General features: G+C 42.9%; 5 protein-coding genes across 6 annotated transcripts; 2 read left to right on the forward strand and 3 right to left on the reverse strand.

The window, feature by feature from the left end:
- Positions 1-6983: 6983 nt before the first annotated feature.
- Positions 6984-141133, reverse strand: maml3 (mastermind-like transcriptional coactivator 3). Its single transcript, XM_080879966.1, has 6 exons — positions 139993-141133; positions 80072-80815; positions 76842-77780; positions 13985-14230; positions 9609-9687; positions 6984-8216 (listed from the first exon to the last, which is right to left on the reverse strand). Exons 1-6 carry the CDS (start codon positions 140368-140370, stop codon positions 7144-7146), a joined length of 3459 nt encoding a protein of 1152 aa, XP_080736092.1. The 5' UTR covers positions 140371-141133; the 3' UTR covers positions 6984-7143.
- Positions 141134-171085: 29952 nt separating this feature from the next.
- On the forward strand, positions 171086-178141 carry scoca (short coiled-coil protein a). Of its 2 annotated transcripts, none has more exons than XM_080879508.1 (4): positions 171086-171325; positions 175577-175648; positions 175767-175847; positions 176506-178141. In XM_080879508.1, exons 1-4 carry the CDS (start codon positions 171262-171264, stop codon positions 176646-176648), a joined length of 360 nt encoding a protein of 119 aa, XP_080735634.1. In that variant the 5' UTR covers positions 171086-171261; the 3' UTR covers positions 176649-178141. The 2 variants fall into 2 exon arrangements, with proteins under 2 accessions (XP_080735634.1, XP_080735635.1); XM_080879509.1 differs by lacking the exon at positions 171086-171325 and adding an exon at positions 173386-173520.
- A 1199-nt stretch (positions 178142-179340) lies between these two features.
- LOC308394776 (calnexin-like) lies at positions 179341-188456 on the reverse strand. The gene is made up of 15 exons (XM_080879289.1): positions 188239-188456; positions 185774-186031; positions 185595-185668; positions 185314-185372; positions 184345-184486; positions 184182-184263; positions 183847-184039; positions 183517-183706; positions 183030-183143; positions 182783-182939; positions 182301-182516; positions 182071-182187; positions 181850-181979; positions 181617-181756; positions 179341-180679 (listed from the first exon to the last, which is right to left on the reverse strand). The coding sequence occupies exons 2-15, from the start codon at positions 186029-186031 to the stop codon at positions 180605-180607; spliced, it is 1947 nt and encodes a 648-aa protein (XP_080735415.1). The 5' UTR covers positions 188239-188456; the 3' UTR covers positions 179341-180604.
- Positions 188457-189937: 1481 nt separating this feature from the next.
- On the forward strand, positions 189938-194889 carry exosc9 (exosome component 9). Its single transcript, XM_080879624.1, has 12 exons — positions 189938-190083; positions 190302-190396; positions 190486-190605; positions 191376-191478; positions 191576-191713; positions 191854-191936; positions 192753-192885; positions 193437-193525; positions 193648-193794; positions 194107-194273; positions 194380-194455; positions 194554-194889. Exons 1-12 carry the CDS (start codon positions 190018-190020, stop codon positions 194615-194617), a joined length of 1281 nt encoding a protein of 426 aa, XP_080735750.1. The 5' UTR covers positions 189938-190017; the 3' UTR covers positions 194618-194889.
- A 13941-nt stretch (positions 194890-208830) lies between these two features.
- LOC308395078 (high affinity choline transporter 1-like) lies at positions 208831-223947 on the reverse strand. The gene is made up of 9 exons (XM_080879744.1): positions 223007-223947; positions 222314-222516; positions 222067-222180; positions 220793-220948; positions 217162-217310; positions 213658-213801; positions 213322-213475; positions 212975-213192; positions 208831-211801 (listed from the first exon to the last, which is right to left on the reverse strand). The coding sequence occupies exons 2-9, from the start codon at positions 222495-222497 to the stop codon at positions 211259-211261; spliced, it is 1662 nt and encodes a 553-aa protein (XP_080735870.1). The 5' UTR covers positions 222498-222516; positions 223007-223947; the 3' UTR covers positions 208831-211258.
- Positions 223948-270960: the final 47013 nt, after the last annotated feature.

The following is a 270960-nucleotide window of genomic DNA, read 5'->3' on the forward strand; positions in this document are numbered from 1 at the left end:
TGGGTGCAGTTCCCCCCTCCAGGGGCGAGGGCACCTAGACCCGGTTTGTAGAGTACGCTTGGGGAGTGTGATCGTGTGTACAGCGTCTCTTTATGTCTGTCTCCACGTTGGTTGAGTGTGGAGTAAGTGCATATGAGAGCATGAGGGTGGGAATGGATATTTGTATCTGTGTGTGCCTGTATGTCTGTGTCTATATGTCAGGTTGGGTGTCAGGCGCCACCTCTCTGGGGACATCTCAGGCCCTCCAAGGTTTGGAGGCCTATCTCCCCCTACCACCACTTCCCCTGCCAGTGGCGGACTCCCTCAGGTGTCGGTGCGTTGGTGGTTCTTTGTGTCCGGGGATGGGCGTCCAGGTACACACCGGCTCACTCCTTGGCGGCCGCTTATCGGGGCCTGGAGCCTGGGGCTCGCTCGGGCCACTTCGGAGGTGGGGTGCCCCCGGCCTCTCGGCCTGGGGCTCGGTCACTCAGGCGCAGCTGGCTGCCGGCGGAGCTCACGGGCGCGTCACTGCAACTCCCCCTGGCTTCTGCTCCGCGGCTGCTGAGTGAGCCCTCATCTGGGACTCTCCTCAGCTCTTACTGGGACAGTGGCGCAGCTGCCCCTCTGTTGGTCTTCCTTGGTCTCTTGTGTTCTGGGGGCCTCTGGATGTCTGGAGTTTTGATCTCCTCCACACCTGCTTCACGCCCTGGAGGACGGGGCTGTGGCCCCCCCACACCCTCTAGCAGATTATTAGGAACCTTTTAAAAAAACAAAAAACAAGCGCGTCCATGCTCACAGGTGTACACACGGGTGATCACACCCACAAACTACACCCTTTTTGGCTCCTACCTCAAAGCACACTGTGTTCTGTTGATCTTATGTGCTGCACAATAATGTTTAACATTTAGTATTTACTGTCATATTCCCATATATCATTGTGATGTTGTTTATTCTATTACTCTTGTTCTCTTCTGCTTGCTTTCTTTTTTCTTTCTCAGCAGGTGATCCAGGTGATTGATATATGCATTTTTTTTTCTCTGCCCGTTCTGTTGGTTTTTGTCTTTTGCCCTTCTCCCCCGTCCCTCTTCTCAGCTGTTTCTCTTTCCCTCTTTCTTTCTCCCCTTCTTTCCCCCAGTCAAGTCTGTCCCGTATTCAGTAAGTGAAAATAAAATAAACAATAAAAGGTGAATCAAATGGACCATTACGGCAAGGCTGGGATGGTCAGTTTGGTAAAGTAAATCCGTTGGGCATCTTTCTTTGCCTTTAGACAACAATTCTGATGGCAAAAGAGCCAAACGGGACAGGCCAAAAAAAAAAAAAAAAAAAAAAAGGAATAAAGTTGGATCTCTTTGTTTAGTTTCCTTTGTGTGAATAACCAAATGTGTTTATGTGTTCTTTCTTGATTCAGGAGATGAAGAAAACCAGGTTGGGTCACTACAGAAACATGATCTACTACAGTGGCGCTCCTACACTTTTTGCTTTGACTGCCAACTAAAAATAAATTCCTCATTGCAGCACAAATATATGGTTTTTTTTAGCTGTAAGAAAATATTTTAGTTACTAAGTTACCTTAGTTAAGTGGTTGCTTGCATACTCAACTGTAGTGTCACTTTGATTGCTACTATTTACTTACTAATGATAAATGTGTTGAAGATAATGATAATTGTATGCTTTCTCTACTACACAATGAAAAGAAAATCAGATGTGTGTGTTATTTACGAGACAGGTGAAGCTAATCTGAACATGAACGAGTGACTATCTAAATAAAACAGGACATAAGACACAGAGCAAAAAAAAAAAAAAAAAAAAAAAAAAAAAAAAAAGATAAGATCGGACCTGAATATTCAACACATTGTATCTGAGGAAAAGGATTTTAAATTTAATTCTGAATTTAACAGGGAAAGAAATCAAGTGAAGCCAATGTGAGAAGAATATATGTAGTAGATTTAAATTATAATAAATATAAATCATATAACATCTGAGAAGTAATAAATGCATGAGCTAGTTTTTCGCCATCATCCTGAGACCGGATGTTTCAATTTTTATTGCAAAAGAGGACACAAAGAACCCAACAGGTCCTCACCCATCTGTGGAAGAAAAAAAAAAGTAATGTAAAAATATCAGGGTTAAAAAAAAAAGCATAGTGTCATATTACAATGGATGGATGGAGTTAACCTATATTATAATAATTCCAAGATAATTCCTGGAATTTTGGGAATAGGTGCAGCCGATCCAACCACCTCCTATCATCTTTTAAAGCATGAACATGTATTATTTTGCATCTATAACAAGCACAAGCGTTTTATATTGCAAGGTAAAGCTTACAATATAAATTTGCCATACAATGCTACAAAGAGAATCCCAATGATCACAAAGTTCCCTATGAGTGAGTCATGGCAAAAGGTGGGAATGAAGAACTCCTTTTTAACAGGAAGAGACCTCAGCAGAACCAGGCTTGTTCGACAATCAGCTCCCACTGCTGTGGAGGTGAGAGAGAGGAGACAACAGAAAAGATGAGTATATGAGTGTACCCATACACCAACTATAGGGAGAGCAGACAAAATTATGGCAAACAAATACTGGCATATAAATACATGGGGATGACTCGGTGAATGATGGTAAATCTCACAGGAGCTTGAGGCCAAAGCAGCATAAATAAAGGATGGTTCAAGGTTACTTTATCATGCCATCAAGGTTAGGCTACAAGTTTGAAGACTAACCTTAAAAGTAGAGATGGTATGTATCTCTGCAGTCTGAGAGTGAAGCTGTATTCAGATAACGTGATTCTAAAAGTTGCCCAAAGTTTAGTTGAGCCTTTTTGTTCAGTTAATTTAGCCTAATGGGTCAGTCTGGACGTGATTGGAGCAATATGGAGTGAAATCCAAGTAAATGTTTATAAACACTCACCAGCCACCTGTTCACGGTCAAGGCGACCCGCTGACGTTCAGAAACCTCACGGATGTGCTTGCAGACGCCATCATATCAATATGGACAAAAACCTCGGAGGAAGTTGTCCAGCACCTTGTTAAATCAATGCAATTAAGAACTAAGGTAAAAAAGTGGGTCCATCCCATTACTAACCAGGTGTACCTAACAGTGTCCAGTGAGTGCACGTTTCACGTGTTGACAGCTGCTGTGTAAATGATGTAAATGAACCAGGTGTAAACAGAAGCTTTCATGTAATATGATCAGCGAGAATAGTCTCTCTTTATTTTATCTTTTTGAAAAAACAAACAAAAAAAAAGTCTCTTGTAATTATCTTTTGTTAACATTTTCAGAATTCTGTACAGGATAAAAAGAAATAAGCACTGCTTAAGAACCGAGTCAAATCTCAAACTAGAAAAAACAACTGAAAAAAATACCAAAAAAGAGAGGAGGTTTACAATACAAATTAGTAGTAAGACATTGTCTGAAGTGCAATGGCATAGCTCAGATGGGTTAAAAGTGAAACCAAAAAACTTCAAAATAAAAATACTTCTCTATTTTCCAACAAACAGTAAATTCTTTACAGAGTAGAGACTGTATTATCTGATGTATTTAAACCTGTAAAAACATATTTACAAATAGCCATTATCTTTTATATAGTTTTTTTTTTCTCATAATCACATATATGTCAGCACCAGTAAAAAAAAATAAAATAAAACAAAGAACATCAATAACAACAGTTTTCGTTAAAATGTTGTCTACAGACTTGGTCCCGGTACATAATGATATTTGGAGGAAGCTTCCTTTCTCTTCCTGAAGGGATTTCAAACCAGGTCACGCAGCCTCACTTTGGCTGTGACCTTAACACTGACCCACACATGTTTCTATAGCTTCCTGCCTCCGCGTTGGACTCGTAATCCTTAGGTGTTTTCCCACAAACTGCCTCTAACATGTGATTTATGAGCCTGCCTGGACTGGCATCAAACTTTTGGAAGCATGAGCATTGGAGCCCCCGCAGGTTTGGGCGCTCCGCTGCTTTTCCTACACGAGGCAGGCTCAACGACCGAGAGGGTTTTAAATTTGTGACCGTGCTCCCCCTGGTAAAACTCGGGAATGCTATAAAAACCCTACATATCCGCCCATTCTTGACATTCAGTCTCCATACAGTGAGATGGAGGACTCCCCAAAGGTGACAGAAACCCCCCCAAAAAGTAGAGAAATTCATTCGCGGGTGCTGCCAAACACAGCGGCGCTTACAGGACGACGGGCGTGGTGGTTAAAGTTCGTATTTAAAGGGTTGGATTATACAACACCAACAACCATGAGAACAGATGATGACAAGGAGTTAGTTTACAGAGAAGAAGGCTTTTTTGGTTTTGTTGATTACAGCATCGTCCTCCACACTTTCACTCTGATGAGCTAAATACAAAGTAATGCAGACACGCTTTCATTCATCTTTTAAAGCGTTAGCGATGTAAGATGTTACCAACAAGTACAGTAATAAAACCTTTTTGACACATATTCATTATGCACACATCAGGGCAGAGGAAGTCGAGAGGGAAGGGAGACACTAACTTCAGTGGAAGCACTGATTATCTCGATACTAACTGCTGTCACACTTTAAAGGGACTGATCACCCCAGCCTTCATTTTATATGTTTTTCCTTCAGCCTCCAGTTTTCTTTATTCATCTCTATGAAACAGCACTTTTTGCAAATATTTTTATTCTACGAATCATGAAACGGTTACTCCAAACATCACATAAATCGTGTGTAAAATAAATAATAATAATGATAATTAAAGTTGCAGTTCCTCTAGTGGCCACTTGAGGCTGCCTTCAAATATGATTCCGTCCCCATAGACTCCCATGTTAAAATGCCCAGCTTTACAGCAGAATTAAACATGTTTACACCCTGGTGCTAAACAAATATGGCATTGATCTCTAGAGATAACTTACCCCTTTATATCACCTGTGCAGTGGGTATAGTTTTGTTATATGTTACACCCATCCCATGGTAACTTTGATAGCAACAGATGATGGCTGGCTGATAAGCCTCAGAAATGCCAATTGGGGGTCACTGAACTGGACCTCTCACCATTCGGTGTCTTTTGGAGCAACCCGTGCTTCAGTTTTGATGAGTAAAATGCTCGCATGTTAAATCTGTTAGTTGGCACTAACTAGCAGGTACCTGTGGATGTGCAGTGCACCTGTACAGTTTAATGATGCGGTTTCCTAACCAAGCATGCAAGTGTGAGCTCATAGCTTAGCAGTCCACTGTCTCATACAAATAGAGTCATATTTGGGTCAGAAAAACCTTCAGAGTCGTGGCCACAAGCCAAGATTAGGACTTCAAAACCAACAGATTTTCTTTCTTTATGCTGAATTACAGCCAATAGAAGTGTGTAGTTAGCACTGACACTCAACTCCATCACTACTATTGTACAAGCTTCTCATCATTGGTAGTTACACTCTTACTTCTGCACATTGATGTTGTTGGTGGCTGTAGTTTGGTAAAGCACATGGTTTGTGGATGTTTTCTGAGTAACCAGATCATGATTTCTGCAATGCGATTTATTTCCATTACACTTAAGTGAAGGTTGAAATCTCTGCAGCTGACCGGACGAAGGACAAATAAAACTGCACACCTGATGAAAAGTATGAGAATTTTATCTTTGGGGTGAGCTGTCCCTTAAAGGCTATCTGAAGCCTCTCTCTCTCTTTAAAACAAACTCAAGGCTTAGCAGTGGTTCATTTTCCTTGTAAAGCGCCAGAAGGGCCCGACTTGTATTTCTTCACAGTAGTGTTACAGTATAGCACAGTTATAGTTTGAAACGAGGGCGTTTTACAGCTGAGAGAAGCCACGATGTAAAGCAGGGCTACGGTGAGTGACGACAAGCTGAGCCACAGATTTTTTACCAAACAGATTTTCAAAAGATGACGAACTAAGAAACAAAGCTCAGCAAAAACTAATTTAAACTTTCTTTTCCGTGTGTAATTGACAAACTACCAGATTCACTGTAAAAGAAAAACACAGCGACAAAATAAAACACCGCGGGCGGCTTTTCAATGAGCTTTTTTTCTCGTCTCTTTAAGAAGAAGAAGTCACTTGTGGTGCTTGAATACATTCAGTGCCCAGCGATTGTTTCTGTCTGCCTGATGCATGCGATGTGGTTTGTGTCACGCAGACAGAAGGTTTAATGTGTAGCCTAATATTAGTTCTGTTTGCTGCCTCTCACACATCTGCACATCCTCCCGGGCTGACGCTTGTTTGTCCGTTTGTTGTTGTCTACGTGTGCTTGCTTTAGCTGCCTAATCTCTCCTCCTTTTCTCAGCTTTTTACTGCCTTTGTCTTTGTCTACATGTGCAACCACAGCGACACAACACAGGAAATGAACCACAACCCCCCTTTAAAAAAATTAAATAAAAATGCCACTCAGGTTGGTTGCCTAGCAAAAGCACTAGAGGGCAGAGCGAGCCTGCGTGGCACAATAGAGGAGCATCATTTGTTCTGTTGTGATGTGCACAGTTTAAACAGAGAAAGGAGCGTTGAGAGCGAGGAACGAGTCTCTGGAGAGAGGGTGGGAAAGACGGGAGGAGAGAGGAATGGAGGATGAGAGGGAAATCAAGTGAAAGGAACAGAGTGAAGGAGCGTGAGGGAATCAGATTTGTGAGTGCGTGTGTTTGTGTGTCTGTACGAGGGGGGGCTCAAATCTAAGAGGAGGAATGGGAGCGTTGAGAGTGCTTTCTACTCCCTTCAGCTCCTCGCGTAGTTGAGAGATCTGAAGCGCTGATCAGGGTGGCACAAACACACAAACACAAATAAATTGCTGTCTTGAGAACAAGTCTTGCTTCCCCTTCATCAGTCTACAGTTTTCAATCAGCCCCTGCTGAAGCTCGGGCTCAAAGCGCTGCTGCGTGAATGGGCCTCGCTTTCAAACACTGAAGAAAATTTATTCCATAGAGAAAAAAGGGAAAATTAGGAAACACACTTCTTAATCTCTATATTGGTTTTTCATTAATATGCACAAGACAAAATGATAGCTCTCTCCATCACACACACACATACATACGCACAAAACGTAACACAGGAACTCATTTATAATCTTGCTCATGTTTTACAAAACAAAAACATGCCAGTCCACGTCATGTTATCGTTTTTGTTTTACTTTCTCAGATTTTAAAATTTGTCCAACTTTAAACATTTTTATTTCATCCAGTAACAACTTTCCCCGTTGGCTATTAGCTCGAGAAAAACTCCTCCATCCAACCGTCACTTGAGTCCAGCTCTGCCCCCGAGCCGTCCCCCAATCCGAAGGCTCCTCCGCCTGAGGGCCCGCCCCCGTATCCATAGGATGACATGTCCTGATTGGCTGTCCTCTGGTAGCCCTGCGGCTGACCTCCAACCCCAACTGCCCCTGGTCCGTAAGATCCACCTCCTCCACCTCCACTTGCCCCTAATCCTGGCCCCCCAGGGCCTGGCACGAAACCCCCCATCCCAGTTATTCCCTGGCCCATCACCCCCTGGTTCATTCCCTGGTTCATAACCATAGGGCGGGGTTGGTTGGTCCTTGGTTGACCACCCATGTGAGGGCCCATCATTGGGCCAGCCATACCCGCAGCTGGGTTGCCCAACCTGGGGTCCATCCCCTGGCCCATCCCTTGTCCTGGGCCCTGAAAGTGTTGTTTAGCCATGCGTGGGGGTTGACCCGGCTGCATCCCATAACCCTGGGCAGAGCTGAACCCCACCATATCTCCTCCCCCTCCTCCTGTAGTCCTTCCAACTCCACCCCCCATGGCCTGCAGACTCTGTCCTTGCTGCTGCGGCCAGCCACTTGCTGCCATTCCCCCACCGCCTCCTCCCAGCATGCTCTGCAGTCTCTGTGTTTGAGCTTTGGCATTAGGAGGTCCTTTAAGAGGTTGTTGGGTCATGGAGTTCATTAACATCCCTTGCCCTCCATAACCTCCAGCTCCACCACCTCCGGGTCCTCCAGGCATACCTCCGACTCCAGGACCCGCACCTGCCTGCCGGGGTGGCCCTCCGGTGGGGTTGTGCTGTGGCGGAAGACCCATGGAGGCTTGGACGCTTTGGCTCTGGTGCTGCTGCTGGTGGATCATTTGGCTCATGGAGGGGTTGAGCCCATACAGGGAACCCTGGTTGGATCCCTGGTTACTGTAGGGTAGTCCCATGTCAGTTTGGGGTCCCACAGAACCACCCTGGGCCTGAACAGAACTCATCTGGACCATCTGCTGCTGAGTTTGCGGCTGCTGCAGGAGGCGGGTAGCCCGGATGTTCTGGAGAGCCTGAGGAGTACCTAGGAGTGGAAAATAAGAGGAGTTAGCAAACAGATGAGGAAATAGTTGTAGGGGAAAATCTGAGAGCTTACACAGTAGAGCCACTTAAATGAACCAAAGGCCATAAGACGGCTCTAATAAGTCATTGCTGAGGCAAAGATTTATGTTGCAGGACAGCCCCTTTACTCTGGAAACGAATGCTTCCCATCCAATTTGGCCCAAATCCTGCCCCACCAAAATAAAACTAAACACACTGAAGCATCTCACTCCTCTACTTTTTGCTATTAGATGTTCAGAAGTAGCTGAGCTGAGGAGGTCTGCTAGCGTGGAAATGGCTTTAAATCCTATAATAAACCCACTTCTGACATCATTCCACTAATCCCCCACCTCACAGCTCAGGCTGAAAATGTAACAGAGGAGCGAGAATGAAGAGGATCACTCACTCCAGTAAGTAGGAAGCAAGTAGAGTTGCAGGTAACTGTCTATATACTTCACAGATCACAAATATATCGACTGTGAGATTTGTAGGTGATATGAGCACAATCACAGATACACTGCAGGACAGCTGAGTTAATGTGTATATCTGCAGGCCGGAGTTTCACACCGGAGCTTCCTCTTCCTCTCCATATTATCTCTTTCATTTGCAGACACTGATGGCTATAAATGGTTTTTCAGCCTGACTCTCTTCCTCATTCTCCTCCTCTCTCTGTCGTTTCCTCTGTATTTTCTTTGTCTCTTCATCATCTCATCTCTCCGTTCAACCTCTCCTTCTACCCACCGAACCATCTACCTTTTCCTCTACTTGCCAGCCACCCCGCTCTCACTCCTCCTCCCATTCTCTCCCACTTCCCCTGCTCTCATCCATCTCTCCGACTTCACCGGAACTCTGGGGGATCCAGGACAGACAAGTTGCCGTGGTAACAGGCAGAGCAGAATTTTTTATTTTTTTATTTTGTATTTTTTTTCCCGGAGAGAGGAGGAGGAGAGAGAGAGGCTGGAGAGCATCTGAGCGCCAACTGATGTATCTGACAGAGACAGACAGAAAGGACGAGGCTTGGTTTCAGGGTGATGTTTGGTCAGTGCTGTTGTTTGCATACATATCTGTCTGTGAACATGGCACCGAATGAACTGCAAAATCTGTTACGTCCCTAAATGTCTTGGAGCGCCACCATGTATACCATACTTGTTGCTGACAAAACATGCGTGTGTAATTGTAGCCACCACCCCCCCCCCCCCCCCCCCCCCCACACACACACACACATAACCATCTGGGTGCTAAATCCATTTTCTAATTTTCCAATAAATAATAATGTGTTAGAAAATCTTGTGGGGTGCAGCCATTCTTGCGCAGGCGCATGCCGTGTGTGCATTGCTGCACAGGTGACATGAACGCACGTGCTCATGTGTCTCACCTTGGTACTGATTGACTTGGGGATATGGATTCCTCTGGCCCTGGCCGATTTGTCTGGGGAGATGTTGCTGCTGCTGGAGCTGCAGACACAGACAGATGGAAGTTGTTAAGCAAGTATGCTGAAAGCGTGTTACAGCTGCTCATACCTATTTCATGAATTTTGTATCATTAGGGCGTGAGATACACAGAAGAACAGAATCACACTTGACAGTACGAATAGTTTAGCAGAAGAACCTTTCTTTTGCTCCTCTATAGCCGGATTGAAGCCAATGTGGTAAAGTGCTAAAAACTGCACTTCCTCCAATGGCCACTTGAGCTGGACCCATGCCTGCCCTTAAAGAGCCAATAACAGCCAAAAGTAAATAATATAAAGATGTAGGTACACAAATGTTTGATGAAGGAGATTTTAAGGTAGAGACAGATGTAGCTGAGAACAGACGGATGCTTGTTACAGTAGATGTTAGTTAAGTCCAGGTACAATAAGGGTTCCGGTACAGTGAGGCAGTGAGACTTGAGACAGTTGTTCATACTGTCAAGATCAGGCACCGATATTCCACAATACTGATACAGTTAAAGTTTGATGAAGTTCTATAGATGCTGGGAACAGCGGCGACCTCACATACAAGGTCTCGAATAATCAGGCTCCATTTTATCTTAAAGAGTTCATATTACTATATCCCCCTAACAAGGCACTTCGCTCTGAGACTGCAGCATTCCTCGAGCATTTAAAAGCAGAATGGGAGGCAGAGCCTTCAGCTTTCAGGCCCCTCTCTGTGGAACCAGCTCCCAGTTTGGATTTGAGACAGACACCCTCTGTACTTTCAAGATTAGGCTTAAAACTTTCTTTTTTGATAAAACATATAGTTAGGTCCAGATCAGGTGACCCTGAACCCACTCTCTGTTATACTGCAATATCGGGGCACAAAATCTTTCTGATTTAATTTGAAGCTTTATTTAAACTTATGGGCAGAAGCCATTTTTTGTTTCCTATTTGCACGTTATTTTTTTGTTTAAATACTAGCATTTTAACTTGTTTTACCTAATATTTTTATTTATTTCATTTTTAATGTAATGTTAAAAATACATTTTATTATTTTCAAATTCATGTGTTTCCTAGGTCATTATTTTCATATGCTGTGGGACGAGACAACAGGGTGCTAATCACAGGTGGGCAGACTTAAGCAGGTGAGTCACTGGAGCCTAGAACAGGAAGTTTGCCCACAGGAAGTGGAGATAAGAGACAAGTAATCATTGACTAAACGACTAATCAAAGAAAATTGGCAGATTAGTCAACTACCAAAATAATCTGTTTAAGCTGCAGCCCTACTCTGCATTTCATCATTAGTTAATATTAATCTCTGGTTCTCTTCCACAGCGTGTCTTTCAATTCAATTCAATTTTATTTATATAGCGCCAAATCACAACAAAAGTCGCCTCAAGGTGCTTCATAGATACAGAGAAAAACCCAACAACCATATGACCCCCTATGAGCAAGCACTTTGGCGACAGTGGGAAGGAAAAACTCCCTTTTAACAGGAAGAAACTTCCAGCAGAACCAGGCTCAGGGAGGGGCGGGGCCATCTGCTGCGACCGGTTGGGGTGAGAGAAGGAAGACAGGATAAAGACATGCTGTGGAAGAGAGACAGAGGTTAATAACAGATATGATTCAATGCAGAGAGGTCTGTTATAGTGAGTGAGAAAGGTGACTGGAAAAGAAAAACCTGCCTACGTCTATTGCAGCATAACTAAGGGAGGATTCAGGGTCACCTGGTCCAGCCCTAACTATATGCTTTAGCAAAAAGGAAAGTTTGAAGCCTAATCTTGAAAGTAGACATAGTGTCTGTCTCCCGAATCCAAACTGGAAGCTGGTTCCACAGAAGAGGGGCCTGAAAACTGAAGGCTCTCCCTCCCATTCTACTTTTAAATACTCTAGGAACAACAAGTAGGCCTGCAGAGCGAGAGCGAAGTGCTCTAATAGGGTGATATGGTACTACAAGGTCATTAAGATAAGATGGGGCCTGATTATTTAAGACCTTGTATGTGAGGAGCAGGATTTTGAATTCAATTCTGGATTTAACAGGAAGCCAATGAAGGGAAGCCAAAACAGGAGAAATCTGCTCTCTCTTTCTAGTCCCTGTCAGGACTCTTGCTGCAGCATTTTGGATTAGCTGAAGGCTTTTCAGTGAGTTTTTTGGACATCCTGATAATAATGAATTACAGTCGTCCAGCCTGGAAGTAATAAATGCATGAACTAGTTTTTCAGCGTCACTCTGAGACAGGATATTTCTAACTTTAGAGATGTTGCACAAATGGAAGAATGCAGTCTTACATATTTGTTTAATATGTGCATTGAAGGACATGTCCTGGTCAAAAATGACTCCAAGGTCCCTCACAGCGTTACTGGAGGCCAAGGTAATGCCATCCAGAGTAAGAATCTGGTTAGATACCATATTTCTAGGCTTTTCAGGGCCGAGTACAATAACCTCAGTTTGATCTGAATTAAGAAGCAGAAAGTTAGCGGCCATCCAGGTCTTTATGTCTTTAAGATATTCCTGCAGTTTAACTAATTGGTGTGTGTTATCTGGCTTCATGGACAGATAGAGCTGGGTGTCATCTGCATAGCAGTGAAAATGTATGCTATGTCTTCTAATGATACTGCCTAAGGGAAGCATGTATAATGTAAACAGAATTGGTCCTAGCACTGAACCCTGTTGAACTCCATAATTAACCTCAGTGTGTGAAGAGGACTCTCCATTTACATGTACAAATTGGAGTCTATTAGATAGATATGATACAAACCACTGCAGCACAGTACCTGTAATACCTTCTAATCGCTCTAATAGGATATTATGGTTGACAGTATCGAATGCTGCACTAAGGTCTTTGTCCTCTCTTCCTCCCCTCATCCTAAACAAAGTCACCCAGGCTCAGGAGAGGCCGCCTCTACCTGAGAGAGGCCGCCCCTCCCTGATCCTAGGTTTCTTCCCATTAAAAGGAAGTTTTTCCTTCCCACTGTCGCCAAGTGCTTGCTCAAAGGTCCTTTGATTGTTGGGGTTTTCGCCTCATTGTAGGGTCTTTACCTTACAACATAAAGCCTCTTAAGGCAACTGCTTTTGTGATTTGGTGCTTTGGGAAGATGTGTTGGGTAAACAGCATTGGGGACAGCAGAAGAAGATATCAGAACAGTTGAGTTCAGACAGATGTTGGTATAACTGAGTTAAGATAGATGGTATAATTGCATTAAGACAGATGTTGTTACAGCTGAGTTTAGCCAGATGTTGGTACAGCTGAGTTAAGACAGGCACTGGTACAATTGAGTTAAGATGGATGATATAATTGCATTAACACAGATGCTGGTATAATGAAGTTAAGACAGTGTTGCTAGAGTTTGTTATATGTTGGCCACCTGATACAGTGGAGTTAAAATAGATGTTGGTACAGCCAGTTCAGGCAGATGTTGGCACAGCTGAGTCAAGACAGGTTCTGACAGATGCTGATACAGCTGAGCTGAGACAGATGTTGGTTGAGTTAAGACAGATGCTGATACAGCTGAGTTAGGACAGATATTGCTGTAATTGAATTTAGGCAGATGTTTTTACTGTTGGGTTTAGGCAGATGTTGGGTATAACTGTACTAAAACAGATGTTTTGGTAGAGAAGAAGAGAGGAAGATGCGTGCTGACGGGATTAGATTTGCGTACATAACCTGTGTGACGCTCGTTTGCATTAACAGCATCATAACTGATTAGTGTAATGACGTAGCCACAGTTTGTTCTGCAGGTATAAAGAGAAACCTGAAAGGTCTGGTCATTAATAAGCAGTCTGCACATTTTAAAGCGGGTCCTGAATGTATGCATGGACAGGTTGCTCATTTTATACTCAGTTAACAACATACACTAAATCCCAGCAGGATGGCGTTCCTTTTGGGCACCCATATTTGCGTGTCTGTGTATGTTTTTGCAGATCCAATTAAAACCCTTCGTAGTGGGTGGTGACTTCAGAGTTCAGAACTCTTTTAACACTTGATTCCCTCACAGAGAGAGAAATAAAAAGAAAACACCATATTATCACAGCAGGCGGCATGTGACAAAAACACACACACACAGACACACACTGAAGAGATGAAAAGGAAGTAGTGAAGAGGGGGCTGGTTGAGGGTAATTATACATGCAACCAGACAACAGTAAGGAAGAAGAGAGGATGAGCTGCTCTTGTTTGAGCTGAAGATGCTGACAAATCTACATGGATGTATGAACAAACAAGGCAAACACACACACACACACGCACAAATTATAATTTAATGGGTGACAGATGAGTCACAGAGGCCTTCCTTCCTGTTTAATCATCACCCCACTGAATGACATGAACATAAACTCACCTGTTCAGCCAAGAGTTGCTGCTGCTGTCTCTGCTCTCTTAAGAGCTGCTGTTTCTGCTGCTCCATCATGTGCATCTGCGCCCTCTTCTCCTGCTCCATCACCATCATCTGCTTCATCACGTCCTGCCGGTAGACCGGAGGCGGACCTGATCCCTGGTTGGGGCCCACCCCAGAGGCAACGCCGCCAGCGGGGTGAGGAGGTGGTATGGCGCCAGGTGGTCGTGACATCCCCACCACACCTTGCTCCTAGAAAGAAGAAGGCAGCAGGTCAGGTGGGCTATCGCTAATAAGACATCACAGCACACTTGCACAGCTGTCATTTAAATATGACGCTAGCAGCCAGATGGCTTAGCCTAGGATAAAGCATGGACTGTATATAAGAGGTGAAGGTAGCCACTATGATGTCATCAGTTGGCTCCTCCCTAAAGCAGGCCCTTCTCTGTCACCCTTCTTGAGTTTAATAATGACAACAATTAACAAAATACAATGAATTTAATGAGGTCACAGAGTAAAGTGGGTAGTCAGAGGACTTGACCCCTGCTGACCATTAGAAAGAATGCAGGTTGATGATGGTTCTGCATCATAAACCTTCTCATATCCAGAAGCTATGGCAACTTTTTATATACAGTCTATAGACAGGAAACAGTAGGCTATAGCTCCACCTTCTGTGTGAAAAGCTAAAAAAAAAATCAGCCAACTAGCATCTATAAATGGCCTGTATTTATATAGTGCTTTACTAGTCCCTAAGGACCCCAAAGCGCTTTACATATCCAGTCATCCACACATTCACACACTGGTGATGGTAAGCTACATTGTAGCCACAGCCACCCTGGGGCGCACTGACAGAGGCGAGGCTGCCGGACACTGGCGCCACCGGGCCCTCTGACCACCACCAGTAGGCAACGGGTGAAGTGTCTTGCCCAAGGACACAACAACCGAGACTGTCCAAGCCGGGGCTCGAACCGGCAACCTTCCGATTACAAGGCGAACGCCCAACTCTTGAGCCACGATCGCCCCCTAAAGCTCTATAAAGCTACAGCTGCAATAATATTATTCCTAACCAGCTTGTATGTAGGTTGTCTATTTGTCTGTCAGTATATCAGGAGAAATTACACGAAACTCGATGACGGGAAGGCAAAGAAAGAACTTCCACGAGGTCACCAGTGAATCACTACATGCTGTATAGCTAGGTAGCATTTAGCCACATGGTAAACAAACTCTTACAGTTTTTCTGTTAAGAATTTCTCTTTAGCAATGCCAAGTGAGTCAAAAGAATACACGCGAAGGTGTAATTGTAAACCATACAGGTCAAAACTCTCAGTGCTAACACTCTCTTTGCAAGAAAGCAAAGTATATGTATTTTCCAAGATGTTTAAATATTCCACTGAAGCCATTTTTAATCATGTATGCTCGGTTAAAGGCGTAAAACCAAACAAAAAGGAGCTTCTCGGCATCTAACAAAACCATTTCAGACTCTGAAAATCTCCTCTCCACCGAGTCATTGTTATCGCTCTTTATCACAAGTGAATGCCACACAATAAGATCAGATACATAAGGAAGGCATATTTTATACACTATCAGAGATGGAGGCATTTAGACTGCCGGCTTTGCATGGTCCTTTTTTGGCATAACGCTGCAGTCGAGCCTTGTGATGTATTTTAACTCACAAAGACACAGTCCAGCTGTCTGTGAATGACAGTGAAAAACAAGATAAAGACAAGACTGCCTCAAGATTCAGCACGCTGGGCCACCCTGAGTCCTCCCAACGGGGGCACCGGCTTGTCCTCGCTGTGCTGCATACATTATCTCCTCATTAGCATATAAAGAGCACTTCCTCCTCCACTCAGGCGTATGCTAATCTCTAATAGGATGAAATGGCCTGCTCTGGCCAATGGGAGTGGAGTGTTTATGGATCTATTAAAGGTTAGACAGCTGAACGAGAGTGGACATTGTTTAGGCCTGCCAGCAATAGAAAGGGGGAGGACTGAGAGGAGAGGAAAGAATGATTCAGGCCAGTAAAGAGTGTTTGCTCGCATAAAAATGCACCAGCACACAGGAACAAAGAGTGTACAACAAATCACATTTAACTGCAGGGCAAGAATGAAACAGCGAACGCGGGATTACAGCACCAAATCACAGCGCTGGCTCGCGTCAGTAACACACCAGTATACTCAATATGTTTTGAAAGAGCCAAAGCCTCATAATCCGCATTGAGGCTCGGCTCTTCTTAGAAAGGAGTTACGTGTAGATAAACCTCATATATTAGAGCACAAAAAGCCCTGTGGAGCAAACAGAATCGGCTGCTTAGGACTGGCTCACCAGACAGCCAGACCAGACTGATCGATGTTCAGAGCTACGTGTCTCATCTTTGGATGGCATGTTTGTGCCCGGATGGCAGCGCAGCAGTTAGACGATGCATGAGAGTGGGGAAGGACGGCGAGCTGTAGTGTTGGGAAATGACCAGCGGGTGGCAGTGGTGATCTTTAAGCACAGGCGTGTGTGTGCGGGTCTCACTGGCCTCCTCTCAGCAGATGGCTCAATCATGACGGCTCTGATCTACGATCTCTCCCTCTCTCACTCTACCACTTTTCTTTCCTTCTCTCTAAACACCCCCCGCCCCATCAAAGTCCTCTTTTCTCGACTCTTTCTTTGGTTCCATCTCTTCTCTGAAGAGAAGGGGCCCTGAGTCATGTCCACACAACTGCAAAGGAGTGAAAAAACGGAAGAAAGACGGGTTAGAGAGGAAAGAGGAGAGGAAAAAGTCTTAAAGATTTTCCTGGAGGTGGTGAAAAAGCAGCACAGTGGCATCTTCCTAAAGAAAGCACAGCTCTGACACATCTTCTAGTTAAATAAAGACACACGGAGAAGGCAGACACGAAGAGTAAAATAATGGAAACACAGTAAATGAATTAGAATTAGTACTATTTCAGCGCTGTTAATACTTCACTGGAGCGTCGCTAATATACAAAGAATTAAATCTCACGCCAATAAAGCTCATTAAATCAAAAGCAGGTATCCTCTTCAGAATGAAAAGGCAAATTAAATTAATTGGAGGGAAGAGAAAAGAGCATGTGTGTGGAGAGAAACGAGGCATGAGAGCAGAAGGACAACCACAGGAGGAGGATTTGAGCGTAGATCTTGTTTGGGGAGAAAAATCGAGAGGATGCGATGGAGGTGATGAGCCAAAAGAGGAGGAGGAGGAGTAAAAGGTGGGCTGGAGGGGAGGAGAGGAGAGCAGGTACCCTGGCAACAGTTGCTGCAGCGTGGAGCAGATGGCGCTCGAAGGAGCGGTTATGGCCGCCGCGCCTGGTCACCCTCCGCAACAACCGGGCAGACCCGAACAAACAGCAGACAGTACACACGGGTACAAACGAGTCTCCCGTGCAGCATTAATGTGTTCGACCAATCTTCCACTCTCTTTGTCCTCTCGTGTGAGCGTTGTTAATAATGTAAGAAAGAGCACGCTCTGTGTCTGTTTTCTCTGTCAGCCCCGTCGATCCAACTCTCTCTCCCCCAGACGCTTCGTTTTGGCACCTCGGACCGGCTCGAGTCAGCCCCAAACTCTGAGCTGTTCAGCAGAAATGGGTCAGTGGATAAAGTGACTTGAAGCTTAGCTGCTAACAAATAAGAGCTCATTCAGAGGCTGAAGTTTGTAACTGAAACAGTTCCTGTAAGTCGGACAGTTAGTGGCAGAAAAACTGAGGCGGAAAGGAGAAGAAACCAAGAGAGAGTTGAATGTATTCTGGAGCATGTGTGTGTTTGTTTGTGTGTATGTAACTGTGTGTGTTGGAGACTGTCAGCTTTATTGGGTTAGCAGGCATGGAGAGCCTAGGTGATTACATTACACATGAAGTGAGCGGAAATATGTGTGTGTGCATGTGTGTGTGTGTGTGTGTGTGTGCGTGTATAAGAGAGACTGAAATATGCGTCTGCTGCATTAACTGTATTTGTGTTTATGTGAATGCATTGGTATGCAGGGACTGGCACCCAGTTTGTTCGGGTCTGATTGAGTCACTGCAGTCTGGTGCTCTATTTCAGGGTCATGATTTTCTGTGCACAGAGTGAGTACACCATATATCAGTGGCATCTGTTCACATTGGTTTAGTCACTTCATTGTTTATTTATCTCTTTACTTATAAGAGATAATAATGCATTAATTAGTTTAGGTAAATACACTTTGGGCTACTTCATTCGGTAAAGCTGTACTGGATCGGACCCCTATTTAGCTTCAGAACTGCCTTAACTGTTTGAGACTTCGATTCAACAAGTTGCCAGAAATATTCCTCAGAGATTTTGGTCTCTGTTGCTGTAGATTTGTCTTCCGTGCATCCATGATGCAAACCTCCCGTTCCACGACATCCCATAGGTGCTCTATTGGATTGAGATCTGGTAACTGTGGAGGGCATCGAGTAAAATTTAGTTCGATTCAATTCAGTTTTATTTATATAGCGCCAATTCATAAACAGCAGTCCCTTATTGACCTTACAATAACAGAGAGAAAAACCCAACAATCAGATGATTCCCTATTGAACAAGCACTTGGCGATAGTGTGGAGGAAAAACTCCCTTTTGAAAGGAAGAAAGCTTTGGGAGAACCAGGCTCAGGGGGGCGGCCATCTTTCCCAACTGGTTGTGTGTGAGACGAGGTAGACAGAACAATGAGTGTTCAAGAAAGCTGTTTGAGATGTTCTGAACTTTGTGACATGGCCTGTTTTTCCCCCGCTGGAAGCAGCCATCAGAAGATGGGTCAGCAAAATCACCCAGAGAGACCTTGGCTGTTTAAATGATGATCACTTGGTACTAATGAGCCCAATCTTCTACTGTCCAAATCTTTTAGCCAAAGTTTCCTGTTATTGGCACCTGGTGTAGTGTTCTGCTGCCGTAGCCCATCTCCTTCAAGGTTTGATGGATGCTCTCTTGCATACCTTTGTTGTAAAGAGTGGAGTTACTGTTGTCTTTCTATCAAAAAGTCTGACCTCAGACATCAACAAGTCATTTTCACCCAGAGAACTGCAGCTGATTGTTTTTTTTTCTTTGTTTTACCATTCTCTATTAACCCTAATGATAGATATGCAGGAAAATCCCAGTAGATCAGCAGTCTGAAGTACTCAGACCAGTCCGTCTGGCACCAACAACCATGCATGTCACTTAAATCACCTTTCCCCCCCCCAACTTTTCATCTTGTCCATGTCTAATTCACTCAGTTGCTGCCATGTGACCTGATGATTACAGTAAAATAAAAAAAGTTGATTTTTTTTTTTTAAATTTTCTATTACTGTTAGTTACTTGACCCTTAACAAAAAGTCAGCACTGTGTGTAACACATTACGGTAATCACATTACATTTTTCTATATGGCAGTAATGTAAGATATTTCTGCCCTAAACTCAATAATCTGATGCAATTATGGCTCCTCAGTCACCTACAAGACAAGTAGATACAAAACCCCTCCAAACATGCAATTTTCTTTCCTCGTGCTGCAATCATCCGACTTCAGTTTGTGTGCAGGTTGGAGGGAAATGGCGTCACAGTCAACAGTTTTTAAGGAATTTAGATATGAACAGTAGCTTAACTGTAATTGCACGAAAGGGAAAGAACACAATAGCAAACTGTATCCTGTCTAAAGATCACTGCTGCTAACACAAAACCAACTCTTTGTGAGCATCTGCATAAAAGCTGATAAAGAACTCAAAATGACTTTAACGCTGAGCGCATGCAGACTCCAGCCAAGCAGCCAGAGCCTGCAGGGTCTACCTTACAATATAAAGCGCCTTGAGGCGACTGTTGTTGTGATTTGGCGCTATTTAAATAAACTTGAATTGAATCATCTCCAAAAGGTAACAAAACAGGTAACCTCTTGGGCTTTTGATTTGATTTTTTTACCGACTTTGCGTGTCATCATTAGGACTGGGATTTGCATTGGTGTGCTAACATGTTTGTATTGTTCACTGGTATGATAATGTGACAGGGTATTTCAGGCCATGTTACAGAAGCAGTAGTGAAAAATTACCTTCTTGACAGAGTACTTAAGTAATGTTAAGCATGATATTTTCTAAAAGTAATCGATGTGTACTGCATTATTTTGAGCAACGACCCCCCACATTGGGGAAAATTGGACACTGTGACAGCAGAAGCTGAAGGAAGGCAGGCAAAGCTTTCGATTTATCAGCTGATCAACCCTCCAACCCTGGCCTGTGGTCATGAAATGTGAGATATGCCCGCAAAAATAAGGTTGGGCATACAAGCAGCTAAAATGGGTTTTCTCCACAGGGTGGCTGGGCTCAGCCTTAGGCCTTGATCATACTCTGTTACGGACACGGATGGCTGGAGATCCAATGGCTAAGTAGTTATTCCTGTTATATTTCTTTAAAGTCCACTGCCTGGGGCGCATGCCTAGTCGGTGCATTGTAATATAAATTCTCTACAGATGAGTTTGCGCAATCATTGAAACAGGCAAGCAGGTGGACATCCACATGGACCCTCATGTTCACTGTTCATGAAATTTACCCCACTTGGACCCGAGTGGACGTGAAAAGTATAACTGAGGCTTTAGTGATAAGGTGAAATGCTCTGAGAGCTGGAAGGGCTCAGGATAGAGTTTCCTTCCTGGGAGACAGGTGAGGTGGTTCAGGCATTTGATCAGAGTGTTGCCTGGATGGGTCTCTGTGGAGTTTCTGGGTACATACAACTTGGAGGGGAAGGGAAGACCCAGAACCTGCGGGACAGATTATATATTTCATCTGGCCTGGAACACTTTGCAGTTCTTCCCGGGGATCCCAAAGTGTTGCTGTGAAAAAGGACATCTGGAATACCCTGTTTGCCTTGCTACAACCATGACCTGACTTTGGATAAGTAGAAGATAAGGGATCCATCCATTTTCTATCTCTTATCTAGGTTCAGCTCATAGGAGGGCAGGAGTCTAAGCAGAGAAGCTCAGACTTTCTTCACCCTGGCGACCTCTTCCGGGGGGGATACCAAGGTGTTCCCAAGCTAACCGAGAGATCTGTTCCACTCAGTGAGCACTGGTCTGCCCCAGGGACTCCTCCCGATAGGACATGAGCGAAGCGCCTAGCCTAGGAGACGGTCCATCTTAGACAAAAATGGACTCCCCCTTAAATGCGCCGCAGTGGCTTGGTCCACTTCCTGTAATTCTCTAAACCCTTTATTTAGCTAAAGTAAGCTAAGCTAAACAACTACTTCTACCACTGAGTAGAATAAAACATATTGACAGTTGTAACAATTCTGCATTTTCTCAGCTTCATTACTGAAACATCTGCTGCCATACTGTTAAGCGGCAGCCATGCCTCCGAATGCAGGAAATTTGCTCATGAGCTAACAGGACTAGCCCCCCCTCAATTCTACACCATTTAGAAAATACTGGAAATACCCCTGTTGGCATGAACATCCACTCTCCAGCTGAGATGAAAATCCCATCTGCGACCACACAGCAGTGAGATTAAAGGCTGCACTTGCTACACTGAAATAACACACACACCTAAACACATGCACCCACACTGGAAAAGCAAAGAAAAAGGGACAGATTACTACAGCACTACTACAAGTTTATGCAAAAGAAACACACACACACACACACTCACACACAACCTATAAGAGCATCGGCGCCTGGCAGCCGAGCGCTGGGTGTCTGCGTGCTCTCCAGAGTGGCTCACATCTGTCACCCGCTTGTGTAAGAGGAGGAGGGGGAGGGTGTGAAGAGGAGATGCAAAGCGAGGGTTGGGTGGATAAGGAGATGCTTCATTAGTCTGTTACAGAGGCTACAGCTGCAATCAGACTGAGACAGTGAGCAGGAAATGTATCGGGTTTTTTCCCCAAGTCTCTATTCAGATGAGCAGAAGATCTGCAGCAGGTGAAGGTTTATGGGCAAATCCAAGCCGTGTCCCTGGTTACCGTAGCCAGCTGAAGGTCACAGAAGGCGCCTTCGCAGCCAGGGCTCATCCATGCCTGAATGTCCTTGGGATTCATGCTGGCTGACCTTAAACTGTGACCCCCTCCCGTGACGCATGAGAGGTGTGGCAAAATATGCAAATCAAAAGCACTGCATCGTGAAGAATGAGGTGGCAATGTGACTGCCAAATGTGCCTGTTTGCTGGAGTGGAGTTTGTTATTTTCAAAGGTTTCAGCCTGAATGAATGGAGATGTAGACAGCAGCTACAGACGCATGAGGGATTATATTTCAAAAGCTGTGAAATGGATGGCAGAAGACACCGTATGCTCACATACAGGCTATAGCACACAATTTCCTTTGTGTTGTCAACCCCCAAATTCCCACAATATGTGAAAACATGGGGACAGAATTTTCCTTTAATTTGAAAGCCAGAGTTTGTTTTTGAGGATAAAAGCAATAATTACGTTATTTAGTCTATAATCCACTGTTTTCATTTTCCCACTCTTTGTCTTAAACTTGACTGTCATTTGGCTTTTTATTACCCATCATCAATTTCCATTCATCAGTACTAAAACATTGTTACTTTTTATGTAATTCAAACATAATTAAGAGTAATTAACTCTAATTAAGTGCAATTAAGTCTAATGAATCCAATGCCGAGTGAGGAAAGCCACATATGAGACTAATAAACAACAGGAAAAGATAAAGATGGAAACAGAATTGGACAGAGGATGATTACTGCATATAAAACTGGACATAGAAACCATGACATGACCCGATAGTTTCTGGACCCTGCATGTTGAAACCTCACTGTTTTTAATAACTGCAGTGTTTATTTTTTTTTGGAGCCAGAAGTCACCATATTTGGACAACAGGTGGGAATGCTAAGCTGCTGTATCAGCTAATGCTCGGTATACAAGAATTTCTGCTAATTAGCGCTAAGCAGTAAACTATTAAAATACTAGAATCGAATTCAACTAAAAGAAAAACCTCTTGGAAGGGCTGTACCGTACCACAGGCCAAACTATTTCTCAGGAACCCATTAAAAATGCTCCAAAAGGCACTGACAGCACAACCAAGGCAGAAAGCTCTGGTTCCAGCTGATTCTCAAAGCTGCTGTGGCTTGTTCAGAGAAAAGATTTCCTTTGGCCTCTGTGCTCTAATTCGATGCGAGATTTTCAAATATTCCACGTTCCAGCCTCCCAAACCTCTTGAATTGTTCTGAAGGAGCGATAGCTTCAGAAGCTTAAACAGTTTTTTGATTTCAGGCTATAAACACGTTTATTTCTGTTGTAAAGTTAGGCATGTCAACACATGAATCTGTAGGGAGTGACTGTGTTTGCATGTAGCCTCGTGTGGCCATTAGTGGAACTGCACTTTTTGACACCTGTACATCGATTTCTGCATCAATAAAATCTTCTATAAAGGTCGTCTTTAGCTTGTCGTCAAACAGACAGCTTGCTATGCTTTTAAATATGTGTTTAGCACAAAGATAGGAAGTCAGTGACTTGGTGAAGAAAGTATTTGATTAAAAATAAAAGATGGTGCACTGCAGCTTATGGTTAAACGCAAGCTTTATGCATGTTATGCAGCTCCTGCTGAGTGATTCACATGCATATACATAATCCCACATACACACTAACACCAAGCAGATGGTGAAGGCAGACCTTACAGTGTTGAACTATCCCCACAGCTTCCAAGGTAAAGAAGACATCACTTCAAGAATCACACACACACACAGTCACGTTTCCATCGCTTCAGAGGGCATTACATCGCTTTACATGAATTTCCTGGAAGCTTAAACTGGCCCAAAAACAAGTCTTCATCCTAAAACATGAAGGTTTTCTCCCACAGGGAAAAATAAAACCGAATATGTAAACACATTTGCTCCCCAAATACAAATATGCACGGAGCAATAAGGACAGATCAAAGTTTCTTAGCCACATATTTTTCACATGTAGAACAACACATAAACCCACTAACCCAGCCCGGCCCCCTCAAACACACACAGGCACACACACTTGTAGACTTACTCAGTTTCTCCCAGAAGAGAGTTATATTTAAACTGCTGGAGAGGAGTTTTGCTCCCCACAGAGGTCTGTTTAATCTCTAACATCTCTCTACTTTAAACCCTAACTGGCCTATTTCGGAATCTTTTGAATCTACGCACACTCACCCTCACGCACACATAATTTACAGATCAATGTCAAAGTGAAACACACTCAACCTTCCACTTTCCTTTTTTCCCCCTTCATAAAATTCACCTCACATGCTCAAAAACAATCGACTGGGTTAACAGGGTTTCTTGGGGATCATCCTTTAACCATAACTGAAGCGACATGATGCCATGCAGCGACGCTGTGAAATGCATGTAGGCATGCAGGAGTGGATCAGTTTGACTAAATGAGTCCCTGCAGCATGAACGCTGTTTGGAGGCTCTGTGTTTAACCGAGGGATTTCTGTGCAGACACAGGATGCCACCCACAGACAGCAGCAAGCCTGGAATGTCACTTCACGCTCGTTTGCAGTCGTGTAGCGTGAAATTCTTTAAACTATGATCTCTGCAAAAAAAACCCAACAACAACAAAAAACTGTATTGATTCACATTTATTATTACAGTTAAAAATAAGAACATTATATGCATTATATGAACACTTTAGACTGAAACTCTTATTCCCATGAAGTTTGGATGCCAGGGTTTCCACTAGAGTGTTGGAAAACCTCTAAAAATGAAGGTTTTTTTCCTTTTAAATGTAGCACATTTTAAGATGTTTCTTTAAGCTACTGTCAGGTTAGCCAGTGTGTAAGTTTAGCTTACTGTTACCTTAAAATGTCGTCTAAAAACTGCCTGTTACAGGAAGAACAGGTTGAAAAAATACGAAAGAACCAGGTTATTGAATTAATTACAGTTTTTTCCTCAGACTGCACAACTGTAAATCCTGTGAGGGGATTTAAAACAGGCAGCACGTGCAACCCAAAATGTACAAAGGCGGGAATCTGAGTCTGGTCCCAGATAAACTTCCATGCATGAGCTTTTTTAATCTAATCATACAGTCCAAACCAAACACACAAATATACAGCGCCTACACTGTAAGCCCCCAAAGTATTCCTCACTGCCCCCTGAGGCTAGGACAGCAGACCGGATTGCACACACTTTCAATTCAGTTTTATTTACACAGAGCTAATTCACAACAACAAATGCATCAATGCGCTTTATACTGCAAGGTAAAAGCCCTGCAATATTAGAGATAGAGCACAGAAAATCAGATGACCCGCTGTGACCATCACTTTATGGTGACAACAGGGAAGAAGAACTCCCTTTTAACAGAAAAAGACCTCCAGTCGGACCAGAGGAGGGGCAGCCATCTACTGTGACCAGCAGGAGCTGAGGGGAAAGAGAGGAGAGACAAAACGATGAGCATAGAGAGACAAGGACAAAGTAGGAGAGAAAAGACAAAGATGAAGCAGGAGTACAAAGACAGGAGTAAAGGAGAAATGCTCAGTGCATCATGGGAAGTCCCTCAGCAGCCAGACCAATAGAAGCGTAACTAGGGACGGTTTGGGGTTCCAAATCCATCCATCTTACAGGTAGAGAGGCTGTCACTGAGCACACCCCTCATTGCAAAAACACTCTCAGATGGCAGAGTCCTCCCCCAGCGTCACAAAAATGTGGAAAAGAATGTGACAAAGAGCCCATAGAGTCCCATCAGCCCAATCTCACGGAGTGCCTGGAGGACCAGAAGAAACCCGACCCACCGAACACATCTGCACTGATCTCCAGCTAAGGCCCTGGTGTCAGACAACAGAGGACACTGATGTAGCTCAGAGCTGCTGTGGTGACACAAACGAGGCCTACACAGTATTTGGCAGGTGGTTTTAGTGTTGTGGCTGACTGATGTACCTTTAAAAAGGACCTAAACAGCTAAAACCATCGACGCGAAGGAGTTCCTGCTGCTCGTGGCTCCGCGGTTAGACAGTGTCGGTTCAAACCCAGGCCAGGACTCCCTCACATCTTCCTCGCTGAGCTTAGGGTGATTATAAATTTTCTGTTAATCATCCCTAATCAATTAAGCGTCTGGTTCAACACTATTAATCACTAATGTTTGTTGAGCCTTGTAAAGCATTTCATAAGCTAATCTAATGACCTCCTTCTTATGAATACCTTTATTACCACCTCTATATCATCCTGATGCTTTATATAAGGTGAATAAACGGTCACGGACGGCTGAACATGACGAGCGGCGGGAGGACAGAAGACGGGTGTAAATCACGTCTGCGACAACACGGCAGGAGGAGAGGAAGAAGAAGAGGAGGAGAGCGGAGGGATGAGATCATTGGTGGCCGGGGAGTGATTGAGGCGAGCAGGCGAGTGTACCACCCTGAGAGGGACCAGGTGCTACAGTAAATCACCTTGGAAACGGTCGCCATGGAGACCTTAAAGACAAAACGGGGAGGCAGACGAGAGGGAAGCTGGGATCTGACGGTGTGTGTGTGAGTGATTGAGCGATGTCAGCGCGTGTGTGTTATGAGAGAGAAGACTGATGTGTTCCTGTGTAATCTAATCATGGCGGCTGAGAATGGAACATCTGAGGGACGACTTTGAGCTGCAGCAGGCGGACCGCTCTGTCTCTTCTCTTCACTCGTCTATATCACGACATGCGTTGTGCAAACACACAAACACGAGCGTGCGTCTCAAAGGCGTGCGGGTACGTGTGATATCGCCACGGCGACTGCTCCGTCTCTTCCCTGAGAGAATTCCCAACTAGAGGTTTTGAATTATTCACAGCTGTGATCAGTGCTATTACACGGCTGTTAACGGAGGTGAAGATACGTTCCACGCATCCGTCCATCCTCCCTTCTCCGTCTACCTCCCCTCCCCTCTCCTCCCCCTCGTTGTGACAGTAAACTGCCTTTTTATCCGTACAGCATCCTCCATCTCTCACTCAACAGCCTCCTCTTCAATTTCCTCCTCTGCTGTCACACCAGCTCTGTCTTCCATTCTCTCAATCTCTTCTTCATCTGATTGCTTTTCCACTTTTTTCTTCACTCCTCCACCCCATGCCACCATTTCCTCCCTCCCCCTTGTTCTCCATCCACCCCTTCAGCTCCATCCATCTTCCCATTTATTCCTCCGCCCTGCTTTGTTTGCACCCTTCTCACCCGCCTCATTCTTTCACGCTTTCATTTGTTTTTCTACCTGTTTCACATTTGTTTTTCTTCGTCCACGCTCATCCATCTTTATTCCCACTGTTGCTCATTTAGCGGCTGTATCCATCCCTCCCCCCCACCTCAGCGGCCATCATTCAACTCCCTCGTCTCCACCCTCTCCTCCCTTTCACCATTTACCGCTTTTCACTCTCTTCTCCTGTTTTCTTTGACTCCATCTTTACTGAGCGGCCGTGTAACCTCCACCTCTCTTTGTCTCTCTCTCCATCTACCTCTCTAAATCTATCTCTGCCTCTGTCATAGCCCCCTCATTATGCCTTCTCCTCCCATCCCTCTCTCTTTCTCCCTCTCTCCAGAGAAGCCATTAGGTGCTGCTGTAAGGCTATCACTCTTCTGCGCTCTCCTTCTCTTTTCACTCTTTTTCACTCTGCTTTAGTCTCAGGGCAATGGGTTCCCCTTCCCTCCTTCCCTCTGTCATTCTTCCTCAGTTTCTCCTTCTCTCTCCCTTCCTGTGTTTCTTCAGGCGCTTTTTTCTCTCCTCCTCTCGACTTCACATCCTTCCTTCTGCTTCAATCCACTTCACCTTCCCTCCATCTTGATTCCTCCACCCCTTTAACTGCCCCCACCTTCTATCCTACCATATTCCAGTGAGATCGTCTTCTATAGCTGTGGGCTTATAGGCAATCTATACTGTGCTGTCTGTGGCTGCTACACTTACACCTACAGTTATGTACGTGCACTAAATCTCTCCATCGGTTCAATTCTTAGCATATATTTCTATCGTAGGAATCAGCTGCAACACCGAAGAAGCGATGAATCAGGCCAACAACTAAATATTACTTTCTCTAATAACGGAGATCTTATAATGATGTCTTCAAATCCACTGTTGCAGCCAACCAAGAGTCCAAACCAACACATATATGTACCCTGTTTATATGACCGTGTCATATTTTACTGTATCTGAACAGCTGGGGAGGAGTAATATGCAAAGTAAGAAGGAAAACTATAATGTTTGATTGTGAAGGAGAAGATTACAAGCTCATAAACATGGATGTAAATTCAGAGGTCTGTAGCTGCTGTTCCATCTTCCTGTTTAAGCTCAGTGTAAAAATGCAAACTGAGATACTGGATTATGGGACCACTGTGACAGCAAACTGAAAGGATGTTAGCCAACCATGCGGTGAAATAAACAGTTTAAACGAGAGTCTGTTTACGTGATTTATTGGTGTGAAAGGCACGCTTTTTAAATATATTTAGAGAAATGGCATCGGTGATGTGCCATGTGGAGCTGTGGTTAATGCCTCGTTAAAGCATGCTAGTCTAGTGGAAGCTGTGAGGAATTTGAGAATAATTACAGCCATAGACTCTATAAAAGATGGACGAAGCTTCCATTTTCCCTTTTAAAAGTGAAAACACACAGAATGTGAAAAACTGTGAAAAACACAGAAGTGCCGTAAACCTGCGTGCTTTTTAATGGCCACCAGGGGGCGAACCCAGTCGCTGTGGAAAGATTGCAGCCCTGTTTAAATCTATGATAAAAGAGGCCTCGACCCTGACCTCAGTAAACACTTTTCAGATAAATTCACTCAGTTTGGGTCACATTAAGTACAACTTTGAGTCAATGATATAAATTTCACTGGCTAATGACTTGTTAAACTCAAGTCCCACTATGCCTCAATCTGCAGTTTTGGCATTTTAAAAGTGTGACGAGTGAGGGGTGGATCCAATTGTCAAACAGCACTTTCATTAGCTAATGCCTTAGAACGATCGCAGTTTCCTAAAACTTAATGTTTGAACCTAAAACTAGTGAACGACCCCATAAAATCATCAGGAAAGTGTCGGCTGAGGTAACAGAGAAAAGGGCTAAGGGGCGTTTTCCTTTTTATGCTGTAAAACCACAGGTTTGCCCCCTGGTGGTGATTAAAAAGAATGCAGATTTACGTAACTGTTTGGTTTTATGTTTCAGAACTGGAAGCCATGCCCCTTTTTACACCATTTACGGTTAGACAAAAGGATGCACTGTGTGCGACATTATGCACACTATATCAGGCTGGTGTGGAGAGTTTGGCTTAGCTGCTAGCATTAGCAGCCTTTGTTTCTCGCCTGTATATTAATGTCGAGCAGTTTTAAATCATTTTACAGCCTAGACAACCACAGTTTTTCGTTCCCTACATCAAAACACTGAAGAACCAACCTTATGAGATGCCGTCTGTCTCACTTTCCCTCTTGCTCCATATGAAGGGAGCGGGCTGCTGTCTAACAGTACATTACCAACCTTTTTAGCATGAGCAAATTAAGAATCATTTGTTTAAATGACTACTGTTTTTGGTTACAGCTAGTGAGGGTGTCAATGTTGAATCCACTATTTTAGTAACTGTGCACATCCCTAACCAAACTAGCAACCGATGTTATTTGTCTTCTTGGTGATTTCAATCCCATTAAATGCTGCAGCTTTCCTCAAAAACATACTTTTTCAGTATGTTTCAGAGATGCAAGCAATCTGTGGATAAGATAGCCAAAAAAGCCAGATATTTAAGATAGTGTGAGCCTTTAATATATGAATTCTGGTGCTTTCCTTGCTCTGGAGAAGGGCTATAATGACGAATAAATCCAATTTTCTGATCCACTTATTGTATTAGAAGAAAACATCCACAAATCTGTCTGAGCGTGCACACAAACACACAAACTACGGAGCACAACCCATCTCCCCTTCACTTTGTCTTACACATTTAGCTGCCTTTCTACATGCTGCACCTTCTGCTATCTTCATCGCCCCAACTCTGCCCATCTTTGTATGCTATTAATCTCTCTCCTCCTCCCTTTGCTTCCTCTGCTTTACCTCTCCCTCTCACATGCAGGGGAGACAGAGAGCGAGGGAGAGTGACCATTATCTAAGGCAGCATCTCCAATAATTCCACAGCAGCCTATTATCCACAATAGAGCCAAAATGGCCTTTGGTAATATGATGAAATCTGCCGTAAAAAGTAGAAATGGGACTAAAAGCGTCAGAGTGTAGAAAAACCTCCATTCCTCAGCTGCTTTATCACATTATTGCATTCTACTCATCTCCCTCTGCCGCCGCCCTCCCTCCCACATTCAGAGCATTACTGTGTCTTTCTCTAAATTCTCTTCATTTCACTCAGTTTGTCTCTTTCTCGCTGCGTGTTTAGTAAAACCCCTCCCTTCATCAGTCACACAACTCTGTCTCTTCCCATCAATTGCTTTCCCTGTCTCTTGCTTTCTCCCCCCGTCCGTCTCTTCATCGCTCGCTCTCTCGGCTCTCTATGCGGCTCTCCACGAGAGCGCGTTGATCCGTCATCAGATAACACCGTGCTCTCAAAAAAGTAGAAAATGGAAATTCCATTAAACTAAGTGTTGGTCTCAGTCTCTTCCTAATGCAGCTAAAACGCTAATCCGGCTCGCGCACGCATGCAGACGGACCGGCGTGGACGTGACCGCTCATGCACGCAAATGCAGAAGAGAAAGGACCTTGCAATCAGTAGCGTGCCACAAATAGGTGCAGGGAAAACAATTTGCAGTCATTGCTAACAGCTGCTGCTGCTGCCGTGAAGGCGGTTTGAGTGTGTGTGTGTGTGCAGAGAAGAAAAAAAAAAAGAGAAAGAGAGATAGAACCAGTCCACTCTCTCCCCCTTTTCTTTTTCTCCCCTCCTCCACTGCGTTGTCCCACGGGAGGTGGAGAGGTGATGTATAGACCCTCTCATGATCGCACGACTCAGCAGAACAGATGGACAGAGAGAGGGAGAGAAGGACAGAAAGAGTTAGAGGTATACTGTAGTAGACAGAACAAAAGGGTGATGCGATGTGTGTGCAGACTGAAGACGATGTGGAGAGCTAATATGCTGTTTTTAGTCATCCTTAAAGCCAAGAACCAAAGTGTGCATGTGTATACACCTGCATGGTAGGATGTCTTCTTCACTGTAGCAGGGGACGTTCCCGACGGCCTGATCCCGATCAATATGGATCAAATGAATGAAAGACAGCTTTTTGCTCATATGACGGTAGATATGTTATATGCAGATATGTAATTAAGGTGGAAATGTTTCACTGTCTCTGTGGAGTCCTTTTAGAAGCAGGTCTTGCCATTCAGCAGCCATGTCACTAAGGCCCACAACTATAACTGCAATCACATCTGCCACACTGCTTCTGTCATTTTCTTTTGTTTGTTAGCAGAACTACTCATAAAGTTACGGACAGCTCTGAATTAAAATTTATAATAGTCGGGGCTTTTTGGAAGAATCATTCACCAATGTGAGAGCGCGATATTGGATATTTGGGGTCTTATCTTTGGAAATGCATCTCAAATTGAAATGAGAAAAATAGGGAGATGTCTTCTTGATGTTCTCAGGAAAATATCACAAATAAATCAAAAGCCAGATTTCCTTCTTTGTCCAGAGACTCAGTTTCTGCCTGCTGAGGAGAGATTTTTTAAAAGCCTGGCAGAGGTACGGACCGTTTCAGTGGTTGTGTCGACGGCTATCATGGCACAAAATGTGGGTGTTAGGAGTCATAGGTCAAATCTGATAAATAAAAAAAGCTGTCTTTAATAAGGGTTTCTTTAACTTGAAAGCTATACTTCTAAATATAAGCAAAAACACATCACAGCTTCTTCACAGCTCAATTTAAGAGCCAAGAAAAGAAAAACTATCGTAAAAATGAAGTACACATTTTTACTAAAACATCAATGATCCCGCTCATAGGACCTCAAACCTCATAAACATGCTCAAGGATTCCTCAACTCTCATGTCTCTGTAAATGTTTGCAATCAAAGAGTGATTGAAGATAATGTGGGGCCATCTGTCTGAAAGCTGAACCAAAGGTTGGCCTTTCAACGCAACAGTTATGCTAAGGCACATTAACCATCCTACCAAAGAACTGCTCAACAAGAAAAAAACCGAGTTTAATGGAGCCATGCCCACATCTGAACCTGACTGAAATGGAGTGGGAGGATTTAAAAGGGTCAGGAAGACCCTCAAACATCTTGGAACTGGAGGACTTAGAATAATAAATTAAGCTTTTCTACTTGAAATAATTTCTTCCAAAGGGGGCAAAAATAAATAGTGAACATTTTTCCACTGGAGAACATGACGTGTTTATATTTTTACATCTCACGTTTTCTCGTCCAAACACGTCCCAAAAAGTCAGCAGTCCTCGGGATGTACTTATTTTCCTCATGACTGTAGCTCATGAGATGGATTTGTGACTGTGATGACAAAGCATGAGAGGACTTACTCATCAAATATCCTCCATCTGCTTGTTTTCGTGGACGTATTACGTCTTTGAAAGTCGGCCTGTGCAGATAATTGCAGACCTTTACTGTTAGTTTAGCTGACACGACGTCATGGGGCTCTGGCGTTAAGGCTGCAAAGTCAGACTAAACCGAAGCACTCTCAACACAAAACATGAGCCATAAAGTGGCAATTACCTCGGCTGTGACCAGAGACCCTTCCTCCTCCCAGCCGCCTTATCATTTTTACAAAACAAGAGCAATCGAGGGGTGGTTAAGAGAAAAAAAGAAGGGAGGGGGGCCAATAGAAGGAGGCATAACTTATAAGGAGGAGTGGAAGGAAAGATGTTGATAAAGGAAGGGAGTAAACAGGCACTCTGAGGAGATGAAGACAAGTAGCAGAGGATGGAGGGATGTATAGGGGAAATCGTTTTTGAAGGAGCGGACTGTCGGCCAACCTGGAGGGAGAAATAGATGTGTAAACAAACAGTGGCTATACGGATAAACAAGAGTGAGCCAGGGAGAAAGAAAAGAGAGCGCGAGAGAGAGAAAAGAGGGAGGGGAGGGTGGGAGCAGAGTGGGAGGAAGGCACAGAGTGAGAAAACAAGCTCGACCATGTGTTTAAGTCAACAGCGGCAAGAGAAACCTCAATAGAGAAAAAGGTGTGGGCGGGAAAACACTCCACGGGGAGAGAGGAGACAGATGTAGAAAGGAGCCAGGCACAGAGATGTAGAAAGAGACGGAGAGGAGAAGGAGGGAGATGCCTAGAGATTAAGAGAGATGTAGAGAAAAAAAAACAGATGAGCGATTGAAATGAAAATCAAGACAAAGTGGAACGTTTAGAGGGTGATAGAAGGTGTGGAAACGTCCTATAGCTTAGTGGCTGTGTTGATTGTTGACAGCGAAAAAAAACTAGATGGGGGGAGAGGGATGGGGGTGATGAAAGGATGGTGGGAATTAAACGACAAGAAGAAAAACTAATTATTCTGTGATTCCTCTAATTAGCTCTGGCTTTACTGACAAGCTCTGCAAGGCACCAGACGCTTACCAAAGGATCCGCACTACTCGGGTGGGAGGGACCGAGGAGAGAGGGAGGAAAAGAAAAAAAGATGGAGGGAAGGTGAGCTGGGGGGGGGGGGGGGGGGGAGGAGAAGGAGGGTGGGGGTTGACATGAACAAAATGGACGGATGAGAGAGTAGAGGAGGAGGTGGAAGGGAGGGAGGCGGCAGCGAGGTGGGTCTGAAGTTATCTGAAATGACTCCATCAAAGTAAGAGAGGGAGAGAGGAAGGGAAAAAAGGAGCTAAACCCCAGGGGACGAAGTTGTGACGTCTGTTTACCCATGCGTTGAGCAGCTTTTACATAAACTAACAATTAAAAAGCCTCATTTAGTGTTGAGGATAATGCACACACTGGCATGTCAATGAGGGGAAGTCATCTTTAAACACTGACTGTGGTCTAATAACCGCTGCTGAGACAAGACAGGGGCGTTCTCAGAAACAGGAAGACGAAGAATTTTTAAGCTCAATACCAAAGAAGCATTGCTGATGCTCTCCCAGAAGCAACTGTGCAGAAAAAAACAGGTCCAGATGAAAACTGAGCGGTTTTTTTCTGGTGATTTGTTCCAAAAAACAAAAAAACAAACCAACTTGTTTTTGCTCTTTTTTTGTAGTTTTTTTTTCTATAAATATAAAGAGCAGTAGATGTCTTCTGCTTTCTTTTTATTGTTCAAACATTTATATGACAAGTTGTGCCTTTATCTACAGGAAAATGCAGAAAGTGACAGGAAAGTAGGGAAAGAGTGAAGGCGGATAAATGTAAGAAATCGCTCGGTGCATGCTCATCCAGGTGGGGTACGGTGGCACCAACATGTGTGTTTTGTTTATTTATATGAGAAAAAGAATTGAAAATTATGGTTAAGTCATGTCGGTAAATATGAAGTATTTACTTTTGGCTCATTTCAACATTAAACACTGGAAATATTTAAATAAAAACAAAGAAGTGCAAATAAAACAGATTCTCCATGAACAGTCGGCTTTCAAAAATAATCTGGGCTGGTTAAAGGCGCCTCTTTTGTGTATGTATATGTAGTCTATGTTGAGCCCAGGTGGGTGCATTGCAGTGAAGTTACACTCTTTTATTTTACATCCAGCATTTCCGCTCTTATTACCGCAGTCCTGGTGCAAGAACGACACAAAGACTTTCTCAAACCAACATTGCGAAAGCTGAAATGTTAGCATGTGTAGATAAATTATTTATGCTTTAATTTGGTAGCTAGCATAACAATACAGCCGAAGCCAAACGTTAGCATACTGTGTGGGTTTCTCGTTTGGGTAGAAACCCACAGTGACCACAGAGTCTGTTTCCCTGCATGGAAACGTGGAAAAACTGAAATTTTAACAGGCTTACTATGGATAATTTCTTCCATGCTTTAAAAGCAGTCCAGTTTTTCGTTTACTACTTTTATTGTTCGTACCACGTTCATGCACTGGCTGCAGGGGAACATGTGCCAAACCCACTTTAACACATTTCTCTCAGTGTGATGCAGGAAAGCCTTGTTTTGGACAATGAGGCACTGGTATCACTGAATCGGCACTGAATGTTTGCATTTTAAAAACACTGAATGAAGCAAACACATCCTGATACCATCTGAACACAAGAAGAAAAGCTGCAGTCAAAAAAAATGAGCTCTAAGAAACATTAATGAAGACATACTCGGGTACATTTTTCCTCAGATAGGTAAGCAGATTCTGTCAAGAAAATAGAGTAAAATTCCTGAAATATGAACCAAAGGCTAATATATGGCGTGCATCTGGACTTATATATGCCTGCTGACAGGTACATATAACATACATACTGTATGGCTTCATGCTGGTGTATTCTCCCGGGGATAAACAAGATGTTAAATGTTAAAGAGGAAGAGTACCTCTGTGTGTTTCAGCCTATGCTGAGAGGCTCATTTGAAGTTTTCTTCTGGCAGTGAGGTTTGCCACGTGCCAGGAACGTGGCGCTCGACAAAGCATTAGTTTACTGATCACATACACACGCACACATATGCGCGCACACACAGGCACACTCCAGCTAATGGTTACCGGTAGATCCAAGCATGAGTGAAGGGGCGAAATGAAAGAGAGGGGTTAAGTCGCTGAGTATGGAGGGATTTAGACCTCAAACAGTTAGGGAAAGAGAGAGGGGGGGAGGAAGAGGGGGAGGGGGAGTAAAGGAGTGCAATGAATGACTCACCGAGCGTGTAAGTGTTTAACTGTGCCGTACTGGTGTTAGTGAGTGATAGGGAACTCTACAGGGAGCAGCAGTGAAGGTAATGCTACCAGTGCGCCTGTAACGTCGCTCCTTCTCTTGATTTCGCTTTCTGTTTTATGCTTTTCTGCCTCTCGCTGAGCCTCAGGAGATGCAGGAAGAGAGGAACATGCTGCGGAAGGAAGGAGGGATATCCCTGCGTATCGTTTCTCTCCTCCTCAGCTCTGACTTTTTATCCTCCTTTCCATCCAACAGCACAAACAGCTGCTTCTTTAAACAGATGAGATATCCCAGATTATTGACCCGCTGTATTGACATCTTCCACATATCTGTGTGTGTGTGTGTGTGTGTGTCCTGGGGGACTAATGGTATGCCTCTAGTTTCTACTGCAGAGAAATCAATGACAACACAACCCTTCCACCTTAGAAATCCAATGAAGGGTTGGGCAGCAGCACACGTGTGTTTACGAATGTTTATGTTTGCACACACAACACACAAACTTGTAGCTAAGTTTAAGCTAAAATATGCTTACTTATCAGCTAATCCTCACCAGCGACGCTGTTGTTTGTACCTGGAGGCGTCCATTAGCGCTGGCTAATGTCGGCCGTGGTGGGCTAATGCGTGAGGTCCTCTGACCGACCACAGAGGCCTGTTTGTGCCACGGCTGCTGGGATTGATTAAGGGTGGGGGAGAGCGGCATAATGTAGCGTCGTTAGCCTTGCTCATTGACCATATGGAGATCAATACTTAAGAGTGGCCTGAGGACAGTCACACACACACATACGTGATATAAACACGCTAACATTCCTCAGTGGGCTAACATGCAAGGAGCGAATGACTCACGTCCACAAACAGCCTGTGGTCTAAATAATGTTAATGATTCAACCATTAGGGCCAAGGCATGAATCAGTGGTAATGGCTACAAGAGTGGCCGGTATTGATAAATGGTAACACGTGTTGAAGCATCTAGGCAGAGATACACACATAAAATAGCAGGCGGGAACATCCAATCAGAGTCACAGCTGATCAGCTGATCATGAAGGAGAGAAAAAAAAACAGATGTGCTAACAGGACAATTAGCAGCTGATGACAGTTTCGTACCTCTCTGCCCCCTTTCTGCTCATTTAACAACCTATGAAAAATGTCCAGATCAAACACTGCAGCAGTTTGAAGCGTTTTCTGATCATTTTCATCAAAGTTAGTTCAAAAATTAGTACAGAGGCCACGTTCCAAACTAATGTCACACCCAATTTCATCACAGCGCACAAAAGTTGAGCCGAGCTCAATTTTGCATTTGCCATATTCTTGTCATAAAAGCATCTGCACCTGCACTGCAGCTTCCTCACAGCACTGAACGAGAGGGCTGCAGCTTTCACGCAGTGTTTGAAGTCACAGAGAACTGAGGAGAACGATTCTCCCTGTCACGAGGAGAACGGGACTTAAAAGTCCATCTAGAGGCACGCATTGCTGTTTGTATTTGAAGCATTAGCTAAATAAACGCTAATTCCAACTCACCAATAAAATCTCTTTGAAAAACTTGTAGACTTCGTTACAGCTCTGCCACTGCCTTTGCTGTTCTCCCAGAAATTCAAATTCAGGATTCTTCTGATTTTTCTCTCTGGTTGAGAGAAATGTTGATTAAAATTGCCCCAACTGCAGGTACTGTTTATACGAAAAAGTGAAGTCAATGCAGAGGTGCTTCAAAACCTGGATTATTTCTAATGGCCAAACAACAGACCTACCAGAAAATGAGTCTCTAAAGGCTGGTTTCAATCCAGCACGATGTTCAGTTTGTAGGTAATTTGGTGTGCAATGTAATATGACGTAAAGAGTAACTGCTTTATAGTGCATCACTATTACATGAGGTTCACAATCCCTCAGTTTTTCTATCATATCCACAAACCCCTGGGTGTGTCACTTTCAGGACATCCAGCCAAACTTATAACGGATATCCAAACTCTAAAAGACCCGGCAAATTAGGTGACAGCTAATTTTAGATACTAATCTGATGTTCTACATAAAAATATACAACATATATTGTAATCGCATTACTTTACTCAAGGAACTAGAGTGAGATGCTGGCTACGACCCCATGCCGAGGTCACTATCTGCGCCTAAAGGATACAGAAGTTGATGGGGATTTAGCGTTTAGGGCCCCTACTCCCAGGTGAGATTCAAGACACAACGCCTGCTATTTCAGTCTCATCTGCATGGAGGGGGAACAGGAGGAGCATGAGTAGAGGAGTGGGAGGGGAGGAGAAGGAAGAACGGAAACTAAGGCTCTAAATTTAGCCCGATGCGACATTCCAGAGAAGAATAATACTGTTTCCTCCTCCTCCTCCTGCTGCCGCCGCTTCTTCTGCTGCTGGTGGAGGAAGACGGAGACAGGGAGGAATCAGGAATGGGGAAACAGAAATGGAGAGACCACAATCATCCCATGAAGTTTACAGACATTACACAACAGCCAGAGAGGACAGAAAAACTGGAGACAATGTGAGGCCAAAGAGTCTCAGATATCCTCTCCTAAGCTGTGGTGCAAAAAGTTTCCACTCGCTGGTGAATGTGGAAGTTTTTGGAGTCCGAGTGCTCAGAGAAACAGTCATGTGATTCTGTGTTTGTCCTCATATCCCTGACCTTCCACGGAGGGAGAGGAGAGACAGAAGGAAGGAAGCATGAGGGGGAGGGAGGAAGGATAAGGAAAGGAAAAATACAAGGTAACTGGGATGAAAACATCCCCCACCCCACACATGAGTACACAGAAATGAGTACACTGTGTGCGCGTGTTCTTCCGACGCACGTCTCACATGACTAGTCACACAGCTTGGGGTGTGTGACCCACCAGGTATCTGTTCATATCAGAACAGCTGCTACAGGTGTGGCGAGGAGTGTTTCACATGACCTTTATATGTCACTACTTTTTCCATGGTCGTTTGTTTCTCCTTCCAAATGAGTGCAGGAAACATTGCAGAGGCACTGAAAATGATGAATGGTTCCTTCAAACAAACACGTAAAACTGTTTACACTCCAAGAACTGAAACATATGCAGTGAAATTAGCCGACTGCACATAAACACACCAACCACTTCTCGTTTCCGGGTTTCTAAAACTGGAGCTTTGGCTCGCTTTGTTTTCACCGGCCACGGTATTATTGGATGCTGAGAGAAAACCTCTGTTATGAAAGAGCGACAAAGTCCATATAAGGTGTCGGGATGAGTGGCGCTTTGTTTTTAATGGGTTGGCACAAGGGAGCACCAATAACCAGTGAGGGAGGGTGATGGAAAATCTGAAATAAGGACCAAACCATTTGAAAGCTGGCTGAAAATTCAGCAAATTAAAATCCTGCCTCTGTTTGGACATTAGGTTAACTCACATTAGTGAGTTCGTGTTTACATCAAACCTTCCAGGATAAGAAACTACATGCTGCAGCAAAATGAACTGCAACAATGCAATTCGATCGATTTGTAATGTATAATGTGTGAAAAGAACATATTAGCACAGCTCACAACTTATTCTTCCATGTAAACATAGTACTATGAACTCAATCACTTCTAAGGTCTTAATTTCCTTACTTAAAAGTAACTTTTATTCAGTATTTATTTGCTTTACGTCCAGCATGATCAGCTCAGTCTCATTCAGAGGAGTGCAGACACACCGGGGCCAATGTGGAGGTAGAGCAGGTCGTCCACCAATCGGAAGGCAGATGCAGTCCAAAACGTCTGCGTTTGAGCGGGGGTGTCAAACTCCAGGCCTCGCGGGACTGTGTCCCACAGGTTTTAGATGTGTCCTTGATCCAACACAGCTGATTCAAATGGCTAAATTACTCCTCAACATGTCTTGAAGTTCTCCAGAGGCCTGAAAATGAACTAATCATTTGATTCAGGTGTGTTGAGCCAGGGTGAGATCTAAAACCTGCAGGACACCGGCCCACGAGGCCTGGAGTTCGACACCCCTGCGTTAGAGTGTCTGACTGCAGGATGACAGACTCAATATAGATGAATGAAAGCCTGCCCATAGGAGACTGTCCAATGAAAGAAATACACGTACCCCACCCAAGTGAGGCCTGCATTGGGAAACACTGTTTACAGCCACACATAAGGTTAAAAGACCCTGATTAAACCGGAGAGGTCGGTTGTCAGAAATATGAACAGCCATATGTGGTTCCAACTCTTCGAGTGAGCGTGTGAGACGTCAAAAGGAGGAAAGAGAGGGCGATAAAAAGAGAGGCCACAATCAAGGCTGATAGCGGGGGAACAGAGTTTGTACAGCTTCAGCAGGAACTGTCTGTGCTGTCCCGGATCAGGATGACACGGCAGCGGCTGACATTAAACTATCAGCTTCGCCAGGACGTCACCATGAAAAAGTTTAACCTTTTTCTCAGTACACTCGTTCTCAGTAGTTAGATGGCAGAGATGATTGGAGGCTTGTTGACCTCTAAGATACATGAATACAAACAACTGCACCCCTGCTATCTCCAGGCTCTCCCGCTCACTTCGTCTCATGAGGCAGAGCTGCAGCAGAGCCCGCCCACATCGAGGTCAGCGAGAGATTTACTTCCTTATCAACACGAGCAAACAGCTGCCTGTCAGAGGAAAGCGAGACGGACAGACGCGGAAAGATGGAAACGGGGATGAGATGGAGGTCTGCGATGGACAAGGTCACGTTTCTATGGAGATTTTATAGCGGTGTGACATCAGAGGCGACCGCTGTGACTGTGTGACACGAACGCACGCAACAAGGTCTCGAGTGCAGAGGGTGAAAGACAGGAAGGAGGTGGGACAGGAGTAAAAAAAGAAAAAGCAAAGAAGAGGGGGAGAGTGACAGAGGGAAAACAAGACGCATTGGTTCTTTGCTACAGCAGTGACGGAGTGTGTGTGTGTGTGTGTGTGTGTGTGTGTGTGTGTGTGTGTGTGTGTGTGTGTGTGTGCGCCGCAGCCTTCCTCTGCCAGATTACAGAGTGACGTAGTGTTATCATTTCTCTGATAGGAGCTCTGCCACAAGAGGAGAGGGAGGAGGGAGAGGACAGAAAAGGGGGAGGGGTGACGATTCTCATTGCTGGAAAAATGGTCTGATAGCCAAGAAAAAAGGGAGGGAGGGAAAGGAAGAGTGAGGCAGAGATAGAGACATAGTGCCACACAAAGGAGCCGAGCAGACACAAAGAGAGAGACGGACAGAGGAAAAACAGGGCAAGGGAGAGAAAGTGAAAAGAGGTGGAGAAAAAAAAATGGCAGGGAGATTGAAAAGAGAGAGATTTTTTTGTGTGGAAAAAAAAGATCAGAGAGTTCAGAAGAAAGAGTAAAATACAGGCAAGTGGAAGAAGAAGAATGCAGAGGTGGCAGAGAGTTGAGGAAAGAAAAGAAAAGAAACAAAAAGGACCCGACGAGGTGCCCTCCGGGCGAATGGTGGGTCAAGAAAAGTGTGTGTGTGTGTGTGTGCGTTCACATGGCAGCGGCAAGCAACATTTACAAAGAGGCAGCTGTTCCATTAGCTACTGCCATTGTGTCTAATTACATCCTGGTCTCCTTAGACACACGCACATACACAGCATATGTGCATACGAACACACAAACGCTGCCTCTCCAGCCAACCAAGAAATCCCTACCATGCAGACTAACAAGGGGAGGAACTTGGAGCGACGCAAACACAGTGTCTGTGTGCATGTGTGTGTTAATCACAGTGTCATGAACACTCCCTTACAACCCCACCCCCCCAACACAAGGCAGAGAAATGACACTTAAGATCTACGAGTGTCTGTGCATGTGTGTTACCCAGCATTTCTCTTACTTCCACACACACACACACACACACACACACACGCACGCACGCACGCACGCACGCACGCACGCACGCACGCACGCACGCACGCACACACACACACACACACACACACACACACACACACACACACACACACACCTCCCCCAGCCGCTGAGGAGAGGAGGATCTGAGGCTTTGTGAAATACCAAACATACCAGAGAAGCCACATGAGAGGGAAAAGGCAGCTTTTGAGAAGCCCTCAAAAGACCCACACACACACACACCCACACGTGCACGAGCTCACTGAGGCACAAGGGCTTGCAGTTGTTACAGGAATCATGCTTTTCACACACACACACGTGCACAAACGCCTGCACGCAGCACTAACATGATGTACAGGCAGATTGACAGAATTCACACAAATCACACGCAAACATACAAATACACACACAAACACATGCGCACGCACACTCATACAGACTTCCTCCCTAATCAGCTCAGTGGTGTAGCATTTGGATAAGAAGCGCTCCTAAGACTCCTTGACAATGGTGAGACAGGAGAGCTTACATTGTATTAAACCAGACAAACCGTACACAAGCATCCTTCAAGCTAAGCACTGCTGCTAACCTGCCGTCTGAAGAACACGGCAGCACAGAGAAAAGAAAGCCCAACAGAGGCCCGGGCCAATAAGAGCTGGTTTCCATTCAATCAAGTCAGATTAGCTCATCGAATTTCATAAACCTCTTCAGCTCACCCCCACCTGATTTAAAGATACAAAACTATGAAAAACACAGCACGGAGAAGAAGCAAGGCAGTGGTTTTAGCTAAGCTACAAACAGCTAAAAGAAGTTCATCTTAAATGTGCTCCATGCAACTCTTTCGTCTATTAGATCCTGTTTTATTGTTGTCTGCCATATTGGGCGTGCCATAACCTACCGAGGCGACCTTTGACGCTGTACTCATGCGCTGTTTACATACCGTTTTAATCACAACGCCTAAATCCTGCTGTGCTGTTGGCTCCAGTAATCATCAAGGGCAGAAAGAGAATATTTCTTTTTATCGCTTACCAAAGTAATTGCAAGGACTTTTTCTGGTGTCTATAACTTGATCTAAGAGATCTCCAGTAACCTCCAACAACCACTCAACTTTTTATGCAACACATTTCCCCAACCACTGCTTTTGGAGTCCAAGCAACAAAGTACTGTCTGTAAATCCCACAGTGGCCTCTGGTGTCATTAATAACAGTGGTTTTCTGGAAGTTACGCTTTAAGTGTGTAAGGCGGTACATTCATTGAATATAACACAGAGCTAAAAAAAACTGTTCACTTTACTGGTAAGTTTTAAATCAAAGTGAAGCTAGTAGAATTACACAATCCCAACATCTGGTATGTATGAAAACACCCACATCTATCTCATTTACTCTTCAAATGGTCCTCGATCCTCCTCCTATAGTCCCCCTTTGCCTCTCTGATGCCTCTCTTCAGGTTGGATCGGGCTGTGGTGTAGTAATCCCTGTTGCCAGACCTGAACGCAATGTTCCTCTCCTTCAGCAGCTGCCTGACCTCCCGGGTCATCCAGGGCTTTTGGTTGGGATAAGCCCGGATCCGTTTGACTGCTGTAACAGTGTCTATGCAGTGTTTTATATAGCAGAGGACACCGTCTGTGAACATTTCCAAGTCCTGATGTTCAAAGATATCCCAGTTAGTCCTGTCAAAACAGTCCTGCAGCTGCTGAGAGGCACCCTCTGGCCATATGGTAATATTCTTTGTGATGGTAAGAGCAGTTTTCTTGAGGGGGGCATATGCAGGGATTAGAAACAGTGACAAGAGTAATACCAGCCGGCAGGTGTGGCAAGGCATCCAGCACCTAACCAACTATAAGATCAATCTCGGAGCTGCGGACGGTGACCTGGAGCTGGCAGAGGAGCTGAATAGCTTCTTTGCCCGCTTTGAGACCAGGGTACCGGAGGTATTGGAGCCACAGCAGCAACACGCCACCCATAGCAGCACCACCCTCACCCTGGAAGAGCACGAGGTGAGGCGCATGCTGCAGGCTGTTAACCCGAGGAAGGCGGCGGGTCCTGATGGTGTGCCAGGTCGAATATTGAGGGATTGTGCAGGACAGCTGGCTGGGATCTTCACCAGGATTTTCAACAAATCCCTCGCACAGGCGACTGTCCCACTCTGCCTGAAGTCCTCCACCATAGTCCCCTTGCCTAAGAAGCCCCACATCACCGGCCTGAATGACTACAGACCGGTGGCACTCACCCCAGTGGTAATGAAATGCTTTGAGAAGCTGGTCCGCAGACACATCACAGCAGCCCTGCCCCGCAGCCTGGATCCACACCAGTTTGCCTACAGAGCAAACCGATCCACGGAAGACGCTGTAGCCACAGCACTCCATGCTGCATTAACTCACCTGGAAGAGCATGGTAGCTATGTGCGGATGCTCTTCGTGGATTACTGCTCAGCTTTTAACACCATCCTTCCACACAAACTGGTGGCCAAGCTACAAGACCTGGGGCTTCCATACAGCACCTGCATGTGGATCAATAGCTTCCTCTCGGGCCGTAGACAGAGAGTCAGAGTTGGCCATCACACATCCTCAGCCCTGAGTCTCAGCACTGGCTCACCAGGGCTGTGTGCTCAGTCCACTGCTCTACTCTCTCTACACACACGACTGCACTCCTCGCCACCACAGCAACATCTTTGTGAAATTTGCAGATGACACCACAGTGGTGGGGCTCATTTCCAAGGGAGACGAGTCTACGTACAGAGACGAGGTGGAGCAGCTGACGTCATGGTGTAAAGCCAATAACCTCCTCCTCAACACTTCAAAAACCAAAGAACTCATAATAGACTTCAGAAGGAAAAAGGCAGAGATCCAACCACTATTCATAAATGGGGACTGTGTAGAAAGGGTGGCAAGCTTCCGCTTCCTGGGAGTCAATATAGAGGAGAACCTTTCCTGGAGTGTGAACACCTCCGAGCTGCTGAAAAAGGCCCAACAGAGACTGTACTTCCTGAGAATTCTCAGGAGGAATAACATCACACAGAGACTGCTGGTGTCCTTCTACAGAGCCACCATTGAGAGTGTTCTAACTTACTGCATATGCATCTGGTACACTAGCTGCACAGGGGCTCAGAGGAAAGCACTCCAAGGGATCATTAACACCGCCCAAAAGATCACTGGCTGCCCTCTCCCCACACTGGAAGTTCTACACAACGCCCACTGTTTTAAAAAGGCCCAAAACATCATAAAAGACACCTCACATCCTGGCCACTCCCTGTTCGAACTGTTGCCCTCAGGCAGACGGTACAGGGCAATCAGAGCAAGGACTAATAGACTCAAACACAGCTGTTATCCAACTGCAATAACACATCTGAATACTACAAAAAAAATGTCCATCACGCCACTCTTGTGTTAATCTATGCACGGTCTGAAGCATGTGTGTGGGAATGTATGTGAATGTTTTACTGTTACATCTTATTAGTATTTTAAGTATTCTATCTATTTTATTTATTGAATTTTATTGTTTTATTTATATTTTGATATTGCTAGGGGTGATGCAATGATCGGGGACCATTCTTAATTTCGTTGTTCTCATGACAATGACAATAAAGTTTCTGATTCTGATAGAATTACACAATCCCAACATCTGGTATGTATGAAAACACCCACATCTATCTCATTTACAGAACAGAGCAAAACATTTTCATATTTTTGCATTTTTTCCCTAAAATAATGTCATGAACAACTTTAATTTAGGATTGAAATCAATGAAATGGGATGCAAACAGAAAAAAAAGACTTCATATTTAGTGTCAGGTAATCTGCCGGAGTTTTCCTGTGGATGTTTTCATGCAGGATTTCCAGACGATTTCAGACGGATCAGGTCCAGACACGTTCTTTTTCACGGCGACACACAACCAAGTCTTCTCCAAGTCTGACGCATCCTCATTACTTGAAATAAGCCATTTAGGCAAAGGCAGGTCACATGACTTCCATCCCCTTGCTGTTATTTCTATTGACGATTCCCTGATCTATTCAGACACTGCCTCAATCTGACATCACACGGACCTTCTGCTGGGCGTCTGTTTACTTTCAGAACCGAGTGAATCGGATATTTGTGTTTTCACTTCACCTCTGCTGGGTGATGCCTAGAAGAGTTCAGGGTTGCAGAACATGTTTGTCTCATTGTTTTTCTTTATCTTTATGTGATCCCAATTCACTACAGGATGCTGAGACCCGTGGGGGCCGTAACATCTGCTGCAGGACGCTTTATTCTTATGACTGTATGCTCAAGGTTGCTGTAATGCCGGAGAAAGAATAGAGGACTTATCAAACGCCTCCTTGATGGTATCCCTCGCAGTTCCTAAAACGTTTTCTCAGATCTGTATATCAGCTCTGCAGGATGCAACTTCCCTATTTCCGGGTGTTAACACATGTCAACTCTTTGGAAAAAGTACTTTATCACACGTGCTCTTGGTTTGACACATCCCAGCTAAGCCACGGTGAACGTGTGATACACCCATTAGTTGATGTGCACTAGATGACGCACTGGTTCACAGCGTAGCTGGTGTGTGTTGCATTGAAATCCCGCTCAAGTTCATGTTTTATATTCGCCTGAATTTTGAATCATAGGATTGATGTGGTGCATACTCAACATCGCTCAGGTTCCTTATGGCATCGCTGTTCTTGAGCAGAATCCATGCAGGATTCCTCTAACTCTAGCATATTTAATAATTACACAATTTGAGCAATCCAAACTTTGCACAGGTGCAGAGCAACTTTCCAGAAGCGCTGCAGAGGTGGACTGACCTGGGCAGATGTAAACATGAAGGCATCGAAATGTGGACCAGGAGCTAACAATGATGCATGACTCCCCATGAACTGATGGGAAACTCACTCAGAAAAATCCACCACCTAAAACCAAAAATGCCATCCCAAACAGAAGCCCGAGTGAAGTCAATGTTAACAATGTGAATCCTCCGGATGCTCTTATAGGTAACATCAACGTTACTATGGTGAAGCAGCAGTCCAAGGCGTTTCAGCCTAATTGGCTCAGAATATATCTGCGGCTTGAACTTATAAAGGTGAAATACTGGATTTGTAATGCTGATGCGACAGAGGAGACAGTAAAAAAGGCACCGAGAGAAAGGAAAGAAACCATCCAGATAAAGACGGGTGGGGCATAAATGACTGTAAAGCTGTTGTTTAAGGAGAAAGACAAAAAAATATCTGAGGAAAAAGTATGAAAATGGAAAAACTCTATTGAAGCATTTAGTAGAAGATGAATACTGAGTGTATATTCACATATTCTCTGTTTGTTCATTGCAGCGTTGGAAAAAAATATCAGCATGTAATTCAAAATGTCTAAAATAGTTTGGTATGCACACTGTTTTTACCCCTTTCATTTGTGTGTGTGTTTCCAGAACACACACCATGCACAAAACAGGCTTAAAATGTAGCATGGGCCAAGCATGCCATCTGATGTTACGGTATTTGCACTCACGTAAGGCTTTATGTAACTTAAGATGACGAGCATGCCATGCATTATTAGACAGCCAACGATCATTATCTACAACAGTCGCTCTAAGATAAGGGGTACTTGTACTTCTGTGGGTACTCTGAGTACCGGAGGAGGTGTGCTGCCTCCCTACTACTGAAGCAAAGACCCTGTGAAACAAAGGTTCATATTCCTGACTTTTAAATGGCACGTATCAGAAAGACTCAATGCCATCTTAGTGTCTCCAAACGATTACATAAAATTTTCTTAACAGGAATTTAGTGAAGGACTTTAATGATATAAAGTCTTTCACTGCTTCACAGTTGCAAGTCGTTATTTAACAAACCAGATATTGGCACGGTGCATTTTATTCCCTCCAGAAATCTTTTGCACAGGTCTGCTGCTGCAGGTTGAATCTCTTTAACATGGTCTGCACTGCAAACCTTCAGTTTGCAAAGGGCACCCAGTTAGAAGACAACTGTTTTAAAGGGAGAGGATCTAAAACCGCCTAAAACGGGATAAATAAGGATCATTTTGAATTCTGAACCACGCGCTCGAGTCCAGGAATACAAATATGGAGCTGGAAATGAGCATAATGGGCTCAGTGATGGGGTGCCCTTATAGCTCAACTGGTACTTAAGGCTAAAACCCTGAGCCAAGTTGGTACGTTCTGCTTGGAAGGACGTTAAGCAGAAAATGTCCATTTGGATGCGAACAGTCGAACAACGAGGGGTCTCATCATTGCACTCAAATGCACAGTCTGAATGATGTCGTCAACTCCCATACTGCTGTTTTAGATGCTCTGTAAGCAAACCTTTGAGTTTTTAGCACAAAATTATTAATTTAGTCCATTGAGCTTTACATCAGAGCATCTGTTCACCTCCGATTGTCAAACCGCATGTTGCAGAAAGTCAACGGGACAAGAGGAGAGCTGGGAGACACAGAGAGACACACACAAAGACAGAGATGCGAGATGAAACGGGCAGGTCACCTCACTGAGCTTGTCTCTCACTCTTTCCCTCACACGTACACACACCACAGGTTTCTCTCATCTCACACTTTGGAAGGGGACGGGGAGGAGCGAGCCTTATGAGCGACTGCAATACGGTTGCTCTGAGGGCACATTGTCCATTACAGCTCATTAGTTTCCTAAATCGCTCTTCATTTTCAATGGGGCGCCCTGTGGTCTAATCCCACCACGAGCACGAAACAGGAAGCCATGAGAGAGTTCGATCGTGTCATGGACGAGCAAAGAAAATAGAGCATCCGAGGAGATGCGCACACTAAGGACAGGTATGAGCTCGGTGAAAAGGCTCTCGTTTGCGTTTGCTCCCATCCCCCACCTTGATTTATGAGCTCAACCTGGGAGATTGCTTTCCACAAGAGGAAAACATACACCAGCCCGCCTTTTGAAAGACAAACACACACACATACACGCACGCACAATGTCATAAACCTGAGCCCGCCGTCCACGTCAAGGTGAAATGGAGTAGGAAAACAAATAGATGTGCTCGTAGCGAACCACTGGTCCGGCGAGCAGTGACTCTGGAATAACTGTCGGACACAGGATGATTTATTTTTTCCATCTACCTTCGGCAATCAGCGGCACAATAACGACGTGGAGATGTGCAGGTCTGCAGATTGCACACGAGCCAAAGATGTCGCATGGCGTCACTTTTTCATTTGGTTACCATTTTGAACTCTCCCCCACCATTTCAGTGTCGGGCTTCTTTTGAATCATACCAGCTCCACATCTCTGAGCTGCAACCATTAAAGCCTTTTTCTTAATGTAAGGATTATGTAGCAAGCAGGTGGTTATCTCGCCCACTCCCAGCGTGGAGATGAGGTGGAATATACTTGGGTTAAAAGACTGTAGCCCTGATTTTTGCTACAGAAAACTTCCTGGTTTCCATTTACAGTCTTTATGATTCATGTTTGAGCAGCTTTTGGTCAAAGCGCTCTTGCTGTGTCTTTACTGTGTCGCCATTGGCCATTTCTGCACTGTATGGCTATTTTAAAGACTCTACTCCACTTCACGAACACAGTTTTTCCTTTGTATGTGATAAGCTTTAGTTTTGTTTTGGACTTTCCACCACAGACAGAATAAAGGACAAATGTAGCGATTTCACGCGTTGGTTAGTGAAGCTTGAAACTGAGAATTTCCATCATTTCGCCATCTTGGGTGTTTTGCATGCGTTGAGCGAGGTGCCGATCTCACTAAGAAACTCACCTGGCTGACAAGTCCTCAGCCAATGGCCACACTTTGTATATATGTATAATTGTCCTTTCTCACTGTGAGAATGACCCAAATTTACAAAACTGATTTACTGGAAAGTGTTAACTAGAGGTCACCGAGTAAAGGCAGCCATGGGCTGTTTTTCTATCCGGTTGTTCAGTGATGATGCGACGAATCCTACTTCCGGGTCTAAAGTAGTCTGCGTTTAATATGGCTTTTGTGTTGTTAACATGTTTAATGTTATGTATTTTCTTCTATTTGATCTCAAAAAGCTCCTAAAACAGTCAGTGATCACTGTTGACCTCCCTCGGCTTTTATTACCGCTAATCATTTATTTAAGCTCAGTTTTTAAAACCTTAACTACAGCCCAGCCCATGCAGCAGTATATGAATGACTAACCTCGTATTGTGGATGGATTATCTCAGTTGTTCTCCTGGCTGAAGTTTGGTCCTTTTACAGCATCCTGCCATGCGATTACATTTGTTCCTGACCACTGAGAACACTCACGTTAACTTTTATCGAGTGGAAAAAAAGTTAGCTTGTTTATATTATGCTAACATAGCTGTGTCGCTAGCGGTCACGTAGCACATCATTATATAGCAGCTAGCCAAACTTCAGTAACCCTACAAACGTCACTGCTGTTTAGTTTTCTGTCTTCATTTATGTTGGAAGTGATAACAGAGTTGTACGTTTTAATTTGTTTCCAAAACCCCGCAGTCAGGACATGCTATATTGTATTTAGATAGAAGCTAGCGAGCTAACTCCCTGCTAACTTCTAACTCCGTTAAATGTCATAAATTCCGTTTTCATGGATGCCTGGATGTTAAACTCAATTGTTACACCTGGTAGAGCAGAACGCTGATCATTTTATTAAAGATGAAAGACTTTAGACAGTTTTTCAACTCTCAGTAATGCCATAGTGATCGTTTGATATATGGACCTGCAGCGGAGTTTAGGTCCAGACACGGCTAGTGACGTCAGACTGAACAATCGGATAGACTTCTATGCACCTAGAACCTCCAGAGGAATCGCCCCCTTCTGGCCCTTCTGCATTGGCTTTACTTTTCATACCTGGAAGCTACACCCATCTTTCATACTGTCTATGCTTTCAACATTTTACTGACCAAATCTCAAGTTTATTCCTAAAAGCAGAAATAAATACTTGTTAATGTGGCAGTTTTTTTTTCTTTTTGGCATGAAAGCCCGGCATAGCAGGAGCAAAAGAGGGGAAAACAATTATCTGCATTTCTAACCACTGACTGATGGATGGAACAGGAATTCTTGGCCTGGATTCCCACTAGAAGCCGTGAAAAAATGGCTTCTGTCTCCAGAGGCTAGAACAGGCATGGGCGAACTACGGCCCGGGGGCCACGTGCGGCCCGTTAAACGTTTTGATCCGGCCCGCCAAACTTGAAAAAAATTTAATAAATTAACCTTGTTAATGTTTTATTTCCCCTGCAATTCTGATGTTTCCTCACTAGATGGCGCACTCTAGATATATTGGCTTTGTTGAGGTGAAGCGGCGTAGGCCTATTACTCCACGTTTGCACTTTACCCTGTGACCTACCGCCCCTCTATGAAGATGAGCGGTCCCAAGAAAAGGAAAGTGGACAGAGAATGTCGAGTGTTCAAAAAGGAGTGGACAACTAAATATTTTTTCACTGAACACCGATCATCTGCTGTTTGCCTGATATGCCAAGAAACTGTGGTGGTTTTTAAAGAGTATAATATTAGCCGTCACTTTGCCACAAAGCACGCAAATTATGCTAGCAAGCTCTCAACAAAAGAACGGGAATCTGCTGCTGAGAAGTTGGCAGCTAATTTGAAGGCTCAGCAAAGTTTTTTTCACCGTCAAACTGCCATTCAAGAGTCAAGTACCAAGGCCAGTTTTATGCTTTCATTCAAAATAGCAAAGGCCAGCAAACCACTGTCAGAGGGCGAGTTTTTAAAAGAATGTATGGTAGAGACAGCAGGTATTTTGTGCCCGGAGACCAAAGACAAATTTGAGAAAATCAGTTTATCACGGCGGACAGTGACTCGCCGTGTAGAACTAATAGATGAAGATATCACCAGCATATTAAACAAAAAGGCGAAGTCATTCACTTTTTATTCTTTAGCACTGGATGAAAGCAACGATGTCAAAGACACTGCTCAGCTCCTCATTTTTATCCGAGGAATCAACGAAACCTTTGAAATAACGGAGGAGTTTTTGACAATGGAGTCTCTGAAAGGACAAACACGGGGAGAGGACTTGTTTGAACGAGTGTCTGCTGCCATCGAAAACATGAAGCTTCCCTGGAGTAAGCTTGTTAACGTCACCACAGATGGATCTCCAAATTTAACGGGAAAAAACGTTGGCCTGCTGAGGAGAATCCAGAATAAAGTGAAAGATGAAAACTCTGACCAGGATGTGATTTTCCTCCACTGCATCATCCACCAGGAATCTCTATGTAAATCGGTGTTACAGCTGAATCATGTTGTGAATCCTGTGGTGAAACTTGTCAACTTCATACGCGCACGGGGACTTCAGCACCGTCAGTTCATTGCGTTCCTGGAGGAAACTGATGCGGATCACCAGGACCTGCTTTATCACTCCCGTGTCCGCTGGTTGAGTTTGGGAAAAGTGTTTCAACGAGTGTGGGAGCTCAAAGAGGAGATTGGCGTGTTTTTGGAGCGGCAGGGGAAGACTGATGAATTTCCTGAGCTGAGCAACAAGAGCTGGATGTGTGACTTCGCGTTTGCTACAGACGCATTTTCACACTTGAATGAGCTCAATGTGAAACTGCAGGGGAAGGAGCAGTTTGTGCATGACATGCACACAAACGTGAAAGCCTTCAAATCCAAGCTGGCTTTATTCTCCAGGCAGATTTTGAACAAGTCATTCACTCATTTTCCTACACTAGCCACGCTGAAAGAGGCCGGAGCAAAAGTAAAGAAATACAGTGAGTCACTGGATGCACTGCACGGAGAATTCTGCCGTCGGTTTTTGGATTTCGATAAAATTGACAAGTCACTTCAATTGGTGGCCTTTCCTCTGTCACAAGACCCCGAAACAGCTCCAGAGGAGCTTCAGCTCGAACTCATCGACCTTCAGTCTGACCCTGCCTTAAAAGAGAAGTTCAGCTCTCTGAAACTAAATGACTTCTATGCTTCACTCAATGATGCCGCGTTTCCAAATCTAAGGCGAAGAGCGCAGATGATGTTGGCTTTGTTCGGCTCTACCTTCGTGTGTGAACAGACATTCAGCGTCATGAACATCAACAAAGCCAGCCACAGATCCAAGTTAACAGACCTACACCTCAGATCAATCCTGAGAATCGCCACAACAAAACTAACTCCAGACTTTGATGCGCTGGCTAAAAAAGGAGACCAACAACACTGCTCCCATTAAAATGTGTGTCTCTCCGTGATACGCACGTTGTTAAAATGAACAGTGCGCGCAGATCAACTATAACGCTTCACAGACTGACTTGCTGCAACTGTTTCGTCCTTGCACTGGTCGTTGTTGACTTTTGGCACCGGGGAAACAAATTGAATAAAAGGAACAGGACAAGTACATCTGCATCTCCTACCGTTTTTGGAAAAAAAAAAAAGAGTTAGGAGGAGAGTGATGTGATATCCTGAAGGATAACAGAACTTTCAGTGCTTTAAAATAAAATATTCATTTATTTGATTTTCAGTGTTTAAAGGCTCATTTCGAAGTCAGAGATTTTATTGTAATGCTTTTCTTCATTTTCATTGGAAATTAAAGCACATGTTTTCTCCATATCCCAAGATGTGTATTTTTCCCCCAATGAGGTGATGTTTTCAAAGCATGCCATCTATCTACTCCTGTTCCGGCCCCTTTGTCAAATGTTAGAACTCAATGTGGCCCACGAATCAAAAAGTTTGCCCACCCCTGGGCTAGAACATCAGATGATATCTGCTGGATTCCCAGATTGGGAAACAAAGAAACCGCATCCACATTTTTATTCATATTGTGGTTTTTGGTCCATGAATAATGGCGGAGATGTGAAGCCAAATGAAGCGAGATCACATTTGGTATATTTTTGCTGACTTCACCGTGTGTGCTTATCAGCCGTGTGACACCTGGTCAGCAAAATTTCTATTTCAGGTCTTCAAGGATGACATTGTGATCCACGCACTGAGGTGTGTGTGTGTGTGTGTGTGATGTATATATTTCTGTCATGCGACACTGTCCAAGACGGTCCAAAAGAGACCCAAATGACCTCTGTGACGCAAAATATAGCAGTCAGCCAAGAGCCCAGGTGTCAAACGGTTACTGAAGACTGATGGTGGCTCTGCATGCCTCTGTGTGTGTGTGTGTGTGTGTGTGCGCGCGTCGGCTTGCTCTCTAAACAGAAACATACAACCTCTAATGCCCAGAAATAGTCTTCTGACTGGTACTGTCAGCATGATCCGTAGTCTATTATGGTCCAAACAGCATGTTGGCTACTGCGGAGCAGAATTAGGCTCTGTAACAGTGAACTGTGCTGCTGAGGATTAGCCTACATAACCACACATGTATTAAAGGATGTAATGCAGGTATTTAGATTTTCTCGATTTGAAGCTGACCCTGGTTTTGTGCCGTCAGTGAGTGGGGAGCACAAAGGGTGGCAAAGGTTTGACTTTGTTACATCACAAAGAAAAAATCCAGGGGCTTTGTTTCATTGGTTTGTTGTCAACAAATGTAAATAAAATGATCATTTAAATTACAAAACTGAAAATGACATATGATTTTCTCCTAAATGGCACCCAGCCATCTCACAGTGTCATCACACAGCAGGAAGCAGGTTTGAATCTACTGGGGAGCTGAGTCTTTCTGTTCGCATGTCTGCGTGGGTTCTCCAGCTTCTTCCCACAGTCCAAAGATACGTAGGTACTGGAGTTGGTGTAATTGGTGATCCTACTATGAATGCGGATGTCTCTCTGTGTTAGCCCTGCGTCAGATTCATCCCATGGTAGCTGGTATGTTCAGGGCCCAAATTTTGGGGACATCTTTCCTTTAGGACTTCTGTTTCAATAATCACCATGAAAAACACCTTTTGACACATTTCCAGCTTTTCTACTGTGATTTTAACATTTTGTCCACATTGTGGAGACACGGGAATGATAACTTTCACTTGTTTTGCTCTGGCTCTCTACTTTTAAAAAGGAACACGGTGCCCTCGCCAAACATGACTCGATATCTTGGAAAAAAAATGATAAATGACGTCTGACTTGTTTGCGAGGCAGACCGCAGGATATTAACGCTTCCAATCATGCACCATGGTATGTTATTGCATTTCCATTCGACCCTTCCCCTGCAGCATGGCTTTAGCAGCGCACACACACTCACACAGACGCACACACTCTAACACTTTGTATCCCCTACAGGACAGTGTACACTGTGATCATAATTGCTGTTTTGCTACCTGAGCATGAATCCACTACGTGATTATGCCGCATTAACACGCCAGCTGCTTTCACACCAGAACTACAGTCGACCAGGAAGCGGTTTCAGAGTTAATTATCGCCACTTCAGTAAGGTAAAAGTTGTTCGACGGAGATGGATGGAAACAAAACGCCACTAATGAGCTAATTTTCCAATTTTAAGCCATTACAGCATGTCGGCCTTTTTTTTTTTTTTAAATAAAAGAATATGTTTTTTTTTTTTCTTTGCAAGCAGCACCACGCCAACACGCTTTTCTGTGCAGCTTATAATATTGTGTGCGCGCGCCCGTGTGCGTCACCGCTGCTCTCCGAGGTGCTGATTCTGGGACCACGGGGGGGAAACGGGAGCTGTCCGGTGCTCTCGCCATCGCCGATGTGCTGACAGGCAGGATTCCCGCTGCTAACAATGACAGAATACAATCTCTACCGCTGAGGAATTTGCTGTTCTACACACTGAGATTATTTTAGGAAGCTTGGCGTTAAATTCTGCTGCTGTTCGCCTATTGTGGCTTTTCTTTTCAGGGTACCGCTCTCTTCTACTTTCCATCCCTCTTGGCCTTTTCACTGCTGATAGGTGCTGCAGAATGTGTAATAAACAAAAATACACCCCAAGGAGTTTTGAAAGTTTGATTCTTTTTTCCTTCACATCAATATTGCCTCATAAAATACACTCTGTACAGACTCTGTGTTTCATGCTGGTTCTCAGAGCCTGTTCAACTTGTTCCTTGTCTCAACTTTATAGAATATAAAGAAGCAGGTAAGATGACTCAGCAGCACTTTATGTAACACCGAGCTCTGCGCAGGGTTTCCGAAGGAAATGAACCGCACTAAACTGTCAATTAACAAATTAGCTCTTCAGTAAAAGGTGCTAATAGAACATCACCTTGTTCCCATTTGAAGGTGCGTGCCCTCAAGGAAGAAAAATCTGTCCCTATTTACAAGGGGCAGAGACACAACCTCACCAAAATATGAACAGGTATTGTTTACTGTACACACACACACACGTTTGCTGTTGATGGTGCAGGTAATGCTGTGCTTTCCCAAGCAGTTTGAACTTTGTGTGAGACTGGCAAACATCCCCGTGTGTGGGGTAAGCAGATTTTCTGCTTTCTTGCACAAAAACTACAATAAAGGATAGTAGGATGGAGGGAGGAGGGAGGGAGGATGGAGGGAAGAGGGGGAGGAGAGGCAGGGGAGGGAGGGCTCAGGAGAATGACAATGTGTTTTAGTGCTTACCTTCAACAAAATGACGGTAGATGAGGGAAGAAGGTCAGAAAATGCACAGAGAAAGGGGAGGACTCTTTGCTTTGCCCGTCTCAATGTCTCTAGCGTGGCAGCAGCACAGGGCACGCTCGCAGGTAGAGCTAAATAATGTGACCGCATGCCTGCACCAAGACATGAACGCAGTTTCTGCTCTGCCACGAGCTGAGAAAAGGCGCAAAGAAGGTAATGACTAACACCACTCAGCTTATTGGCATACGGTATCTGTATATGAGCACAGAAAGGCCTTTATAGAGTCCCCAGATAAATGCCAGGCCTTTAAAGCAGGGATGCTGTATATCGACCTGATATCTGGATCTGTGTTGCTGACTGATAAATAAGACATTAACCGAAATCCCAAATTTCAAAATAAAATGAAAGTTACCTGCCGCTTAATCTGTAAAAGTTCTCATTACATCGGCGACTAACTGTGTGCTCGTTGATGCAGTCCCCATCCACGGGACTTTTTGGAAGTATGAGTGCTGGATAAACTGAAACGTTAGTACTATTTGGGACTCATCTCCACATCTCCTACGCAAGCCAAATTTTGTTAAATTGTTGCTCACACATGTCCGCTCGTCAGTGGCTGGCTGATCATGTGTAAGTGGTAGTTGGATGGTGTGTGTGCAAGAGACCAGGAAACCAGAGAAACTTAACGGGAACTACTGATAAGGGTGAAACTATCTATAGAAACACACACTGTGTTCTAGTTTCCAGGACAGCCTTTTTTGTGTTTGTTTTTGTCAAAGCCACTGGAATCTCACAGTGTAATTTGGTGTCAGTGTTTGACGCTGCCGGCAACAGCGCTTTTACTCCCAACTCAGCACGTACGGATGCCCACACTAAAGTTGAGAGTATTTTAACACAAACCCAGCCTTTTCCCCAGACCGTAATTATAGACTGTATATAAAAGAAGGATTTTGCCACCATGGCATCACCAACGGGTTTTGGACTGGTCACCGCCATATTGGATTTTTTGGGGCCAGAGGTTACTTTTAATGTATGAAAGACTAGAGTGTGCCGTTTTCATCTAATGCTGGTAAGATTGGTTAGAAATCTGCATTCACAATTGTGGGTGCAACACACAGACATACAAAATTACTAATTAGTGCTAAATACCAGACAAAAAGAAACAAGTTAGGCACAAATGTCAAAGATTAATCTAGAAACCGGTAAAATATTCACGCACAAACAAAGTTGTGGAGCTGGAGTCTAACAGATACTGATGGACTCCAGTTTCTGGGGGTTTGTAGCTTAAAAAAAGCACTCACAGTAAAATTCTTATAATGGAGGAAACTATCCACAGATATGCTTCTTAACCAGCCTCAAGCGGCATCTAGAGGAACTGTGCTTTTCCCAACTTCAGCGTTTCCACGACTGCGACTTGACTTCAACCGAAACAAGCAGCGAAACAAAATGCAGAAAAAAGTGCACTATTCCTAACCACGTGAGGACTGTTATCCATCCCAGTTAAACATGGCTGCAGTTGGTCTGTTCTGCCAACCACATCAAAGGACCTGTGCTGCGTCGTCTGACACGGCGTCAGAATTTGACGCCCTGGGACGAGCCCGTGTTGAAATGGAGCGCATACATCCAACAATCACAAACAATCTAAACATGCAGAAAGGAGAGCAGAAATCCTAAACCTTTAACCCTCCCACAACAGGCGAATGGATTTTCACAGCGGAGAGTAACGTGAAGACTTTGAGACTGACGCTGTCAAAATTACAACTCTGTCTAAAGTGAATTATCTCTGGCTCGCTGGAGCTGCCTGTCTCTGCGTCTCCGTGTCACCCCCTAAAGTTATAATATGTGGGTGTGTATCCTGGAATGACTGTGGCAGCACATCTTTCTGGGTAAGGGTGTGTGTGTTTATTTGTGCAGATGGAAATGAAGCTGGCAAGGAAGCTTGGGAAATAGCGATATAACATTGAGAAATAACATGGAGGGGGGGCAGACCAAATACACACATACTCATGAAACTCGCGCGTGCGCACACCACTTGTTTGAGTACTGCTTTCACAAGGACGGCGTGAACAGGCAGTGAACAGGCAAACATTTATTTGACACAAAAATTTTGTTTTTTTCTTCACCCCATTCAAAGAAAAAGCTTTAAATCAGATGTTTTCCTAAAATAGTTCTAATAAAACATGTGTCCCCTCCTGTTTTCACCATTAGTGTGTGTCTGTGTGTTAGACATTTGTGTTACGCAAACAGAACAGTAGTCCGTTTCCCACAACAGACCTCTTCCATCTTTCTCTCAGTGTGACTTATCATGGCGGATGAGACAATAGGACCCCTGATAGGTGTCCTGTGCCATGCCTGATAACGCTGCCTCCCTCCACCACAGCTGTCACGCTGACTGATAGATGGGCTCGGCCAGTACAGTCACACACACACACAAACCTGTGGACTGATGCATTACACTCGCACACACAAACACAGGATCTGCTGACGCATTAGCCTGGAATTAAATATTGATTATTTGCAATCATTTGTTAATGATTTTTATTCATTTGTTGTAAGTGAGATGAAAAGTTCTGTGTCTACCTGTAACATATCTCTTGTCAAAGAAATTTATAAATGGAAAAAAAGGTTAAATAAACAGTGGTTTTGATTGGTTCGGTGGGAGGGACGCTGTGCTGTGATTGGTTGTTTCCTGACCGTCTCCGGTTGAGTGGACAAAGAAAGGTCAAAAACATACATACTCCCCTCACGTTGCACATTTTATACATTCAAATATAGACAATTTGGACTCTTTGACTCAGTGTGACTCACTCATTGCGATTACGCTGGCGTTTTAAGACAAATCCCTTCAGAGCTCAGAGTCGGGCATGAAACGTAAAGTAGAGATGAAACTCTAATTTAAAAAACTTTCAGCTTTTCAAATGTGTGAATTTGCCGTTTGCTTTGCAGTAATCGTGATAGCGTAGAAGTCTGAGGTGTTGCTTGGACAAAGGGAACACTGTGATGGTGTCACTTCGACCTGTGAGGCCGTGTTCTTAGTTTTTACTAACAATTTAGGGTTGGTACAGAGACCTGCTGAAACACGTTTATGCTCTCAGTCATCAGTGCAAAGTCACAATTCGGAGGTTTTTGAAACTAATTTAGAAAAACCATTAAAGAGGAAACTTATCCAAGCGGCCCATTTAACTTTCAAATGCCCAGACAGATGCCAGTTATTTGACAGCAGCCAATCACAGCATACAGCGCCTGATTGATCCAATAGGGTCAGAGGAGCACAATTTTTTTTTATTTTTTTTGTATACTTCCAAATTAAATCTGCTCCCTGTTGGCGATGTGTGCGACTAGATCTTTTAAAGTTGGTGCTCTTGGTAGTCGGAACCAGAAAGACTAGTTGGTTAAATAAATTATTTTTATTTTATTAATGTACAAACAGCAGTTACCTGTTTGATGTTATGATGCCACCCGTCACTTCTTTCTCTCTGTCTCTCTGTGACGTGAAGGTGTAAAGGAGGCAGGAGGAAGCGAGGCAGGTGACAGGTGTGCTAAGGTGTTCACAGTCCTGCAGTACTTTGATGTAGAAAATGGGCGGTTTTATGTGTCAGAGCAAACTGGCGTATAACCACACAACTACAAAGATGTGTAACCACATCCTGCACAGGCGTGTGGATGCTAGCCTGCAAGAAAGAAAGGAAGAGTACTCCTAACATTAGCCAGATCCACAGGCCTAATCTGACACTCTGTGTTTAATATACACAACATTTTACACTTTAAACACAACGCCAAATTTACAATGTCTATCTCACCCATTAGAGTATGCTCAGAGTGTTTTCTGACTTTTAGACTAGTCAGCTGGTCAAATTTTTATTCTCTTGCTTGCTAGTAAATTAGTGCCCAGGAACATCCACAGTACCTATAATAATGATCATGGATAACAGTTTAAGGTCCACGTTCTGCACATGTGTGCCGGTGTTCGTGCTCAAACTGTGTTTATAAAAGAAGAATGATGCAGATTCTGGGTCTGACAAATGAAGCTACTATCAATGCACTTAAACCTTCATTCTTTCAATGAGGAGGTTCTGGTTGCAGAATGAAGTCTGATTGTATAGAAGACGAGGAAGAGAGCATCCCCCGGCTCCCTCGCTCTCTGACCTCAGAGAACACTTTGGTGATGAGATTATGCTCTAAATTATTAGCTTAAAGTCTCACTGAATCCAGCATGGTATTCTTTTGGTAAATTATGGTACAGATTAGGGTGGGCCCACTCTGTGACTGACAAGTCTGCGTGCAGCATCCCTCGGTTTCTCCGTCAGATCCACCCCTCGCTCGTCACATCAAAACACCGAGATGCCGACAGCTTGAGGCTTCACAGCAGGACGTCACAAATCAATGTGCAGCATCACAGTGGCAAAGCCTCCGTATGTGCGCCATGGATGTGTTAAACTATCACAACACTGATAATTAATTTGGGGCTGATATCAATGTTTGTTTGTTTTTTTAAATGCACATATTTCCAGTCCAATTCACAAATTAATAATGCAGCTTTTTTTTTTTAAACATGAACTACAGTCACTACAGTTCTTTTTGTTCCTCATAAAAAAAACCCTGAGGTGCTGCAGGTATCTCTGATCTTAAAGCTTGCGTCGCAGTAACAGAACTTTTCTTTCTGCAGGTTACTGTAGAAAAAAAAAAATCCTGCACTTTAAGCAAATCAGCCCGTAAACCTGTGGAAGATGAATGCTTCATGAAGAGAATTGGAAAGAATATTTCAAGTACAACTCAAATAAATTCATATTTGTTATGCAGGCAACAGCTGTAGGTGGCGCTCTTGACTGTTCAGTTAATCCATGTTGGGTATTTCCACCTTAATGACTGAGTAAGTGGGTGACAGAGAGCCTCAAAATGAGCATTTATTTATGTGCAAACATTGCCGATGACTGCTTTAACCAAGTAAGCAAGTTTTTTTATTATCAGTAGCATCTGAAATCATCGTGCATCTTGCAGTAAACACTCCAGTATATAAAAATGACTTACATGAGCGTAGCTGTACCCTGCAGACCCAAATAATTAATCAAACTATACAAACTGTGTGTGAATGAGAAGGAGCCGCAGCACCAGTGGGAGCGAGGAGTAGGAGGCGGCAGGGAGTGTGGGAATAAAGACAGGGTGGAAAGGAAAGAGATGGAGAGAGGGAGCTTTGTGCAACCATCAATCACCTTCTTGGGGTTCAAGTTTATTTGGCTTCATTTTTCTTTGATATACACAGCAGAGGGAGAGGAAAGGAGGAAGACATAGGAGAAAACAGCACGGGGAGGGAGGCGGTACCTGGGAGGGAGAGGATGAGGAGAAGCAGAAGAGAGGGGAAGACATGAGGTAAAAATGCATCTATAAGACGATGAATATGTGGAGTAACTGTGCACAGGCATTAATGTAAGCATCAGCATGCAGCGTGCACCAGGGCGCACTACTGTTGTATTGACCAAACCAGTACAGGAAACGTAAACTAACCCTGGAAGCAGATACTCCCTCCTCACACGAGGAACAAACCTCTCGAAAGAAAGAAAAAGTGCACATATCGATGTGTGTGTGTGTGTGTGTGTGTGTGTGTGTGTGTGTGTGTGCTTCTGAGCCCGCAGCCCGTCTCAGAGCTCTAATGAGAGACCAGGGCTTCCTCCATCTCCGTCCCCCTCAATCACTACTCCGTCCCTGCTGCTCTCCGCCTGTGCTTCCGTCGCACTTCATAACAATTTGGACATCTGTATGTAGGTTACTCTCACTGTGTCCGCCTCTTTGCCCCCACTCTCTTGTATGAGCATCTCATGCTATAATCAGCTTCCAGTACTCTGCCATATTCCTTCTCTGACCTGTGAAAGCATATAATCCATGAGTCTATCTGCCCAAGTTCCCATCCAGTTTACTTTTTCCAGTGCAGCCCATTTCTCTGTGTCATACTGTCCTATGACTACGTGACTCACTATTCCTCCTTGCTATTAAACTCCTTTTTTTTTTAACCTGTTTATCATCCAGAACTCTGCGTTTTTCTACCTTTCAGTGACACTATGGCACTGTCTGCAGCTCAACCGAGAGCTGAAAAGCCCCAAATAGTGCAAACAATTACAGCTGATTAGCTCTGTATTAGCACCATAAAGAATATTTGGATAAAGTGGTGAAGTTACCAGTGTATGCTTGCAAGCTTGGTTAGCGAGATTCATCCACAAATTGTTCATCACACACAAACACACACACACACACACACACACACACACACACACACACACACACACACACACACACCTGCTAATCAGTGCTAAATAACATAGAAATAAAATGTTTAATTTTACCACCAAAGCTGCAGCACGGGTCTGTTATCACAATTAACCTCACAGCAAGCCAAATTATTTGTCAGAAATTTGGACTGAAAATGCTCCCAACGCTGAGAGGTGACATGAATTAGCTGACAGCCTTCAGCTACAGCTCCCTAACTCTGAAATCGCTCCTGTGAACTTTATTAAGTTTGCAGGAGTGATTTCAAACCTGTGCAGTCGTGATGCAGGGAGAAATTCACTACAAGACCAAAACTGACTTTAATTGTGTGCTTTTTAAAGCTTAAAGTTCAGTCTGGGGTGACTGACTCAAGCCAGCCTCAAGAGGCCATCAGAGGAACTGCAGTTTTTTGTACTTTTGGCTTTATTTCAAAGCCCCAGATGTTTCAGCTTGGTTTTGACCACATTTTTGAATAAAATTGTCAGTAAGAGAGAAAATTAGAAGCAGCGGGTGTCTCCAACCTTTCTCTGAGGCTGAGTCAGAGTGCTGCAGCTCACAGAGGAGCACAGAGTGAGTAAGAAAGCGAGAAAAACATCGAGTTCTGGATCACATCTGTCCATAAATAGACAGATGTGCTGCACTTTGATGTAGTTTGATTTCAGTTTCTTCTGATAGCGACAAACAGACAGAACTGCGTCCCGGTTAACCAACAGCCTTAGGTGGGCTTTTTTTGAGACAAAAAATTGCTATAGATGAATAAACAGTCTTAAATCTAGCATCTGTATTGCTAAGCTTACAACAATGGCCGACAGCGCAGATCAGCTGGTTTTGCCTTTGCTGCGATCCAAATATACGTGTAGCAAAACAGGAAGCTGCAAACTTCACTCTGGTGGACAAACTGTGCAATAGGGCTGCCACGATTTGTCGACTAGTCACGATTACGTCGACTATCAAAATCGTCGACGACTGATTTAATAGTCGACGCGTCGTTTGAAACTTTGTACGATCACAAAAGACGCAGGAATAAGTGGCAGGATTTAAGAGTGTAATAACGGACTGAAACAGAAGATGGCAGCATTGCATGTACAAGGATGTCAGCTACCGTTAAACCCCGAAGAAGAAGAAGAAGCAGCTGTGTCCCAGAATTCATAGCGCGGCCCAGCGCAGTTTCCAACAATGGCGGCAGCTAGTTAGTTTTAATGTTACTCTTATTATTCTTTCTGGGTCACAAAATAAACGTTTAACATATTTTCAGGCGAGAATGTAGCTGTGTAAACTTCAAATATCTGCTCAGTTTATCAGGACACCACATATTTTCAAAAGCGCTCCGACGTTTTCGGAGACATCTGTTACCCACTAGCTCGTTAGCGAGCAGGGGGCTAGGCTCACTAGCGCCCTGAGAACACCGGACTCCCCGCAAATCGTTTTCAAACCCACCACCGTCTTTCGCTACTCTGGGGCCCGTTCTTCGTACCTCGCTAAGTAGGTTAGCCGGATTAGATTGTTGACGATTTCGCGTGATCCTGGATCAGTCGGTTCCCCGAAGCTCATCCGGGACTTGCTGTCATAGCAACAGAGCCGTAAGCGTAAACCTGCTCGGGAGCAGGTTTACTTTATGTAAACAGGATTAGATCGCGGCCACGCAGGTATGTCCGCTTCATTTATACGAAAGCAACAGCGATAAATAAATAACATCAATGTAACTGAAGATAATGCAGCACTTGATCCTTTTATTGATGTCACACAGATACATACAGGTCATTTCCTAAAAAAGGGAAATGTACTATTAACATTCTATTACATGTATGTGATTATTACAGATGTAATTCATATTTCAGAGTAGTAATTGTAAATTACTTCGTGTAATCAAGATGAGAGACCACGGCTATAAAAGCCAAGGTGGATTTGGGAAGCCTGTCGCAGCCATGTCCTGTCCGTTTACGCGAGCAACCCATTGCGGAAGGTGCAAGATTGATAAGGAGAGTCCTCAGAATTCAGCGTATATTGCGGGACAGACAGGATCCTTTAGCTCAGCGCGACAGTGTGCTCATTGAGAGATATCGATTTTCCCGTGAGGATATTATTTACTTAACCAACTTGTTGACGAGGGGGTGCAGGACCACCACCTGTCTTTTTTTGCTCTGCCCTTTTCTTGGTTGCTGTTATAAACAAACAAACAGATTATTTCAGGCTCTCTTTCCAAGAGACGAAAAGCAATATAAGTGATAAATATTACCATTCTGTAGAATATTCTTATATTTCACTTTTACTTGTTCCCATGTTCTAGTGGGTCCTGTTGTGGCTCTAATGTGAAAGAGGATATAATATAACAATATAATATAATGTAATATAATATTGGATAATATAGTGTAATATAATAAATCTACCCTACCGCCTACTGGTGTTGGCCAGAGGGGCCGATGGCGCAATATGGCAGCCTCGCTTCTGTCAGTCTGCCCCGGGGCAGCTGTGGCTACAACCGTAGCTGCCTCCACCAGTGTGTGAATGTGAGAGTGAATGAATAGTGGCATTGTAAAGCGCTTTGGGTGCCTTGAAAAGCGCTATATAAATCCAATATATTATTATTATTATTATTAAATTACTTACGAGTTTAATTTGTCAGCAACTTTCTGCCAGCCCTCTCTCCTTGCTTTTGCAGCCTTTGCAGTGTTCCCTTGCGTTCTGATTAAACTCTGAAACTCCTGAAATCCCTCACTCAGGAGTTCTTGCTCTGCTGCCGAAAAATACCGAGCCGAGCGCGCTCCTTCGACATTTTCGCCGACCAATCAGAGGGTTGCCGATCAATGTTTCTACTATCGATGCGTAGCCCCTTTTATGACACCCAGTGATGTCACATTACTGCGTCCAGCTGTACTAATCGTCAACAGCAGGTGTGTTCGGGGAACCGGATTAGCGAGCTCACGGTTAGCGCGATGATTTGATCTTGGATGTGTCATTTGATCTTGGATGTAGTAAGCGACGTACGAAGAACGGGCCCCAGGTTAAATATATATGAGTCACTTAGATAACTTAAAATGTTATTGTTTGGCTTTTTTTTTTTTTTAGTATTTTATTTGTTCCTGAGTAAATCAGTTTGTCTGAGATTAAAGTTATAGTTTTTACACAGCTGAATAAACGTCAAGCAGACAGCTGATTATCAGAAGTGTGAGATGCTCCAGAATATACTCCAGTGTCCTGTTATATTTTAGATAGCAAGGAGTTTATTAAACTTCACCGAAACAATCTGCAAATTTCATTAAAATTTAATAAACTATCATCTTGTCTTTATTTTTAGTTAGCACAGACCTTAAACACTTAAAGCTGTAAGCTAATGATAGTTATATAAGAGCAGATGCTGCTGGTGCAATAAGCTGTAGTTTTACGTCTAATGGATGATGATCTGATTAGTCGACTAATCGCAAAAATAATCAGTGACTAGTCGACTATCAAAATAATCGTTTGTGGCAGCCCTACTGTGCAACATCAACAAGCATACCATGGTTAGCAGGTGTTCCTTGCAGCTCTTCTTTACTTTTTAACTTGGTATTAACCTGCCGTTATAAGCGCAGACACCAATAGATCGGCAAATACCTGATTCTGGCAAATAATATTGGGTAGAATTGGTCAGACTCTCTAAAATAAACTCTAAAACTGCTGAAGCTATGCTGTTAGCTTGATCCATGCTACTATAGCTCTGCTGCTAGCACACAGTGCCATACACTGGCACATTGTGAGTGATATCCGATCCAGGTTTTGGAGACTGATATCCGATACCAATATCAGATGGGTGCATCCTTATTCTTGGATTTTCATGTTTTTCGCTTGGTTTTCTCGACCATCTGAAAACGTAATCCTGCCTATCTGTACAAGGACAGCCTTAATCTCAAGAGTCATACCTGCTGGTTAGCTTGCCTTTAATGCTAATGTTTGAAAAACTAAACCCTGGATTGTACTTTCGTCATCAGACGGTGAGCGTGAGAGTTTGAGCGGATGCCTACGTATCTGTGTTTTGTGAAGAGTGGACTCAACCGCAAAGCATTTGCATTATAAATGTACCAACTACACCAAGTGGTAGACTTCAAAGTAACAGGAATAACAGGAATGCAACAGAGCATAATCCAGGTTATACTTCTATTAGCAGGCAGACTTGGAAGTTCCTCAAAAAACTGAAGTAAAACTAAATCATGAGGCTTAAGACCCCTGAGGTGAAAGATACTACCCACTCTAGGAGTAATTGAGTTCAACATTGTTTTATTTTTTAATTAGAAATTAGCCATTTTGTCCATCTAAAGACAGTAAATGTGATTTTGTCTGGAGTATACAAGCAGCACACACAGCTCTCTCTCTGTACTTATGCTTCTCCCACAGCCTCCCGCCTTTTTCTCTCAGTTTTCCTGTCTTCCTTCTGCCACTCTCCTTTCTCTCTCTTCTCAGTATCAGGTACAAGTCTGTTGGATTAGGCTCCTTTAAGAGCGGATTAGCTGTGTCGGAGCCGTTTGAGGTAAATTGCTCCGAGGAGTCGATCTACCCCCTTCCGCCGCTTCCACCACCATCGCTACCTCCTCCTCCTCCCTCCTCTGTAAAACAGAGTCAAAATTCTCAACCTAATCCTCAAAGAGCCTTACTGCACCTCCCCCTGTCTGCTTTCCCCTTTCTGTTTCACTTTTCCCTTCTCGATTCTGTCAGCCCACACCGAGGAGCGAGATACCTGTGGGAGGAGGCGGAGGGGTGGGCTGGTGTGTGTGTGTGTGTGTGTGTGCGCGTGGAGGGGGGGGATAGACACACGTGGGCGAACCGTATGACTTTACAAGACTGTCTGCTTTTGTTGTGTGTGCGTGAAAGCGTATACCTGCTCGAGCATGTCATCAAACAGTGCTGTTGATGGTAAGTGGCAACGTGTGTGTGTGTGCGTGTGTGTGTGTTAGCATCTGACTGAGCAGATGGGGCGGATGGAGTGCATTTTAGGGACAAGGGCGGGGTCACATCTGTGTCGTCCCCTCACATTTGTCTTGGTGTGTATGTGTCACTTGGCATGGCGGCCACATTTGGAGCCATCAACACACAAACAAGGTGATTAGCAAGTTGGGACAAACACATTATTATTGCTCTAAACTAAACCGCTGACCCGCTCGCTCTCCCCCTAAGAGCCAGCAGTTTTCCCACCAACCTCTCTCAACATGTCTGGGGGGAAAAAAAGGCATTCTGTTTATTCTGGGCTCAAATCCAGTTTGTGCAACACTGATAGTGCACTGTTAAGGCAATCTGCAGCTGAGCCTTATGCCGTATTTATCACAAACCATACAACAAGTACAACCTGCTTATAGCCGCAAACATTTGGACGGAGACAGACTGTCGCATGTGCGAACGCACAGACGCACCGCACAAGCGAGCCTCGTCTCGGAGCTGCCATTGATTTGGGCTGCAAAGTGCTGTGGGCAACGGTTGCCGTGGCAACCGGCAGCCGAGCAAGGCAGCCAAAGTTTGAGCTGGCATGAGGGGAGTGTGTGTGTGTGTGCCGTTTATGAGCGTGTGCATATAAGAGGTAGGGCACCCAAGCATGCATTGACTTCTGTGTGTGTGTGTGTGTGTGTGTGTGTGTGTGTGTGAGGTCCTGGCGGGGTGACAGCAGTCTGTTTAGTATGCAGCCTTCTGACTGCATCTCCCTCTCTTTGGCCCACAGACACTGCATGAGAATGACCCCCACCATCACTACTACCCCTCACTCTCCGCCGTCCCATGAACACATGTGCACATGCTCGGCTGCGACTGCTCTTCCACAGATGCACGGGCGCAAGCACGCACACACACACTCAGACAGCACACAGACTCATTGTGTCATGACCTGTTTGCTCCAAGGTGAGGCCTGCAGGTCAATATTGCAGATGAGGTTAATATTAGAGAGTGCTTGATTACAGACACACACATAGGAACTCTATGGAGTCACATCCCCTTAAAAAGCCTGTTGGTGGAGGTGAGTATTGATATTTCCTCTCCAACCCTGTATTCACACCCCCAGGGCGTGTCGAATGGGTGGAGATGGTCTGTCTCACTGTGTTTTCTCTGGCGCTGACAAACTGAACCAAACACTTTTGGCAGTGGTGGTGTGTGTTTGGGGAGGGGGGAGGTCCCTGGGAATCGTTTTCTCTCCTGCTGCTACAGATGCTGCTCCCTCACACACACACACACACACACACACACACACACACACACACACACACACACACACACACACACACACACACACACACACACACACGTGGCCTCTCTTATCTCCGGGAATTTGCATAATAAACTCGCTTTCATGCATATTTACTCTGTATCACACACACACAATTTTAAATTAAAGTCGCAAACACAGCAAGCCACATACATACAGTATACATCAGGAATATACACAAGCAGTGACACACAAACGCACACACAATATTGATCGGGAGTAGTGAAGTGGAGCTCGGCGCTAACAGCCCTCTCTAAGCACAGGAGAGGTGGAGTGGTTAAGGAGGCGAGCAAGGAGAGGCGAAGGGAGGGAGGAGGAGGAAGAGGAGAGGTGACAGCAGGAGAGAGGAAGCAAAGTCAGAAAATAGGAGGGGGGGAAATGGACAGTGGCAACACAGAGAGAGCTGTTTGTCTGGTGTTTGTCTTAACAAGAAGCATCTCAGAGGAGACAGAGAGAGCTAATACACACCAGAACAGTCTCCACCCACCCACCCCTCTGCTTCACCCAAACACCTCTTCACAACCTCCACCCCTCCACCCATCTTCTCTCTACAGGATCTGAGAGCAGCTCAACTCAAGCCCTGACACGTGTGCCTGAGAGACAGAGAGGGAGATGGAGGGGTGTGCATGTGTGTGGCGACTCAGACAACGTGTGTGTGTGTGTGTGTGTGGAGGTGGGGGGGTTACAGAGCGAGCAGGAGATGTGTGTATGTGAGAGAAGGAGGGAGGGGCGGAGGGAAGGTAATATCGGCTGCTCCTGGGAATAAATGGAGAGAAATTACTTGGTCCGGGGTTGTGCTGTCCTTTCCTCCATGTTTCAACATGAGGTTTGCAGCAGAGCCCAGCGGATATTTGATATTCGATATGGATTGACAATAAAAAACGTTAACACAGATATATCCCCTAATGCATTTCTTAGTTTTTGAGCATTGCTGATAATTATTTAAAAAACAGTTCCAATATATACTAATATACGATACATTCTGAATTTTGCTCATTTCCAGCTCGGTATTTGTTTATGGACTCTACTCGAGTGGCGTCGTGTGACCTGATGCTCAGTTTGTTTTCTGTCTAAAAGAAGCCGTTTCAGCTCCCTTTCTGACACTTCAAGGTAAATTACTTCTGATTGGCTGTCCACTTCAAACGGAGGGTTAGAACAGAAAATGGGCAGGGCTTCTATGTGTGCAAAATGTATCCACAGGTATCCACTCTCACTGAGCCCATATAGAGAAAAAAAATATTGCTGAAAATTACTGACTTAAACTGAGCTTTTGCAGGGAAAGGCAGTTAAAATGACTTGTTTTTACTGATCTTACTTACAAAAAATATTCGCTTTATTTTCAATTTTTTGGAGATCATACACAACTTCTGTGCTTGTTTCTTTGATATTTTTATTTGCCATTTTAACTGTCATTTAGAATTTTCTTCTTAAGTGTAGCTGGGACATGAATGTATTGTGTGTGTGTGTGTGTGTGTGTGTGTGTGTGTGTGTGTGTGTGTGTGTGTGTGTGTGTGTGTGTGTGTGTGTGTGTGTGTGTGTGTGTGTGTGTGTGAGACATATATGTGCTTTTATTTTTAGCACTCCCTATGCACTATGCCTCACTATGTGAGCACACAGAGAAACTCCTCTCTGGAAACAAACCCTACTGTTGTAAAAGGAAAAAAATGTATAATTCTTCGTTTTATGCTGTTATTATTAATTATTAAAACCTATAATAGTCAAAGAATTAAAAAAACACGTTTGCAAAATGATCGTGTGGATTTTTATTTGTTTTGTTCACGTTAAATTTCATGCACAGGAACAAATCTTTGGGCATCCTTGAGGCATCCCATCATGGTGCATTACCCACTTTGGCACCCACTGAAATACACAAGTGATTCTGCAAACATCCCCTGCTGGAGCCACAGTCTACTGCACATTAGTACTCTGATTTCTGAATTCAGAACATTTTTTTCCTGCTCAGATTTGAATTTCAAAGACACAGCTGTTCTTGTTTCTGTGACACATGTTTGAGGAAAAATGCTCTCAGAGTGACTGAACATAGAAGCTGACTGTCATAAAATCAGCTGATAATATTTACAGTGCATGGGCTTGAGTCTTGACTGAGCAGTGGAGGGTGTGTAGACACACTGAGTGGGAGGTTTTGGGGAGCTTCAGATATTTAATTATGGTAAATGTTTTTGCAGCACTTTATGCCTCTCCTGCTTCGGCGCATAGTGAAAATGTCATTTCACTTTTAGGTACCAGAAAACAGTTGAAAATAGGGTGGAATATAATCCACCGAGGCTTATTATTTCAAATAATTACTTTCAGGTTTTCTCATTTAATATTACCCATGCACATAAGTCAGCACACATACAGGCACGATTTTGGTCCTATTTTGTGTTTGTCTGGCTTCAGACAATTCTGGGATCATTTCTCCTGCTTAAATGTGCACGTATCACCCAGTGAAGTCAGTGATAAATCCGTCCATTTTAATTTATCTGCTCCTTACCTTTAACTGCTGATAATTTTCAGGAAGATTTAAAGTTTAAGCAATCCCATGCTAATGTTCAAAACCAAACTCTAGCTTCTTCCCCGGTCCAACGATATCCACGAGTGGCTGTGAATTAGCTGCGGATGTGAGTTAGATCAAGTGCTGAATGTTTGTAGATGAAAGCACTGTATGAATGAAGGGTCAATAAGACTAGAAAACTTTTATATAAATGTCATTTCCACTAATGCTGCAGGTTTTCTAACCCTAGATGAGACAGATGAGGGTGTGTCAAGAAAGTGCTGTCCTGCTGTGACTGATAATTGACTGGCATGGAAGGATCCTCACCTAACGCAGCTCACCTGAATCTTCCAGGCTATAAAAGCTATCCCAGGTGAGCTGCTCAGTCTCTCTAATTCACTCCACGTTGCATCAACGTACTGGTGATATTTGTCTCTTGGTTAGGTTACGGTGAATAAATTCTCTTTCATTTAAGTGAACTCCCTGCTTATCACTTATTATCAAAACCATGAGGGGACAAAACCATGAGCTGTAAATAAGGGTGGAGATGCATTTCGTGCATTGTCCTTGGAATCTACACTTAGGACCCAGTCCCTGAAATTCTGGGCTCTAGTTGGGTGTACTTAAAAAGTGTGTGTGTGTTTTAAGTTTGCAGCTTTGTGGATGTCCTCCGTAGGAGGATGAAGAAAGGGATGAAAAAAGAAGACAGAGAGGCTTTACCTCTGGAAATAGAGGGGTGGAGAAAGTAAGAAGCAGGAAAGGATTTATCAGAGTGTGCATGCCTGTGGGTGTTTTTCAAACCCTGTGTACGCTGCTGAGTGCGTGCATACATGTGTGTGCATCTGAGAGTGGGTTGCTGTCGTGACTCACGGGGCCATCAGCAGGCTCCTTCGTGCACCTCGGTTGGTGTGTGACGCCGTGATCTCCTACACTCGTTCACACATACACACAGTCAAACCTCCCGCTCAAATTCATCAGTAGAAGCTCTCCTCTGAGGCCACCGCCTGTCAATCCACTCTCATCCAATCATTACTCAGATAACCCCAGAGATCCGCCCACGAGCTGCTGGCTTCACACAGCTGCACACACTTCTGTGCAACAAGCCACATCCGCCTCTCTCTCTCTCTCTCTCTCTCACACACACACACACTGAGACAGCCGCGTCATCCACCACATGCAGACATCCACACAAGCATCAAGCACACGCCTTTGCTTCCCCCCACTTGCTGCTTCCACTGAGAGATCCACCACCGTGGCGACGGTAACCGCGACAACGGGCATAAATTAGTGTCATGGCGATATGCAAAGCGAGGGAGCAACAATTAAAGCTTGACTAACGAGCTTTTGAGGAGCGAGGCTGAAGTTTCCCCGAGCAGCTGCTAACTGGATTAGCCTACACACAGAAACAGAGAGAGGGAGAGAGGGAGGACGGAGCAGGGAGACGGTGATGCTTAAGCACCACCTGTGAGCCAACACAGACACACAAACACACACCAAGCTAAAGGCTAGCATCCACACCAACGCAGACAAAGAGAATAACGGCTAGGAACGAAAAAAAGAGAGACTCCCATCACAAATACAAGCGCACGTTTTTACCGATTTTTCAAGTGAATACAAACCCTGCAGCAAACAGACATTAAGAAGGAGTATTTCTACCAATTAAACATAATTAAAGTATTTGAACACTCGAGGACACTTATACTTGTAAAGTAACAGAACTTCATTAACTGGGCCTAATTTAAGTCAACAACCACCGGCACCTCTAATTCAGCAACTGAGAGAGGATCTGAAAATGAAGCTCAAGCAATATTTGCAAAGCAGGGGAACACTATAACGAACAACGTGCATCCAGTCAGAGCATTTAAACAAAAAGCTTAAAATAATTTGGTGGCTTAGCCTTAAAATAAGGTCTTTGGTAACAACTCGATCAAGAACGCTAACAAACAAGGTTGTGTCAAAAACTGAACGTCTGCTGGTCTGTGTCCCATGGTGCTCTTATAAAGCAGATGATTGGCTCGTCAGGGGAATGATCAGACAACCGCAATGTTTGACATAAAGAAAATTCTCCAATCGTTTAGCGCTATGTAAAAGGAAAGTGTGAGGAAATTTCCATTCCTCACACTGTGCTGTTGATTCATGGTGAGTTTCACTAAAGGTCCCATCATGGTAAAAGGCAAAGAAAAGTTGCTACCCAGGCCTTGCATGCTGTTGTACCTGGGTACTCTCACATGGGGGAAGCATTAAAAAAACGTTCTCTCATTGAGGCTAAGAACTTCTTAGTAAAGAACTAAAAGTAAGAAAACTGAAAACGGTCCATGGATGAGAAGCAGAGTCACTGTCTGAGCTTTTTTGATCTTTGGTGTATTTTGGTGCTTCTTCCTCTTTGCGGTGAACTCCGCTGTGGCTACCTTTCCTGTGCAAGTGAACTTTCAACCAATCAGCATTCAACTTACGCTTATTGTCATGGCCACCAGGCCGCAAAATGTGTTGTTGCCTTTTTGGAGAACTCACGGGATTCTCTGAACGGGTTAAAATCGCTCTCCCTACGTGGCCATAGAGCTACACAAACACAAACACGAGACCGTGGCCTTACTCCACAAGCCTTGCAGTTTTTTGAGCTTCTCTTAACCGATCATCCATCCGTGCTTTCACCAGCCGATTTCTCCAGCACCGAGAAGTCGACCGCAAGAAGCTTCATACTTCATCCAAGCTGATATACACACTGCCCAATTTACCCCAAGCGTTTTGGATCATAAGTTTGCCGATTGATGAAGTCATAAGATCCTATTTAGCATTTCTTTCAATGGTCTTTTATTATAGATTTCTCCTCAAATTCTAAGCCAAACCTCCTCTTTACTTCACATCATAATTTGAAAAAAGTTACAGATTACAGTTAAAAACTGAGCTACGACTCAGCTATCATCAGCTAAGACTGATGGACACTTCAGTGTTGGTTACTTGTTTTGGTTTTTCCATCTTTCTGGATCTAAACTCAGAAGTCTTCTGCGTATTCGGTGCCCTGCTCTGTAGCCTTGCTGTAAGTGTCAGTGGGATTTTAAAAGAGCTTTTCTTCTGGAGCAGAACCCAGATGTTTTGGTTTCACTTCAGCTCTCCTTAACCTCTTCCTTATCAAGCTTTGACAGTCATCAGCAGATTTAACACACTGTGGTTTATCTGAATACGTCAGACACAATCATCTTTAAAGAACTCCAAGAACAGGATGATATTTTGCATTTAACACAGAGGAAATACTAATACTGGTGCAAAGAAACAAGTAGCTAATCATCACGTGATCTCTGCATTAGCTGTGCGGGACAAATAAAGGCTAAGCAGCGATGAAGCTGCTACTAATAATGCAACTGGTTACTCAGCAATATGCTGGCTTTGCAGTGGGAAAACTACCGAATACACCTGAAAGCAATAATTATAATAAACACCGCTTATTATCTGTCTTTCCCATAAAGAGCATGTGCATTTAATACCCCGTTCAGATTCATAGTAGGGGAGATAAGCTGCGATCTTTTTTCCAGGACTATTAATTTGTTGTTTTTGGCATATGCTGTAATTATTTTCAAGAGTTCTCACCATGACATGCTGAAGGAATTTTGCAGCTTTTTATCCACTGGGCCTACAGTTTGGGCACAGATGGTTGGAAAGTCCAAAACTAAGAAACTGAGATTACTAGACATTTTTTTTTAACTGGCACAACAATATTGCCAATTGGCATTAAATCTAATACGACCCACCTCAGTAACACTGATTACAGTTAAGCTATTCTTGAGATTTTGTTTTGCACTTTGATAGGTTTGGAGAAATCATGAGAGACCAATTATATGTTGCTTTCACAGGCTGAGCAGCGTTATAAATGACCTAAGAAGTGATCTCGGTGTCTGAAATCTGTGAAATTTCCCTTCAAGTGCTACACCTAGTAAAAAAAGAAAAAGAATAAATGACATATTTGTCCCACGTTTTAACGTTTTATAGTTGATTGTGCTGATTTTATTTGAGACGTGTCACTAAAAATAAAACTCGCTAATTACAGTCAATGCAGTCGGGCTGCACGCGTGTAGATAAGTGAATATTTTGCATTTCAGACACTCCACTCGGCATTGCTCACTTATTTCTCTCTTTCCAGGCCCTTGACTTTCTTTGTAATATGCTCCATCCTCCCTCCATAATAAATCTTTCGCTTTCTGCATTTGCCTTTCTCCTCTCTCTCTCCCTCTCTCTTCCTGGTCTCCAACTCTCCTCTGCTCACTCAAATAAATCTCTCCACCCTCCCCTTACACCCGTCCCCCCTCAAAAAAATCTATGCAACACACTCAAACATACATGTGCATTGACCCACTCACGCACACAAACACACAGCGCTCCAGGCAGCAGCCACAAAGGCCTCATATTAATAAATCTGCTCCTTTATTGGTGCTGAGTGTCTCTGGCAGAGAACGAGGGAGGAGAGGGGGAGGAAGGAGGAGGAGCAGGACAGGAGACGCAGAGATCACCAGAGGGGAGGAGGAGGTGACTGACTGACTGTAGCTGTATCATCAGGACATGGCGAGCAGAAGGAGACAGACAGAGACGTAAAGTGCGCCATCAACAAGCACTCGCACACGCAATTTCTATTGATAACCGCACATCAGCCCTGAGATAATGAGGAGCGCCAGAGCCACACAAGTGTGAGGTTTCACTCGAGTATGTGAATATTTGTTAAGATAGAGTCCACCCACACTCAAACGTCCTCCGTCCGGTGGATTATTAAGGACACCTGACACCTGGCTGAACCGCTGGAGCATTCAGAGTGGGCTGTGCTGATCGCCGGGCTCAGGAAACAAACTGCCCGAGGTGGGCTTTCGGTAATGACAGCAGCTAGCTTGGCTTAGTGGTCCAATCTCAGCCATCAGTCAGCTGTGACAGATTGGGGATATGAGCTAAGGAGCCGTTTAGCTGTGGTGCTTGCTGTGGTGTGTGCGCGCTTGTGTGTCTGAGGGGAGGAGGTGGGGGGAGGCTATCAGTGCTGCTAGTGTTGCAGAGGCATCAATACACTCTCGACAGGCCATTTTCCTATGCCTATTCCCAGCCCTGGCTTGTTGCTGGGGCAACTACCGCCATTTTACCTTCCCTGGCTGCACCTCTGGAAGGCTTTTTTTAAAACAGCAATCCATGTTCTGCAGTACGTCCCAAGCAACTGGTCAAACACTCTTAGCTCCTCTATTTTGGGGGGCATTTTTTGGGCATTCTGCTTAAAAATGGGGTCCAAATGAATTTTATAGGAAACCTCCAGTGCACGGGGAGTTTATTTAGCTCTTATTCAAAGGATGAGCAGAAGGTCATAGGTTGAATTTTCCCAGACACACAGACTGTATGAAAAAGATGGCTGTAGCTTCCAGGTATGGTAGCCAATGCAGAAGCACGTTTCTAATGACCAGCAGGGGGCGATTTGTCTGCTTGCAAAAAAAAAGTGTGCTGTATTAAAGAATAAAATTCCACAACTCACTTGAGAAAACGCTTAACTGATAACTGATATGTCCGTTGCTATCAAATGAGCTGGAGTGTCACAGTCAGATCTGCCCGCATTCATGAAATGCCTCAGCTCAGTACTCAAAAACATGACTTTCCAAAGCGATGGGTGACGATGTACATCTTTCTTATGCAGTCTATTGTAACCTCCCTCTCTCCCTAACATGCTCTCATAATCAAAGCCACAAACACTTTAACAGACCAGTCCAATAGCTCTTCAACTAGCTTACCTAGCCTGGACTCCGGGGTCTTGCATTGGGTCAGAAACTTCTCATTGACTTATATACAGTACTTAATATCAACCAGTCAATGCCAGGTCTCCTTGGTGGTACATTTGCTAGTCATATATGGTAAGACTCTCAACTGCAGTTCAACACAAGAATAATGAGGGAGGCGGTGTATAAAGTTCATTATTTACAGAACTGAATTATTATAAAGGCAGAAAACAGAACCAGAAACACTGGACTCAGATATTCACTGACAGTCCAAATATTCATCCACTCTCCAAATCACACAACCTGCAGATGATGGAAACACTCTGGACTTAAGTTTAAGCAACAGTACTGACTGCACATGAACTGCTTTGGAAATAATTCAACCTCCATGTTCTTAAGACCAACAACGCCAAGCTGTCCCCTTACCTGTCCATGAGGCTGCATGGTGTTGTAGGGCATGTTCTGGTTCAACACTTTCTGTTTCATCAGTAACATCCTCTTCTGCTCTTCACTCAGGTGAGCTGTCTGTCCTGGGATTGGCCCTTGCGTCTGACCCGGCCCCGGACCCTGGCCACCACCTCCCGCACCGCCCATATAAGGTGGCATCATGGGGTTCTTGACCTGACTGTTCCCTGGCATGGGCGGGGTCATTCTCTGACCTATGTGATCCACCCCGCTGCCACTGAAGTGACTCAGCGGTTTGGTGTTGCTGTAGGACAACATGCCTGCTGTTTGCTGCTGCTGTTGCTGCTGTTTGGACAGGGCGTTCTGGTTTATGCTGTTTGGCTGCTGCTGGCCCATCATGCCCATGTGGTTGTGAGGGAGGTAGTTGTTCATGGGGGCTTTGGGACCGTTGTTGGGGGCCATGCCACCCACTAGAGGGCCCTGTGGTGTATTAAAGGCTTGCGGTGGATACATCATGGGGCTGTTGGGTTTGTCGTGGTTAAAGTGAGCGGAGTTATAGGGACTGGTTGGAGCGGCTGCAGGTGACCAGTTAGCTGCTTGCTGCTGCTGCTGCTTCTGCATCATTTTATTACGCTGCTGAGCAAATGCTTTCAGCTGCTCTGCATGGGAAAGCTCAGGCGTTACTGGTCCTACAGACTGACTTCCAGGCGGTATCCCCGCTGCTCCAGGTCCAGTGCCCGCCTGACTGACTCCTGGCCCCGGGTTCATCATGTATCCATTCCCAGGCCTAGAGACTGCTTGTGTCTGAGCTTGGGTTGGAGTCTGAGGGGAGCGAGCCACGCAGTTGTGCAATGGCGAACCTGATGCCATAGCAACGGCTGGAGACTGCTGCAAAGGTTGCTGAGGAGGCGTCCCATTGGCAGTGGTGGCAAACTGAGGGCCTGATGAAGATGGTCGCACCTGAGGAGAAACCAAAAGGACATTAGCTCAGGCTCGCACCTTGCAAGTTTTCTACATAACATATTTTTTAATCAGAATACGAAAAGCAAACTGAAAATGATCATTCGAGACTTTATGGGCCATTGCCACCATAAATTTTATACGGATGGGGTTTGGTACCATTTTGAGTACCAAACATTTTAAATACCAAACAATTTGTGTATAGCCATAATAACTAAGCTAAACTTGTCATGGTCCTGGGCCATGTGGGCCCAGTATTCTTAGTTTTCATGTATTTTTGTATTTTGTTCTTTATTTAGGCCATGCTTCCTGGGTTGATCTGTTACGTTGTTCCTTATGTGTTTTCCCTTCGTGACTCTTACCCCCTGTGTGCCCCTCTGTGTATTTATGAGCCCTCGTCTCTCTTTGTGTTTTATTCTATGTTTTCCCCAGCCCGTTATGTCTGCGTTCTCCCCGTGCTCTCTCTCCTCCTGTTTGAACCTCTGTGTACTTCCTGTTTTACTTTGCCCATCTCCCATCAGTGTTACGTTCACTCCTGCCATGTCTTGTTATGATTATCAGTGTCACCTGTGTTCCCCGTGTGCATCCACTTCCCCTGATCATCCCTCATGTGTATTTAGTCTCTGTGTTTCATACAGTCTGTGTCGCGTCGTCTGTGTTCCCACCCTCCATGTTTCCATGCCCGGTCTGTTGTATTCATAGCCTTACCTTAGTTCATTCCCAGTTTAGGTTTCTGTTTAGTTATTGCTTTTGAGCTGCCCTTATTCTTGTTTGTTTCTCTTGCGTTACCAGCCACAATAAAAGGCTCGCTTTTGTTTAAAGTTTACTCCGGTGTCACTCGTGTCCGCACCTGAGTCCTCCACGCACTCTCCACACGGTCTGTCACAGCGGACCGTGACAAAACTAACAAGCAGTTTACTGCTGAATGCTATTTGGCTTGAAAAGGAAGTCGCCTTTACCTTCCGATGAAGTTAACTTATGATAGTGCATTTGTTCCATTTGTAAGGTTTACTTTGTAACTGTAAGTTTGCCCCAATTACAGCAAGACCAGGAAGCCACAGCTGTGGTTGCTGCATTGCTCATTGCTTGCATGAAATGGCATCAACAGGCCAACAAAGCTTGATTTTCTGGAGTCTTTGAGGTGCTAGGTGTCGCTAGAAAACTGAAAAAATGAAATAGAAGCAGCTGTTTCTCTCTCTGTGCTATTTGGAAACCTCTGTGCTTCTGAATTTAAGCTTCACAGAGACGCTTGTAACAATGAAGACTGCCAACCACCGGATAAACTGCTTGCTGTATTTCATAACAACACCACAGAGAGTTAATCTATCTTGTGCGACCACCACAGAGCCTACAGAGCATCTAGGCCCAATAACTTTAGCTGGCAAGGCAGTTGTCATTTTACTTAGAAGCTTCTTTCAGCTGCAGCCTTATTCACAACAGGTCGTCACAGAGGATGAATTTTCATATTTTCATATGGCACAGATTTTTATGCCAGATGCCCGTACTGACACAACACTCCCAGGGACCTATGTTTCCTCCCAAGTTTCAAACTAGAGGTCTTCCACATGTTAGGCAAATGTGTTACCAACTTCACTTTAATGCAGTTAGAACAGCTGAGAAATGTCCAGAAAGTTGGACATTTTCTGTGTTGGCCTGCATTCCGGGCTGATTATATTCCGTTGGGCAGTATATATCATTTCTGTACTGAACTGTGCATCAATCTAACCTCAAAGAAGCATAACAGGAATGACTCTCAGGAATCAGGTCTCAAGCTGATGACACAATTTACATCACTTGGATGGATGCGGAGAATACAATCGAGGATTAATGAACTGCAGAAATGCAGCAAATTCCTAAGTAGAAGTTTTGCTTACTTTAGAGATTTTTTTCCTTTATTCATTTTTGTGTTTTGCTAAAAGCTGCTTGTGTAAGACCAAAATGCTTCACAGGTAGCTTATGAAACACATCAATACTCTCATACACTTAGAAACCACTTCAGGTTTGTTTCTTGTTGATCACATAATTAACAGCTTCATTCAGGTATTAGTCGTTTAAAACCAGTTTGGACTTAAATCAATCGGATCAAAAAGTTGAATCAGTGAAGAAATCTTAAAAGAGCAGCGACTGCGCTCTAAGAGCTATAATTTTATCTTCAGAAATAACAGTGAGAGACATATATCATATAAATAAATACAGAAGTCTGATTCACCTGAGGTGGTCATGACTTAGATTATGAGTTTGGGTTAAATACCCCTTCCAGTGGACATCGTGTTGACTTTCTTGATACTGACCTGTGGTGAACCCATGGGAACCTGTGGGCCTCCCTGTGGAGGCTGAGGTGGAGGAGGAGGCAGTGCTGCTGGCGCGGCCCCCCCTCCCGCTGTTGTCGTATTCCCGGCTGCTTCCTGTGGGCCCGGCGTCTGATTGTTTGCCGGCCTGCCAAACTCAGCCTCTTTCTTTTCGTCAAAGTCCTCGTTGAAGAGGTCGTGCATATCGTCCTCTGGCACAGTATTGGCCAGCTCATCGATCAGCTCCTGCCACTCCTGGTCGTTGAGGTTAATGTCAGAGAACAGCTTGTTCTGATTGGACAGAGACTGGGGATCAGACGACTCCATTCCACCCCCGTCATCCAGGGGCTCCTGTTTCAAGTCTTTGAGGAGGCCGAAGCTGTCCTCCAAGTCCAGTGAGCCATTTAGCTTCATGTCTGGAAGGTGGCTGCCACCGTTCTTCCCCAGCTCATCTGATGTCCGGCCTACATGGTTCCCATTGCTGTTTGTAGTGTTGTTACCGGCAGAAGTGTTAGGCCCGCAGTGTAAGGGCTTAATGTCCATTTGGTGATGCAGTGGAGAGATGGGCGGCACATTGTTGTTATTATTGTTATTAGGGAGTCCTGTTAGTGAGTCCATGCCGCTGGAGCCTTCCTTCCGTACCCGTTTGGTGGTCGGCGAGTAGTTGCCTCCATCACAGATCCCATTCTGGTCTCCGTTGAGGGGCGATCGTGCGCTGTCCAGTTTTCTCTTTACAGTCTCCTGGAGCTGAAACAGAAATAAAAGATGGTAAAGAGGCCGAATTACACTTTTGTTATTTACAGTTATCTAGATATACTCACAAACTGTATGTGCAAATAATCCCTGTGAGCCAAAAGTTTTTCTACTCTTGGAACTGTTTGCTATCAGAAAGAGGTGTCCACAACAGAGCCATCTCAAGCACAGACGCTCCAACCTAGTGCTTGTCAAGCCTCCTGCTTCTGAGAGCTAGCCAATTAGAAGAAAGTTGGCTTTAAATGGGAAGAGATACAGTGGCTTATTTCAGTCACTGGATCGACTGAGGGACTGTGCTATGTTGAACTGTGAATCCTGCAAAGGATGCTAATGTGACCCTGGAAATAAGCTCAATACGACCACTTTAAGAAGTTATCTTGTGTGTCTTATCTTCTGTTTGGAAGGATGGTCTCATTTGGATCAATTCACATTCAGAAAGCAACCCCATAATCACCTTATGATTGTGATTATCGCTACAGCATGCTAGCAATACAGCAGAGCTAAGGTAGCTTATTTCAGAGAATGGATGGCTGTACCGCGGCCTAGTTTAAGAAACTATGATTTATGCAAAGCCACTCAAAGCAGAACACAAGAAGAAAAAACCCCCAATGAGTGTCCTTTAAAGCTGGAGGCCACCAGAGATGGAACGTGTTAGTAACAGGAACTTTTCTGTGGTCTTCAGGGGGCTAATCATGAACACAACATGAGATACAAATCAATATAACAACAGGCTTCTTCCTCTCCACACACAGAGAACTGTCATGAGAAGGAGGGAAGGAAGTAAGTGTACTGAAGATCAAAATATCACCAAGACAAATCAATTACATGTTAAGCTCGGATTCATTCTCTGAAATTAGGCGTGCAGGCCAGGGATTTTTCTCAGTCCACGTTCCCTATTTCTTCATGGATGCAATAAAAAAAAAGAAAGAAAGAAAGAAAAAACACAGAAAAAGATGTAAATCCTGTAGGAGGGTTTCAGGGCATGTTTCCCAACACTCGCCTCGGGAGAAATTCTTTTAAATATCAACTTTACACTGTGGATATATTTTAATCTTTATCGTGACGATTAATGGTAGAAACCCACCCGAGAATTAGAGTAATCTTTCTGCACAAAAAATCATGTAAGTGAGACAACAGTTCAGAGCACTTAAAATGACAAAAAAAGGAAAAAAAACAGGAGAGTGCAAAGTGGTGTCCAAAATTACATTAAAGTGCTCGTTCTGAAATGGAACAAGATAATGAACATTCGAACATTCAGTTTACATGAAAAAATTAAAGTTAAGTAAATTATCACAGCGTTGCCGCATTTACTCACACAATTTGTCATGATGACAGTGCTATATACACAGTGGTGGTGATGAGTCTGTAAGCGAAAATTAATGTGGTGTTTGCTCTCTGCAACTGCTCTTTGGTCAAGTGGAAGACAGGGCGAAGATATTATGCTTAGAAATTGATTTCACAACAAGTGTTTTTCCAAATATGTTCAGACGCTACTAAAAGTGAGCAATTTGGAAAAGAGTTAAAGCCTGTATTTAAAAAAACCACCATATCAAATGGCAAAACTGTCAAATTACTTGCTGTAAAAAAATATAAATGCCAATTTTGCGTTGCAACAATGAGTTGGGGAAGCCACAGCAAACTTTTCCAGAAGCAAAGGTGGAGATGGGTTCAACGCTCTGCGAAAGACTGTGGGCAAATAGTTCACGATTTAAGAAGAACGCAAAACAGGAAAGAATACATAATATCAATAAATGATTCAGAGAAATCTCTGCATGTGAGGGACTAGGCTGGAAAACAATACTGAGCTGCCCCGGGCCAAACTGCGATAAAAAGAGACAGGATTTTGTAGCGGAAGTAACTGCAAGGGCTCATGAACACTTCTTAAAACCAGTGTCAGTGAGCATCATTTCACACTGCATCCACAAAAGTTAAAATCGTATAAAGAAAATGATCATATGAACATGATTCAGAAAAGCTTCACTGGGCCAAAGATGGTGAACTGAGGTGAAGCACAAAAGTGAACAATAAAATCTGCATTTCTTTTAAGAAATCATGGCTGGTGTCCGTGAGGAAAGAAGTGACCAGCTTTTATCAGCACACAAAAACCAAAATTCTCTTAGAATAATAGAGAAAACCCTGATAGTCAAGGATGTGATGACATAGTGGAACAAACTGAAAAAGACATTTCCTGTATATGTTTTTTTCAGTTTTGTAAGAACACAATATCAGTTAATTCTCTTTTTTATAAAAGTCGCATTTTTATTTTGTTTTTGCACAGCTGGTTTTAGTTCGATAAACCTGCTGATCTGCAGAATCTGATCTATCTCAGACACATCAGAGCCCTCTGCCAGTAAAAACATTCATGACAGCTAACCTGAATAAAGTTTTAATCCCAAACAAAGTAACTAAAACAGGAGGAAAGACAAGAGAAGACTAGCAGCCCTCCTGATGAACAATACCAGCATTTGTTTTTCCGAGGAGGTAAAGAAACGTCAAAGGAACATCTGGAGTATTTGGCCCATTATTAACATCGGCCCCACATCTTACTGTAGGAAGCCTCCGCCGCTCCGTGTCTCACAGCATAAGATAACGACGGGGTGCTAACAAACGCTGGCTGGCAGTTAAGGTAATCACTGTCATAGACCTGTGTGGGAGAGGACAGGATGTACGGAGGCATGTGACATAACCCGAGTAATGGCAGGAGACACCCGAGACAAAGAAAGAGGCAGAAAATCTAAAAAAAATCCCACCAGTTTGGCCTTTTTTTTTTTTTATAAAAGCAAAAATGAGCTTTTCAAGTGGATACAGTTAAAAATCGACAGTCTTACGGAGCAGTGGTGACGGGGAAGACTCTGCTGTATAATTGTCAGCAGGGGGGAGTTTTACAGTTAGCTAACAACTGAGTGTGACTGATGATAGAGGGCTTTCAGCTCAGTGCAGCAGTGATACTTTTATCATTGCTTTCCCGAAGATAAAAAAAACTCTGAACGTGGATCTATTTTAGTAGGAATGTATTTTCTACAGCACCTGAGATTGAGTTGTTAAGAAACAATAAAGATGATGGCCACATGTTTAAATCAAAGCTGAATGCATTCACTGCCCATGCGAGATTAAACATAGAAGCGGGCACAACGCAGACGCAAGTAAACGCTAAGAAATGTGCAAGAATCAAATTGCCATGAAAAAAAAAAGAGGCAAAGAGAATAACAAGTTAGGTTCCTGTGCAATTTCTGTGCAATTTAATAAACTCTCAATCTCAATTTTACCCCCAACTCCTGTTAATTTCAAACCCTAATGAAGTTGGCAGAAAAATAGCTGATGCTATTAAAATGACGAATGGGAAGCGGGGACCTCATTTATGAAAGGTTCCCAGGGTACAAATTTGATGCTCCCACACGAACCTTAGAAATAGTGCAGGATTCAATCAAAAAGATTATCATTTTTAGTCATGGCTTCACTTTCAATTTCATGTCCAAAGACCGGATGCTATAAATACTTCCATCTTTACAATCGTAAAGGGACAGGTCACCCTCAAATCGAATGTACCTGTTCTTCCTCTGACCTCTGTTCGAGACTGTTTTGGAGATGTCTGCTTCTCTTGAATTTGGAATCAGCTTTGAACTTGAGAAGAGTTCAAATCGAGACCAACCTGCCTCACTTCACATCATCAGCGCTTATTTCTCAAGTTGCTAAATATCATTGACTTTCTGCATTCTCTGGTTGCGAAATCACACCTAATCGCTTCCTGTCTTGATTGTTATTTGTCACCTGATTTGAGAGAACAATTCCTAATAAATACAAATTCTGATGGCGTAGGATTGGAGTTCAGGATGGTGACCTCACCCATGGTTTGTATAGAAAACAGCTGTAATCTTATATTGCATTAATGGTTTTATATAGTGGTTGTTATCAACGTGTAGAAAAGCTGCTTGAACAAAGATGCAAAGACTCACCAACACGCGTGGATGGGAGCCTTTTACAAGTCTTTTATACAGCACGTGCCGCCTGCACATCTACATTTCAAACAGCCTCCTCAGCTCAGAAGCCGCAAAATATTTTGTAAAATCCACACTCTCCACTGTCGCATGTGAAAGAGTCAAACACACACACAGACACACACACGTACACAATGGAAGCACCACCGATACGTGTATGTGTGCAAATGCGCACTTAGCTCTTTGTTATTCAGATGGAACAACAGACAAAATATATTCAGATTGTATTCTGACCCGGAGGTGGACCCATTCAAGCTGGCAGGAAAACACTCACACACACACACACACACACACACACACACACACACACACACACACACACACACACACACGCACACACGCACACATTCACACTCCAGTAAACCAAGAAAGTAAAAAAAAAAGGATGATGTGTGCTTCATGTTGCAGTGTGTGTGTGTGTGTGTGTGCTAGAGGTTCCTCTTCTGCTCTCCACATTGACTGACAGTCAGCATAATTATCTTCATGACATGATAAACAGTATTAGTATTGGCAACCAAAAAATAAACTACAGTGTATGCATTTGTGTGTGTGTCTGTGTGTGTGTGTGTTGATCTCTTAGCCATTAAAGCAACAACTAAGGAACAAAAAAAAAGGAAAACACGCGTTTCCACTGTCACGACACGATTTCAGTGTGTGTGTGTGTGTGGTCCTGCAATCAATGGGTTTAAATAATTCAGGCCTCCTCTGTCTGTGTGTGTTTGTGTGTCTGAGTGTGTGTGTGTTACAGGCTTTCCCTAAATGCCAGTGACTCATGTTGGTAATAACAGACTCGTCTTTCAAAGCCCACCTATAAAAACTCCCATAATTATCCAGGTGGTGTGAACTGTCGCACCCTCCCACACACGCACACACACACGTACAGGTTTTAAATACACACCCACTTAAAAAAAAGAAAACACACAAAAAAAAACATTTAACCTTCTTAATAGGATCGTGAATCTGGAGAAAGAAACAAAGGAAACAAAAAAAGAGGAGACCAGACCAAAGCACTGTGGTCCTGCCTGCTCGGGGAGTCAGCATGCTGCTGCCCGAGGGAACGTGAAAGGATCCCGTGCTGGTGCAAAATACTTTATGTATTCACTGTAGCAAATTTCTTTTATTTTAGCACAATTAACAACCTAATTAAACCTGTGAATCACACTGAACCTAGCAGCGTTTCTTTCTGACAATCACAGCAATGAAATACCTTTGAAGCCGACGGAATCGAGAGGAATGGAGGAGCGTTTGCATGTGTAAGAGAAAGAATCCAGGCCGCGAGAAGAGAGATGACATCGAGACTCATAGACAAAGATTTTTGAAGTAGTTTAATCAAGCTGGAGTGGTTAGCGAGAGCTAGAGGGAAGAAAAGAGCATTGGAGTTCAAAAAATAAAAAAAATATAAAAGACTAAAGACAGGAGAGGGAAAAAAAAAGGAGGAGAGCGCTGCTTGTTTTGCCTCCTGTATTCTTTGACATAAACACCTGCTGACTGCTCCTCTGCCTGCTCCCACAACAGACAGAGGGAGAACGACAAAAGCGAGGAGAGACAAAGGTGAAAGAGAGAGACACGCACGCTCGCGAGGAGGAAGAAGGGATTTATTTGTCAGGCAGATGGTCTTTCTCCTTTGAGCGGAGGAGCTACCAGAACATGAAGATGAAGAAGAGGAGAAAGAGGAGGAGAAAGGGTGAAGCAGAGAAAGAGGTGTGGAGGGGGGGGGGGGGCTAGATAGGTGGCTTGATGGAAAGGCATAGCGCTCCAAATGACAGCGGGGAGCAAACGATGAGAGGGTGATCAGAGAAGGAGAGGGAGGCAGAGAAGAGAGACAGAGATGGAGCCACTAAGGTGCTGTTGTTATAGCAACCTGCTGCTCTGGTGCTTTGTGCGCAGCGTCCTCCGTCTTCTTCGTCTTCCTCCTTTTTCCTTCTCTTCCTCTCGCTCACTTACTCACTCTCCGACACCCTGCCTTCTCTCCCTCCCTCTCCTCCTCTCTCTCTTCCCTCCTTCCTTTCTTTGGCTCGCTCTTCTGGAAACTTAAGCATTGCATCAAATTCGAGTCCCAGCATTAAAGGAACGACTCCGCATCGAGACAGTTCGGGGTATTTATTTCAAATTACAAACTATATGTGAAGGTAAACTATATGTTTCTTAATCTAAGGGGGAAAAAAACGTGAAATCATTTGTCTCTAAAATGAGACTCATTTATTGCTACTACGACAACATCACTGAAGATACACCTAACCAAAAGACATATAACAGTGGCATCTTCTGTGAAAAATAACTGCAACACATTTCATCAATGCCACGAAGCTGTTCATCACACCTTCCTTTGCAAGTCAGTTCTTCCTCCACTCCCGCTTTTCTTACCTGTCCCTGCACACGAGAGACGGACGTACTCCCCGTGACGTCACCCACTGGTTTGTAAACTTCAACTTGACCATTTTGGCCATCTTAGTTCTGGAAACTAAGCGTGTGATAACAATCCGCAAATAGTGCTCATAGGCGTGCTCGGTTTTACAGGTGACTTACAAAAGCTGCACTGATTTCTAAACACAGGCACAGTCAGTTTATTTCAATGTCAAAATTAATTAAGACATGTTTTCAGGGTTAAACATCATTAAATAGCAGTAAATGGCATGTTGCAAACGTTAGTAGATCAGTAAATTTGTAAATAGTGACAGTAGTGCTTTTTTAAAGCCAAAACCCAGTCCACACTGGCACTACTTATCTGAATCTGGCTCAGAAATAGCTAAGACTTGCTGGATATTTCACTATAAATCTGGCCACACATAAGAAAATGAAGACCCTGCGTTATAAGAGTTGAAAAAGCAACTGAGACCAAAAACCCATCAGGAAAATGTTTAATAAGGTCATAAATCAAGTGTGCAGCAGCGTCATTTTCTCATAGACTTCTATACAACCGGACTTCTTTTGGCAACCACACGGGTCGCCCCCTGCTGGCCATTAGAAAGAATGCAGGTTTAAAGCATTGTAATGGGAATAACATGTAACCACATGCCAGTTGAGATTCCGCTCTGGTAGGCTGAATGGGTCTCAATGAGGTGTATAGAAACAGACTCTTTTTTTTGTCATGTGTTTATCCAGCACTTTATTTATTTATGCCCAGCCAGAACATTTTGGGCAGTAAGAGACCAGTGCTAACTACCGAAAATCTGGTTCTCACTTTCCCCCCCAGGATGCTGGTTGTGGTATTGAAGGTTAGGCAAGAGGAAGGACTTTGATTCAACTCTGGTTGCAAATGACATGGCAGGCCACATTTAAGAGATTTTTTTTGGCTTCTGAGGCGCTTTACAGTCCAACTCCCAGAGACACAAACACACCAAGCTGCACACTGATTTAACACTTGGCTGGTTAGACAGAAAATAAAAGAATAACCTTTATTTTTGCTAGCACTTAGATTATTGTATAGTAAAAATTACAGTATTTGAGCAACTCAAAGCTACCTCTAGCACACCTAATGATTTTCTTGTCAGTATCTCTGATCCATGAACTCAGCAGCCGAGTCCACAGCACAAAGGAACCAGCAGAGCTTTTTTTTTTTTTTTTGAACTGACGCTAAAACCACAGCGGTGAAGATTTAGCGAGCCCGTCCAAAAAGCGAGTACACCTGCACACCTGTCTATGAGGAGAGACGAAGGCTCTGTAAAGTGAGGCTGCAGAGAGGAATTACACCCTGTGGATCGAGTGTGTTCAAGTAGTTACATTTCTGCACCCACTGAAACAAACAGACGCATGAGTATCAGCCATAATTTAAATTTCACTTGTTTTCCCTGGTGCGGGCCTGTGTGTGCCACGCTTTGAGTGTGTTTGTGAGAGTGTGGTTGTTCCTGGTCTGGCCCACTAGACTGTGAAATGAGTCAATTAAATCAAACAGGTCTTTAATAAGGAAATGTGTTTGTGTGCTTGTGTGTGTGTGGTGTGGTAATAATGGGCGGATGGCTAAAGGCTTGTAACCACCAAATTTCAAACCATCACCTGTCTAACAGGCTGTTATACGGCGGTTTTCAAACATTCTGCGGCCGACAAAAATCAAGGGTCAGTGCAAAAATTTCAAAGTAGATCTGCATTCACTCCTGCTTGGAACAGTCTTTATTACATGTGTCCTTAATTCCTCTTTTGATAATATTCTCCGATGGCGCCACCTCATATAAAACGTACTTTACTGTCAGCCTTGCTTTCGTCTACCTATCAGACTTTTTAAGCACTTTAAAAAATAAACTATAATAAGGTTCACTGTAAACTCTGCCATGTAAAGCTAGCACATCAGAAACCTGTATGGGGTGAGTAGTCACGTCCAAAGAATAGCTGAACAGTTCCAAGTGAACACTGATCAGGGTTTTAATTTGAAATGACCATTTTAGAGATTCAGTGCTCTTTTGAAGTTCCAAGGTACTCTTCAGCTGATTTGGCACCATGTTTGTCAGCTTCTCCTGATAAACTGATGACAGCTTCCCTGTTGTTTTGTGCTTTGATTGCAGTTTCAAGTTTTAGTGTTTCTGGCTTTTAGACGAGCTGAATAGTGTGATATTTCTTTCTCCCATTTAATTGACAAGATAATAAGTCACCAGTAAAATCTCAGTTTTGTTGTATAAATTTGACTCTGTAAATGCTAACTGGGTGCCTACCACAGACAAAATAAAAGAGCTTCTAGATCTGAACCGCAAAGCCAGTGCAAAAGTGCCTTGAACCTGCATTCTATTTAACGGCCAGCAGGGGGCGACTCCTGTGGTTCTCCTACTGTAGATGTTTCCATAGCATCTACGGCTAAACATAGACACTATGAAAGACGGATGTAGATTCTTTGTCTGAAATGTAATACCAAAACCAGAATGAGTGAAATCTGCACTTATTTTCATAACCAGCAGGGGGCGACTGCTCGAGTTACAAAAAAATAAGGTTGAAAACATAAAAGTCCCAAAAAACCCTCTGCTCCACTGTGACCTCAGTGAGCAGTTTAAAACTTTATTGGCTCAGTTGTTAGTTTTAAGACAGTAAATAAAATAATTTATAAATGAAAGGAGGATTATCCAGGAATGGGCACTGGCTAATAACTTTTCACTCAAAGGGTCTTGATGCATCCTCAATCATCCAGGTAAGTAAATCTGCAAAAGTTGATTCTGTTCATCTGGACGTAGCGTTTTCTCCCATTGAAAATGCTACGTCCAGATGAACAGAATCAACTTTTGGAGTTTTCACTCAAAGGTCGTCTGTGAAGGTTCTCAGTCATCCAGGTCATGGCAATCTAAGGAGCTACTTAGTTCACTCACAAGTCAATGAGCATGCGGTTCATCCAACCCCCTCTTCACATCCAACATCATTGTAGACTTTATAGCCCAACTGTCATAACCAGTGGGTAAAGTCACTATCTATATCCCAGTTTTATGCCTATTCTGTTGAAATAGTGGATTTTATTCACGTGTTTTTGTGCGGTTCTATATTGCAATGATAATGTAAGGTAAACACATCTGGAGCAACACAGACTGTTCTCTATGTTCTCTTCGCATAATATTTACTGCATGTAAATATTATGTGGAAAAAACTTATTTAAATGTATTTGTTGGTATTACTTCACCACGAACATTGTCAAGGAGACACAAAGGCGTACAGAGAGAAAAAACATTTGTTACCGCACTTGTTTGTGAGATGTATGTTAAGTTTTTCACACAAGCTGCAGCACGGCTACACTTCTATTGATCCTCATATCCTCTATAGAAAAGTGACAGATGACTTCAGTGGTTTCCTGGCTGGCTCTTTTTAAAAGAAACCGGGAGCAGCTGCTGAGGAGAAGTTAGTATTTGCTGTGATATCTCACAATCCCCCTCTTTGCATTTTCTATATGTGACCAGAGGCAAAGTGAAAAGAGGGTCTGGTTTTGGCTCGCTGCAAGACTGAGAGGTTGACACTCCACATACAGATGGAGGGATTTTAGACGTGGAGTTAACTTTTATGATACGCAGTCTTCCTGTTGAATTTCAGTGAAAACAACGGGAGCGTGTGAAAACAGGCAGGAGTACGTGACAGTATGTCCTTCCAGTCAATGACACTGGTTCAAGCACACGTCAGCAAGCATCCATCCTGCTGGAGTGTCCTTGAGCAAGACACCGAAAGCCTTCAGGACAGCTTTAACATGAATGTTCCTGACATACGGGGGCTTTGCTTGGCTGGAAACACCTGTCGATAATAAGAGACTTGAGCTTGGTTCTGGACCAGAAGGAAACTTTGGTCCTTAGATGAGCAGTGTAAGGGTTTGGTTTCAAACTGCGACCACTCTCATGCTGACATGCAAAACGTGTACATGGACCGGAAATGTATGGAACAAACCACCGACTTTGATTTCTTCTCACATTCAGGGGAAAAGTCAAGTTGTGTGTGTGAAACACTGGCCTGTACAGTTCTCACCTTCTAATCCTTTACACTCGTTTTATATGTGAATCTTTTTAGACACACGGTCGTTGGCTTTTTACTGACCAGATCCCAAAAATCGGAGCATTAAATGGACAAAAACAAAGCGTCTGTGTGAGTGAAGGACAGAAAACTCCAAGTGACAAGAGGAAGGTACAAACAAAAGAAACATTTGGCTGCCGTCCCAGAAAAGGGTGTATGTGTGAGAAAGCGCCTGCCAGTCTGCCTCCTGTACACGGGGGACCTCTACACCCCTGATTTCAATACACTCACACACAGACACACACACACACTTCTAATCCTCTAAACACCTTTTTTTTCTTTTTACTATTTTTTTTTTTAAATCAACCCACTTTTTCCACCCCTAGATTCAATATTCTGCACACGTTCACAGATGTAATTCCTCTTTTTCAGCTAGAAAAAAAATAACAAGATTATGTGCAACGACGTCAGTCTAGCCTTTGCTGTTTCGTGCAGAAACTCAAAAGTCTTTGAACTGAAGAAAAACTTGCCTTTGGAAGTTGTACATTTAAAAAGGATCAACCAAAACTTTAAAACCACTTAGTTCCTGTTGCTGGACAAGCATGCTACTGCCTCAGGGATGGTTACAGGAGCACTACCTAGGGCTGGGCTAACTATGATTTTGGCTTCTGCTAACTACATAAAACTAACTCGTGTGTTATTCAGCTTGAGCCAAGATCACTAAAAAGGAACCTTTAAACAACGAGAGTCTGAGGAAGTAAAACTCACAAGGTTTCCAGAGATGAACCTGTGGAAGAATGACTAACAGTTCCCTCAGGAACCCTCAGAATTTACAAAATGGACTTATTTTATTCAGTGTGACCTGAAATGTGTGACTGAGCCTATAAAATCATCAGGAAAGTGTTTACAGACTTCAGGGAAGAAGGCCTTTTTCCCATAGACTTCTATAGGACCGCAAACCACAGCTATCGCCCCCTTGTGGCCATTAAAAAGAATTTAAATTTAAGGCTCTTTCGCGTTGTCTTCACCCTACAGAAGAGGAAGCTACATCCACTCAAATGTATCCAACTCAAACGTGCCACGTTTCAGGACAAACTCTCACATCTTAAATAAGGATCACAACAATAAGAGCACTCGCCAAAAACACAACTGTGGTGTAGCTTATAGCAGGTGTTTGTCACTGAGCATGTTGCATGTTGTGTTAGTGCGCAGAAAGAAACAAGAGAGTGTGTGTGCACATGTGTCATCAGCACTTTCAAACCTGCTGACCTGACATAAAAACCTAGAGGCCAGAGAAACCCATCACTTTTTCCTTCCCCATCTTCCCTCCTCCACCTCCAACCCCACTGACTCAATAACAGAGACCCTGATATGTGTGAGTGTGAGAGAGCAGTGACAGGAGGGGGGGCGGGGGGGTAAAAATACAAATGAGGAAGGCTAAGGAGTCACGTGTGCTAACAAACACTTTTACAAACCATTAGCATTGAACGCACAACTAATTATCTTCCGAGTCAAGGACTGTGTGCATCGCTACAAGTGTGTGTCTGTGTGTGTGTGTGTGTGTGTTTACATTTTCAAGATAAAGTAAGTAAAAAAGAGGGCAAAGAGTGAGAGCAGAGAAGCAACACTGAGAGAGAGAGAGAGAGAGAGAGAGAGAGAAAATGAGGGGACAAGAGAGGGGAAACTGTGTGTGTGTGTGTGTGTGTGTGTGTGTGTGTGTGTGTGTGTGTGTGTGTGTGTGTGTGTGTGTGTGTGTGTGTGTGTGGTTCCTGGCTGAGCTGCTCCTCTCTATTTATAGAGCTGCGGCTCCTTCCTGTTTCTGGAGCTGTACCATCGCGCCAGGAGGGGGTGGGGGCCGAGAGAGAGACCCAGAGAGACACAGAGAGCGAGGGAGAGAGAGAGAGAGAGGGAACAGGAGAGGTGAGGAGAGAGAGGAAGTGTGGGTGTGTGGGAGGGGACACTGGTCGTGTTTGAGTCTTTAGTAAATCAACAGATCCACCCCCTCTCTCTCGCTCTCTGTCCCCCTCCCTTCTTCCTCCCCTCTCCTCTCTTACTCAACAACATGGGTCCAACCAGCAGCGACGAACAACAGAGGAGGAACAGGAGAAAGAAACAGACAAAATACACAGAGCATAACGGCATAATTAGGGAGATATTTTTGCATGTGATGATGAAATTATTGTTGTGCAGCTCAGTGGGACACTGACGATTATAAAAAAAACCAAAAAACAAAACTGTTGAGATGATTGCTCACATGAAATTACAGTTTATAGTTTATAAGCACCAACTGTTGAACAATTACCTTTATAAATATCATCTTTAATTCTCATCCTACCGGCCGGGGTCCACGCAGACCCCAGAGGTACAGTTTTTACCGTATCTCACAGGTGGGTTTTCTTACTTTTCCTAATGACGTTACATCATCGTTTTCCATTTCTGTTTGGATTATTGCTTTTTAAAAACTCATGTCAAGAGCACCAAATTCAGCATATGCAGTTTTAATTAAAAAAAAAAAACTATTATACTTTCCAGCCTCGTTATCTGGATGTTGGAGACGTCACCAGCCGTCTATCTGAGACGGCTGTGTGCTCTGCTCATGAAGCACATGAAAAGTAGAGGTGGTCCTGCTACACTGTGAGTCCTAATCCGACGAGCAACGACCCTCCTGAGAATGACCCCCCACCTGCTGATGTGACCGCGCTCCGCTACGCTGGAAAATCGACTTGAAAAAGGCGTTTGCTCCTGAAACACAGACAGGAAGCTAGAAACTGTTTGCTCCTCCTGTCACACACCAGCATGCCCTGAGCCTAGCATGAGGCAAATATGCTCTAACTGCCTGCAGTGTGTATTTAACTTTAGATGGTTTTTAGTTCTGCTACTGCCGTAGCAGGACTCGGGTTCACACTGACGGCACAACGTCAGAGTTGTTCACGGTGAGGGTGGTCTCTGCCAGCGCAGGTTTCAGGATATCATCTCAGCATTTTTGCAGATGATGTAATTCTCTTCCCTTTATCAGACATTGACCTCCAGCTTGCACTGGATTGGTTGTCAACTGCGTGTGAAGCAGAAGATCGACGATCGTAAAGTCTGTGATCATCCAGAGAAGCGCAGAGTGACCACTGCAGGTCAGGGATGAGCTGCTGCCCCAAGTCAAGCAGCTTTTATGTCGGGGTCTTGTTCTTAGTTGAGCGGGACACTGAGAAGGATGGTACTTGTCTGCTGTGGCGAGGAGAGAGCTGCACGTACATTACAGGTTGATCTACGTTCCAACCCTGGCCTGTGCTCACGAGCTCTGGGTAGAGACTGAAAGAATAAGACTGCGGATATACTACAGCACCAGATTTTGATCAGAGTTTGGCAAATTAGCTAAATTTAAAGCTAGTAAATTCCTAGATAGATGAATGTTGATGACAACACTGACTCAAGCTTTATTTATACTTCTGCACTGAGTTCATGTCAAGCCTGTGATGGGGGCTCGGTTGGCACGACGTAGCTACATTTCTACAGAGATGGTGGGTTTCAGAAGGGTTTGCTATTATGTACCTACAGCGTAGATTTAACACAGAAACGACAGGCTGACTTTACCAAGACCAGATATTAGGTGTGTGGTGACATTTGGGACACATCTGGCTGTAACCCATGCCGACCAGCTCATGACTTTTGGGCCATGTTTGGCCCAGGACAGCGCAGGGATTAGACATGAAACACGAGGAGAGTGTGAGGGCAGTGACACACAGAAAGTGGTCTGAATGTAGGATCATGCTGTGGAGACTCTAGTATATGGGCTGCCAGCTCAAGGAGGTATAGTGGCAACAGTTTTAATGATATTTTGAAGGTCTAGTATAAGCAGCATAGTTTCACATAAAATTATTTTTGAGTCTCTTCTGACTCCAAATAAGTGAAATGATAAGTGAAAATGAACTCCTCTACCTCATATTTCAACAAAACAAAGAAAAACAAAAAACCTGCTTTGGTTTGAAACTTTCTGTAGATTCATGCATAAAGCTATAGAGAAACTGTGGTTTGCATTGTTTCACAGTGTAAAAATTAAAAGGAAAAAGTGGGTTTTATTAAATATAAATGTTCTAATGAATGTTTTTATCATGTATTACTAAAAAAAGCTAATACATAGATATAACTGGAACATTAGCTAGGTGAAAAGGGTCATAAAATGATTATTGAATGTCTAGGCTGTAATCTAAGATTAAGAAGCCAGTTCTGATCTAGACCAGGAGTGTCGAACTCCAGGCCTCGAGGGTCGGTGTCCTGCAGGTTTTACATGTGTCCTTGATCCAACACAGCTGATTTAAAATGCCAAATGACCTCCTCAACATGTCTTGAAGTTCTTCAGAGGCCTGGTAATGAACTAATCATTTGATTCAGGTGTGTTGATAAAGTGTAACTGTAGCACAGAGTTTGTCCAAATTACTTTTGTGATCTTTATTGGCAGTAAAACCTGCTTGTACTCTCATCCTGGTCACCAAACTGGCTTATTAGTTAGTCCAGGATTAAAGCCTAAAAAACTGTCAGCTGTCAGTGCTGATGTTGATGAAAGCCTGCACAAAGTTTCTCAAGACAGGAGACTTGGACCAATACTTCTGTCTCCATCTGTAATGAAGAAATACACAAATATACAATCTGACCGGGGTTCACTACTCTGTGCACCGTGCAGCTGTCTTAATGTAGGGAAGCAGAAATATCACATTTGAAGTCCATATTGACAGAGACTCAGTTTGAGACGGACATTTCTGTTGTTACATTTCTGCCTGCGGCTGCTAATTTCTCTGATCTGTTGGTCACCTTGTAAGGTGGACTGTCATTGTCTATTACATTGTTATTATCATGCTACATGGGGGAGCAAATCCAATAGGAGTCCAGCCTGCAGCTATATGAAAAAGATTAGTACAAGAGCAAAAAAGAGAAGTGAAAGAAGGAGTGAAGGGGGGGACTCTTGGCTTCGTGGCCAGATGGTCACCAGGAGGGGCCTGACAGCTGTGTGCGTGTGTGTGTCCAGGCTTCAGTGTGTATATGTGCAGGAGAAAGAGCGTAAGATAGGGACAGATTGTGTCCAACACCTGTCCTCTGTGGACCCGACAACAAAAGAGCGAGCGAGGCAACATGGGCAACATCAAACAGGCCGAGTGAGAAGCAGAAAGGAGGCGAGAAACGAAAGACAGGGATGCAGTGGAAGAAGGAGAGCAAGTGAGGAGAAAAGAAAGACACTGACACATAAGAACAGATTGAGAAAGATCAAAGACACAGGTGGCAAGTTTCCACCTATGTTTCGTGTTGAGGATGACATCTGCAGCCCAAAAAACAAAGTATGTAGTGTCAGTGTTTGTCTGTACCCGAGTGCGCGCTATGTGTGTATCTGCGTGCGCTACATGCGATCTTCTCTGATTGGCTCGGCCGGGCGATGTGCCACAGAAGGCGAGAGTACGATTGGCTGTGTCAAAACCCAGTCGGCTTCTGCCGCCGCCAGAGCCTGTCGTGAGGGCAGACTGGTGCACGTGCACGCGCGCACAGATTTATGGATGCTCTCGTAGCAGGAACGACAGCTTTCTCCCCTCTCTTTTTCACCAGTTTTTGCTCTCTACAGTGGTGCCTCTGAGCTGAGGGGGGAAGACAGAGAGCGAGAGCGAGAGGGGTAGAGCGAGCATGGACTACAGCGAGAGAGAGAGGCTGCTATGGTAACAGATCACTGTGGCAGCGAGTGGAGGGGCCCTGATGGCTACTTGGCAGTGACACCAGAATCTCACCGGCTGCATCGGTTTGAAGGAGTATGTGTTGACCAGAGGACATGCTGAATGGTGTGTGTGTGTGTGTGTGTGTGTGTGTGTGTGTGTGTGTGTGTGTGTGTGGGGGGGGAATGGAGTCTCTCACATCCAAGCTCCACTTGCTCTTCTACTTAAACTCGACCTTTTCATTTATTTAAACTTTATTTTACCAAACCAACAAAGTGAATTGTTTTCGTGACATAAACTCGAGCATAACAAAAACAGACAATGGCTACAAAAGTGAGGCCAAACAACCAAGGCACATGATGGAAAGTGTGCATTAGGAATATCAAATACAGTGTTTTACAGTCTTTGAACTCTCCCAAACACAAGACAAATCATTAAGCTTTAGCGAGATTTGAAGGTTGGAGCCTGACTGAGGTCTATAAAAGGTCTTGGGTACAAATAGCAGCTCTTAAGTCTTTATAAATACAAATATACCAATATTATCGTGTCCTTTAGGCTAAATAAAGGTCAAGAAACCAGATCAGATCATTCTCTACAATTTATTTAGAGGAGGCAATATGCACCAGCTTCCCTGTGGACTCATCAAACAATTGATCAGCTGGCCTTTATAATATCACCTGTTGAGACACGAGCAGGATGGTGTCTGGATGAAAGGCTGCCGTTTCCATCCCCTGTCTAATTTTCCCGTGTGCATAACTAGGTCATGCAGTAGTAGACGGCTGTTGTCTCGCTGCTGTGATTCTTTGACTGCGTCTGAGCGTACACGCGTGTGTTTACACTGCTTAAACACACATCTCTACCAGACCTGGAAAGAACAAAGTCCAATCCGGTGTGCTGCGTGCAGCACGTAGGAAACAAATGCAAGATCCAAGCGTGTGTGAGAAAACACAAACACGCGCTCGCACTTCAGCAAAGAGATCATTTACTTACTTTATCATAGGTTACCGAGTGGAGGAATTAGTATACCTCAAAACAGTGTTTTCTGCTCTTGTTTTTGTTTACAGCTGTACCTGAGTAAAAAAAAAAAAAAGCACTGACAGTGCAGCCAGCCTGTTATCATAGTACAAAAAAAACAAGGTTTCTTACAGGTAAAGGCCACATTCATGTTAGGTGTAAAAAAAAATGGAAGGAGACATCACAACACTGTGACACTGGTTTGTGAATTCTTGTTTTAAAGCCTCAAGTTGATGTTTTTCAGCCATCACCATCTGATGGACCGACCCGAGAAACCGAGGACGCTGCACTCTGGCGATTTACCAATCATAAAGTGGGCCTCCTCTACAGAATACCCTGCACTGTCATCCTTTTTACTCCACATGGGAAAAAAACTGACTAAATTTAAACGTTTTATTAAGAAAGAGTCGAAACTCAAGGACACAACTGGCTTTCTTTTTACAGTCACAGAGGCCGCCCCCTGCAGGCAGATAGGAACAATGCATGTTTGTGGCGCATTACTTATCAGATCCCTCTTTTATATACAGTCTTTCGCTCGACTTGAGAAGTAGGCGAATCAGCAAACACCTGCACGGGTCTGTGGTAGTTATTTTCCAAAATAAAAAAAAGCAACCATAGAAGTCGCCCCCTGCTGGCCATAAAGAGAATGGAGGTTAAAAGCAGGCCAGATGCAAAAGCTGCGTCCATGTTTTGTACTATGGTTGCAACAGATGGACAGCGCTATATAAATCCAGCACAAACTGCACGGTCACGCGTTATTTTCCGATGTTATTTGACTTACTAAAGGACCCGACCAATTGTTCTGCCACTGTACATTGTAAATGGACATCTTTGTCTACGGCTGGCGTGTGTGCGAGTGTGTTTGTTCGCCGCGCTGCCTCTGGGCAGAAATCATGAGGGATGACAAAAGACAGATATACTAATCTATCAAGACCTCTACAATACATCTCTCCTCTTTCCCTGCCTCTCTCTCTCTCATCCTCTTTCATCCCATTGATCCCATCTTATGGCAGACTGATTTTCATTTAATGCAACAACAACTTTGTGCTGTGGCTTTTTGTTTCCATGTGTTTGCTTTGTTCATACATGTGTGTGTGTGGTCACTGTCGCTGGCCACGTGTAAACTGCACTTTTATACCGTACTAAACAGACTTTTAGCCTGCCTGTAAATCGCCGTCGTCATCACTCTTCATTCATCCGTCTTCACCTCTCTGTCTCACTCGTTTTCAGCTGTTCGCCCCTCCTCCTCTGCTCTCCTCTCACTACATCTCCCTCCATCCCGCGTAATGCATCATCTCTCTCATCTGTGCAGGCCAGGCAGACCCATCATTACCCCAGCATGCAAGTATTGATCCACGGCCCCAGTGTGTATGTGTTATTTTAAGATGCCCAGACCTGTAATCAGCATGTTAATGATAGTTATCGCAAAAGCAACAGGCTCTGCGTGGTTATTTAAGGCCTGTGGATACCAGTGAGAGGCTGGCAGACCGAGCACACAAATACAAACATGCACACGCGAGGTTGGGTCGGGGGCGGGCTGGTGTTCTAATGAGGGTGCTCTGGGGCTCGTTGGGTCAAATCTTCAGGCAGGATCACTTCCTGCTGTCTGTCTGTCACCCTCAGAGCTCGCCAACGTCTTCGTTATTTCCCCGGGACTGCGGTATGTATGTGTGCGCGGTGGCTGAGGAAAGGTGACGTCATATGCACCCTGGAGCGCTCTTAGATTGCATGTCGCCTGATCAAACGTAAGTGGTATGTTTGTGTGTTGTGTGTGTGCACATGTGCTGTTGCCCATCAGCAAAAGGGAAGTGAGGCTGTGTAGCTGCAGGCACTCTGGTCAAATGACTTCTGCATTTGCCCCGCAAAACCTTGGAAATTTCACATTCCTATCAACATAAGGTAAACAAACCACTGTGCACGCACACACAAACAAACACTTGCAAATACAATTTATCTTGATATATTACAGGATGCAGATGTTGCAACCCCATGCTATGCTTCCAGAAAGCAAATACACACACACACACACACACACACACACACAGCAGCTTTGCCAATATGGATAAGCCCTATTTGGCAGTGTTGAGGAAGATGCATTTCAGAGGTAAATGACATCATTACCATATAAATGACTTCCAGCCAAACACATCTGCTAATGTAGCCACACACACACACACAGCAGTAAATGTGATATTGGTTACACATAATTTCAGCGCATCACACACAAACAAACACACGCAATCCAAAAACTCTGCGTTAACCTCACACACAGCTTTTAAAAATAGACTCGCGCTGCTGGTTCTGATGGCGTTTAATCCGACCCTGATGTATGGGGAAAACATGGCTGCCAACGCGGTGCAGCAAATGCAGCACAAACACTGACAGGTGACTGTTGCTTACTGGATGCTTGCTGATGTGGAGAGACGTTTATTTATGAGGTCAAGGTTGAGTGAAAGTATACAGACTCTTTAAGAGTTCTGCTCCGATACACAGTCAAGACTTTGAGTGTAAAAAGATTGAAGCGGCTCAGAGTGGCTCAGATATATCTACTAATAATCACTTCCACTGAAATGTCGTCTTTAAGCTACAGCAGCGCTCTTTGTTTTTCTAATTTTGGGTTGTTTGTGTTGTCAAAGGGGTACGGCAGGGGCATTTTAGGCTCCAGTAACACAAGCCTAGAGACCAGCTGGAGACCCCCCTGGCAACATCTGGTCACTAGGGTGTATATTCCCCAACCAGTTGGTGAGTGGTTGCTGGAGGTTGTTTGCTGTCGCTGGATGAAATCTGAGAGTCTCTACACCTGTGTAACTTTGGCTTTAGGTAACCAGAAAATATTTATCCTGATTAGTTATTTATCCAGACTAATACTATCAATTAGGGATGCACTGCTTTAAAATTTGGATCAAATATCCTGACCCAAAAAGCTATACTGAGTATTTGCGACAGCAGGCTATAATTTCACTCTGTGCTTAATTCTATGTTGTGCTGTCTTTGCTATGGCACACTCTACAAACAGCATGCTGGGTGCTGGAGGCATGGGGAAGAAAGCTAAGAGCGTAGGGTCAGCAGGTTGGAGGTGTTTCATTTCTCCTTTCTCAGAGTTTTCCTTGTTTATTTGAGGTGCTGTAGTTCAGTCCTCCTTTAAGGGCTCACTCAGCGTCTCTACGGTTATCTTACAAATGCTAACATAATGATTTGTCGTCAGTCGAGCTCTTCCCTTCACCCATGTCGTTCTGGTTTTGCTCCATGTGTGAGGAGGTTTTTGTGAAAATTAGTGCACAAGATTCTGCATGTGATCATATGCTGTAAGGTTTAATGCATTAACCCGGGTTCACCCTATATGGCTTCTTTCACTCTCTCCCCTGACTTTCGTGTCTAATCTTCATTATTTTATCAAAAATAAATCCTAAAATTATAAATGCAAACTTGCGATGTTACTAATAAAAGAATTTCTGTACATTTGTATTAATAGATGTATTTATTTGTTGCATTTGATTAAAGTTAAGCCTGGTGTTGCCTTCAGGGACATGCATGGTTGTCCGCTGGTCCTACTCTGCACTTTGTAGATCATTGTCTACATGTTGCAGCTGTTTCCTGTCACTAGGGGGCAGTGTTAAAGACGAACAGCTTTGTGCATGTTAATTAAGATAACATGTAAACACGACTGTTAACAACAATCAAACTGTCCTCTACAGCCAACATCTGTGCTTCTCATGCTGCTTCGTTGACATCTGATGATTTTTCGCACTTCTCCCCCTTGTGGTGAGCTCCGCTGTCACTTCCCTTCCTGTTCAAGCAACCAATCAGCATTCTACCTATGCGTGGCCTCTTCTCGGTCAGGCCTGACTGAACACAAGCTCATCTGCATAGGATGCATAGTTATTATCAAGTAACTACACAAGCAACCACAAACTCCACTTTATGTGTAAAATAATTCGACTGTGGATCGACGGCTACCACAAGTCACGGTGTCGTCGTGAGCGTCAGATGTGAAAAAGATGAAAAGTTACATCCCTATTCATCCTCTATAGAGGAGCTACAGCAGATAAAGCAGCCTATAACTTTGCAGCTGCATGAGCGAGGAGCTCACAGGCTGAAAACAAGGGGGTGGAAGGGCTTAATGTGACACCAGACGGAGCTCAGGCTGAAGCACTCTACATCTATACAGGCAGTCAGTGTTTGTCTGTGTCGCTGTCTGCAACATATACACATTAAACCGGCACCGGAGACACTCATGCTACAAAGACAAGAGGAGGCAGGTAGGCGACGGCGACTGCTGCAAAGCTGTGATGGCCGTTATTGTCCTCAAGACTAGGACGGCTTTTATCTGCTCTCCAAGCTCACAAAGACGAGAGAGAAAGAGAGAGAGGGGTGGGGGGGAATTAAAGAGAGAGAGAGCACACAGACTGCCTGCGGCTCGCTTTCAACATCTCAATGACTACACACACTCGTCTCTCTCTCCTCCCTCTCTATCTGTAGTTCTGCCTTTTTCTCCTCCTCCTCCTACTCACGCTCTCCCCTCGTGCCCTCAGGCCATAAACATCAGCATGTCACACACATGGCCATGAAACACAATGAACACACACACACACAGACACACACCAACAAAACTGATGAACACCAGTGGTAGGCTTTGTTCCAGAGCAATGGTTCTGGGGTCCCGAGGAACCAGCCATGCAAAAAAGAAAAGGAAGTGTGTTTGCATACACACACACACACACACACACACACACACACACACACACACACACACACACACACACACACACACACGCTCACGTACATGACCACCCTCCCGCCCGTACTGTCACTTCCTAACACCATCACTTATTCATGTGAGAGAACATTAGAACAGGAGTCTCCCTCTCCCCCGTCTCACTACAATGTGTGTGCTTTTCGGAGGAAGGGGAACTTGTCGTTTACTCGCCAGTGTGTGCGCGCCTACATATGTGCAGCATCTGAACGGCTCTGTGTGTGAGCAACAGAGGGAGACGGAGAAACCGAAACCGCGGAGGAAGTTATTAATTATTTTAGCTCCTATTAGGAGGAACACGTTGAGTCGATACCCCTGGAGACGTGTCATGAACGCCTCTTATTGTTCTCCAGCTGACATACGCCACTCTTCTCCTCCCTCCTCACCTCCCCCCTCGTCTATCCTTCGCTCCCAGTCACATGTACCTTTTCCTCTCCTCCTCTTCTACTCCTCTATCCCCGCTCTTGTGCATCCCAGCTGTAACATGCACCTCTCTCCTCCAACCACCCTTGTTTTCCTAGCGTTTTGTTCACCGTGTCAGCCCTTTTGCTCTAATTTCCCATCTCCGCCGCGCTCCTTCACATCTCCAATTTCCCTCTCTCCTGACTCCTTTTCATCTTTCATCATTTTTGCTTCTGATTTTGTCCCTCATAAGCTGCCCTCAAGCTCCTCATTCAATCCCGCCCCTCCCTCCTTTTCTATTCCACTTTTACTTCATCTGTGTTGTCTTTCTTCCTGTTCACCCACACAGATCACTCATCTCTGTCACACTGATTTTCTTTTGCGTGAGTGTGTGTGCGTGTGTGTGTGCGCGCCATTGGGAGATCATCTAGAAACTCGCAGTCTGCCTCGGCTCAGAAGCCGCTTCGGCTTTTATCCCCAGCTCAGTTGCAGCGGCTCTAACACGCCCACAGCCCAACAAAGCAGCCAATCAGAAGCCACTTCCTTATTTCAAAAGACATGTGGTTTAAAGAGGCATTGGACACACAGACACACACATCCACACAGAGCAAGACAGAGAAGCAGAGAAACAGATAGAAGAGACATTTTCAGTATATGCAAATCATTTTTCTATAAAATAGCAGTTACTAGAATTTGATAGTTGTGCAACCCTGCATATGACTAAGAAAACTACTATAACGTGCAACCACTTGCCACAATGTCTTTATTTAAAGGGGACCTACCACACTTACTTCCAGCTCCGATTCACAGCTTAATGTAAAATATCAACGAAGGGGTCCTTTACAGGGAGAATTAACACCTGAATGTGTTCTCCTCAGCTTAGTATTTTAGTTTTTACTAATTTAATTATCAGCTCGATGGGCTAAACACCCCAGCTGGAGCCAGCTTTTTGCAAGCCTGGCGTTTAAAATCCCCATGACTCTGAATGACACCCCATTATCTGCATTATAAGGCAAAAAGCTACAATGTAACTATTAAAATATGCAGAAATAACTTCAGTCAAATACATACATAAATAAATACATTTAACAATAAATAAATAAAACAGAAAATATAAATTATAATATAAACAGTTTTGGTCCTCCACAAACCTCAGACTAATGTTGATTTGAGATGTAAAAAGACTAAATTGAGATTATTAACATGTTCCAGCATGTTCCTCTTGTGCAGGGGTCTCAAACCTATGCCACACGCAGCGCTTTCGTCCATCTCCAGGGGATCCCTGTGGCCCTGCTTTCACCCCCAACAGTGGATTTATACTTCTCAGTTAAATTTACTTCACAGGTAAGTTGTAACCGCAAGGCCTTCTGCAAGGCCATCCCATAATATGATGTGATTGACTGTCACTTCGACAGTAAAGATAACAACCCCCGTTCTGGTGTAAAAAACAATATTTCCAGTAACCCCATTAAACAGTACTAATGCAAAAACCTGTTTATCCAACAGAATTACATAAAGTCTGCTAGCATTTAGCTCCAGCTAGCAGGACTCAAGTCAAGACAGGAACATCTTTGACCTTGGAATCTGTTAGGAGTCACCAGTCTCATACACAAATGGGACTAATTATCTATGCGCACACACACACACACACACACACACACACACACACACACACACACACACACACACACACTGACACACAAGCCGAAGCACGAAAACAAGCCCGATCAAAGCGATGAACGCATGGATGTCTACGAACACGCACTCTCACCCACACACCCACAGATCTCCATTGTCCCCCAGACAAAGATGGGAGTGCATCCCTGTGCAAGTGCCCCAGGGGGAGACCTGATTCTGCACCCACCCCTTAACCTCCACATGAATGCACACACACACACACACACACACACACACAAACACACAGAGACATTAACCCACCCCCATGCTTGACGGCCTGTTTTGAAGAGTTACAAACCGGCTAGCAGACAGAAGTGGGGGTTGGGGCAAAGGGGTCCCTGTATGGTAACAAGGACATTATAAGCCAATTATGAGTGCCGCCTGAGTGACTGACAGACAGGGTGGAGAGCACGACACGGCTGGCTGTCTGATGTGGAGAAGGTGTGTGTGTGCGCGCCTTTGTATCAAATTGAATTCCTCACTCTTAAAGCTAAAGCTTTGGGCTAAAGGGCTCTAATATGTGCACATAAACACAGTCTAACACACACAGGGCAAACATCCACACGATCCCCTCCCTTGAGGTCCACCTCCTACACGCATTCAAAAGATCTCTTTGTCTCTCTATCGTGCCAGAGAAATAGAGGAGAGAGAGAGAGTGAGAGGGGAAGGCGGGAGGGAGGGCAAAGAGGAGAAAAAGAGCAGCAAAAGGATTTTGCAGGAAAGCAAGGAGGAAAAGAGGGAGACCTGAAGGAGGAGGAGGAGGGGGAGACAGAGAAAACGTGGAACAGGAGACTTAGGAACAGGAGGGGGAGTGCTGAGGAAGAGGATGAGGAGGGAGAGGGCGAAGAGATGGAAGCTGAGAGAGACAGCCGGGCTCCAGCACTGCTCTGAACTCGTTTGATCCAGTTCGTCTCGCCAGGCGTTCCTCGAGATACATTCCTGTGGCTGGCTGTGTGCAGATCGAGTGAGAGACAGAGGGAGATAGTGAGCAAGGGAGAGAGAGAGAGAAAGAGAGAGGGTGAGACCAGCAGAGAGATTGAGAAACCGAGAGACAGGCGCAGGGAGAAGCTTGTAGGTAATTTGCTAGAAAAGCAAAAGTAAGATGGAGATCAACCAGAGGAAATTAAAAGAGAAGAAAGCGACACGCAGAGAGAAACCAAGAGAGAGGAAATATATTCAAGCCACAGCAAAAAGTTTCCTAAGTGCCAAACGTTACCTGCTGCTGACGTTCAACCCTCCAAACCACCCACCCGCTTTCCCTTTTTTGTGTCTTTCTACCCGAGGAAACCCAAGCACTTCAGTTAGGCAGGGAGAAGATGAAAGAGAAAGACAAAAGTTAAAGTGGTGGCGAGAACAAGACAGAAGCAGAACGGCAAGGAGGAGGAACTGAAGCGCTTTTCTACCATGTTTCAAACTACGGAAAGTGTCTCCACCACAGAAACAGCATCCCATCATTTCTATCAGAAGAGTTAGCCATGACAATAGAACTACTCTCTCTCCTTTTCTAGCATATATATAATGTTAAAGACGTGGATTCATATTAAACACTAACAATAAAACATATTTAATAATAGCTGAACATGACTTAAGCTTTAAATAATGAAGTCAGTGTGTCAATGTGTGTTAGCAGACCTCTCTGCACTGAATCATACTTGTTATTAATCTCTGTCTCTCTTCCACAGCATGTCTTTTGTCCTGTCTTCCTTCTCTCACTCCAACCAGTCGCAGCAGATGGCCCCGCCCCTCCCTGAGCCTGGTTCTGCTGGAGGTTTCTTCCTGTTAAAAGGGAGTTTTTCCTTCCCACTGTCACCAAAGTGCTTGCTCATAGGGGGTCATATGGTTGTTGGGTTTTTATCTGTATGTATCACCATTTTATTTTTATTTTTAAACGTTATAATTACAAATGGCAGCCAATCAGAAGAAAGGTGACTTGAAAAAGGAATGACCTTAAAGGTATAGGAAACAGCTTGTTTCAGACAATGGATGAACTGACAGAATATGAGCTCTGTCACACATGCCTATGGACCCGCCCCCTGGCAACCACCTGTCTTTAGGAAAAAGGTGTATTCCCTTATCTATTGGTAAGTGGTTGCTGAAGGTTTCTGGCTGTTGTCGGGTGAAATTGGTCAAGAAGAGGTTGGTGTAACCACCCCCGTGATTGCTTTGGTCACCAGCGGATTTGCATGGAACATGTTGCCTTGTCACAAACACTCTCCAACTACTTGCCGAGTAGGAGTAAAACTTCCGCAAACACATCAAAAAGTTGGAGAATATTCATGTTTCCGTAGCAACCGCTGGTTAATAGCAGATGGCTGAGTGGTCTCTGGACCAGGGTGACTGCGGCCTCAGATAAAAAAAAGATTATTCTGAACCGTGAATCATGCAAAGCTGGTCTAATAAAGTCCACACATACAGGAAAGTTACTTGTTTGCTGACTTGATGCAAAAACAGTCATTCATGTTCTTTTTCAGGTCCAGGACACATGAATAGTTCTTACGCTGGAGTGAAGGTGTCGAGTTCACAGGGTCACAAAAAAGACCAAAGACCCTTCTTGGCTGTCTATATCGAATCTCTGGAGGATGAAATTTCTGTAACTCAAACCCAAACAAACCCTCACCTACTGGCGGGGGTGGAAACCACCTGCTTGCTGGTCAAGACATCGTTTTGAGCAGGACAGCCAATCAGAAAGTGGGCTTAGAGGAAGAGGAGGGTGAATTCAAAGGCGGAACGGAGGCCCATTAGAGGATAATTTTTAGAGGATCAATTTTTAGTTCTTTTTTTAAAGTTAAACAGGAAAATGAGTAGGGGAGAGGTTGAAGTGGGATTCAACACAATAATCGTTTTATGAGCTAACGTTTGATCAGCTGACCTCCTGCTCTTTGTGGATTTATACACCCGAATTAAACAACATGTCAGCAGATGTTTCATGAGCTGTCCTGGCTGATTTCCATCCTCTACACTCACAGTACACAGCATGTTTCACAATATGATAACACAACATTCACATGTACAGACCGAGTTTATCAAACCCCACTGAGCAGTCCTTGCCTTTAAATCGAACCTCTCTTCCTCCTCTCCTGTCCTGTCTTTCTTATCTTTCTCCATTTCTGAGTGAAGTTAGCTCTTTCTGTGAAATACAGCAGCTGGACCTTTAGCTAGCAACACACTTTGTGACAAACTGCACACAAACAGTTTGTGTGTTTGCTGATGTTTGGCGAGCTGATAGAAACGTTGCATTTGAAATTACCTGCCACAGTGACAAAACGTCACTCCCTCCTTCTGTAGGGCTAGCTAGATACTAAAGTACTGCGACTGCAATTTATGGACACCTGCAGTCGTTCTGGTGTGCAAAAAAACAGATGAATAAAAACACAGGCACACCTTAACCCCTGACTTTTACACACGGTTTTGCATCTTTCATCTCTTTTATGCACCCAGGTGATTAATACATGAACAGAATCGCCTTTCGCGTGTTACTGTTTAGGTTTAAATGGGTTTGAACTTTGAAGGCCTGCAGTGACGTGAAATAATGACTCCCCCCCCAAATGCTTCAAAACAAAAGTAACGAGTGCGTGTTAAGAGTGTAAGGAGACTTTTTATTACTGCCGGCCAGGCGAGCTATTTTGCTTAAGTGGAAAGACTCTTCTTCCCCCACTTTGTATTATACATTGCATTGAAACCTTTGTCTAATAAAAAGATTTTCAAAAGAAAGAAGAGTGTAAGGAGTAAAAAGCACAGATATTTGTTTAGAAATGTAGGGAGTAAAATTAAAAGGTGTAAATAAAAGTAACTACTCAAGTAAAGTACAGATACCTGAAAATTCTACTTAAGTACTGTAAGTATTTATACGCCCTTACTTCCTTAAGCTATACGCTATTAAAACCCAAGAATAAAAAATATTGGGATGGAAATGAGCAAACTAGGAACAGGAACCAACTCAAGAATGCAGTAATTCCTTTAAACATGTTTCTCAGTTTTCTCTGTGGATGTGAAGGATTTCGTTAACACCGAGATCACGTGATCATGCTATACACTGCGATATCATCTGCAGAGGAAGTGTATTATATATAATTACATCTAAGCATCCGACTCCAGAAACAGTCAAAGATTTCCATGTAAAACTTTCATTTCACACTTGGCTGTTATTGATACTTCTGGTCAAGATTTAGGCCGAAATGGCAAAAAGATAAGTGTCAGCCATGCATTAAAGAAGTTAACTGAAAGGCACGCCTGCAATATTAGTAATAATCGTTCACTGCTGAGTAGCGTTTGTGTGCTTCGAGCAGAACATGTCAGGTGAGGTCACTGGAAGCTTCGATCAGACAGCCCGGGGTGTCGGTGACCAAAGACAGATGCAGCCGTCTCAGAGAACTACTTTAAATACACTTTGTGCTGCTCGTGTGGGGAAGATGAAGCAAATCTACAACCATGCAACAAACCTTTCATGCATGATTGCCTTTGTTGACGGGTGACTGCGCAATTTGCAGTCTCAGGGTTAACAGGTCAGGAATCTGTTAGCTTTTTCAAACATATAACATTTAAAGCTGTGACTGCAGCGAGATAAGTTTAAATAGTGGTAAGCAAATATTTCCCCACCTCAAAAGACAGCTAATGTTTTCTCTTCATAGCTGCATAATTGCTCAAAAATGCAGGTGACGAAGTAAATAACAGCTTTGTGTAAATAACCACGACCTTCTATGTCTTCACAGAAGGTCGTAGTTATTGTTCTGTTTAAAAAGAAATGTTTCTAAGGCAGCAATAACAGTATTTCCACTCAACCATAAATGGAACAGGTCACTGTTAAGTGAGTGTGGGTAACCCATCAATTACAAGTATACATTTGTGTCTGTGACTCACTTTTTTTTTGCCTCATAGTTTTGCAGCAACACAAGCTGCCGAGACTTTGTCGGAACTCGCAGGCTAATCTGCATGCAGCTTAATTAAAAACACAACAAGTGAGGCTTCATCTGAACAATACCTGTGTGCACCCTCCCAGCCTGATGGCAAAACAAACCCACATCTGAATCTGATTGCTCAGTCCTCGTGTCAGCGTCAGTGACGACACCTGTTGCAGATACTGCGGGGCTGTGAAGTCATCTGGAGGCTTTTTTTTCTGCATAAATCAAAATTTGGTTCCTCCTTAAGTTTTAGTCAGACCCAAAAGATAAAACTAGAGACTAATTTACATGCAAATAAGACATTTGTTCATCAGGTGGTAAGAAATATCAGGAGAGGCTCGTTACCTTTACGATACATAGTCTGAACTTGCGTGTTTTTGTTTGGTTACCCTCCAAAGACTCACCTCGAGCCGGGAAAAACCCTGATCTATCGTTATATCCTGTTACTCTGGTGGATCACTAAACCAGAAATAGTGCCAGTAATGCAGCTTTATGATGTTTTACTGTGTTTGTTAATCATACACTGACAGTGATGTTATTTGAAGATGGAATCAGACCAACCAAGAGTTTTGTAACCAGAAATATTACTTGTTTCTAAAACATCTGAAGAATGAGACTAACTGCTGAACTGAACTTTTGTTTTTCACTGTATATTTCATGGCTTTGAAGCTGTCATTAAAAACGTGCAGACCTTCTCTTTGGTAGTTACCAGTTAATATCTGACTAGCTGAAGAGACTAAAATCAAGAAAATTCCCAGAAAACAAAATCATCCACGACAAATATCATTTTTGAGGGTCATTTGAGACTGTTCGTCACAATCCTTTATAATCTGCTGCTGAAATGTTTGAGCCCCTTGCGTGATGCATGGTGTGGCTAGCATCTGCAGTGCCACCACCCGCAGCCTTCTTTCCTTCAGGTTTATATCCGCATGGGTTGGAGGGCTTTTAACAATCAGTGCACATGACCAGATCCAACAAAACACTGCATAACAACACAGAGAGGCAGACCCACAAGGCCAGGCTGTCACAGCTGGTAATGAAAAATGTTCAGACGTAAACAGTGTTTTTATTCAGTCGGGATATTATCTGCAGTTGCCCTTCCTCGCATATAGCACATGGCAGGAGACGGTGTCCTTTAGATGCATGCTCGTGTGCACTCGGTTTAGGCGAGGGAGCTGCCAGCCACAGGAGGACCACTCGCGCCTATAACTTCCCCGGACAAAGTCCTCAGACATCACGAAGGAGCCGGCAGGGTGAAGACTGCTTAATGTCTGAGAAACACACAGTTCTGCCAGGCGATGTGGAGAAAAGTGCAGCAATGTGGTGCATTTGTTAAAGCAAAGGCACAGATTCAGCTGTACACCCAAAAAATGCATCTGGGCAGTTTTTTTGAAGAATAATTTTATTTAACTTCAATTCTGAACCATCTTAACTAAAAACTGCTGTGAAGAATCGTGTCAAGTAAAACGTGCTGAAAAATAAGCTTAAATTGTTTAAAAAGATGTACTTTTACCACCGTCTTTTCAGTTGCAGAATTTTCCAGTTCTCTAAGTCCGTCAGACTTAATGCATGCACGTGTGTCACCTGATCAATAATGTGATGCTCCATGCCTGCCTCAGATTCTTCACATAATAAGAAAAGCAAGTCTCTTATCTCTACCCATTGCCCTGCACCCTCACCTTCTCCTCTTGCACTCACTCTGCATGTCTTCAGTTTGCATGTGGTGACAGGTCAGAGACTGGTCATCGATTGTTATGTGTGTGTGTGTGTGTGTGTGTGTGTGGGTGTGTGTGAGTAGGTAAAGATGGTGTAATTGTAGGGATAAAGGAGAGAGGAGAGATGGGTCAATTACTGCAGGAAATGAAGAGCAGGTATGTGCACGAGTGTAGATGTGGGGGGAAGGGTTTGGTCTGTCACTACTTCCTTCCTCCAGGGTTCCTATTGTTTTTTTACGTACCTATAAAATCTCCAACTGCTCCAAGCCCCCCCCCCCCCCCCCCCCCCCCCCCCCCCCCCCCCACTAGCCCTCCCCAAAGCTAGCTTCTTTCTTTCCCTGTCTGAGTTAGGCAGATAAACACACACATGGCTGCTATTTATGTGCAAGCTTCTAAAACTGTGGTTGGTGCACTCCTGCTGACCTCTCACCTGGCCTGTTGTTTGAATGTGTCCATTAACTGCAGATGCAGACTTACAGATTTACACCAATAATCAAACCCCTGCCTTTAACATGCATTCACTCTCACCTTAGCTTTAGCATCAGTTCTTGACTCACAACTGTACAAACACTGAAGAAATGTCCAGAAAAAACCCCCTAAAATTAAAACCTGAAAACCTGAACCAGACGAGCTCACGTTGAGTAGATACCTGGCAATCGTGCCTTAGCGAGGGCAAGTGGGTGGCAGCCAGTAAACACACTCAGGTCCTCTCACAACAAGATTAGACACTGATCTTGTTGGCAAATGCACTTCAGCCTGCAGACGCACACAAACACACACACACACACACCCAGCAGATCCTCTGCCTCCTTTCAAGGCAACCTGTTCCCTGAAGGCCAAGGCCAGAGGAGGGCAGGATGACTCCAATTAGGCGAGGTCAGAGGTCTAGCAGTCGCAGTGACAACAACCACGCCAAGTACTTACACCTGTCTGGATGCACCTATGTGCACGTATAAATGTGGGTATCGATCAATAACAACAGACATCCTGCATCAGTTAACTCCAAAAACAGGACCCACATGAAGTCCAGGAGGAGACACGTTTGTGTCGCCTGTAAACAGCAGATGTATTTCACCGATGACAGAGAAGAACTCAAAGACGTCAAAGACGGTGCCTGATCGAATTTAATCACTTTTGCCAAACAATATCCAGGTTTTTCTGCCGTGTTTGCAGCAGCTTCCCCGAGCTTCTGTGTTTTGCATGCTTACAGCATGCTCAGAGCTGATCTCCCGTTAGCTTCCCTCGCAACTAAAAAGCTAAAAATTTTGAAGCCTCTGATTAATTTTTTTTGCCAATTTTTTTCATGCAGAACATACATCATAGTAAAGATTTATGCTAAAGTATGAAGACATTTAACGATCTGCTACACTGATTCAGGCGACACACTGATTTGAATCACTCGGTGCCACACGGCTTTGGCCTTGACCACTTCCCTTTAAAGTAACAGCAAACACGAGATAGACCTCTTCCTTTTTACAGCACAAAAGAGCGTTGACTTTAAAACTCATTTATAATGGAAGTTTTCTGAATGGAATTCAAACCGTACGACGCAAGAGATCGTAACCACACAAGCGGAAGTAGCCACCGTGATGTCGGTCGTCAACTATTATTGGGAAGTCCTTAACATTCTGGCCTTGTTTTCTGGAGTGAGAAGTAACCATATTTGGGTGAGAGGACGGTGACAGGTCACGCTTGAAACTTCTCTTTGGACTTTTCTTTAAGGCATCACATCTGCTCATTTAGACTGAAAGAGGACCACGAGATCAGAAAGAGTGAATTTAGCTCGTGACGTTCAGCAGCACATGGTTCACTGTTGCCTCACAGGAGGAAGGTTACATACTACAGATAAATTCTCCTGCATTTTACCTTTAATCAAGGCACAAGTTTACATATCTAGAGCTTCTTCACAGGCTCTGCATGGTGGCTCCTCAACGCCCCTACTGCTCAGGATGGCTGAATGGGTTTCCCTAAAGGGATCAATAAAAACATCCCTACCCATCTGATCTCATCTTACCCTCCAAACCACGATGACTCATGGAAAAATATATGAAGTTTTATATTCTGAGTGATGCAGATTTGTTTTGAAACCAGCGTGTAGCGACCCTCAGCAGGTCTCTGCACGTTAAGACACTTCCCCGCTGGCCTCACTTTTCCAACCCGGTGGCTACGTCAGTGTTTTACATGCAAATCTCCCAACGATCCCGCTGTCACATATCAATCAAACAAACATTGCCTCCAAACAAACAAATTCGCATCTTCAAATAACTTAGTGAAGCAAATTCTACAATTTAAAGCCATTCCTACACCATATTTATTTAATATAGTAGTTAATTAGTGCTTTAACTTGATAATTACACCTGAATCTGAGCAGTTACATACAGAGAAGGTGCTCATATTCAATCTACTGCTTTTCATTTTTCTAAGTTTGTTTTCTTTGCTTCGCTCTTCTTCTTCTCTCTCAATGATTTGCTTAGTTTAGTTTTTTTAACTTTATCTGTTGTAAACAAAAGTGTGCATATAATGATTTATAATGATGAAATTTTCACTCTCCGGCTGTTTATATACCACCGTTTCAGGTCGTTAACTTTTGTCTACGATCTCTCCTATAGATTTCTTTCCATTCAACCCCGCTCGCTGACGACTACCCCCTCATTTGGTGTTTTCTCTGGAGATCTCTTCCACGCCACCGTCTACAAGCGTTTGCTCATAGGGGAGTGCCAGACCACTGGGGTTGCAGGAACTTTTCCTCACAATATATAGCACCTTGTGATGATTGCTGTTGTGAAGTAGCTCTATATGAATAAAACTGAAGCAGGCTGGAAAACCACAGAGGGAACTCAGCTTTAAGCGTGGCCGGAGCGTGGTTGCACTTCTTTTTGGGTACACAACCATCATTTTATTACTTTCTAGAACTTTCTATTAGATGTCAGATGTAGATTAGAAAATTCTATTTTGTGTTTGTGGCTGGTGACAGACGAGTGAGATTAGAAGCTCACGTTAGCATATCCCCAGTCAGAGATATCCTGAGTGTGTGTGTCCATTAGTACCTGTATAGTTAGCCTGCGAGTAGCCAAAACAAATGACACAAGATGTGCACCGCGTTGTACATGTGAGTATATTTGTACACGCTGGTGGACACTGCATTTTAGAGCACGGCTGCACGCGGTGTGTGTGTGTGCGCGTGCAAGTGTGTCTGTGGACCAGTGTCTTTAGTAGACTTGTGGTAATCCTCTTAGCGTATGCTGCTTGAAGCTCAGAGCGCATTATGTAACCCCTCTAATCCAGCACCGCATCAAGAAAGACAGCGAAAGACCACAACCAGTGCTCCCTTACTTACACACAAACACAGCAGCACACACTCGCTCTTACAGTCCCAGACGCCCACAGACTAGGGGTCTCTGTTAAATAACCGATGAACAAAGTAAAACTATCCTCACTCCAAAACCAAGAAGTGAGAGTGTAAGGATATCGATTACGAGCACAGGCTTTAGCTTCTCTTCTTGTGTCACTGCTGCCCTTTTCTCACAGTCTCCATCTTTCCCCTCTAACCTGAACATCCAACCAAAAAGGAAAGGAAAAGGGAGGAAAAAACATCTCTCACTCTCTCCTCCTGCTCTCCACTCTGTTGCCAGGGCAACAGTGGCCATCTTGCCGTGCCCCGTTGGTCTTGGGTACACATCACAGACCGGTCATAAATGTGGAATGACAGTCAGAGACGAAAAGCAGAGAGAGGAAGAGGAGAGGGGGAAGCAGAAGGGTGGGCAGGAAGACTGACCAGAGGCAGAGACACTCACAGACCGTTTCTTTGAGATGCGTGAATAAATAGAAAAGAAGGGCTGGACATCTTGGCACAACCACATCTTTACCTACCAATAAAGATGTGCGATTTTCTTCAACACCTTAGTTAACATTTTGCCCACTCATTTGTGCCTTAATAAATGCTCTCACCAAGAGCCAATAATTTATATATTTAGTTCTGGACCTCTTTAATAGTAGCGATGGTCATGATTTTTGACTCCTCCAGTCTAAGTCTACGCAGACCATCTCCCAGCCAGCTGAGCGGTCTTCCATGGAGTCTGCTCCCTACATTCTTATATACTGTGTATGCATACAAACACATAGGAAATGTCCCAGTCATCTCTACATCCAATCAGAGGACTGCAAAAAAAGATGGACCAAATAGTCATTGGTTCAGTTGGAGCTGTAATATCTAACCTCTATAGGGCTGTGATTGGACAAACCTATGAATACTTAATGATACTTCCAATTTTACTCCGTTCATTGTGTACAGTATGAGTGGCTGGTGGTCAATAACGCTCTGTTTTGACGTACCACAGTGTTTGGATTAGACCCCACTGTGTTTTTCTCTGAATCTAAAGCACTTTGAACTTATATAGATGTAATCTGAGATTAATATGGTCCCATTGATGGTCCTGTTAATGCTATTGGCTGGCTGCTGGCACATATACAGGCAAGGGGCAGACTCATTACTCAGATTACTCCCAGTAGTTCTTTTATTGAATGTTGGAACGATTAAGGCATTTCCTTCGTGTGCAAATACTATATGGGAATGCAAGGATGTTAGCCACATTCCCGATGAAGGCCAGGGGGACTAAATGATGTAGTGTAAGTAAATATTCCAGCAGAAAGCGAGACAGGACGTCTGAGTTATATTTAATGGGTTTGTGCAGTTATTCCTCCAACGTACCTGTCGTTCATTCAAGCATGAAGAGACTGTCATCCCTTTCTTGCTTTGAAATACGTTCCCCTCGTTTTCACTGGCGCCCACTAGGATGTAACACGCTACTACTGAGCGTCAGACCGATAAAGCGTGGCTGGCGCAGTGAGATGCTGCGGTACAAACGGGACAAACACACACGTAGCAAAAGACGACAACAGCAACCATGTCTGCTACTTCATCTTGGACAAAAATAACCTTTGAGGATACTACATGACCAGGCGCGGTGGTCGCGCACAGAAGCTGTGCTGCTCGTCTTTCCCATACTTCAATCACGTGATGCAGGAACCAAATCTTTACAGATGGTGCTGACAGCTATAAACCGAGAGAAAAGAGAAAAGGTGACAGACAAATATTACTTTCTTTGTTGTCTTCGTCTGTGAACTGTTCAGGAATCCCCACCCTACGGTAACTTGAGCCTAAGTTGCAAAGCAAAAAAGAAAGACTACAGAAGATCTACAAAAGCTCTGATCCAGTTCACAGCTTACATTTTTCTTTGAGGAGTCCTGATTGTGGGACTTTTTCTGGTCCCAGTCACCTAGTTAGTGCTGACACAATGAACCCAGCAAACACATGCACACCCAAAGGAGCAATATGGATTGAGGCAAAGACCTAGTGACTGCACCTGCATGTGCTGATTGTGCTACATCGTGAAATGCACTGAAATCACCCCCGGTTGGACAACAGGGACCTATCACATACATTTCACAGGATTTTTTTTCAGCATTTAAATCATCAGTCAGCTGCACTGGTTGCTTGTTTTCACATTAAAGTCTGTTAAATGAGTTCCAAGCTGTGCGTGGACTGCAGCTGCACCCTAGAAACTCAGTGCAGTGTTGGAACCCCAGTGGAGGGCAGGAAGACCTCACGCAACCTGAAGCTCAAGGGGGGAAGTGACGAAGTGGTTTCACTCTGCCTGTGACAAACCAGAGACACAACCCTGGTGAGAGTTTTTGACTGCAAGAAAAAGCTACAGAGCCACAAAGTCAGCAAAGTCAGCAAGAAACGTGAGAGGAATGAGAGGACAAAAAGCTAACGTAGAAAGAAGGGAAGAAAAAATGGCAGAAAGGGCAACGCGGGTCTCAGAGAAGGAAGAGAAAAAACGAAGAAAATAACAGGAAAGAAACGGCAGGCCCAGCGAGAGTGCTGCTCTGCTGCTTCGCTGGGTTGGGTTGGGTTACTCTGTGTGCACAAATACAAAAGATGAGTCACTTTGTGAAGAGCACACACACGCGCGCGCACACACACACGCAGACATACAGCTTTAAATATAGCCTCATTATACTCAAATTCACAGCAAGTCCACCACTCTCTCTGTAACTTTCCCTTTTAAGTCCTGATGAACACACCGACATGTGCTCAGTCATGACAAATTATTACCTTTTCTTCTCCACTGCAACATTTCGGTGACCTTTTTCTCAAAGTTCTGAGAGCAGAGGCAAAGATTATTTTTAAGGAGGACTGTGGCGCAGCCTCCTTCTTTTCTTCCGTTCACTTCTCGCCGCCTGCCCCGCGCGCGATCGCGCATGCGCCTCGGCCTGCTCTTTTTAACATTTTCTCAGAATTTTTGTCGTCTTAAAGAACACTAATTACAGGCTTAAACATGCGGGCAACTGTAGAGTACACACATGCACCCCCAGCCTCCCCACTCACTCAGCAAGCGAACATAATTAAAGACTCGCTATGAATGAGAGAAGGAGGGGGAGAGGTTGGAGGAGAGTCGAAGTTTGCAAAGTTTATCTTAGGAGTTGAAATTCAGGAGGAAACTTCACACTGAGTCCCCGTAGTTCTCACTTTTGCACCTTAGCGTTCGACATGATTTAATAAACCCACACGCCGCTCTGCAGCCACTGATTTCCACATGACTTGTAGACACAGGAATCCTGCTTGACACAGATGATCCATCATCATAAACCTTTAATTGCCTTTAATGTTGTCAGAAGCATTTTATCAAGCAACTCCTTCTTGTGTGACAGGAGCCGATTTGCAGCCATTTAATGCAAGCAATCGCTAACCTGACTTTATCTCTTTCACAACATCTACGTCTGTTTATCAAGGACAGACAAAAGTGATTCGGTTATTCGTATCATTACTGCCACGAGTCTAAAAGTGTTCATTCTGTGCATTCTTGAAAAAGTAAGTGGGGGGAAAAAACAAGAAGTTGCACTAATTCAGGCAGTGATACAGAAAGTCAGATGACTGCACTGTACGGCAAGTTCATCATATATATCTTTTCCTTATCTGGCTTCACTTACCCTAACGTCAGTCAGACTAAGTGACCACACAAAGGTGGTTATCAGCTCGGCAAATCAACCCAGCATTTTCCAGTCTAGCTATCAGCTTGTTTGCATGAAAGAGATGGTGAACAATCGCAAACATGGATAGGTTTAGTGGCTGATTTTACAAGCAATGAGAAAACTACACATAATACAGACTCAAAGCAACACAGTTGCGTGTTGCAGGAAAAGTGGTGTTCAGTAAGTGCAAAAGTGGGAAAAACAAAGGCTTGTAAAGCTGATAAAAATGCTGACTGTGTGTGTTCCCGCTGCCCCGTGATTAAAGCCCAGGTAGATCTGATGTAATTACACCTGTGTGTTCTATTAGAAGAATGCGCTGTTGGGATGAAGGCTTTCTAATAGTGTATGAGATCATTTCACCCTGAATCTTTCAGATGCAACCGGCGATGTCAAGGTTATTTTTAATGCTCTTAAACTTGAGGGAGGAGGAACACGCCCTCATGTTGGATGTTGGCGACTGTGGCTTAGGAGGGTCATCTTGTCAAAGCATGCTTGGGCAAGATACCGAATCCCTGATGTCCATGATGCATCCATTAGATGATGGGAATACAAAAAAGTGTGTGTGATTGTAGTAAAAGGTTCCATTCACGGTGTTTTGCATCCATTTTTCTTTCTCTAGCTTCTAGATTGGCTAAAGTTTATTAGGCTAGTTGCAGCTAACACTACATTTTGAGTACAGTTATTAATACAACCTTTAAAAAAATGCAGTAAGACTAGTCAAACCCCAGGTTTCAACCGAGGAACAAAAACCCCACACAAATCTGCTCACTGTTTGTAAACTGATTTCAGATTTCACAGATTTGCAAAAACCTACTGTGACATGTTTACAGCTGTGCCAGAATAATTGGCTATTTTGATATCCGGTTTTTCAGGTTTTTAATTAAGATATGCTTTTTTGTTTGTTTTGTTTTTTGAAGCAGTCACACTTATGCTCCATGTTTTCAGTAAAAAGAAAGAAAAAGAAATCAGTGTTCATAACAGAAACATGTTAGGCATAAGGTCCATGTGTCATGTGGTAATCCGAGTGATCATTTCATTCATGAATGCGCCCTAAATCACAGTGCAGCACATTACCTGTAGATGCATGTGTGCTACCTGTAGCATTGAAAAACTGGTTGTAGCAGTTAGAGGTGGGAATCACCATACATCCCACGATACGATATTATCACAATACTTAACGCACGATACGATATTATTGCAATTTTTTAAAATATTTTGCGATATTCAGATTCTGTACATAAAGGTAAACTTTATCAATATTCATTTTATCTAATATCAAAGTCTCACACTCAGTCTTTCTCTCATTTCAGTCAGTTTTATTGTTGACAAACTGGACGGTTTGTATTACAGTCTAGTCCAACTTAACTGAATGCAACCATCTGGTACAATTATAGCTATTCTGAACTTTCGCAATTTATGAAAACTATGCAGCCCATTCAGCAACTGAAGAATTTGAAAGTAAATTAAAACAAAATATAATTTTACATTAAATAAAAAAGTTTTAAGCTTAATTAAAATAAAACATGTCTTAAATTAAAATAAGTAAACTGTCATGTTTATTGCTGCCAAAAAAAAAGTTAAACACATTTGGACAGTGAAGGAATGTCAGGATTCTTGCTCAGAAAAAGGAGCTGATCAACATGGTTCCAGTCCACAAAAAAATTTTTTGTAACAAAATATCGATTTCTGCTGTCCCTGTATCGATACATTATTAGCAAACAAAATATCACGATGCTACACAGTATCGATTTTTTCCCCCACCCCTAGTAGCAGTTAACAGAATATAAAAATGTCTCCAAAACATCCATTCATCCATCTTAACTGCTTATCCATTTTAGGGTCAGAGTCAGTGTGTGTGAATGTGAAGAGGTCGTCCATCCATCACAGGCTAAACACATAATACTAATCGCCTGAAGTGCCGCCCACTGCTATGATGTCTGCACGATAATGTGGAGGTTCGCTGGTTTGAAACAGTCTTCAGAGTGTAGTCCAATGGCTCTGTGCTCATGTCTGAATACCCTTCACTCCAATATCCAATAAGAGAAGCGCACAAGACTGACAACTGCTCGTCCACAAGTACGATCCCGGCCTTAACTAACTATCTCTCACTGGAACCATTTAGCTCAACCGTGTTTTTTTCATCAGAAGGTCAGGCAAGCATTCAGAGATCCACACACTGAAGCTTGTGTCAAACACAAAGAACTCATTTTCTACATGAATATTATTTATTCCTTTTTCCTCGCTTTACTCGTGTGACAGTAGCTAACCCATGAGAAGGAGCTTGTGTGTTTTGAATTTAGACAGCCATTAAAGTCATGACGTCATGATGAGTTTGAAATACAAATGTGCTTCTGTCAGATGTTCAGCACAGGTGCTGGAACCTTTAGTATCGTGTTGGCATGTTTAGATTTTCTTTTTAGGCTAGGGTTGGATTTAGTGGGTCAGAGGTTGTTGAGGTTGCACAATTTACAGAGCTGTAAAAAGAACTTATGTTTCTGTGCTAAAACTCTAAATATAGATTTTTGAATTGAACTCTTTAGCAGCCTTTGGACAGCCAAGCTTTCTTGAATGCGCCACCAAGAAAGCGTTTTCTCTGATGGTGAACGCTCCATTAGGAGTTGATTGAACTAAAAGCAAAGTGCTGGATTAACTCCAGATTGTAGCTGCTTGAGGAAAACCTCTTTTCAAAATGTCAGTGAGCTGACAAAAGTTCGGTCCCTTAAAGTAGCAGCAGGCCTACAGCTACAGGTACCCACGACCCTTTTTCTTAATCAAACTTTTCCACAACCGCGGCTGCTTTGTGTTTCCAGACTTTTCTGAACTTTCTTGCGCCGTTCACAACTCTTTCCAAGTCGTTATCATCAAACTGCTGCCTGCAAACTCCCTCGTCCCCCTCTTTCCGTGTTTGCATTGCTCTGTCTCTATTTTTAGCTCTCTCTTTCACAGATTAGGGGTCTATTTATAGACCCCCTTATGATGTCCAATAACAGGGCTCTCTGCAGGAGAATGGCAGCATCACAAGGATTCACACACCTCCCACTTGGCACTGAGCTCTCTCACTCTCTCTCTCCTGTTTTGCTCAGTCCTCCCATCCCATCCCTATGTTCTCCTCCTCCTCCTCCTCCTTTTTCAGCCGCCCCCTTCCACCCCTCCGTCTATCCATGGTGGAAACTGGCACCGAGCCCACAGTTACAGTGGAAACTTTACGCACAGGAAAGAGCCTCATGTCACCCTGACAGCCTGACAGTGCGTGCACATTTTTAAAAAACGGCATCTTACTTACAAAAAGAGACGGTAAGGATATAAACGTCTACCTACACATGGAGAAAAATAACACAACCTCCATGGCGCTAATACACCACACTCTCCTTTTTAGTGAGAAATAAAGCAGACGGCAACATAGATACGGACAGATAGGATGTTTTTTCTTCTTCTTGACGTTTGCCCCCCTTTTAAAAAAGAGGACATTACATAATTCTCAAAACACTTCCTCTCTAAGCCAAGAGCACTCTGGCGTTTTATCACACGCACACACACATACACACACACACACACACACTTGACATATCCAAGCAGACAGGCAGCCTGTTCGGGATGTCTGCATCACAGTCGCTATGACAACGGCAGGAGAACAATCCACAAAAACAGCCACTTGATGGGAGGAGCGAGGGGGAGAGAGAGACAGACAGACAAAGAGAGAGAGAGCGCTCATGTGGACTGTAGCTGTACCAGCTCGGGCTGCGTGCCATTTCTTTTACCAGCTTCTCAACTCTGCTTCCCCTTCAGGGCAGAAAGCGCCTCCTCACCAACGGGAGAGCTGCGTTTCATGTGCCACGAGCGCGGTTCCCCTTCTTTGTGCCTTTGTGAGTGTGAGAGTTACACAGAGTCACGCTCAGAGAAATAAATGCAAATACTGGCCCGCTGTGGGGTTGCGTCACAGTCCCCACAGCTGGATCATTCAGATTCTGACCACTCACATCCAAAGCAGCCACTGAGACTCGTTTTGAGATGTACGTGCTGTCACCAGGCACACTACAGCCGGACTTCCTGTTTTAAGAGAGTGATTATCTGTGTCACCATGCAGGACTTACCCCATGGGAGTCTTTGCTGTCCCTGTGGGTACATAAAGGGCAACAGTGCAGATGCATTCATACACTGTTGTTCAAAATTGTATAAATGTTCAGTCTTCCACCTTCATCTTCTTTTCAGTAATGCTATCTAACAAAGCCACTTCAGGTGCAATGCAATTACAGCGCACATTGACTAACCTGGCGCGCGCGTGTGTGTGCACATTAGTGATTTATATTGTTATTTAGGTAGTTTGTGACAAATGAATGACTGAGCGCCATGATCAGCTTTGTCTCCCATCCAGGGAATGAACTCCATATTTACTGAGCTCTGCATATCATCACACGAATGAACCAGTTCTCCACCTGCTGCAGGTTCTGCTTAGAGTGGCCCTCTAGCTTGCAGCAGCTATCAGGAGCAGAAGAACTGCAGCTACCAGCTGCAATCTAAGACCCCGGTGACAGTAGGCCTCGTTCGTGTAGTGAAATCAGCTGCAAACTGGAGGTTCAGCCTAACCAGTACTGGTTCACCCACATGATGCTATTTAGAGTGGACCTCCAGCTTGATGGGGTTTCTTCTCATACAGTGAGGAAATGAGGCCTTAAAGAATGAAACAAGTGCTTTTTTTTTCTCGTATTAACTTCAAGAGCAAACTAAGATCTGAAAGAAGAGTTATTTGTCATAATGAGATTTTTTTTTATTTTGCACAAAATATAGATTGCATGTCTGCCAAACTGCTAAACACAAGTATGAGAATTTTACAATAGGCCTAGGTTACATACTCTGTGATTCTACATCTGAGATATGAAGAGAGCTTTAGACGTCTTTAGTATGTCTAAAAGTTATGAGGGATAAGGTCCGCTCCCAGAGTGATTCCAGTCTGATTTAAGACATTAAAAGTAAAAGGATCTCGCTCTCTTGCTGTCTGCGCGCTGAAAGGAGTGGGCATTTTAAAATACCACATTGTTTTTATTTCCCCAACCCATTTTCTTCTGCACACAGGTGTAATGAACTGGAAAAGCAATGATGTGGAAAATATACTGTTAATGTTCCAAAAATATTTAGCGTATGTGCAAAACAAAGATTAGGACTTTTCCTTCTCTCCGGGGACTTCCGCTGGCTGACAGTTAGGATCCTCGAGGGGGGCTTTCTTTGTTATGTTTCGAGCTGGAGTCATTAAGTATCCATTAAAAAAAACCCAATGGCTCCTTAACTGTCAACAAGCCGAAAATAAAGCAAGAATCCCAGACTCGCTGTTTTCACGAATCGGGAAAAGTGTCAATTACAAAGCTTTAAAAAGAGCATAATCACTGCTTTCCCCTGCGTTCAGTCGCATTTTAAAACTGCTACAACTTCTCACAGACTTTGAGGGCATTATCACTAAAGAGTTTCAGCTGAGCTTTAAGCCTCTAACTCCACAAAGCTTGCTTGACAAAAATCAAACCACGTCTGACCCAAATCTGCTCAAAATCTTCAGGGAAATGTAGTTTTTTTCTTGGCTATTTTTACTACTCTGCAATCATCCTGTGAGTTCCAGTGCTTTGCTGATACACTGAAGTGAACGGTTTGTGACAGCAGAGAGCCGGGTAAACATCTGCCGATCTCGTCTCCTCAGTAGAGTCCTCAGTCTCTGCCAGAGCAGACTAGAAGGCACAGAGAGGAGGAAAGGGAGGTACAGATAGCAGAGGATGAGAAGATGGTGGGATCCGCAAAGGCTGACAGGCAGAAAGACGGGAGAGGGGGAGCGGGCGATGAGCCTGAAAGGTGAAGGCAGAAAAAAACTGAAAAAAGATGCACTGCCGAGAGTGTCGACAAGAAAGAAGTGAAGTCGGGTCACAGAGCGTGTAACAGACACACTAAGATGCACACAGAGACAGACGAAATGACATACTGTAGATACGCATTCTTGCAAAAGGCAGTAAAACTTTCTGGAGAAACAATACTACCAGCCAAGTGTCATATCCACTACTATCAAACTGCACAACGGTATCTTGGGAATCTCCAGCACTCCGTCCAGCAGGGCCGCCGTTTATAGCAGGAATGCAGCGACGCACCAGTCGTCGCTGCCTGTTTACATTCTCTGCGTGGCGGTCGTGACACCGCGCTGACAGAGTTTCAAGGTCCCAGAAAATAGAACGCAGTGTTTTGCATTAGCATGCACTTAAATTTTCAAGGAACGGTTTAACATTTAAAAAATTTCGGTTTCTGTAGGAATATTTATGACATCTTTTCTGTCATTATATGCCTCCTTGTTAGATTAGCTTAGCTATCCTTGCACTCACTGTACAAGAAAGAAATTTAGGCACCAGAGATATTAAAGGTATTAAAGGAAAAAAGTTTTTACCCTTTCTTGGAAAAATAAAGTGAGCGGGTAGGACTGGAAGCTTCCGCTCTTTATGGCTTCACATTTATGATAAAAGTGGTGCAACTTGCCTTAATCTCAGGTCGTCATTCTTTAAATATCATCCCCTGTTTATTAATGAATCTTTGTGCTGCACCTGTAGTTTTCCAGAAAGTCCCTTCAGATTAAAATCTCTGTAACAGAGAGGCGAACAGGGAAGCGCAAAACTCATCCAAACAAAGGGATGATCATAACAATAATCAACTGTGTGACTAATGAAAAAGTAAGGTACCTTTTGGCCCACTTGAACCTATATTTAAAGTATCTGTTTTCTCAATTTAGAGATTCAGATTTTTTTTTTTTAATTTAATGTGGAAAATATAAACCAGGCATCCCTCTCACTCACAGCTGTGATCATCATACTTGAGTTTATGTTACCGTTACCGTCTGGCAACGTCGCCATTAAATTACGTGACTTTTCTCCGAGTCTACTGTTGAGGGAACAGCAGAAAGAAGTGGCACCTGTAGACGAGCCGACTGCACGTGTGCTGCACTCTTCTTGTGGTTTGTTTCCCAAACGGAGGTTGAGCATTTCGTGTGAGATTACTTTGTAGCTGTTGATTCTTTGTCAGACGATGTCTAAACTCTCGTTCACCCTCCTCCAGGTCTGCACAAACTCTCACAGTTTTATTCATTCTAAACGCTTTCAGTAATAAACAATATAAACAGTTGAATTCTTCTATTTTCTAATAAATAAATCATTTGAAATTTTGCATAACCTAAAGAAGCGCAGTGAATAGCAGTCAAAAGTCTTGGCTGATAGTTTGTGATTCTGACAACTGTATTTGATGAATACAGTTAATACCACACGGTGAGAGAGAGAGGGCAGAAAGTGAGAGTGCTTTTGAAAAGAGCAGCTGGCATGTTTCCTTGGTTGTGATCGTTGTTGCTTCTATTTTAGGAACCATCCAGGAAGTGATCTAGAGACAGGCTGCTGACGGAGTAATTCAGCTCAACCAAACAACGCTCAACTCATCGCGAACCAAAACAAGCACAAGTGAACGTAGCAGAGAAAAAGAGAGCAGAATAACGAGGAGGGAGCAGCACATCTGGATCTTTCTGTGTATATATCTACTGTTTCATTTACTTCTGGGAAATGCGTTAGGCGCTGTAGCACCAGTGTGCTACGCGGTGCATTTGATCCAGTTTCATCATGACTGTTCAGATGTATTATCTCTTGCTGGATTAAATCTTGACAGACTTGACCTTTTCTCTCCAACACATTTTGTAAAAATCAATTTCTCTAAGATTGCATTTGACAAGTCTTGTAGCACCGTACAGCATGTTTCAGCCACTGGATACTGATGCCTGTTACCCTTCACTATCACAGGGGTGGGTATAGTTCATTCTCAGCGTTGGAGGAAATTAAAGGGATGAGTCAAGTTCAGTTAGAAAACGGCTTAAAGGAGCCACAATTTGCACGATCGCAACAGATTTTTACCCAGATTCGGGATAGCCAAATCCTCTTTAAGTACACAGCTCAAGACCTCCATGCTGTACTGGCTTTCTTTGCTAAAAAAGGCTAAAAACGAACAAGGATCTGCGAGGAAGGCTTGTGTAAATGCCATAACCATGGGAAACCCTTTCTTAGAGCTTAATTGAAACAAAAAAATAAATATGTCTACTTTTCCGAAGCTCTCAGCGGCATCTGAGGGCAAATATGGACTACATGACTCTGAGAGCTGCTGTGCTGCTCAAACCACAAGACGTTTTTGTCTCTAATAGCAGTTCACGGATCCCCACAAGTCAATTAATTTAACAAATTTCTATAAAAATATACCAAAATACCATTCTTTGAAGTTAATTCCTGTAAATGCTGATCCCTCGAGGGAAAAAGCACAACAGTGAGCTGCTGTGCGTTTTTATAGCATACTAAAGTATTGTTTTCTCTTTACAGTATGTCAGTGTGTGTACGAGTCCACGCATGAGGTTATAAGGTTTCACTAACAAAGGCCACGTGACAGAGACTGCGGTAGAAATTAATCACATCTGGCCTGTGGATATGTCTGATTAGTAAACCAAGCAATTAAGCGCTGGTGAACCTGCAGGCGGTACCAGAAATGTTTGGTGGTTAGACGAATTATTCATATTTTATTCATACACATGTACCAGTTTACTCCAGTTTCTAAAATTTTCGCAGCTAAGCATTAGTAGCAGGAGGCTGCTGGTGCTAACAATGCTAATGTTAGCCTCACACTGCACACTAATGTGACGTGATGTGCAAGAGTGCAAGAGTCAAGCATTTCAGAGTCGTTCAAAATGTGATTTAGTCATTGAATAATGTGATTAACGGCTTAAAATAGCTCTTAAACACACGCACAATATTTTCGTGGCCAATGTTTAACTGTGGCTCTGTCAGATTTTGCTCAACCATCAGTGCTCCTGAGTGTTTTTGAACTTTGAGACTCGCAAATTAGTCTCAAACCATTTAATGTACTAAGAAATGATTCACCAGGAAGATCCATAATCTGGTCATAATCATCTTCACTGTGTTATAATGTTGAATGCAGCTGCAAGAAACTAAATTCATGGCATACAGGTGAAGCCATGCAAGCTGAGATCCTGCTCAGAAGAGATACCCATCCATCCATCTTCTTACACTTATCCTGTCCAGCGTCGCGGGGGAGCTGAAGCCTATCTCAGCTGTCACAGGCCGACACCCTGGACAGGCTGCTAGGCTGACACAGAGAGGCGTTCACAACTATTCACACGTACAGCTGATTATGAATCACCAATTAACCTAACCCACACATCTTTAGGCTGTGAGAGGAAGCTGGAGTACTCATGCAAGCCTGATGAAGAACATGCAAACTCTACACAGCAAGGCCTCAGCTGGGACTTCAACCAAGGACCTTCTTTCGATGAGGAGACAGTGCTAACCACGGCGCTCCCGCTGCCCAAATGAGAAGCAATAATAAGTAAAGTTACAGCGTAGTAAAAGAAAAAAAGCTCATAATAATCTTTTACTTGTACTGAACACAGCAGGAATATTAAAAGGACAGTACTATGGTAAACAAACAGCATGTAGCTTATTTGCCTTAAAATAGGAAACCTTTTTAATTAACTAAACCGTGAGAAATGGAGCTCCACGACGAGAAAACCCGCACAAGAAACAGGCAAACACCAAGTTTAAACCCAGGTCCCTCTGTCTGTGAGGCCACCGTGCTAACCTCTCAGCTACAGCATGAAACTGTAACGTTTTCTAAAGTAAGAAGCTGTGAGGTTAGATTACACTGTGAAATAAACTCAAAGCTGTTGATTAAATCTGCAAAAATCCGTGCCGGGAGAATAGAGGTATCAGAAATAGGGGACAAGATTATTGTTTGCTAGTTTTGGGCAGCTGTAGCGGTGTGATTGAACTTTCTCTCATATAGAGACAGAACCAAAAAAAAAGAAAAGGAAAGAAGAAAAGTGAACAAAATCACAGGACTTCCTGGAAAGTTCTGAAAATATATTTGTGAAACTTGATTCCAGCTATCGGCTCGTCCTTCTCATGTTGGCTGCTGTGGGGCAATATTTGGTGAGTTTACACTATTTGCACAAGTAACGTGTGGAAAAAAAAAAGGTCAGACACGGCTTTAGATGCAGGAAAATCCAGCTGCAGATAATTTGCTGAAATTTAACAGTGAAATTTGTTCCAGTGCCGCGTGAGGCGAAATAAACCAGCCAGCACTGACAACATCTGCCCCTGGGCCCTCGTTTTCAGCCAGATGTGTGTGCTTCTGTGCAGCACTGACGGTCTCCAGACAATCACTGTCATAGGCAGCATGTCGGTCGCGCTGCTGCACATTCTAAAGACTTCCAGGCTGCAATCACCAGGTAAAAATCAGCTATCAGTCAGCGTCGTAGCACGCCGCTAACTGTTCCACCACACAGTTAATATCCTCGCTCACACCATCCCGCTCTTCCCCACTGCGCCTCGCTCCCCCTCTTCCTCCTTATTGCCCTCTGCAGTATTATCAGATAATGTGTGTGTGTGTGTTTTTCCTCCTGCACTGCAGCCACTGTGGCACAATTACCCCAGCTGCTCCACTAATGGCTATTGATGCAGCTGAGGGCCCCCTGCACACAGTTGCACACGCAAACATTCATAAAAAATTCATGACGCTGGCTCGATAGGAAGGTGCGGGGGATCTGGCCGGCACTGGAAAGAACAACAAATGTCATCTAACAAAGGAGGGAAGAGGCACACGATACCAGCTTTAACATTCAGCAACACAGAAAAATGCAGATGATGTTCATATGAACAACGTTAGCACGAAGAGCCGATGGGTTAAGTCCAGCGTGCAGTAAAATCCTGTGTCTACGTGCCTGTGTGTGCTGCAGGAGCACATGTGGTGGGTAATTCCCTCTTAGCACAGGATTTCTTCCTGACACCGGCCTACGTGGAGAAAGCTTTAGAGGGCTAAGCCTGCTACCTGAGACTGAACCGGAGATCACCGGAGGCATGGAGCGCAGTGATGGATGGAGGGAGGGGTGGCAAGGTGGAGGGGAAAAAAGAAAAGGGTGGATTTGAATGACTGAAAGGAAAGAAGGGAGGACAGAGTGTAAGGACGACAAAGAAAGGTCAAAAGAAGGTAGGAGGAGAGAGACGATCAACAAAGGACCAAATTGCGTGGGAATTAGAAGCAGTCACTGTGCGATGGGCACAAATGAGTAACAGGAGGAAAACTGGAGGACAAACAAATGATTTAAAAGTGCCACGATACTGTTTTTCTTTTTTGTTTGTTTTTTGGCGGGGAGAGTGAAAAAGTGATGGAAACTGTCCCTGAGTTTGACAAATCAGTAAGAGGAAGGTCAGAGGGTTGCCGCCCGCCACCAACAGGAAACTGAAAACTGGTTGTCAAAGATTAGGTGATATTTCCTCTGTAGCTACCCTCAAGTGTTTCACTGTAAATGCACAGCAAGTCAGACTAACATGAAATTAACGTGTGTCATTCAAATAAGCTTCAAAAATGCCAAAAAAAATAAAAGCTTTAGCCTTGAACAGAAAAGTGTTTCAAAGTCAGCTGGACATAATTTCACATTATTTCTACATTCTGCCTCCTTATGTTGTTTATTTCATTTACATTTCAGGGCGAGATGTTGAAACTTGTTACTTTGCATGTTTATATTTAAGCACATAGACTTGAAGCTCTGGCTGCAGTGTTTTTAGACGTCTCTTCTCTGCTGTAAGCTCCTCCCACCTTACAAACGTCACATTGACACAAACTACAAGGAAGTCAACACTAGTTTCACACGAGATTCCATACCCGCTCTCCCAGGTGACAGTCCTCTGTGTCTTCCTTCACAGATGTGCTCTGAAAACACGTGTGATTGGCCAAAGTCTTCTGCTCTGTCTAATCTGACTAGATTATCTAAAGCCTAAAACAGAGCCCACAGGAGGAGCAAGAGTCTAGTTAATGTTCTAGTTTAAGGTCTGTTAACATACCAGCATGCTGAAAGCCAGGCTAGGGCCAAAGGAGGTTAAATTATCAGGATCTCGTGTAAACAGTGGAGTTACGCATGAAGTTTTCTTCTGTCATCTCCCATTAATCATGTCATGACTCCACAGATTTATCGTGTGACCTTTCAGAAGGGTTACGCCGCTCATTGGGAACCAGTGGACTAAACTAACTTTCAAGTCTCCACCATAAGCAACAGAAAAAAAGTGCAGATGTAGCAGGATATTTAAATCTAATAAGAATATAACACATTCTTCTGCACTCTTAATGAAGACAAATTTTGAATACAATAGGTTTTTTTTTTCTTTTCCACTGCTGCTATAAAGACAGCAGCATTTGCATATGATGAAAATGTCATGTGGCGTTATCTGGTGGCTAACAGCTCCGGCAGAAATGCTGGAATCATAGTACAATACTTGAATTCACAAAGCACGAGGCAGATAAGCGAGTTCGTAACAATTCCAAAGATCAACACCGGCAAGACTCGGTTTAAAAATAACAAGTCATTTTAATACTCTGCCAATTTCCCTGCAAGAGAACAAAACAATTACACCAAGATCTTGTTAGAAGGTTGTCACAGTACGTTCCCTTCGAAGTTTTAGTAGGAGTGGGGCCTATTTAGGGGAAAATGTTGGAAGAAATACTGACAACCAGGCACACTGAGGAGTTTTTGGTTGAGTTTGTATTGTGGCCACATTTGGTATTAAATTCCCAAATACAGTGGTTCTTTTCTTTCTTAGTAATAAGAAAATATTTTTAAACTGCTGCCCGGGCCTCGCTGCAATTTCTACGGTTATGTGGAGGAGTCGACTCTACCCCTTCTTACTACTGGACTGCAACCTTCAGCAAACACAAATGTGGTCCCATCTGCTGCAGACAAAGTGTGTTGTTACAGTATTTCCCTAAAAACAAACTCTCACAGTATCTCTGCACCCTCTCCCGTGCACACACATGTATGAATCCATATGTGGCAATGTTCCTGTTCTGTGTCCCAGTTTAATAGGCAGAGGGAATTACGTCTTTATGACAGGACTCCCTTACTAAGGCCATTGTTTTAGAAACCCTGTTTAGCTGTAGAATGGTTTCTGTGTGGATGATGCTTAGCTCGCAGAGTGCTGGTGTTTGAGGAAAAAAAGCCACAGCCAAAATGTTTTTCATTTGGTGTGTGTGGTGTGTACAGATCAAACTACCAAGTCAGACGCTACATGTTAAAACAGCAAATTGTTCATTCGGTCTTCACAGAGAGAGTTGTAGCCGTCACCATTCCTTCATTCTGACGTTTCTAAGTAAAGCGCATTTACTCGCAGAGGATCGGAGGGGACCCGGGCATCTCCGATAACCACCTCATCCATATTTTACCAACTCAGTGTTTGTGTGAGTACACCAGGGGTGAAAGCAACAAAGATGGCTTCCCACCATCCTGCTATCAATAATGCAAAATCTAAACTGCCGCTGAGTATTGCTCCTTTAATACTACACTTACTGACGTGAATACAGTGGAGAAAGCGAGCAGCCTTCTGGCACAATCCAAACAAAAGGCAGCGCACAGGCCAGAGAGATAAGACAACAGATACTCGACTCTTTCCAGAGGTTTGCTGTTTACTTAGTGAGACTGCGCCATTTTTACTGTGAGAGGATAATAGTTAATGTTACAGAGAACACTGCGGCGGGGTCAGAACTGAACTTTGGCTAACCTTAGACACCATGAGCTATTGGTCATATAGACTAAGTGTGAATACAGCAACATTTGTCTGTCTGTTAGCAGGATTACACAAACACTCCAACACAAAACCTGTTAAAGTTTCATCACTTTTATTCTAAACTTTCTGAGTTATTTTGTTCCATGATGTCGTATTTATCTCACGGAGCTGGATTATTTTTCATGTTCTGGCCCCATTGACACAACAATTTCTTAACTTTTGGGATGATTACAGTACATCTTACCTAATCTTATGCTTTTGCTGATCTTTATGCTCTGTATATCTTATATAGCAAACAAATCAGAGAAATATCACTTCTTTTATGTAATGGGTTGGTAGCTAAAAACATTGGGAACTAATATTTTAACATTTACCCATCTATCCAGTTGACATTCATGCCAATTAATAATATGTAAGGTGACGACTTCAGCTAAAGAATTACAATATTTCCCTCTGAAAGTTACTAAAATAGGAAAAGACTATTTAATTTAATTCAATTCAATTTTATTTATTGTAAGGTAAGGTAAAACCCTACAAAAGTACTGGCTCACCTACACATGACACCTAACATGGAAACCCATGTCATGAAGCTCCCAGCTCACATGTTTTGTGCTGATGTTAATGCCAGAGGAGGTTTGCAGCTCTGCGGTTCCTGAGTCAGCAGAGAGTTGGTGACTTCTGCACACTACACTCCTCAGACCTCGCTCTGTATCTTTACGTGGTCTGCCACTTCATGGATGAGTTGCTGTGGTCCTTAAACGCTCCCACTTTGTAATAATCCCACTTACAGTTGTTATAACCAGGAAGGAAGAAATTTCACAAACTTACTACCGGTGCCTATAATGAACACGTGATCATCAAAATTGCAAATTACCTGCCTGTCTGTGATTAAATAATATGTCAGCTGATGGTTTCTGGTTCATACAGTAAGTGCAGAAAATTATAGGCTATAAAATCAAAGCTTGGCCATTTTAAGTCTTCCACAATTGAAAATTACAGCAGACAGTCGCCAAGCCTTCATTATGACAATAAAAAATATTTAATTCACCTGGATTTGATTCTCAAACATGTTCTGCTGTGTATACAGCATATTAACACACGGTAAAGAGCAAAAAAAAAATGTAAAAACAGGGAGATAATCCTGTAGCTCTTCGCTTTTTTCCCTTCAGCAGCTACCTACAAGCAGGTGGGTCGACTGAAGAGGAAACAGCAGTGTGGGTTTTAATGCCTCTTGTCACATGTCACCTCACTTTCTGTCATCCATCCAAAACTGGAACAAAAATGCCCTAAAAAATCAACTACAGTCAAGCTGAGAAATCTGTGCACAGAGTAGAAAACAGTGACTTTACAAAGCAGCTGCAGACTGTGAACACGTGCGAACGCCTTTGATATGGAATCGACGATTAAGGGATGAAGGTTTTCTAAAAGTCATAAATTTGAAATTTAAATGATTTCTTTCAGCAGGTGAAAACAACACAAAGTTGTAAATCCTGTGAAAACAGGTAAGAAAACGTTTGAGGCCTGAAACGCGAACGTGACGACCCTCTGGATCCCTGTACGGGCATCAAAGAGGAAGAACTCTCATCGAGAACGATTTATTACCTCGGATTAGCTTTAAATTTTATTTTGAAATCCTTTTTGTTTCAGCTAGTTAAAACTTTCTAAAGAGCCAAGAGTCCTCTGAATATTCAAGGGTCTCTGCAGATTGTGTGTGTGTTCCTGTAGAACATGTGAACAAGCGTGGGAGGAAGGGAATGTGGTCGCAGCCGCCCCAAATCAAAAACATCCAGAGCTGTGTGCATGTGTGTGTGTGTGCAGGGACTCAGGGCCGAGGGTGAGAAGGAGCAAGAAAAAAAAAAGAGTGACAAAAATGTCTTGATGCTTCTCAATGGTCATGAGAATTTGCATAATTAAGATTAAGGAACTGACCTCCCAGCCCATTGTTCCTTCAGTGGGCTGCTTTCAGTCATTATGCAAATGTGCTGTTTATAAGATTGAAACCTGCAGTCAGCTGAGACTGAAGAAGTCACCTGGATGAGTGACCAAACGTTTCTCCCACAAAACGCTGCGTCCAGATGAACAGAATCAACTTTTTGGAGAGTGACAAAAATGTTAACACGGAGCACATGAGAGCAGAAGAGAGGGAGTTAAAAAGGAACAGTCAGAAAAAAAGCAGAGGGAGTCAGTCAAATTAGCGTGTAATGAGTTGAAAACAGCATGACTGTGATGTCACGGGTGTTCGCCGACGTCACGCTCTGCGTGTGTGCCTGCGCGTACTGGTGAGTGTAAGCTCCTCGCCAGCACGCTGGTTTAAATATAGCAAATGGGCAACGGTCCCAGCTGACTTTAACAATGCTATAGCTACCAGGACCATGTACGCTACATTAGTGCTTTACTAACGCTGAAACCAGAGAAGTGTTGAACAGAGGGAGGGAGAGAGGAAGGGAGGGATGGCCTCAGATTCATGAAAACTCAGCCGCCCACACTCAGGCCTTTGCTGCCAAGAGTCGAGCAGGACAACAGTGTGTGTGTGTGTGTGTGTGTGTGTGTGTGTGTGTGTGTGTGTGTGTGTGTGTGTGTGTGTGTGTGTGTGTGTGTGTGTGTGAGAGAGAGAGAGACATTCCTCTGCGAGGTGAATGCCAAGGAGCGAGCAGAGCCGAAGACAGACTGTCCTGAGCTACTGTGTTTTAGTGGAACTAACGAGCCCCTTGCTGTGCACCTCGGCCTCGCAGCTGCAAACTTGTTAGCGACGAGGTAATCAGATCTGACTGGATGTTTTGTCAGAAAAAAGTACGGGTCACGATTCTGCTTTTAAGCAACATCACGGCCCATTGGATCGGAGACACGTGCCTCTGACTGAAAGGTCACGGGCTGGATCCTCGCAACATTCCCCCTCCTCCCCCGTGCTTCCATCACGACGTCAGCAAAAACGCTAAAACACGGCAGCCACTCGTGAACGTGTTCTGTTGGAGGTAACGTCTCGTCGTGTTAAGACATTAGATACACCCGAATCAGATTTGTGTGTCACTCCCTCATTATCAACATGCAATTTTCACTTTTAGACTTTTGAATTCAGTTGTCATAGAAGGGTGGAAAAAAGCAAGATTACACACTAATTTCTCTCCTGACTGTGGTCTCAAAGGCCCGAGCTGCCATCACTAATTCTCTCCCCACCAACAGATGTAATGAACAGCTTCACACCTGCTCCCTGTGGACTGTCAAATGTCATTCTGGGAAGATGAACGCATCAAATGGATAAATATAGGGGATCATACTGACATCATGGACTTTAATATTCAGCAGTGGAAGAATATTGACAAAAAATTCATCTGTTATCCAGTTTCTGAGCTGTCGGTGTTAACGTTTCTGACACTATTTAATCTTAAAGGAGGAGCAGAGCTGCCCAAACCCTAATCAAAAACACCCCCATCTCATTAAAATAAAGCAAAGAAATGGGCGTACACGGTGACAAACTTTTGACCCCTTGCTCAACAACCTAAAGGCAGATCATTTAAAACAATCATAACACAAACACAAGTTTTATTTCATGCTGAACGGGATACGGAAACAAAATCACCAACCAGGTGCAAAGATTTTAAATCTCAGAAGCGTATTTGTTTGGTTTCATGGATAAAAATGTTCATGTTTTTAACTGTATTTCAACAGGAAGTACATCTCGTGTCTGCAGCATATATATTGTCAAAACAACACAGTGATGACTCGCCCTAAACAGCAGAAATCAGTAAGTGGTATTGCTTGTGAGGGTGCTAATTTGGCAGGGAGAAAAACAAATGATTTCTGCTACTAAGATGTGGTCAACTTGAGTATGATGTCATCATCCAACTTCTGAGGCAAAGGAACGCAGCACAATTCGATCGGCTGCCTGGCGTTTCTCTGTTTGGAGTTTGTATAGTTTCTCCTCCCGCAGTCCAAAGACATGCAGGTGTGGTTAGCCGCTGATTCTAAATCACCTGTAGGTGTGAAGGTGAACGGTTCGTGTCTCCCTGTGATGGACTCGTGACCTGTCCGGGTTGCACCGTGTCTCTCACCCTACGACAGCTGGGTTGAGCTCAGCCTGGTCCTGTGACCCTGAATTGGATAAGCGCTTCAGACACATGAAGTACAAAAATCTGCCACGAGTATAACTTTAAGCGCAGGCTTTGGAGTGAGCAGTAAAATGATTTACCTTCAAATGTGGTCGTTTTTTAAAAGTAGAAAATATTACATCTGTATACGGAGACTATTTGCACATTTAAGACCAGGCAGACTGATAAAGATGAGTCCAGTGACACAAAATGCTGGAAAATTTGGCTCCAAAAACCCAAATAAGTAGATTAGAGGTGATGACAATGTCATGAAGTGCCATGAGAGTGTGTGGTAGCAGGGGGCTTACGGTAGGAGGTAGGGCAGTTAAGTCAAAAAACCCAAAAAACACTTTTAGAATTGTAGAACGTATTCAAAATTCTTAATTGTGCAGTAAGTGTGAGCTGAACTTTGACCTTTGACCTAACACAATTTGCATATCTGTCCATCTCTCTTGGCATATTTTGTCACCATGTGCAGGATGCAGTCCCAAAGCTTTACAGGTGTGCACCTGACCTTGCAGCAGGTCTCATTTTGTTGTAAAATGGTCTTGTTTGTTGATCGTACAACTACAGCAGCACATTTTATGGAACTGTGCCTCACCTACTTAGTAACCCACAGTAACAATGTTGTTACTAGCCTCTGTATTTCTGTTGTACTTGCATCCCACTTGACACGGTTAGAGCTCAAATTTAGCTTTATGTCCATTTACGCTATGACAGTCCAGATTTTATCTATGATGGCTTGCGGGCTGCAAGCGCTGATCGTACAAGCTCACAGAAGGGGTGAAAACGCCTCCTCAGACACTCAGTAAATTTAGCTTCTGTTTGCTAATAAACATTTATTTTTATCATAAATTACTGGGCCATCTTTTTTCCTCAGCATTAGTATAGCCTAGCCTAAAAATCAAACACAAGAAAAAATGCCTATAGCTTGCTTGCTTCTGATTGGCTGCTCCTTGTAAACAAAAGATTTAAACCGAAGGTGGGTGGGGCATATGGTCATCTGATCCCAAAGATGACCATATTAGGGATCTCTGCCTTCAGCGACATCATGCAAAAGCCAAAAGCAGAAAAAAGTGTTCAGAGCAGTATTAAACCTGAGATTCTGGTTTTATTTGAAATCTTGACCATGTTTAAAGCGAGTATCCTGTATTAACAAGGAAATGTGTAACAGGTCCAGTTTAATATTAACTAAGCATGAATATGTTGTACTGATAGCCATGGTAAGTGACAAAATCAAAACTTTATTCATTCTTCTTGGAGGTTGAAAGAGGAGTTAATAAATAACTTCATTGTGTTCAGCTTTACCTCAAGGAGATAAATATGATCGTCTGTCTGCTGTGAAACATTTATATACAGTATACTGTCTTCTCTGCCCATTATAACAGTTGGTGCACAATTAAGAAGTGTTTAATATGTAAATGAGCGTTCAACTATTCCACTGTTAGTGTAACACGATATATGGATGTTGACAGAAAGCAGAAAGGCAGCTTGGCGTTCTGCAAGCTACCCTCTCATTATCCGACAATTAAAAGTTTGGAAGTGTCCGTCTCGTGAAAGTGAATCTCCAGGCGGGCAAACAGTTGGTTATACAGGAACTACCACATCCCAGGCCCCCTGTACCCCGAGCTTTAGTTGGCTGTTGGCTCTTTAAATAATGTCTGAGCGAGACAGAAAAGGTCTCACTCAGACACATGGTGTCGTCTTCTTCTCCAGTCTCACTAATAGTTAGTCTAGAGACACAAACACCCACTTTCCATGATTACAGGCTTTCCCCGACCCTGACGTGGGTGTGTCTGAGAACCATTAGACCAAAGCACAGTGTGCTGAGATGAGCATCACAATACCAAATATAAAAGATTACACTGACACAGTTTGGATTTGGTTCAGAAAGACATTATTTGCATTTGAAGGTATTTAACTGTATTGCTGCTTTTGCACTTTAAACTGGCTGATGTTGGGGTTGGGGTTTTTTTGCACACTGTAGGCATTCCTGACATTCTTCAAAGTGGTGATTACTATACTGGCACTCAAAGCCAACCTGTAGTAGAGCACAAACGTTTCACAGCTGAAGTGTGTGTGAATTTAGTCTTATGATGTCAGCTTTTCATCTTTTTAACTAAATCGTGAAATGATTGTGCTTTTTCAGCCAATACTATGTTCACAGCACACCCTCCCCATACGGTCTGCAACATACACGCTACACATTACGGCCTCTGTTGAAATTGTGCATGCACATCTGCATAATCCCATCATCGGAATACTTGGCTTTCCTCGAATGCCTGCTTGTGAAGTGACTACATACAGCCATCTAGCTGCAGCTCCCTTCTTCTGAGGGGTAAAACGGCGAGGGATGGGAGACTTTCCTTTTAATCTCCGCGACTGCACACTGCCAAGAACTTACAATGTAACATAAAGAGGGTGCTAACACACAGCTCTGTGTGTTTCAGCTATTGAATGCTGTGTTTGCGTACAAGCTGTCGCCATCAGTGAATGGGAAAGGAGCAGAGAGAGAGACGGAGAGGGATGCCACTGTGCCTTTAAGCAGTAATCCTTCCATTCTCGGAGCATTTGTTGCCGGCCATCTAATGGGCGGTTCGGTTTAATGTCCACAAGGGCCGCTGGGAGCTCCTGCACTATTAAAATCCCTGCCGCTCGTCTCATGCTGGAGCTGCTCTGGTTTGCTCTTAAATAACAAGCGAGGCTGCCTCAGAAATTAAAAGACGCTCCGTATTTTGCATTTCAAAAGGGGGGGAACTGGGCTCATTGCAGCAACAAAAGGGATAACAATGTTGACATTCCCCACATGCATCCTTTGGTCTTTTCTAAAGGAAAGCAGAGCCCACGGGAGACGGGGAGCAGGCAGGGACACCACACAGTTTGCCAGTGTCTGCCTACAACCTCTCTCACACAAACAGCCAAACACCGGGAGTGAAGATCTCTCACAGCCTGGACAGCCACGAGCAACTCACCAGCCCTCCATATGTTACCACTGCCCCCTACCAACAGGAAAACACCCTAGCACTCCTATAAAACCCACTCTGACTGTAATGACAAATGACAAGTGCAATATCTTCACAAGGGCATGCAGCTATTGAGGCATGTTATGCGATCGCTGCATTCACGAGCGAACCTGAAGAGCTAGGAGTTAATGACAGTGTAACAAATGTTCACAAACTACTGTGGCATTCATCTGAAGTCAGCTGTGTGTGTGTGTGTGTGTGTGTGTGTGTGTGTGTGTGTGTGTGTGTGTGTGTGTGTGTGTGTGTGTGTGTGTGACACTGGGGACAGACTGCAGATTTTGAGAGTATGTGACAAAGGTTACAGTGCAGGCTGGAGCATTAACTGCTGCTGCTGCCGAGAGCAAGGAAGCAGTGTTGCAATGCTAATGCTCTCCTGTGTTGCAGAACAATTTCCACCCAAGAACAAGAAAGCAGAAGTTATTTTTTAGATGCAAACACACCGCGAGCCATCCTCCAGAAGTTACTGACTAGTTTCAGAACCTGACAACTGAAAGTGCCCCCTCCCAAAAAACAAAACAAAAAACACTGATCTCGCAGAATAAGATCAAATATCAGTTGCCAGGCTTCTAATTTCCACACAGAGCACAATCCAAGCCCCAAACTGCAGCCTGTTGGCTCCAACGAGGGGCCGGACTTCTTTGTAAACAAAAGAACTTGGAGGAAAGAAAGTGAAGCGAGCGCTGAGAAAGAAAGCAGCGATTAGCGAGCATGTTTTCAACAAGTTTTCTGAGTGATGAACAAGAAGAAGCTGTGCAGCTTGCTTGGGGTTGGGGGGGAGAGAGAGACTGGGAAGCAGAGATGGAGGGGAAATGAGCGAAAGTGTGTCGTGTTTGTGTGTGAGTTGTAGGTGGCCGTCGCAGTCAGCTCGTCCTTACCGCTATGAGCGTGTTATTCCTCTGCTCCGCGGAGGACGCAGAGTCCGGGTCCAGCTGCTTGCTCTGGGGCTGCTTGGTGCTGCTGCCGCTAGCGGACTTTTTGGCCCTTTGCTCCAGAGTCCGCTGGTACAGGTTGACCGTGTCCCTGCGGTCTATCTCCATCTGCTCGGCGTGGGCTTGCTGGTACCTGTTCTCGCAGGTTATGTGGTGTTTCCTGCAGCCCTCTATCCGCTGCCTCAGCCTCTCCACCACCGTGCTGTGCTTAGGTATTCCCACCACGCTCGCGGCGGGCCCCATGCTCGCGGCGGCCGGGTTCATGCTGTTGTTGATGCAGATACTGCCGTTGGGTCCGGCAGCGGGGGAGGCGAAGTCCCCCATCACGGGGCCGAGCGGCGGCTATTTTGGAAGAACTTTTCTCCCAGTTAAGCTCAGCGCCACCGCCGCCACCTCCTCCTCCTTCCACCTCCACCTCCACTCCACCACCTAGAGTCCGCTTTCTCTGCGCGTCCTCCGCCGGCGAAAGGTCCCGAGCAGCGGGCGGAAGATACGGCCGCTGAAGAAGAGGGCAACAACCGGGAGTGGAAGGTTTAAAGGGCTGCGAGGCTCTCGGTCATGCGGCTGAGCGTCTCTTCTTTTCTTTCCAAGTGCTGAACACAAACAACACAAAGCCCCCAAACTGAATTCAACAATAAAGCCGCTGCCACGCTGATAAGAGCAAAAACACACAGCGGTACAGCGACGGTGCGAGTGGGCACCCAGCGCTCATATGCGCACAAACCGTCCCGCAGAGGAGCAGCGGCGGCTACAGCAACAGTCCACTCTCCGGTTCACCGTGCCGTCCTCTGAGAAAAAGTTTTGCTGCCTAAACCGAACGGGCTCCAGAGTTTCCCAGTGAACTTGCATCTCATCTGGTTTTGGTTTGAAAGAAATCCCGGGTAAGATGTTGTTGAGTTGGGGGGAAAGCGCACAAGCGCCTTCGGTAGTCCGATTGTGAAGCAACCAGATAGTAGGACAGACGGCGCAAAACGCGGATACGGGAAGCAGTGGCGGAAGTCTCTAGTCACTGCCTGCCACCATCACAATAATCAGGTCCGCTTCTCCACCATGCCAGCGGAGTGATATCAGGAGTTTAGTAAAAACCAGCTAAAGGCTGTGCGAAGAGCCCGATGGTGGAAACCAGGAAAACACGGAGTGGAATCCACCAGGGGACGTGTGACCTGTCCTGAGCTGTTTTAACGGGTTAATAAAGGGTTAAGAGAAAGGTTAACATATTGGAACTTAAGGGAGAAGCACGCAAAGAGACAGAAACTGCGTTTAGGGGGTAAAAAGAAACGCAAGACTATACAACACTAAAAATGAGCCGCAAATATAGATGAAGAATCAAAATGTTAAATGTCTTTGAAAATCTAAAACTCAGCAGAAACGAGTAGGGAAAAAAGCCCAAACACAAGAGGTAGTTTCAAAATTTCATTAAAGTCAGCCATAGTTTAAACTTGCAGGGGTGGTTGGGCTTTACTGTTTGGAGATTTATAAATAAATTATTATCACTTGATTCTTGCGCATAAGATCGCATCATACCAAATTAAGCAGTTACTCAGTTTTTTGCAACTTCATAAAACAATCCAAGAATTTAAAAATTAGCTCAAACATACAAACTTTAAAACAACAAAATGCAAAAATGAGCGAAAAGTGTGCAAAAAACAAAAAACAAACTATAAATGCACAACACAACAAAGCAAGGCAGCTCGTTGGAAGGCAAAAGTTTAAATGTAGCATCTGTCCTCTATTGCGGCAGATAGTTAAGGCCTTTTAAATATTTACACACTTCATACCAGTTTAAGTTTAGTTTTCACAAATACAGAAATCTCTCCAGAAGATATGGAAGCAAGGCGCAGGTACAGAAATACTCTTCACATACAGACAACAAACAAAAACAGAGACAGCAGCCAAATGTATGGATTACACAAAGGCCCCTCTTTGATTGATGGCTCAGCAGTTGCAGCTTCCTTTAAAAAAAAGAAAGAAGAAGCTCCACTTGTGTTGCCAAACAGATGATGGTGTTTTCTTGATTTGCTTGTTTTGCCTATTTACTCAAGTCGTGGTGTGTTGAGCTCTGCAGGCCCACTGCAGGTTACACCCATTTCACACAGGTAAACGGGTGGAAATGAGTTCCTCCTCAGACTGAAGTCCATGACTATAACTTGTAATTATCCATCGCTGGAGCATTTTTAAAGAGGACTGAACATGTTATTTTATAATGACTATTTTTTAAATTGAGTTCAGCATACAGATTGTTAGCTGAAAACAGAAGATGGGAGTTTGGAAGGTTTAACGTCAATTTTTAAACACTAAATGCAAATATTTGTATTAATGTCCACTACAGGAAGCCATTATTGTTGAATATGACACACACTAATCACAAATCCTGGCCGCGCTTATTTAAAAAGGTGTAAAAAATGACTTTTAAATGTGCAAAGTGAGATCTTTTCAGGGGCTGGTGAATCACCGCTGAAAGAATTTAAGCAGGAAGTGATAATGATGACATAGCCGTTTTATTCTCAGGCCTCTCTTTCATTAAGATGTTTGCTGGTGTGCTTCTTCTTAAACATTCAGATGTTCTTTATGAGAGTGAAAGTGTATCCAATTAAATTTAAAGACCTTTAGTATTAATAACAAGTGCTGATCCACTGAACTGGTGACCATGTAATTCATGTCTTCTTATCACTTTCCAGTATCTGACTTCTCATGCTCAGTGCATGTCATGAATCACAGATATTTTGCATGTTTCACTGACACATGACCATCCAAGTTATAATCACCAAATTATGAACCCAACACTGAAAAAACGACAGGTCCCATGATGGCCACTTAAAGGTGGCTCCAAAAAATAAATAAATAAAAAATAACAAAGAATTAAACATATTCATAGTCTTGTACATATGAAAAGGTTTATGCTCCAAGGCTAATTTGCTTCATCAAAACAATTTATCAGCACATTTTCATCTCTGGAGCCTCAATTAGTGCAGTTTTGACACACAGCATGTCCTTTGGTGTGTGTCCTACTTTTTTTTGTCACTTTTCTACATTCGTGACTACATTTTGACCTGCATGATGTTTTCCTAACCTAAGAGTGCACATTGGCTAAACCGGGGGTCCATGCAGCTTCATCTGTATGCTTGATCCACAGCTGGACTTTAGTCATCAGATGGACAGCTCAGGTTGAGCTGTTTGGAGACCATTTGGAGAGGCAAGGTTGAGCTGGTTCGGACATGTGGAGAAGAGGGATAAATGGTAAATGGCCTGTATTTATATAGCGCTTTACTAGTCCCTAAGGACCCCAAAGCGCTTTACATATCCAGTCATCCACACACTGGTGATGGCAAGCTACATTGTAGCCACAGCCACCCTGGGGCGCACTGACAGAGGCGAGGCTGCCGGACACTGGCGCCACCGGGCCCTCTGACCACCACCAGTAGGCAACAGGTGAAGTGTCTTGCCCAAGGACACAACGACCGAGACTGTACGAGCCGGGGCTCGAACCGGTAACCTTCCGATTACAAGGCGAACTCCTAACTCTTGAGCCACGATCGCCTGATAAGGGATGAATTAGATAATATGGAGCTGCTATGGTCAGACTGACAACACAGAAACCTCCCACACCTGTTTTGCCTGCACAGTGGCAAGAGCGGTGGCTTGCACATCTTCAGCGGCTACCTCGCACTTATCCGATCCAGGCAGGCCCACAGTCTGATGCAAGTGTTGCAGGATGGAAGCGACTGTGTGGTGCTCCACGCACCGGATACACTGACGCCGTCACTTATGAAGAACCTTGGGTAGATCTTGCAGTTGCTCCAGTGACAACAGCTGGAGCATCAGCTGTGTGTATGCACTGGAACAAACCAGATGATGATGATGATTGAAGCGGTATCTGGGTCTGTGAGATGCACCCATGTGGTCTGTGGATTTACCTTGTTAACCAAGCTGCTAACATTAGCTGGTAGTTACTGTTAATCTGTGGCTCTCTTCCACAGCGTGTCTGTGTTGTGTCTTCCTCCCCTAACCCCAAACGGTCACGGCAGATGGCCGTCCCTCCCTGAGCCTGGTTCTGCTGAAGGTTTCTTCCTGTTAAAAGGGAGGTTTTCCTTCCCACTGTCTCCAAAGCGCTTGCTCATAGGGTGTCACATGATCGATGGGGTATTCTCTGCTTTCGCTGTATTGTTGTAGGGTCTTTATCTCACAATATAAAGCACCTTGAGGCAACTGTTGTTGTGAATAAAAAATAAAACTGAATTAAATAGTTTGGTACTCCAACCTTTTGTCCAAATACGTTCACATCTGGCACCAGAAAAAAAAACCATTTTGGCAGCCAGAATGCTAAAATTAAGACTTTTAAACAGGACCTGACCAACCAGTGGGTGACATCCATCTTTTATATACAGTCTACACACTCTGTTCTTCTTCTCATTTCACCAAAGAGTACCACAGACTTGGACACACATACACACACACACACACAAATGGACAGCAATGTGAATGTTACCCAGACAAACACATGTGGTTTTTTTTCTGTTACGTCGCAGCAGAGCCCAGTTATCTCTCTCTCCGTCACTGTCTGTGCACCTCTCTCTCCCATTTTTATTTTTATCTGCCATGTCATGTGGGAGTTCTGAGCTCCATCCCCGACTGTTCGGGCCATATGTGCTCCCTTGTCTCTTTCTAACCATCCCACCAACACACACGCATGTACTCACACGCACAGTCCTTCACCCCCTCACATACTGTACACCAACAGAGACATACGCACGCACACAATCGCACTCTGCTTGGCAATTAAACATGGGCAGCATGTGTCTCTGCTTCCACTCCATTGCATGTTATTCATTTCTGTTTCCTGTCTCAGTGTTAAAAGGTTATTTGGTTCCTGCACGAGCACCAGTGATCACGATTGCTTCGCTCGCAGAGGGCAGATTTAGCTTTCTCTTCGTCTACAGGAAGTTCACCATATTTGATGGTCTTAGTTTCAAAACATCCTCTTGGAGTGTTTTGAAGCTAAAAGTCATTTGTGTTAAGATTATTCCGTGAGGACTCTTCCACACCGATACCACAGACCACGGTTTCCCAACCTTTTTTGTTGCAATTCATTTTAATTGAATGACGCAATATGTTTTTGCAGCTGTGCTTTTGAGCTAAACATAGAGGTGTTTTCTGATCTGAGAGTCCAGTTAACAGAAAAACATTTCATGTCTTTGACTTCAAAAACTGGTGAAAAATATGTCTATTTTATATTGTTAGATTCAGGCAAAGAATGCGTTAAGATTTGTTAGGGAAAAAAAAGAAAGACAAAAGATGTCTAATATCTTGAGACCTAATATGCAAATTTCCATGTGTTTATTTTGGACTTTGGAGTAGCTTTGCATGATTCACAGTTGTAGAAACTCAGAAAGGTTTCGGGCACATCCTCACAGACTCACGGTGTGCACAAAGAAGAGCAAAAGTCTAAAGAGGATGATGCTGCAGCAACACTTGCAGTATGAAGAACAACTTTAGCCCAGCCCATCCTTGCTGGCGCTTCATTGGTGGATCCTGGATGTACATGACTGGGTGTATTAATTTTTTTCTACTAAGCAAAAATCTAAAGAAAGGCACATGCTATTTTAACTGATGACTGAGATGAAGGCTACGTGATATACAGGTGAAAATAATCCTTATTTGTCTTTCATTGAATGCTGGTGCAGACCCCAGATTTTAGCTCTCGCCCCTTTAAGCCAACTTTCTTTTGATTGGCTGCCCATCGCAATCAAAATGAGTTGGTCAGGGCTTCTGTGTTCACAGCCAGCGGCTCAGGGATAAGCAGTGCTGCTGAGATATCAGCATTAGTGATATGTTCTCTTACTGACATCATACAGAACCTGGAGTAGAAAAAAACGCCCTGAAACTGAGTTTTTTGATTAATATGACAACTAATTCACTCCACTACGTGGTGCAGCCCGTCCAACAAATATGGTCACAAAAACCCAACATGGTGCAGCCAAAATACTGACAAAACCAAAACCACTGGGAGATGTCATGGCTGTTGCATCCATCTGTTATAAATGGCTGGTGCTGTGATTTTTCCTATGCAACCCTCAGTGTGTTGGTGATTGTTGACGTGCTGCTATGTGACAACAGACACACCATTCCTGAAAAAAGTGGAGGAGAAAACTGTTTTTTCCTCCACTCGCTCCCTTCTTAGCTCCGCTTTAGCGGCTTACTGCTGTTGGTGTCTCGTTTGTGTGGAGCGTAAGAGATGAGGAGAAACCGTTTATTGAGGCTTAGAAATATTCTGACCTCTGTGAGCCATCTTTCCCAAACCATAGCAAAAACTAGAGCGTATGAAAAGCTGTGGAGATTGTCAGATTAAAATTTTAAAGAGAAAGTCATGACATTTCTTCACCGAGCGCTGTGTATGGTCTTGCTTGTGACGTGTTGGAGCACACCACTTCCGGAGCTAGTAATGACACTTGACACAAGTCGTATGACACCGCGCGGCGGTGTGGCGGTGGTTAGCTTCAGAGTTAAGAAACGACAGCAGTTGTGGTTACAGTAATGATGGCATCTGTACTTTGGGAGAGGATGTAATTAAAAAAGTATCATCCGAGGAAGCTGGAGTATCCGGAAAGAACCCACCCAAACTCCACACTGACATCCCCCGGACGGACGATGGAGTCAAACTCAGGACCTTCTTGCATATTGTCCTGATAATGTGTCTGAAATCTGTGTATTACTGTTGTTTACATTTAATATCAAATCTATTTATCTTGGCTTTCATTATGCCAAAGGAGACAACAGCATTGGTGTATCTGTATTTACAAAGCCATGCTGGGTAAACTAGCTTCTTATCTGTGCAATCTCTTATCATCTATGAACAGCTGTTATGATTTCTCTATCTGTAATACAGTTTCCTACCTGGAACAAAATTGTCTTACGAGCCTCCAGGTTGCCAACCAGCATCTTCAGTAAAGAAGTCCCTCATAATAATAATAATAATAATGATAATAATAATAATAATAATAATAATAATAATAATAATAATGAACTGTGTTTTTGTGAGAAAGCCCTGCAGCCCACAGGAAGGGCTCATCAATAACAGTGATTACTTTAAATAAAATAGGAACTAGTTAAAAGAGCAGTTATAACTAAATGGACAGACAGAGAACTCAACTGCATCAACTGACTGTCACACAGGAAAAAATATTCAGAGTCCTGAAAGAACATTTAATGGCCGAGTAATCTGCGTGGAGTTTGGTGTCAAACAGCAGCACCTCTAACCCTGAAATGTAAAAACAGGGACCCCACATCTTCGTTGACATGCCAATGTTATGGAAAGAAATATAGTGGCAGAAGCAAATTCTTACTACACTGTTTCCCTGTGTTTCATCATCCCCGATCTGCTAGACCCGAAGCCACGAGGATTTTCTTGGAACATCTTGGCTTTCGCTTTGCTTTGTAGACAGACGAAAGGCTTTGGTTCACTCCTCGTTGTTCTGGGTTGAGCAAGGAGATGTCTCCACTAGCCCTGGGCGAAATATTGGCTCAAATAACTTATCCGGTGCTCTTTTTTTACGTGCTTATACTGCTCTACACCTCAGAAGAGTGCGATCCCCCGACTGAGAGAGTTCCTTTTTAGATTCGAGTCAGCGTCTGTGGATATGAAATTCTACTGTGGATCCTTCCCCCTTGGAATAATTAATGTTATGTTTGGTCCAAACTGTATCAGTAAGTAAGATCAATCATCATTTCCTCTGGTTGTACTTCTGGTCTATAAGGCTATGAAATATCATTCAATTGGCATAGCAGCTGGATCAAAGCCCTGGTTATGCACTCATCCCATATAAGCTCGTAGGATGAGTGGCTTCATGGTAAACACTGGAATCCAGTACGTGGGATTACAGTCACCTCATCAGCTGAACAACTATGTTCATATCTGTCAATCTGAGATAAATCAATCCAAGAAACTAAAGAAGGATTCATCACAGTGTAAATAAGCACACATCCCCAGTGACTGAACTTTCCTCGGTGACAGTATCTTGATGTGCAGTTGCAAATTTTATATGTTGATATCATCGGTGCCAAACTCATGTTAGCTCATGAGATATCTGCAGCGCAATTTGATCTCAAGCCCACTGGACAGTTAAACTTACTGCAAAAAAGCCTGCCTTTCATAGTAGATACAAAATTCACATTTAATGAACCACTTTCAAAGCAGATGAATTTTGTCATAAAAAATTAGCATACAATATGTCCTCTGACATGCGCTTTATAATTCAGATTTCATGTAAGCTTTTTGGATCTCTATATACTCTTTGATACTCTTTATCAAAACAGTTTGTCAAGATCTTGAAATATCTCCTACTTTTCATACATTCAGCATCACAGGTGGCTGTAGCTCAGGAGGCCGAGCAGATGACCTGCTCGGCCTCCTGAGCCTCCTGAGGTTGGTGGTTCGATCCCTGGCTCCCCCAGTCCGCATGTGAAATATCCTTGGGTAAGATACTAACCCCTAGTTACTCTCTGATGTATCCATCAGAATGTGAATGTCAGTTAGAAAGCTCTTAAAAGCATAGAAAAAAAGTGCTTAGGTGAATGTGGCATGTTGTGCTCGGGGAGAGTAAAAAAGTCACACCAACTGTCTCTCTGCCTTCTGCCTGGCAGTCTCAAATTCAACATCATTTCCACAGTCTCAACCATTTTAACCTTATTTTCAATTCAGTTTTATTTTTTTATATATAGCACAAAGCCACAACAGCAGTTGCCTCAAGCTGATTTATATTGTAAGATGAAGACCCCACAATAATATAGAGAAAACAGAGAATGCCCCAACAATCAGATGGTCCTCTATGAGCAAGCACTTTGGCGACAGTGGGAAGGAAAAACTCCCTTTTAACCGGAAGAAATCTCCAGCAGAACCAGGCTCAGGGAGGGGCGGCCATCTGTAGCGACCAGTTGGGGGTGAAGAGACAGAGATTAATAATAACTAAAGAGTTGTCTCCAAACTGCTGAAAATGAACTGTCCCTCTGGCATACTCATTTCTAATCCTGTCCACCTTGGTCACAAAAATCTTAACGTCTTCAGCTCTGCCGCCGTCAGCTCGGCCTCCTGTCTTGTTGTCATTGCTACCATACATCATAGCAGGTCTCACATCCATCTTGTAAACCTTTTTCCTTTCACTCTTGCTGCTATGCTAACAAATCACCCCTGACACTCATGCCCACCTGCTCCACCCTCTCTCCTCTTCACCTCTCTTGTGCACTGTCCATTCCTGTATCTATCTTAAAAACTGATAGCACCTAGCATTGTGACTAAATTATAGAGGACTCGGTTTTTACAGTGATAAAAAGTTTACCTGGAACATTTAGGCTACGGATCATTATCCTCCAACTGGTGCTCATTTAAACTCAGATATTCACAAGCTGGCAGCCATCTATCCATCCAAAATGATGAGGTAATTACTTAGACTACCTAAAAATGTTCAATTAATCATTCAGGAAGCAAAGCACACACGATGGATGGGCTGTGTTTTCATATTTATTCTTCCACGGATGCTCCTGTGTTATTCCTGCTGCTCTATTATGATTACTCTCTAGGCCCTTTTCACATTGAGCATTTGAGGCCCCAAATGCAGAATTGATGCAAAAATATCTAACAAAAGATTAGCTTTAGGTCATTTGATGAAAAACTAACCATCAAAATAAAAGATAAAAAAGACAAAAAAAGATATTGATGAATGTTAAAACTTAACGAGAGACCAGAGAGGTAACAGAGCACAAACAGAAATGCTGGGAAGACTGTTACTACAGCTACTGACAATGACAGCACACCTGAACAGTGCGTAGACATAAACATAACAGATTGTGCTATGTTAAATTCACTCATTCATCCATTTTCTTGACAACTTTTCCAATTCAGGATCACGGAGGGCTGGAGAACACCACTGCCTACGAGCAAGCGCTTGGTGACAGCGGGGAGGAAGAACTCCATTTTAAGGCCAAAGAGGCCTCCAACAGAAACAGGGTCGGGGAAGAGCAGGCGCCTTCTATGACAATTTGTCAAAAAAGGGAAAACAATGGAAAGAGAAGTGATAGATGTGGAGTGAAAACAAGAGAAAAAATACTCAGCATCATAGGAAGTTCCCCCAGCAGCCTGAGCCTATAGCAGCGAAACTAATGGAGGGTTGAGGGTCACCTGATCCAGCCCTGACTACAAGCTTTAGCGAAAAGAAAAGTGAAGCCTAACCTTAAAAGCAGAGAGGTTTCTGCCTCCTCAATCCAAACTGGGAGCTGGTTCCACAGGAGAGGGGCCTGATAGCTGAAGGCTCTGCCTCTGGTTATGCTTTTAGAAACTCGAGGAACCACGGGTAAGCCTGCAGTGTATGAGCAAAGTGCTCTATTAGGAAATATCACCCTGTGAGGGCTTTAGGAATAACGAGGTCTGATCCTTCAGGGCGTTTTCATGTGAGGACAAGGATTTTAAGTTAAAACTGGATTTAACAGGGAGCCAATGAAGAGTGGCTGCCAGAGTTAAATTAGCACACATTGTTTTTTGATCACAAAGCAATGAAACAGTGACTGCTAACAACTGCACCACACAGCTATTTTGTAGTATACGTGTCAGGAGTGTGATTAATCTCAGTTTTGTGCTCATTATGAAGCGAACTGCTGTGTGTCTGTAGTTTAGAGACAATCGCTGACAGATAGCATTTAATATAAATTTATAAAATACATAAGAGCAAAGGTCAAGAAGGAAGACTTAGATTGCATGTCTCTACTTTAAATAAGCTGAGTACTATTTGCACTCACAGTCCAGTCCAAGTACGAGGAACAGAGTATCGCCATTAAACAGCTGACTGACTTTGAGGAATTTCCACTCAGGTGTTACACATCATTGTTACCTTCAAGGAAAATGGAAACAATAACAAGCAGTGGTCAACACTAATGAATGGAATAAAGCTGCTAATTTAGTAAAGTTAAAGAGAACAAAATGGGAAGCTTAGCTCACACACTGGCAGGCACATAGAGGAAAGAAGGGAGTACGGCACATTCGATCTGAACAGGATGTGCAGTGTTGTGTTGCAGTTTCCTGATTGAACAACATGTTATGGGCCATGAAATGCAATTCATTTCCAAATGTTTGAGTCTTTTAGAAGTAATATCATGAGAAATGATTGTTTTTGGGGGTATTTATGATATTAAGTTCTCTTTATTATTTACTGTGTTCATTTTGATTTTTAACTCACTGTTTAGCTTTTCAACTTTGTGTATTTCCTTAATATGCTCCTTCCATTATAGGTATTAGTTGCGTTGCTCTCTGATTGGTCTTATATTTTCACAGTTACGGTTCTCTGCTTGCCCTTGTACCTTCGTGTCTGCGTTAGGTGTTCCCCATTTCCTGTTTTATTTTGGTAACCCTTTTTTCGGGTGTTAGTATTCAGGCTTACTTTACTCAGACTCGTTTCCCTGATTGCTTGCACCTGAGTGTTTGCCTCAGCTGTGTTCACCTTCCCTGAGTGTCTCTGTGTGTATTTTTTACCCTCAGTCTGTTTCTGCTTGTTGTCACGTCATACTGTTTACTGTGGGTTTTCTGCTATCCCCTGTGGTTCCCGAGTTCCTGGTATTTTCCCTAGTGCTTCCTCTGCTCATCCATGGACGTGTTAGTTAGTTGCCTTTTGGGCTACTGCTACAAAGGTTCATATTTATTTTGATCCTTGCCTGCTCGCGTGTCTCCTTTGGGCTCCTATTTCACCAATAACCACAACACTCCTTATGTAAATGCAAATGTGAACTGACATGTGAGCGTGTTCTTCAACAGCTGATGGGGCCCAAACTCTGTGAAAACTTTGCGCATCACTTTGGGTGAACGAGTGTTGGACTAGTTCAGCAAAAGTTGTTGTGTTGCTTTTAACTGTAACATTAAAGAAGGGGTTAAATAAAAAATAAAAAAAAGAAGTCAACTCTTTAGTTATGGATAGTTCATTTTTTTTAAAAAAAGGAAGACCTAAAGTCTAAACTGTTTCTGGCATTCAGACTAATCGCAGGTTGCAGAACTACAGCTTTTAATCTTCGACCAGACAAAGGAGCCTTTATTAAATAAGTAATTTGATGAAGTCATTAATACACCTGAATCACAACAGCCTATTAGCTGATAAACCCAACTATTACCACCACTGTTTAAAGCAACAATTCTCATTCAGGCATACACCTGTTCAGATAAAAAAAAATCTCCTATTTAGTCAACATGTTCATGCTATATTGTTCTCCACACCTAGAGAAACCACCACATATATTTCAATTTGAAGATCAGCAAAGCTAATGCGACTCAGTCCTTGGTACGTGAATGTCTGTACCAGAATTAATAGCAAAATATTAAATAGCTGTGTTTTCATTCAAAGTGGGGATAAAACCAACCAACAGAGTAACAGTGACATCTCTAACAGCTAAACATGAATATTTCATCTTTTAGTTGGCATATAGTTTGTATTGCTTGTGAAGATTTATTGCAATTATTATTTATCGCTTTGGCCAAATGAACATAATTCAATTCTCCAATAAACAAAATAACATGGCTTAATTTTTTCACCAACTAACATCATGTTTTCCAAATTAGCTTCCAGTCTTATTAAATAATGGGATTCATTGTCTGTAATTGCTGGGAAGTGTAACTCATGGGAATTACACCAAAAATATGTGAGCTATGTTCTACAGTTTGGACTTTAAAGCCAGCATTATAACTTGTATGAGTTATACGCTCAGAAAGTAAAGAATTTAAACTTTGAGTGTGCACTGACTATGGGATGACAGCTTCTAAGGTCTGCTAATGTACCCTTAACAGGGGATACTTATTTGTACTCGTGTGTTTCAGAGACAAATCTTGAACCTCAAATAACAGTTTCCTACCTTAATGTGATGCTACAAACACTGACCATTTAAAAAAGCTGCAAAAAAAATTGATGCTAAGATTAGATGAACTTAGATTACTATTCAAACACTGGGGAACTGACTGGCAGATCTACGGCATCTTTCTAGGCTTACTGACCGTACTGCTTTTGGACTGAGCGAGCAAACAGGGCCACAAGAGAAACGGAGTCACACTATAAGCTTTTAAAGAGATAAAAATTTATATTGAGCAGAAATAAATTTCAGCTTATTGGTGTGGCACATTTCACACAGGCATGTGGACATCAATGTGCAACAAAGGAAGGGTGCTGGTGCCAGCACTGACAAGGTTAGCCACACTCAAACTAATCCGATATCAAGAGTTTTATCCACCCATTTCAGTGACTTTTAAATTATAGTGGACTATAGAGAAATCTGATTAGTGGTTTCAAATAGCTCGTGCAATATTTATACGGTGTTTAATAAGGCTATTAACAAAAAACAAAGCGAACAACAACAACAACAACAGCAACAAAAAACAAAACAAACCCAAACAACAAAAACAGGAAAAAACAAAACCATTTAAGACCAAATCAAAACAAGGCTTGCAAATATTTGACCTTGGCCTGACGTATCAGTGTAACTTCCTCCTTTATTCCCCTGTGCACCTAACACATGACTGCTACTACTATAAGCAAGCAGTTTGATAAAGACAGTCAGTGCTGTGTGTGTGTGTGTGTCTGTGTGTGTGTGTGTGTGTAAAATAACATTCCATTCATTCCTGAAGGACTAAGCCATCCAGAATGGGCAGCAGAACCAGTTACAAACATAGGAAGACACACACACACACACACACACACACACACACACACACACACACACACACACACACACACACACACACACACACACACACACACACATGCATACATACACTCACGGCCTTTTTTTTTTTTTTTTAAAGTGAGGCGGTTTTATTTTCCATCCATTTCAGTTGTCAGCACTGACACTGTGGGAGTGGGTGGTTGTGTGTGGATGTTTGCAGGATTTTTGAGCGGGGGAGTGTCCAGCTGCATTTGGTCTCTGAGGCAGCCATTGTTAAGTTAAAATATGGGTTTCTCACCATAGGAAAAAAAAAAAGACAAGGAAAAAGCTCCGGCCCGAGCTCTCAGCATTCAGATCATTTATGCCTCAACATGTAAAGGTATAATGCTGCTGGAGATGGTGCTTCACACACACAGTTAGCCAGTCTTTGCCATTAAAGGAGGCAGTTGCTTTTGAGAGACAGAGCTAAAGTGATTATTAAGACATGTTAATAGCTGTTTTCACTGGATTTGCCTCTGACTTTTTCACTTGCACAGAAGCACAAAAGATCATTTGTTGTTCACTCCTTAACAAGGCAGAGACGTATTTCTCTTCTTACTGTCATGCCGGTTTGTCTGCTCACGACTTCAAGTGTGGGTGGCAAAGAATGAGTTTACACAAAAGGCACACACATTGACACACAAACACACACATGCACACCCACACACACTCACTCAGGGTTGAGAACTGTCGTGAAAATCAGCAGGGCGAACTGGGATGCCCGTGTATCTGCTGCATCTTTGTGGCTCTCTATGTTAAATTAAAAACCAATCAAAGGGATTCAAGCACAAACATCCACAAAGGGAAATGTGCTAAACCCAATTTGAACATTTCCTCCCACACTTACACCACATAACTCCTCCTCCTCCTGCTGTGGTCTTTTCTGTTTTCCTCTGAGCTCCACAAATCAGCTTCTGCAGCTTTTTGACATTCAGGCCACACTGTTCACCCAGAGATGACCCTCGGCACGCGCTCAGTGATAACCAGAGGGAGAAAGGGGTTCTCCTTCCCTTTGGGCTCTTCCGGAGACTCCCATCCCCAGGGTGGCAGAGAGATGGAGAACACCGAGCCTCTGTCTCTCTCTCTCTCTCTTTGTGCAGAGGTTGCTGGGTTGTTGCACTAGACGGTCTTCCTTTGAATATTTAATGTACGCGGCACTGCCTCCAAGAGCGAGATAAAGAGAGAATCACACTGGTTGATATATTGATGAGCCACAGGGAGAGCAGAGGAGGGGATGGAAGGAAGGAGGTGGTGGTGGTGGTGAGAAACTGAGGAATAAAAGGACAAGGATGGCCAGAAAAAATAGAAAGACAACCTTACTTAAGAGCACACTGATGCTTGTTCACTGTCCACATCCAGATGTTTACCAGCAGCTGGTATTGTCTGTGTGTGCGATCATGGCAGAATGTCCCCGCAGACACACCTTTTGGTGCTGTAAACTTCATTCTCACAAACAGAAGTGCAGTAAAAGGGAACTTCTACATAGCCATGCATACCGATTAGAGGGTTGAAAATGTACACATTAGTTCCCAAGCAGTAAAAGTACAGATTTGAACTCCTTCCTCTAGAGTTTAAGATGCAGTAACATGAGAGAGTCTGAATTCAGTCTAATTAAAAATTAATCAGTTAAAATGTTCATTTTACTCATATACTTTAAGGTTCCTGTAAGTAAATCACAAGCATGATAAATGTAATAAATGAAGCATTTATTATCTTTTGACAGGTTTCCTTTTTTACCAGCAGCATACCAGCATTATTCCTTCAAAGGAGTTCTGGGTTTGAGCCTGTGCTGTTCCTGTGCTAGAAGCAGATGTCAGGGAGATCAAACTCAGAGTGGTCAGTAAGTTTACTCCAAGTGTAACTAAAAAAACAAAGCAAACTATGGTATTTTCATCTGCCAGTCCATTTCCAAGCAAATTTAAAAAAGGGGAATTGCTGGATTAGGCTCCAGCCCCACGTGACCCTGAACTGGATAAGAAGAAGAGAATAGATGGATGGATTTACTAAATTTACTATTTACTAAAAAATTTTTTTTTTCTTTTTATAAGTGTTAACCACAAAAGTAGAAATAAGTAGCTGACAAGCCATCATCAAGGCATAATAAAGTCCTTTTCTGAGAGTGTAATACAGCAACAGGTGGTATAAAACACGTGATGTCACTCATTGTTTATTTAACCCTTGTATGGTGTTCGGGTCTGTGAGACCCGTGTTCAGTTTTTTTCAAAAGAAAAATTAAACAATTAATTATTTTTTCACGTGTAAATGTGTTGTGTCTTTCCACTCACTCCACTTGATTATAACTGATTTATTTATAACATTTTATATAAAAGAAAAACGAGAAGCACATTAATTCATAAATGTGATCTAACAAAGGTAAAGGGAAAAAAATTAACCATGTTTACTGTTCATATGGCTTGTAATTGGGATGAAGTAAACATCTGTTGAGTAATTTAACATAAAATTGTTTGATAGTGTTAATTTGGAAAGCCAAAACTCTAGCGGGTCCACCAGACCCATGAACACTGGCTGAGTAACAAAAATACGAACACCACACAAGGGTTAATTAATGACTGAGCCCACAACCTCATCAAGAAGTCTTGACAGAGATCAGGTCCAAGGATGGAGCAATGCAGGATTGAAAGGAGAATGTGACTGATATCAGGTCAGGCTGCAGAAAAGTTTACAAAAACCGGCGGTGTGATGAAGGACTTTGGAGTTGAAGCATTATCACACCTCTTTATGACAGTAATCGCTCATGTTTTGCACCAGAGAAAGTGTTTAGTTAACAATCTACTCTGTTCTCTATCGCGTGGAATAGATGCACGCTGTCCATCCAGACTAGACTGCTAAGATTATGCTTAGCTTTCTTTCTTTTTCTTTCTTTCTTTTGTTTAGGTTTGATGCCTCACTTCATGTTGCACATGGACTGTGTGTGTGTGTGTGTGTGTGTGTGTGTGTGTGTGTGTGTGTGTGTGTGTGTGTGTGTGTGTGTGTGTGTGTGTGTGAATATTCTCTCCCTGTGGTGGCCCGTCCTAAGGCTCAGATGTGCTGCAATAACGGCTGCTTTTCTTACAGGAATGTTATTGTTACCCACACATTACCACAGTGTTTACTCTCTGTGCACAGCACTGCGACAGCCTTAAAAACCTCTGGCTGGGTAACAAGAAGCAGTGACCGCACTCGCCATGAAGGCTGCAGAGGAGAATCACATGTGTTTTTGCAGGATCAGCTGTTTTAAAAAGCTAAAGAGAAAAGATGGGTTCGAAACCAGACTTCCACTGAAGAAAGACTTATTTTAAAAAATATGGGACGGAGATCTTTTTTTTTCTCTTATTGCTGCTGGACTAGATTTTCAGGAGGTGGAGGGAAAAAAAGATAAATGAGCATGAGTGGATAAAACAAATTAGAGTGACAAAGGTAAGAGAATGTGGGGGTGGACTGTTAATGACAATAAAAAGGCAGAGAAAAATAATCTTTGGTGTAAACAATGCAAACACACACACACACACTCTCATGCAGCATGCGTGTCATGATCACAAAGGATGCTGGGTAATTATGCTAATGATGCTGTAATGAGATGCACATGCCCTCTCTCATTAAGGAACGACATCTTCTTTCCTTTCAAAATATGTTAATTTCTTAAGTACACTACACGCTACCGAGTCGTACGAGGACTCGCACACAGAGGCGCACACACACAATTATAACTGACACACCGCTGCGGTTAATAGTGGAGTGCATCTTAACTCTGTATGCATACACAAAAACAGACACACAGGCCTTCAAACACACAAAAATACACATACTTCCATCACTTCAGGGGACATTACATGGACTTTCATTCATTTCCTTTAGATTTACCACATGAGCACTGCTTTCCTGACCTAAATCTAACTTTATGCTCACCTTAAACCAAGTCATCGCTGTAAAATCTAATGAGTAACAGGAGGAGGACTTGCTCTATGTTTGTCCTCACAAATAAATGTTATAAACACACAGACACGAGGCTCTATTTACATATGAGAATGATATAGTGATGATCGTATTGAAACCATGGGGATTACATGGCTGCCATAAACAATACTGTGACACTGGATTTTATGGAAGACAATCATGTGCACACACTCGTGTCTGTGAACGAGACATAATGATGACTCAGAGATGAAGCGAATCATGTCGATTATGTTGTAACAATGCTGCATGTTAAGGTCTGGCATAGACAAGACGTTAACCTGCAGTTCTCGTGTGTTCAGTGGAGGGAAAATGTGCAGATGTGAAGAGGGAAATTAATGGAAAAGGGCAAATGTGTTTTAGTGAGGATCTACTAACAGCGGGCCAAGGAAGGAGAAACCAGCCACAGGGTGTTGGTGGACTCTTATGGAACAACTGGTGAGTGAGCATATTAGCAAGTGTGTGCAATACTAGACCACCACACATACAAGACTATAAATAAAGTCTTAATTTCACGGCGTAGGCGACATAGCTTTATAATTCTGCCAACGCTTAATTCATAATGTTAGCTGAAAATGGAGCAATAGTTCTCAACTACTGGAGTGAAAAAGCATCAACAATTCTCATGGTGATGGAGCAAAATTTGAAATTTTCGGTTCATATTGTTGTATTGCTGAATGTGGAGGAGGTCAGGTTAGTGAAGGTTTACAGCAGGGACGTCGAACTCATTTTACATCGAGTGCTACATTCACCCCACTTTGATCTAAAGTGGGCCGGACGAGTGAAGCTCTACTTTCTGTCAGTGTAAAGATGTTTCACTACACATTTAATACCTGACATATGTTTATATGCAATAAAGTAGAATCTCAACTCAGCTTTATGAGCAGGAAAAGCTGTAAAACTTATAAAAATACAGTTAAAAGTCCAAAAATGAATAACTTCAACCTCCTTCATATTTTCCAAAGCCACCCAGTGGGCCGGATTGGAGTCTTTGCCAGGCTGATTCTGGTCCCCAGGCCTTATGTCTGACACCGCTGGTTTACAGCTATCTGTAAAACATGGGGGAGGAAGCCAACATCCAAAGAAAAGCTTTGAATGTCCTTCAGGAAGCCTGGAGAACCATTCCTGAACACTACTTAAAGAGAGAGTTCAGGCTGTGTTGAAGAATAAAGGTGGTTGTACCAAATATTGACCTTCAAGATCATTCCATTATTATAATCTCTGTTTGTATGAAAATACTTGTATAGAGTATTTACATTTATTTTGCATGTTTAAGTTAATTTGCTGCACCTGTTTCATATTTTCTTTTCAAAATATAAAGAAATGAAGGGTGGCTCAAGACTTTTGCACAGTACTGTGCATACATTACAAAGCTAACATTATCCAGAACTAGCAAACCAAGCAAAGATAAACTGATGTTAGCCCTAAACCTCTCACAGTTTCAGTCACATTCCCGTTTGACCAAATGAGCAGAAAACTGTGAATTTCCAAAAGTCAGGAGTCCAGATTTACTTTTTGGAAAATGCTAAATTGTAGCAGCTCAGTGGCTAAACCTGTGTGGCTTCCCATGTCATCACTTTCAAATACTAAATACAATATCTCAGTTTATATTTTATCCACTGAATTTAATGGAAAATCCAAGTTCTTCACATGTAAATGAGTCTGCAGGCTGTTAGAGGAAAGGGCAGAGTCGGGGATGGCTCAGGTGGTAATGACATGTGTGTAATACAGGAAAAGCATAAAAAATATAAAATCAATTTAGACAAAAGGGACAAGTGAAAATGATTTTAATAAACAAAATCTGCTTAAATCCTCCATGACCACCTCCAACCAGCTGACACATAACAATGTGACAGACTTCTAAATTTAAGCTATAATATATGTTTTTGACTTCATGACACCATCATGACGTAACAGCACGAGGGAGATGGAGAAGCACCAGCTGATGTCAATAACCACACACACACACACACACACACACACACACACACACACACACACACACACACACACACACACACACACACACACACACACACACACACACTGACTCACCAAACACTCACTGAATATCCTTTAATCACTGTTATTTCACACTTTCTTGTCATGTCATGGTGACGCAAGGCAGAAAGAACAATTAAATCTGACTGTCGTCTGAGCAAAAACAGAAAAACAAAAAGGCAGCGCCATCCCTGAATTTTATCTAGAATTTAATTTTTTTAGTATTTCTGATTTAAAAGCAAAAATTTCACAGCAAAAATTTCACTCCTCAAAAAAGCAGCTATAGTCAGTAATTTTGGAGTGACAGTAGATCAGATGTCAGCTCCTTTTAGTCCTACTTGGTGTCTCTTCATTACATTGTTTTCTTCTGCTCTGTTTTAAGAAAGAAGTTCGAGACATGCTGCAGTCTAACTGCGCATCCAAACAGCAGACAGGCTGAAGCTGCTGCTGAATGTAAGGTAACGCTTAACAGGATATGGCGGAGACCAAAACAGAGCTAAAAAGAAAGAAGATACTGTTGAACACCAGAGTGCATGCTCTTCCTGGTTCTGCCTGGAGGTTACTTCCTGTTAAAAGGGAGTTTTTCCTTTCCACAGTTGCCAAGTGGCTGCCCATATGGGGTTGTTTAATTGTTGGGGATTTCTTTCTATTATTGTAGCATTTTTACCTTACAATGTAAAGCACCTTGTGGACACTGTTGTTGTGATTGGGCGCTACAAAAATAAAACTGAATAGAATTCAGTTTATCGTTTTTAAATCCACTGAATGGAATTTTAGAAGTCGTTTTAACTGGATTTGACATTAAAACTATTCTCTGATGCCGAAATGGGAAAATATTCCTTCAGCCACCCACGGTGTTTAATCAAGTTCACTCAAGATGTCAGGATTTATTTTGTTCTGTACTGAATAGCTGCTGCGTATGGTGGCAGCACAGTGGTTAGCAGTGTCGCCTCACAGCAAGAAGATCCTGTGTTTGAATCTAGCGGCCAACTGGAGAAATCTGCTTATTCTCACTGTAGTGCTGCCAATAAGTGGGCCTGTGTGGGTTTTCTCTGGATACTTGGCCTTCCCTCCACAGTCCAAAGGCATGCATGCTAGGTTAATATGTGATTCTAAATTGGCCGTAAGTATCAGTGCGAGTGCAAATGTTTATCTGTCTCTCTGTTAGCCCTGAGACAGATTGGCGACCGCCCCTGTCTTGGCCTATGACAGCTGGGATAGGCTCCAGCTCCCCTGAGACCCTGATATGGATAAGTGGGAAAAAATGGATGGATTGTGATTGCCTCTTTAAGAAACTATTTTGGCGTATATTTGATCCAGCTGCATGTTTGATTTAGTTTTAGGGAAATAGATGTGATTATTTCTGCTTCTACGTGACGTGCAAAACAGACCATCTCTGGAGGTAATTTGGGTTATCTCTGTCTTTGACACATTCACACACATAGTTGTGTCTTTCTGGTTGTCTTTGTCTTCCATACATCAACATCTCATACCAGCAGCCATCCAGACGATCCATCCATTGTTTCTGGGGAGACGAAGCTCTGGAAGAGATGCAGGAAATGTCACTGTCTATTGGAGTGTGCATGTCGGAGCACATATTTGTTTGGAGGACTGAACTTCCATTACCTAAAAGTCAGTCACGCTATAGGAGATAAACTTTTCTTTTTAAAATTAAAGTCACTGTACACCATGCAACTGATGATGGTGGGTGGATTAAGCCCCAGGCCCCCAACTCACAGGGGGCCCTAAATGCATCTGTGTCTCAGTACTGGGGGTAGAAACCTTTATACTTTCAAAATGCCAACTTTTCAAGAAATGAGATAAGTAGCCTTTTTTAAAAGCTCATCTAACATGTCTCATTAAGCTTATCCTTTGCTTCTGAGGGACTTAAATGAGCCAAAGAGTTATTAAAAATCGGTTTGATCCAAAAGAGAGCTCTTTTATGAAATTCTTCTATGAAAATGACCAAAATCAGATTAATGTTTAACATCAGAAACTGTGAGTGGGTGAGTGAGTGGTGTGAGAGGATGATGGTATCAAACTTTCCTTATTGACTTATACTTTAAGTAGTATTTTTTTTTCACAGAATACTGTGCTGGATTTTATGTATCTCAAAAATGAGGCTCAAGCGCTAAAAAGAAGCTAAAAAGAAAGTGAATACACTTGCACTTCCACCACTGGCCACTTGAGGCTTGCTTCAAAAAATGAATCAATCTCCCAGACTCGTGTGTTAAAACTCCAAACAAGTTGAGATGCAATGAACAATTTTGACCTCGATAGTTCACTTCTACCTTCATAACGACTGTATAAGAATAATTTATTTTATGTGGGATGTTTTTAAGCCGTAAATTTTATTGGTGGAGACCAGCATTGCAGCAAGCGTTTAGTTTCCAATGCTAACAATAAGCATTCACTGGACTGCAGCTGCCTTTTGCCACTGAATCTGTTTAGATCTTATATCTCAGGGTCCTCAACATAAAGAAGTCCAGTCGCTTTTATTTCCAAGCTCCTTGGATTACTCTGACCTGGATGACTGAGAACCTTCACAGACGTCTTCATGAGTTAGAAGTATGGTATTTGTGGAACATCCTGAGACTGTGTTGACACTGTGCTGGTTTGTTGTAGCAAAGAGAGAGATAAGGGTAAAGGTGAAACAGGTCTTACCAGTTAGTCTACATTCCTACTCTCACCTATGGTCACGAACTGCGATTAATGACCAGAAGAAGAAGATTTAAAATCAACAGACACAGATAAGAAGCAGAAAACTGATGAATGGATGGAGCAGTCACTAATGCAAAATAACGGTATATATGCTGTTAATTGGTAATCAAATTAATTCAAGCAGCCTCTGTGTGTTTAATTAACGCTCTGCCTGTGTCGACTAAATGCTGCTTAGTTTACAGCCACAGTGTAAGTGCATTGTATTCTAGTGTGGGGAAGACTGCTGATACAATCCTCCACTGTTCTCCTGTCCAGTGGCTTAAAGAAACGGCAGTTCACAGTGCAGGCGACTTCCCTCTTACCTCAAGTCCTCCTTCAGGAGTGTGTGTGTGCTCGCGCGCATATGTGTGTGTGTTCCCCCTGCAGAGTGTGTGTGAGTGGGATGAGAGTGAGTAGGGTGAATGAGAAAAGGGGGGGATAGAGAAATGTGAGTGTGGGGGACATGAATGCTGAAGACCTTAAAGTAACACTGAAGCCTGTGGCTGCCTGCAAATCCTGGAATGGACTTTTACCATAGATAGATAGATAAGGGAAAATGTAGATCCTCAGTCAAGTGCCTCATTTGCCCACAAGCTCTTAAATATTTTAGAGTGATTAAATTACTCCACAGATAAAGCTACAAAGAAGGACACACACACACACACACACACACTGAGCATCACAGATGGTATATAATGGCTCGTGCATACACACTTATTTGCACACAGAACAGCACAGCTGATTATCTTTTAGTAGTCTGAGGCCGCTGACCCTTTCTGTAGCTGTGGGTAAGGACACATAATGGGATGAATCTGCGAGGCGGTTGCAGCAGAGGGGACGTTTCTTACATCTTAATGTAAATAACGTCAGAAAACTAAGAACAAAACTCGAGAAAAATCAGTCAGGATGGATAAGAAGAGAAATGGTCTGTAGCTACCACCTGCAAATTTATACATATTTACCTTTGTAAATTGTCACCTTCTCTGACACTAAAACACTGGATTCACAATACTTGGTACTTCCTAACTGGGCAGATTCATTTTCCTGACTTGTGCTGAATCAAACATGTGGAGCTGCCTGCTGTGGTGAATTGTGCATAAAAGAGCAGCTGGAAATGGCAGCAGGTGATTGGCCTTAAGAGTCACATGGTAACTCAATTCCTGATCTTATATATTTCTTTTTAATAATATAAAATTGAATAAAATTAACTGACTAAACTATTTAACTAACTAAAATGAAATCCATTATATGGACAAACACTAAGGGCATTAATATAAAGTACTGATGGGGTTTTGCAATAACGAATTATATGATAGTGAAGTTTTACTAGTTTGTGGATGAATGAAAAACTTGAGATTAGTGTCATATGATCGAAAACACACACACAGATATATATATATATATATATATATATATATATATATATATATATATATATATATATCGTTAGCTTCATAGCATAAGTGCCTAAGTCATTGACTTAGTCAAATGACTTAGGCAATTATGCTATGAAGCTAACGATATATATATATATATATATATATATATATATATATATATATATATATATATAAGGCCGAAGAGTCAAAATATTCATATATTTGCTACATGGCCTGAATAAATTGGTGAAATTTCAACTTGTTCCCTATGCCACCTGTAAGTCATCCTCCCTGAATTCCTCCCACTCTTGAGCTTCGTATTCTGCAGCTGCATTGGCTGCAGCCTCTGGTCCTTCAATACACATGAGCTGCTTCAGAAGACTCCTGGACCACGTGAGACGATTGCATGTTTGTATATTGAAGAGGTTCGTTATCGTCTGGCTGACGCTCACACTAAATTTGTTTAACTCTGGGGTCCTTTTCTCAATCATATTAAGGGGGATTCAACATAAACTTTAACCCATGTGACTGCACTTTGAGTTTACGTGACCCCAATTTCTTCCTGGACTTGTTCCCCACATCTTCTTGACTTGGTGAACTCTCTGTTGCCCTGTCTAACCTCACACAGAAGATCATCTTCCTCGGACACTAGCATTTCTCTTGAACTTTTGATTTGGACTGACTAACTGGTTTATTCTTTCTTTTCTTTTCTTGTTTTTCTGTTCTGTTTTTTTCTCTTTTTTGTCTTTCTTTCTGTGTTTGGATGTTATTGTTTTTGAATTTTGTTTCCTTTGTGTAGTGTGATTTTATGTAATTTTGACCTTAAAATCTTATAAATAAACATTTAAAAAAAAGAAGACTCCTGGACCAACCAGGCCCAGAAAGCCTTCGCCGCTGGAGTCCACCAGCAGGTCCTTTGTTGCTGCCATGTCCAGCTCCTCACAGCCAGCTCTGCAATGGTATCTGTGAATATTTTCCATTTGGACTCCAACTTCCCTGATCTTGCAAGAGAAATTGTTAAGGACTCCACTGGCAGAGGCCTTGAATAGGAGTTCCTACTTCATCCTCACCACCTGTTTGCTTTCACCAGATCTGTCAGGCAGATCAATTCTTCCTGTCTTCCTCCTCTCCCCCCCAACCAGTCGCGGCAGATGGCTGGCCCTCCTTGAGATTGTTCGGCCGATGGTTTCTTCCTGTTAAAAGGGAGTTTTTCCTTCCCCCTGTTGCCATAGTGCTTGCTCACAGGGCGTTATGTGATTCTTGGGGTTTTCTCTGTTTTCACTGTATTCTTGTTCGGTCTTTATCTTACCATATAAAGCACCTTAAGGTGACTGTTGTTGTGCTTTGGCGCTGTATAAATAGAACTGAATTGAACGGAAATATCTGACAGTCCTGCTCCTCCCTTCTAAACATCCTCAGATCAGATGACAAAACAAAGAGTCAAAAATGCTTCGGTACCATGTACACCTATGAGCCACCTCACTCACAGAGAGGTCACATAACATGTAGAAATACATTCAAAGTCCTGCTGACTGTAGCAAAAAAGAAGAAAACTTGTGTGAATGAAAAAACAGATTGCTTTTTCATGTCTATTTGACATTTTGCCCTTAGACAGGCCGGGCTATTTGCACATCAGCGCAATCTAACATTGTATGGACTTTGTACTTGAGAGCTGCAGGTTAAAGACTGTTAAACAGTCTCAAAAAAGGTGAAAACAGCTATAGGCTCATTCACAGACATGCTCACACAAAACGCTGAAGAGGCTGCAGCAGACACAAGCATGCTGATGTGTTCTCTGCACCATCATCTGGGAGATGGACAGATGGATGAGTGCTCTTTCACTGCCTCTTGTGTTTCTGTTAGAGTGCGTGTACGTGTGTGTGTGTGTGTGTGTGTATACCCATGCCTGGTATAACACTGATTGGGTGTTGGTGCCAAAGTGGGCATCTGGTCTGTGGACTATCACAAGAGAAAGAGAGAGAACAGAACACACGCTTTACTCTCTCGCTAAAGTTGTAAATGGTGCTGATCCCACCACAGATACTGCTCTGGTTGTTGGGAGGCACTACGTTACAATAATTAAGTGCACAAAAGGAGAAAAAGATAAGAAACACAGTGAATACATTTTAAGACTAAAGAAATGTCAAATACGGTTTGTTCCTCAGTGCCTTCATTTGTTCCCAGAATCAAGCTGTGGTGTGTGTGTGTGCGTGCGTGCGTGCGTGCGTGCATGTTTGAAGTCGTATACTTCCAGGTTGCGTAAGGGTCAAACTGTCTCAGGTGCTAGAAGCCATCACCGGCCGCTTACCATCCCACTCGACATCGTCTACCACCCTCCTGTAAACTTTGAAATGTCGTGCTGCGTCTGCCTTCTACTATTCATCGAGGGTTTTGTGAGGAACAGCAGCTTTACTGTCACCAGCCAAGTTTAGCTGGCAGTGTCGTCCTTTATACTCTGTGAGTGATAATAAAACAGATCTGAAATCAGCAGAAGCTGCCCTCGGAGAGAGCTGATGAGGCAGCACTCTGAAGGGCAAGTTTGGATTATTACCAAACTTTTTCCTGTTAACGACTCTCCCCTTCCTGTGAAAATGTTCATATAAATGTCGCTTTCTTTGCAGCTTTGTGGGGGCAACTAAAAACTGCGCACACCAAGAACAGGAGTTCAACCCCAAACCTGGCACTGCCTCTGAAATGTTTCTCCGATCAGTGGTGAAACATTTCAGAGTCTGCAGGGCAGCGATGATCCCCTGTGGATGATTCAGGCACTTCACAGTTTTATTTACATTCATTTGTCCCACATTTATCCTCTGATCAGTGTTTGTCAAGGTCCCTGCTGCATTTGTTATCTAGTTTCTCCTGCTTTCTCAGTAATCTGTCTCTTGCTTAGTGCTGTCACATCTTTAACAGTAATGGTAATTTTGTATTTTGATTATTTCCTGTTTTACTTTAAAGATCAGGACGATCATGTGTCTTATTTTGGTTTTACTTCATGCTTTTGTTTTTTCCTTCCTTTCACCTGCACTGAACATGCGTTTTATGCGTTTGTGCTTCTTCTGTGGATTCCTTTTGTGTGTAAGTCCTTGACTTTGTGAAGTTTTTGGTTCTTTCCTCAACCATGAAAAAACTTTGCTTTCTGTTCATTTTGCTGTTTCATCATCCTGCATTTGGCTCCTCTCTCCAGGTTTCCCTTTAACACAACTGTCAAGGTCCAGGGATGGCTGATTTTTTTCTAAAGCTACGCACTGTTTTATTTCTACTTAATAATACTAACATTTTCTATTATCTATCTAAATATATATGTTATATATAAGTGCAATGAAGGTGGTCAAGAAATGGTGAGTCAGTAGTGAGGAAGACTGATAGTGTGGTCAGTAAATTCCTCAAGCAACAGACATCTGAGAACGAAGAGGAGCAAGGAGAGGAACCATCATGGAAGGACAGGCCCCTACACGGCATGCACCATCGGCAGATAGAAGAAGTAGCTGATATCCAGAAATCCGGACACTGGTGGACTGAAAGACAGCACAGAGGCACTAATCATGGCAGCACAGGAACAAGTTCGCAGCACAAGATCTGTAGAGGCTGGATCCACACCAGACAAAACGTGTAAAGATGACCCTGAGACAATCCAACAGCAAGCAGGGCAAACATCGAGTGCCATAACGAAGTGGCCGGCACAGTATACAAGAACATCTGTGCCTAGTACGGCCCGGGAGTCCCGAGGTCTAAATGGGACACATTTGTCACATCTGTGTTAATCCTGCAATAGGCTCCAGGACCCCACGGCCCTCAGTTGGTCAAGAAGACAGATTATCATCTGTTTGAGCTTAACTGTTCAAATCCCTTCGTTAGCACCAGATTTCAACATGCTACTGTGTTTCTCATCACATTAGACAAACAGAAAGATTAGAAAAATAAAAGTAAAGAATATTTCTTAGTTTTTCCACATGCATTGAGTTTACTAGAGCACACCACAATTTACAGATCACCAAAAAGGGACAGGAGCTTCACATGTTGAGTTTTGGTAATCAAACTCAGCATTTCAGTCTTTATTAATCAGACAACTCACTGAGAAAAATGCTTTCCACATTTAAGATGCTATTATCACACCAGCATTACAATGAAAATTGGAACAATTAATGACCTCACTTTTCACATTTATAAATCCATCCAGTGAGCCGGAGTAGATCCTGGCTTCCTGTTGGGCACACCTGATGTATAATATCGTTTTAGCTGCACTGTGAGTGATCTGACCACAAGATGGTGCTCTGACCCCAGTAATTACATTTAATGTGGGCTCCAGCCTCTTACCACAGTTTGAAGAGGTAAATGTCAGGTTAATCAGTGATTCCTATTCAAAATGCTAATTGCAAACTTCAGAAAGTTTTAGGTCTTCAGGTCCTTGATGTTGTGTTTCGCTTTTGTTGTTCTTTTTTAAAAACGTCCTTTTTAGTGCAAACTGAACATTCACACAGAAAACACTTTTAGAAACAAAAACAGACTCGATTAAATAAAAGCCTAAAATATGGAAGTTTTAACTTTCAACTTTGACTCCATAACTTTGCATTTGAAGCAAACAAACAAACGAAAAGAAAAAGAACATATTCATACTCATATCAGAATGTTTAGCGTCTCTGTGTATCTATAAGGCTGTGCAGGTCCTAGCTGTGTTTGTGTATATGAATCAAATTTAAAATACACCAGTCTGGTAATATTTAAAACACATAGCAGCTTAACAGCTCTTGACAATTTCAATATGAGTTTGATTAAAGTCCAGCTGCAGATCAAGTGTATCAGTAGTGATGGACTGAGGAAAGTCAGGCACAGGTTAAAGTCTGAAAAGGGTTTGTTACCTTATTTATTTACCCTGTTAAAAAAACTTGGTTAAATTATACAAAAATCTAAATCATAAATAAGGGCAAGGTAACAGAACATAACTCAAAAACCAGCGTGCCCCAATACTAGTAACTCAAACAATCGGACCTACCGAAATGAGACAAAGGGAAAACTTAAATAGTAGCTGATCAGCCCACAAGGACACAAAAAGGGTACAACTCACTAAAACCAACATAACAAATTCCATCCCCCCCCTATGATCCAGAGTTGTGGTATGACCCAATTTGCAGGTCTCCATATAGGCTTGCTCCACCCCTTTTCCACCTCTTAGCTCAAGGGGCTGGGAGCAACAGACTCTGGGAGACTAAATCATACACATAACACTATAAACTAAAATGTGCACACTTATTTTAGAATACACTACACCAAAACCAATTCTTTTTTACCCTGTAAATTAAATCCTATATTTAAAGGAAAAACAACTATGTGTAGTGTTATGTATAAGTCTGTTGTAGCGCTGTGATGTTTGATAGATGTTACCCAATATGAGTGGCTGTAACTTCAGCCATCACAACAGTAAAAGGCAAATAAATGTGCCCAGGTCCTGTTGCATTCTCAGTTTTCCTGTCATTTTTAGGGGGGATTTGGAGTCTAAAGCTCAGGACTAGACATTTGTGTGCATTCATTTATGCCAGCCACTTTAATAAGGCACCAGGTGAAAGATGTTGGCTCTGGTTCACATACTATTATTTTTATTTGGTGCATATGATACACATTTATACAACTGTAGAACATAAAGAATCACTTATAGAAACCATAAATAAAAACTGGAATGTTAAAAAAAAGTATTCATATTCATGTGGGGTTTTTTTTCTTTCTCAAAGCCACAGGGAGCCAGCAGAGATGGAGGCTACATGCAGCTCTGGAGCCTTAGGTTTCTGACCATTGTTCATACTGGATTAATGCAGCTGCAGTGGGTATCTGCATTAATGGTGTTCCCTGTGTCTGCACCATAAATTCCACACAAAAGACACCGATGTGACATTAAACATTATTTCTGGGGACTGCATTGTAAAGCCTCACCATTAGAGCATTGGCCGCTGCCAAAGCAGAGGGTGAAATGATCACACAACCAAGCTTGGTTGTATAAGGGCAAAACACAAACACAGGAACCGGCTGTTTAAAGGTTCCTAACAGATGAATCAAATATTAGAACCTTGGCCATTAAGAATGAACTGCAAATGTCTTGGCTGGTCTGTGCCACACAGCAGGCTTTATCATTATTGAGATAAAAAATAAAAATGTTTTCAGGACATACACCACTGTAGGAATCTTTCATAAGACAAACCCTTTTTAATCTGTTACCCAAATAACCCAGCTAACAGCGAGCATTCCTACAACATTTGCAAACGTCAGCTATCCATCCGAATGACATCTTTAAGAAAGCATTTTGATCTTTATTATTTCAAATATCATCCATGTAAAAGTTTAAATAAGAGACAATATTTTGTAGGGGTATCAGATAATTTTTAAAACATTTGTTTTTATAAAACATCCCTTTAGTGTTATATGGTAATACGTTTTCAAGGGGCTACTCAGAGCAGAGATGTTAGAATGTTAAACTGAAGTAAAAATAGCCATTTTAATAAAAGATCGACGTTCTTGTTTCTCTGATTCATTCATTTCAGACGTACTCTTTCTACTAGCTGGAGGACTTTGAGAAACTACTAGCCTCAGCAGTTTTGGGGAGAAAGAGCCAGGTAAAATACAGGCTATCAGTTATATCGCTTTTGTCATTTCAAGAACATATTTATTTATGTTTTGATAAGATATAGTTTTAAGATTAACATTTAAGAGAAGACAAGTTATTTTTCACGGTTTCCTGGATGGGCCTCTAACTGTACATGGACCCCTGGGAACATGCCTTGAATGCCTACAGGATAATTCATCCAGGCTCTGGCCCGCAGGAAGTCTCCTAAGAACTACAATGAGTTTGACCCCCCTGTTCTAGTCCACAGACAGTGGATAGTGAGCTGCAGTGCAAAGCTTCAGCCACCAGAGTGCAGGATGCACCGCAGATTTGAGGAAACTGCTCTTTGTCGTTAAAGATTTCTCCGGTCATTTTAAGTCAGCTGAAGCCTTCAAATTCAAACCTCATGTAAATAAATAAATGAATGAATAAATAAAAACTGAGGAGCATACTGTCCCGAGTCACCGAGCTGGGGACTGCAGTGTGCTCACATGGCTCACGATCCTAATTTGAAGATACTTTAAATGTGCCTCTTCGCCATTACTCCATTTCACAGGAGCTTAAACTTTGACCCCCGATAGCTTTATTGCTTGAGCAGTCTGTCTCGTGTTTTGGTCAAATGGTCGCCATGGTGACCCATTCCCACGACAGCCACGTAACCGGAGCTGCCAGGCAGGTAGAGCAGGTAACCGTGGCAAGCAATTCAAGGCAGCAGGTGTGTGTGAGAGAAGGCAGAGCCAGAGGGGGAGAACAGACAAACAGAAAGAAGAAACGGAGACTAACAAAACCCGGAAAGATCAACACACATTCACGACTCTGTGAGATAATCAAAGAAAGAAAGGAATAAAAGTGGAGGACGAAAAGCAAACTCAGGCCATGGAGGCCACAGTGGACGAGGATGATGGGACGTTCACTAACATCTCTCTGGCAGACGATACAGGTAATCCACTTCTTCAGATTTAGCCCTAACCTGTCCTTTATTTCTATTTGCACAAACAGCTTTTAGCCTGCAGCCAGTCGACCAGATTGTAAACGTCGGTCTGTCAGTCACAATTTTACACAGATAGTCGCCTCAAGACTAAGACAGGAGCTAACCCCCCTCTATTAAACTGATTCCAGTGTGCAGCTCTATGTTTTAAAACTAAAAAGTTGCTTTAAAAAACAGCTTATTGTTCAAAAGCATGCGCTCTTTGGGTTACAGGTGAGGTTATGTTCTGATTATTATTGTTATTTATTTATTTATTTATTTATTTATTTATTTATTTATTTATTTATTTATTTATTTTACCTGGAGCAAACGGTCAGAGACCGTTGTTTTTAATGTTACAAGCATGTGACTGCACAAAGGGCTATAAGGTAGAAACAATACCACAGTGTTTATATGGGTGTGTGGCATTACTGGCTGGGGTGTGGCTCCTTTTTACTTCTCGGATTTCACACTCTCCGATTGTTACTAATCTTCACTATGTACACATGAATCTCAAACTATAATATTTTATTTAGAGTTGAAGTAAGTAGCTCGAGAACAGCATGTAAGCAAAGAGAAAAGAGTAGACGCCACAGACTGTAAATAAAGATGGCTGCAGTCACCTTCAGAATCATCAACAGGTTTGTGAATTCCTGCTATGAAGCCCGGACTTTGAAATGCCCGGAACACTTATTGTGGAAGTTGATGCACTAATTAAACTTTAAATTAATTTGAACAGTTATTGTCTTGTTAATATATGTGTTACTATTAAGGTACCAACATCAGCAGCTGTCTTACAGTTCAGTTACACAGTTTAGCCAGTTAGATGCTGCTCAGCTGCCTGTGTCAAATCACAGACAATATATAAGATGTCTGTAGCTTCTGGTTATGGAAAATTTTGTAATCACAAGCCATTAGCCACTGAGTGTGCAATTTCACAGTGAGATCCATCCCTTGCTTTTCACATTCAGTTCTGACACACAAAGAATCTCAGGGTTTCCTAAATTTAATCTGTGGTCTGTGTGGTCTTTACCCACTTGCCAGTGAAAGCAGATACACCCTCAATTATGCAAACTGGAAACCTTAGTTGTGTTGTGTTTCCTCTTACAAATCCCCTCTAAAGACCCAGTTTCCTATTACCTAATAATCCTAGAATGCTACTCATAAAGACCTTGGAAGCCACACACACTCCACAGAGCAGAAAGGAACGCACAGGAGGATGGATACAGGGTAAACTGGCCTCAGACAACTGTTGGCTGAGGCAGCAGTGCCCCCACAGGGTTTGGGTTTGGCTAACAAGCAGCAGCATATGGAGCTGAGGCCACAGGGGTGCCACACACAGACAGACAGACATGCAGGCATGTAATAATGCTCACACAGGTCAGATAACACTTCATTCATGCATTCACATAGAAAACTGTAGATGTGCATAGATGTGTGTGTGTGTGTGTGTGTGTGTGTGTGTGTGTGTGTGTGTGTGTGTGTGTGTGTGTGTGTGTGTGTGTGCGCGCGCTGGGGTTTCTAAGCACGAGCATCTGTTAGGAAAGCTGTGTGTGTTTGTGTGTGTGTGTTCAGAGCTGACATATCTCATTGTTAAGAAACAGGGTATAATTCAGGGGACTCACGTGACATAACACTTATTGAATAGAGCTAAACGGCTAAAATATATTACATCTGGCTCTACATATACAACCCCACACTTTGGTTGGGCGAGTCTTCTTTTTTATTCATTAATTTATTTTATTATACTTAGACTGCATGCTGATTGGGTTGGTTAAGGGCACAGTCTCAGCTGCTGCTGGCTTCATGCCTGAAATCAAAATGGCAGGTGCCGTAAAGTGGATTAGTAGCCTTGTGGCAAACCCACATAAAGGTATTTTGCGAGTCTAAAATAGAACTAATTCCAACATATTTAATAAAAATGAAAATATGATAAAAACCCACGAAATCCAACATTTCTGTTACATCACGAAACCGGAAGTTTAGAGAAAGTCTCCGATGGTGCGTAATGCATGTGGTATGTTGCTCCCCCTGTCGGTTGGTGTGGTAACACACAGCGATGTAGCCGTCATCGTCATCCTCCTCCTCCTCGTCATCATCATCACAGCTGTGTGTCTGTTTGCAAGGGTAACTCCGCTAATCGGAGAAGACTTTTTTTGTTGCTTTAGGTGAGTTCATACTCCTACATCTGCTGTGTTCCTAAATTCGAAGTATAAAAATTCGGGACGTATTTCTGTCTGAACTTAAAACTAGCCAACAATTTGCTTGTAGCAGTTAGCTGCTCTTCGCTCGGTGCCACGGTGTAAATTTTATTTGTCAGCGAAAATTTAAATATCAGACAGACCAGGTGGTTTTGTTTGGTTTCTTCTTATGACGCGTTTAAACGTTTTTGGTGTTGAAAGTAAATTAAGTTTCAGAATCGTTGGCTTGGTTGGCCACTGAGCTAGTTAGCTTATGGAGCTAATCTATCTACGCCCATTATCGGACACATTTGTGCTGTTTTGGCTTGTGTTGTCGGGGAAAACTGCCTCCAGCACCTTGTCCGATGTTTCGGCCGTGGCTTCGAGTAGGAATCGTGATGTGCTAGGAGGTGGAGCTTTGTGTATCTGTATGTGTTTTTTAGCTAAATGCTATGTTTTGGCGCTCATTGCTGCTTAATCGTTGCTTCAGTGTCAGCATCGATTCGATTATTGGACGGCAGACCGGCGAACTAATGAGCGCCTTTATCCAAAGCAGCATTTGGCTCCTAACACGCGTTTTATTGATGCAGTATGACCACAGCACTCTCAGCCTGGGTGCGGTGTGTGCTCCCATCATGCTATCATCACTCACTCAGACACGGTAACGGTTACCAAATCCAAACAAGCCAAACAAAATTACACTATTCACACAAACGATCAAAGTTACTTTGTTGATCAGTTAAATCACTGATACAGTGCATTTAATTTGAATCAAAATTTCCCAAATTCTCTATAGTTTATAATAACAGTAGAATAATAGTAATAAATATCTTATGATAGTCTTTATAAAGCATTCTCCGCATTAAAATAACTGTAACTGTTATTTCAGCTGCTGGTGCACTCATTATAATTTTAGGGATGAGCTGAGTACATACTCAGTGTGTAGGAAGGTTAAAAATGCTGTCATCCTTATTCAGAAAAATCCTTTTTGTGTCACTGTTTGGTCTAGAATTAGTCATGAATTACTGTAACAGTTAAGGCACTTAATCTCTGCAGACTATCAGTAAATGAGTGAGCTCTTTATAATTATGTAATAAGTAAATTAATAGGTTTATTAAGACAAAGGCAACTTGACAAGAGTGCAACCCGGTCACAAGCCAGTGCTCCTAGTGTTGGTCTCAAGCCTGGATAAATGGGGAGGATTGTGACAGGAAGGACATCCCGTGTAAAATCTTGGCCAAATCAACAAACGCAGCTTCCCGTGTTGTTGGACAACAGGGTGCTGGTGGATTCTCTGCTACTACTGGCCAAAAACAAAAGGATAGGGAGAGATGGAGACAGATGATCTACTGTGGTAACCCAGTTTCAGTGCTTTAGGATTGGAATAAACCTGGCTTTACACTGCAGGATGGAACAGGTCTCGGTCTGGTTCATACCTCAGCTCGTGTTGGCAGGAGACATGAACTAACAAAGTGCCAGGGAGCTGAGCAGTAGAGCTTCAAAGTTATGTCACAGTAATTCAAGAAAATTTATGATAATGATATTTATGACAATATAGAAAACTACCCAGAAGCAGTTTCAATATTTTTCAGCACTGTGACTTTAAACTTGAAGGGAATTTGTCTTATATTGTAATGATCACTGATATCCACTGATATGAAATTCAAGTTTTTGGACATATTGCCCAGCAGTAAGACTGAGAGTAAACAAAAGGGGGAATCATTACAGCTGGAAGTGTGTCATCTGTAGAGCATATAATAATCAACCTAAAATGTAATGTTCAGTGATTCTGCTAATAATTAAAATCACTGTCTTATATAGACTTTCCATTATATCCTCCCCATATGAATCTTGTCCGCGTGTTCTGTAATGTAAGTAGGCCACCCTGCCTGACACACCAACTCTACTGACATGAAAATGTAAACACTGATGGCACCATATTTACTGTTGTTTATGAAAAGAGAGAGAGATTGTACAGTGCCTCTTAAATATAAACTCCATGTTACAACTCACAGCTATAACGGCGCTTTTCTTTGTCTCACAGTGGATGGTGGATCTGCAGCCCTGTATACCAAACAGGAGAACGAGCTTATCACCATGAACTGCGACATAGATGGTACGTGTGGGTGAAACAGTCTCCCTCAGGGTTAGCTTATGTAGAAATACTACTACTACTACTACTAATAATAATAATATGATAATAATGATGCTGACGTGTATTGTTGTTATTTCAGGAGACATGGAGAATCAGGTGGAAGTTGAGGAGAAGACGAGGTTGATAAATCAGGTTTTGGAACTTCAGCACACACTGGAAGGTAAAAAAAACAAACCCTCTTAACACACAAATTAAATTTTACCAGACGGGAACAATGACCTCATGGATGAAACACTCTAAAATGATACAACACGCTGCACATTTTCTGGTTTTATATCTGGAAACTTCCTCTGATATCCGAGGGCCTTTTTTTGTATGTACATCCTGCGTTTGTTCCCTAAAACAGATTCAATAAAACCCCCAAAAATCACATGTTTCTGATTTAACACGCTGGACGTTTCTCTCTGTGCAGCTGCCTTTTCTCCTTTTACGTATTCTTTCTTACTGCATGAGCTGTAAAGCATTAAATGCAGATTTTGATAAGTAAAAAACTGGTTTGGGTTTTTAAAAAAAATCCTCATAGAGGAAAAAATACAGAAATAATTTACATAAGTCACATGTTGATCTTTCAGTGTGTATTCTGGTAAATTTCTACATCTAAAGCTTTAAGATGGGTCTGGGCATGTCTGCTTAGACAGCTTCCTGAGTGACCCAGGCCCATTTACAACATGGATGGATAAATGCGAATCTACTAAATACTAATAATTAAGTGATAATTTGTGTGACAAAAATTGTACAGGGGGTCAGTAAATGCTAAGAAAGGGGACCTAATGGGGAAGAGTATGCCTTTTAGCTGCCCATTTCCTTTTTTGTCCCAGACCTGTCAGCACGAGTCGATGCAGTCAAAGAGGAGAACCTGAAGCTAAAGTCTGAGAACCAGGTCCTCGGTCAGTACATTGAGAACCTCATGTCGGCCTCGAGCGTCTTCCAGACCACCGACACCAAGAGCAAGAGGAAGTGAGTTACCCTCAGTAAAAAGCTGGAGTCCTGGGCCAGCAGCTGGGAGAGGAAACCCATCATGGAGACGTGGAGAGGGGTTTGTTTCCTCAGCAGATATGGGAGTTTCTTTAACCACTTACCCGAGTCAAAACTAACAAAATAAATATCAAATAACCCCATAAACGGACTTATAGATGTAAGAAATATGTGTATATAATTTCATTTGGACCAGGGCTGTTTTTCATCAGCTTCCTCTAAACACTACAAAGTAGATGTCACCCCTTTAACTCAATAACAGTAAATTAAGAGGTTGAGGGTCTTCTTACCTCAAGTTTGTCCCTAATGCTCGCTGTCAATCCGATATGTGTAAAAACAAAACAAAACAAAGCTGTGTTTCTGTTTGAGGCCGGTTCTGATTTCCTGCGAATGTCCCGCCTTTGACGTGTTCTGTTTAAAGGCGACCCCAAAACAAACCACAGATATTACAGATCCTCTTTGACCATGAACCTCATTATCAGCACTGGTTTAATTTATTTATTTTTGGTAAAGTATTTTGTACGACAGCTGGATCTGTTCAGGTCTTGGATGTCACCTTGTCTCTGTAAAGCACGACTGTGTTCCTCCACTTAAAAGCTGGCAAGCTGAACAGTATTATGCAGAGTGTATTTGGCATGTTTGAGTGATATTTGTTTATGTATGTTTTTTTGTTTGTTTGTTTGGCCGATTAGCATATCTACTGAGATGTCAATAAATCAATAATCACTGAAAACCAGACTGTATAAAGTTACCAAGAACTTTTTTAAATCAAGAGTAGGTGGATCCAGGATGTGCAGATACCTTTGAAAGCTTGTTAGCAATATAAATAAAAGCACAGATACTAAAAGTCTTGTAAACTTGCACTCTGTACCAGATTTTGTCTTTATTATCATCACTCAAGTCGGATTTTCTGTGTTTTTGCAGACCTGTGAACTTAATAGTGCGTGTTTGGTCCAAATAATTCCAAAAGCCACGGGATAAATACTCTAAAAGTTGCATCTGTTCCCTGCCTTCCCCTTTAACTGCAGGAGCAAAAAGCTGCAAAGAGGCCTGGAGTGTTATCGATCCATTAATCCAGGCCTGCAAGATGGGTTTGATCGTAAGATGAGTTGATGTACTCGGAGGGGGGAGGGTGTGCACATTGTCGTCTTCTTCAGATAAAAAGGGACGTGGAGGGGAGGGGCCAGGTGAAATTTACTTTGAGCGAGGATTTAATTAGCTTTTAAAATGAATTTTCCCAATTATCCTAAACAGTAATGTGCTTTTTGTAAAGTAAGGAATTAGGAAGGCGAAGGGAGGCAGTGAGTGCTGTACATGGTGTAATTTATTGATGTTATTTTGTACAGTTGTACAGTAGGATTTTAATTTGTTTCCAGCATGCTGCCTGTGCCCTGCCTGCACACGTCCTCGTGTCATCCTGTATGTAGACGTTCTGCACCTTTGCCTTTAAATTCTGTTTTAATAAAATCCTGAGATCGAGCCTCTCGCTGGTTATTTTGGTCACCTGTACAACCTGAAGTCTGTAAATGAAAGCTGGACATACCCACTGTGGCACCCCCCCATTGGTTGGTGCTGTGTTTTTCAGACTGTAGAGCAGGGATGTAAAAATCATTTGACATCATGAGCTACACACACTTAACTAAAGATTTAACCCCTGAGACGTCTTAATATAAGAAAAAGGAACAACTTCAGCATTATGTCTCAGTGTTTTTTTTTTAATATGATAAATCTATAAAATTACAGAAAAAGTTTATTGCCCAGGTAGTTCATGGCTCAGACTGACGGGACTCCAAGTTTGTGTTTTCTCTTTCCCGTCTGAGCAGATGCAGCTTTCTGCACCATCTCTTCGACGTCCTTATCGCTGCATTGCGTTCGCGTTCTAAAAGAGAAATCGTTTCCTTGTAATTAAAACAGATTCTGAAGTAAAATTTCACTGACTCATCTACACAGGCATTTTATAGAAGGCTTTAATCTCAACTTTATTCTCAAAATGATTGTTTTTCCTGAAGTGACCCTGATACTCGTTCGACTGTTGTGCATTTATAAAACAATGTTTTTGTTATTTCACAGAAAGACAAGAACAACTATTAGGTTTATGAAATTTATAAAGTTTATAAGAATACAGTTAAAAGTTCTAAATCTCTGCACTCCACATTTTCCACAGGCCTCCAGCTGGATTCTAACCTGTCCAGTGATTAAAACTGGTGGGGTATGATTTTTCTTTGGTTTGCCATTTAAATTTAAAAAAAAAAAAAAAAAAAGTACCACAGGGATATTAAAGCCACAAAATGAGTGTGTCCACCATCAGCATTTGTTTGAGCTTAGAGAGCTTGACCTAGTCCCCCGCCCATCAGCTGTTCTGACTTTAACACACTGTATACACAGCACTCCATCGACCCCAACAGCACGTCTGAAAAATCCAGCCTTGCATTCTGTGCTCCTGTCTCCATAATCAATTATTTACGCAAATTGTATAATCAAATTCCTAATATTCATTGACAGCTTTAAACCAGAGATGATGAGTGAGGCCTCCTCTAAAGCATACCCTGCTTTATCATTATTTTTGACTTTAATGGGGACCATTCATTTCTAAACTGTTGAAGTCCATAAAGTCATCATAAAAGTGTTTACAGAGGGTGTGTGCATCTTTGTCCGGTCTGAATAAATCCCAGAATAAGTTTTCTTATTAAATAAGTTTATTTTCAAGAGCAATGTACAATTTGCAAACAAATGTAAACAGGGATATCTGCCAGTGTGTGGCGAGAAGGTGAACTACAAAAAGCTTGAGACAGTAATAGAAAACAAACGAGCGTCAACGTCTTCCCCAGGCTGCAAACTAGATCTGACCTCCGGCTAGCCGGGATAGATTCTGGGAAAGCACTGCTGAATGAGACACGTCCTCACGGCTTTTTGTTCTGTCTTCCAACTGATGGCCGAGACTTGAACTGTACTTATTTTTGCTCAAAGCGCTGAAGTTTCACTTTGATTTCAGACCTTGGCTCAAAGTAAGCACGTCAGAGGCTTTTAGTTTCAGGAAATCTGCCTCGAGTCATTTAAAACACTGCAATATTAAATTTATCTGTACTGCAAAAGAAATTACAACCAAAAACAATAAATATGGTAACCAGTGCTAATCCTCAGTTCTTAAATGCTATAACTTAGTATAAAACACAGATGAAAGGAACTAATGCTCATTACAAACTAGCTGAAATCTAAACATATCATTTTTTTTATTTTTTAGAAGAGGTAATCTTTAACCCTAAGCTGAGACGAATTTGTCTGTCCTGAAGCTGTAGTAACATCTCACACAGCCTTCCTCACAGCCCGGCATCCTCTCCTGCTCTTGAAACCCGAACATTTAGAAAATCTGCCAAACGGTGTCCTTGAACACGTTCTTAAAAAAAGAAAAAGGACACTGAGAGAATGGAGTCTAACTTGAGAGAAGTAGCCCCTACGATATGCGGTAAAAATGGGACGAACAACGCACAGGCGCTCTCTGCTGCTCCGAGAGGAGAGGATATGATGGCAGAAGAAACACGGCGAGCAGGAACTGTGGTGGAGGAGAGGCGGGGCCTTTTTCATTTTAGGGCTGACAGGCGTTTCGACAGCGATGGCTTATAGAAGGAGAGAAGGATGAAGAAAAGTGGATGGAGGAGGAGGAGGAGGGTAAACAGCTAAATGCACAGACTCTCTGGGGAGCTTATCTGAGTAGATGGGAAGAGGGAGAAACAAGACGAGGGGATGGTACAGGATGTGGTGGGGGTGGGTGGATGAGGAGGAGGAGTGGATGGGGCAGCCGGTGGGGTGAGAGCAGGCTACCAGTTAAAGGAAATGCATGCTGCTCCGCTCAGGGAGGAGGGAGCAGCGGCGGCGGCAGAGATGACCCTTCCACCTCTTCCCCGTTGGGGCAGAAAGGAGACAGCGGGCATGACGTTTGCCTCCTCAGTCTTTCCGTACCCTCCTCTTTCTCACTGCTTGTTTGTGGCTCTCTTCGGCAACGTCTCCTTCATCCTTCATCTGCGAGACAGAAAGCGAAGCGTCAGCTTTGATGCTGGAGCTGTACCACAGCACTCGTGCAGCTGACACGTTATTAAAATGTTAAAAGCTTTATGAGGTGTTGGGGACATGTCAGGTTGAGAGTTATTGGGCAGTTTTGACCATAAAGCCCGTCTTGCAAACGACAGTTCCCAAGTGACCTGTAAGATTAAAGTTTTATTCTAGTGGCTGTGTTACAATTCTGCAGCAATGTCGAGTTTTATTTGGTTAAAAGGTGAAGAAACAGGTGATGTGTACTGTATCAAAATCTCTGTTCGTTGTGTAGCTAAAAAATAAAAAACCTGTCAGATGTATCGCTGTCAGCTGAAGTGAAGTTTGGAGTTTGAGGCTGTTTGGATTTTCATATTTTGCCCCCTTAGGGTTACTGCTGCTTGCACCGCTCTGAGCGAGGACATTAGCCCCTCATTAAGGGATGCTTTGGACTACCGGCCCACCTCTACTGCAGGATATCTATAAGGGCAAAGAGAGCCCCAGACAGCAGCAGACTCGAGTGTGCCAATAACAAACGTGGAGACAGGCTGAGAGACCCTGAGTGATCCAGAGGCAAGCTTCCACCAGTTCAGCTACGGAAAATCTGTTGGATCTACTTTCTCTAAAAACATATTTTGATCTCATTTCAGTCATCTTGTAAACAGAGAGTGAGTTTGGGCTTTTAGCAGCACAGTGAGACAAATCAAAACAGTCACTGCATTAATGGCTGTAATACCTCCACAATTTAAGCAACTGTTTCTGTTCAACCCCTTAAATTAAAGCTAAACTTAAGTCACATCTTGATAGTTTCATTTTATCCTCTTCTGGTGGTAAATAGAAAGAAAATATGTCAAAGACTTGAGAAGTTCCCTGACTGCACAGCTGTTAATTTTTTATCATTTCCCCCTGTTGAACAGATGACACCAACCTCATCTTCTAATGTTCTCCCTGGAGCTTTGCTTTCCTCTTCTCCTTCCTCCTCCTCTTCTTCCTCCTCCTCCTCTTCTTCATCATCGTCGTCACCCTCTACATTGTCCCCTCCTGCTTCTGCATCCTCCTCGGCTTCTTCTGTTGCATTAGGGAAAAAAAACAAAGAGGACAGTAAGGGGAGAAAATATGATCCAGAACAGTGCAGTATAAATGTAGGTGAATGTGTGTCACCTGCAGCTGGTGCTGCTTCTGTAGCTTCAGCTCCTTTGTCTTCCTCCTCTTCCTCCTCCTCCTCTTCTTCCTCTTCCACATCAGCCTTGGGCGGATCCACCTTTTTGTACACGTAGTCATCATCCGATTTCTGGGATGCAAATACGAGACATCACAGCAAAAGTCAGGAAGCTGCGCCTATGATCTGAAGTCTAAATTAATGTTTAGCAGGGTCTTAGTACCTTTGGCCAGCAGAAGAGCACGAGCAGTCCCACAGGCAGGCCTACTGTCAGTATGTAGATCACCCAGAGCCACGGCCGCTCCTCTGCTGCCATCATCAGCTGAGCAAAAATCCCTGGCTGTTGAGATGGAGGGAGAGACAAAGAGTAAACCATGAGAACTTCTGCACAGAAACGTGACAGCTCTGTGGTACGTCACACGCACACAGCAACCCCGCACACGTGCTCCTGACCTCGTTAGCACTGGCCACCAGTTTCTTCAGCCCCCAACTGTCAGACGCCCAGCGGTCAGCAACCTCCTTGTGAGAGGTGATAATAAAGTTGTCAAAGTAGATATCTGAGGTCATGGACCACAGCTCCAGTCCCAGAGCCTTGAATGGTGTCATCCTGAACGGCTGCAGGTCCTCAAAATAGTCCGGGTTAAGGATCTTACGAGGCTTCCACACTCCCTTAGGAGACAACACAAAGCATGGAGGATACAATCAGAAGGACCCACAAATACAAATATACTGGCCAATGCTGTTTTGCTGATAAGATGTACTAATAATACACATTAGCAAACATCACGGTTTTAGCTTTTGTCTAGAGATAAAAAATAATAAATTAATTTTAAAAAACTATGAAAATCGTAAAGTACCAGCCGTGCAGGGGCAACTTGGTGGACACTGTGACATAAATTTAAGTTATGTGTATAAAACCACAGAACAATAGTTACCTGATAGTTAGGATTGTCCACCAGGGGGGCTTTCCACTTGCCCTTGTACTGAGGATTGTTGATCATGGGACGCTTCCACACCCCGCAGCCAGGAGCCGTCTCACAGGCTGGGTTAGGGATCTGCGGCGCCTCCCATTCTCCATCCATCTCCTCGTCCCTAAGGAAACACAGCGACAAGCTGTCACCCTGAACCATTCCTCATTCCAGTTAGCATGACTGTAAGACCACGGTGAAAGAGTTTGTTTACCAATCTTCTGGTTTCTCTGCATTGGGGTCAGGGACAAACTCCGACTCATCATCCAACCAGCCCTCAGGCTTCAGTGCATCAGGGTCTTCGATCTTTGCAGGTGCATCCTCATCCCTTTGTTACACACATACAGCAGGGTTTGTTATTTGCTAATATGCTTTTACATTTCAGCTCTTTTACCCAATAAAGACCCCATCTGATGACCTCCGCTGTACTCCTAATGTTGACACACAATATATATCAAAGATGTGGTTTAAAGAACAACAAAATAGTTTGTCCAAGCTTAGCTGCAAAGACAGAGACCAATGAACAAAATGGACAGAACTGAACTTTCAAAATAAGAGCAAGGAAGAGTTTTCTGCCTGTCAATTGTAGATGGTGTTGTTCTGACAGATAGCCAGACTGAGAATAACTGAACATTTTCGCTCATCAGTTCTAGCCTCAACTTGTGTGTCATTCTGTACACTAGTATGGAGACTATAGTCACCAGTCATCGGGCTTCACAGCCTCTGGGTCGGGAATCTTGGCCCTCTCGTCCCAGTCGTCTGGCTTGGAGTCATTTGGGTCGTCTATCTCTTTGGGTGGGTTGACCGGAGGCACCATGTCCTCCAACAGGTTGCCACGGCTCACGCTCGACTGATCGATAAACAGCTCGTAGCTGTTGTCCGGGTTCAGGACTGATGCCAGACAGAAGTGACCAAAGTAAAAGAGTAGAGTGGATTTTAATGTCATCTGATGAAATCTGAGTCTTACTCCAAAATGAGATCATACTACAAAACAACACTGAGTGCTAAATGTCTTCAAATTAGCTACATACGCAGCGTGTAGAGGTGAGTCTTCTTGTCAGTGTAGAATTTCTTGAGGTCGACGTCGGCTCTCTTTGCGTGCTTCTCCTCCATGTCTCTGTTCAGAGGATTCTTGTGGCGGAAGATGAAGTGCAGCTTGTAGTCCTCGCCACATTTGTCCGGTCCAAACATGATGGTGTAGGGTGTACGGTCATGGAACTGCTCCTGTAGTGCAGAACAGAAAAAAAATACTTAAGCATTTGGTGGATTAGAGAAATTCACCCAATTCTACCACAAATATCAGATTACAGCACAGAAATCTGGAGGTTTTGCTAATTATGGTGGATTATAAAACATGTATACAAACCAGGTTGAGACTGCCAGTGTCGGAAAGCAGTTTGATGTATGCTCCACCACAGTCGATACCATCTTGGAAATTAACTTCATACCTACGAAGCCACATAACAAAACTGTTTAATGGGTCCAGGTTGCGACTTCTCTACATAACGAGGGACAAAGTGTGAACTCACTGAATGACCAGAGGTTCATCCTTGAACACAAAGGGTTTGTCCAGCATTGCAGAAATGGCGTGGTGTTTAGCCCGGGACTTCAGCACCAGGCCCTGGTCTCCTGGAACCTTGTTCTCCTTCAGCTGCTCCACAGCCCACTTCCCTGCAGCCACAGACACGGTAAATGGACAGTAACACTTATTATTATGGACGATTCTCTCTTTTGAACAAGTCTGAGTTTTATTTTTACTGCCACAGCTTTTAGTCCTGTGGGTTATATGGTAACGTTTTTCATAAAAGCCTACTTTTTGGGATGTGTGGTGGTGCTCACTGTGTGTCAGACAGCTTTAAGAGGACCAGTTTCTGGCTCAGGTATTGTAACCTCATGCTGCAGCAGTTATGTTGCCAAATGAAGTACAATTAGCACCAAAAAGAAAAGGTGGCCAATACTATACAAGTTAGACCAACTATTATAAATATCATCATCATTTAAAAGCATAATTTCTGCAGGTTTTAAGAAGTTACATTTAATAACTGACTGAGCGAATTTTCAGTCAGTTATTTAAAAACTGCCAACCAGTCCCATTGGTTAGAAAATTTGTTGTGAAGAATCAAGCATTTTTGCCATTTTGCCGATATGACAAGATCGAAGTAGAACTAAACGCAGAACCCAGAGGAGTCGGATTTCCTTTTGGAACCACTGAAGTCGCCCCCTGTTGGCTATGAGAGAAAAGGCTGGTTTAGGTACTAATTTGAGCGCTTACATATGTTACAATGAGCCTGACTTAAAGCGTGGTTTGCTTTGATTGTTATAGGCTTAATTGATAGTTTTGTTTAGTACTTTCAATATACTTGCGTTACTTTGAATTTAATGCAACTTAAAATACGATTTTCAGACCTTTCAAACAATGGAATCATGCATGAGGAATACGTGATGTGAGGAAAACGCCCACACGCATCTTGAATAGGAGGAAGAGAACAGCAACAAACCGTCATATTTGGCGATGTCACCATCCGCGTCCTCCCTCACTGTTTTTGACAGCTGCCATCTGTGGAGATCAACATCATGAAAAACACACACACACACACACACACACACACACACACACACACACACACACACACACACACACACACACACACACACACACACACACACACACACACACACACACACACACAGAGAAACACTCTTTGATCCGCTAAATCTCTGTGGGAGACCATATAATAAGTTTGGGCTGTATTTTGGAAGTTTGTGTGTTAAACAATACCTGTCCAGTGAACCATCATCAAATGTCTCTGCAAAGTACACATCTCCAGTGGGAACAGGAGTCCTGTATGTTACCTGGTGATATAATAAAGGATACAATAAGAGGCTTTGCAGCCATCAAATAATCTTCTGATTCAATTCATTTTACTAGATTTCCTGATTTTTTGCTCTGCTCCAGACCTGGAAGGAGACATTGGAGTCAGTGTCCTTCTCGCTGGCTGTGCTCTTGCTGTGCGTCTCTTTAACCTGCTCGCTCTCATCCTCCGCCATCAGGACCTTTAACTCTTCCTCATCTAAGCCCATGTCATCATCGTCGTCGTCAACGACGACGTCTGAAACATCGGCCTCCGACTGCTTCTCGTGGGCCACCACAGCTGCCACAGCCAGGGTGGATAGAAGCAGCAGCAGGAGCCACGTCCAGCCTTTTTCCAATTTCATCTGTAGCAGGAGGGTTACAGAAGTGTGAGATAAGGGATGTGCATGGTGTTAGAGCCAGAGTAAAAAAGGGTGCGGGAGGGGGATGGGAAGAAGAGGCAGGTGTGAGTGAGATGGATTTTATTTATGGAGAACAACGGGGAGTGTGTGTGTCGTGTCAGGGATAAAAATAGAGGAGAGACAAGTGGGTGAGGGTTAGAGGGGAAAAAAAAAAAAAAACTACAGACATGGAGGTTACATTAGGACACAATCCTACAAGATCAGGGACGTGTATCTTCAGATCATGACTCTTAAAATAAAAAATCTGCACATTTTCTGCTGTGTTTTTCCACCAGAAGAAACGCCTTAGGAGCAACACCTCTACTTCACTACACATCTTTTAATATCTTTCTTATTTTTTGCAGCACATGCACAGTATGAATACGCATTTGAAATCTAAACGGTGGCGATTTAGCATGCTGAACATCAGCTTCAATAACCTCCCATTGATCAGCCCACACCCGCTCGCTCTTGTTGCGAGCAGCAGGAAATGAAAAGCATCACTGGAGACAGCACAGCGGCATGCTTTCCCTTAATTCCTAATTAAGTTTAATTCCCAAACTGGTGTTGTTCTGTTTGCTAACAACAGAGTGCAGGAGGATCAAAAGGATTGTGATGAACATAAGGGAGAGATGATGAAAGAGCAGCATAATGAAAAAGCTGTCTTATCTTTAAAGGCATTGTGCTGTTGCTCATGTGTTTGCATCTTTGGACTGAAAGCGAAGCTCAGTTTGAAAGAGAGCTCAACATTTAAAAATCAGGTAAGTTTGATGGGGTGTAACCATTCTGTTTTATCACGGTTTCATCTTCCCCTGTTGTGACAGCCATGTGGAGATGCTAATGCCTGGTTGAAGTGCGCTAGTCTGGTTAAAGGTGTGATGTTTAATGAACGTTGAGTAAACGAGTAAACTGAAAATATAGCAGAATAAATTAGTTTCCACTGGTTCCACTGTTGTGACTTGTTGTGAAACACTCGATGCACAATTTCAGCTGAACAGTAAAAGGTCTCAGACAGAAAGGAAATGGAAAACTACCAATACATTTTAAAAAATATATATTGTTTGTGTTGCGCCTGATGTCATGCATTATTCTTCTCACTGAAATAAAAGGAGTCAATTTCTAAACTAAATTATCAGCTTTTATTAGCAAATTATAAAATCTTGTATGAATGTTCCTAAGTTTATTTTAAAACGTCAGTATATCAGAGTTAAGTTGAGCTTGATGTTGCCTTAGCACCGAGAGAATGATTCCTAGTTTCCTTCACACAATGAGAAATACAGCACAATCAAATACTGGCATTAGATCAACGCTCAATTAGATCAAACCCTATCTGCAGACATGTGAGGTCTAGTTATTTATCTTGGAACTGGAAAAATTTGGATTGGAGCACCACTAGGTAAGCCACTTCCCCACTGGCTTCCCTTTTCAAACCAAGGAGCTACACCCATTTTTTATTCTGTCTATGGTTTGGGGTTTTAGGCTTCAGGTGTCTCAACTTGGCCTGTCATGCTAATACTCTGCAAGGACACATCGACCATATCTTACCTGGTGTCAGTCTATCAGTTATGCAGGTAACTCCCCCTTTAGCAAACAGATTTATTACTGGACATAACCTAGTACTCAACAGCTGTCATTATCTTTACCCCACAGTCACGCTTCAGTCCTCCTGCTGAAGTGTGCAGGGGCTATATGCCTTATCAGCATCTGGTTGACTCTAAACAGCGCCAATGTGACATTTTTCCATTTATAACCATTGTCATAACACACGTTTACACAATAGGAATAAAAAAAACAAACTAAAAAAATAAAAGGTCAGAGGCGCTAACATGGCTGCCACCAAACACAGCAACGTCCAGGCTCTTTCAGAGAGCGGCTCTGGCTGCAGGAGCTGCTCGGCTAGCTGACGTTAGCGCGCCAGTCACAAACGGCAAACGTTAGCACAAGATAAGCTCAGCCAGAAATAAACTAACGGGCTCGTACCAGGAGCCCGGTAATTCAACACACACTGGTGTTTAAATTAAAAGATGCTAATAATTAATTTGAAAGCAAAAGGCCGCCGAATATCGCATTCTTCGGTTGCAGAAATGAATGAACAGCAACGGTTAGCTGGCTACATTAGCAGTGATGTCGCACAGGGAGGATGGAGAGAGATTGAATGAGCGCAAACAAACCTTTGCGCCTTCTGGATATCACGGAGAAAAGAAAAAAAAACTCCGTCGATGAAAACTGCTTCTCCACGCAAAAACACGGGAAGAGTTATGTGGGGTGAGCCCGCTGAATACTACTAGGATACAGTCGAGGAGAGCACGGTTATCTGCTGGAGGAGATGGACCGTGGATGACAGCTCGGCCCGGATAACGGTGCGCCGCTGAGGACAGGTTCCTTTGCGACTGAGCATGCGCACCAGGGTGGCTGGAAGCGTAAAGGGTGCATTCAGGCACCGCAGAAATTAAGAGCATAGCGGTATTCATAAGTATGAAATGACTGAAAAGGAACACTCAGCATTAAACACATAACTAAACAAATCTTGAATATTGAATATTTAAAAAAAATGTAAATGAATACATATATAAATAAAAATAGCTTACAAATTACACAAATGAAAAAGCTTAATGACATTATTTAGAGAAAAATACATTTCTCTAAATAATACATTTATTAATACAAAATTTAGAGAAAAAAGTAAAATAAACAAGTTCAGGGCTCTTTCTTGTCTGTCAGGGTAAAGGTCAAGCTAACAGATGATGTGAAGGAGGAGTCTCCATGAACTATGATTTGCAGATTAACCTGTGACCTGAGAGTAGGGAGGAGTTAGAAGAGAGTCTGAAAGGGTGGAGGTATTCTCTGGAGTGAAGAAGAATGAAAATCGGAAAAACCAAGACTAGAACAGGGAGGCAGACCTAATGGTGAAGACAGAAGAAACCAAAGCTAGTGAAGGTAGATTATTTTAAATATGACATATAACATAATTTCCTCTTGAATGAATAAAGTATTTTGATTCCTGGAGTCAACCATCCAAAGCAACACATGAAGAAGAAAGTGCAGGTAGAGGGGATTTAGACACGTGTTAGTGATGATTTGTGGTAGAAAGACAGTAGCAAGAATGAAAGTGAAGGCTTTCATGATGGTATGAGACCTGCTGTGAAGGTGGTCCTGATAAAAAGACAGGAAGCCGAGCTGGAGGTGGAGTTAAACATGCTAAAATTTTCATTGTGAGCCTCTAGGATGGACAAGATCAGAAATGAGTACATCAGAGGGAGAAGTCAGTTTTGGAGCAGTTAACAGACAAAGCTAAAGAGGCAGGCTGGGATAGTTTGGACTTGTGCAGAGGAGGGCATTGAAGATGGAGCTGCCAGGCATGAGGAAAAGAGGACTCTCACCTGGATGACTGAGAACCTTCACAGACATTTCTATCAAATATATTTCAGTGTAACTGAGTGACAAAACATGAATTTTATTATTATTTTTCATGCATAACATAAAACAACATTTAAAGAATGGAATATCCTCATACTAAATACATTTTGCCCATTTTTTTTATTGCTTTGTAATGTGTTTTCCAAAATTTCCAAATTCCTCCAAAACAATAAAAAGCAGCTACTGAGAGCTATAAAGGACAAGCTTTCAATATGTCACTAAAGGCATCAAACCATCACACCGCGCTGGGATTTCAAAATAAAAGACCCGTATCAATAAATTCTACGCCCAACATATCAAAAATAATGAAATACGACACAAATAAAGATTCTAAATGAATTTAAACGAGTTTAATAAAATACTTAATATTAATAATTTTAGATACGCCAATTATTTTAAAAAAATATATCATCTAGCCGCTTTTACGTTCACGTGTCTTCTGCACTTCCGGGTTAGAGTTTAAAAAAACATCGATGGCGGCCACATGCTTTTTGGAACGGTGAATTAGATCAGTATATTATAACAAAAACAGAATGAAGGACACACCGCTGTCCAACTGCGAGCGGGACTTCCTGCTTAAAGCCATCGAAGAGAAAAAGGTGGGTGCGATAATCAGCACGCGCTGTTATGTGTGTGTGTGTGCGCGCGCGCGCGCGCGCAGCCTGAGGATTTAACATGATGGTCATATATCAGTGTCCTATCCTGGCATCGTTGCTCTGTTTTAGAGAGGATTTATGTGTATTATAGTGCCTTACCATAGCACACCTACAGGCTTTCATCCGCACTCATGGGTCCTGTTTCTGTTCTCTTCCTTCAGCGCCTGGATGGACGGCAGACCTATGACTACAGGAAGATTAAGATCAGCTTTGGGACTGACTATGGGTGCTGCTTTGTGGATCTGGGACAAACCAGGTGAAGCTGCAGCCACATGTTTGCAATCGTGTGCCAAACTGAGCATCTGTGTACACTGAGCTCTGTATTCACTGTACGGCTCCCCGCAGGGTCATGGCGCAGGTGTCGTGCGAGCTGGTGGCTCCTAAAGAAAACCGACCGAATGAAGGAATCATGTTCTTCAACATCGAGCTGTCCCCGATGGCCTCACCGGGATTTGAGCAGGGAAGGTGAGGACGAACCTCACTCTTTGAATTCAGCTCATTCATTTATGTTCGCTGGAATATAAAGAAATAAGCTTGGGGTTTTTTTTTTCTATGGAGTGTAGGGACATTGTTCCTGAATTTAATTAGATCTGGTGACTGGAAAGCATCCATAATAAGCTTCCATGTTCTGAGGCCGTGGTTCCCAGTTGGATGAGGGTGGAGTACCAATTGGGTTGGGGATGTATGCAGCGGGAGACTGATAAAAGGACTGGTGGCACTTTTGTTTTGGTGAGGAGAAAGGTTACCATGAAACAACAGCTGTTCATCTATGTCACCACGAGCTGTGGTTAGTGACTGAGATTGTGGATGCCAGCGACAGACATGAGCTCCTCCAAAGGCCGTCTGTGCTCAGTCTTAGAGCCAGGGTGTGGAGCTCGTTCTTTCAGGAGGCGCGCAGAGTACAGCTGCTACTCCTTCATAGCGTAAGGAACTAGCTGAGGTGGCTTGGGCATCTGATCTATGTGTCTCCTGCTCCTGGCTTCGAAGTGAGGTAATTAAGACTTGATCTACAGTAGCTACCTTAGCTTACCAACAATTCTGGTTTACATGGAAATAATATGTAAGAGGACCTCTGTGTTTGGAGAATGATAGCTGGTGAATTATAGATGACCTGTGCAGTTATTGTTAATCACAAGTTTCCAAGTAGTGGTCGTCCCCTGGGGCTGTCTGGTTCATTTAGACAGACTGCTGGTGCAGAGAGTGTAAATCATCTGTGGGGTTTTCTGTGTTTCCAGACAGTCTGAGCTGTCAGTGAAGCTAAACAGACAGCTGGAGAGATGCCTGAGAAACTCCAAGTGCATCGATACAGAGTCTCTGTGTGTGGTGTCTGGAGAAAAGGTAACACATACACACAAGACAGACACGACAGACAGAGAGAAGCTTTATCTATTGATGATGATGATGATGGTGGTGGTGCCTGCTTGCGGGTCTCTAGGTGTGGCAGATCAGGGTGGATGTTCACACACTGAATAATGATGGAAACCTGATGGATGCCGCCAGCATCGCCGCCATCACCGCTCTGTGCCACTTCAGGCGCCCTGACGTCAGCACCCAAGGACAGGAAGTCACAGTGGTGAGTCAGCAGCACCACAGCAGGTGGTGTCTGAGCTTCCCTGGACCTGCTGGGAGAAAATTGATGATGTTATTGTTTTCATGAGAATTCTGCTTTATGTTAGCTGTATTTTTTTTTTTTTTTTTAATTTCTGTCTTCAGTACAGTCCAGAGGAGAGAGACCCCATTCCTCTGAGTATCTACCACATGCCCATCAGCGTCAGCTTCGCCTTCTTCCAACAAGGGTAAAACACTGCTTCTCACAAGATTTCTTCTCCTCTGTATCAAAATGTTAATGTCATGTTTACAGGTGCAGCAGGTTTTAGTTAACTCAGTATATTCAGTAGTGTTTATAGAGAGTCACTTCAGACCTCCACCAGCACAAAACTCGTGGAGGGGCAGCCCTCATCAGCCTGCCACGACCAGCTGGGGAGTGAGAGGAAGCTCAGTGCATTGAGGCATGAAGACAGTGCCGTGGTTGCTGGTGTTACACGGGCCAGGGTATTTCAGAAACTGCTGATCTTCTTTTCCCACATGCAAAAACATCACCTGGTCTGACAGCACCTTGATTTCTGCTGTGACATTTGCATGATAGCAACTGAATTTGGGGTAAACGATGTGAAAGCATGAATCCACCCTGCCTGTGATGGTGTGATATTATGAGGGACCTTTTTTTTGGGAAACTCTGGGTTCCTCAGGAACAAATGTGCATCGTTTCAACTCCACAGCCTGCCTGAGGGTTGTTGCTCAACATGTTTATGATCAGTGCACACATGATAAAACTCAGATCATCTCAACCTGATACTGGCGAGGTGTACCTAATAAATTTGCCAGTGAGAGTGAATATAAATTTGACTTTAGCGGCACAACTGAGTGCGCGTTCAGGGTCACCTGATCCAGCCTCAGCATTTAACTGTAGTAACATGCAGGCGATCAGGAGAGTAACTTAACTGATCTCGGGCTGTTTTCTTAAAACAGTCCTCTTATTTTCTGCTGACCTTCTGAGTACCTGCAGGTGACCACTTGTTTGAACATTAACCTTCCTCATTGTTTCCCTGCAGCACTTACCTGCTGGTGGACCCGTGTGAGCGGGAGGAGCGAGTGATGGATGGCCTGTTGGTAATCGCCATGAACAAACACAGGGAGATCTGCTCCATCCAGTCCAGCGGAGGCATTATGCTGCTTAAAGAGCAGGTGAGCTCCTTAAAAGCTCTTTGTTACTGTGAGTGAGTGAAAATGGGCTGATTTCCAAAAGGCATAAATTAAGAAATTAATTCTATTTTGTTTTTCTCAAAATGCAAAGTTTCATGAGGACTTATGAATGGGAGATATGACATGTGCTGAAGGTATCTGCAGCAGCAGAGTCTTTCTTGTTTGGAGTTTTCCAACTATTTGTCCTGCAAATGTTGTTGCATACACTCCCCGCTGAGGTCTGTCCACAGATTTTCTGTGATTAGGCCACAGAGGTCTGTAGACATCATGGCAGAACCTCATGAGGTTTAATTAAGATCTTTGTCCAGTTGTCTGATCTTCAGCTTTGTTTGAAACAGGCTGCTCCCAAAATCTGCTGGAATATAATTGAATCAGTTCATCCCTCTGCCAGTGAAATATTACAAGGCCCAAATGATTTTTTTTTTTGCTTACTCTAAAATCAACAGATACTTGGCTGATATGTTGGTGAAATAACTGTTCAGTACAATAATTCTTTATCAGAGCAATAGATATTTTTCTGTGTTTTGTTGAAGGTGATGAGGTGCAGTAAGATAGCTGGTGTCAAAGTGTCTGAGATCACAGAGCTCATCAGTGAAGCCCTGCTGAATGACAGGAAAGCCAGGTGAGCAGAGACTTAGTCTCACTGCCAAACTTCAGTCTTAAACTAGAATCATTTTCGAAGCTAAATTAAAAACAGTGTATTTTCCTGTGTTCCTGTATTTAAAATGCGTATTTTAAATACAGGAAGGCCGGTGGAAAGTGTGGATTTGCAGAGTCCATGCCACAGGACCGAATCACAGCTCTGAAAAAGGACGAGACTCCGGTTGAGATGACAGATGTGACAGAAACAGCCAATGGCATTATCCAGAAGGGCGAAGCTGCACCTCAGACGTATCCTGAACCGAATTACAAGCTTGGATATAAAGCATATGAAAAATGGGACACGGTGTCATGGCATTCTTTCAAATGGCCAGCAGGGGGCAATTGCCAAAAACAGATGCCACTTTTCACTGGATTTGTTACGTCTATAAATGCTTTTGTAATGAGTTAGTGGTCTTGGCAGTTTTAAGTCAACAACATGAATTTTATTTTTAAGGTTTATAACTGAATGACTACATCAAGATTTTATATACAGTCTGTGATATCAACAAAGAAAATGTGTTTCACGTCCTTGTTCTTAGTCTCCTTAACCACACATGCTAGGGTGCCATCCCCAGTGGTGCCAGTCCCTGGTGTTGGAAAGGTGGGGCAGGGGCTGCAGAGCAGCTGGGGACTGGAGGAGGATGATGAAGATGATTATGAAGAGGAAAAAAATGACAACAGTGGTGACGAGCAAGTGGAAGAAGTGACAAAGATGGACGTGGGCGAAGGTGGTTTATTATTTATTTATTTGGACAGTTTGATGTAAAAGTCAGGTTTGCTGATTAGAGGAAAAGAATAAAAATGTGCCTGAACTGAGAGTTTGTTGTCTTACAGGAGATGTGGTTGAGATATCAGACAGTGAAGAGGAGGATGTGGTCATACTAAATCCTGAGGTGCCAGAAAAACCAAAGTAAGCACAGCTGTTCTTTTCTAATGAATGTAATTAACAGATAAATATAATTTTTATATTGATGTGGTTGTTCTTAATTGATTTTTTATTGCTCTCAGAACTACAGGCTCCAAGTCTCACCAGAAGGGGGCAGCAGCATCCAAGAAACGGCAGAAAAAATGAGGAACGACTGCAGATGGGGATTTGTTCCAAAACGTCAAAAGGTTTTATTATAAACACTGAGCTGGATTTCAACGAGTCCCACCTGAAGTGACTGCAGCTCAGAAATAAAACATTAACTTGATGTTTGTAACTGTTTCAAACAAATGTACAGAAAGTGAAAATGTTAAAAGATAGTTCATCTGTGCACACCAGACTTTTATATTTCAGTTTGTTTGCAGGGATGTATTTCCTACGTCGATTTCAAATAAAATTAAATAGCTTTTTTTCTAACAGCGTTTCTGGCTTCATCTAATGGGTTTTATGAATGATAAATGCAAACTGAGAATCTGTAAATATCCTAACATCGTTTCAATGTGTAAACTAATTAAAGTAAGCACGTGTTGTCAATGGAAGACATTTACAATTATGATAATGATAAGGAGTAGCAGCTGGAGAGAAGTAAAAATTTAGGTTCCACCGAGATTTGAACTCGGATCGCTGGATTCAGAGTCCAGAGTGCTAACCATTACACCATGGAACCACCGTTGTGACACAATGAGAAGGTTTGATCGATATAGACAACATGATGGCATTTCGTTAAAGTCTATAAAACTATTTTTCCTCACTGAGAACGATACAGATTTTCTGAAAAAGAAAAGAAAAATGTTCTTGCTTCATTAAGCAAGTTAGCTGAAGTTAGTTAGCATACTTGTGATGAGCTAGCCCCGATATGGACTAGCATGCGAACAAAACCTCGATAAATGGAAGAAAACTGCCGGATGACCAGATGTTTGTATTAGCGAATTGCTTGAAACAACATAAAAGAAAATAAAGTTGGCCCGTACGGGGATCGAACCCGCGACCTTGGCGTTATTAGCACCACGCTCTAACCAACTGAGCTAACCGGCCACGTTGAACCTGCCCATCAGTCATACTTAAATAACTCACACGTTTCATAACAAATGGCAGCTACATAGCACCTCTGTGGCGGATGTTAGAACACCACTCAAACCGCTAATGCGAAATCACATTTAAATCAGTTTTTAAATCACTTTTGGTCCTACACCCTGGTGTTCACACTTAAATGTAGGCTGTTGAGTACTGACTACAGATTTTTGGTTATGTGCTGAAAGCTTTAAACCATTTACATTTTTTTCTGATGGCTTAAGCACATTATTTGTAACTATTGGCTATTTTTGCAAAACTCTACACACAAATAAGAAAACCCTTCACCAAATCAGCAAAACATTGTAGTTTTCTTGTAAAAGCTAATAAACCTTGCTTAACTCTCCAGTTAAAAATAAGAGTTGCTCACTAAATTTTATCACACACATATATGCAAAAAGTGAGCGCGAGGGCCCTCGGTGCGCCCCCTTGCTGCTGCTGCTCAAACTGAACCTGTCGAAAGGGGAGGGGGCATGCTGCTTCCAAATAGTGCACATTTCATTCATAATATTGTCAGTGCAAGCCCATTATGTGTTAACTATTTCCCTGAGTTGTGTGAAATCTCAAAAAAAAAAAACAAAAACAAAAAACCTCTACAAACCTAATCTGTGCACTGAAGTGTAGGTCTGTTAGGTTATGTTGTGGGGTTGGGTGTTGATACTGGAGTGCAAAATTACTGATGGAAGATGGACAAGAAAAGGTCAAAGCCATCAGGTCCTCGGTTTAGAAAAAAAGAGAAAAGATTCCATTTGGATACTCTCTATCTCTCACTATGTAAAATATTTATCTGGTTAAATCCAGTATGGTTTCGACAACAGTTTTCACAATAAAATATGTCAATGTGCAATCCTTAATATGTTTTGTGTGTGTGTGTGTGTGTGTGTGTCGGGGGGTAGGGGGGCAGGGGACAACAGAGGGAGTGTGTGGGCACCAAACAGGCTAGGACCACTCCTGGCTGTATGCATTTTGTCCATTCCTAAGTTGTGAGTCTTCACCAGCCAAATATATGAATCACTCGAGCTAATGTAAAATTTGCAGTTTCTTTCTTTATTGAATAAACTCTGGCCAAGGGAACCAGTGAGACAAAATCCAAAATACTGTTTTTAGTTATCAACATTTGAAATGATGAAGGCAATTGAAAAGAAACACAAAATTAGATGCCTTGTGAGTATTGTCCAAGCGCCCTCCACTTTTGGAAGCACTGGTCTAATGGTTCTCAGACACACCCACGTCAGGGTCGGGGAAAGCCTGTAATCATTGAAAGTGGGTGTTTGTGTCTCTAGACTAACTATTAGTGAGACCGGAGAAGAAGACGACACCATGTGTCTGAGTGAGACCTTTTCTGTCTCGCTCAGACATTATTTAAAGAGCCAACAGCCAACTAAAGCTCGGGGTACAGGGGGCCTGGGATGTGGTAGTTCCTGTATAACCAACTGTTTGCCCGCCTGGAGATTCACTTTCACGAGACGGACACTTCCAAACTTTTAATTGTCGGATAATGAGAGGGTAGCTTGCAGAACGCCAAGCTGCCTTTCTGCTTTCTGTCAACATCCATATATCGTGTTACACTAACAGTGGAATAGTTGAACGCTCATTTACATATTAAACACTTCTTAATTGTGCACCAACTGTTATAATGGGCAGAGAAGACAGTATACTGTATATAAATGTTTCACAGCAGACAGACGATCATATTTATCTCCTTGAGGTAAAGCTGAACACAATGAAGTTATTTATTAACTCCTCTTTCAACCTCCAAGAAGAATAGAAAGGAATGTAACCACCCTGAGATTATTTGTGCATAGCAAGCCCAGTAATAATATAAAAGGTTAGGAAGTTCCTGGCCCCCCTCATCTGTAGGCAGTTGTAAAATCTGTATCTTTAGTCTAGATTTCTTCCCATGCCATATAAATTTAGAAAGATATCCCTCAATACCTTCTGTTTAAATCTTTTGTTTACAAGGAGCAGCCAATCAGAAGCTAACAAGCTATAGGCATTTTGTTCTTGTGTTTGATTTTTAGGCTAGGCTATGCTAATGCTGAGAAAAAAATTGATAGCAACAAAGAAAATGTGTTTCACGTCCTTGTTCTTAGTCTCCTTAACCACACATGCTAGGGTGCCATCCCCAGTGGTGCCAGTCCCTGGTGTTGGACAGGTGGGGCAGGGGCTGCAGAACAGCTGGGGACTGGAGGAGGATGATGAAGATGACTATGAAGAGGAAAAAAATGACAACAGTGGTGACGAGCAAGTGGAAGAAGTGACAAAGATGGACGTGGGCGAAGGTGGTTTATTATTTATTTATTTGGACAGTTTAATGTAAAAGTGATGTTTGAACTGGGAGATGTGGTTGAGATATCAGACATTGAAGAGGAGGAGGTGGTCATACTAAACCCAGAGGTGTCAGAAAAACCAAAGTAAGCAAAGCTGTTATTTTCAAATGAATACAGTCAACAGACAAAGGGCTACGCACATATTGATGTGGTTCTCAATTCATTTTTTATTGCTCTCAGAAATACAGGCTCCAAGTCTCACCAGAAGGGGGCAGCAGCATCCAAGAAACGGCAGAGAAAATGAGGAAAGGCTGCAGATGGAGATTTGTTCCAAAACGTCAAAACGTTTGATTATAAACACTGAGCTGGATTTAAATGAGACTGCAACTCATTAACAAAACATTAACATGCTGTTTCTAACTGTACTGAATACAGATTTTTGGTTATTTGCTTCATTAAAGATTATCAAACCTTTAAACCGTTTAAAGCATCATATGCTCCTGTTCTTCTGCTTCCAGTTGCTCCCATTAGGGGTCACCACAGGTCATCTGCTCCCCATCTCACCTTGTCTTCCTCTGTCACACTAGCCCTCAACATCTCCTCTATTTGTCACTTCCTGGTCACTCCCAATGAAAAACTTAGCATCCTCACCTACACCTCAACTTCCTGTCTACTGTCAGTGCCATCGTCTCCAATCCATACATCATAGCAGGTCTCACTACCATCTTGCCAAACTTACCTTTTACTTTTCCATCCATCCATCTTCACTTCCTCTGCTCTTCTAATCCTCACTGCATAACCTCCTGCAAATCCTGCTCATGAAAACACTCATAAAACTGAATTAAATAGATATGAAACTGGTATAACACACTTGTTTGTGCAATGAAAAAAAGTAGACATGAACAGCAAACCTCAGATAATAAGCACAGACAACAATGGGACATACATAGTTTAAATCAGTAAGGAAATTGCACAGATCCTAGAAAAGGATAACTGGCGATGTGTGTGGTTTAAATCTAAAATATGATTTTACTTTTTAAAGATGATGTAATACATTTATGAAGCTTGCAGCTGACATCTGACAAAATGAAACATGGCAAGTCCACTTATTATGTAATTAGTGGGGCGGGATTCTTTTCTCTTTGAGTAACTGGTACATTGTGTGCCTAGGGCTTCTAATTGGGATAGATCACAGCCAACATTTAATACCTCAAACACAGATTCAGACTCACAACTATTTCAGAGAGGTAAGATTATGTAAGCGGCTTCGAACAACCTGGCATCAAATATCATCAATATAGCAAAATTGCTCTCAGACCACAGAATATGGAGTTCAAAGGGCGACAATGCAGTAGCTATGTCCACCTTTTAAATACAGCCTACGCTTGTAACCTAAAAGATCCACAAAGGATCCGTTACAAACGTCAAAGCGGACACACCCAGAGGTCCGGTACCCAAGCTCTGGGAATCAGAGCAATTTTGGCTGTGCAAGGTCGCCTAATCAACATTAGGCAGGTAGTTTTAAGGTTACGTCTGATCAATTCCGCATGTGCATAGAAGATTATATAACGATATATCTGTATGTATTTTTTATCTTAACAAAGTCACCAATCCTGTTTGGTTACTGATGGAGTGATATGTAATCACTAGAAAAACAAAAAAAGTCTTTTAAGCCCCTGTAAATCAGACGTGCTGTTCCTGGAAGCCTCTTGGCACCTGATGCAAATACTCACAGGACTCAAATTCTCTTTTCTTGTGCATCTGCATGCTTTTACCCGTATCGGCTTGATCACCTGTGCAGCATCCTTTGTGTACTAGTTTATTTGATGAATCAGAGGTCAGGATTGTGAAGCAGCTCGGGACTTGTTCCCTAGTGCACCAGTACATGGTGATGAAGGATCTAAAACCCATCGCAGAGCCACACCTCTGCTTTCACTTCAGATGTCTGTGTTTCCAAAGTTATTTCCTCAAAACAGAAACACATGATATACTGCTATGTAACTCTGTCAGATTTGCTCTGGTAAAGTCCTGTATGACTGTGTAATCCTCTAATTACATTCTTCCTCAATTCTTCATTAAAGCCTACTCAGTTTTTTTTTATGTCTTTTTTCTTCTGGTTGGCTGATAAGATACAGCAACGGTTCCTGTCTTTTTTTCCCCGGGCAGACACACTTACAAACAAATACACGTGCACGGCCTGGTGTCTCAGTCAGTGGAAAAGTACTGAACAAAGCAGTGACTGTGAATGCTCACCACCCCTCATCACTGCCATCAGTGGTCTGACACACAACCCAAGGTGGCCTAGTGGGTGTATTCAGTGACACACAGGGATGCTGTGTTAAATCAAACTCGTAATGTGACCACTCAGTGCACAAGCAGGGTCTATATTACTCCAATAGCAGACACTCCACCAGGTTATTTAATAGCCAATACTGTATTACAGTGCTGGAACAGGTTAAGTCTCTTAACTTGGCTAGATTTATCACAGGGTTAAGTGTACCTGAGCTCACTCTCTTTGCAGCTTTTTAAATATACATAAAAAAGATGCTCTTCTGCTATTGGCTCTGCATGATGTCAGTGAGAGCAGAGATACTAAGTATGGCCATCGCAGGCACACAGTTCTGGCCGTGAGCGCAGAAGCCCCACCTACCTGCTGTTTGGTCATTCTGTTTACGAGGGACAGCCAATAGGAAGAAAGTTGTTTAAAAGTAGAGGCGCTACGTGGAGCTGCATCAAGACCCAGTGTAAGGTAAATAAGGATTATTTTGGACTGTGAATAATGCAAAGCTATTCTAAGCATAAAGATATGGAGTAAAAAGCTCCCATTTTAAGTTGTCAGCTTGGGCAATACTGCAACACTTCCACTGAAGCTTCCATTTCTGGATCTGTGGAAGTCCTGTTGTGATAACTTTCATTACATTAAAGATCTTTTCCAGAATTTTGAAACTTTTGAACTTAATTTCATGTTGGGGAACAAGACAAAGTTACAGGTGGGACAAATATGGCAGGTAGGGATGGTGGTAACCAATGCTCCCGCTAATTTTTTATGTGTCTGAGCGAACACACAAACTCCCTGAGCGGACACTTGGACCACTGTGAGCAACATTAGGCGTGTGCACTGTGGTCACGCCAGCATCAAATCCATCCAAGTTACATGGTTTATTAAATTACAGCATTTACATTTATGTTAGACGACTTTTAATTAACTGCTTCAACCCACTTACAATGAAAATTTAAAAAAAAAAATCTTGTTCATGACCTGTGTAGTATGTTAACGCTATTGGAAGTAAAAATAACTTGAACTCCAATTTTGAAAACACAACTTTATTTTTTTATTTTTATTTTTTGCTCTGACTTGTATTATGAGTCTGTGGTCTAGGAGAGAGTCCTGTAACTCTCTGTCTGCAAAATACAGTATATAATGACCAATGTTGGGCAATTAATTATATAGTTACTTCTTCAAAAAAGTAACTGAGTTATGCAAACAACAACGTTTTTTGCAGCTGTTTACCTAAAAATGCAGCCAAGGCATTTTTTTTTAAAGAAACATTTCAAACTATTCACAGAACAATCAGCTGTTCTGCATCAAATCTGATGCCACACAAATTGTTTGTGCCACTCCAAAAAATAATTTATGTCCACTATGAGATAAAGGAGAACAACAGCCTGATACCTGCAGTTGTGACAACAGGAGATGTATCACTGCTGTAACACCTGTAACATTCAGCAGTCGCCTCATTGTTCTGACACACACAACAAAACTTTTGACTACACTACACACTAACTACACAAGATTTGCGCTAAACGTCGCAAATCTCTCACATCTCAAAACACCGCCGTCACTCCTAAAACTTCCTTCCTTCCTAAACAATAAATGCCATGTTGCCATATAATTTTTTGATTGGTCCACATAGTACATTTTTCCACCAACAGGAAAGGCTGGGGGAGGGGGGTTGTCTTTGCTCACAGGTGGAGAGCGCTTTCGAGAGTTTTCCTTATAAAACGCCGTTTTTACCGTTTCTTCCCGCAGTAAATATAAACAACGACAGTATTCAGGAAAAAAACAAACATTGCAGATATTTTTTATCATTACTCTGGTTTTACGTGACCGATCAACACCATTTAAAAACTGGTATAAAGTCCACACTTTGTCCGTCAATTGTTCCGTATGTCCTGCTCACATCTCCAATGGTTGTACACGTTGTCATTAACGTGGCATCACTCCACATCAGCCACGCCGCTTTGCTAGCTAAAACACCGGTGTCGGCACATAAGGACGCTGTCATAGCCTGTCAGCGACGTTGATTAGCTGCGTATATATGAATGTGAATCGCATTATTGGCTGGACTGTGGGATAAGGTGGCATCGTTCTAATCCCATACGGGAGCAGCCAGTCACTTACTGACTAACACTGCAAAACCGAATTGTTAACGTATTTACTTTAATTTCAATTCAGGTTAGATTTGTTTTTGTGCGAAACGCAGATTTTCTGTGCGCAGAGACCGTGCCAGCAGTGCGCAATTGCGCACGCGCGCAGCTTAGAGGGAACATTGGTGGTTGCCAATGATTGTGTGCACTTGGAGTACAGGCACCAACACCTTCACATATGCTTCAGATGTGTTTTTGTAGAGTAGTGCCTTTAAATGACTTCATGCAGGGTAAGCTGAGACATACCATATTTAAAGGTGAACCCACTTTGAAGATTTTTCAGAAAATTTGGTCTTTTTCATCTTTTTGTGGAGAAGGATTCATACAGTATGATGAGGAGCCCAAACACATCTCAAAGCTTCCCAAGAAAACCAGAGAGGACCAAGAATGGCTGACTGTCATTTACTTTCCTTCACAGCCACATAACAAATCCATTTATGGGGGCACTTGAAGACTGGTTTAGCCAAACATTCCTGTCATCACAAGTAGCTCTTGGGAAGTTCGTGCTGGGTTATCAGGTTTTGCATAACATTTGTTGAGTGCTGCTGCCTTGAAAACAAAAGCTGGGGGAACCAAATTTACATATTATTCACCATCACTGCACCTTTTACTCTTAGTTGATATTAACATTTCTGATGGGAAATGCTGTACTGACTTTAAAACAAATGCAAATTAGAAGCACCTTTTTGCAAGTTTGCAAATGAGTCTCTGCTCACACACCAGTAAAAAAAAAAAAGTCATATTGTTGTCATTATTATTGTTGATATAAACTCCCAGTGAGGCATTTTAACACATTCAAAGAAAAATGTTGTTTAGAGCTGGAGTTTCCTTTTTCCAGAGATGATCATCACGGATCAGACTTAACCAGTTTGGGAGGAATAAAGCACAAACTCCACATACAGTGAAGTGCTGCAGTTTAATGGCATGAAGCAGTGGAGGTGGGACCTGCCAGACAGCATGTGTTTAGACACCTTCTTATCAAACAGGCCATGCTCTTATATATATGTCCGTGTGGACGAGTTATAAAAAATTCACACTACTCTGAGTTGTTATGAAGGGAAAAACTATCTATCGAGGCTAAAACATTTTTTTTGTTGGAGCTGTTGCAAGAAGAATTTTCTCCCCAACATGAAGAGGCATCAGTGTGTTTCTCTGTAATCTGTGAAGACGTTTTCACACTGGCTTCAGGAGCTGAGTGCCAGTTCTTGCATGGCTGCAGTGGGAGATTTTTCAGACCCACTGCTGAAGACCAGAACTTTACTCTGAAGTAATGAAATTTGGATAAAAGCAGAAACCAGTTAACACAGAAAAGCTACTTGACACTGACTAACTACTACTAACAACACGAACTGGGCCTTTTGGCAGGCAGTGACACTAAAGCAGCATAAATAACTTTCATTAGATCTTGCAGTTCTAGGTCTTATTTTGTTGGGTTTTAAAGTTAAAGGTCTAATTTTTATGATGTTTCATGTTCAATCTTTCATGTCCCTAGAAGGAAGATAATTTTTTCCAGGAAAAATTGTCTGCAATGATTCCCCAGCTAGCAGGAAAACAGCTATTATTAACATCTACAGCATCCTTTGCTCTGAAACCTGAGCTCCTTTGTCCTAATTAGAGGAGTGTGTTGATTGCATCCACCTGTTATAGAGAGTGACACTGAACCAAGACCTCAGCTGAACCTGAAGCTTATTTCTGTGGCAAAGAGGATTTTGCTATAAAGCACAACTTTCACATCTTAGTAATCTATTTTGACTTGCCTTTTTAAAAAAAAAAATCAATGGAGTTGTGCGACACTGGGTGGAGCTAAACTCAAACATCACCCCTTCTCCTGTTTATATGGACTAAATATAATGCAACCCACGTATTCTTATGGGCACTCCCTCTTTAGTGATTCGTTTTAACCCCATCTTGCCCCATCTTTGGTAGATATATATGTGAATGCATATGGTTGATTGTTTTTATTTTTTTAGACTCTATTCCAATCGTGTCTACAAGGATGAAGAACAGAAGCCAAAAATGTGTCTATGAAACTATCAAAGTTGTGCTGTTGGAAACTTTCACTCACTTTATTTCTCCGTGCATGAACGTTGTGCCAGAAGCTTCCACTCTTTTAAGCAACAATATCACGGTGGGCAGAATTTGCCTGCAGTGTCCGTCAGTCACTGCTGATTTCTTTGTATAGCCCCATCCCATAATGCTTCCAACAATTTCGTGGTGTCATTCTGCTGCCAGGCTTTTGGCAAGGGCACTTATCTTCATTTGTTTTTGGTTCAAATGAATGGAACTGGGTTTAGATTGGGCACAGGCACTGCATGAGTGAGGAAGCGATATCTGAGACTTGACACTCGGCCTATCAAAGAGCTCCCTTCAACTTTCCAGTCCTTAGAGAAGTCATGAAGGCGATGCGTGTGGAAGTCACTCATCATAGCTGGTGGTGTAGCTGCAAGCTCAAATGGCGTTTGAGTGACAAACTGTTGGAGCAGAAGCGATGAAATGAAACTTGGTCACATGAGAGCGTTTGCACTTGTGCAGTCTGTATTAATAGTTCTGGTTGGGGTGCTGGTGGCCACAAGTCAAAGTGCAGGACTTTGTGTCAGGGAAGTTACAACATAGACAGTTTTCTAGCAGTGCAAACGTGATGGGTCTTGTTCAAAATGATCAGGATCTTTCTGTGTGTTTACATATATACAGCTGTTTATTTTAAATATAGCCTGAATTTACTGGATTTGATAGAAATCCCCAAACTACCACCTGAACTGTTGAATGGATCCATTTTTGGATTTCAAAGGAACATTTAACCAGCCATAGCTATGCAGAATAACTCTCACATGTGGGGTCTAGGGCAATTTAATGCTGGCATGGGGAGACAGAATATGTGCTATCATAAAAGAGCTATTAATGTTTTCGAATTGATCTATAAGAGTAGCTGTGTGTATGACTGAGGCATACTTCAGTCTGCTCCAGTAGATTTACATGGCTCTTGGGTTAAAGCCCTAAAAGTACCAGTTTCACTGAACCATAATTGGTTCTTGAAACAACAACTCTGACCATGTTTCCAGCTAATTCATCATTCAATCTTATAACAACAAGTCAAACAGACACTTTCAGGCAGTTGGTGGCAGTGTGACGTGTAAAGCTTATGAGGCTTCAGTCCTTTAAGACCTTTACTGTTCTTCCCTTAAGGCATCTGGTCTGACTTTTACCAAACAAAAGGTAAAATAAACTGAAGTTTATTTATTTAACAGAAGTATTCACACAACTAGAAATTAGCAAATATTCCTCTGACACTGACACTAAAGAGAATTTTTCTAAACAACACACAGAAAGTCATTCAGTAAAAACGACTCTCTGTATTTAAAACCTCAACGTTAGGATTTGGCCATGGCTGTATGTTTTCAGAGCCAAACATAACCATATTTGCACGAGAGGCTGGAGTATTATATTAGCAGGTAACAAGCTAGCTTGGTTAGTAAGCTGCATTCATAAACTGAACGTATGCAAAGCAGACGTGCAGATCTGATAATTGGTGCTAATAAAATCAAGGTTCACTCAGCAAAAATTAAACACAGAAGCTGCTTCTCACATAATTGCATCAAAAAAGCCCAAAAAGCACAGACATGACCGAGAGGCTCAGTTCAGGGATTTGAACTAGCAGAGGTGAGGCCTCCCAGATGTCAATCAGCTGCAGCTACCCGTCACACCTGTAACTCCTTTTCAGGAAGTGTCATACATGTGCATGTCTTCATGAGTGCATGCACATACAAGTTGCACTTGTCTGTGCAGCGACCTTTAAAAAAAATGTTCCTTTTCATCTTTTTTGGGTAAAAAAGTACCTGTGCTTTTTATGCTTTAAGACAAGACCCCAGAGGCTGTAGGGCTTAGTGCCTGATCCTGCTGATGCACTGTTTGTGTATAAGAGGAATGCACAAACTGTTTGTGTGTTTCAACTTTCTTTCCCTTTTCTGTTACTATTTTATCTTTTGCAAAGCTATTCGCTCAGTGTTGTCAAATGACTGTTTAATGCTAACCACTGAGCTAACAATAATCACAGCTCTCTGTGCCGAGGCCTTAACGAAATTATTATTTTACATTCATGTCATAACCTCTTCTTTCAACTTGCTCCTCTTGGGTGGTTTTCATCTCCTTCTATCTTTTTCATCTTCATCTTCCTCTGTCATGCTAGCCTCCTGTACATCCTCTCTTACCTCATCTTTAAACCACTTTTTCTGTCCTCTTCCCCCTCTGCTGGCAGTTTCACCATCAACACCATTTTCCTGGTGTACCCAGCATCTCATAACTAAACATTTTCAAACCATCATCTATATTCAAATCTTATCTTTTTGATCCTCCTTACTTCCAACACAGGTACGAATAACAAAACCTAACTAAAGTATCCTTGGGCAAGACACTGAGCCCCGAGTTGCCCCTGATGCATCGATGGATGTGTGAGGGTGTGTGTGAAGGTATAGACAAAAGCACTATGGATGTGCGTGTGACTGCATGGTGAGCTTGTACAAAAAATCACTCTGAGTGCTCAAAATTATGTAGAAAAGCACTTTATAAGTACCAGTAAATTTACCAACATAAGTAGATGTAAACGTATGTGTGGTGCTGAGTCTGAGAAGCACAGATGATTGAGAGGATGATTTTGGAAACTTAAATAAACTCCTCTGCTGAAGTAATATATTTTTCCTACATCTAAACACTGAAACAAACTTTCTGGGCAGACTTTTGCATCTTAAACAATGATGCTATTCTTTTCTTAGATGTGCTTTACCACTTTGATTTGATTTGATCCCAATAACTGGCAACAACGAGGATGAATGACCTTTTTTGTGGCGTTTGCACAGTTTTGTGCAGAGATTCTCTGAGAGTCCTGCGTTTTCCTTCTATCAAAACATACACCAAGGTGTTGCTGGATATCGTGGTCCAGGACTCCACCACAAAATGACTTTTATTACCAGGAAGCAGAGCACAACTAAAGGTATCAAAAGCCTTAAGATGACAAATCCTGCCACCGACAGAGATGATTTACTTCAAAATCTTATCGGCAATTTTTTCCCCCTCTGGCCTGCGGTGCTATTCATACATCTAGATTATTTGTTGTAAGTTGCCCAGTAATGGAAATATCAGCTGTAGAACATTCGGCCTCTCTTCAGTCAGTGTCACTGTTGCTGCAAAACTCCCGCGATAAACGAGGGACCACTGTATAGCGTGAAATCACAACAACAGCTGCCTCGGGATGCTTTATGTTGTAAGGTAAAGATCCTACAATAATACAAAGAAAAATAAAGTCTTTGCTGTGATTTCTTCTTCACTGATGCATATAGAAGCTGCTGGGTGTTGATTCTTTCTTGGATTATAATCATCTCTTGGTCTTATCTACATTTATGAAAAGATTATTTTCATGAAACCAGGCCACAGTCCTGCCAGTTCTCTTCTGTGTGTCATCTGTTTGTCAGTGATCAGCCCAATCTCTGTAGTATCCTCTGCAAACTTTATAATGCTGGTGTTGGTCTGGGAGGTCAGACAGTCAGAAGAGGCCAGACAGTTCTGGTTCTTGATGTCTGGTTTCTAACTCTGGCTGACTGCAGTCTGTCTGACAGGAAGTTCAGCATCCAGTAAAAATGCACGAGTGGATAAAAGAGTGCATGAATGAAGAATGAGGAAAATAAATAACTGTCTGGGAAATAAGAGAAAGGATAGAAGACACCATTGACTTAAACTGCAACATAAATGGAACAGATGTCATTTAATATACACTCACTAGCCACTGTATTAAGTACACGTTGCTAATGGGTTGAATCCCTTTTCACCTTCAGAACTGCTTTAAATCTTCATGGCAGAGATTCAGCAAGTTGCTGGTTTTGGTCCATATTTACACGATAGCATCACACATGGCATGTTAGACACTGCTGCTGAAACAAGGCTGCTTTGATCACCACAAGGCACAGTTTCAGCCATATTATTATGTTCATAAAACAATTATGAAATAAAGCATAAGAACAGGGAAATTTAAATCCGTTATAATTTTTTTTTTTTAAAAAGCAACTGAAATCTACAAAACTGAGTCCCCCATTCCAAACAATCCAGATTATATTGTCAAGTATGAAAAGAGGACTGGAGTCAAATTCAATCTAAGTCTCAGAGACAGAAATTCTTTGACAAAACAACTGAAAAATATAAGAGCTGTTCATTTTCTAATATTGAGGCACAACTTCTGAAATTGTGAGATAACATAGCATGTTTGGGTTGTAACTGTGCGAGCAGTTCAGGGAAGACATTCAGAGTAATGGCTCTGAATGGTTGGACAGAATTCATGGTATACAAACTCTTATTAAGAGTCACAGTGAACATCTACACACATGCACTCATGTTTTTTTTTAACTGTGGACCTGTTGTATTCTGATTTTACCGCCTGTGTGCTTTCACATCATTAAATAGTGCAGTTGTCTAAATGTTTGCAAAATCTAAGTGATATTTACTTGCTGGGAGGGCTTAACCGTTCAGGACATGTGTTGGAGAGCGGCATATGTGTGTGTGTGTGTGTTGCTTCTGGCACAAAGACAATTCAGACAGTAATTTGGTTTCATCCTTTATTCTGACAGAACATCAGCCCATGGGGATTTACATTAACTGATGACAAAGTAGGACCTTGCCAAATGGCAAGAAGAGAACAGTCTTCACAAAAGTTCAGTATACAAACAACTCAGTAAATGACATGCATGATAGTATAAAACCAAATACATGTTTAGGGGACAAAATACAATATAGAACTCACACTGTAATACAAACACCACTGTCCAGCACTTTTAGAGCTGTTTGACCAACACGCAACTGAAATGAAAGCCACGACAAACGTACGCAGCATTTTTAAAACGTTCTTTTTGTAAGACTGTGCCACCCTTCACTGGACCGGAGACAGCCTCCCGAGGACGGCTGCTGAGTTTCCTTTCAGATCACGTCATGTGGACGTAATCTGAGGCTGTCGGGACAGGAGTGCTCATGTAGGCACGTACAGTTTCTCCACACGTGTTCACAATCACTGCTCTCGAAAGTTCATCAACACCTGTTGAAATTCTATATTTATATTCATGTTCTGCAAAATCAAAGGTGAATTTATATATTATTTTGCTAACTTGAGATAAAGTTTTCTACTCTGCACCTAAGCGAACAACTGATAAAAAATAGAAAGTGTAGAAATACAAATTATGATCAGAATTTACAGCACAAGAGTAATAATACAAGTAGGAATCACAATCGCACGTATAAAAAGACACATGCATCATATCCTGCATGTCCTTATCTGTCTTTGCTTTTTTTCTTCTTTCTGACGGCTCGTTCACATTCACACTGTTGGATAGAAGCCAAAAAATGTAACGTTTTGTATACTTGAAAAACAACAATACCACTATGAGCTATAAGAGCAGTGACTAGCGTATATGAAAGTTTTAGTCTGTGAATTACACAATCAACAATTTAGTAAAACAGGTTTCCAGTGACATTAAAGGCAACAGCATGGCAGAGGAAGGCTTCCTGCTACTACCAGGCATCTAGTGCACATAAAACACACAACAAAAAACATTACACAGTCTTAAAAATCAAATCATCAATAAAAGGGAGTAGAATTTGCACTGCTGTAAAACTTTCAATTCTCTGAATCTTAGCTGCAAACATTTGCACTGCCTCAGAGAAAAAATGATCCCACGCTAAACTACAGCTTTGCATACAGTTACAAAAAAACGACAGTACGTTAAAAACAAAAAAAGAGAAAGGCACTTCTCCCGTACTCTTGGAGAAAAAATAAAAACGTGAGAAAGAGGAATGAGCGAGGAGGAAAACGAGGGAGATGTTTGGCGACTTCTCTGCGCAGTCGTGGAATAAACTGCTACACTCAGTTATTTTGTGAAATGCATTTGAGCGAAGCGGGTGTACAGTTTCATCTCCCCCTGATTTTCTTTACAGCAAAACTCATCATTCAGCAGACAAGGAGGGGGGAGGAAAAAATGGGACGTTTAAAAAGCACGAGATAGTGCTGGTGTCACTTCCATCAGTGTTTCTGTTGCCATTTCATGAGTTTTATTATTTCTCAGCACCTCCAGCATTGCACTGCAGCCGAGCTTATCAGCTGACTTAAAATTAACCTAACTAGCAAGATGAGGAGAGTTGCTGTTGCTGCATTATTGGACTTGAGGCAGCCTTAGTGAATAAAGGAAGGAGATGATGATGAAATGAACTGTCTAAACATCTTTCTCATATGAAGCCGTGCAAAACGTTCACTCGTTCTTTGTTCTCAGGGTGACACTTCTTTGTTCTATGTGAAAGAGCCGCGTCCTGCTGACAATCAGAGGAAAGGTAGCGGCACCCGCTGCACAGCGCTGCGATGCAGATCATATGACTATGTGAAATGTTAATAAATAACAACATACTATTTGTGTGTTGTTATAATCGTCAACGTCCTGGAGGACTGATTATTCCTTTTGTGCAAAGTCTCTTTTTTGTGCAAGTGTCTTTTTACCACAGTGCTGGTGGTCATTAGGAAAGGAAAATTCAGGTCTGGGCAGCAGCTCAACCTGTCAAAGTGTGCTTGTGAAAGTGAACTACTGTAAGCTTGTAGCAAAAAAGAAAAAATGAAATGGTTTTAATGAACTGTATGTAATTTGTTTCCATTTTAAGTAATGACTAATGATTTAAATAGAATGCAGCACAAACTGCAACATTTTATTCTGGGTCTGTGTGAATGTTATTATTGTGGCTATTTATACGACACAGGCTTATGGCTTTTAGCCAGGGAGCCTATTTTTTTTTTTACTGTATTTTCTTTAGAAGACAACAGCTCATAGGTCGGGTACCAGAGAGCTCAGCTCATATCTGCTGCTGTTGTGTCAGCAGTGCTGTACAAACTGTAAAAAGCATCCAGCCTTTGCTGCTGTTCCCCCTCTGTGAAATCGTGCCCAGCCGGCAGACAAACATGCCTCCAGCCGGCGCCCACCCTTTCTCCCCCTTATTGTGAGACTTCTCAGCAGCTGGTGGTGTCCAGCAGCTGCTTGGCCACGGCAGCCTCTTCCTTTTCTGAGTTGGTCCTCTTAACGTGTGCGACCTTGGATGTTGCTCTCTGCCTGCGTTTGACATTAAACACATCCCACTTCTCCGGCAGCAGGCCCTTGTTGAAAATGATGGACGCCAACAATGAAACAAGGAGAATAGACATTAGAGAGATGAGCATGATGGCGGTACGGAAGGGAAAGTACTGGGTTAGCTTTCCCTCCTTGTCCAGCCGGCAGCCGGGGAACTGGATGGCTGGTGGGAGGCCAATGAGGGGCTCGCCGCTCAGGATCCTCATGACGAGCCCCATTATGTAGCCCACGATGGCGCCGTAACCGTTGGAGACCTTGAAGAAGAGGATGCAGACCAGCTGAGGGAACATTATGGTGTAGGACATGTCCACGCCGACAAGCCAGAACACCAGGACGCTACTGTCCAGGAAGGTGAGGCCGGTGCCAGCCAGACCCACGACCACCACGGAGATACGGATGACCCACTGCATCTCACAGTCTGAAGCCTGAAGGAGCAGAGGAAATGACAAGACAGACAAACAGAGTTAAATAATACATTACATAAACATGCAGCTTGTTGAGCCCTCCAAGGTGAAGAGATGCTGTATATCTAAGCCACTGTGCGAGACGCCAGCAGTGAACAGTCTCACTGTAGGAAACACTGGGTGTAGTTGAAATAATGAAACAGGTCGTTGCTTTCAAATAATTCTTTCTGCACAGTTAAGAACTTTTTTTCATGCTGTCTGTTTCTTTAAATGTTAATGTAAATGAAATGATTATTACAGCTTAAGCACAGATATCCTGCATAAATGGCTGCACATTGTGTTTCATGTCTTTTAAAAGGAAATTGATGATTAATCCTGGTGAATCATCATTTGTATCTCCACAGTATGCCAGAAAATTAAATCTCTTATGAAGTGAAATTGCCACTGGCACATGAAAAACAATGTTTTACGTCAACCAGTAACAGTGTTTTATCTACGCTGACCGTTATGGTGATGACAGTTCAAAATGGGGGGATGTTTTTAACATCTGAGAAGCATAAATGACGACAGTTTGCTGAATTAAAGTCGGCAAATTCAGCAAAACCAAAAGATGGTGAGCACTACAGCTGCTGATCTATGACTAACAAGATGGCATTGTCAGTTGAATTAACGAAGCCTCCTTATTGGATGATTCATCAGCATTACCGCAGTTGTCCATACCACTGGGATGATTCATTTAGGAACAAAGTGTTCTTGAGCAGCAGACGCTGACACGCCTTTTCTGGAAGATCATATTTGATCCCTAATGGAACTTTTCCTTCACATAAACAAAAATGGCATTGCATTACACCTGAAGGTGGCAGCACAATGGACCTTCAGACCAGGATCAAGTAGTAATAGGACACTGCAAACTGGTGCTGTGGTGTCGTCTCACAGTAAGAAGGTTCTAAGTTTAAATATCCCCACCACCTCTGTGCAAGGGTGAGGTTTCCTGCATAGTACAAAACCACATGCTTGTTTGGTAAACCGTCCACGGTTGATATGATGCTACGATGGCTCCATTTGCAATGACCTGGAGTTAAGATAGGTAGTTAAAAGAAAAGGATGCACAGACATTATAATGCTGCCTCAATGCAACAGAGCAGAACACACTGCTGCTTTTACAATCCGATTAGTGCTGCTAAAAACACTCACCTGCTTCCTGATGATGTTCTTGTAGATATTTGAGGAGAACAACGAGGCAGAGGATAGCAGGGCCGAGTCCATGGAGGACATGACAGCGGCAGCTACAGCCCCAATGCCAATGACAGAGACGTAGGGGGGTGTGAGGTACTGCAGAGCGATGGGGAGGATGGATCCTGCCTGGTCGCGCTCGTACGGGGTGGGCAATCCATAAGAGGTTGAGTTCCAATCTAGCAGGAAGCAGGCGAGATCAAATTTCCACATTAAGGGGATGGACACAATCATATCAGTAAGAAATATGTGCTAAGGCGAAAAGCTGATGAAGGAATTTTCCACAGGTGCAAGTTTAGAGGCTTTACCTGTAGATGCAGCCACGGCCCCGATCAGGACTGAGGGGATACCGAGCACCAGGCAGCAGGCCGAAGAGGCGAAGCAGGTCACTTGAGCCTGGGTGTAAGATGAGGAGGACAGGATCCTTTGGTAGAACGCCTGGTAGGCCAAACCGCCCAGAGCCTGGCACAAACACACACACAGTTCAGACACGATGACAGGAATCGGCTTGGAGTGTGAAACAGGACAAGATCAATCCTGCAGTGAAGCCACTGCTGTTATTCTTGGCCAAGTTTAACTTAACTCGTTTGCTTCGCTGAAAAACAATGTTGAGTACCATTTCCACGTGTGGCATTCACACTCACCAGCAGCATGAAGTCATCGAACCACTTGCCAGCCTCATCGAGCTCCACGGTGCCGACCCAAGGAGCCTGGAAAGTTGCGTTGTATGCAGTCAGCGAGATGTCCACAGAGTGAGGGTTGGTCATCATGAAAGGGACGCACACCCACTGTTTACACAAGCAAGAACACAGATGATCTGATTATTAGCTCAGCAGGGGATATTTTTCATCAGACACTGAGGACGTCAACACTTTTTATTGACTGTTTTTATTCTGAGTGAAATACAGTCAACTAAAAACAGTCAATTCATTTGCTGTTCTGGACATTCTTAATCACATAAAATCTTCTCTGTCTGCAGACTTAAATGGTTTAACGTCTAAGTCAACACAGACCCTGGATACTGTAGCTCCTGTGAAAACTAAGGTCTCTAATCAGAAGTATTTGACTCCGTGGTATAATTCTCAAACACGTACCCTAAAGCAGATGACTCGTAATCTGGAGAGGAAATGGCGTGTCACAAATTTAGAGGATCATCATTTAGCCTGGAGAAAAAGTTTGCTGCTTTATAAGAAAGCCAGAACATCTTATTATTCATCACTGATTGAAGAAAATAAGAACAACCCCAGGTTTCTCTTCAGCACTGTAGCCAGGCTGACAAAAAGTCAAAGCTCTTTTGAGCCAACCATCCCTTTAACGTTAACTAGTAATGACTTCATGAACTTCTTCACAAATAAAATTTTTATCATTAGAGAAAAAATTACCAGTAACCATCCCACAGATGTAATATCATCTACAGCTACTGTTAGTACCATTGATGTTAAGTTAGACTCTTTTTCTCCAATTGATCTTTCTGAGTTAACTTCAATAATTACTTCCTCCAAACCTTCAACGTGTCTTTTAGACCCCATTCCTACAAAACTGCTCAAAGAAGTCCTGCCATTAATTAATTCTTCGATCTTAAATATGATCAACCTATCTCTAATAATCGGCTATGTACCACAGGCCTTCAAGCTGGCTGTAGTTAAACCTTTACTCAAAAAGCCATCTCTAGACCCAGCAGTCTTAGCTAATTATAGGCCAATCTCCAACCTTCCTTTCATATCAAAAATCCTTGAAAGAGTAGTTGTCAAACAGCTAACAGATCATCTGCAGAGGAATGGTTTATTTGAAGAGTTTCAGTCAGGTTTCAGAGCTCATCACAGCACAGAAACAGCTTTAGTGAAGGTTACAAATGATCTTCTTATGGCCTCTGACAGTGGACTCATCTCTGTGCTTGTCCTGCTAGACCTTAGTGCAGCATTCGATACTGTCGACCATAATATCCTATTAGAGGGATTAGAACATGCTGTAGGTATTACAGGTACTGCACTGCAGTGGTTTGTATCATATCTATCTAATAGACTCCAATTTGTGCATGTAAATGGAGAGTCCTCTTCACACACTGAGGTTAATTATGGAGTTCCACAGGGTTCAGTGCTAGGACCAATTCTGTTTACATTATACATGCTTCCCTTAGGCAGTATCATTAGAAGACATAGCATACATTTTCACTGCTATGCCGATGACACCCAGCTCTATCTGTCGATGAAGCCAGATAACACACACCAATTAGTTAAACTGCAGGAATGTCTTAAAGACATAAAGACCTGGATGGCCGCTAACTTTCTGCTTCTTAATTCAGATAAAACTGAGGTTATTGTACTCGGCCCTGAAAATCTTAGAAATATGGTATCTAACCAGATTCTTACTCTGGATGGCATTACCTTGGCCTCCAGTAACACTGTGAGGAACCTTGGAGTCATTTTTGACCAGGACATGTCCTTCAACGCACATATTAAACAAATATGTAAGACTGCTTTCTTTCATTTGCGCAACATCTCTAAAATTAGAAATATCCTGTCTCAGAGTGACGCTGAAAAACTAGTTCATGCATTTATTACTTCCAGGCTGGACTACTGTAATTCATTATTATCAGGATGTCCAAAAAACTCACTGAAAAGCCTTCAGCTAATCCAAAATGCTGCAGCAAGAGTACTGACAGGGACTAGAAAGAGAGAGCAGATTTCTCCTGTTTTGGCTTCCCTTCATTGGCTTCCTGTTAAATCCAGAATTGAATTCAAAATCCTGCTCCTCACATACAAGGTCTTAAATAATCAGGCCCCATCTTATCTTAATGACCTTGTAGTACCATATCACCCTATTAGAGCACTTCGCTCTCGCTCTGCAGGCCTACTTGTTGTTCCTAGAGTATTTAAAAGTAGAATGGGAGGCAGAGCCTTCAGTTTTCAGGCCCCTCTTCTGTGGAACCAGCTTCCAGTTTGGATTCGGGAGACAGACACTATCTCTACTTTCAAGATTAGGCTTAAAACTTTCCTTTTTGCTAAAGCATATAGTTAGGGCTGGACCAGGTGATCCTGAATCCTCCCTTAGTTATGCTGCAATAGACGTAGGCTGCCGGGGGATTCCCATGATGCATTGAGTTTTTCCTTTCCAGTCACCTTTCTCACTCACTATGTATTAATAGACCTCTCTGCATTGAATCATATCTGTTATTAACCTCTGTCTCTCTTCCACAGCATGTCTTTTATCCTGTCTTCCTTCTCTCACCCCAACCGGTCGCAGCAGATGGCCGCCCCTCCCTGAGCCTGGTTCTGCCGGAGGTTTCTTCCTGTTAAAAGGGAGTTTTTCCTTCCCACTGTCGCCAAAGTGCTTGCTCATAGGGGGTCATATGATTGTTGGGTTTTTCTCTGTATCTATGAAGTGCCTTGAGGCGACTTTTGTTGTGATTTGGCGCTATATAAATAAAATTGAATTGAATTGAATTGAAAGACCCGAAGTTCTTTGTAGAATGGAAAATTCTGTAACCTCTGAAAACACCACCGGCAGCAGAAGATTATGTGATATTAAGATCAAAGAACAGATATTAAATGACTCGTGACGGAAGCCTACTCATCAGTTTCTAAACTTTTAAGCTTAATCAGCATTTAGGGAAAAGGTTTCAGGTCCATTTTTTGCTCATTTCCAGCTGTAGAATTGCTCGACTAACAACTAGCATGCTGGTGCCACGAGGGCTGCCAGTTGTCCTTAAGTTGCCGTTGAACAAATGTGGAGATCTACCATTGCAAAGGTAGAGAATAACAACTTTTGGGGGTGTGACGTGGAGTCTTAGCGTGCAGACAGAGCCTTGACAAACATGGGGCTTCCCAACGGTGGTACATGAACGCGCCTACATAGCAGCCTTTTAGCAGTTGACAGCTGTAACATCAACAATCTTATTTGCTTATGTGGATGGCAGCCATTTTGAAAACTGAGTGATGGAAATTTCAAATAAGCTACTGAAACCAGAGCCTGGTTTAATAGCACCAGTTTGCATTGTTAATAAGCTACCTGTTGACTCTATATTGAAATCTTATCCTTCTATATTCTTTCATGCAGCAGAGCGAGTAACCTGATAGGATACATGCTTAAATAATATTTGTCTCTCAGCGGGAGCCCCTGCGTTGCCATATCAGTAGACGGTTACGCACCAAGCTGATGAAGATGAGGATCAGCTGGATGACGTCTGTGTAAGCCACAGAGTAGAGCCCCCCCAGCAGTGTGTAGATTATGGCCACCACTGAGGAGATGATGATGGAGTAGACATAGGGCAGGTCCAGGATCACGCTCATGGTTCCACCTGGAACAACAGAGCAGAGCGATGAGCATCGGAGGACTGACGGACACTCGGGTGCAGATGAGTGTATCTATGTTTACATGCAGCTTCTCACTTTCGTTGTTTAATTAGATGGTTTTAGGTTCTCAGTCTCTCTTTAAATACGCTCTCTCACACACCACATCCACTCTTATTTTAAGTTCTAATGAGAAACATTGTCTGGTTATACTGTTCACATATAGAGATGCAGTATTAACACATTACTCATAAGAGCAACATTACATGTGTAGCCGTTTAACTCAGTTACGCTTAAGCATGGGTGACTTTGGTTTAAACCTTATGTTAAGCAACGCTACAACATAAAAGTGATGATGACAAAACTAACAAAAACCATAGAGGAACACAAAAGAAAGCAGCCTATTGATTGTGACTCCACTATGTTCAGGTTCACCCTCTTGTTTGGGCGAGTTAGCACCCTTTGTAATATTGATGTTTCATTTAAAAGAAAAACATTAAAGACAGAGGTGTGGAGAAGTGTGTTCTAGTGTGAAACAAGTGTAAAAAAAAGGAATGAAACAAGTACATTTAAATAGGTGAGTAAAAAAAAAAAGAGAGAGATCTTGTTACTCAAACAAGACAAGCAAAAACATCACTACCTTCACCGTCTCCTCTGCCACATTGCCAGGGTCCCCCCAGCCGCAGCCTGCAGCCACACCACAACAATGCCCTTAAACAGAGAAGTGTCAGATCGGCACCATCCACCCCGCTGACCTTTCACCCCACCCACATTACAGCTACCTGACCACCCCGTCTCAACTTCCCCACTAGCTTTGCATTATTATGAACTGAGACATGAACGCTTTAGATTGACCTTTAACCCTGTTTGTGTATTTTATTGTAATATGATCCATTTCTCTGACTTTATCAGGTTCTTATTGGAAAATGTAAACGACTGGACTAGGTGTCAACTATCTAAGATCTTGTGGCCCTGCAAAGGAAGGTTTGTTATACAGGTGTTCATTTTATTTTGCACTTAGGCTTCATTTAACGTTTTAGCATTAACTCTGAAACTGTCTGACACTTCTGTGATGGGTGGGACATGATGCAGCACAGTCACTGCATCGTAAATAATTCCTGGATGGCCTGTTTTCCAGATATAGTATCAGAGCTCTTATGCGTTCTGTGCTGAACTGTGCCTTTCCCCTCAATGCTAAATTTAGGAATAGGAAAGGTGGAATGAGAACCAGGGGCCTCTGGGGCTTAATGAACAGCACCAGGGATGGACAGGGGCAAAGAGCATCCCAAACACCCCCCAGGTTGTTATTAGATCCTTGTCCCACTTACAAACCTCAAACATGTGTGCATGCACACACGCACACACGCACACACACACACAGGCACCCCCCCCTTCCAAACTGTCCTGTTCCACATTTCTTCTTGGCAGAAATTGGACCGTGACAGTGCCATTGATACTCCACTGCTAAGTGACAGCACATCGAAAGCATTTTTTTTTAGTTAAGTACCCACCCACCCACACACACACACACACACACACACACACACACACACACACACACACACACACACACACACACACACACACACACAAAGAGGCACACGCTCAAGCATAAAGCAGCTCGGTTTATGCTATACATACACACATACAGTCACTCAGCAACATCGCCCTCAGCAATATCAGGTGTTTGTGTGTGCGCATGTGATGCGTGCACATCAGGGAGGTTTGCATAACATTTCCAAAAAAACACTGGTGGACGTTGTTACACTGACATGTTAAGGAGGGGTGTCCCCTGATTCTATATCAGTTTGTAGGTTTGAAAAAAAAAAAAGAGTCCCAGGAGCATTCCCGCCTCCCCACCAGTCCTTTTATGGAGCACTGGCACAGCTTAAAGTGACTCAAACAAATCTCATTAGATTTCACTGCTTCTCTTTAAATCTTTAAACTACACACAGGCATTAAACTTTAATTCAGCATGTAACATTTACCCGTTAGTAACAACTGGCACAAACTTTGGAAAATGTCTCTAATGAAACAGCAATCTGATTGGAATAATTGATCACCTTTCACAATCAAAAGGCTGCTCGATGTCTAACCCCCTTTTCAAATAACACTGGAAAAGAAAACAACATTAAAAAACACAAAGGAAAACATTATACACACACAAAGGCACGCAAACACGCACACACTTTTGCCTCTTCGCAAACACCCATGCACATACACACTTGCGTTCACCATCTCAGCACGTACCACACACACATACACACGACACCATCAAAACAGTGTTAACAATGTTACCAAACAAGCAGGTTAAATAAGTCACACCATTCCCATTACTTTACGAACATTTCAAAGTAAATTCAATCCATCATCAAACCTTGTATGTGAACTTTTACTCTTTAAAAACAAACAAACAAACAAAGAGACCCTACCAGCAGGAGTGGTGAGATTTTAGATCATATGACTGATAGAAATAGAATTGTTACCTAAACATGAGTGATAATACAAAGATCCACATTAATCTTCAAATAAGTCAGGTGAACACTATGTAACAACAATAACCCAGAGCTGCAATTATTTTTAGTCACTCATCCTCATTGTGCCTATAATAAGGGACAACATTTGTCTTTGCAGAGCCGATAGGATGACCTCACAGCCGTGCACGAGAGCAGCGTACTTGGTTCGCTCTACATCGTTTCGTTTTTTTCGTCTTTTTGACACGGACTATTAGCAACACTGGTGTTTACATTTTTTAGGCTATTAATCCTTCATTTTAGACAAGGCTTTATTTACAGCCAGCAATCAGGATGTTTACAAATGTTGCTAGCAGATACCCGTTGTAGCTAATTATTCAAGCTAAACGAGTTAGTCTGACTTTAAACTGAGTTGTATAGCTAACTAGATAACTAGCATGCATGCTGGTGCTAAAGTAGCATAAATAAACTGAGAAATGCTCTGTTCAGATCTTGCAGGGTATAAATAGCTGGTCCTTCTAAAAAAGGAATAGTTGTTTTAAAAATGCAAAGCTTATCAACTTGTTTTTTTGAGATGCTAACGTATCGTCTTCTGTTAACTTTAAAACAATTGCGAACCTCAAAATCGAACCAAGAGCAGGACAAAGTGATAAGATTACTCTACCCAAAGTAGTGTACCTTATAATTCTATTGTTTGTGTGTTTTTTGTGTTTTTCACCCATTCTTTAAACTTCTTTAAGCTACGTTAACAGCTGGTGAAGAAGTTACAAGCCAGCGACTGTTTACAAAGTTGGCTGTTCACTGACAACTTTTGTTTGCAGTTTTCTTATAGCATTGTTTTCTTCACCTGCTTCCTTCCTCTGAATTATTTACAGCATTCAAGCTGTTTGCCAAAAAACCATCCACTATCAGTATCCTGCTGTTTTTTCTTTTTTTACCATATACTCTATTGGTTGCACAATTATGTGCGTACACATTATGTTGCCAGACCTTTTATAAAGTGTGAAGTAACTTACCCAGGCTGACAAGTGTGCGTGCCACCCACAGCACGTCTGCAACCAGTGCAGGAAAGATCAGTGCACTTGCAAGGACATTCCCATACTTCTTTTGGAAAGGATCCATCATTGTCACATACTTGTTCTCTCTCATTGGCTTGGCAAAGAAAAAGCCACCTGCAGGAGGAGGAAAGGGATTTAGCAACACATCTGATTACCTCCTTGAAAATGTTGTCAAGTTTAGGATACATCGTTTACATATATCTTTCATTAACGAGAGAGAAAGGAAGCGATTTAGTGGCCGAGTGAAAGAATGAACGCTTTTGAACAATAGAAAAAAACAAGTTCTCCCTCCAGATAGCATAATAAACACCTTCAGACAAACCCATGGGGCCATAAGGCCAACAATGAGGCATGTTGTATTTCCTGATAAGAGGCTCCAGTTCACATTACTCTCACGATCTGTGGGCTATTGTGAAAGAGGTGCCCGAGTGCCGATGACTGAACATGTCACAAATGTTTATGGATGCCGGATGCCCTGCTGAGTTTGTCAATTTGGTGAATTCACAAGAAGGCAACCCAAGCTTAGGGGTAAACTCATCTGTTTGCACCTGTTGCCTCCAGTTAAAATCCTAAACTGATTTACTACAGTACTATTTTTAACACGAGCAACACTTTTATTGGTGCAGTCAAACGGGGTCTGCGGGAAAGGGAGTTGCACGGACGGCGGTCAGTAACACTTCTGCTGCAGACAGAGACTCATTTTATTAATGCATTTTACACACTGTGGATAACTTAAGGTGATTATGGTTAAAATACTAAACCTATAGCTGCTCACATCTCTATCATATTTCCATAGTTCTCTCATAGATTTCAGTTTAGACTGACTTCCTCTAACAATAGCACCTCTCGTACCCAAAGGTCATTGTACCACAGGACCTTCATTAGCTCCTCCTGGGTGTAAAATGAAGCATACAAATGTTGAACTTTCTTCTTCCAAACACTGGAGGGGGCTAAGCTGTGTTGTTAGGCTCATTAAAGCTGACATCAACTTTTTGTTTCTATTTAAAAGTCCACCCCTGGAATGTGAGGATAACAAGCACCAATCCGACCTGCACAGTTGCATCCAATCAAATGAAGCCTGAACTAAAATCATGTAAAAAATACCTGCATGACCAAACGGACACGCTTCTATTCTAATCGACCCAGAGCGTGCTTTGAGTGCTTTGTACTTGCATTGCACACGTCCTGCTGTGGCTCTCTTTGTTCTTGTTTCATAAGTGGGTTCCACTCACCTAAGAAGAAGGTCAGGACATAGGGCACAGGCATGAGTGCCCAAACTGCGCCTAGTGTTGGGTTGTATGTTGCTTCAGCTATACCCAGGATGAAGCCTCCACCAACCCATGTAGCTGCGGACGAAGAAAAACAACTCACTTGTCTTATTCATGTACCACTTTCAAAGATCAAAATTTAGTGCACTATACAAAAGACTCAGTGTATATATATTAGTGTATATATATTCACACCATCTGACTGCCTTACCAGTAAGTGTGAAGATACCAACTAGTAAGTTGATATTGCGTCCAGCCAGTAGAGTTATCTCCATGCCGTCTCCTGTGCATTTTTTCTCCTCCTTTTTGGAACGCAAGGATGCCCAGATGCCCGTGCCCAAGATGAGCAGGTAAAACAGCGCCATCACCACCAGGCCTGGTATATTGAGAGCCATCTTGAACTACTTTTGTGTCCTGTAGAGAGACATCAGAGGCTGGTTAAAAACTGAGTCGCCAACTGCTTCAAAAGGAAACATGCAGATGCTGCTTGCAGGTCTTTTAATTGTAAAATACAAATAAATCACATCTAATTCTCTTTTTTGTATAAATAAATATTTGCAGGACTGTAGCGCAAGGAAGATGGGGGAGGAGCCACGTTTGCATACATTTAAAAGTCACCTGAGAAGAATCTGATAAAAACGTGCATTCATAATGTGCAGGAAAAAATTAAGCACAATGAAAAGAAAACAGAAGGATATGTTTGTATTAATGAAACCTGAGCAAAGTGCAAAGAAACTATATGCCTCTTTAAAAAAGCAAAAAAAGGTTAGAGTTTAAAAAACCCCCAAAAACATAAGAAAGGAGCAGTAGCATCTGAGGGCCTGGGTCTTGGTGCAAAAGGGGGGGGTAATAAGAGGCAAGGGGCATGAAGGATGAAGAGTCAAAGAGGTGAAAGGGGTCTCACCATAACACTCGGCAGCACTGATGAAGATGGTGGACAGATGTTGTCCCCCGTCTTCAGTGGTTGAGTAGCCTGAATTTCAGCCCCAAACATTGGGAAGTGAACACATCTGAGAGCCACATTAATACGTGTGTGTGTGTGTGTGTGTGTGTGTGTGTGTGTGTGTGTGTGTGTGTGTGTGTGTGTGTGTGTGTGTGTGTGTGTGTGTGTGTGTGTGTGTGCAGTTACTGTGAGAGGGCATTGCACCGAAGCCTTCTTTGAAAAAAATTTAAAACTGACTCTCACTCATAGACGCGCTAAAGTTTTATAATTGAACACATCACAGTAAAGCAGTAATGTTTCTTATTATAAACCAACTCCTTTATTTTAAACACAGCCAGTTCATTGGTTAAAAGTTTTTCATTCATAAATAATTGGTTTAAAAAAAAAAGAAGCCTACATACACACATGAGAGAATATGTAAGAGGAAAAAAAAAGAATTTTGGTGCGAGTTAAAGCTGAAAAAATAATTTCTTTTAGGAAAATGTGTTTACATGGAAGCATGGAAGGAATGAGCGAGGTGGAGACGGGCTGTGCGGGCTACTGGCTCGCTGCCAGAGTCCACTAAAGCCTCAAAAGCACACTGACACAGCCCATGTGTTTTATTCCTCCTGTTGTTCGAGTGTGCGCGTTTGTACACACTGTTATTGCCTATATATAGCAAACATAGCTGGGTTCAAACTGCATCATTGCTACATTAAAGTGCTCATATTTTCTATGCAAAGCTGTAAAGGTTTAAAGAGAACAGAGGGCTGCAAACACAACCCTGAATAATCTGAGTCGGTGCCTCTGTACTGTGTGAGGAACACCAGGCTAGAAATACAACTCTTTCTGGCAAAACAAATGTCTTATGAGTTCTTATGAGGGGCCGTACAAGCCAAAATTCATTCTTTCACTCTCACACACATACATTCTTCTTTCACACACATATACTTTCACTCTCGATAAGTGTACACAAAGAGTTGAGCGCGCATGGGCAGGAATGTTGAGAGCGCAAATACAAAAACTGAGCGAGAGGGGCTGCTATTGTGTGTGTGTGTCTGTGTGGATAATAGCAAAAACTGAAATACATTTTTTGCACGCAGCAATGAATTTTGTTCACTCAAATTCAGCTTTTCTTCGCTCAATATAAATTTCTGCTCAAAATGCAACACTTGCACCTGCAAATATTTTTTTTATGTGCGCTCAGAATAGTGGCACAAAAATAACGCCATAAAAGACTGCCCCACGCCAGTCGAACTCCGTGTAGCTACATGGCTTGTTGAAGCTACCCGGGTGTTAGCTGGTCTAAAAAGTTCCCTCATCTCACTTTCCACCGTGCTGTGGGTAACACTGGGTGCAGTTGAGCCCGTCCCATCTCAATCAAGTGACGAGGACAACGATGTGACCGTTTCAGGAGATGATAAAATATTTCTTAACACCCTGATAGCTTGCTGAAGAACTCGAGTTTCTTCTCTCCCCTCCATGCTGTCAGACACTTGAAAGTGACCCGCGCGTGCTTCTCAGCCAGTCACAGCGGTACAGACACCCAGCCTTCCGTTTCCATTAAACTCCTTCTGTTTCCACTATACTCTTTCATTCACATACATTATTCTCTTGCATACATATATTTTCTTCAGACATGTATGCATTCTCTTCTTACATACATATATTATTTGTGAGATAAAATGCATATTGAATGCATGTAAATGAGAGCAAAATGTAGGAATGCATAAATGAAAATGCATGTATGTTAGAGTGCAAATTTGTAAATATGTACATTAAAATACATGTATAAGAGAGCACAATATTGCAATGTGTGTGTTAAATATGTGTAAACATGAGAATAAAAATATCTAAATATAAAAATTAAAATAAAACTATGTGAGAGTGAAAGTATATGTGTGTGAATGAAGAATGTATGTGTGTGAGAGTGAAAGAATGAAGTTTGGCTTGTACGGCCCCTCATATTGTATGACTAACATTCAGCATGCAATAAACCTAAAACATCTGCACCATAACTAGTGAAGTTTGTTTGTAGGTACTGAGCAGCATCTCAATTTGCTTAGAATTCTGTCCTTGGACATGTATGGGGTTTTATATGACTGTTTTCATATTGGGTGAAATGGAATTTGGGAAGATTTATACTAGTTAATCCTTTTCCTTAAAAAGCCAATTTTAACTGACCAGACTATTTTCTCAACCGGCTCTTTTCCTCTCAATCAGAGCATGCAAGACATTTCACAGACCGGTTAGAGGTTTGGAGTCCCTCTTTCCGAATATATGTTTACTGACCTACTTTAGAGTTGAAAAGCATCCCAGTATGTCTGCCTTGCTTACTACACAGACTTTCGTTGCCCTCTGAATATCGTGCCCCTACGGACTTGGCCAGTGACGTGGATCGTCTGCCTTTTCTTAGCAAGACCGGCCACTCTCATGTTACAGACCTCTCTGGTCCAAATGCAAAAGCAAAAATTCATTATTTCACATATTTACACTTTTCACATTGACATAATTCACTCTGTTTCCTTTTTTTTGTTCACTGTTGAAAGCATGGACACAACACCAGCTGACTTTAGCTCGTATTTGATCCTGGATCACACTAAAATGATGTCCAACTGAAAGGATGCCAAGATATGTGTGCTGTAGGCAACTCCCAACCAGGCAACTAAACTCTATTAAGTAAGAGGCAACAAAAAACCAGCTGGCTTTCTTTTAATAACTCCTGACAGGTCAGCTTACGCAGCACACAGTCACATGCATTTCTTTCATTTTGCTGTCATAATATGTAACTAAAGCTCTAATAATAGCTGCTGAGCAGCATCCACTGCCCATATGTCGGATGCTACTTGCATGTTTAGGGTCTGTATCCATACATGGACCAATAGATACTGTTGGTCTGCAATTCATTTGCTGGCTTAATTTAACTTCACATTAACTTGACATGTGTTCCCAGTCCGCTTTGCTTAAGCAGTGGACTTGGAGCATGGTTTAAGTGCAATGCGCCACTTTTGGTGCAAAGAGGGACTACTTATTCCTATTTGTACATCTTCCAGGAGCTCTGGAGTGAAGTAATAGCTGTCTAATAGTTGGAAATGCAAAACTATTCCAACCACAGCAATTCCCTTCAAACAAGCTGTAGGGAATTGTTGCATTTCCTTGCACTGAAGTCCAAGCTCACGAAAGCCTGGACTTTAGAGTACCTACTCTGCAGAAGATAAAGTAAAAACCTCTAAAACTTTTAGGAACCACATTGGTCCTTAGATCCTCTGGTGCAGATAAAGAAAAAAAAAAGCGGTACCACCTCCAACGATTACTAGAACCAGGAAATTAGCATTGTTGCCCCACAGCCAGAAGGTCCTGAGTTCAATTCCACCATCAGGCCAGGGACTTTCTGTGTGGACTTTGTGTTCTCCTCGTGTTTGTGTGGGTTCTCTCCGGGTACTACTGCTTCCTCCCATAGTGGGGACTAAATTGCCCATGAGTGTGAATGGTTGTTTTTTTTTAATGTGGCAGACTGGTGATCTGTCCAGGGTGCACCCTGCCTCTCACTCCCTGCCACCCTGAAAAGGATAAGCGGAAGAGAATGGATGGATGAACTTAGAAAAATAAAAATTAAATATTAAATCCTTCAGACTGCAAACTGGTCTCTCTGTCACTATTATCGTATTACATAGGCTAAACATTCATTTATCATTGGCTTGAATACTTTCAAGGCAAGGTCTATAGAGAAGCCTATTACTTTCATGCCTCATTGAGAAATCACTCTAATGACCCTTTTCACACAATGAACGGTATTCATCATTTTATATCGGCATCGAGCCCTTCTGCTATAAATGTCACGTCAGCAGGCTGCCGACTCATCACTGGTAATTTTCCATTACTGTTGCTACCTGGTCTAAGTGTGAATACAGCGCAGACATGAGTGTTACTGTAAGGTGACCTTGAGGGTCTGAAAGGTGCCTATAAATAAAATGTATTATTATTATTATTATTATTATTATTATTATTATTATTATTATTATTATTATTAGGGCCTGTAGCTGTCAGTGCAGTGTATCTATACACACATTAATCTGTTATTAGTTTACATACAACACAATCACATCTTCAAAGTTGGATGTACTTTGTAGTCGTGTTTTCTCTTCTTTATGGTGCAAACCAAAAGCAGAAAAGAAATCCACTTACAAGTCACCAAAAATTCCCATTTGATTAGTGTCAGCTTACAGAAATACAGAAAGAAGCGTTAAACAGATGAACCTCTGTGCTGCTGAACAGCCGTTTGATATGTCAACACTCATTTTTCCAAGCAAACAGCAACCAAACCTGAAAAACCTGTTGCGTTTTAAAAACACAAATTTCCGTTCAACGTTATTTTATGTCTCATTTCAACTAAATTAAAATGACACAACTTTTTAAATTTAGTTGTCACACAGCAGAAAACAACAACAACAACAAACATTTAACACTCACAGCAGATTTACTGCAGGTCGGGCATCTCACGATACATCAGCGCTTTGCCGTGAGCTAAATGCAGCGGGTTCAGCTGACAGAGAGCAGACCTGTTGCTGCCTTTTTTTTCTTTCTGTTTTTATGTTTTGTTTGGGTTTTTTTTTTTTTGGTCCAACATTGTTTTACATTCTCATGTGCAGACGCCTGTCACAGTGGCATTTTTCGCATGTCTCCGCCTTCCGTCCCCATGGCAGACACCAATACACACATCTAATTTGTCAGCCTCTCAGTACTTTTCCGTCACACTGGCTCTCCAGCGCGCTCTGGGTTTGCAGCCTTTCGCTCCTACGTCCCCACCCCCGTGTGACTTTGTGATGCTGAGCGAGAGCGTGCTTACGGATATTACCGGCGTAAAATTATTTATCTTAAAGGCGGATACAGCGCTTAGAATGCAGCTGCAAAGTAATATCAGAACACAGACGTGGCATGAGGCTCAAGAGTCAATCCAGCGAGGACAACTTTGACTGAGATAATTAGGAACAACTTGGATGATTAAAGGCTTAGAGGAAGAGAAGACAGGGAAGACCAAATAAGTAAAATTGCACGTAATGCGGACTGCCTATTAAAGCAGCCCACACACATCGTTATTACAGTATAAATCCCCATAACACTTTCTTCTATGAAACACCACATCAGCATTAAAAATTAATTCAAAGTCATCACACTCTGACACTACACTAGAACCGGGCATCGTTCCAGTTTCTGCCACTTCTCTATTTCGCGATCAAACACACTAGAAAATTGCAGCTTTGAGATATGCTTCATCAGTCACACAAGACAAACCAGAGAGCCAATTTGGCTCTGCAGCGGAGGTCCTCGGTGCTATTTCTAGGCACCGGCATGCACTCCACTAAGTGTGCCCCAACTTGACTGAGTTTGAACAACTTTACAAACAGTCTGCACGTGGACTGGACACGGACACAATAACATGTGGAATTTTAGGTGATGTCAAAAAGTCTTCAGAAAGTAACACAAGGTGGCAACAAAGAAAAACAAAATACACATGCGAGCATATTCAGTGACTGAATACATACCTGAAGTGCACAGTACGACTCAGTTATAGTGATGAAGAGGGAACAGAGGCGTTTCTCACAGACCAGGTGTTAAACTCAGTCCAGGATGACACTAGTCCACAGTGCTGAGGGAATGAGAGACTACCAGAAAATGTAACGAAAGTTCTTTTAAATGAAAGTAAACAAAAATCTATCTGAAAAAAAGAAGCTGAGAAGAAAGAGGTGAGTCAGAGATGATGTTCAAAGAGAGGCTAGGGCCACCGCAGAAGGATGGAAGTCTAGAATCAGCAGCCAGACTTCCCCTGATTTTAAAGCTCACGGGGTGGGAGGGGTTAGGCACAACACACAGGAGAGGGAAGCTGCCGCTAGTGCTACCTGATTGGCGACTTGGCCCCCTGGTTCTGTCTGCAGCCAATTAGTAGTGCTCAGAATCTAGGGGCAGAGCAGACCCCTCCTTAGCTTTGGCCCACATGAGGATGGTTTTGGGTGTGGGTTGGCACTGCCACATCCAGATGCTCATTATGGCTTATTAACCCCCCCCCCCCCCCACACACACACACCCCTTTACCCCTCACTGACTACCCCCCCCAACCCTTCTCAAAAACTTTATCATCTCCCATCCACTTCTCCTTTTCTGTCTCTAACTGTATCTGTCTGCCACCTACCTGCAGCCAAGGCAGCTGTGCACCCAGCCTGATGGATGCAGTACCAGGATCCTCTCTGTCCTTCAACATGAAGACAAATATAACCTCTGTCTGTGTGCTGTTTTTCCCTCTCTCTTTGGTTTCATTGGTGTGCTAATGTGTGCCCAGTACTTTTATAAAGTAGTGCTTGTTCTGTCCCATATGTTTTAGTTTATCAAGTAATTAGTAAAAAAAATGCTGGTGTGTTTTCAGACTGCTTTCACATATTCTCACATCAGTGGTAGAAGCAGAAACGATTTCACATTCAATAAACCTGATATATGTCTGGATTCTTGTCATGTTTTACAGCAGGGGTGGTGGAACTCCAGGCCTCAAGGGCCGGTGTCCTGCAGGTTTTAGATGTGTCCTCGATCCAACACAGCTGACTCAAATGGCTAAATTACGTCCTCAACATGTCTTGAAGTTCTCCAGAGGCCTGGTAATGAACTAACTGTTTGATTCAGATGTGTTGACCCAGGGTGAGATCTAAAACTTGCAGGACACCGGCCCTTAAGGCCTGGAGTTCCCCACCCCTGTTTTACAGGAACTCTGCAGAAAGGGTGATGGCAGCTAGTCATCGTTCTCCAGAGTAAACAAATATATTATGTGGAAACCTCCCTCACATGAATATGAACTTTTTAAAATCACAACTGTGCCATTACAGCCTAATTCAGATGTCTGTATGAGCATAGATTGTTAAACTACAAAATAGCATCATTTTTTCACACCCAATGAAAAGAGAAAAAAAAAACCTTCCTCATTGAGGAAGCGAAAAAAGAAATCTCATTTTTTACTACAGGACGTTTCAGTAAAACTACGTTTTTTGTCCTTCTTTGCTTTGTCACTCTTGGATTCAAATCAACAAAGACCAGCTGTACATGTCTGCGGTGACACTGTGCCTTTACGAGTCTTCCCCCTTCCATCCTGGAAGTTCAGTAACTCTTTGAATGTGTCGCTGCATGCAAATGCACAGTCACCATGCCTTGATACTGCCTTACATGCCGGTTTAGATCAGACTTGACTGATCCCCCACAGGGCAAATTAAAATTTTCCCCTGGCTCAAGGAAGGAAAGAGACGGAGAGAACACTGTATGCACCCACCACTTAAATATGACATGCAGCAGTAATATACACATAGTTTGTAGATTATTGTGAAGGAAACTTAATACACTGTTTCTGATCACAAAGACTTTGCACTTCAGACTCATTTAAACCCTTTTCATTCATAATCGAGATCCAGAATCCACAGATCTGTTGCTCGAATTTTATTTTGTAAGATTTATTTTCTGCTTTTTAGGCCCTTATTTAACATGATAGTGTAGAACAGATATAAGGGTGGGGGTAGAGAGCCAGAGTGGATGAATGACACAGCAAATGTCCTGAGGCAGACTCAAACACAGGCTGCTATAGTTCACACCAAAACTTTGCATTTATTTTTAACATTCAGTTCTTGCTAACCAGGTAGCCACAGCTCTTCTTGTCCTGTGTTTTCCTACTGGCAGGTATAACACAGGGTGCTGTTGTCCTGTCCTGGAGTCTTTAGCACCTAACTCTGCCATCTCAGACCACAGCTGGACATGGTAATACTTGTGCTCTGGAGTGCATACACCACCTTCTGCTCAGTTACAAATCCATTTTTTGTAGAGTGTAAAATCACAGTATTGGTATACACTCACTCTCTTAACCTTTAATTTATAGATCTTCACTTCTGTGGGCCTGAAGTGATCGTCCATCCATCTATGATCTAACAGATGTCCTTTTCCAGTTCCTCCTTCGGGATTCCCAGGCCAGATGAGATTATGAGATATTTTTTTTGGTCAAGGCCTGACCTCCGCTTGCTTTCAAGCTTCCCTTGAGACTGGATCTGGGGTTGTCACTTTCCAGTAAGGGTATCCAGCACTAGGGATGGGTACCGGTATCCGGTGCCATTATGGCACGGTTCTGACATAAACGGTAGTAACCAGACCGAAAAGCAGCGCACATTTTGGTGCTTTTTTTTTCCTGAGATGTCGTACACTTTGGATTCTAGCCAATCATTTTACCTTTGCAAGTGTAGTAGGCGGGCCCAGGTACGTACGTTCTTTTAGAGCAGAGCTACAGATTAAAAATGCCCAAGGCGAAGTGGTCAAAAGTCTAGCTGTACTTCACAGCAAAAGATGCAAATTCAGCAGCCTGCAACAAGTGCTTTAAGGTGATACTGTGCAAAGGAGGTAACTCCTCAAATCTGATGAAACACCTGGCAACGCATAGCGTTTTTTTAAAAGCTGAGAAATGTACTGTATTTGATAGCTTGCTGCAAGACCGAGCACCGAGCACATCTACTGCGGGTGTGGTGCCTGTTATCATACCCGGAGTTAGCAACATCCCCCAAGAACCCGAAGAGTAGAGTCCTGGCCCCTAGCCCTGCCAGTGTAGCAGAAATGATGACGGATGATGATGGCAGCAGCAGCAGCAGTTATTAAATTAACGCATGTAAGGTGAACTAGCAAACACCGTCGTAGTTACATGCAGCTGTCTTCTTGTTTGATAGAGTGATACGATATATGCCCTATAGCTGCAGAAAAGGCTAACATTGTTAGAAAAAAAACAGCTAAACATGAGAGGTTTTAGGACAAAGTTTGTGTTTTCCATTGTTTAAGCACCAGTTCGAGCACCATTTAAGCACCGGCACCGTTTCAAAAGTACCGGTTTGGCACCAGTATCGGATAAAACCTAAACGATACCCATCCCTATCCAGCACCAAAACTTTCTACTTCATTAGTTTTTTAAATTTTTAAATTTCATGTCTGTTTCCTCCCCCGAGAATAATCTGTGTCAGGAGAATCTGGCAGGACCTATTGGCTCAGACAACACAGCTCCCACATCACATGGACATGTAAATCCCTCCACCATGATACGGTGGCGATTCACTGTGGGGAGGGGGGATAGGGGGAAAAATTGCCACTCCCCCAAGCTCACCCCCGCAACCCCGAGTATGATGGCTCCATTGTGTTAAATAAACATGATCCTTGCTGTGTTGTCAGGGCGCTAATGGTGTGAAATGAATCTGTATCTGGTTGATATGGAAACAGCAGGGAGTACAAGTTTGATGTGGTTGAATATTAAAATCCTTTCTATTGTTTCATCAGGTGAGAACTTAGAGCCATTAGTATGAATTTGGAGTTGGGCTCCCTGGGGTACACAGTCTTCTGTATTGCAGCAACCTTCAGGTAGTTTTCCGTAGGACTGGAACTTTCTGCAGACAAAAGAGATAGAATTAAATTTTTGAGTCGCAGTAATGGCGAGCAAACAGCTGCTAGCTTACCTGCTGTTGACAGTGAGTAAATACCTAAACTATTAGGGGACAGACTGAAGTGTTTCTAGGGCTAAGTCAAGGCTGTCAACCTTTGTGCAAACTGTGATTTAATGATTTAAATGCAAAATCATGTATGCATATATAAACTGTACCTACAAATGAGCAATGCAGTAAATGCAACACCAAAGTGCCTTATATATGCATTCCTTTAATATCCAGCAGGGGCGACTCCTGTTATAATGACCATTCTACAGAGATCTGTGGGAAAATGGCCCATGGCTTCCTCGTTCTATGCATTAGGTTTTCTACAGATTACGACCCCCATTAGAGCTGTAATAAAGGAGGGTAAACGTTCTCATTGGCAAATATGAGTGTACAGTTTCCTTCAGTTTCAGTTGCCTCACCATTCACACTGGGTAAGTCCACCATTCATGGACAGTTGAGAGTGACCTGCTTGCAGACACAAGCCTCTAGCCCAGCTGTGAGGTGCATGACCTGAATAATGAGAGAATCAGTTTGAACATTAACATTAAGGTACATGACTTTTGACCTTTTTGGTTTTAGGCTCCAGACTTCCTGCAACACTGAAATGGGTAAGCAGTTAAGAAAAAGGATTTAGGTTTCAGGAAACAACAGCATATCAGAGGTTCTCACCCTATCTTTAAAAAATGTCTCTCAAGGCTTCAGAGCTTCTCCTTTATAAATGTTAAACTGGCTTTCACCTTCTGCACACAAAACAGTCAGAAGATCCCCATTTCCCATTTTTCAGCACTAACACTGATCCACCAACATCACAGTGAGTCTAAAAGACAGTTAGCGTGCCTTTACTTGCCAGAGGCACACACACAGCCTTCTCCCTATCACCAAGCACCTTTCATGTACATGTTGACCTTGAACTCATTCATGTTGCTCTCCAATTTCACACCCCTTACAGACATGTCAAAGATAGAGCTTTACATGGTAAAGACCCAACAGCAATACTGGTAAGCCGTGGAAAAGTTAGCTTGTTGCATGTAGGAATTTATTACACATTTACAACATCATAGCAAAGCATAGCAGCAAAATCCATCATTGAACTTATTTAAAGTAAGTGTTGCCTTTGTTTACACATGCAGCACTAACTTCATTAATCACTACTAATAAACTGTCTCCATGATGATAAGAAAACTTTATACTTTTTACGCTTTATCAAGTCTTGGGCATAGTACACATTATTGAGTACTGTCGATTTTTTCCATCAGCACTGTGGGTATGATTGAAGTCTTGAGGACCATTAACGTAAGAGTGAGCCTTGTCTGAATGTCATCTTAAAAAAGGTTGAATTTTACTTTGGATGCCACTCCTGATGCAATCCCAAAGGGCTTTGTGTCTCCTCCTTGGACAAACTATGTCTCTAAACCCTTTTCCTCATGTTTTTACTTAAATATTGTCCTCTTCAGATCTCCCACACTTGTTGCACTAAATGCTCGTTCAGGTTTCTTTTGTGGCTGTCTGTCTTCCTTGCTTTCCACACTGAAGTAAATGCTGGCCAGAAGCAATAGGCCAATTTCCAAAGCAGGAACTATCTGGTGGTTTTTAGGCAGTCTGCATGTGTATGTGTTTACCCTCCCTTGTAACCACTCTGTAGGTCCTTAAACTTGGAGAACAGTAACGTTTCAGAAGGAAGACGAAGGACAGCAACACAAATGAAAATAAAAAGAAAAGTCAGGGATGGTTTGATGAGCCTCTGATGACATCCAGACAGATTTGTGTCAGAAAAAGAGCAAGAAGCACAAGGATGAGCAAAAAGGTGATTGGGGAGCTCCTCCTCCCACGTCCCCGCTCCTCAAGATGCCTATCTGTGTTCAGCAGTCAGTCATTTAAAGATTGAGAACAAGGCTGCATGCCCAGTCTTGTTCTATAGAAACAGTGTAACAGACACTTATTTGTGCACTGCAGGAAGACTACATCACATTTCATCTATGTTGTAACAGGAGGCAAAGTATGTGCACAATGCAACACAGAGCTACAGCTTCAGACGGTTTTGCAAATTAGGTGATAAATATGTGATCAAGCCACAAGTTAAAACTCAAAAGGAAATATGATGAAAGTATAAAGTAAAAAATATCACAGATACAATTATAACATATAACTCAGGCATTCAGATATAAATAAAGGATCATGCCGTACATAATAAAGATCAAAGCTCCAAGATACTAAGTCTTATTTAATGTAACAACTATTTAGAGGGCAATTTAACATCTTAACCATTACCTCTATTTAAATGAGTGGCCTCTGGTTATATTTATTCATTTAGGTTTAGCTTTTGTCCAAAGCACAGTTCAAATGAGAAACAATGTGAACTGTAGATCAAAGAGGAGCTCGACAGCAAAACATGCAGAAAATTTGAAAAGAGTACAGAATTTGAGAACTTTTTGCTTGTTATGTGATTTTTAAGAGATGTTTTTCAAAAAGATTTGTTATAAATTCAAATTTGGTTGATTTTTTAAAAAAAATATTTTGTTTATTTCATCATCCCCCGGTAGATATGATGTTCTATGTTTGCATTTGTTTCACGTCACCTGTGCACAGTCACCAAAATTTGCATCTGTGAGGGAATTTTGTTTGAGTCATTACTAAATATTGACTGAAGAATCACTAAGAGGGCTGCAGGCCAGGCTTTACTGATCCAAGGTTACAATCATAATGTGATAAGATGCTTCCCTCAATAAATGTTACACAAAAATAGAGATAACATTACAAATGTGCTATGCAAGATAACTACATATGACCAAAAAGTGATCACAATTAAAGGAACAGTTCATAGTCTATTGATCTCTAATAGATTCCTGTTAAAACACCACTTCAATCATCTAACTGAGCGGAAATAAAAGCATAAACTGTAACTCCAGTGCCCGGAGCCGTGACATGTGTCACTGCTTGTTTTTCTTTCTCTCACTCTCCTCGTGTTTATCCTGGTTTTATTTTATTTAAATCACCGTGATGTCTGATCACCAAGCACACATGAGGTCACTTACAGTAAGGAGCTGCTATTAAAAGACAGGACAGGACAAACTGATAAATATATTGAACAGGACATTTGTTTTTATGGAAACTTACTCTGAAAAGAGTCATTATCATTATTTTTTATGTGAAATTTTGAGGTATTTTCTTTATTTCTAGGTTAGTAGGCTGAATTTAGTTTGACACCTATATATATATATAAAAAAACACCCAGCACGCCCCTGCGGGCGGTTTATCCTTCAAGCTCGGGTCCTCTACCAGAGGCCTGGGAGCTTGAGGGTCCTGCGCAGTATCTTAGCTGTTCCCAGGACTGCGCTCTTCTGGACAGAGATCTCCGATGTTGTTCCCGGGATCTGCTGGAGCCACTCGCCTAGCTTGGGAGTCACCGCACCTAGTGCTCCGATTACCACGGGGACCACCGTTACCTTCACCCTCCACATCCTCTCGAGCTCTTCTCTGAGCCCTTGGTATTTCTCCAGCTTCTCGTGTTCCTTCTTCCTGATATTGCTGTCATTCGGAACCGCTACATCGATCACTACGGCCGTCTTCTTCTGTTTGTCTACCACCACTATGTCCGGTTGGTTAGCCACCACCATTTTGTCCGTCTGTATCTGGAAGTCCCACAGGATCTTAGCTCGGTCATTCTCCACCACCCTTGGGGGCATCTCCCATTTTGACCTCGGGACTTCCAGGTTATACTCGGCACAGATGTTCCTGTACACTATGCCGGCCACTTGGTTATGGCGTTCCATGTATGCCTTGCCTGCTAGCATCTTGCACCCTGCTGTTATGTGCTGGATTGTCTCTGGGGCATCTTTACACAGCCTGCACCTGGGGTCTTGCCTGGTGTGATAGACCCCAGCCTCTATGGATCTTGTGCTCAGAGCTTGTTCTTGTGCTGCCATGATTAGTGCTTCTGTGCTGTCTTTCAGTCCAGCTTTGTCCAGCCACTGGTAGGATTTCTGGATATCAGCCACCTCCTCTATCTGCCGGTGGTACATACCGTGCAGGGGCCTGTCCTTCCATGATGGTTCCTCGTCTCCCTCCTCTTTCTTGGGTTTCTGCTGCCTGAGGTATTCACTGAGCACTCGGTCAGTTGGGGCCATCTTCCCAATGTATTCTTGGATGTTCATTGTCTCATCCTGGACTGTGGTGCTGACACTCACCAGTCCCCGGCCCCCTTCCTTCCGCTTAGCGTACAGCCTCAGGGTGCTGGATTTGGGGTGAAACCCTCCATGCATGGTAAGGAGCTTTCTTGTCTTTATGTCAGTGGCTTCTATCTCCTCCTTTGGCCAGCCTATTACCCCAGCAGGGTACCTGATCACGGGCAGGGCGTACATGTTGATGGCCCGGATCTTGTTCTTACCATTCAGCTGACTCCTCAGGACTTGCCTGACCCTCTGCAGGTACTTGGTGGTTGCAGCTTTTCTAGCGGCCTCTTCATGGTTCCCATTCGCCTGTGGGATCCCCAAGTACTTGTAACTGTCCTCTATGTCTGCAATGTTGCCTTCTGGTAGTTCAATCCCCTCAGTTCTGACTACCTTCCCTCTCTTTGTTACCATCCGACTACACTTCTCCAGTCCGAACGACATTCCAATGTCATTGCTGTATAGCCTGGTAGTGTGGATCAGTGAATCGATGTCTCGTTCACTCTTGGCATACAGCTTGATGTCATCCATGTACAGGAGGTGGCTGACAACTGCTCCGTTCCGTAGTCGGTATCCGTAGCCAGTCTTGTTAATGATCTCACTGAGGGGGTTCAGGCCTATGCAGAACAGCAGTGGGGACAGAGCATCTCCTTGGTAGATCCCGCACTTGATGGTGACTTGTGCTATGGGCTTGGAGTTGGCCTCTAGTGTTGTACGCCACATCCCCATTGAGTTCCTGATGAAGGCTCTTAGGGTCCCATTGATCTTGTACAATTCTAGGCATTCCAGTATCCAGCTGTGGGGCATTGAGTCATAGGCCTTCTTGTAATCAATCCAGGCAGTGCACAGGTTGGTCAGTCTGGTCTTGCAGTCTATATATATATATATATATATATATATATATATATATATATATATATATATATATATATATATATATATATATATATATATATATATATATATATATATATATATATATATATATATATATACACATACATATATAAATAAAACACCCAGCACGCCCCTGCGGGCGGTTTATCCTTCAAGCTCGGGTCCTCTACCAGAGGCCTGGGAGCTTGAGGGTCCTGCGCAGTATCTTAGCTGTTCCCAGGACTGCGCTCTTCTGGACAGAGATCTCTGATGTTGTTCCCGGGATCTGCTGGAGCCACTCGCCTAGCTTGGGAGTCACCGCACCTAGTGCTCCGATTACCACGGGGACCACCGTTACCTTCACCCTCCACATCCTCTCGAGCTCTTCTTTATCTGTATAACTGGCTGATATCAAATTCTTCACCAAATTAGTTCCTATGCACAATTTAAAATGGGTTGTAGTGTTAGATTACTTTCACTTTTTATCACACAGGTGCAGAAAACAATATGTTATTCATTATTTATTTATTGTTCCTATTATGCTTTTGGTGCATATGCAGAGGAATTTTAAACATCTGCACAACCTACACACTGTCCTGTTATTTGTGGGAATTTTCAGTACTGAAATGACTTAATTATAACAATGTAATTTCATTGCAACTTTGAAGGAGGAGGGGGGTGGGGTGAGGGTCCTTTTGAGTATGCATGAATTTCTTTTTGTCTGTGTCACCACAGACCCTCTTATTAAGTGATTAAACTTACGCAGGAGCACATGCCGAATAAGAACACATCCATGTGGGTTACTCCTGTTACAGAGCTCTGACATCCTGCTGTAACCATCAGTCAGTGCTACATATTTTGTCATACGATGAAAAGGACACGTAAACATGCTTTTTCTTCAGATGTCCTGAACACCCGCTGCATGGGCACGCTTTCAGAAGTCAGGAATGATGGCCTCACTCCATGTGCGAGTGCCTGGAAGTGATTACTGTTCCAGCATACTCAAGTTTTGCAAGTGCGCCAAGAAGGAATGAAGAGGAAAACAAGTTCCCCCTGTTTGTTCCCTTCTCTATATTTCGGTCTCAGTTCTTTCTGTACGACACAGATTACTTCCTGGATGTTCCCTGTGCTGTGGTAAACAGCTCTCCGTCTTTTTTTGGTCAGGTTTAACATGTGTTTGCCTGGATTGTTTATGAGTAATGCAAAACCAGAACGACATGTGACAAATGTTGCCTCTTAAGGCTCATCTTTACATAATATATCCTAATCTTGATTATACTGACTAACTTCAGTGTTGCAGACTGTTTATATGACATAAAATTGTGCAAAATATTGCACTTTTAATATTTAGATCTCAATTTCTAACCAGGATGTCGTGCTGATGTGACGCCATAGTAACAGGATTACATCAGCATGTTTACTTTTGAAAGTAAACATGCTGATGGTTATCATACTGAACCCTTTTTAATTTTATGCTGTTTATTTGTTATTGGTATTTATTTGTTATTTGCTGTGATCTGCGTTGACACAGAACGCTTTTCTTAAAAGTAATGGGGTACATTACTTAATTACTTCCAGGAAAGAGTGATTCTTTACACTACTCTTTATATTGCTTTTGTGTTTTTCTGTGAAATGACCTGAAAGGCACTGTCTCATAATTACTATTTAACAATATAAACCTATAGGCTACAGTTCCACATACCAACACAAATCCCTATTCTAATGAGGACACGCATTCAATCTTTCTCTTAGTATTCAGGTATGAACACAAAGCCAGCAGCACTAAGCAAAGATGAAAACCAGTGCTTTAAAGCGATCGCCACAGTGATTCTACTTTGGATGGGTACGGTTGGTGAAGCTCTCTTTATTTAAATACTTGTAGTGCATGTTCTTCTCTCGAAAAGAGATGCTAGCTATAAACAGCAGAAACACACATACTTGCATATGATCTGTACTTGATGTATACAATTATTGCTTATTATCTTAATAATTAGCTTATTATTATCTTATTGCTTGCCCTGTAAACTGGAGACACTGCGTTGTCATCCTTCTCTTCTTTTCGTAAAGGTTTTATACCCATCAAGCCTTGCTGAACTGAAATGAACTAAACTGAAAAGCAAAGCAAAGCAGGAGGTTGTGTCCGTGATTTGACAGCTCTAATGGAGCTGATCCTTGTCTGTCAGTTTGGTTAACATGTAAGGAATAGCCTATCAAAACAGATGTATGAGATGTGTCAGGCCACAGAAGATGTTTTAAACCAATATAAAATTTATTGCCAAAACAAACAACAGATTGTATCAGAAGTTATGCCAGGATATTGGGATTTTTTGGGGGCCTTTTAGCTCTTTTTCTTGTTGGGTTGCTGCTGTATGCGTTTTTGATTAAGTGTGGGGGGAAAGACTGCACTAAGCAGCAGCACTACTACAAACATGTAATAAAATAAGTGATTCCTGTGGTTCAAAATGCTCCAGAGTATGTGGAGTAAATAGCCTCAATGTACAAAAACAACAGTTAAAATGGACAAATATAAGTAATGTAACCTTTACAGTTATTTATGCTGTAAGTGTGAAAGCAAACATGCACATAAGAAAAATCATAAGGTATGCCTCCTCCCCAACAGTTTCAGTAATGCTTGAACTCTTGCTTCACATTGTGGTTTATTCTTTAGTGTGAGTTCAAATTTCCCAGCTGAGGAAGTTGGGCACACATGAGCGTCTCGTTTACTTATTTCGCTTTCTGCTGATTAAGACTACACTCTCCCACTATCATCCTTCATACTGGGATTAAATGTACAGTTGGGTCTGTACACTTTTGGACAGATCTTTTTGTAGTTTTGCCTCTGCACACAGTGTACTTTAAATCAAATAAATGTGGGTTTAATTCCAAGGGCTTTGTGTTGCAGTATCTTTTTAAGAATTACAGACACTGTATGTAATTGACGTGACAGGTGACGTGCCATCCAAACAGTTGTGGCTGAATCCTAGCAGAGCCTAAAGCCCTGTACACTTCAGAATTCATCCTGCTACTTCTCTCAGAAGTTTCATCACCAATAAATACTGGTGGCCCACTTCCACTGGCAGTCATAGATGCCCATGCACAACACTGTCTCCACCATGTTTGATGGGGATCATCTCTTCTTCTCCTTCTCTATACTTTTCTCTGCCCATCATTCTGATGCAAGTTAATCTTTCTTTCATCGTCCACAGGTTTTTTCCCCAGAACTGTGCCGGCTCTCTTAGATGTTTTCTGGGAAAGACTAATCTAGCCTTACTGTTCTTGAGCGTAACCAGTGATTTGCATCTTATTGTAAACCCCAGTATTTCCTTAATGAAAAGTTGTCTCTTGACTGTAGACTTTCACAATGATAGACCTACCTCTGCTTTGAGAGTTATTGACTCTACTAGCAGTCCTGCTTATACAGGCCTTGAGATCTGACAGTGACCTCCTGGCACCCCCTGGTTACTATCAAAAAAATTCCCAAACCAATTCCCTGCTAGCACTCCTCAAACCTTGAAACTTTGAAATGTAAGCTGCAAGCAGGAAATAGAGAGTGTTCGCTTTCAAAGTAAAAGTTGCATCTTTTGAAACATGTCGATTTACAGCAGTGAGGCTGTAAACCAGCATCATTCTGCTCCTCTTTATTCTTCTCTTTCACAATCCTCTTTCAGTCTGGTTCAGCTGGAGGTCTTGCTGTTAAAAGGGAGATCTTCCTCCTCCCTGTCACCAAGTGCATGACCTCGTCTGTTCCTTGGAGGTCTCTTTCTAAGACTGTTGGGTGTTTATGATATAAATCATATGTAGATGTTGTGCACAGGCATCATACATGTAAAACTGAATTCAGGGGCGATTTTAGCCCATTTTTGTGACGAGGACCCAGGCACAGAGAGACTTGATGAATTTAAGAATCTTATGATGTAATAAAGAAATTTGCAGACTTGCACAGAGATGGTAAAATTATGATGACTGATAACGAAGATGAAGACAACAGACGATGAGGACAGGGAGGAACAGGGGTTTAAATGCACCAAAGTGACAGTCAGAGAGAACTCGGGACAACATTTAAGGATGCAGGGACTGACAGAGACAGGTTTATCTTGCCTGGCTGGGCAGCTCTCTGGGTGCTCAGCACCCCCAAAGCTCTGATCCTAGAATCGCCCCTGACTGAATTTAATGGAATTTTATGGCCAGAACCATGAAGTGAAACTAGTTTATTGACAGTGTTGGGGAGTAAAGGAATACATGTACCGCCATTACGTATTTAAAATACAAAATATGAGTAACTGTATTCTGTTACAGTTACCGTTTAAAAAGGTGGTATTTAGAATACAGTTACTTTGTTGAAATAAATGGATTACACGGCGGTATTTTCTCATTTTAATGGGAAACAAAAGGTCCTGCAGGAAGTTTACTGGAAATCCAACAACACGAAGAAGTAAAAACACAAGAAGTGTAACAATTGACAGGTGAACTCAATCAGATACAAAAAATGTGGGAAGTGAAAAAGGGAGGAAGCAAAACACAGAAGACACAAAGAGGAAAACTCACACAAGAGAAGAGGGAGTATAATAAAGTTGTCAGTTGGACTCGCGTTTCCTTTTGGACTCCAAAATTTCCTGATTGCTTTCACCTGCTGCGAATCTTTTCCTCTTGTGTTCTGTCCTCACATGGGGTAATCTGTCTTGAGTGTATACAGAAGTTTAGGCGCCCTTTTGGCAGAACGTTTCCTTTTTGATCCTGTCTTTGTTCCTGCATTTGGGTCACTGTTCCACCTGTTCCACCTTATCTTATTAGCTCATACTAGTGAAACTCACAGATGTGACTAAAAAAAATAAATTCTAACACGCCTATGTTTTTGCCTGGATGTCATCAGGTGTTTCGAATGGTTTTTATTCATTACGACACACTGAGAAATAAAATTCCCTACTATCATGCGTGTCACTCATTTTATTTCTGACCCAGAGTGGTGCCCTTCGTTGTCCAGTTTAAGCAATATTATATAGTCTGAATCCAGCATTGGGGAAACCAATTTTTTTTAAACCCATTTTATCAAAGGCAAAGCCTTAACTACTGGATTCTGTTCACCTTTCACTTTTTATAAATGCATTTATATAAAAAAAATAAAAGCTAAAACCGTCTTCAGGCAATCAAAAAACAGAAAACTTCAGCAACCTTGTCCCAAGTATGCAGATTCTGCATATTTGCACAGATATAGAGATTGCTCCAACATCATCTAAAATGTGCAAAAACTAGAATTCACTGGATTCGACCCACACTGCAAGGGAATGCAGTAAGAATAAAATATACTTGAAATGACATATATTATATGAGTAACTCCTGTCAAATTGTCTGCCTTATCTTCACTAGTTTCCCCTCACTAGCTATCTTCAGTGGAAGTTTTACATGTTAAATTTAGCCCGTTCCCAACCAATCTGATGTCAGAGAAATGTCATTACCCAGAGATATGTTGAAAGCCAAGGTAGCTGTTAGATTTGTATTGTTTATTGTCATTTATGCTTAGAAATATTCAACCATATATGCTCAGAGGTGTATAATCGATTGTGTAGTGATAGGATGTGTGATCCTTAATAGTCTGCAAAGGCTTTGTGTGCATTCCAGAGTGTTCTGGCATTCACACCTACATCCTGGGAGCATGGGAGAGGTCGTACCTTCTCTTATTGTTTTATGGTATAGCAAACACAAGTATATCTGTTTTAGTCTAAGTGTCTTTTGTTTAGATGAACTGCTGGCCTTCCGGACCAGCAGGTTTAGGGAAGTCGTTTATGGGGTCACACTCTGACACCCCCCCCCCCCCCCCCACACACACACACACACACACACACACACACTTACACAACACACAGGCAAGGTACTCTTTGTGTGTATGTAGACATCATATGCAGCTGGATAGCGTAGTTAGACTACACGCCTTTGGGACAGAGGATCGCAAGTTCGATTCCTGCCTGGGGCGTCTGTATCCAGTAAGGGTCCTAAGGCTAGATCCCCTATGCTAAGCGAGCCTACCGCAGACATGAGCGAGACAAATAAATATGAAGGCATCCTGGCTCGGACGTCGCCCGGATCAAGAAGGTCCGCGTCAGGTGTTGAGGAACCAGGGCACCCTGACGAAAAGTGGGCTACTGGAACAAGAAGGCATCGGTGGGCAAGAGACGAAAACAGGGCGTTGTTGGAATGCTACTACGCAAGTAACCCCGGCGGAAGGGGCTACATGAATAGGATGAGGGACCTATGGATTCTTCGATACCCAACATCCACAATGACGGCGAAACAACTAGTAGCTCAGTGTTCCAACATTCGAAAGAAGGGACTGCTCTCACAGCTAGAGATTGACGAGGTACAACACAAATGCTACGGCAAGGAGGAGTCAGGACGCCAGGTCAGGGGGGCGATATCATCACCCCCACCCGAGATTGGGTACATAGCCCCAAGTGCGATAGGAGAAGGATCGTTGAGTGCGAGAGGAACTGACCTGAAAAATAGGATCATGGCCAAGCTTGAAACCTGGATCCCACGTAGCCGGTTACCAAGATTACGTGAAGTACCCTCAGAAGGTCTGCTAGATGATGTTAATGCAGCACTACGGGCAATACCTACAACCACGATTACCGACACTAACAAGCTGATCTACAATACGGCAGCAGTGATCAGTGAGATGCTTGGCCACAAGTTGAACAGCGACAAGGGGCAGTACCCTCCGTGGAGAAGGAGGCTAGAGGGCAAGATCAAAGTAGCACGGAGGGAGGTTAGCCAACTAACGGAGTTGCAGAAAGGTGCGACAAATAAGGTGCCTAAGAAATACAGCAAGCTGTCCATACCTGAGGCCTTGGAAACTGCCAAGCAAAGACTCACAGCCTTGGCCAGCCGCTTGAGGAGGTACACCAGAGAGATAGAAGGCAGGAGAATAAACCAGCTGTTCTCCACAGAACCAGCAAAGGTGTACTCTCAGTGGCAAGGGAACAATAAGAGAACAGCACCACCAAGGCTGGAGACGGAGCAATACTGGAAGAGCATATGGGAGAAGGATGCAACCCATAATGGCAATGCTCAGTGGCTAGAGGATCTGAGGGCAGACCACAGCGACCTCCCTGAACAGGGTCCAGTAACCATCACAGTGGCAGATATCCAAGAAAGGGTCTCCAGTATGAAGAGTTGGACAGCACCAGGGCCCGACATGGTTCACGCCTACTGGCTGAAGAAGCTGACTGCACTCCACGAGCGTCTGGCAGCACAAATGAACCAGCTGCTAGTTAACGAGAGACACCCGGAATGGCTAACTGAAGGCCGGACGGTCCTGATCCCCAAGGACCCCAAGAAGGGACCGGTCCCCTCCAACTACCGACCAATAACCTGCCTCAGTACTACATGGAAGCTCCTGTCAGGCATCATATCGGCTAAGATGAACAGGCACATGAGCGGGACACAGAAAGGAATTGGCAAGAATACCAGAGGCGCAAAACACCAGCTACTGGTAGACAGAACAATCAGCCGAGACTGCAAGACCAGACTGACCAACCTGTGCACTGCCTGGATTGATTACAAGAAGGCCTATGACTCAATGCCCCACAGCTGGATACTGGAATGCCTAGAATTGTACAAGATCAATGGGACCCTAAGAGCCTTCATCAGGAACTCAATGGGGATGTGGCGTACAACACTAGAGGCCAACTCCAAGCCCATAGCACAAGTCACCATCAAGTGCGGGATCTACCAAGGAGATGCTCTGTCCCCACTGCTGTTCTGCATAGGCCTGAACCCCCTCAGTGAGATCATTAACAAGACTGGCTACGGATACCGACTACGGAACGGAGCAGTTGTCAGCCACCTCCTGTACATGGATGACATCAAGCTGTATGCCAAGAGTGAACGAGACATCGATTCACTGATCCACACTACCAGGCTATACAGCAATGACATTGGAATGTCGTTCGGACTGGAGAAGTGTAGTCGGATGGTAACAAAGAGAGGGAAGGTAGTCAGAACTGAGGGGATTGAACTACCAGAAGGCAACATTGCAGACATAGAGGACAGTTACAAGTACTTGGGGATCCCACAGGCGAATGGGAACCATGAAGAGGCCGCTAGAAAGGCTGCAACCACCAAGTACCTGCAGAGGGTCAGGCAAGTCCTGAGGAGTCAGCTGAATGGTAAGAACAAGATCCGGGCCATCAACACGTACGCCCTGCCCGTGATCAGGTACCCTGCTGGGGTAATAGGCTGGCCAAAGGAGGAGATAGAAGCCACTGACATAAAGACAAGAAAGCTCCTTACCATGCATGGAGGGTTTCACCCCAAGTCCAGCACCCTGAGGCTGTACGCTAAGCGGAAGGAAGGGGGCCGGGGACTGGTGAGTGTCAGCACCACAGTCCAGGATGAGACAAGGAACATCCAAGAATACATTGGGAAGATGGCCCCAACTGACCGAGTGCTCAGTGAATACCTCAGGCAGCAGAAACCCAAGAAAGAGGAGGGAGACGAGGAACCATCATGGAAGGACAGGCCCCTGCACGGTATGTACCACCGGCAGATAGAGGAGGTGGCTGATATCCAGAAATCCTACCAGTGGCTGGACAAAGCTGGACTGAAAGACAGCACAGAGGCACTAATCATGGCAGCACAAGAACAAGCTCTGAGTACAAGATCCATAGAGGCTGGGGTCTATCACACCAGGCAAGACCCCAGGTGCAGGCTGTGTAAAGATGCCCCAGAGACAATCCAGCACATAACAGCAGGGTGCAAGATGCTAGCAGGCAAGGCATACATGGAACGCCATAACCAAGTGGCCGGCATAGTGTACAGGAACATCTGTGCCGAGTATAACCTGGAAGTCCCGAGGTCAAAATGGGAGATGCCCCCAAGGGTGGTGGAGAATGACCGAGCTAAGATCCTGTGGGACTTCCAGATACAGACGGACAAAATGGTGGTGGCTAACCAACCGGACATAGTGGTGGTAGACAAACAGAAGAAGACGGCCATAGTGATCGATGTAGCGGTTCCGAATGACAGCAATATCAGGAAGAAGGAACACGAGAAGCTGGAGAAATACCAAGGGCTCAGGACATCTGAAGAAAAAGCATGTTTACGTGTCCTTTTCATCGTATGACAAAATATGTAGCACTGACTGATGGTTACAGCAGGATGTCAGAGCTCTGCAACAGGAGTAACCCACATGGATGTGTTCTTATTCGGCATGTGCTTCTGCGTAAGTTTAATCACTTAATAAGAGGGTCTGTGGTGACACAGACAAAAAGAAATTCATGCATACTCAAAAGGACCCTCACCCCACCCCCCTCCTCCTTCAAAGTTGCAATGAAATTACATTGTTATAATTAAGTCATTTCAGTACTGAAAATTCCCACAAATAACAGGACAGTGTGTAGGTTGTGCAGATGTTTAAAATTCCTCTGCATATGCACCAAAAGCATAATAGGAACAATAAATAAATAATGAATAACATATTGTTTTCTGCACCTGTGTGATAAAAAGTGAAAGTAATCTAACACTACAACCCATTTTAAATTGTGCATAGGAACTAATTTGGTGAAGAATTTGATATCAGCCAGTTATACAGATAAAGAAGAGCTCGAGAGGATGTGGAGGGTGAAGGTAACGGTGGTCCCCGTGGTAATCGGAGCACTAGGTGCGGTGACTCCCAAGCTAGGCGAGTGGCTCCAGCAGATCCCGGGAACAACATCGGAGATCTCTGTCCAGAAGAGCGCAGTCCTGGGAACAGCTAAGATACTGCGCAGGACCCTCAAGCTCCCAGGCCTCCGGTAGAGGACCCGAGCTTGAAGGATAAACCGCCCGCAGGGGCGTGCTGGGTGTTTTTGTATATATATATATATATATATATATATATATATATATATGTGTGTGTGTGTGTGTGTGTGTGTGTGCGCTGGGTATACAAGTCTGGCCTAAGTCTTCGGTCAGAAAGACTGCAGCAGTCCAGGAGTTTAGTTCACCTTCTTTAATGAAGCTTCACAGAAGAACTGGTTACAGCAGGGCTTGCCAGGATAAATCCAACTATGTTACAGCCAGATATGCACTTATAATTGTGGCAGATGCAGTATAGGTGACTATAAGCATGGTTGTCTGGAAACAGAAACAGGTAATACTATAATTAGCAGGGTCAAAGATAACTAAGCAACAATCAGAACACATCATCTACTCAGACACAGCAATATTTTTACAATGTCCACAAGGGGTCGCCGTAAGACCAGAAGTTGGCTAAATAGCACATATCTTCCCAGTTGCTAGTACTAAGGCAAGCATGTGGCAAGCTAACAACAGCTAAACCAAACAATAAACAACAGAAAAATCCTTTAACTGCGGGATATAGTCATTGGGGGAGATTCTGGCCACTGGTATTAACTTAGTGCTAATTAATTAAATAAATCTACTAACAAGGTAGCAGTGTACTGAGGCATAACTTTAGCTTAAACATACACAAACAACTATAACTATTATCATACCAGTTAACCTGTCAAAGGTTATAACACTTACAGTCTCATTAACGCACATGGAATCACATAAACTGCATACAACTGCCATATATATATAATATAGGAGTTTAAAATTAATTAAGACTTAATTGTTAAGTCTTAATTAAACTGTTAGACTTTAATCCTTAAAGTCTAACAGTGTTTATATCTAAGTCAGAGCTTTGAGTTGTAGATTATAACCATTTGCAAAAACTACAACTAGGCTGCTTTTGAGATGATTTCCTATAGTGGTGCGACACTGAACGTTTGCCTCTAAAATGTAAATCCTGCCTTTGTCAGTGTTAATTTTATGCATCATTCTTCCCTGGATATAGAAGGATTGAGTGGACTTTGCAAAGACTAACAACCAAAGTCTCCTTTCTGGTTATACATGTAGTGACTCAGCTGCATGGTGGTAAAAAGAGATGGGGTAAAACAAGCGATATTAAAAACTTTGCTTTATTTGAGGAACACTGTTCGGATACAAAATATGTGCAGCTCAAATCGCACAACATGATCAGAATGCTCCTGTGTGCTTACAAGGTGTACCATGCCGGCAGCGTTTCACTTCAGTGATGGTGACACACCCACATACTGCTCGTAAAATGTTGTTTTGGTGCCAATCAACAGTGTGTGCTTTGAAAAGGCTGTAATATCATTGAAATGCGTTAACCTCAACTTGACATCACATGCACACTCAGCAGTAGAGTCCTGTTTTTATACATTTTAGTTCATTTAGAGGTTGCAAGCTACCGGACATTTTGATGGCAAGGGCAAAAAGCTCTGTATTTGAAACCTGTTTCTATGTGCAGATGCAGGGCAGGCCTGGTTTTCAGTGATGGAGATGTGATAAGCCTTTATTCATACAGTCATCAGTGTCTTCACTGTAACCCGTGGCATTTTGTGCACGCTCTGCTCAAAGGTAAAAGCAAAAACACATCCTTCCATCCAACAACTTGCTTTTGTTATACATGCTTTCCCCGCCTGTTTGCACCAACATCTCTGTGAGCAGTGCACACACAACGTACTAGCTGGCTCTCTCTGCTACCTCACAAGAGTGCTGGCTCAGTGTTTTTCCATGATGTCTCTGTCGCATGAGAGACTTTTCTCTTTTATGTCACATTATGTTTATTCAGAAATAGACAATCTGCTGCACTATGAAAGCCAGGGAGTGTGAGCACTTGAATAAATTAAAAGAAAAAGTGTGCCATGGTGTTACCACACATAGATATGAAAAAAAGTGGTGAGAGGAAACACTTGTCATGCAGACTTTGGTACACATGCTGATACCAAGTGGTTTTGAAAGGTAATATTTCAGAAAATTAGAAAGCTTTTCTTAAGATATTCAGTAACCCAGATGATACCTAAGTTGTTTTTTTGTACCAGATCAACTTCATAGGATGTTATTATTAACACTATTATTATTATCAGTTATGTTGTCTTCAGTAAAAAGATAATCACTTGTTATTGTTACTGGCCTTGAAATGATTTGTATATGATTAAACCAAACACTGAACGGCATATCTGCAATCCAGTCTGGCCTTTGGAATAAGCAGAAGAGAAATGTGAATTGTGAGTAAATCCGTAAACATGCTTGTGTGTGACTCAGTTATGTTGCCTAACACAGGTCCAGCTTAAAATTACAATTCTTAATGTGCCCATTTAGCTTGGTGCTATTAAAATAAATGCAGCACACAGTCAGGTAGGTGCATTGCTGTTATTCTTCTGCTGGTCATTTCTGGTGAAGTAAAAGGTATTGTGTTGTAAGGCTCAGCTCATCCATGTGGACTGGTTACAAGTTTTGTGTTCCAGTGCCAAGTATGGCACAAAATTCATGAAGCTGCTGCCCAAACTGGCGTAGACAGGAACCTGTCTCGGATATGACACGTATGGTTTCATTGGTTTTATTGGATTAACATGGAGAGACATGAGATGGCATTTTCTTCTGCAGAAACGACAAGTTTCTATGATCTCAACCTCCTATAAGAATACGTTTTTTCATTCATGATGCTACAGAAAACAACTACTTTACCCCCAGTCCTAAACCAAAACGCTGATGGGTGGAAGCTCATGTTAACACGGAAATGTTTAAACAGGCGTGAGCGCAAAACATCAGAAACCACGAGAGCGGTGATTGCAGTCAACAAAGTTTTTGCAGGAACAAAGCACTCTACTGTACTGATAAATAGGCTGTACCAGCCACACACAACACAAACTATTCAAAACTATTATTATAATACAACAGTACAATAATTAAAAGGATTAAATTCAAGAGGGAAAGTCCTTGTTGTTAAATCTAGGCTCTGGACTGGGTTATGGGGTTAGTGTTCAATGTTAAAAGTAAGTAATCTTGTATCTTAGCCTTTATATTTGTTTTATTTTATTTTTTTGATCCAAGTCGAGTCTTTTTATGGACATGATTCACCTCATAGCTGGTTGGCTTAAAAATCTTTAGGTAAGAGGTTTTAGAAACATTGATGGAAACTGGAGCTCTAAAAAGGTCAGCGGTCATTGTGGTGCACCTGCTAGATTTGGGGGTTTAGGGGTGCGGACACTGTGTCCAGTGGGTTTAGTTGACTCTGTATCGTTGATGCTTTTTGAAGAATTTTCATCACGTGACCTGCTGTGTGGCAAAACCCATCCAAGAAGTGTTTGCTGTAATTTTAGTGGGTGAAATTCATCTATTTGTCTAGTGTGTTATTTAGCTAAATTAGCAGATATGTGTGTTTGCATGTGTAAAAATGCTGCTTGCAGGGGTCGGCAGCCCTGGGCATGCGTGCCACAGCTGGCACGCAAAGGGTTAACTGATGGCAAGCTGGACTGGCCCGGTTTGCCTGATGGTGATTTTTCGTTTTTATGGACACATGTTTTTTTGTTGTTGTTGTTGTTGTTGTAACGGTATAAACAATGAAAGGTGGTGGATTGGCCAGATGCTGGCCGATGTGTAAAAATAACTCAGTTGTTTGGTGGTGGCTATGGCGGAGCTTCCACAGAGGCCAGCAGGTGGATGAGGGAAAGGGGAGGCAGGAGGAGGAGAGACCCGGTGTGGCTGCCGGTCTGAGTGTCAGGTGAACTGAACTTCGGGTAAGAAGTTATGATCTGCAGTCTATCTGGGTCAGATATAAACCAAGTTTAGGTGGAGTTTATTTACATTGTTTTATTTTGTTTCGTTGTGACTTTTTACAGTCAGTTACAATAACTCGTGCTGCGTACTAGCTAGCATGACGGAGTTTATATACTGCTGGGTGGGTGCTATGATGTTACTGATAGTGAACGTTATTTTATTCATAAGGTTACTTAGTAGAATTGCCAACCGTCCCGTAAAAAACGGAATCGTCCCGCATTCAGAGAAAATATCACGCGTTTCATATTGAGCTGAAAATGAACACAGTTTGTCTCGGACTTCAGCTAGAATGAAAAAAAGACACAAAACTGGATTTATTCCGTTTGTTTAGGCTGCACAGCTGTTTCTTCTTCTCTCGTTCTCTCCCCCTCTCTCTCCTGTTGCTACTTCAATCATGAAAGGATCAATGATCAGCTGATCGGCTTTTCTGACGCAAGTCCCGTCTATCTTGTTTGTTTATCTCCCACTTTGCCAGAAAGAGGAAACCGCAGGATGTCGCACTAAACAACAGCGGCACGTTTAAGCTTGATCAGCTGTTGTTAGAATTAGTATCAGCTGATGTTTGCTGGAGCCACAGCTGTAAAGCTGCTGGTCATAATATCGGTTTGGTTATGTGGTGAGAGGGAAACATGAAGATGAAACCAGGAGATGTCCTCACTGAATCATCAGAGCTGAACAGGTGATGGAGAAACAGGTTTACCTTTTAGGTGACATGAATGAGTTGAAGGGAAGTTATGAACTGTTTCTGAGAGACAAATAACACCAGGATCCTTTTCTATGTAGCTGACAGCTGGTAACTGTGCAGGGGCGGATCTAGCAAAGTTTTGCCAGGGGGCCAGGTAGGGCATTAACAGGGAAAGGGGGGCACAAAGAAACACTTTTCTTTCTTATTCTCATTTAAAATGTCTCACTTTTAATGCACCTTATAATCCTGTGTGCCTTATGGTCCGAAAAATACGGTAAATTTAAATCTGCATTTTACTGAAGCCAGTATAAGGAGTTGAGAAGTGATATGCTCTCTCTTCCTATTTTTTGTTAAAATTCTAGCAGTCTGGTTGAACTTTACCTGTCTGATAGTCTTTTTTCAAGCTGTATTACACTGCTAAATGCAATTCAATACAATTTTCAGTTGAGTTTTATTCATATAGCACCAAATCACGTCACATGTAGAGCCAAACAAAAATTGCTCAAGGCAGTTTGCATATTTATGAATCCCGAAAAGGGGCCTTTCTGTGGGTTTTCTCTGGGTACTCGAGCTTCCTCCCACAGTCCAAAGATTGACTGTGGATATAAACAGCATAAATGTCTCTCTACATCTGTGACTGGCCACCTGTCCAGGATGTGCACTTTCATTTTATGACATCTGACATATTCTACAGCCTATCTCAGATGTACCCATTACTAGTAATAACACTACAATTTCCTGTAATGGAGCAAGGTATTGAGTTACTCTCCTCTGTTTAGTAATCACTTGGAATTATGTTGTTACTTGTGTATGATTATGTTGATGATGGGTGCATGAAAAAACCCTGAATATGTCTTTTTCTTTCTGTGCACTCACTCTATAATCAGCTGATTTCAGTTCGTGTGCAGGAAGGAGGAAATTGGAGTGGTCTAAAACTTTTGCGGGGAGGAGACATGAATATTATTTTATTTTTCATTTTTTAGCATGTAGGTGTGTGCAGATGCTTGCAAACACAAAGCTAGTGAACAACCTAGAGTGATGATGAAGCTTGTAACAGTTGCTATCGTAATGCAGTGTATCACCACATGGCGGCGCCTCCTGTCTCACGACTGGTGTCACCCCCTTTTTGTTCTTCTTCGCACTCCTCCTGTAATGGATACTCCCGTGTGTACGCGGACTAGTGTGCTCTTCAGTAATGTGTGGTAGAGGTAGCACTTATTTTTGATATTGTAAATAAATGAGTACTTTTTGGAAAGTCAGAAGCTGTTGCTCATTCGCTATCCACCTGCACACCTCCGCGGCTGGCTTCATCTCCACCGCACGTTACAACTGGCGCCCGAACTTTTTCCCCCTGGACTTCAGACGATTTTTGCATCCCGCCGAGGATTCTTCTCTTCTAGCACGTGAACTGTCTCGGAAATCCCCCAAGTTTTGCGGACGCTCGGACGTTTTCTCCAGCCATGGCCGCAGCCTCAGCTCAGGTGGGACCCGACTAATTTCTGGATACCGCGGTGTGCCGCTGCTCTGCTTGGGAGAAAGAAAAAGAGAGAAGCTGACTCCGCGACGCGAATGGACTCCGTGGATTTGTTATTTGGACGTGCTGTTGGTTTCGTCTTCTAAGGATTAATTCTTCTGTGGAGAGCCTGGACATGAACATTTCTGCTGGCTTTCCATTCCCCTTTCCCTCTGCTGAGACTGACTGTAGCACATGTAAGTGAGAACTTGGCCGACTACAACCGTTGGTGCTGGTCTTCGGCTCAGTATAACGAAACGATTTAAAATTAATCTTTGCATTTTTGTCTTTCTAGTCTGATCTGACTCTTTTACTACTATATCAATAACTACACTGTGCCCTGGAGCGGCTTAATTTTTTTGAAATCACAATGGCACACTGCCCAGACGACTCTGACTCAGACATGGAACTTACCTCGTTACCTATGTGCCAGATAGTTGAAAATGTGACTCCTAGCCTTAGCCAACAAGTGGTGGAGTTAAGAACTGAGGTGAATAAGCTTAGTGATTGTTTACGTGACTCACTGAACATACAGCAGAGTTTACTAAGGCAGTGGGACCAACTCACAATGGGGAGCTCTCCCCCTCCTGCAGTCCCACAGTCTCCTGTTTTCCCAATGGCCACATCGACACCTCATGTTCCTGCGAGAGACAAAACTGAACCCACCAACAGTACCAATCCGTTCCTGCCCAGCAACCCATTTCAACCTACAAATCCTTTTCTCCCATCTCACTCACTTGAGCTCAGCAGCACTTCCAGAGTGATTGCGGCAGCTTTACATCACGCAAAACTGGAGCCTCCTGTGTATGCTGGGGACGGCAAAGTGCAACCTGAGGACTGGTTAAATGCAGTTGGCACATACAAAGCCTCATTGAACCTAACCGATGGGCAATTGCTAAACGAACTGCCACACTTTCTTGCAAAAGAGCCCGGGAAATGGTTCAAGGCATTGAGCTCCCACATCACATCATGGGCTCAATTCTGTCAACTGTTTAAGACAGTTTTTCTGCCCTCCGACAACCAAGAACGCATCCTGAGAGGAATTTTAGATCGTGTTCAGGCTCAGGACGAACCACTCCCAACCTTTGTTGCCCACATGTTGAGTGAGTTTGACAAACTGAAGAGTCCTCCACCTGAAAAAGACAGAATCGACCTAATTAGTAAACATGCTCTTGAAAAATACAGAGTTGCCCTGTATGGCGCTAATGTCACTTCTGTAATGGACCTGCTGCTACGTGCTCATGAGCTTCACTCAGTGCTTGGACCACAAAGACCACAGCCTGCTTTATGTAGCAAAGACAACTATAAGCCTGAACCTTACTGCTTCAAATGCTCTCAGCCAGGGTTCACCACACGCACCTGCCCAAACTGTAACACCCAACCTCATTTGCCACAACGAGCCTCGAACACCGCTAGGCATGGCCCAGTCCAGCCATTGCTGGCACCTGGCCCCTCTGACCCTGGCCATGAAAAGGTGGAATTAAGCAGCACCACATCCCAGCCACAATACAGGCAGTCGGGAAACTACGGGGGGGGGGGGGGGGGACATTTCACAGAGGCCAACCTTCCCCCAGTTACTAACGGAGCCTCACACGCCCGATTCACTACAGGGTGGACACAGTCTTGGACACTTGGAAGACAATTTTTCACAAGTCCACTGGAATACCCCACTAAGAACGAAAGTGAACTTCAATGCTTCATCTGTGGATGCTACCCTCGACACGGGTGCTTCCCTCTCGGCTGTACGAACAGATCTCATTCAAGTAAATGACTCTCACCCTAGAAACACAAGTGAGTGGAATGGTCCTGCAGTTAACCTTGCCAATAATGCTCCCTGTATCCCTGACGGTGTTATTTGGCTCAATATTGGATTCATGAACAAGAACTTTTACCAGCGTTTTGCAATAATACCAGATTTGTCCTCTCCTTTCATTCTGGGAATGGATTTTATGGCAAGAGCTTCTGTTTCTATTCACATTCCCACTAGAACCGTCTACATTGAGGACATCCCCTGCCCACTCGCAGACGATGAAGAGGACCTTCAAAATGATTACTCACATTCACCTGGAACACTGATGTCTTTGGACTTGGTTCGCTCAGACTTAACAGCCAAACTGTCTGAAGCAAGTCTCTCAGAGAACAACAAGGATGCTTTACTCAATCTGCTCAGCAAGTTTAGCTCCTTGTTTGATGGTCAACTTGGTCGAACGGCTCTCACTGAGCACGCCATAGAGACTGGCAATGCAACACCTGTCAATCTCCCACCCTATCGCACGTCACCTGCTAAGAAACGTGTGATTGAAGAACAAGTACAACAAATGTTGAAGGACAACATCATTGAACCTTCCACAAGCCCTTGGGCAGCTCCTGTAGTCATTGTAAATAGAGCGGCCACGGAACCAAGGTTTTGTGTGGACTTTCGAGGGCTCAACCAAGTTACCCGAAAAGACTCTTATCCCCTGCCTCGTGTAGATGAGTCTTTGGACTTTCTGGCAAGAGGAAAGTTTGTCTCGACATTGGACTTAGCGCGAGGCTATTGGCAGGTTGCTGTAGCAGAGGACTCGAAGCCTAAAACTGCCTTCATCTCTCACTGCGGTCTCTTCCAGTTTCGGGTGCTGCCCTTTGGGCTCTGCAACGCACCTGCAACTTTTCAGAGACTCATGAACTCTGTGCTTGCTGGCCTCATTTACAAAACGTGCGCAGTCTACCTGGATGACATTGTTATCGCCTCACCTACCTTTGAACAGCACTTAGTGGATCTTGAGGAGGTGCTGGGCAGACTCCAGGCTGCTGGCTTGTCATTGAAGCTCAAAAAGTGCCAATTCTGCCTCGATGAATTCACCTTTCTCGGGTACCGCATCACATCATCAGGTGTTAAGCCCGATCCAGACAAAGTAAAGGCGGTTAAGGAGTTTGATACCCCAACCTCAGTGAAACACGTCCGTCAGTTCCTTGGCTTGACTGGCTATTATCGACGCTGCATTCAGAATTATGCCCGCCATGCCGAACCTCTTCACGCCATCACCAGAAAGGACAATGCTTTCCACTGGGACGACAGCTGTCGAAGGGCCATGGACACTTTGAAGGATCATGTCACATCAGCCCCGATCCTGTCATTTCCAGACTTCAACCGTCCCTTTTCCATTCACGCCGATGCATGTGACATTGGTCTTGGGGCAGTGTTGATGCAAAAGGATGACAAGGGTCGTGAGTACGTTGTGGCTTTTGCTAGTCGCTCCCTTCACAAAGCTGAACTCCCCTACTGCACTTCAGAGAAGGAGTGCCTCGCTGTGATATGGGCTCTGGAACACTTCCGCCCGTATGTTGAAGGTGTTCATGTTACTATCTTCACTGACCACAACAGTCTCAGGTGGCTCATGTCTCGTCAAAACCCAACGGGCCGACTCGCCCGCTGGTCACTTCGTTTGCAGGACTTTGATTTCACAATAGTGCACAAACCTGGTGCACAAAACAAAGTTCCCGACGCACTGTCACGCAACCCTTTGCCTCTGACCTGTGACAGGCCGACTGATCTTTTACCAGATCATGCTGTTATGGGCAGCCTGGACATTCGTACTCTGCCCCCCGTCATTCTGGCTGACCGTTCACAATTGAGACAGCTGCAGTTAGACGATCACGTCACAGGTCCACTCCTCAGAGACATTGAAGCAGACTCTCTGAACAGCTCGGACAATGCCACCTTGTTACAGTATGTTGTGTATGACTCTCTTTTGTATCACAGGGAACCCAAGTCCACATGTGCTTTGCACCCTTTGAAAGAGCTGAAACTGTTTGCCCCTACTTCCATGAGAGGCACCTTGCTGGACTATTACCATGACCACCCCACAGCAGGTCACTTGGGTGTTTCTAAGACATTGGCTAGACTGCGTTTTAGGTTTTTCTGGCCCAAAATGGCAGCTGATGTGAAACGCTATGTGATTTCATGCTCAGTGTGCCAACTCACCAAGCCAAGTCAGAAAAAAGCAGCCGGTCTTATGGTTCCCATTGTCCCCCAGAAACCCTGGGAGTATGTGGGTGTGGATTTTGTTGGGCCACTTCCCCGCACCCCCACTGGTAATGCTTATTTGATCGTGTTTGTTGACTATTTGACTAAATGGGTTGAAGCCAGTGCTGTCAAAGAAGCTACATCTCAGGTAGCAGCTGGTAAATTCGTCACTGACATTTTTGCTAGACATGGTACACCCACTTACCTGATTTCTGACAGAGGGTCTCCTTTTGTGAGTGAGCTTTTTGAACATGTTGTTTCTGCATTAGGCTCGGTGCACAGACTCACTACGGCATATCACCCTCAGACAAATGCTACTGAACGCGTCAACCGGACTCTGAAAACTGCAATCCGCGCTTATGTAGGTGATAAGCACACATCATGGGACAAGTTTCTCCCTCAGATTTGCTTTGCTCTGCGCACCGCCCCTCATGGCAGTACAGGTTTGACTCCTGCCATGATGCTTTATGGTCGTGAGTTAGACACCCCGCTTGACCTTATCACTCAGCCTTCTACAGCAGGTGTTGATGAACCGGGTGTGCCTTACCCTGAGACTCTGAGAGCCTCCCTGCAGGAAGCTCACGACCACGCCAAAGCAGCTTTGGACTATAGCCATGACAGACAAAAACATTACTATGACTTGAGACATCGACATGCCACGTTTCGTGTTGGTGACCTTGTGAGAGTTAAGACACACCCCAGGTCAGATGCTCAGTCTAACTTTACTGCTAAACTTGCACCACTGTTTCAGGGACCATTGTGTGTATCTCAGAGACTCAGTGATGTTAATTACAGGCTCACTTGGGTGGACTCCGGTGTGGATGCAGGTGTTTATCATGTTGTGAACATGCAACCGTTCCATACCTGGGACTCTCTCACTTCCAAAGAACATTCTGTTTCATCGCCTGCCGAGAGAGAGACCGCAGAGGGTCTGAACTCTGACTCTCAGGCCCACCCTGGCCCCCCTGCAGACACTGACATTGGCTCTGAGCCATTCCCCTTTGATTTACCGGACATTGACTCTTCTTCTGGTGTGGGCGCTGTTCCAGAGAGTGTTTCACCCAGATCTGTCCAGCACCCAGCTGCTGGTGGACATTACAATCTCAGGCCCAGACGTTGCCCCAGAGTTACGTCTGGCTGGAGCAACAAAAGATGGACTAATGATTTTCACACAACCAGGCTTGATCTGAAGTGAAATGTTCTGGTTAAACCTGTTTGATGCTGTCTTGTTGCATTGCTACTTTGAGTCATGATATGTAGATGTTTCTGTTTGCTCTACTTAATCCAGTTTTATGGCTCTTTAGTGCGTTAAGGTTCATTCTTGGCATTTACTTTAAAAACAAAAAAAAGGAAAAAGTGAAAAAACTAAGAAGACTGATTTTCCACTGTACATATTCGTCTTATTTTCACCAATTTCATTTTTAAATGGTCTTTTGCCCTGTGTGTGTGCACCAATCTTAGCTGTAACCTCTATGTATAGGGTACTGTTAGGTGTGGTGTGTGTTTTTTCAGCTGTGTACGGCTGAGGACAGCCTTTTTCTCACCAGGGGGGACTATGTAACAGTTGCTATCGTAATGCAGTGTATCACCACATGGCGGCGCCTCCTGTCTCACGACTGGTGTCACCCCCTTTTTGTTCTTCTTCGCACTCCTCCTGTAATGGATGCTCCCGTGTGTACGCGGACTAGTGTGCTCTTCAGTAATGTGTGGTAGAGGTAGCACTTATTTTTGATATTGTAAATAAATGAGTACTTTTTGGAAAGTCAGAAGCTGTTGCTCATTCGCTATCCACCTGCACACCTCCGCGGCTGGCTTCATCTCCACCGCACGTTACAAGCTGAGTGCAGGCTGACCCCAGCTGAGCAGCCAGAGCCTGGCAGGAAACAAAAGCAGAGATGCACAGTCAGCCTTTGTTGCCTCCATTTCTATCTGTACCTATTTCTACTGCAGAATCGATTTTCTGTCCTCTTCAGGCTGGCTTTTGCCAGCTTTGCTTTCGGCTTTGTGGTAATGACTTAAATCCCCCAAATAAACATCTCGTGAGTCAGTTGTGTTGGTGTGGGACTGTAAGTTGAAGTTTTACATTACTCCATAGCATGGCCTGAGATGCAATGTTACACACCAGTTAGCAATGCAAAGTAATGCAGTAAGTAACATATTAAAGTAATTAGGCAGTATAAAGCATAACTTTAAAAAAGAACCTGGTACTATGTGGGTTTTTCTTGAGTGGCAACTCTGGTAGTGGCAGTGATGATGTAGTTAGCGTGGCCTTGTCTACATTACATACATTCTTGAACCACAATATTAAAAGCAGCTGCCTAAAAAAGTATAGGTCTGAAATGTCGCACTTGTTAACAAACTATTGGATTGGATTCTGGGAAGACTGGAGACCAGTGCTGTGTTCTGCAGTGCGATTTCCATTATGGAAGTGTGCTCGGCCTGTTTATCTTGGTGGTCTGTGGCAGCATGTGTTTGCATGCAGCTAAGGTTTAAATTGATCTCCCTCCAGCTCCAGCTGCCTGGCAGGTACAGTGCAGTAAGTTTGTCACAGATTTTTTTTTTTTTTTAGAGTGAATGGGATTAAACCAAATCAAAACGCTCCATTAAACAACATGCTGCAGTAAAGTAAACAGGAGTGTGTGAAAACATTTCACAATCACTCATAGTGTTATAGTTTGATCCCTATAGCATGTACTTATCGACAGTATTTGTCATTATCAGCATCTGACTTCAGCTGGACATATACCATAAATACTCAGTGTAAAAAAACAGCTTTGTGAAACCTTAAGATGAAAATGTGTTACCTGCACTTTACATGTTACATACAGTGTCAGGAAATCCCACCTGTGGAAGCAGCAACAGCCCTGATGAGGGCAGGAGGGATTCCCAGTATGGCAATGACAATGGCAGCAGCATAACAGGTTAACTGGGCTGTTTGTGATGAGGAGGCAGACAGCGTCCTCTGGTGGAAACTCTGAAATGAGAGACTGCCGAGACCCTGGGAGAAAAATAGCAGGATATGGGAGGAAAGTGCAAGAAAATGAGTGAGGCAAGGAAATACAAGACAAACAAAAAAGGACATTTTCATTCAAGCTTATGCGGAAATCCTCTCTTGTATGCAACTTAACACTGATCTATGAATAATTTAAGTATAAAAAAAGGCACCTAACTCATGGGATGAACCAATGTTTTGTCTGCATATAACAGACAACTTGGCAAAGAAACAATTTTAAACTGTATTTTTAGGTATTGTGTTACTAGCTGCCTGTCACAAAAACATAATTTGTTCCCATTTATTTAGTTGAATGGATGAAAACTGCCAAAAATAAAACAGTCTGACAGTTATAAAGTCAGACCTGAAAAACTACAGCAGATGAGAGTCATTCTATGCCATAGACATTCAAACTAATCTGAGATTATTAGTTGAAACACCTATGCTATCAATCTGATAATTAGTTATCGCATTCACAAACTTGGGTATCCATGTTGCTCATCAGCTCAGAGGGGGCGACAGCAGTACACCATCAGCCTTTTATGGGGGGTAAAAAACGTGAGCAGTGGATCAAGACTTTTGCACAGCACTGTATTTATTCTAATAGATTACTTGATAATGAAGCAATGAGTCACCACAAACCAAGCTGTTATAATCCGGTCCCAGAGCAAACTTCAGCCAGCTCAGTGTTGCCCAACATTTCCCATCTCCATCGACTTCTATCTGCCTAAATCTGCTTATGGCCTCTTATCAACTGTTTAACCTTTATCATCTGCCTGCATTGGCTTTGGTTTTGTTTGAAAACTGGGAGTTTGCCAGCTTTTACAAACTTCACTCTGCTACTTGTCTGTGGTTTCGGTATAATTTTTAATTTAATAGTTTTTTGACAATAATGAGGCAAATATTAGTGACAAAGTAGGGAAAACAGTAAGTAGAAATTTTCATGTAAAATGGGTGTGTATCTGAAGTGAATGCTGAATAATGCTTTGATTGTGTCAGAAATACTTTCCCTGCTTCCCTTTCTTTTTTGAAATGTACACTAGTGTGCAAAAGTCTTGAACCAGCATTCATTTCTTCATATTTTGCTAAGAAAATTGGAAATATGTGCAGCAATTAATTGAAATGTGGAAAACATACATGGAAATAAAGTGTATAAGGCAAAAACAGAGTTTGTGCAATTCTAATGAGCTTGAAAGTCTCATGTTATCATTTATTTTGTATTTCCTCCTTTATTCTTAGCAGTTTTCTTGTGATTTCTTTAAGTATTCTTCAGAAACAGTTCTCCAGGCTTTTTGAAGCTCTTCTTTGGATGTGGGCTGTATTTTGTGCATGTCTGTCAAGATATCCAATACTACTTCATTAATGTTGAGTTCAGGGTCCTTTGTCAGCTCTTTATTGTATTTTGTTCCAACCGAAGGACTTGACTTTAAGATTCTGTTCCTTCTCTGCAGATACTTTTTCAGACCTGCCAGTTCTTCTAGTGTCCTCCACTTGTCCAGTTTCATTTTTAAGGACATGCTGTACATCATGCCAAGACAAGTTTTCGGTTAATAGCTCTTTGGGAATTACCTTTTTGTTGAAAAAAAAAAATACTATATTATACCTGTCAAACTGTGTTATGTTTGACATCTTTATGCTCGAATTACTTATAGGTCAGTATTTAGTGGCTTTAAAAAAATAAGAAAAATAATTTCTCTGGAAATGGTCTGGTACAAGGACTGGACTGAAGACCACTTTAAAAAATACAAGAAAGTCTGGCACCTTGGCAATGACCTATAAAGAAATGAGGAGGAATAAAGACCTCTGCACAATACTGCATACATGCAAAATGCCTTGAAGTGCCTATTTGTAAAGAGGCCGTTAGCCATCCAGTCTTAATGTCTAGAGGCAGTGAACTTGCTAATTTCCATTAAACAATTTTAAACAGGGCAAAAGAAGCAGCTGACAAGAAGTACAGTAGTGCTAGTGTTCACACTGGGAACAAATGATGTGTTTTTGTGACAGGCTTCTAGTAAAAAAGTGCCTTAAGATGCAGTTCAACATTGGTCCTTTTCTAAATTGTCTCATGTGTAGACGCAACACTGGTTCATCACTTGAGTTAAGTTGCCTTTTTATGCTTGAATGATTCATAGATTAGTGTTAAGTGGTTCACATTACTAGACATTTCCACCCACGGAAAGGTAAAAACTAAAGCTATAATGTAAACCAAATTCACATACCCAGTGTTAAAACTGTATGATTTATGTGGATGAAATTCTGTGAGATACACTCAGTATAACGAAACTCTGCTGCCACCCTGCAGACAGAAAAGCCGTTCTTTACAGTGAAAATGACTGCAGTGAATTAACATATATAAAAGAACATACAAGGTCCAATCAAAAAATTAAGTAACAGTGCCTGTAGAAGAATCTCATTCCTTACTGTAGGTGTACCATTACATACCCAACTTCCTCTGCACAAAGAGGAATCAAACTGATGGATGCTCAGCTTGCCAGCATTAAGAAGTCATCAATCCACTTCCAGATATTGTCCTTATTCAGAGTGCCAACCCAAGGCTCCTGGAAGGTGTGGTTGAAAGCCGTCTCAGCGATGTTTACGGATGTTGTATTAAGGAGCGCAAAGGGGACACACCACTGCAAACAGATTGACATGATCACACCTAAGGCCTGAAAAAATTATATTGTAGTGCAGATGGCAGAATTATAGCAAATAAAGGACATCTTTGGTAGCACTGCAACTCACTAAACTGAGGAAAGCCACAGACAGCTGGATGATGTCGGTGTAGGCCACTGAATAAAGGCCTCCCAACAAAGTGTGGCCACAGCTGCAGAGATCCAAATAGAGTAGCCATAAGGTAAGTCCAGTATCACGCTCATAGTTGCACCTGTTAGAAAAAAACAATAAGCACAATCTTTTAAATGTTGCATAAGGCTAAGCTAAATAGTTTGTTAGATGCTAAGCATGCATGTTTACCTAAGCCAAGCAGAGTACACGACACCCACAGGACGTCGACCAGCAGACATGGCACTACAAGAGCACCGCTCAGTAATTTTCTATACTTTATCTGGAACGGGTCCATCATAGTGATGTATTTTCTCTCCCTCAATGGTTTGGCAATGAAAAGACCGCCTTAGTGGATGAGATACTGTTTGAACTATGTGATTTGGATTACGCTAAGCTACACAGAAACAATGTGCTGACATGTCTGATATGATTAGGAAGTGCGCATCACAATGGCACATGAGTGGTCTTACCTAATATGAAGGACACTGAATACTGTAAAGGCATGAGAGCCCATATTAAACCCATGTTGGGAGTGTACACCCTCGGCCACACCCAGGATAAATCCTCCTCTGACCCACGTAGCTGCAAAAGGAGGACAAAAACACAAGTTTATAGTAGTGTGGGTTCTTGTGCAAGACGAGCACAGTCGCAAGTGTGAGCATATACAGTGGGATGCAAAAGTTTGGGCAACCTTGTTAATAGTCATTGTTTCCCTGTATAAATCGTTGGTTGTTACAATAAAAAGTGTCAGTTAAATATATCATATAGGATACACACACACAGGGATATTTGAGAAGTGAAATGAAGTTTATTGGATTTACAGAAAGTGTGCAATAATTGTTTAAACAAAATCAGGCAGGTGCATAAATTTGGGCACTGTTGTCATTTTATTGATTCCAAAACCTTTAGAACTAATTATTGGAACTCAAATTGGCTTGGTAAGCTCAGTGACCCCTGACCTCAAGGGCGTAGATTTGGCATGGACGGAAGGGACATGTCCCCACCAATATTCAGCGATTATTGAGTTGTCCCCACCAATAATTTGATCTATTCGAGTAAAGAAAATCAAACCCGATAGAAAGAAAAAAAAAAAAACGAGCTGTCAACGTCTCATTCACCCAGCGGTGCAGAAAGAGTTAAATTACGTTCTCTACTGGAGTGCTACCTCATGTGACAAATACGGCCAATGTGATTGGCTGTGCCTTTCAGGGAGCTCTGTTTAGTTTTAGCAGCGGCAAACCTGCGCTGCGAGGAGGAGAGGAGGATGGCAGCAAAAAGGAAGAACCTGGATATCAGTATTTTTCATAGAAACTTGCAAGTCACTTAAAGCCAAATTAACTCATAAAATGTGTCCGTCATAATAACGTTACAGGCTATGTAGGCTTTGGCCCTGTTAGTTAGGGGTGGGTTTTTATAATCGATTTATTGATTAAAATCGATTCTGGCTTGGATAACGTGAAATCGATTCATTAAAATCCTGAATCGATTTTTTAATATAAATTTTTTTGCCCGAAATGCCAGAATCTCTGGTGAAACCTCACAAAATTTCAACAACCACCAAATTGTATGTAACCACGAATAATGTGTTTTGGAAACTAACTGCACAACTATTACACTATTAGTTCTCTCAGTCTCAGAGCAGCATTTCTATTTTTGATTGAAACTGTCAGAGAAAACTGCAGCCTCGAGCAAGCCCGGATATTGGGTTACAGAGGCTGTTAAAATTATATGTCTAACATTAAAATGTTGGTGACACAATAATTTCATCCTAATGGTACTGACATATTCATAGGGTTAATTTTTTAGACAAAATGTCACGAGGTAGTGATGATTTTGCAAATATTCCACCTTGTAGTGCAGTTTGCACAAATTGTTTTAAAAATGCACTCACGCTACAAACATTACTGATGAGTCAAGATCTGCACAAATTGACAGAAACACTGAAGCAGCTCCACATTTTATTCTTATTGTCATGTATGTCCTATTTGTCAGGTGACAGAAGAACCAACACAAAGCTCAGAGAGTAATGGTGACACAAGATCACAGGTGAAATTGGATGATGACTTGTTGGTTCATTACTGTATTTGAAGCACATGTGTGACTGCATGTATGTGGAATGTCTCACTGTTATTCATCAGGTGACAGAGGCAGCTCTGCCATGTTGTAGCTCGGACAGAGGTGAAGAGGCAAGGTCACTGGTGACTGACTGATGATTTGGTGCTATAGATTAACTAGTATTTATTATCATGACAGTTGTTAGGCTGCTGATGTAAATTGATTCATTAGTGTATATTTGACAAAGAATCTGAATTGACACGTCTCACTTTTTATATGGCACGAATCCATGTGTTATTTTATCAGGTGGCAATATGTCCTAGTGCAGTCAGAGGGGAAGAGCCAGGGCCAAAGGTGAGGCACATCAAGCACAGAATAATAATTTTAATCTGAGGATAAAACGCATGCACTGAGGCTGAAAGAAGTGTCAGTGCTCTCAGAAGACTACAAAGATAGGTAAGGTTAACAATGACTCAAATGAGTTTAAACAATGCTGCTGTATGTCCACCAGGAGAGACTGGACGGTATAGATGTAAAACAAATATGCCAGCAGTTTATCTCAGTTAACGAGAGGAGCAGGCATGTGTTTGGCTCCTTCACATAGTGGACATTGAGTTGTTGTGTGGGACACCAGTAGCTGTAACAGTAGTTCATGTTTAGAATAGAAAATCTCAGCTCACTGATCTGATCGGGGCAGTATAGTTATAGTACACATTACTTCAGTGTACTATAACTGAAGTAATGTTGTTAAGTCCTTAAAGTCATATTCTTTTATTGTCATGACTGTATTTGAAGCTATTTATATTTTTGTATGATACCTGGTTTATATGGATTATGGCTGAAGTAAACTAAAGCCTAAAATACTTAGTCAGTCATTTGTTTAATAGTAATTTAACATTATGTAATTCACATATAAAACTATGAATTGTGATTTTAAATGGTTTAAAAGCATGTAGAATAGCATATGTAGGCAAGTATATTTCTCCTCTTTTTATTAAGAAGCAAAAACGAAAAGGAAAAAAAAGAAACAGGGCAGAGTTCGGTGGTTGAATCATCCGTCCCCACCAATGCCAAAACCAAATCCACACCCTTGCCTGACCTACATACACAGGTGAATCCAATAATGAGGAAGAGTATTTAAGGAGGTCAATTGTAAGTTTCCCTCCTTTTTTAATTTCCTCTGAAGAGTAGCGACATGGGGGTCTCAAAACAACTCTCAAATGACCTGAAGACAAAGATTGTTCACCATCATGGTTTAGGGCAGTGGTTCCCAAACTGTTTTTGCTAGGCCCCCCCAAGAAACCCCCCCCCCGCGCACACGCATGCACAAACACATCCTCCAACCACACACGCCCATATTTTGCTCCATTGCGGTTTATTTCACACCTCAAACATTTAGTAACCAATTAAGCAAATAGAAGTAATCTGCAATAAATTACAGGTAGTAAGAAAATAAACTACTAACTCTTTTACGCTACGTCCGCACCTACGCGGGTATTTTTGAACACGCAGCTGTTTCGTCCACACGTAAACGGCGTTTTGAATCACCGAAAATGGAGATTTTTTAAAACTCCTTTTTTGCGTTTATGTGTGGACAGGAATACAGAGTTCATCACGCAACGTCAAAGGTATGTGCCTTTTTTCATGTCACGCTGTGCGCCACGTTATTGTTTACATGAGATGAATTGCAGAATGGCAGATAGTCAGAGACAAAATACTGTTAATCTATCTGCAGGTTTTACATGCTTACATATAAACATGCAGTTACTGTCCCTCCATTTACAAAGGCAGAGGCGTCACGGTGTGATTATTTTACATGTAGTTGTTTTTTTTCTCCTGTTTAATAATATTCAACATTGCTATCAATACATTTTTCAAAAAATGCCTCTCTGTGCAAAATGGGTTTTAAAAAATAAACAGCTGTGGGATACTGTTTGTCCATGATTTGAACCGGGGAAACAAATCGTGGCAGGATCAGCCTGATATTATTTGTGTCCCACTGTAACTTTACTGTATAAAGATCTAACATCTCCAAAATGTCAGGAGTAGTTAGTCATTACAAGAAGTGTTTGTGAACTAAAAATCAAGAATGTGGGATACTGTCCGTAATTTAAACAGCCCAGCGTTGCTCCTGACGATGGGAAAACCAATTCTGCAGGGGAGACCTACCTCAGCACTTGTGCAGGTGAAGCCAAAGGGAAGATATGCCTCACCATATTTTCTAGTCTTTGGCTTAGAATGAAGTTGGTTTGGAAACATATTCAGCTATGCTTCATCTCCTGCTTTGCATTTGTGTGGGTGCCCGTGCTAGCAGTGTCGAAGCATTGTTTTTTTTCCCCCCTTTTCATACTGCGCCCCCCCCCCCCCGCAATGGCTCTACGCCCCCCCTAGGGGGCGGGCCCCACACTTTGGGAAGGTCTGGTTTAGGGGAAGGATACAGAAAGCTGTCTCAGAGATTTCAGCTGTCTGTTTCCACAGTTAGGAACATGTTGAGAAAATGGGAGACCACAGGCTCAGTTCAAGTTAAGGTTCGAAGTGTCAGGCCAAGAAAAATCTCGGATAGACAGAAGCGACGAATGGTGAGAACAGTCAGTCAACCCACAGACCGGCACCAAAGACCTACAACATCATCTTCCAGCTGATGGAGTCACTGTGCAAAGCGGAAGCTGCACCGGGGCTGGATCTTTCAACAAGACAACAAAATCAAAAAATCCACTAAGGCATTCATGCAGAGGAACAAGTACAACATGGCCATCTCAGTCCCCAGACCTGAATATTATTGAAAATCTGTGGTGTGAGTTAAAGAGAGCTGTCCATGCTCTGAAGCCATCAAACCTGAATGAACTAGAGATGTTTTGTAAAGAGGAATGGTCCAAAATGCCTTCAACCACAATCCAGACTCTCATTGGAACCTACAGGAAGCGTTTAGAGGCTGTTATTTCTGCTAAAGGTGGATCTACTAAATATTGATTTCATTTATTTTTTGTAGTGCCCAAATTTATGCACCTGCCTGATTTTGTTTGAACAATTATTGCACACTTTCTGTAAACCCAATAAACTTCATTTCACTTCTCAAATATCACTGTGTGTGTCTCCTATATGATACATTTAACTGACATTTTTTATTGTAACAGCCAACGATTTATACAGGGAAACAATGACTATTAACAAGGTTGCCCAAACTTTTGCATCCCACTGTAGTTGTCCAAATATTACTGAGGGCAAAGTTTAGTCTGCTGAATGCATGAGGAAACCATATACAGACAGTAACAACATCTGCATGGATCACTGGCACTATCGTAATTAATACGGAGTCTCTGAACAGCCCTCTCTCTTTCAGTCTAGGCAACCAGGCTACGTCTTTGGAGGCAGCATAAACTGATGCTTGCAACAATCACCTTGTTTGCTATGTGTGTTAACTTGTGAAGCCATTAATCTGCATTAACCAGATTAGCAATAACAAGAAAATTAGTGAACTGCAATAATCCATGAAGCTGCAGCCTTACTGCTTTTAAATGATGCACTTGATGTACAATGATCTCAGATTACCTGCTGCAGAACCTCGACCACAGTGGCATGCCATTATATTTAAAAAGGACACAGTGAGTCTGTGCGGAGAGCCAAGACAGCTGTAGTAATGCTGAAGTACTGCTCCTTGACTCCAGCTGAGAGGTCTGTCATTGGTAAAAATCTTGATTCAGGCTCAGATGCAGAAACTGCAAGCATGAAAAGTGCATACCCTCCCTCTGAAATCCTGAACTTTGTGCACCACATTGCTAACTCTATTTAATCAGCCAAAATAAATGGCTCATTATACTCTGCTTCCAATGTCTCTGCATTTCAGTCCATTTTTACTCTCTAAAACATGACAGATAAAACTTTCAGTTTTAATTCACCTATTTCCTCTATTTCAAGCCAGTGCTCTCACACCCTTTACTCTGGTGCTGGAGTACGATATGCATTTTGTGTAACAAACTTCATGTGTGACTTTTCTCTTGTGTTTGGATACAGTGTTTGAAACACTGTATCCAAAATTACTCGAAACTTCAAAAAAAGTTACCAGCTGTGCTTCTGTAGCTAGATGCTGACACATGTAGCCGATACAACTTTACTGACATCTGCAAGTATGACAAGCATGAGGGAGAAAAAAACGTTAGAGCAGGGATGATGTGGTGGGTGCAAGGAGTGGATGCTTGACAGTATTCGCCTTAAACTGCCTGTCAGGTTTAATTATTCCTTAATTAAGTAATAACCCAGAAAACGTTCCATTACTTCAACTGTAAAACCACAGAACAAGTGACATAACCACATATAACCAGCAGGGTGTTCTAAAGCACCAATGCTTATTGTATGGTGTCAGTAAACGGTGAATATGGTTTTGCAAAGATAAATGGTGATGTTTGGGTAAGTATATAGATCAGACTGTACTCTAGTGTCAGATATTGGTTTATCTGGACAGACGAGAAAGCAGTGAATAACATAAACAGAGTACTGCTACAAAGCTTATTCAAACTATAAAATTATCTTAAATAATCTTTAACAGACAGACGGGTGGTAAACAGCAGATTAATCCACATTGTGACTGACTTCCTACCCAAAACTGAATTTCAAAAAGGACAGATCACAGCTGTTTTACTCACCAGGTGGTGTTCCTCCTCAGTCTGCTGTACTTGAGTAAGAGCACTTTTTTTTTGCTTGAATTAGCTTTTTATTTTTCCATCTTCAGTGGCAGCAAAAAGTGTCATAAAGTCTATAAAACTAAATGTTTTGTTTTCTAGTCCTTTGTCATTGCTATAACTAATTACACAACCAAACATGCAATAACTCTCTAGGGGCGTTTACAGTGTCTCTGCTCTGAAAACTCCTAATTGGGAGTCTTTCTGTTCAGTGACCGTGAGGTCCTGCAAAGCAAATGCTTCCTCTGGGAGGAAGAATTACTGGGTGGAATCAGGCTCTGTGGAGAAGGTGACCCACCCCACTAAGGGGAAAGGGGATCTTGCTCCGCTCCTAACCACAAGGGTGTATCACTTGTCTTTGTTGCTTCACCACTAGTTTTCTTGATCATCTCTATCGTCCAGCTTCATCAGAAACAGAGTGTTAGAGAGGGTAAATGACAATATTTCAAGGCTTCCCTGGATTTCTTTCCTTCTGTGAACACAAAAAACTTATAGTAAAAACTGTATTATGCACTCAAACTCCCACTGTCTTTCTGGACCTCAGCTCAGGATGTGACTCTATTGACCTCTTATATGCCTCTTGTATAACAGGATGTTGGCTGACTCCTGCTGCCAGCCCTCGAGTGGACAAGCCGCTTGTCTTGGAAATGAGTTATGTCAGGTCAGTTGGCTTATTTGAACAGTCATCAGGAGGAACAATGCCACAAATTTTGTGAGCTAACAAGAAAACCAAAACATGCTAAATCACATGATTAAGGTCATGCACCACACTGTGCTGTGATTTGTTATCGTCTTCCACATTTAGTTTTTATTGGGTCTCATTTCTCAAATTGCAAATTCTCCATTCCTCTCCGTGCATCTTAGTCCCTGAAACTAGGTATGTGGCAATGGATTGAAGCAGGGGACGCAGGTTTCCTGCTCGTCCTAAAGTCCACAATCAAGATGATTGTGCTCGCACCGCATTGACAAAGGAGTCAACCACAGCCCGGTACTCTCTCTCAACACCCACACTGATCCATCCAACCACTGCAGAGTCATCAGAAAACCTCTGAAGATGACAGGTCTCTGTGCAGTG

The sequence above is a fragment of the Rhamphochromis sp. 'chilingali' genome (assembly GCF_963969265.1).
Source record: "Rhamphochromis sp. 'chilingali' genome assembly, chromosome: 4".
NCBI classification, from domain to species: Eukaryota; Metazoa; Chordata; class Actinopteri; order Cichliformes; family Cichlidae; genus Rhamphochromis; species Rhamphochromis sp. 'chilingali'.

Coding starts and splice junctions, on each gene's coding strand:
- LOC308394776 (XM_080879289.1), bottom strand. CDS start 186,031: ATGAAATTGGAAAAAGGCTGGACGTGGCTCCTGCTGCTGCTTCTATCC. Junction 185,373..185,594: donor GATGATGGTTCACTGGACAG/GTATTGTTTAAC, acceptor TGATCTCCACAG/ATGGCAGCTGTCAAAAACAG. Junction 181,757..181,849: donor AGAAGCAGCACCAGCTGCAG/GTGACACACATT, acceptor CTAATGCAACAG/AAGAAGCCGAGGAGGATGCA.
- scoca (XM_080879508.1), top strand. CDS start 171,262: ATGGAGGCCACAGTGGACGAGGATGATGGGACGTTCACTAACATCTCT. Junction 171,326..175,576: donor CTCTCTGGCAGACGATACAG/GTAATCCACTTC, acceptor TTTGTCTCACAG/TGGATGGTGGATCTGCAGCC. Junction 175,649..175,766: donor CATGAACTGCGACATAGATG/GTACGTGTGGGT, acceptor TTGTTATTTCAG/GAGACATGGAGAATCAGGTG.
- maml3 (XM_080879966.1), bottom strand. CDS start 140,370: ATGGGGGACTTCGCCTCCCCCGCTGCCGGACCCAACGGCAGTATCTGC. Junction 9,688..13,984: donor AGCAACTCTTGGCTGAACAG/GTGAGTTTATGT, acceptor CTGTGTCTGCAG/CTCCAGCAGCAGCAACATCT. Junction 8,217..9,608: donor CCAAGTCAATCAGTACCAAG/GTGAGACACATG, acceptor TTCCACTCCTAG/GTACTCCTCAGGCTCTCCAG.
- exosc9 (XM_080879624.1), top strand. CDS start 190,018: ATGAAGGACACACCGCTGTCCAACTGCGAGCGGGACTTCCTGCTTAAA. Junction 190,084..190,301: donor AAGCCATCGAAGAGAAAAAG/GTGGGTGCGATA, acceptor CTCTTCCTTCAG/CGCCTGGATGGACGGCAGAC. Junction 190,397..190,485: donor GTGGATCTGGGACAAACCAG/GTGAAGCTGCAG, acceptor GGCTCCCCGCAG/GGTCATGGCGCAGGTGTCGT.
- LOC308395078 (XM_080879744.1), bottom strand. CDS start 222,497: ATGGCTCTCAATATACCAGGCCTGGTGGTGATGGCGCTGTTTTACCTG. Junction 217,311..220,792: donor ACGCACACTTGTCAGCCTGG/GTAAGTTACTTC, acceptor CTGTTGTTCCAG/GTGGAACCATGAGCGTGATC. Junction 213,802..217,161: donor TCCTCATCTTCATCAGCTTG/GTGCGTAACCGT, acceptor TTGTGTAAACAG/TGGGTGTGCGTCCCTTTCAT.